The following is a 284614-nucleotide window of genomic DNA, read 5'->3' on the forward strand; positions in this document are numbered from 1 at the left end:
GTATCCTAACTTCCTGCTGGGTTTTCTGTCCTTGAACTTAATGAACTTAATGGAAGAATGGATAATACAGACTACTTATTGCTATGCATACCTATTATCTGGAACCAGAGTGTGGCAGGGAGAGTTTATCCCATCAACTAAACAAGCTCAGAGTAAGCACTCCCTCCACAGATACCCTGCATCACAGAGGAAGAAACAACCTTCCCCAGCCACAAACCACATCCCTCAACAGTCAGTTTACTGCTAGGAAAATAAATCCCAAGTGCATTACCTATTAGCAGCAGGTCAGTGGCACCATTCTGTACTCAAATGAGAGCTCCTGGGTGAAACAGACTTGAGCAGAGAACATGCTTTATTGAGGAGTAGATACAGAACAGCACATTCTACCACATGTGGGGAAGGATTAGCTTCTGTAAAAGGCCTTTACCCCTTAAGAAAACCCCCAGTGAAGTTGCTTTTGGATAAATTTTAACAGTGACACTGAAACTGGCAGGGAGCTGCCACTGAACATGCTTAAAATTAGCTCCCCCCAACCCACAGTGAATATAAGTAGTGTACAAAGATGACAAGAGAAAGGCACAAATGACCAGAGTTGGGATTGTGGTGAGGGTTCCACATGAAGACAGCGGTGTTGTAGGAGACCAAGTTGGAAAGGGTGACATGTCATACATCAAAAGCTGCCCCAAGATAGCAGGTTATAATGGGCTAGAGAGAAATTAGAGGGAGCATCTCTTCCTTCACTTAAACACCACCAAAAATAGGAGACCAGAGAATGGGGAGATGGTGGTAAATCCCAAAAAGGAAATGGAGGAGGAGTTCTTGGAAGGGCATAAGCACTTCAGTCTTAGAGGGAGGGTGAGGCACTGTTGAAAAGGGAAGCAAACCTTGGCAGCGGTGGCCATTATGCCTTGCTGAGTCATGGGCTGAGACACGGAAGTCATTTTCAATCACTTCTCCAAGGATGTTCAGACAAAAGCAGTGTAACTTATGTGGAAGTATAGGTATGCTATATCAGACTAATACTGGTGAAAAGGTTTCTGCAGTATAATTAACCATTTAACATGCAGCATGAAAGGGAGAACTGGAAATTATTTTGGCACCTGCAAACGTAAAGACGGGCAGGGAGTAAAGAGAAGAAAACGTTTACTACTGGGCACTTTCTGGTGAGGCAAAAAGTAGCATTCCATTCCCTTCCACCAAGACGTTGCCCACTGCCCACAGGTGAACTCAAATCCAAATACAGAATCACCACTTCTCAATTCTTTCTCCATCTCATTCAGATAATGTGCTGTAACCAAGACGAATCCCTGCAAGTCTTCAAAAGTATTTGGCTCTGGTCAGCCTGATACTGATCAAAAACAGGTCTTTCAGTAAAAATGGAGGAAAAAACTTAAAGTGAGATGAAATCTAAAGGGAAGGGACCCCTCCCAGGACACACACACACTCAGAAGTGTTACCTCTTCCCTGCCCCTCCAAGAACACAGGTAAGGAGTAACTGGGAAGGTCCTGGTGGCGGTAACCGTAGTTGGTGGTCTGGTGACTGGGCAGCAAGAAGAAGCACTATTACAAAGTTTAGAAGACACGACACAACCTCATGGGGCCAGAGGAGAGAACCAGTGACTGGACAGGTACAGTACCAAAACAGAACACCTTGGGTCAGTGCTACGAGGGATCTGCACTCAAGTCTAATACAGATCCCATCCAGGCAACCTCACTGAGGCCGAAACAACAGTTCCTCAGAACCAGCGTCTGCAGTGTACACGAAGGTCGGAGCCAGGACAGTCCTGAGGGGGATGGCCTTCCCAAAGGATACTGTACTTGCCAATCACAAGAGCAACAGAAATGACAGACAGATCCCTAGGGTACGGATTCCTACTGCTGGGGTTCGCTGGCTCGGAGTAACCGGTCACTTTAAGTGCCCTTGGGAGGGGTCCATTTTAAACAGCTTGGATCCATGGTTTTATTGGAGTTGGATCTTTTGGCCTCTTTGGCTATCCACTCATCAATCAGGTCCTGAGGGAGAACAATGGGAAAAATTATTATATACATTCAACTTATACATGTTTATAAGTGGATTCCAAAATGATTATTAGCAAAGAAGAAATGGCCAAAGATTTAATAATATACTAAGGTGTGAGACAGGAATATAAAAAAAAATTATCTTTTGATTTACCTAGTGCTCTCCTACCTAATCCATTTCTTCCTACTATGCCCTCGGTAAGACCTGAAAATCATCATTCATCTTCCATCATTAAACGTTACAAGTCAACTTAAAAAAATTTTAAATTGGCATGAGTTGCGATGGCATTTGTTAAAGGAATTTAAAACCACTTCCACAGGACCTGGAGTTTATGAAGATTCTCCTCCACAGATAGGCACTCTTCATCCGATCTAAGAAAATCATCAAAGGATAGAAGTATGACTGTGCAACATAAAGCTGCTTAACTGGAGCTGCTTACACGTCTGTCATTCAAATCTGAGATGGGAGCTTAAGATAAGCCTAACAATGAGACCAAGTAAAGGATGCAGAGTCAGACTCCTTTACGAAGGGAAGGTTACCTGTAAGGTGTGAAGGCCCCACTTTGCTCTGCTAGGCCTCAAGGGACATTAAGCAATGAGCAAGAGGCTGATAGTAACTTTACCTGTCTCTTCAAAACTAGGTGTTTTCCTTTCCAGTATTTGAGCATCTGAAGGGCTTGCAGAGTGCTGACAATGTCCACAGGATTCACAGCTGTCTCCTGGCTAATTTCTGAAACAGAAGAGCTACTGAGAACTTGGCCAAAATGCAGACACCACCCCCGCCCCGCCCCACCAAGGCCCCCTTTCCCTTGGAGGAAATCTAGATGCAGACTCCAAATGTTTGGAATCTTCACTACTTGACCCAAGCTATTCAGAAGAAATTTACAAAGCATTCATTTGACCAGTTAAAATAACTAGAGAAGACGGATATTACAGCAGGAAACCACTTGGCCCCTATAGAAATCAAGGTCAAAGACAGACCAAACTAAATTCTTCCATCCTCACATAAATATTCAGGGATGTCAGAAGTTCCTGTGTGTGCCAAAAGACTTGAAGTTTTTCTTCTTTCTTGACTTTTGTTGAGAATTAAAGTGTCAGCAACCTGAGATTTGAGATGCAATAACGTATACCTGAATAAAACCTATCTATAAAACACATTTTCTCTGTAAGAAACCAAATCATATAACCAGTCCCAAGAAACCAAATCATATAACCAGTCCCAAGGGCCAAACACTCTGGAATCCTGCGGCACCTTTAGTGAGTGGTCCACATTAGTGGGTCTTCTGCTCTCATATTCAGATGAAACACAGAATGGGGCATTTTCTTTGCAGGTTACAAAGCATGAACAGGGCCAAATAGAAAAGTCAGAATATTCAGTGGAGCTAACATCTTGAGGAACAACCATTTTCTAAGAGTCAAAAACCAACCTTTGATAGAAATCTCTTTGCCTTGGAAATTATGCAGGTAACGAAGAAGCACTTCTTTCCAGTAACTGCGGTAGCTTATGAGCCCCAGATCTGAGAGTGGACGCTCTGGGGAGCCAACTTTTTCTTCCACTTTGGAAAGCAAATAACCTGCCAGGGAACAATACAGATACTGTGTCTCACCCTAGTAAGAACAATGTACCAACATGGAAAAAGATTTAAGGAGCAGAGTCTGCTTTGCAATATCAATTAGGGTTCAGTCATTTAATGCAATACAATGTTGGCTGCCTTTGTACAAACAAAAGGGGATGAATGTGTATTTACATTTACTTCTAATAGACATTAAAAAAACTCTGGAAGGCTTCACTAGAAACTTATCAACGGTTATCTGTAGGTATGTGTTAAGAACACGGTAGATAAGGAATTCCCTGGCAGTCCAGTGGTTAGGACTCAGCATTTTCACTGCCTGGGGCCTGGGTTCGATCCCTGGTCGGGGAACTAAGATCCCACAAGCCGAGTGGTGCAGCCAAAAAAAAAAAAAAGCCGAGAAGCAAAAACAAAAACAAAAACAAAAACAAAAAACAGGGTAGATGGGAACAGAGATTGGGAAGCCATTTCACTATACAGCTATTAATCTTTTTCAAATTTTTGAACTTTAAGAATGGGTTATCTCAGTACTGCCTATGAAATACTGGTGGGGGGCGGGGAGGGGGACGGGGATGGATACTATCTGAATTTCACTAAGTCGCTAGTTTTAACATCTAAACGTCTAACTTTCAACACCATGGGGATGCAGTCAGCAAGATTCATACCCCGGGAAACTCTACTGGATAATTAACCTGCTTTCTTCAACAAATAAATAGCAAAGAAAAAAAAGAAAGAGATGGAGTGGGAACTTTTAGACTAAAAGTGATTTATAAGCTACATCTATCAATCCCAATATCAGTTCTATCTGGATTTGAGTAAAAATAATTTTTTTTAAAAGAACAAAATCACAAAATAAGGAAAATTTGAATAGTATAATTTATGACATTAAGGAATTTTTTGGTTTTTTGGTATTTTTTAAGTATAACAGACCTTATTCTTTTAGAGATGCCAAAATAGTTGAGGGTGGGACTATAGGTAAAACAAGATTGGCCATAAAATGGTAATCATTACAGGGGAGTTTATTATACTATTATGCTACTTTTGTATATGTTTGAAAATTTCCACAAAGTTAAGTTTATAAAATAGGTGTTACCTATTCAAAGATATACAATCCCCTCACACCCTTAGTGGATTATGCCATTTCCTGATTCATCTCTTACCAGATGGCTTAAAAAAAAAAAGGATCACAAAGCTGTTTCTAAGAATTCTAATTTGACTAAAATATGTCATGTTACAGTGAATATCGAATAAAACACGGCTGAATCTCATTATTTACAGTAGTTATATTCTACAAAGTCACAGTGAACACTGAATTAGCGAACATTGAACCACTGCTCTTAGGGGAGATACAGGGTTAGGTTCCTGTGGGCTGCTGGTCACATTCTTGTCAACCAATCAATACATAGCCTCGTTTTATGTGCTTTTGTTTAAAAATACCTATTTAATACATATCGTTGATTCATTAACAGTGAACTAACAGCCAACAGCACAATAATGTGTGCCTGAATAAAACCTATCTATAAAACACACTTTCTCTGTAAGGCACATCACAGCCTTCCTAGACAGTACTTCAGCACTACGCTTAGGGACCATTTAAAATCAGCAACAGTGAATTCCCTGGCGGTCCAGTAGTTGGGACTCCACGCTTTCACTGCCAAGGGCCCAGGTTCAATCCCTTATCGGGGAACTAAGATCCCACAAGCTGTGCGGTGCGGCCAAAAAAAAAAAGGAAAAGAAAATCAGTAACGGAAAGCACAAAAATATGGGGACTTCCCTGGTGGTCCAGTGGTTAAGACTCCGCGCTCCCAATGCAGGGGGCCCAGGTTTTGATTCCTGGTCAGGGAACTAGATCCCGCATGCATGCCGCAACTAAAGGTCCCGCACACCACAACGAAGATCTCGCACGAGGCAACGAAGATCCCACACAACTAAGACCTGGTGCAGCCACATAAATAAAGATTAAAAAAAAAGGCACAAAAATATGAATGACATGGTACTAATAGACCATGAAAAGGACACTTGCTTAAACACAGAGAGCCGAAACAAGGCACCTTGTTTAACCTCATCTGGGAATGCATGGTGACTTTTTTTTTTGGCTGACATGGGCATGTTGGTTGATTTTGGGCTTATGAATAAATTTTAACGAGTACGCAAATTCCCAAATACAGAATCCATGATTAATAAGACAACTGCCTCTAGACAAAAGCTTACAAAACTAAAATTCCTAACACCCAAGAACAAATTTGAAGCCTTATGCATGTATGTGCTGTTCATAAGTCTCAAACTGGGATAATCCTAAAGAGCTTACTTTACTATCCTCTATACCTCCCACCGATGGGTACCAACTCAGGGTCCTGTATTCATCTGAGTGTTCAATGTGTATCAGGCCAACTGACAATGTTCAGATTTCTTCCACTTACTCATTCACTTAATACCAGTGTAATTCCACTACGTGCCAGGAATTGCATAGACAGATCACAGGACAAAAAGACAAACAACAATATTCACATGGTCCCTGCTTGTGGAACTTATGACTTTCCTGTTTCACTTACTGAAATCAATGAGCATCTTGCCATAGCCCTGTCTCATGTACTGAGGCATGGTAAGGATACAGGATACATTGTAGTTGAGGAATGAATTCTTTTCCTAAAATCAAGAGCAAACAGATGAGCGGGTCATGAGAATCTGGAACCAAAGGTGTCAGCAGTCCCACAGATACAAAACAAGGTTGCTTGCAAAATATATGCTAACTAGTCCTGAGGAGTGGCTGTCAGGCTCACAGCTGGTACATCCACACCCTTTATGATGATCCCAGGGTTTCCCTAGCTCTAAGATTTCCAGTCTCATCTTAAGGGGGCTGACTATGGGTTCCTTACAGGCACAGAGCAAGGCAAGAAGGTTTAGAACGCTGAGTCAGTCTAGAGCAGCCCTCTTTAAAAGCAGTATTTCAAAAGACTGTTGCCTACTGGAGAAGGGAGGGAATCCAAACAGTAAGTCCCCATTCTGGAAAGGGGTCAAAACACAATTAAATCACATATTGCTTGATTCCATTTATGTGAAATGCCCAGAACAGGCAAACTTATAGAGACAGTGGGGTTGGGAGGGAATCAGTGGAAATGAGGAGTGACTACTTATGGGTATGGGGTTTCTTATTAGGGTAACAAAAACTGATTGTGGTGACTGCCAGGTGGTTGCACAACTCTGTGAATATGCTAAAAACCACTACACCATACACTTTAAATGAGTGAATTGTATGGTAGGGGAATTATATTTCAATAAAGTTGTTATATTAAAAAGTCATAAGCAAAATCTGGCCTTGAGTCTTTAAAGGCACATTGGCATTATCAACTGAAGGAGCCCAGCTAGAAAACCAGGCAAAAGGAACGTATTCCTGGTTTTAAGCTAATAACACAGAGGAGAGCAAAGCCAGGAGAGTTGGTTGGCTTGACTACAAGATGTGGGCTTGTGGGTTAGTAGGCAGGGCCCTGGCCAGTAATTAATGGGCAGCTTCAATCCACAAGTCCAGAAATGAATAAATCAGAAGCTTTTAATAAAGAATTGCACACTTTCATTGAATAATCTTTGATACGTGTATTTCCACCCCCCGCCCCGCCACCCTTTAAGAGAAGGGCTGTCATCATTGCCCAGGGAACTGCCTCTTTCCGTCAGTGATCTGAGTCACCATATGCCAACATCAATCACCCTGCTCTGGTCATCAGCTTCTTAATCTCCAGATCCTGCTGACCTTGGAAAAATATCCAATCAGGTGACAACCAGTGTTGTCTGCTTCTGTCATAACATAGAACAGGAAGGGCTCCACATCATAATATAATGTCTTGTGGTCCAGAAAAAGCTTGGCCAACAGGCACAGGTTTTGGCAGTAGATCTGGAAGTAGAGAAACAACGTTTATGTGTGGGTCAGTGATTCTTATACTTATCAGATAAAGGCCTAAAATTTAAAGATCATACCATTATTGTTAATGAAGCAGAAATTGTGTATTTTGGCCAATAGAAGAGCTCTATCTTCTTTACGAGGTGAAATGGAGATAAAACAAATTTCTGAAACCTGTGAATGTACAACACTATCACCCCTTTTTCTGATGTCAGCACTTTTTACCTTGTTTTTCTTGCCATCCACTTCAAACACAGAGATTGAACCTTTGCGATATATCTCATCTCCGGGTGGGTGTTTCCACACACACTTAGCCTGCAAGAGAATGGAATTCACATCAGAGAAACAAACCTTCCCAGTAAGACTGCTGCTCAAAAGGGAAAAGGAATCACAGGTCAAATTTAGTTAGCTGAGATGGACAGTTGGACAAACTTGAGAACATACAGCAAAACAGATTTTCTTTTTAGTGAAACAAATAAAGGCTTCTAAAGTCACTGCAATATATTTATGGTATTTTTATAGCAGTTTGGAACAGGTTTTCTGGATTATATTCTGGCACTGTTCCAACCCAGGAGATTAAAATCATCTACCACGTAAAAGCAAGATAAATAAAAAAAAATACCCTAGCTTATTATAAAATGCCTTGTGCCAACAGGAAATTCTTAAGCAGCTTATTTCCAGCAGCTGAGAGTTGCTAAGTAAAGGTACTCTCACCTTTACCAGAAACTTCTCATTACCACCTAAACCATTACGGTCTTCTTTTTTTCAGATTAGAAAACAGACCCAGTGATAAAAACCATGCCCCCCTCTCCAAGTGTTCACTTTGTTATACTATAATGAAATAGGAGCATGTCCTTCTGTGGCTTAAAAAAAAAAAAAAAAAAAAAAAAGGCAAGGAAGCCTGGTTGAGCAGCAGGAAGCAGGGGGAGCGGAGGGGGGAGGAAGACAGGACAACGGACACTGACCTGGCCACAAGGGGGCACAAGGTACTCCTTTCCTCACCCTCAATTGCTAATAGATTTAATGCAGCCGGGAAGCCACTGCTGTAAATAGGTGAATTTTTAAAAGGTTTTATGTAAAATACTTTTTAAAATATCACTTAAAAGGCATATGTATATGGAATATTTTTTTATTAAATTTTATTGTGACTCTTGGTCAACTCAAGAATCATGCCCCAATTTGTCACATGTAAGGCCACATATTCAGTAACTGGTCTTGTTTCAAGAAAGCTCCACCTGTAGTTTGTTCCTATCTCCACACCTTTACTCATGTTGGCTTTTCCCAACAATAAGCAAACTAACAACAATTATCTGTTCAGAAACAGAAGCCAAACTGTTGGCCAAATGGCCAAAGAAAGCCCATTTCTGTGATGATGCCTAAAGCAACAGGAATCTTCAGAGGTGTGAATTAAAATAGGTTTTTATTTCCTGAAATTCAATTTTTATAACTCATATAATACAGTAGCGAACCTCAAATATTCAGAATGTTTACTTGATCCTCAGATTTATCTAGGCCCTTTGTTTTCTCCCCCTACTACTATTTCTTGCCTTTTAGCTACTTCCTTGGTTAGTGCCACTAAATAAACAGAAACAAAAAGAAAAAGGGCATATATAGTTAAGCAGTTCATATCAATAAAAATACCAGTCTTTCACATAGCAAACCCTAAATTAGGTTATCTCCATGGTCTTCAATCATGGAGTCCAGTCCTCACTCATCCCCCACCTGCCCTCCCTCCCCCTCCCCCCTCCCCACATCCTTCCCCACCCCGTCTAGGGGGCTGGAGTCTAGAGGGCTTAATTAGCAGTGGCAGTTCTGGGCCACTACATACTCCAGAGTTGGGAACACAAAAAAGCAGTTATCACCAAACTGGGGAGAAGAGTGTTATGACAGAGATCATAGGAAGTCTGGGTTATAGATTCTCAGCATGTGGAAATCCTGGGAAATAAAGACGGAAGGGGAAGGGAAAAGAGACACCCTAAAAGGCCTAAGAGCCACAGTTACATTGTGACTATGGAAATAAGCAAAAAGATAGGTTTCCCCGCCTGACAGACTAATCTCCACCTCTGACCCTTCCCCAACCCTGCTCCATGGCAGAAATTCCCTTTAAGACAAGACTTTTCATTCCATAACTAGGGAAAGAAAAATGGCTTAAAACTGCAAAATACCTAGTGAGCACATTTGTCAACAATAAAATCAGATTCAAGTGTTTATTCCTATTTTCACAGGAATAAGACCATTCAGAAACCAGAAAACACTAAGCAACTCAAGGGAGAGGCTGACCTAAGGACCCATTCTGTTAATTTCGTAATTTGTCTTTCTTAAGCAAGTGTTCATTTAACACACATTTATGGGGCATTAACTGCCCACGCTAGCTGCTAGGGATACAAAAGGTTAGTCGCGTCCCAGTTCTGCCTAATGAAGGTCTATCTAATGAAGTCCATTTATTTTCATCTAGTTGAGACACAGAAAAGCTGTGGGCAGAGGTAATTCATATCCCAAGGGAGAAACAGACGAGAGCAGGCAGCAAGAAAAAAGACAGGGAGATGAGTATGACAGGATGTGGTTAAGGGCCACCCAGGCTTGCCACAGGCTGTATATCCCGACTCTGAAATGTGGCTTTCAATTTCCTGTGCCTTCGTCCCATTTCTGTGGACCACTTAGAGGTGCTTAGATAGATGTCTAAATCTAGAGATCCCATAGCTTATCACCACCATGGTCATGGACCCCCAAACAACTTACCATGTGTCGGCGGAGTATTGTTTGGCTCTTCATGTATTTTAAACAGAATTCACACATGTAAAGACGTCCCAGTCGTGCATATTCCTCAGGATAGGGAGAATGGTACCACGTATCAAGCTCATAGCGACCAAAAGCAATTGTTTTAATCATGTTGCTCCCCTCTGTGATTTGGCCTTGCAGCCTTAACTTCTCCTATTGTAGACAAGAAATTAAGTCCAAGGAGGATTAGAATTGATCATTTCTGTAGTTTTAAGCTGTGTGCACGCCACCATGCTAGGCTATGAGAAAAAAAAATATGACATTTGGCTTCTATCTCATGAGAAACTTGCACTGAAGAGAACAACAGGAGCACAGATAACCAGAACCACGAAGCTTATAGAAAATGTACTATCTGCACTGCCCAGAGCACAGATCTCAATAGTGGCTTTTCTCTGCTCCCTACCACACTTTGGGCCTCATCTCCTGAACATCAGAACAAGTCCTCGGTAAAGTTTTATTTTTACCAGCCAGAACCAAACTGAATTATAAAAGGCAATCTATCACAAATACTCCCTACACCTTTACGAAACATTCTAAAACTAAACAAAAGATTCTCTAGACTGTGCTTTACATATCTGCAGCTTTTATAAAGCTGCGAGGATCTGCATGACATACACCCATGGCAGCCATCTTCTCAACTTAGGTCCTTTAAAAAATATTTTTGAAAGAGGGATGATGCTTTAATTCTGGAATCTAAAGCTAGAAAGTAGAAGATATTTTTGGATGCCTGTCCCCACTCAGCGGCTATGAGTTGGCTACAGAAATAATTCTGAATAACCAGGTAAAGAGTTGTGAAAAGCTGGCCTAGGAAATGCTCTGTTCCAGAATAGGACAGAGAAAACCAGCAGCAGCAACCCAGCCTAGCCAAGGGCAGCTATCAAACCCTGCCTCCCACATAACTTCCAACAAGTCTATTCGAGAATTTTTAAATAAAGTATTCAATATAATTTTTTTAAAGAGGAAGATGAAATTCACTTTACAAGCTAAATTTCCTTGAAGACATTTAATTCATTAAATCCGAGGTAAACTCAATCACAATTTTCTTTTTTTTGGCCGCACCGTGCATCATGAGGAATCTTAGTTCCCAGACTAGGGATCAAACCCATGCCCCCTGCAATGGAAGCACAGAGTCTTAACCACTAGACCACCAGGGAAGACCCCTCAATCACAATTTTCTTAAAGCAAAATTGTTGAAAATTCTGCCTAGGGAATCAAAACTAAATGGTAACTATAAATAAAAATCAGAAGAGGAAACCATCTTAATACATGAAACTAGGCTGTGTCAAAGAATAATTCTAAAATATCTGACAACAACTGTGTCCATTATTCCTTTTCACCATTCTTTTTATTCTTTTATAGCTGTAATGAAGGGCTGAGGCAACCCTGCAAAGGGGAGTTCCTGTTTCGGTTAAGAGGACAACAGAGAGGGGTTATCTCCCAGTCTACAGGTTCTCGGAATTGCAAATTATCCACCTGACACAAAGGGATACCTGTTGTTTTACCCAGCTAACCACCTACACCAAACAGGTCCTTCCAGGAGTTGAGGTGGGGAGGAAAAACTTTAAGGGACAAGGGAAGGGAGGAGGGGTAATTAATTTTAAATATGAATGGGAAGGAAGAAATTCTCAAATAAGGATGGCTGGGGGAAGGGGAAAGAGTCAACCAGCAAGGTATATTTAATCCCCATCAAACTGACTGCTCATCATTTTTCTTGGCAGTTCCAAGTGCCCCTCCCAAGTGGTCCTCAGCTTGGAGGTTTTACTACTCACCAGATCCTCTGAAGCCCGGGCTTGTGCTCTTCGGAAAAGATCCAAGTCATACTCGCTAGTCAGGTTTTCCAAAAGAGGTTCCCGAGTGTTCCCATAGGTCTGCCTGTGTTCCTAGGAAAATAACCAGAGCGTGATACTCTCTGCTTCTAAGAATTTAATCTATTGCATTTCAATGGATGCCAACCAGAGGGCCAAGAACAACCGTAAGCTATTTATTTAGTGCCTACTATTTCCTAGGCATTATACTAGGCACTAGGGATTGAGTACAAAATAAACTATTTACCAGACAGGTTAATTCCAGAAGACACCCACTACCCACCCTAGTGAACCTGGAAAGGAAATGCTCTTATAATCTCTCCAAAAGTGAGTTTCATTCTTTGGAACTCTATGCTTCCATTTCTTTCTCTGAAAATGTGCGTGACAATACAAAGAAATAAAATATAACAAACCCAAAGGCACTACCAATTCCTAGAATCCTGAGATCTGGAAGGAACCTTGGTGGATACTCCCCATTTAAAAACAAAACCAAATAAAAACTAGAATCTCTAAGCCTTCGAGTCTAAGATTTTAGACTGAATAAAATCTGCAGGTAGGAAGGGGCAGTTGGACTAAGCAGTCTTTTGTAAACTCTTTCACTTGAACTGCTGCAGCACCCACCACTACACGATCCACCAAAGGTACCGTAATGCTCCCACTTTAGAACTCCAGCCCAAGTGCACTGGAAAAAAGGCTGGCCTCTGAGAAATGTTTTACTCAATATTAAGCAAGAACAAGGGACAGAACAGACAGAGAAAATTAGAATCACAGAAATAATCCAGTTTTAAATAAGTAACAAATCTTACCATGGCAGTCACTACACAAATATCCTTTCACAAGAAATTCCACACGGGAAACTTGGCTTTTAACCTTTGATTCTAGCCCTTCCCACTCTGTCCTAGACTCCACCTCCTACCCAGAGAATAGAAGATAATGGTTGTTTAGAGGAGCAGATGGCTCATCCCAGGAAGAACTCAGTAGACTTCGCTCATATATTACCATATGAAGAAACCACCCACCAGCATCTTTACCCCTATTAAAATTTCTTCCGCTTAATCTGGCCCCATCTGATGGATATCTTTTTAAATTTGGGCTGTTATCTAATACTTGGGTTTTAAGTATAAGTTATTTCTTCTAGTTTCATGAATTTTTTTTAAAAAGCTTTAAAAAATCCTATCCAGCATTTTTACCAGGAAGGTTCAGTCCAAATAACCTAGCCCAAACTAGTGGAAAGCAAATGTAAGGTAAATTTCAGCTTTTACTTCAGACACTCTCTCTACCTGTATGATTCTGGGAAAATTACCTCTCTAAATCTCAGTTTCCCATCTATAAAACAGGTGAAATACCATCCATCTTTGTAACAAAGATTATGGGAGCAACATAACCACAGTGCCTACCTAGCACATAAGAACTCAATAAATGGTATTATCGTATTATTACACCTCTACCCAACTTGTAGATAAAAAAACTGAACAAGACAGAGGGGAAGCATACAACTTCCCCCCAACAGCCCACTTCTAGAGCCTTCCCTCTCTCTACAAACCCAGCACAGTCTGGAGCAGGTGTTTAGCTACAAACTCACCCCACAGCCTCCACACATCTCAAACTGGACCATCTCCATTTACTCGTAAGGGTATCATTTTTAAGACAGTGATGACTACCACAAAGGCAAATACATAGTTGGGCATATTTCTGTCTTAATGAAGCCATGCTAAGTATTCACAAACCATACTTTTAATAATCTATTCTAATGACTAAAGAAACAAAGAGTCCAACTCCATGGAAAAATAAAAATACACATCAGAAGAAGATGCCAAAACGTTAACAGTGGTTTATATCTGGGAGGGTGATTTTTTTTTTTAATTTTTCTTTCCTATAGTTGGTATTTTCAAAGTAAACGCTATGAAGATATTTATAATAAATCTTTACTTAAAAATTAATATTTTGTGCAAAAAATTTTTGGAAGAATTTTTAATAAAATGGGGAAATCAGCTTAAGATAGGTAAATGAAAACACAGAATTAAAAGCTGTACTTATAGTAATATCCAAACTATGTAAATAAGGCATTGTAAAAAGCTAGAAAGTTATATCCCAAAATGCTAGCTGTGGTTATTTTTACGTAATAGGATTAGTGTTTATTTCTGAATACTTTCCTTAATTGTTCTATATTTTTTATTACAAACGTGCACTACTTTTAAAACTAGAAAAATAAATTAAAATACTACAAAAAGACCTATTATACAATGTATCACCCATTTAATACCTTTTATCATGTAGGTATTCTATTCTTCCATTAAAGGAAATGCACTACTGCTTAGCTTGAATATTCTTCCTTACACAGACATCTCCAACATCATGAAATTTGTTCGAGCGGGTAAATTTAACCCTTTAAACCTAAAGTGAGGTTTACAAACTAAAAGGATTCAATTTTTTTTCATCTAAATTCTAACAGTATTTTGTTTTTCGAGGACTCCCAGTTCCACTCGTATTGGGGAAGTATATATAGTGAATTCTAACTGCCAGCAAAGAGTCCTGTTACTTACAGAGCACACCAAATGGCAAATGTGAAAAGCAGAATCTCAGTAACCAAAAAGAATCAAATGTGATAGCAAGAGTTCATGGTAATTAAATATTTAACTTTTTCTCACCATATATTTCTCTTTCTGTTCTTTGCTCAGCCCAGAATTTCTTTTCTTCCTGAGTTCAGCAACCTTTTCCTTATATCGCAACTGCCTCTCTGTTGGTGCCTAAAAAGAAGGAGAAAATTGAGGTTAGCTAGAAAACTCATTATGTAATTAAGTTTCTAAATGAAAGTAACATACACCAAAGACGGGGTGGGGGGGGGCGGGGGGGGGACGCCAGATGCGATATGGGCACCCTGTGAATACTGCGGTAATTTTAAAACTCCAAATGGGGTTCCCTCATCACCTAGAACACTACCCTGTCAGTTAATACGAGCTCAGGAAATGTATAATATTTTAATATTAATCCAAACAGAATATAAACTAAGGATGGAAACAACAGGAATAAAAGATCATTTCAATTCAATAGGCATTTATTGAATGCTTACAGTTTTCCAAGTACTGATACGAAAATGAATAAAAATTTAAAAACTGATTTAGAATCCAAGATAGATAATGAAGACAAGTGTAGAGTGCTTTCACCTGCCAAGCACTGGGAACAGGTACTTTACATGCATAATTTAGCTGACTACACTGCCAGGTAGGTATTATTCAAGGAAATAAAGTTTAGGGAGGTTAGCTGACCTGCCCAAGACCACACAGCTAGAGTAACACAATCGCCGTATTCAAATCCAGATCTGTTTGGCTCCAAAGTCAAACTTCTCCCTCATCACCATGCCTCCTCTGCTATCCACTTATAATCTAACCACAGAAACAGACATCCATATGATGAGCTATGGGTATATAATATGTGCCAAAGGCTAAACTAACAATCTGAGAACACTGCAAATAGGAATACATGCGGAAGAAATTCATTAATGGTAGAAGATTTGGGAAGAATTCCTACAACAGCTAAGAGTTGCACAAGGCCTTGAAGGAGAAACACAATCTCTTCTTGGTATAAGTATAGAGTCCTAGGGAGAAAAACAGCAAGAGAAAGACCAAAGGCATTCAGCGGGGAACAAGGAATTAAATGTAATCAATGGGCATGAATGTTCAGAGAGGCAGAAAGATTAGAGCGAAGCACCATCTTGGAATCCAACAGAAAAGAGAAGTAGAAGAAAACTGACATAAACAACAAGCGTCAAATGCTAAGGAAGTCACTGGTGACATTGGAAACATACCACCAGAGCAGAGGGGCCTGAAAGTAAATTATGATGGGTTAGAAAGTGGATGCAAATAAGGAAATAGAACAGCAAGTATAATCTTTCAAATAATCAAGATTACCTATTATTACTAATATTATTATTACCATTATTATTATTATTCTAGGTAGCATGATTCCTTCTTTTATGAGGTAGAAGTTTTTTTCTTGAAAATTCACTATTTGGAAAAAGTACGATTCTAAGTTTATGACCGGAAGACCCGTTATCCAGACACAGCATAGAAAACGAGGCATGGATATACCTAAAGACCATTACAGGGCAGAGGAGATCCAAGACTTGGCTCTCAAACTGTAAATGGCCAGAGCTTTAACAAGGCCCGTACCTGGTGCCTGGTTGCATGCCTGTTGTTGTCATCTTGCCTGTGGGACAGCATCCTTTCTTCTATCTGCTTATCCCGGCTCTGTGCTCTCACCTGCAACCATCAACAACGTCAATCAATCCACCTGCCTCTAAGACTATGTTTACTTAAAGTGCAAGAATACAACAGTAATCCCTTGAATTTACACTGTACTTTTACTTTCAAAGGGTCTTCACATTTATTATCACAATCTCTATAAGAAATAGATAAGGCAAGCTTCACATTCTGTTTTCTCAGCCATTATCCGAGAATCAGAGAAGTGAAATAATTACAGCTAGGTGGTGGTAAAGCTAAGATTTTAAGTAAGTCTGATGACTCTGAGCCTCTGTACTCTTTCCATTGTGCAACAGTATGTGTGAGGAAGTGCAAGAACAGAGTAAAGAAGTACAAAGAAAAGGTTAGATACTTGGGATCAAGTCTACAGAGAAACTTAACTCTGTAGTTATGACCTTAGACAAATCACATTAGCTCTCCAAGTCTCAGATTCATCTTCTGGGCAGTGAGGACTCATATCCAACTCCCTATTCTACATCAACACTAAAACTCAGCATGGTCAAAACAGAGTGACTGACGCTCTCCCACAAATCTGCTCCACCCCAAATCTTCCCTGTAGCAATAAATAGCAACACTTTCTAAACAACTGATCAGGTCAAAAACTTGAACGTCATGCTTGATTGTTCTCTTTCTCTCCCACCTCACAATGAATTCATCAGCAACTCTATCAGGCTGCCCCCCTCCAAAACATATCCTGAGTCCAACCAATTCTGACCATCTCCACTGACAATGACACTAGACCAGGCCACCATCTACTGCCTAAGCCTCAGACACAGCCTGTCTACCCTGTGTCAACTCCTGCCCCCTCCAGTCCACTCTCCACATACCAGCAAGCTGTGATTTTTAAACAGTGTTTATGATATTACACCACGCCTCTGTTAAAGCCCTCCGAATGCCTCCCACGGCCGTCAGAACAAAAGCATACTCCTTTTGCCAAGGCCTACAGGTCCTTCATGATATGGATCCTGCTTCTTCATTTCCCATCACATTCCAGCCACACTGGCCTACTTTCCACCCTTCAAATGCAACCATTTATCCCTGTCTCACGGCCTTTGTGTTTGCCCATCCTTCTACTCAGGACCTAGACACAACTAACTGCCTCTTTGCCGTCACCCATGACTCAGATAAAATGTCTTTCTCCACAGCCCAAGCAAAAGCAGTGCCATACCCTGTCACCCCCAAAACAGTCACTCTCTGTTTCCCATTTCATTTCTCAGAACATTACCACTACACGAAATTCTTAATTGCTTACTAATTTTATATGTTGATTTTGCCTTCCTCCATGAAAATGTAAACTCATTGAATTCAGTCTTTTGACTGAATAAAAATGGTAATATCACTGATTGCAATCATTTACTGGAAAACTCAGAGTAATTCTGTACATGCAAGTACTTTAAAAACTCTGGGGTTTTTAGTAAATGTGAGGAATTAGCCTAATCTTTCCATTTGGGATTCTAAATGTAATAAAAACATGTATCTTTCAGAAATTCTCCTGATCCTCACAAGCACATGGTCCAGTAGTAAAGACGGATTATGCTGAGCCTGATTCCCCTTGTAAAAAAGAGCACAAAAGAGGAAAGTTGAAGAAATGCGTTCCTTTTTTCAGAATTTTCTTCCCCACACTGAAAATTTTCTTTTTCTTTTTTAAAAAATAAATTGCTTAAGGCAACATGTTCATACTGCTATTAGCCAACAATTTAAAAAGTTATACCTTAAGAAGACTTTTATGTAAAACCATCCATAGTATCAGATCGTTATATTTAAAGACAAGTGGTAACGGACAAGTCTCAAAAACCAGAGATCACAGTTATTTTCAGAGAAAGAAGCATCTAATGCCTTGTCAGCTTCTGATGCAGATGTTGGAAGAGCTGCTCCTGTTTTGCTCTGGTCTCACACTGATGGGAAGATAATGGGAAGACCTACCACTTCTACAGAGAGCAGAAGAAACGGCCTTGCTTATGTGAGAGATTTGGGATGAAGGAAGATCAGAGTAAGTATCCACAACCTCAAAATCCACGTAAGCATTGAAAGTATGCTACTTTGCTGAAAGACTAAACACAACACAGAATGAAACTTTCCCTCCTGTGGTCTACTTGTAAATAAGAGAACACATTCCTGAATCAGGGAGAATTAATGTTACCTGGGGAATCTCATTTTTCTCAGGAGGAAACTGGCCCAAACAGGAATAAACCTGTTATCCTGGCCTTCTCAGCAAAATAACAACCACAAAAACAACAATTAATACTTTGGTCTAACCAACTTGGGTAACCTGCCCAAATACTACCTGAGCAATGCATTTAATTAGTAACATTTTCAACTCCTGCTTGCCCATAATTAGTTTCTTGGTTCCTCCTTGGTAGCAACAACCCATACAGAAACATACAAAACAGGATCTTAGGCTCTACTCCTAAATCCATTATTCCAAATCCCAAAGCTTATTTAGAACTATATTTTTCAAGAATGTAAGACAAGAATTAGCCAAGAGTAGGTGTGATTGAGAGTAACAAAACGAGAAGTATTCCACAGAAACAGACAAAGAAAGAGGAAAAGAATTTTGAAAAACTTTTAAAAAGCAAAATGTCCTCATAGATTTATAAGAAGAGAAACTAATGCATAAATATTGAGATCACATATTTATGCAAATTATTCCTTATGGAAAAGGTCCCTAGCAATCTTTGAAGATAATTTTCAACAGAAAATATCAAAGCACTTAGAGGATGATGTTCCAAATATTCCATAGATAATCTCATTGTTAATTTCTCTCAAAACACTCATTACGTAGAATAATTCATTTGTCCGTTGTTTTTTTTTAAAACACAGTTGTTTTTTATAATGTTTCCTCCACTAGAATGTAAGAACATGGACCTTGCCCATTTTGTTCACACTGTATCCCTACTGTTTAGCAAAGTGCCTGGCAAATGGTAAGCACTCAATAACTATATGTTGAATAAATGACAATACAATTACCTTGCATTCATCAGCTGAGAGGTTATGATAAAGAGGGCATCCTGATATAGAGAAATGTCTCTCGTGTTTTCCTGTAAGGTGTCCTGTTAAAGGAGGAAAAAACTTAATCTCAAGATGAAAGATTTAAGCTTGTAAAGTCATATTTTTCTCTACCTTCCTCTACCTTTTTTTACGGTATCATTTTATCACGTACATGTCTGATTACAGATTAAATCCATCAAAGGTAAGTACTGTTAGGGTCATAACTTGCACCCACAATAAATTCTTTTCTTCCACAGGTTGGACCTAGCATCTTTGAACACATTTGCATATATTCAGTATAAATTATAGTTCCTTCTTTTCTGATAATTATTTCTCAAATTCCAAAATGTCATTAAGCCCATAAACTTATTTAAAAGGCACAAAGTTGGGCTTCCCTGGTGGTGCAGTGGTTAAGAATCCGCCTGCCAATGCAGAGGACGCGGGTTTGAGCCCTGGTCCGGGAAGATCCCACATGCCGCAGAGCAACCGAGCCCGTGTGCCACAACTACTGAAGCCCGCGCACCTAGAGCCTGTGCTCCGCAACGAGAAGCCACTGCAATGAGAAGCTCGCATACCACAGCGAAGAGTAGCCCCTGCTCACCGCAACTAGAGAAAGCCCGTGCGCAGCAACGAAGACCCAATGCAGCCAAAAATAAATAAACAAATTTAAATAAATAAATAAAAATAAAAGGCACAAAGTTACAAGCAAGAATATTTTCTTTTGGTGGAATTTAACTTTCCTATGCTAAATTGATCAAGTCATATGTATAGTAAGTACTTTCCTTTCTGTTATGCAATGTTATCCAATCTGAATTGAACTTTTTTTTTTTTTGGCTGTGTTGGGTCTTCATTGCTGTGCGCGGGCTTTCTCTACTTGCAGCGAGCAGGAGCTGCTCTTCATCGCAGTGCACGGGCTTCTCATTGCGGTGGCTTCTCTTCTGTGGAAAATGGGCTCTAGGCACGTGGGCTTCAGTAGTTGTGGCATGTGGGCTCAGTAGCTGTGGCTCTCAGGCTCTAGAGCGCAGGCTCAGTAGTTGTGGTACACGGGCTTAGATGCTCCGCGGCATGTGGGATACTCCCGGACCAGGGCTCGAACCTGTGTCCCCTGCATTGGCAGGTGGATTCTTAACCACTGTGCCATCAGGGAAGTCCTTTTTTAAAAATAAATTTATTTATTTATTTATTTTCGGCTGCATTGGGTCTTCATTGCTGCACACGGGCTTTCTCTAGTTGTGGCAAGTGGGAGCTACTCTTCGTTGCGGTGCACGGGCTTCTCATTGCGGGGGGCTTCTCTTGTTGTGGAGCACAGGCTCTAGGTGTGCAGGCTTCAACAGTTGCGGCACACAGGCTCAGTAGTTGTGACTTGCGGGCTCTAGAGCACAGGCTCAGTAGATGTGGCGCACGGGCTTAGTTGCTCCACGGCATGTGGGATCTTCCTGGACCAGGGCTCGAACCCGTGTCCCCTGCAATGGCAGGCGGATTCTCAACCACTGCGCCACCAGGGAAGCCCCTGAACTTCTTTCAAAAATCAAAAGAAACTTATGAAAAATGGAGAAGGAAGTGGCCTTTTCTATCATATAAGGAAACATACCTTGATAATTTTGGACCAGATTAAATATATTCATTCTTTTGGAGGGGTGGCTGGTTTTGTTTAAAGATTTAGCCTTCTTCTATAATCAAACTTTTATATTATTCATTCATTCATTTATTTATAAAATACATAATCAAACTTTTAAACAGGCAGTTTGCACAAGGCCCTCTTAAGATGGGAAGATGAAGATATTAGGAAAAACAATACAGAAAGCTCATTTTATCTAAAGGGGTATCTCTTCATTTTTCTATTTCTCATGTGGTTTGTGAAAATACACAGAGAATTGATTATTTCATTTTTATATGTCCCTTCAATCAAAAGGTTTATCAAACACCTAAGATTGAGAGGGATGGTGAGCCAAGGCTAATTAGATAAAAAGATAAATTAGCTAAGCTAAATTGCAAATCTACAAAAACCTTTATCTTTCTTGGGGTAAAGGAGACATTTAAAAGGGATTTAAAAATTATACAAGATTTACAGAGTAAGCTTTAAAGGGTAAAAACAGGGAATCCCTGGTGGCCCAGTGGTCAGGGCTCCATGCTCTCACTGCCAAGGGCCTGGGTTTGATCTCTGGTCGCAGAATTAAGATCCCACAAGCCTTGCAGCACAACCAAAAAATAAATAAGTAAAGGGTAAAAACAGTCCAAGTACTGGGGGAGAGGGGAGTTAATATATGATAGGCAGGCTGCCATTTCTCCAGGACTATATTATTTAAAACGTAATCTTAGAGATCCACACATTTATCTTAGACACAAAAAACTACCCTCACTGATCAAACACTATGTACAAAATGTAAAGTATCACTGCTATAGCAAGCTTTTTAGATACTACGCATCTATAACTTCTGAATAAATTACTCAAGTTTGTTTTATTTTATAATATGTAAACTACAACCAATATGTCTATATTAAAAGTTTAAAAATGGTAGCTGTTCTGTTGACCTAGCAATTCCACTGCTATGAATTTATCCAACAGATTTTCTAGAAAGACACCAAAATACATACATACAAGGCTATCAATTACAGTACTGTTCAAAATAGCTTTAAGAAAAAAAAGTTAAAATATGAGAAACAATATAAATGTCAATCAATACAGGGCAATTTAAATAATTTCTGAACTTTCAACATAATGGAATTCTCTATATCCTTTAAACAGATGGACCTGTGAGTGCCAATAAGTAAAATATCTAAGATGTCAAACCACTGTATATTTTCCTTTTTATAAATAACAAAAAAAGAAATACATGTACATATATATGTGTGCTATATATGTATAGAAACTTATCAGCATTCATAAAAAACTACCAATAGTAGTTTTATATCTAGGGCATGGTTCTGGGGATATGAGTGAAGGAAAACTTTTACTTAGCACTCAAGATCTCCTGTAGGGTTTTAATTTTTCAAAAGCACATCCTACTTTCATATCAAAATTACCAAAAAAAAAAAAATTAACGACACTGTTTTGCCTAAGATGAAGGGTGGAACAGGATCCAGAATAATTTTGGAAGCTCAGGTTCATACTTTTCAAACTCTGCCAATACATTAAAACCAAAAGTCAAAGTAACCTTTCCTGTGATGCAACAGATTTATATTTACCCTCTGGTCTACCACATTAAGGGTGCTGAGTCCAGGGCATAAATAACACAGAATCAGTCCCCCACTCTAACCTCATTCTGGTCTGTCTCCTCCTCCCCATTCTGGTCTATCTGCTCCAGGCATATTGGCCCCTAAAGTATTCCTCAAAGGGACGTCCCTGGCGGTCCAGTGGTTAAGACTCCGCGCTCCCAGTGCAGAGGTCACGGGTTGATCCCTGGTCAGGAAACTAAGACCCTGCATGCTGCACAGCGCAGCACCCCCCACCCCACCAAAAAAAAATACTCCTCAAAGTGGTTAAGCATTCTCCTGCCCCAGACCCTGTGCACTTGCTGTTCCCTCTACCCATAATGCTTATCCCCCAGATACTCAAATGGTTCACTCTCTCACTTATCTCAGGTTTCTGCTCAAATATCAGCGTATCAGAGTGGCTTTCCCAACTCACACACGCTTGTGTGTATGTGCGGTATCCTACCCTTCACAGCACACATCTCCAGCTGATGTATTACACATCTGTTTTGCCTTCCCCAGTTAGACTATAAGCTACATGAGTGTAGGGAATTTGACATGTTCACAACTCCACCCCCAGAATTTAAAACAGTCAATAAGTATTGAATGACTGATTACACATAGTACATAAAATAAAAGTAACAATCTAAGGATGCATGGATAGCAACAAGCAGAGCTGAGGAAAATTCCTTCTTCTGCTGTGTGGCAACGAGATCCTCTTACCGTCTGAAAGCACATTAGCTATATCTTGTACTAGTGTTTATATACTGTCTATTCTTAGTTTTTCATTATTTACCTCAAGGAAATTGATTAAGGCCTGAAACAACTACCTTGAGTAACAACTGGTATAGTGTTCACGGGAACTTTTGCTTTATTTATGCATTTTGATGGCTTGAAATTACCTAAGAAACTGCTGCTAAGAACAGGAAAGGATCCAAATAAATAAAATACTAGGGAAAATGTACTGGTGGTCTGCAAAGCAGCAACTTACTCCGTTCTACTTTTTTTCTGAACCTGGTGGCCACATTCAAAGGCTAAATTTTTTTTTTTTTAATTTATTTATTTTTGGCTGTGTTGGGTCTTCGTTGCGGTGTGTGTGCTTCTCATTGCGGTGGCTTCTCTTGCTGCGGAGCACGGGCTGTAGGCATGCAGGCTTCAGTAGTTGTGGCACATGGGCTCTGCAGTTGTGGCTCGCGGGCTCTAGAGCACAGGCTTAGGTGCTCTGCGGCATGTGGGATCTTCCCGGACCAGGGCTCAAACCCGTGCCCCCTGAATTGGCAGGAGGATTCTTAACCATTGCGCCACCAGGGAAGTCCCCCAAAGCTAAATTTGTAGATAGAAAGAGAGGCCCCTTATCTTCCAATCAGCACCTTTCAACTCGAGACAAAAGCTTAGCCCAACATTTGCACCTAATCTCACTTAAGGAGCACAAATAAGGTTTTTAAACCATTACTAGAATCCCTCAGTAAGGGGGAAAAATAAGTCATAAGAAAACAATGAAATATTCATCTATCTGTGAAGAAATGCTTATCTAGTTTATACTTACTAAAGCACACAAAGCCACAAGACCTAAAACTACAGAAGTCACAAAAGGCCAGGGTCTCATCTGTACTCCTTACCTTCAGAGCCTCTTGACCAAAAAAAATCTGCTTCTCTCATTTCCTTAATAGCTATAGCCATACAACCATTATTCACCACTAACTTACAGTCTATTAGTCCTCAGTAAGCTTGAACTATGCACCGCACAATGAGATATTTAGAGATAACTGGTTTTCTGTTTTGTTTTCGCTGGAAAAATGAGAGAATTTTTCTCTGGGAAAAGCTCTCAATAAACTGAATGGCCCATCACAGTTAATTTCCTTGTAACCAAATCTGTTACTATGGATAAGAGTCCAAGAAGCAGAGATGCTTTTTTTTTTTTGGCTGCGTTGGGTCTTCATTGCTTCGCGCAGGCTTTCTCTAGATGCAGAGAGCGGGGGTTACTCTTCGTTGTGGTGCGCGGGCTTCTCATTGCGATGGCTTCTCTTGTGGCGGAGCACGGGCTCTATGCACGCAGGCTTCGGCAGTTGCGGCTCGCAGGCTCTAGAGCGCAGGCTCAGTAGTTGTGGCGCACGGGCTTAGGTGCTCCGCGGCATGTGGGATCTTCCCGGACCAGGGCTGCAACCCGTGTCCCCTGCAATGGCGGGCGGATTCTTAACCACTGCGCCACTAGGGAAGTCCCAGAGATGCTTTTATTCAAGCGGGCAATTCAGAGTTATTCTGAGGCATGATCACTGAAGAGCCTAAGACGCTAAGTCGCAATGGAACACTAAACATTTCTGGGTGATCCTAATTCCAGAGGGAGAGAGAACCACATATCACAGGGTGTCATGAGGCTTGGGCACACTTACCTAGGGAGTTACAGCCTGGTGTAGGACACTTCATATTGAAATTGTAGCTTTCATGGAAGCGGCGGCGCTTGGGGCGATGAGAGAGATCACTGCCCGAGTCCTTCAAGGACATGTCCTTGGCAATGCTCTCATCGTGAGAAACGTTGGGGCTGGAGATGTCTATATCAGACTCAGAAGAAGGGGCGTTTCCAGTTGGCGTTCGAGGTGGAGACTCATCATGATCAGCTGTATTTTTAGTTTCTAAAGTAAAAGCAATTGGTAGAACTCATGAATGGGGTTTATTTTATTTAGAGGGTTATTATATTCAGAAGAGCTTATGGGCTTTCCAAGATCCTCTTTCTACGATTTAACCAGTAACTTCTAGCCACTTATCTGCCATAAAACTGAATAGAAAATGAAGAGAAACTAATAACATCATTCCTCTTTTGCAACTTTAAATCCTGACTAAAATTCCATTTGGAGTTTACCTAATGCATTTTACTTATCTGTGTTTCTCCCAAGCCCCAAATCATGGGTAATCAAAACTGGATGGGAATAAATCTTTAAAAAACATTACCACCCCACTCTCCTTCCAGGAGATACACAGGATGGAAGATAAATGAAAATAGTTCTTTCTGGATGACACTGAACAGACTTGGTGTGAGAGTGTGAATGGACCTGACTAACTCTAAATCAGGGGTTGCAAACCAAATGCCTACCGGGGCTGAGCAAGGCCAAACTGAGAGCTGATTGTCCCTCTCAAGGGGACAACTACTACTCAGTTCCAGCCAATTATTACTGTGGTGAATGGCCACCTAATGTTCCCAGAGCTTTCCATTTTTTAAAAGAAACTAATAACTCAGGTTTTTACATGAACTCTTTTGTTTTTTCAAATACTGGCAACAAAACTTTTTTGTTGACCAGACTTCCCTGGTGGTCTAGTGGTTAAGACTCTGCGCTTCCACTGCAGGGGCCGGTGGTTCCATCCCTGGTTGGGGAAGTTACACATGCCGTGGGGTGTTGGCAGGCTAAAAGCCTAAAGCCTTTGGTCTAAGGCCTCTGATTTGGGCTGCTGAATCACAACCTCAATACCTTACCATTCCCCATTACTGATGGGTCACTCCTCTTCAGAAATTCAGAGATTTATTTATAGCATGGCTATAAGAAAATCTGCTTTAAGCCTTCTTCATCTGTGGGTAAGAGGTTCCCAGTCCCTTTTGCCTACTGCAGGTCCAATCAAATATACTCCAGCTACTCTGGACCTCAAGAGTACTAGAGTACCAAACTTGACCTCAGCAAGACACAAAAAAGGAATCAGACAAACAGCATTCACCTAGCTGAATTTTGTATTGGGCATCTATCTATCTGCAGTGGCTCCAAGCCTCCCTTAAGAGGAAACTGACTAGACCCTCTCTGTAATGGGTCCAAATCATACCACACCCACTCACCTCTATCTGAAAAGTCAACCACTTGCTCAGTTTCTGAGCCAGATGAACGAGTCTGCCGAAGAGGGTATTTTTTCGGAGTCACTGGGGTAGGCTGCTGCTGACTACGCGTCACTCTCCTGGTAGAATAAGCAGGCTCCTCAGTGCCAAAAGACTGCAAATTTCGAACAGGACTGGAATCTGATCCCGATTTTTAAAAACAATAAAACAATTAAAGAAAAAAGAAGGAAATCTGTTTTATTTCCCAGCGGTATGACTTATTAGCACGTAGGCCCTCCTCTTCATATTTCAAAAAATCCAACAAATCCTCAAAATATCCATTTTATTGAACTAAATATAAGCAAAATAGATCAGGTACAGAGATGCAATACAGCAAGGAATTAATAGTTTAGGCTCTGGAATCAAGACTGAACGAGATTCAATTCCACTTCATCATACTAACTAGCTGTGGCATCTTGGGCAAGTTAATCTCTCCAAGCCTCTTTCCTGGTCTATAAAAAATGGGGGAAAACTAGTAGCATATTCCTCATACATTTTGTGTGAGAATAAGTGGAATAATTCATGTAAGGCACCTAACACGATCCCTAGGTAGCTAAATCTAGTGCTTTATAAATATTAGCTACGTCCTCTCTTTCTTCCCTTACTCTAACCCACCAGAAAACAGATGCTCTACTACTAAAGGTATATCAATATACGAATATTTCCTTTCCTTAAGGATCTCTTTTTTCTTCCTGATTACCCTATCTGATACCCTGAAGCAAAATAATATTAGACTCGTAAAGGGCAAGGCAAGACTACAACTTTTAAAATTCTTTTGGATAGAGAAATCTATTCTGAAGCACCCAGTAGCCTTTTCTCATCTCCACTCTGATGACACTCAAAAAAGGAATAAAAGAAATTCAGAGCTAAAATTAAAGCATATTTTAATCAACAAAAAATCCTAAAATGTATATCTTACAGATTCTTCAAAGAAGAAAACTGAAATTCTCAAACTCTTGTGTAAAAGTTAGCACATAGCTAGGTTTTCAGTTTGCATACCTCCACGGGGCTCCATTCACAATGTATTGATAGTCTATATTTTGCTTTAGAGAGGGTCATCTTACATGGACCACACTGTGAACAGTGCCCCATGGAGTTGTGCGACTCAGTGGTCATAAAGTATAACTAGAAAGAGACCCAGAGCTCATGTAATTCCTAGCTATTTTGAATTATTTACAACTTTCAGGTGTCCAGGGCATGACCAATTATACTTTCTAAGAACACTTATGCCCATTCCTTTGCATATACTGTACCCTCTTCCTATAATAACACTTTCCCATCTTTCAACTTGTAAATTCCTACTAGATCCCATAAGATTTCCATATCTGGGCTTCCACAGTACTCTATGCAAACCTCTCTCAGAGCCCGTTCCACAATGCATTACCATACCAGTTTACATCCCGAACTAAACTGTGAGCTCCTTGAGGGCAGAAGTATGATTTTTGTATCATGGTATTCCAGTACATAGCATAGTACCTGAATTATAGTAGCCATTTATCAATACTCCCATTATGTCAAAAGATAAAAACTTAAAAGTTGAGAAATCAAGAGACAACATCTATACTTCAGCTCAAACATTAGATTCAAAAATAAAGTAAGGGGCTTCCCTGGTGGCGCAGTGGTTGAGAATCTGCCTGCCAATGCAGGGGACACGGGTTCGAGCCCTGGTCTGGGAAGATCCCACATGCCGTGGAGCAACTAGGCCCGTGAGCCACAATTACTGAGGCTGCGTGTCTGGAGCCTGTGCTCCGCAACAAGAGAGACAGCGATAGTGAGAGGCCCGTGCACCGCGATGAAGAGTGGCCCCCACTTGCCACAACTAGAGAAAGCCCGCACAGAAACAAAGACCCAACACAGCCATAAATAAATAAATAAATAAAAATTAAAAAAATAAATAAATAAATACAGGAACAGTTGCAGAGAGAGAGTGTTCCCACTTTCTTGCTTGAAAAAAGATGTTTTTCTCTCATTTTGCAACATGCTTATACAAAGCACTAACCAAATCAACACTGTTTAAGCGCTCTAAGTATAATTAATCTAATTTTTCCCTCTTAATTTATTATCGCTTGTTGATCATCAGCTTTCTGTATTCATTACAACTTTCCTTCTTCCCCAGGGAATCCCAGAGCAGAGCCAAGAGGGTTTAAGGGTACCCTCCAAATCTAAGCCCAGATAGCTAATTGCACTAGAGAACCTTCCAACACCAAGATTCTCTATTCTTTACTACCAAAGCAAAATTCTCGGTATTTACAATAGATAGTTAGGTCAACTATTTATATTTATTACCTGTACTTGACTATATTACAGAATTAAACGTGGTTTTAAAAGTATTGGGCCTCCTATAATAACAAGTTCAAGAGACTATTTTAAGCCCCTAGGCCTAAACCATTCTAACAAAAGTGAAAAGACAGCATTCTCATTTTACTGATAGGGAAACTAATCTATAAAAAATTAAATGACTCAGGATATACATGTGTCACACACCTATTAAACCAGACATAGTTCCTTTGGGTCTACAAATTGGACAGTACCCCCAACAGAACCATTTTTTAAAACCTGATACTTCGCAGTCGTTTACTCTGCATTTTACCAGATTCTGTCATCAACATCAAGACATGGGACCAGTTTCCACAGTAACTAGCACCATAATGTGATGTCCAGTCAGCTGTGAGGTGTGGTCAGGAAGAAGGAAGCCGCCTTTTACCTTGGGAACTCTGGCTTAGTCGGGCTGAGGAGCGGGTGACTCGGGCAGATCGCCGGGATGTGCCATCACTCTCTGAACTGTCTGTGTGCTCGAGATCTGTAGAAAAATCGGAATCTTCGGTTCCATCTGAACTACTGCCTGCATTCCTCTGTAACACCATAGATCCAAACATTAGCACAGAAACATTTACTCTGTGGGTTTGAATTAACACTGGAAAAAAAACGAACTGTGATACTGAAAACACCAAGTTCAAACCTAAGAAAGGATTCCACAGCCAACTTTCCTTTATTTAGAGCATTTAAATGAAACAATCTACAAATAATGCACCCTTATTAAATAAACACATAAAGAGAATTCTTACTGTATTATCGTTAATTCTGAAACAAGTCCATCTGGAGGTCAGTACCACAAACTGGAAAGTATTCTACTCAAAACAGTCTGGTTGACATAACCATGTCCTTACAGAAAGTCCAGGGTAATGAGAAAAATGTTATCACTAGACCCCATTGAAATTCAGAGTAGCTTGTGTACAAAGTCTCCATGAACAACAATTACATTTTTTAAAACTACACACTAATTCAAAATGTCATGGTCCACAACTCTGATCCCAAAAGAACTTAAGGAGAAAAAGAGTAACATTCTTCTTTCTTATCTACTTTTGAAGTTTCTCCACATGAATGGCAAAAGTGCTTTAAGAACGGGGCGGGGGGTGGGGGGGGAGCGGCTTGCACATGAAGATGCATAGGTATGCAAAAACAAAAAGTTTTAAAAAATCATCTTTTCAATTAATAATTGTCAATTGTTAGCCTCCTGAGGCATGATTAACCATAAAGATAACTTTTATCAACTGAGCATTAACACTATACCTTTTACTAAACCAGAAAGAGAAATGTATTTGCTAAAAAATAAAAAAACACCAAAGTTTCAAATTACAAGTCCCCAATTCTTTATTCAAAACCCTTAGGACCAGCTGTGTTTAGAATTCATAACTTTTTAGATTTTTGGAAAGGGAATACTTTGCATATATCCTGCAAATAACACCCTTTCTGCAGCAAAATATGTAAACAATCACACTAAATGAGACACACGAAAACTCAGGACAGTTTAGGACAGGTTTTGCCACCAAATAAGTTACTAAAAAATTTACATTTTCAAGAGCTCTTTGTATTTGGGAATTGCAGAAAGGGGACTGTGGGCCTATTCCAAGGCACCAGTACTATTCCTGCATTTGGTGAGCCTTAACATAAATACCACCTATCAATGTACGTCATTTTAGGAGACATTAAAAAGTGTAAATATTTGAAAGTCTCTGTGAAGAGAAACATTTCTGCAGAAATGAACAAGAATACCACCCAACTTTCCAAATATTTCAAGTCTAATCTGCCCAGATAATGATTGGAGGCCCCAGAGAGAGTCACAGAAAATTGATAGACTAAAAGGGGAATCTTAAAGGTCATCTAGTCCAATTACCCAGATATCTGAATCTCTGATCATCTCTGACCATCCCTTCCTGGCTTGACCGTGGAACTCAGTTCTTCTCTCTGGCTTTCACCAATCTACTTGCCATCTTATTCCAGAACAGACTTAATTGCTCTCCCACTTCCTTGACATTAAGCTTTGTATATTACTGCCAAGTAGAGAATTTACTAGATCCTTCTACAGTTATTTATTTGTCTGTTTTCCCCATCAGACTCTGATTTCCTTAAGCCAGAGATCACGTCTAATTAATTTCTGAATCCCCAGCAACCAGCACGTAGCAAGTAGTCAATAAACGTTTGTTGAACTGAATTAGATTTTTTCTGTAGTCCTGGCTCTGCCATTGCCTAATTGAGGAGCTTGGGGCACTCCAATAAGCCTCTGTTTAGCTGAGAAAAGAAGGGATGGGAGTGTCCTTAGGTGATCTCATAAGTCCCATCTAATTCTACAAAGTTTCTGATTTTACGAACTGCATTTTCTAGGCTCTGTCCAACTAAGGAAACAAGGAATAATTACAGCTTAGGAGCAAATGGCCAGAGTGAGATCCCTTAGGAGTGGGCGCTGGTTCTCCACCACCCAGTCCTCTGCTTTGTTGTGTCCCCCGCGGGGAAAGGAAGGATGCTCCAAAACCCCGCCTCTCCTCCTATGAGCATCTCCAGACGGAAGGGAGGGGGATTCGTGCCACCCAATCGCGGCCCCGCTAAACCGCGCCCCCACAGGACAGACTGCCAAGCCCAGCCAATCAAGAGAAAAGGGATCGTTCTCTACCGCCAGTCGGAGAGCGGTGGGGCCGGGCCCAGACACCGCCCCCACACGCGGGGAGGTGACCGTTGAGCCCAAATGGGCGGTGTCACCAGCCAATCAATATGCTTCTAGACGTTTCAGCGACCAATTAACGAGAAGAACGTCTCCGAGCCAGGCAAGCAGAGGGCGGGAATAGTTGCAAGCATAGGCCGAGGCCAGGATCGGGCCCACATTTTTCTGTTGGGTATGGACAGAAGAGAGGGTTGCTGAGCTAGGTTCGGGGTAGCGGGAAGTTGGAAACCAACCACTGTGAGGCGTGGCCAACTGCGTCACGTTGCTCAAAAGACTGTCCTTAGAAACCCGCCATCCCTCCTGTCCCGTTCCTCTCACCTTCCTTCGCGGCATTGCCGGCGGCTGCGGCCCGACGGTTCCGATTCGGGCAGCGGCGGCAGCAGCAGTAGGAACGGTGGCTCCGGCGGGCTCCGTGGCGGCCTCTGTAGCAGTCCCAATCCTGCGTACGATCTCAAGTGCCTCCTGCTTCACAGCGTCTACAGCCTTCTGCGCAGGCGCCGCGGGCTGAGGCGCTTTTTCCTCTACTTCCGGCTGGGGTTCCCGTCACCTGACGTTACGGGTCAGAGAGCATGCTGGGAGGTTCGTTCCTCTGGTGAGGCTACTGAGCGCCATTTTGGACTTGGTCAGGAAGTGACACCGATGGTGGAAACCGGGGTGAGCAGTGTTTAGTTAGGGGAATGGCACCCTTTGTAGGCGTGGGTAGCCATTCCTGTTCGGGGCAGAAGCCCGACAGTTGAAGTTAACGGTTCTCATCTTTACCTTGGGCAACATTTCCCTTCCCGGTTGTTTTAATTTACAGAAGTCGGGGAAGGAAAGCCCCAGAATCCATCAGGTTGCTGAGGCTTAACCCCTTCGTCGCCGAATTGGCTAAAGGACGTTTCCGTTTATGACATAAACTCAAAGTTGGGAAGGGATATTTTGCGGAAGAAACTATATTTTAACAGCCATCCTCTGTCTCAGAGTGGTGAGAATGGGGGCTTGTGAAAGGAACGAAAGGGTAGCTATCTATCATCGGGAAGTTTCTTGTCTGGTAGAGGAGACATTGTCCTTGTCCTTAGCGAACAGCAAGTAAATTAATCCGTTCACTCGCGAAAGGAGACAGAACCATTCTCCAGAAGCTGTAGCTCCAAAGAACTGCCACTTTAGTTCTGTGGTGAGCACATTCTGTATGGGTTTGAGAGCCTTGGGTGGCCCGCAGGGTGAGAGTGTGGGTGTTTGTGTGCGCCATACCAGAGCCGGAGAAGCATTGAACCCGTTAGCCCAAGTGACCTCTCGAAATGCAGATGCTTGAGCCAGGAGTTGGGGGAAGGGGGAAGAGGAAGGAATATTTTTAGTAAAGCTGGAGCTCAGAAAGGCGTTGATTTTTAAATAATAGTGAGAGCGCCTTGAAAGGAGAAGTTGTGGAAGATGTAAGGCTAGAAGAATCATAAGAAAAGGCTGGGAAGTGGACAGCAGGCATTGAGGATTTAGCCTCGCTGGAAGAAAAGCCTTGAGAAGACCAAGGCTTGGCCCAGAGCGCAGGGGGTGGAATCCAGGCCAGCTCAGTCATTAAGTTAGGATCCTGGACCCCAGTTTCACCTGAGGCTAGGTAAGATGGAGATTTCCCCCTGAAGCTGAGCTAAGGAACAAAGCAGCAGAAGGTAAACATCTGATTAATGTGCTGAACAGAGGACTCTGAAGAATTGAAGTTCCAGACCCTTGGTTAGTACTCTCCTTGGAGATATCCTGGGCTGGTGTTAACACAGGCAGCTTTTAGTATTTAGTGTTTAGCTTTTAGTGTTTACTATAAATACCTTTGAATAACTTACTTAGGTTGAATTGCACATAAGAGCTTATTTAGAAAGGGCTCCTGTTTCTTCTTCTTATGTATCCCCTCAGGACTTCAGCGTTTAATTTCACACTATTACTGTTATTTTGCACTTACTGGAGTGTTCCTGAGGTTACTCTTGGATGTTGTGGCTCCCCGACTATTGGTAAGGAGCTCTAATGTTAAGAGCATATCTCATTTCTTTTATACCATCCTTAATATTACCCAGAGCTGGGCTTCCCTGGTGGCACAGTGGTTAAGAATCCACCTGCCAATGCAGAGGACACAGGTTCGAGCCGGGTTCCGGGAAGATCCCACATGCCGCAGAGCAACTAAGCCCATGCGCCACAACTACTGAGCCTGTGCTCTAGAGCCCGCAAGCCACAAGTGTTGAGCCCACACGCCATAACTACTGAAACCCGTGCGCCTAGAGCCTGTGCTCCACAACAAGAGAAGACACCGCAATGAGAAGCCTGCGCACCGCAGCGAAGAGTAGCCGCGGCTTCCTGCAACTAGAGAAAAGCCCGCGCGCAGCAACGAAGACCCAACGCATCCAAAAATAATAAATAAATAAATAGTACCCAGACCATGCTCTACGTACAGTAAATTCTTGCTAGTCAATCAGAATATGTTTACTGTTTCACAGTCTCTGAATGTATAGCACTCAAAGATGGTGAAGTATCCCTCCCTAGAAATTAGTGTTTTAGAATAAAATCCTAACTTAGCCATTCAAAATACAAACACCAGCATTACAGATGTTCAACATTAGTTAATCCCTTACACCGAATTTTCAAACACTGCAGGTAGCATTAAAAGAGTTTACAGTTTCCTTTAGACATGGTTCTTGTCCTGGGAAAGTGTACCCTGTGGCAGAAAGATGAAAAAACTAACACCAAGAAGGTAGAAATGTGATCGTAAGAAAGGTGTGTACTGAAGATGAAAGTCGAACAGCTAGGTGTGTATATATATATATATATATATATATATATATATATATATATATACATTTTTTTGGGGGGCTGCATTGGGTCTTAGTTGTGGTGCGTGGGCTTCTCATTGTGGTGGCTTCTCGTTGCAGAGCACAGCCTCTAGGTGCATGGGCTTCAGTAGTTGCAGCACGTGGGCTCAGTAGTTCAGTAGTTGTGGCGCATGAGCTCAGTTGCTCCCTGGCATGTGAGATCTTCCTGGACCAGGGATCGAACCTGTGTCCCCTGCATTGGCAGGTGGATTCTTAACCACTGAGCCACCAGGGAAGTCCCTTTTTTTTTTTTTTTAGCTAGGTATATTTAGAATGGGGAAGGGGAAATCCTAAAAGCTTTTTGCTCTCTTCCTTTCTTTTTTTGAACCAAACATAATCTTTACTTTGAGTTTTATTTTCATCATGATACAGTTATTGCTCAAAGCAGGAACTGATGTTCGTTTCAAAGCCTTTTACCAGTTGCCCCCTGCCCATACTCGTCCGCCAGACTTCACATGGGTAGCTCCACTGCTCTTCCTGCTTTTATGCTTTCACACAGGCTTTTCTTCCTGCCTTGATGCATCTCACAACCTTCTTTAATATTTACTTTCTTCAGAAGGTCTTTCCTGATTTATTCTTCCTAAGGTATTAGGGCATAGGGATTTATGTTATTTTGCACTTACTGCTTTATGTGTACTTTTCCTTATACAGTTTGGTAGATGTTCTGTTTCCCTCTCTCCTTCCCTAAAAAGTAAGAGGAACGTAACTCCTATTTGTTTTATGCATCAGCTCTTCTAGCGTCCAGTACAGGGTTTGGTGTCAGATCTGGATTTGAATTTTAGCTCTGTCACTTTCTGTCTGCATTGCTCTTGGACAAGTTATAAAATTTTACCTGTGCCTCAGTTTTCTCATCTGTGAAGTGGAGATGTGAATAGCCACTTCACAGGGTTGTTATAAGGATTAAAGGAAATGATTGTTACAGAGAGCTTAGCACAGTTCCTGACAGACTAAGTGCTCTTACTTTGGCAATAAATGGCTGTTGTTACTGATATTTATTATTCCAGTTACCCTAGTTATGGCAGTAACATCTTAATGTTTGTGAATATAGCTTTATATGGTCTCGATGGTTGTTTGCTTTTGTCTGTTGAGCAAGATGATTACCCAGGCATTATATATCAGGCATTGAGTCAAAGCAAGATGGATAAAACATCGTGTTTCCCCAGGCCAGTAAGCTTGTTGTGCCAAAACACTATAAGAGTATTAATGGAAAAATAGAAAGATGAGCAAGGTTCAGAAGTGTGGTACAGAGGAGGAAGTGGACGGTTTTATCAGGAGGGTTTAGGAAAGGATGCATAGAGGAGGTGAAACAAGTAGAACTTCATAGGACGAGTAAGTTTGCCAGAGGACAAGGAGAGGAAGGGCTTTCTATGCAGAGGGAACAGCATGTGCAAAAGCACAGAGGTGTGGAGCAGTACTGTGTGTGGGTGACTAAGGGCATGACTGGATTTGGAGTGGTTGACATAAGAAGAGGCAGGAATGGTTTTGGGAACCAGTTCATGCAGAGCCTTGAATGCCCTGCTGAGGAGCCTGGGCTGGAGGTGAGGGGGAATCTCTGAAGGACTTTAATCAGAGGATTCCCACGATTGACTTGAACTTTAGAGATCTCTTTCTGAAAGCTGTGAGGGGGACTGATCAGAGTGGCAGGGAGACCAGTCAGAACGCTTCCATAATAATACCCTTACCCAGAGCTGAGGAGGAACCAAACAGGGCAGGGGTAGCGGGGGTAATCTTTTGTGTATGTTCTTGTGAAGTTTCTTTCTCATACCTGTATCTTGTCTCCTTAGTTACATTTGAAGCTCCCTAAAAGATCCCTCAACTTCCTTTCAAATGCTCCCCTTGCTAGTAAAATGGTGGGTACCATATTTCAAATACAAAGTGTAGTTGTCCATTGTTTGCTTCAAAGGCCTGGGAGTTCCTGGAGGTTGGGAGCCTTGCCTGGCTGGCCACATCATCTCCAGCTTCTCCCTTGCTGGCATCTAAAAGGGCTCAGTAAATGGGGTGGCCACTGCCAGGTGTTGGCTCAGAACCAGCCACCCTCTCACCTCTAAGCCTCTTTTTGACCAGGAGGGGTTAGGGATAGCAGTTTCCTCTGTGTGCAGATAACTGTCCTGTAAGGTGGGGAAGCATGCCTTGACCTTTTAAAGACAATGCTAGTGTAGCCCCGCCAATCTCGCAACTTCTGAGTAAAAGTATGGGCCTAGTCTCTGTCCCTCTGCAAGAATCTCAGAATTTGCTGATGTGACTATAATTCATATTAAAATCTTTTCACTCACAGCTGCCTTAAAAATAGAGTCAGTGGAAATAAATAAACAAATAATTAAATTTTTTTTTTTAATTGAAAAAAAATAGTCAGTGAGGTCATTAGTGGTCCCTCCTTTCTTACTCTTGCTGGAGATGGCCTGGAACTTCTCTTACCTTCTTGGTTACTTGTTAATTTGGTTCTTGGATCACCTTATCCACCACCCACCCCAGCCCCGCCCTGGGGGAAGGTATTGGACAGATCCCAGCAGGCTCAGTCACTGTTCCCCACCTCTGTAGCTGGGGTTATAAATAACGACCAAAACTAAACAGTCAAATAACTGCATTTTGAAAATTGCTAAAAGTTAAAAAAAAAAATCACTCTGATCCTGATTCAGTAGCAGTTCTTCTCCCACTCCTGCCCTTCATCTCCTCCTTTCTTCCACTTATCTACCTCCCTTTCCCTAATCCAAGCTCCCTAGGGAAGCCAATCTGAGCACAAAGCCCTCATACAATGGAGACATCCTTTTCCTTATTTGACAGGGCCAAAGCCTCCAGGGCTGTAGTTATAGTTACGCAATGTTGTTATGGCAGCAGAGGCCTCAGGGCAACATATGTTCCTGGGTGGTAATTGGGTTTGCTTTAACAGACTGTCTCTCCCTGGGTTCTCCATGCCCAAATTCACTTATCAAGAAAACCAGGGAATTGCTGTTATGGATGGGCCTTCTTTTTTTATTTTTAATTCTAGCAAAACCAAATTCTTTATTCCCCAGGATGGAATGTACTCAGTGATCATGGGTTGAGACTTTTTAGACTGCAGGCATTTTCATTTATTCATTCAACTTATGTTTATTGAGCATCTGATAAGTGCTAGGCATTGGGTAGGAGCTGAGTGCACACTGTGAATAAACACACATGGTCTTTTCCTCCTCCAGCTGACGATTTAGGACAAGTGTGTATAGGAGGGGGCGGGGGGAGTATGACGTTCACCGGCACCAACCCCCTCCACCTTTTCAAAAGTTACTAATGCAGTATAATAACACTAAATAAATGTCTGAAAAAATAAAAGACATCCTTAATCTCACTGGTGCCATAGAGCTATTTTTATTTTTTGCATATTGCCTTCCAATTTTTCTCCACATGTGTACATTTTATTACATGTACACGTTTTGTATAAATGCACTCATTGTTTACATGAAATTTCACATTTTTTACACATTCTCAATATTTCCCATGTTTCTCTGTAGTCCTCATAATTGTAATTGTAATTGCCGTGTGACATTGCAATGTGGCTCTGTGACATAATGTGCTCTCACTCCCCTATTTGGGATTATTGAGGGTCTTTTAAGTCAATGCTGCAGTGAGAGTCTGCATGCATCTGTAGCTCTCCTGTTTTTATTTCTGCCTCTTATACATTGCTTTATTTCTTTCCCCAAAGACTTGCCTAAATTTAAAGTGTCACCATCATTGTGGGAGGATACCAATTTTAAGATGTTCCCAGAACTGAGTGTTACCACTTAATAAAATCTTGCAAGTTTAGTAAAAAAATGAAAACTGCACCTCAAATGTGCTTTTCATTTTATTTCTAGTTAGGATAGACTTCAGTCTTCCATGTGTTTCTTTACTAGTCCTGTTTCCTCTTCCATGAAATCCTATGTATTACTCATTTCTCTACTGAGGTCTTGATGATTTTCTTTTAAGTTTGTATGAAAGATAGATGCTTTGTCTGAGCCACATTCAGCTATGGAATCAGTGTTACTAAGAAAGCAGAAGATTTGCTTCATAATGATTTCTCTAGTAGTTTCTCCTCACTCTTTCTCTCTGGCTTCCCTATTACCTCTAGTGGTAAACTCTTTGTCAAGTATGCATGCTATTGAGAAGGAGAATGATATTATGAACAGAATGTGTAGATGACATGGATGAAAGCAGTGGGGAGGCAGGTTATGTCTTACCTCAGCAAGAACTGAGGGGCCGCTTTAAAAGCTGTAGTCACTCTTGCCCACTATAGAAACTTTGAAGATGGTCGTGTTGACACTATTTTCCTGATGACCTAGGAGAAACTGAGTACTAGGAAAAAAATTCGCAAACCAGTCAACCTCAGGAGGGTGAAAAATGACCCTGCGTTCTGCCGTTTGTAAACTGAAGGTCATTTCATTTGTTGGGAGATGCTTTCCCAGGAACTGGGGCTAGGAATGGTTCTCTCTGAGTCACTTACACATGCTCAGTCAGTCTCCCTTGTGACTAATTGTACCCAAATGTGAATCAACTGCCAGGGTGAGGGATGCGGGCTACAACTAGGAAAATAATTTCTCTATTTAAGGTAAATCAGCACATACATGGTCCAAACTCACAACCCTGCTCTTCTTAGTCTTGCTCTAACCAACTGAAGTTACTGACCCAACCCAATCTCAGGGGTTAAGGATGATTTTCTTACTAGTCTGGAAATTACTTGAGGATGAGTGGGCATCTGGTCATTTTTTTTACCTGCCTAGCCTTGCCAGTAGATGTCACTACACCAGACCACATTCTCCAAAGATAGGCCTGGAAGGAAAGAGAGGGCTTCAGAAAGACCAAGTCCAACCATCATGACCCTATTCTCCCATGGCTTCCATTAATAACTCTGGAAAACTATCAGGGATATGTATATACATGGTTCCAGATAGTACTAAGGCCTGAACTCAGAAGGCCAAGACCTCAGGTTCTGGGCAGAGTCAGAGTTCTTATCCAGAGGCCTTCCCCAGATTGGGTGGGGCGCACAGCTGCTGTAGGAAGGGTGGCAGGGTGAGAAGACCATTTAAATGGGGGGGTACACATGATAGACTTATCAAGGAACAAGAGCCATAGGCTTGGGGCTGTTCCAAATGTCACTGTGGGGCTGATACCTCAGGCAAAGCACTCCACCCACCTTCCACCCCTGCACCTCTGTCCATACTGACAGTGGCCATCCCTTGCCTGAGGGCTGCCAGGCTGGGGCCGGTTCATCAGCTTTGGGCCTCCCCAGGGCCAGCCAGACATAGCCACACCATGCCAGGAAACTGGGAAAGTTCCTAATAGTTCAGACTATCATTACTGTTCTCCTTTAAGACAAGTATAAGCAGCATTAATAATCTGGGGAAAAAAGCTCTTCTGTAAAGACTTTGGTTCCATGATCTTCTGTAGGATAAAGACTGAAATTCTTACCTGGCCTGCAGTGACCTGCATGATCTGCCCTTTGGTTAATTCTCCAGCCCATCCCACACAACCTCATTCTCTGTCCTTTAACCTCATTGGCCTTCCTGCAATTCTCAGGAGTCCCCTGGTTCCTTCCACCTCAGGATCTTTGCACATACTCTTTACTCTGTCTGGAATGTTCTTCCCTCATTCTCTTCTTCACCTCTTTCCACTGATCCTTCAGATCTAAGGTCAAATGTCATTTCCTCAGGGAACTATTTCCCGAAGCTTCCAGACTAGACCAAAGCCTTATTTCTATACTGTTACAGCACCCGGCATTTTTCTTCATAACATTTGTCTCAGTTTATAATTATATATCTATTTGTGTGACTGTTTGGATTCTTTGCTTCTGTCCTCCCAACACATACCCAGACTAGGTTTCATGAGAGCAGTGTCCATTTTACTTACCATTGCATTCTCAGCACCCAGCACAGTACATAGTGCTTAATAGGTACTCAGTAACTACTGGATGTATGAAAGAATGGCAATAATAATGATAAATGAAGGAAGTTAGACAACATAGCATTACTCCTGTACACACATTCATATAGCATTTGTATATGAAATATGGTGTCTAATTCTGGTCACTCAACTCCTAAGAAGACATATCAGGGTCCAAAGAAAGTTATCTAAATTGGTCAAGGGGAAAATGGAGGTTACCATATGAGGCAAAATTTTAAAGATTGTGGAAAGATGGAAGCTGAGACTATGATCCATGCATATGAAAATATAAAGGGTATAGATGCAGATTTATTTACCAAATCCGAAAAGTCAGTGCGAAGGAAAATTTTTCAAAAACTAGACTGTGGACTCCCCAGAGAAGAGACTGTGTGTTATTTATATTCCCAGCACCTAGCACGATGCCTGGCACATAGTAGGAGCTCAAGAAATGTATGTTGAACTATTTTGTTGTTGAAGCTTAAAAGAGGTAGACTTGGGTCTGGGGATAAAGTAGAATACAATTTTCACTTGGGAAATCCCAGAGGCAGAAAAGTATGAATAGGGTCAAGAAGGGTTCCTTTACATGTATGGACAATAGCTATACAATAGACTATTTCAGGGACATTAGGGCTATTCAAGGCCCATCCCTTGACCTTTTGAGATCATCCTTATGAAGAGCAATTACCATACACTCTCACAAAATGCATCTTCTCTCCACCAGCAGGGACCAAACTCTAAGCTATAAAAAGCATTGATCTCACCCTGCCTCACATTGTTCTCTCCAGTGCCCTCCAGACTCCTGGGCACATGCCCCATTGGTTCCCTGGGCATATTCTACTCAGGTTTTCACCAAAGAAGGGAAAATCCCAGAAGGTGGTGCCCTTCAATCAGAAGTAAAAATGGCTGCATCTCTCAGGGCAACCAGAGCCTGGGGCTGGTATTCCTGAGCCCACAGCAGGGAGGCCAATAGCCCTGGTTCCAAGAATCCCTGCAACCAGCCTCCCTGGCATTTAGCCTTCCATCCCTGGCACTTACCTGCCCCCCCCACCACCCGGCCCCTTAAGCAGGGACATTTCAAATAGTTTTTCTTAGAGCCATGGAGGGTTCAAAAGAATTCTCGTACATTAAAAAAATAAAGCCTCCAAAAACAACTACTGAGCTGCTCATCCTCACTTACTTCTTCCCTCTCCCAGCAGTGTGTGGTTTAAAGTAAAGGTTGAGGATTTGGTTGTATGTTCATTTCCCAGCCAGCTCTGCTGGTCTCATGCTACCTGGTACCAGAGGGGTAAGGGCTGTATCTTCTCTCAAAGAGGGGCCTGAAGGCACAGGCATCAGGAAAATACTTAGACTCTTGTCAATGGTGTGCTGATGCATCATGGAAACTAGTCCCAGGGGCTTCCCCTGTCTGACATCCCCCCTCCCCTTCCAGCAGCCTATAAATCACTAAGGACTAAATACTGTCTGGAGGACCCTTCTCTCCCACCCCTATTCTGGGGCTCCCTGCCAGGCAGAAGGCTGCAAACTAAGCAGGGAGAAAAAAAGAGAATGGGCAGCAGGCAGGGGTGCCCATCATTTATCAACCAAATGCAGCGGTCAGTGGCTCTTTCCAGCAGCTCTCTGGCAGGCTGGGCAGGCAGTACAGCCAGTGTTTTGTGTCCAAATGGAGAGCACAGTCCGGCGAGAGTTCCCCTTATTTGGCTGTCCCACCCTGGACGTAGGGAGTCAAGGGGTGAGACCCTTTCTTTTTTTTGGTTTTGGTGGGTTCAGAATTAAACCACACTTTTGGTCCTGGATAGAGTCTGACTTCCTTCCCACCCTTTTCTGCCAAGTCTCCCCTAGGGCCTCCTCTTGTAGCTCCTCTTTTGACCCCAGGAAGAGCTTTCTCACTTTACTTGGCACATTACAGAAGTTTCTTAAGAGTCCAAGTTCCAGAGCTCTGGCAGTCTTTCTTAAAGGGCAGCACCACCCTCCTACCTCCTTTGATCGTCTCTGGTTTCTCCTAAATGGAAATCCCCCAGCTTCCCCATCTCTCTCCTTCCCCAAGGTAGGAAGCTTGGAGAAAGGAAGTGCATTTAGTCCATGCTTTTGTCAAGGAGAAGTTCCAAAAAATGTTCAACTCCCTCACCAAGAACAGCTGGAACCTGCCAGACTCACCTCCATAATTTCTGAGCACTGCTTCTCTGCACTGTAAACAAAGAGTTCTAGAGAGTTTAGGGCTAGGGGAGGTGACAGGGAGGCAGGGAAGTGGGTTATAGGGTCTGGTCTGTATTCCTAACTCTGACCTTCAACTTCTGGGTAAGGAGTGGACCTCTAGGTCTGCATCCCTCTGACCTAGTCCACTGAACCCCCCAGTAGTGGTTATACACAGTCTTTGAAAGCAGATGAACCTGTCTTCTCTAGCTAGATAACCTCCAATACATTTCCTAACCTTTCTGAGCCTCAGTTTTCTCACCTGTGAATTGGGGATAGTTACACCAACTGGATAGGACTGAGGGTTAAATAATACTATGTGTGCAAATTACTTAGCCTATAGGAAGCTCCCAGTAAGCAGAAGTATTCTTCTATGCTGTGTAGTTGGGGCACATGGTCTATAGCATCCTAATTATACTACCTTCTTTCTGGGGCCCTGATGTTAGTGTCTCCACAGGTGGCACAAGCTTCTTGGGCATTCTGAGGAATGCAGACCCACCACAGATTCAGAGATCCCAGGAAGAATTTTTGGGGAAGAATTCAAAATTGGGTGTGTATGGCCAAAAAATTAACAGGGTTGAGATCTAGACCCTGACTTGACATTCTGGGCAAACACCCAGTAGGTCAGAGAATTGGATGGAGCTTCTGGGTGGGACTTCCAAGAAAGGTGCCAACTTGTATGATACTATCAGAGTGGCATGGAAGAAGTAAGACTAAGCTGCTTCCTACCCCAGCAGAATACACGCTACTTTGTAGATTACCAGGACTTTGCCCAAGTTGAATAGAAGCAGGGGTCACAGAGGCCACTGGTGGAATGTACTGGAACATTCCAGGCCCTTCTGCTGCATAACAACACAACTCCTCGAGGCTTTGAGCCATCAGGGTCTTCCAGGAAGAATTGGATACAAGGTCCTCACCCTCCACCATGCATAGCAAGAAATCACCTGCTCTGAAAGGAGCATTATTCTAAGTGCCTCCAAGTTACTAAGTGGGAGGAGTGTTAATCCAGCCCTTTGGGACTTTTTCACTAAATAGAGAGACTTGGCTCCCAAGGCCATTTTGTTGAGCCAGAGCCTTCTTGTGGAATAGGTGTGCTGGGTACAGGTTATCCACAGGAAAAGCCAGGAATAGGCACCTGATCAATCAGGGCTGAAGAGTTGGATGGGATGTAACCAGGCTTCATTTTTTTCAGTCAGAAACAGATTTACAATGAAGCTAATGAAACTTAAGAGTCAGAGCCCTCACTTGCACAGAACCCTTCCAAGTCCTTCTCCCTAATCCTATAATTATTTTACTATTTAACCTAAAGAGGAACCCCCAAATTATATAAGTATTAGACCTCACAGAACCTGGAGCCTTCCCTACTTTTAGTCTGCAGGGCTTTTTTTTTTTTTTTTATAGTGTTGCTTTATTTATTATTTATTTATGTATTTGGCTGCGCTGGGTCTTAGTTGTGGCACGCAGGATCTTTGAGTTGTGGCATGCGGGATCTAGTTCCCTGACCAGGGATCGAACCCGGGCCCCGTGCATTGGGAGCATGGAGTCTTAACCACTGGACCACCAGGGAAGTTCCTGCAGGGCTTTTAGCCTCAGCCTTCAGGAGTGATCAGAAACATTAGTTGGAAAAACAACCAACATTGCCTCAACATCGCCGGACGTAGTGGCTTGCACTAGTAGCTGACAAGAAATAACAGAGCAAATGGGTCCCTTTGCTCAGAACTGGGGAGAAAGGACAAACATATATAAAATGATTGAAGAGGAATTATGAAGCTACCCATAAGGTAGCACAAAATAATGGGCTAAAAACCGAACACTTAAGTCCTGGGGGCATCATTAGTGCCTCACAGGGTCAGTTGAGGAATGCTAGAAGGAACTGAGGTCTGATTAGAAGTTGAAGCTGGTGATGAAGATGGTGGAATTGCAGGGAGGGAGGGGGAATATCATATCCAAGCTCAGAAGATAAAACTGAGGATACATCTGTGGTGATATTTTGCAGTTGTCTATTACAAAAGCCCTTTAGGTAATATTCTTGGCTCTGAAAACAAGTTCTGAGCCTATGCCCTAGGACTGAAGGAAATTAAACTACAGACCAACTTTCACATCACTTGTCCCTTCTGTTACATTTATAATATATTTGAACTGGATTTCATGGTACTTGATTCCTGATTTGGTGCATGGTGTGAGGGGAAGGGAAAAGGATTAGGTGTGGAATTAGATGAAGAATGTTTAGGGTATTGTAGCTTCTTTGCTCCAGGGGTCATTGTATTTTTGAGGCTGACCTGGAGAAGGTAAATGGGAACAATAGCAGAGAAAGGAGAGGTCTAAAGGGGGTGAAACGAATAGGCCTTTTGGTTTATATACAGTCTCCTGGGAATGTATGCAACCAGCATCTCCTCTCCAGAGACTTTACTCTCTGAGGGGCCTGGGAGTGTGTAGGGGATGCAAACTCTTCCCACCGAGGTACTGCTCTAGAAACCAGATGGTCCCTCGAGGTACCCATAATCACATGACACAGCAGAACTAAAGTTTATTTTAATTCATTTTTTGTGAAGCACCATCTGCATGCTGGTCACAGTGCTAGGTGTAGTAATTAGCCTGAGGACAAAGACACGCCTGTTCTCCTCAGGAAACTTACACATTTTAGTGAGGAGGACACTTTTTATTTTTTTTATTTTTTATTTTTATTTTTTTTATTTTTTATTTTTTTGGCCGTGCCACACGGCATGCGGGACCCTAGCTCCCCGACCAGGGATTGAACCCGCGCCCCCTGCAGTGGGAGCGCGGCGTCTTAACCACTGGACCGCCGGGGAAGGCCCCAGGAGGACACTTTTTAAAAATGAAGAATGCTAACCTGGGTATTTCATAGGTCAAAGAACCAACTCTTATGTCTTTCACAGTGAACTTTTATGGATATCATGGGGGTAGGTATATCTTTTTCATTAGATGTTCCCTTAAGATTAGCAGGGTCTGACATACATCATAGATCTCTCATCCATAAACATATCTAAATCCTTTTTTTTTAAACAGATTGATTGAGGCATAAATTATATACCATAAAATTCACTTATTATACATGTATAATTCTATGATTTTTATTAAGTTTATAGAGTTGTGCAACCATCACCACATTCCAGTTTTAGATCATTTCCATCACCCCAAAAAGTTCCATTGTGCCTGTTTGCAGGTCATCCCTGCTTCTACTCCTAGCCCTAGGCAACCACTGATCTGCTTTCTGTCTCTATAAATTTGCCTTTTCCGGATAGTTCATATAAATGGAATCATACAATATGTAGTCTTTTGCATCTGGCTTCTTTTACTTAGCATAATGTTTTTTAAGGTCCATCCACATTGTAGCATATATCAGTAGTTTATTCCTTTTTATTGCTGAATAGTATGCCATATAAATTCTTTTTTTTTTTTAATTTTTATTTATTTATTTATTTATTTATTTATTTTTAATTTATGGCTGTGTTGGGTCTTCGTTTCTGTGCGAGGGCTTTCTCTAGTTGTGGCAAGTGGGGACCACTCTTCATCGCTGTGCGCGGGCCTCTCACTGTCGCGGCCTCTCTTGTTGCGGAGCACAGGCTCCAGACACGCAGGCTCAGTAATTGTGGCTCACGGGCCCAGCTGCTCCGCGGCATGTGGGATCTTCCCAGACCAGGGCTCCAACCCGTGTCCCCTGCATTAGCAGGCAGATTCTCAACCACTGCGCCACCAGGGAAGCCCGCCATATAAATTCTTTTGGAAGTTATTTATTTATGTTTTGAGGCAACACTGACCAGGATGCAGGAGCCCTGGTCTCCTGTCCTGCCTCTGATTTGCCAAGTGGCCTCCGGCAATTCATTCCCTTGTCTCAGCACCCACTTCTCCATTTGTAAAATGAAGGGACTGGATCATATACAGTCTCTAATGTCTCTTCCAGTTCTTCCAAAAAGATCTACTTTGTATTTTTCATGGAACGCCACTAGGTCCTGTATTCCAAAATTTTGATGTCTCTGATCCCACATTTACCCTTTACCTATTTTAAAACATCCAACAAATCCTTTATTGTTAAAGACGAGGAAGGTTCAGTTTTAAAAGGCTGCAGTTTAACAGGAAAATTTTGATTCCCACCGAGAGGAAAAGAAGAATTAAGGAGTGAACATCACCCAGTCTGAAAGAAGGAGAATGAACAAGTGAGATAACTAAGCAGAGGATAGAAAGTGGTGGGCCGCAGCAAGGGACAAAGTGTGTCAGAGTACCGAAGGTCAAAATCCAGGCCACGGTTACCTCGGGAGTAATAGGGCAGGGATGTAGGGAGAGGGAGGCCACCAGAGTGGGAGAGAGGTTGAGGGCTAGGCCCCCCTCCCTACTCTGTTCCCATAACCTCATTCGTTCCCTCAACACTCCTTCCCAATCCCTCTCAGGCTGCTCTGCTCCTTTAGCTCTGACCCCATTTCCTCAGGATCTCGTTCCCTGAGGAACTGGGCCTGACATTTCAGACAGAGGCTGAGGGAAGGAGGTAGGTCAGAAACAGACACTGTGTGTCTGTGTCATTTTATTTTTCATTTTTATCATTTTGGAACCCAGGGGCCAAAGACGTAAGTACATAGACATTTACCAGGAAGTTCAGAGATAGTCCCCCAGGTACCAAGGAATGTCAAGACTTCTCTAGTCCCTGCTGAACAAGTGCTACTGAGTATCAGATTCTGAAGGGTAAAAATGGCGATTTAGAATTTCCATTCTTGTTGGTTATCATGGCATAAATGCACAGGGTGAGGGTCAAGGTGCCCTGGAAGTAGGGCCGGACAGCGCCTTCAGAACTGGAAAGCTGCTCTTGGCTATGACAGCCCCAGCCTTCTCTTAATTCAGTAGCCAGCAGGATAAGGCCTCCTTGTGGATCCTCTGATCTTCCAGAATTCTCCTCAGCCTTTCATCCTTGGTAGTCCCCTCAGACTTCTGCAGCTTTGAAGACCCCAGGCCTTATAGGGACTGTTTGCAGAGGGGCTGTATCTCTGACTCACACTTGTAGGAAAAATAACTCCAGTTCCTTGAGTCCTCATTTATTTGTGACAGCTATGGACATCCCAAGATCAGGCTGGGATCAAGGGACTAAGCATTTGCTGTTGGAACCCTCTAAGGCAAGTAATTCTCCCATAGATGAAAAACAATTTATTGATATACTTGGTGTAGGTAATCCTCCACTTTTGATGTTTTTGAGTGCCTGCCTCTGACCTCCCTGAAAGCAGGACCCAGCTCATGTCTCAATCAGAACAGCATCTAGACCACTTCTGCTTACAGGCTTCAAGGCCTGCTGGGCTGTGAACTCCAGAATAGGAAGTATGTCTCCGAACATTATTGTCATTCCTTAGTGCCTAGCTCTATGTCTGGCACGTTGTGGTCATTTCAATAAATTTGTGACAAGTGAATTAATTAGTGACAATTATGTTGATAAAGATGATAGGGGGACAGTGACAAAGGTTTTCTTGCAAGCTAGAAGATGCTTTGTAAGGCAAGACATCTCCCCTTAGCAGCATGCAGCCTCCTCAAAGCCATGGCTTTTTTAATTGGAGGAAACAGACAGGGGTTAATTTTCAGATGAGGACTTTATCCTCCCATCATACCCATGCCAGGAGAAGCTATCAGTGATAGAGAAGGGAATAAGAGACAGCTGGTTGGGCATGATACCTGGGTAAGGAGAGGACAGGGATCTCCTCTACATGCCTGCCTTTGCATTCCTCCAGCTAGGTCAACTTAGTGTCTTTTGCCAGCTTATCAAGAAGGACCACGACTCTCTGGATTCAGAAGATCCAATTCTTCAGCTGTGCCACCTCCACCAACTCTTCTTCAACTGTCCAGGCTCTCTACTCCTGGTACTTCGGCTTTAGAATAAAATTTAAACTCCATATTCTTGAGATTACCCACATTACCCTTCTCTCCAAGGGAAGATTGCCTCTGTCCAATAATATGCCATTTTATCTTTTTTTTTTTTAATAAATTTATTTATTTATTTATATTTGGCTGCATTGGGTCTTCGTTGCTGCGCGCGGGCTTTTTCTGTTTGCGGAGAGCAGGGGCTACTCTTCACTGCAGTGTGAGGGCTTTTCATTGTGGTGTGCAGGCTTCTCATTGCGGTGGCTTCTCTTGTGGAGCACGGGCTCTAGGCGCGTGGGCTTCAATAGTTGCGGCACTCAGGCTCAGTAGTTGTGGCTCGTGGGCTCTAGAGCACAGGCTCAGTAGTTGTGGTGCACGGGCTTAGTTGCTCCGTGGCATGTGTGATCTTCCCGGACCAGGGCTTGAAGCCATGTCCCCTGCGTTGGCAGGTGGACTTTTTTTTTTTTTTTTAACTTATTTATTTATTTTTTTATTTATTTATGGCTGAGTTGGGTCTTTGTTGCTGCGCGCAGGCTTTCTCTAGTTGTGGCGAGTGGGGGCTACTCTTCGTTGCAGTGCGCGGGCTTCTCATTGCAGTGGCTTCTCTTGTTGCGGAGCACTGGATCTAGGCATGCGGGCTTCAGTAGTTGTGGCTCAGGGGCTCAGTAGTTGTGGCTCACAGGCTCTAGAGCGCAGGCTCAGTAGTCGTGGCGCACAGGCTTAGTTGCTCCGCGGCATGTGGGATCTTCCTGGACCAGGGCTCAAACCCGTGTCCCCTGCATTGGCAGGCAGATTCTTAACCACTGCGCCACCAGGGAAGCCCGGCAGGTGGATTCTTAATCACTGTGCCACCAGGGAAGTCCCGCCATTTTATCTTTAGAACAGCTCTGTGAGGTTGATGAAGCACAGTTGATTCTGGCATAGAGAAAGGAAGCCATTTGTCCAAAGTACTTCAAGATTCCTCACTCCAGGCCTTTTACCTCTAACCCACACTGTATGGCCCAACCAATAAAAATCACACATCATCTTCTAAGACTGCCTGAGAATTTACATGTTGGGTCCTTAAATGCACAAAGTTGTCAGGTAAGAACAGATTTCAAGAGACTAGCTGGCTCACACTTTGGCTCTCAGGCAGGTTAGTGGTCTAGAAATTGAGTGTTTGTTGGGAAAGCACTTGAACCTGAAGTCAAAAGACCTAGGATGTTAGTCCTGGGTCTGCCATTTACTAAGTGGAAAATCTTGGGCAAGTCATCTAGCCTCTGTGACTTAGCCTTCTGTAAAATAAGGACAATAATATCTGCATTTTCTACCTATTGTACATGTAATATTCTACCTATTTTTTTTAATTTAATTTAATTTATTTTTTTATACAGCAGGTTCTTATTAGTCATCAATTTTATACACATCAGTGTATACATGTCAATCCCAATTGCCCAATTCATCACAGCACCACCCCCACCCCCCGCGGCTTTCCCCCCTTGGTGTCCATATGTTTGTTCTCTACATCTGTGTCTCAATTTCTGCCCTGCAAACTGGTTCATCTGTACCATTTTTCTAGGTTCCACATATATGCGTTAATATACGATATTTGTTTTTCTGTTTCTGACTTACTACACTCTGTATGACAGTCTCTAGATCCATCCATGTCTCAACAAATGACCCAATTTCATTCCTTTTTATGGCTGAGTAATATTCCATTGTATGTATGTACCACATCTTCTTTATCTATTCGTCTGTCGATGGGCATTTAGGTTGCTTCCATGACCTGGCTATTGTAAATAGTGCTGCAATGAACATTGGGGTGCATGTGTCTTTTTGAATTGTGGTTTTCTCTATGCCCAGTAGTGGGATTGCTGGATCATATGGTAATTCTATTTTTAGTTTTTTAAGGAACTTCCATATTGTTCTCCATAGTGGCTGTATCAGTTTATATTCTCACCAACAGTGCAAGAGGGTTCCCTTTCTCCACACCCCCTCCAGCATTTGTTGTTTGTAGATTTTCTGATGAAGCCCATTCTAACTGGTGTGAGGTGATACCTCATTTGTAGTTTTGATTTGCATTTCTCTAATAATTAGTGATGTTGAGCAGCTTTTCATGTGCTTCTTGGCCATCTGTATGTCTTCTTTGGAGAAATGTCTATTTAGGTCTTCTGCCCATTTTTGGATTGGGTTTTTTTTTAATATTGAGCTGCATGAGCTGTTTATTTATTTTGGAGATTAATCCTTTGTCTGTTGATTCATTTGCAAATATTTTCTCCCGTTCTGAGGGTTGTCTTTTCATCTTATTTATGGTTTCCTTTGCTGTGCAAAAGCTTTGAAATTTCATTAGGTCCCATTTGTTTATTTTTGTTTTTATTTCCATTACTCTAGGAGGTGGATCAAAAAAGATCTTGCTGTGATTTATGTCAAAGAGTGTTCTTCCTATGTTTTCCTGTAAGAGTTTTATAGTGTCCGGTCTTACATTTAGGTCTCTAATCCATGAGTTTATTTTTGTGTATGGTGTTAGGGAGTGTTCTAATTTCATTCTTTTACATGTAGCTGTCCAGTTTTCCCAGCACCACTTATTGAAGAGACTGTCTTTTCTCCATTGTATATCCTTGCCTCCTTTGTCATAGATTAGTTGACCATAAGTGCGTGGGTTTACCTCTGGGCTTTCTATCTTGTTCCATTGATGTATGTTTCTGTTTTTGTGCCAGTACCATATTGTCTTGATGACTGTAGCTTTGTAGTATAGTCTGAAGTCAGGGAGTCTGATTCCTCCAGCTCCGTTTTTTTCCCTCAAGACTGCTTTGGCTATTCAGCGTCTTTTGTGTCTCCATACAAATTTTAAGATGATTTGTTCTAGTTCCGTAAAAAATGCCATTGTTAATTTGATAGGGATTGCATTGAATCTGTAGATTGCTTTGGGTAGTATAGTCATTTTCACGACATTGATTCTTCCAATCCAAGAACATGGTATATCTCTCCATCTGTTGGTATCATCTTTAATTTCTTTCATCAGTGTCTTATAGTTTTCTGAATACAGGTCTTTTGTCTCCCTAGGTAGGTTTATTCCTAGGTATTTTATTCTTTTTGTTGCAGTGGTAAATGGGAGTGTTTCCTTAATTTCTCTTCCAGATTTTTCATCATTAGTGTATAGGAATGCAAGAGATTTCTGTGCATTAATTTTGTATCCTGCAACTTCACCAAAATCATTGATTAGCTCTAGTAGTTTTCTGGTGGCATCTTTAGGATTCTCTATGTATAGTATCATGTCATCTGCAAACAGTGACAGTTTTACTTCTTCTTTTCCGATCTGTATTCCTTTTATTTCTTTTTCTTCTCTGATTGCCGTGGCTAGGACTTCCAAAACTATGTTGAATAATAGTGGTGAGAGTGGACATCCTCATCTTGTTCCTGATCTTAGAGGAAATGCTTTCAGTTTTTCACCATTGAGAATGTTGTTTGCTGTGGGTTTGTCGTATATGGCCTTTATTATGTTGAGGTAGTTTCCCTCTATGCCCACTTTCCGGAGAGTTTTTATCATAAATCGGTGTTGAATTTTGTCAAAAGCTTTTTCTGCATCTATTGAGATGATCATATGGTTTTTCTACTTCAATTTGTTAATATGGTGTATCACACTGATTGATTTGCATATATTGAAGAATCCTTGCATCCCTGGGATAAATCCCACGTGATCATGGTGTATGATCCTTTTAATGTGTTGTTGGATTCTGTTTGCTAGTATTTTGTTGAGGATTTTTGCATCCATATTCATTAGTGATATTGGTCTGTAATTTTCTTTTTTTGTAGTATCTTTGGTAATATTCTACCTATTACATGCCTATTGTGAAAATTAAATGAGATGATGTACGCGAAAGCTGTGGAGTACTAGACAAGAGTTAATTTTAACATCTCAGCCAAATTGCATCTTTGGAGACTCTTTATGTAAAATATACATAGTAATCCTTCTATGTTCATAAGAAAGTTTTAAAAGAATAGAGATTAGGAGTTCATCTCTGGAGTCAGGCTGCCTGAGTAACCTTGGGCAGTAAGTAATCTTGCTTCTTTCTGAAGCCTCAATGAAGAGGAGATAATACCCATCTCATAGGTATCATGATGAGAATCAAATGAGATAATGTATGCACGATGCTTAATATATACCTGGCATGGAGAAAGGAACTCACTGAATGTTATCAGCTACTATTACTGATTTTATTAATGAAGATGTGAGGCAGGGTGGTGCAATAAGATCTGATAGAGATCTGAGCTAGGAATCAAAAATATTCACCTTTTTGGGCCTCAGTTTCTCTACTTGCACCATAATAAGAATCCATGGTTTTCTTTTTCCAGATTGTCTTGGGGATTTAAAAAAAAAAGTATATGAAGACTTTGAACTAATCGGAATTGAGGAATGTTATAAATTGCAAGATATTTTTTTAAAAACTGAGTTAAGTTTATAAAGACTGAATTTTTATCAGTTCATCAATTTTTGTTCATTTCTACCTGCCTTTAGTAAAGTTGTCCTCTTCATGGAAAAGGAGTACAGCATCTCCCTGTCAGTAAAAAAGATTTCAAATGTCAGACCTCAAAGTAAATTTTTCAAATCTGCAAGGATATACTCTTTGCAAAGAAAACCTTTCTTTAGGACGTTCCATTGCCTCAATGTGTTCTCTGTACATAGGCTGATTTTAATATTCATCCAGTTCATGAATTTCCACTTTGGGTATTTTCTGCTTTCAATATTTAATCCCAAGAATGACCTCTCCTTGCCTTGCAGCACGCTCCCAGATTACCTCCTTTTCTCTGATTAGCTAGTATGGCTTCAGGGAATACCTTCATTTTAACATTAAGCCGGGCAAAAACAGAAATAGAAAGATAAATCTGTAGCAAGATCAAAAATAGATATCATGGCTAAATATAAACCTGGAGGGAATTATCTAATTATTTGGATGGTCCCTTATCACAGACAATCCAGGGTTGATTGCCTTTCACTTTTTCCATATAAGAGAACAAAATGGTTAATGAATACCACGAGTAACAATTTTTTCTTTTGAAGAGTAATAATTTTAAATAGTAACTTAAGCGCTCTTTTCTTCCCCAAATCTCGTCATGTATATTATAGCATATGATTTTCACAACTGCGTGCATTCTTTTTGGGGACCATCCAGTCTCATTTTGACTTGTAGGTCAGAGAGCATTGAACTGGGAAGACCAGGATTTGCTTATGGAGTCACTGTGCAAATTTGGTCAACTTTCTCAGTCACTTTGTTCCTTCCACTCTGCTGAGCTAGACTTGGAATGGACGACTCTGCTCCTTTTCAGTCTCAATTTAATTTACAGGCTAGCAGCTGCTTTTTTTTAGGTTGGACCAACACCAAGTAAGGACTTGGAAATGTGAAGAAAGACAAATGTGGTGTCACGTGAGGCACAGTAGCCATTAAGTTCACGGATATAATGCAAATCGCATGCAAATGTTATGCAAACTTTGCATTAATTTGTAGAAACTTACTTTGGAGCTTGCAAGCAGCGTTGAGATCCTATGAGGATTCAAAACTAATGTTTTTAGGTTAAACCAAAAGTAATGATTTTTGAAGTTATTGGTTTCTCCATACTTGCCGGGACTCAACTGCTTAAAGTCTGACACTCCTCCCTGCCCCGCATAATGATTTCACTACTGCTTGATTCCATTTTACACCCGGCCCCGCCCCCGCTTAGCCTGACGTCACGTGATATCGTATTTGCATACTACCTGGGACTGGGTGTGACGCTCCCCTTTTCTGCGTCTTCTCATTGGCGGCGCTGGAAAACCAGCCCTCTTCCGGACGGACCAATCAGCGGACCCTCGGACGTGGGACAGCAGGCAGGGGTGGGGTGGAGGTGGGGTCTTGGGTTGGATCGCTAGGCATATCGACCAATCATCCTCTGGTATGGGAAGAGCAAGCCGAGGATTGGTTGGGAGGAGGGGTCTGGGGATCCGTAGGCCAATGAGGGCTCTGGGCTGAGGGGGGCCGGTCTCCGCCTCTTAGGGCAGATAAGCAGCAGCAGCGGGGGTTGGGGGGCTGTGTGGGGCTCGCTGTGGGGCCGAGGCAAGCCGGCAGTTGGGCGGGCGTGCGATGGCGGGGGCCGCAGTGGGCGGCAGAGGCGGAGGTGCCTGGGGGCCGGGGCGCGGAGGGGCCGGGGGGCTCCGGCGGGGCTGCTCTCCCCCAGCCCCCGCCGGCTCCCCCCGGGCTGGGCTGCAGCCGCTCAGGGCCACCGTCCCCTTCCAGCTGCAGCAACCGCACCAGCGCCGGGACGGGGGTGGCCGCGCAGGTGAGTCGGGCCTGGAGTGGGTGCGGGGGGGCGAGGGGAGCCGTTGGGGGAGGGGGGCGCGTGACGGGGGGAGGGGTATGGGGAGAAGTGTGAGGGGGAAGTGGATGGGGCGAAGGAAGAGCAAGGGGGTCGCGCAAAGTCTGCGAGGACGGAAGGAGCGAGAGCGAGGAGTCGTGAACGCGGAGTGCACCGCCGGGACAGACTGTGCAAGGAGTCGGGGCCGAGAGGTGAGGGAAGGAACCTGGCAGATGGAGGCTGGCTTTGGGGGCGTAACCGAAAAGTGGGCAGAGGTGTCGTGTGGGGGTGAGTGGAAGATGCAGGGGTGGCAGCGAGGTGTGAGGAAGGAGTGAGTGGCGCGTGGTGGGGGCGCCCTACGCAGGGTTTGAGCTGGAGCGAGGAGCCGGTGGGCGCTGGATGTCTGCACGGGAAGGGGGAGGGGCATGGAGGAGAGCCCCGTGGAGCTATGTGTTAGTTCTCCAACTTGAGTTTGGCACCAGCATCCCGTTGTGCAGCTCTAGAGTTCCTTTTCCCACCACTTCACGTGGGCTTCCCTTTCTGCCACCTCCTGGAGCTGATTTCTTCTGAGCCGTTGGAATAAGTTAGTTTAATGGCTTTTACTACTGTACAAACGCTCCGCTCCTATTCCCTACATTCCTCTTGGTTGGCCCAGAAGTTGTATGTTCCCAGATCACTGACCTGCTTAATATGGCTTCCAACCATTGTGTGTGTGTGTGTGTGTGTGTGTGTGTGTGTGTGTGTGTGTGTGTAGAACTTGAGTAGTTTGCCCCCTGCCTTTCCCTCCTCCCCCCACCAAGGCTGTTTTGTCCTGGGCATGTCAGTCAACGTGGCAGTGGGGTGAGGGCTGCAATCGAGTACATTGTGGCAAATACCCGCACTTTCTGAACAGCACCAAAAAGATGTCTTAATAGCAGCTTAATAATGTGGTGGATATGGGGAAACTAGGGAAGAGCAAGCTTAATCTTGCTTTCACACTCAAAGTTGTAATGGATCCCCTGCAAATGCAGGCAGTTAGGAATGGGAAAAGGAACCTACTTGCATGAGGAGGTTGGCAAGAAGTAGAAAGTGAGACTTGCATTTGATTCACACCAAATGTGAAAAGATGACTGCACACTTCCAAAGCCTCAGGGTCTACCAAATGTACAAAAGTCATGGTCCCTGCCATCTGATGGTTAATGACAACATTCTCTAAACCAGAGTTTCTTGAGCTTTTTGTGATTACTAAACTTAGTTTCAGCACACCCCCTCCTGAAAGTATAGCTGCTACGGTGCCTTCCTAGGTAGGAATGGGATTAAGAGGGTCTCTGAAGTAGAAAATCCAAGTCTGTCTGGACTTCACTGTAAATGTTAGCATTGCATCTTGGAACGCAGAAACTTGGTTAAATCTGGTAGCAAGATGGTAACCAACTAGTAAAAGTATGCCTAGAATCTGTAGAGCAGGGCAATGCCCAGATAAACTCATGCCTATCGTGAACTGCTGTAAAGCAAACCAGAAGACTACAAACCTGTTGGTTTTGTTTGTGCTTCCTTTGAGTCCAGGGAAGTTAGTAGAACAGCAAGCACCTGAACCTTAGTTGCTTTTAGTAGAAATCAACAGAAAGCCTGCCTGTGTATTAGCTGGAAATCTATTAGCAGTCATATTTTAAGAGCAGTTATTTTGTGTCTACTATAGAACTAATATTTAAAGGACAAACACTGGTGGATGCTTTGGAAAGAAGAGTGTAGCTTTGGATGACTGGGTTCTTCACATGGCCTGTTCCTTTTTTAGGGCCAGGGACCCTAAGATACTGGTAAAAACATAGGAAGCTAGAGCTCTGCACAATTTGTTGGGTGATTTAAGGCAGATTGGGTGATCTCTTGCTTATGGATTGGGCTGATGGATTGTTTCTCCACCTATTAGTATCCCAGAGGCACTAATAAGGCACTTACCTGGTCTGTAGTGGGATTATCTATAGTTTTCAGTGAGGCAGGAGAGAGGAAAGACAGGAGGAGGAAAGAGTGGCCTGAGCCTGTGGAGTTCTTTGTGGCCAGACATTAAGGAAGTGTTCCTGGCCTTTGGTTTGGGAGCACATGAGGTCTTCTGAATGTTAACTTTTACCTTTATGTGTGTTCAGATTGTTTCCATTCCTCGGCCTTGAGAAGTGGCAGAAGTGGTTTCCTCTGGGCCCGTAGGATATATGTGATAGAAGTAAAAGCCTTGCAGTCATAAACCCTTAAGAGAATGGCTTTGCGTGCCAGAGTTACCTGGGTGTCGAATCCAGGTTCTACCTTTTACTAGCTGTGTGGCTTGGAGGAAGTTAACTAACTTCTGTGCCTCAATATCCTCATCTGTAAAGTGTGAATAATAATATCTACATCATAAGAATCAAATGAGTCAGTAGCTATAAAGTGCTTAGAACAGTGCCTGGCAAGTAGAAGGTGCTCTGAAGTGTTTGCTGCTGCTTATATTGTTGTTATTCTCTCCACTCAGCCAAGGTGAGAGCACTGTTGGCCAGAGCCCATTGCCTTTTCAGGCTTCAAAGAGCAAACCCATATTGGTCTGAAACCAGTACTGCAGGTTTCAGAATTTCAGGGCCTCCCCTTGCACTTTTATTCGCTCATCTTTTAAAATGAGGTTTCTAAACAGGGCTCTGAAACCCAACTGTTTAAAAAAGCATGTGAGCTGAGACAGAGTTTTAGGAACAATTAAGTGTCGTCACTGTTTCTGTTTCCCATCTCAAAGTGACGTAGTGCTCAGGGCTGTGCAGTTATCTCTCCACCACACACCCTGTTGTGTTCTTGACTAGGTATATTAGATGTTGTTTAAAAAAAAGAAGGGTTATGGTGTAAAGAGCAGGATTTACCTTCTGTGGCCATTCATCCGTAAGGGATGTCTTCACAAAGTGAGGAATGGCTTCATTTTTACAAGCCTGGGCGAGGGGTGTGGAAGATAGAAGAGAGTGGAGAGAAAAATGAAGGTCAACTCTAAGAAGCTAAGAACTACTAGTGGGTAACAGAAACCCAGGATAAATTTCTTACTGCAATTTCCCCTTTAATTAAATTCTCGTTTATGTCTTTAGTCAATTGGAGGCTGCTGACTTTTATGTTCTTCCAGGACCACTGATGATGGACAAAACGGAGCTAGGAGGTGAATTGTTCTGGGTTCCAGTCTTACCTATTCTGTTCAGTGTCTCCATATCCATGTCCAGAAGCTAATGTTCAATACAGCTTTGCAAATTCTTCTCTAGTGGACCAGCCCCACTGGCCAGCTGGGTGCTGGGGGAGCCCAGTGCTGCCTCTGAACCTCCGCTGCCCACCAGACTCTTCTTTTTTTTTTTTTTTTTTTAATTTTTATTTATTTATGGCTGTGTTGGGTCTTCGCTTCTGTGCGAGGGCTTTCTCCAGTTGTGGCGAGCAGGGGCCACTCTTCATCGCGGTGCACGGGCCTCTCACTATCGCAGCCTCTGTTCTTGCGGAGCACAGGCTCCAGACGCGCAGGCTCAGTAATTGTGGCTCACGGGCCCAGTTGCTCCGCAGCATGTGGGATCTTCCCAGACCAGGGCTCGAACCCGTGTCCAATTCTCAACCACTGCGCCACCAGGGAAGCCCCAGACTCTTCTTAAACCGGGGTTTGGCATTATGGCCTGCAGACCAAATCCAAGCCTCTGCCTGTTTTCGTAAATAAAGGCTTATTGGAGCGGATGGAGCCATGCTCCTTCACTTAGGTATTGACTGTGGCTGCTTTTGCACACTGACAGAATTTGAGTAGTTGTACACAATGACAGAGTTGAGTAGTTGTGATAGAGATGGAATAGCCCACAAAACCTAAAATATTTACTACATGACACTTTTCAGAAAAAAATTGGCCTACTCCTTGTCTTCAACAATGTTCCTGACCAATAGTCCTATTAAAAAGATGAGTTTCAAATGTGTGTAGTATACACCTCTGCAGAAAATCCTAAGGGGGTAAAGAAAACTAAGAAGCCTGTATCCCTACTCATATTTTAGGGAAAAAGAAAGGGGGATCATCAGCTTCCAGTCAGTTCTCAATCTTTATAGAAGATCAGCACATGTGAATCCATGCTGCCCACCCCCACCCTTGTCAGGTGACATGTGTTCAGTAGATATAAACTAGTTTGGATTTACATGAAAGCTTAACTGTTAGGCAAATTTGCATCTCCTCCCCTCTTACCCTCCTTCCAAATCTAACAACCCACAACTGCAGTGAACACATTTCAAAATCAGATGGAAATTCCTTTAGGCTTATCTCTGGTTTTGGATTTTTCTCCTTACCTTTTATTTTTCTGAACAGATCATTGAGAGCTGGTGGTAGTCATGGCTGCCCTCAAATACTGACTTCCTCACAGGGACATAGGAAGGGTTTATTTCAAATGTCCATTAGGTTCTCCAGGAGAGTTGTCTCAGTGAATGTAAAGCAGCATTGTTATTAAATGCTATTGGTAATTATTAAACTCCTTTCCTTGCAGTGCTTTTGTAAACTTAGTCCTTAGGGGATGGGTGTTTAGAGGGGGATGGGTGTTTAGAGAGGTATGGAACCACATAAAGGAGGTTACTTATTAGAAACCCTGAGACGAAGCCCTCATCAAACCATGGTCCTTGGTTTGAAACAGCCTGGAGATTAGAATAGAGTGTAACTTTTCTATGCCACGGAGCCATCTTGCTATAATGAAGCTTGGGGCTGCAGTTAAAATCCTTTAAGAGCTACAACTGTGCTTTGAAAACCTGTGATTGAGGCAGCTTCTGTTTGGGAGGCATTAAACACCAGGCACTTGCCAGCCTGACACTGCTAGCTTGCTTTTGACAGCTTTGCTAGCACTAGGCACGTGGTCAGCAAAATGCACTGCTGAAATATCTGACTCTTAAATGTTATCACCAATGATGGCACCCTTGAAACTGGGGGCTAAGGTGCCTAACTACTTTATCCTTTTGGTACCCAAAGGAGAGTGCGTCCATGTGTTCTTCAGTATTTTGGACAGTAAAGGATTATACATATGGAAGCTCTCCACTTAGGTCACATAGAACGAGGATTTTTTAAACCATTTGAGGTCAGTGGAGAAGGGCTGAGAACAACAGTGGCGTGTGGCGGTAAGACGACATTGTTCTCTCTGGTTCCAGATGTAGATTGTCCTCTAGAAAATTTGAGGCAGGATTGCAAAATTTTCATAGTTGTGGTGGCAATATGAGCGTTGCCAAAGTGGTTGGTGGGCTTTAATAGCCAGAGAACACTTTACCTGCATTTTCTGCTAGTTTATAATGAATGATGTGATGTGCACCAAGGCAACACTATTCCTTGGCTCTTTTTTTAAAAATTTATTTATTTATTTTATTTTTGGCTGTGTTGGGTCTTCCTTGCTGCACGCAGGCTTTTCTCTAGTGGCGAGCTACTCTTCGTTGCAGTGCACAGGCTTTTCATTGCGGTGGCTTCTCGTTACGGAGCATGGGCTCTAGGCATGTGGGCTTCAGTAGTTGTGGCACACGGGCTCAGTAGTTGTGGCATGTGGGCTCAGTAGTTGTGGCACGTGGGCTCAGTAGTTGTGGCTCGCGGGCTCTAGAGCACAGGCTCAGTAGTTGTGGCACACAGGCTTAGTTGCTCCGTGGCATGTGGATCTTCCCGGACCAGGGCTCGAACCTGTGTCCCCTGCATTGGCAGGTGGATTCTTAACCACTGTGCCACCAGGGAATCCCTGTTCCTTGGATCTTAATGGAGCATCATCCTCTGGATTCTTACAGCTCTCACATAGAGCCTTGGTGCCAAAGGATTCAGACTTTAGGGTGTGACATATTCTGGGGACAGGTCTGGTTTTTGAGTTCTTACTGACACTATCATATATATCAAATGCTATATGACACTAGCTCAAATGCTTTACTAGACTTACCTGGGCTTACTTTTATTCCACAGGCAGCTTGGAGCCCTTTGAAAGGACTGGAAGGGAAAACCTTGTGTTTCCTTCCCGTTTCAGAGTGAAGGTGGGTGACCACCAGCAAGTTAGTTTAGTGAGACTGGACTGTCTCTTCATGAGTCAGTAAGTTTTATCTCCCTCTGAGATGGATAGAAGAGGGAGCAGGGAAGAGTGGAAGCAAAGAAAAGATGAGTGGGGAATCTGGTCAACTTTCCACCTCTGCCTGAGTTGAGTCTTCACAGAGGGCTCCATTATTTGGTTTGCTGGTTTATGAATTAACCAAACATTAGCCAAATCTAGTCACATTGTTGGGTCCAAAACAAATCCTGATCTCAGAGAGAAAAGAGTTTTGGATTATATTCGAAGCTGTAAATTATCTGTTTTCCAGTTCCTCTCCAGTTGTGTGGAGCTTGTGAAGAGGCTCTTGTTCTTGGGAACAGCTGTCTGGTGGGAAGCTCTGCACAGCTGGCTGCTCTCACCCAGGCTTCAAGCTCATGGTCCTCAGTGAACCTCCTGGTTTTGAAAACTCTTCCTGGCACTTTGTTTTCTCCTCCACGCTTTTCCTCAGGGTCACTACAAAGCTGAATGCCCAGCTTGGAGTCATTTAAATGTTTATTCTTAGGCCCCGAGTACGCCTCAATCGACTTTTACTGTGTGGGAGCACCACAGCCAATCAAGGGTGGCTTCAACGAACTTAAAAGAATGCTATCAAAGTATTTCATAATAGAAAAACTTACAACTCCAGCCCCTGGGGAACCTGGAACTGAAGTCTGGACTGTGTGCAGACACTTAACCTGCCCTGCTCTTGAGCCCCAGACAGCTGACACCAGGGGTGGCGAGTGCCTTGGGCTCAGCTCTGCCTGCACATTCTAAAAGGGGGGAGGTTGGGGGAGGCCTGGGAAAACTCCTCCAGGGGCTTTGGTCGATCTGAAGCAGCAGGCTTCAGGGGTGGGGGAGTTTTCTCTCAGAGCCTGCCTGAATGTGGCTTCTTAGAGTTGGGCAGTATTTGGCAGGCAGAGTGATGTTTGGGGTGCCTCTTCTCTGACCCTGTACTCCCTATCTTGCAAATGGTGGGTGGCTTTTCCGGGGGGAGCTTTGTTAACGAGCGTAGGTCTAGATTACCACCTGCTCTGCCGCTTGCATCCCTCATCATCTGATCCTAAATGAAAACATGCAGGAGAGCGTGGAGGTCTAACCTCCTCAAGAGGCAAAGGTAGGATTAAACATACATCTCTAAAAGCAAATTACTAACACGTGCACCAGTGAATAAAAGATAAATTCAAGCTGGAGGAGGTATAGAATGAAGGAATATTCAGTGTTAGTTAGGGTTAATTAGAGAATTACTGAGATGTCTCTAGTAGGCTTTTTTTTTTTAATTGGCCAGTATATTATTCTCCCTACCATTAAATTAAATTTTTACTCTCTCCCTTCCCTTTTTTTTTTTTTAAATTAATTAATTAATTTATTTTTAGTTGTGTTGGGTCTTCGTTTCTGTGCGAGGGCTTTCTCTAGTTGTGGCGAGCGGGGGCCGCTCTTCATTGCGGTGCACGGGCCTCTCACTATCAGGGCCTCTCTTGCTGCGGAGCACAGGCTCCAGATGCGCAGGCTCAGTAGTTGTGGCTCACGGGCCCAGTTGCTCCACGGCATGTGGGATCTTCCCAGACCAGGGCTCGAACCCGTGTCCTCTGCATTGGCAGGCAGATTCTCAACCACTGCACCACCAGGGAAGCCCTCTCCCTTCCCTTTTGAAAGTGGCACTGGTGTGTCCTTGTTTGGTCAGCTGTGTTCTTTAACTTTCTCAAATCTCTTTAGTCCCTTCTGCCCCATGCTGGAAATTGTGTGCCTGCCTTTTTAAAAGGTAGGCACCTCATGTTTCAAGTTCAAGTGCAATGGAACTCACCCTGCAGCTTGAACAGATTTGAGTGTTTTTGCAGAGGGAGGGCCGGGGCAGATGGGGATTGTTGTGCTCAATAAATGCTTGTTGGATGGAGTTGCTGGAAAGGCAGCAGGGGTGGGGAGAGTGAACCACACTTCCCCAGGCTCATTTGAAATGGTTTTTTCCACTTGTGGCCCCCACACTCTGTGCCCCCTTTATAATACCTCTCTTTAGCTACTTACAAGGCCCCCCCACCCCGCCCGAAGTGTTAGTGTTCTTTCTTCAATTCACTGGTCTCCCATTCATCCTGGTCATTGGGCTTGAAGCCCAGCTGGTGGCGAAGACGTGGCATTTCCATGGATGTCTTCGCTAGGCCTGTAGGTTCTGTTCCCCACACACTTAAAGCCAGAGTGTGAGCTTGGGCCGTTAGTTACCAGGTTGATCCATGGAAACAGCCAATGTTTAGGATTTTGTTGTGATTTTGTAAAAGAGCCAGAAGACCTGGCTTTAGGCTTATATGTGGATATGGGTGAGAGGCCAAGGAGACAGATGAATGCGGGATGTTCTTTCACTCCAGGTAGATTTGCACCAAATTCCTAGTAGTGCTATAATGTATAGCAAAGGAAAGCAGGAAAACAAAATCTGAATTAGCAGCTTTTCTGGGCTAGGGAGCAGAATTGCCTATTGGCTTTAGGGTGGTCTTAGAGGTATGATCAGGCAGGAAGCCCCCCCTCCCAAGCCAGGCACCGTCCTTTATATGAAGCACTGCTGATTCTCCTTCTCTTTTCCCCACCAAATGGGGGAAATGCTGGAAAGAGATGCTCACTGTCATTCCCCAAGCCCTGATACCTACACTGTCATCCAATGGAGCCTGTGTTCCCCTGCCAACCACGGGCCTGGTGGCTTAGTCAAAATGGTTTTATAGTGCTCGCTTCGGCAGCACATATACTAAAATTGGAACGATACAGAGAAGATTAGCATGGCCCCTGCGCAAGGATGACACGCAAATTCGTGAAGCGTTCCATATTTTTAGAGTGAAGTAAGTCAGAAAGAGAAAAACAAATATCGTATATTAACGCATGTATGTGGAACCTAGAAAAATGGTACAGATGAACCGGGTTGCAGGGCAGAAGTTGAGACACAGATGTAGAGAACAAACGTATGGACACCAAGGGGGGAAAACTGCGGTGGGGTGGGGATGGTGGTGTGCTGCATTGGGCGATTGGGATTGACATGTATAAAGTGATGTGTATAAAATTGATGACTGATTTAAAAAAAAAATGGTTTTATAAACCTGCTCAGCTGTGGGTAACTTTGAACAGAATGAAAATGTGATTGCAAGGAAAGAAAGGCAGCTTCTCTTCCCTCCTCCCCCCTTCTCTCCCCCACCTGCCACACTGCCTTCCGTTTAAGAGTTTTCTGTGCTCTATGTGTGTTTGATCGCCCACACGGCTTTGAGAGAACCGCGGCTGATAACACGTGCGCTCCCTGCCCTACACCTGCAAGCTGGCTGAGAACCTGACGCCCAGCCCCTATTTGGGGATTGTCTTTGTAACTCATGCCCATCAGATATGACACACAAATTGGAGTTGAGGATGGATTGGATAGCATTTGGCATTACAGAGGGGATGCAACCAGAGAGCTTTCACAATATCATGTCGTCTGGATTTCGAAGTTGGGGAGAGGAGGCCCGTGTGAGGCTATCCATGTGGTATGTGCACATCTTAATGCTGAAGGCAGCACCTGGACTCTTTCTCATTAGAACCGTAATCCTGGGGAGTTTTGTGTTCACAGGAGAAGGCTAAAGCAGCTGCTTCTGTGGAAAGAAAGAGTCTGTGGATCCCAACCCTGGAAGGCCCCAAAATTCATCTGCATGTTTCAGGGAAGCTGAGAGTATGGATAGTGTTAGTTTTGACAACGTGTTCTGCATGTTTAGCTCTTTGTTGCTCGCAGTCCGTACCCTGGAACGTTTCTCATTCAACCTTGCCACAGTCCTGCAGGTGCAGGTGGCATTTGCTTGTTTTTGCAGATAAGGAAACTGAGGCCCCGAGAGGAAGTGACTTGCCCAAGACCATGTGACTAATAAAGCCCTTTTGCTCCTGATCCAGAGCTCTTCCCACCTATGTGTGGAGAGTCCGTGGGGAATTTCCCCCCAGGCTGGCATCCTCTGCTGCCTGCCCAGCACACACCCGGCCTATTTCCCTTCTGCTTATATACCTGTATTCCAGGAGCAAAACTTCGTTTGTTTAACTGACCAGAAGAGAATTGGAGAGGAAAATGGGCTGCAGAGAAGTCTGTTTGTTCCTTCAGCACCCCATAAGTAACTATCCACTTGGTGCAGCTGACTGGAGGGTGATGGTTATTACATTATATGTGTGATGTGGTGGCAGCTTTTGAGTGTTTCCAACTGGTTGGAGATACGCAATTTTCACGTGGAATGAGAAGCTAACCAGGGACAGCTAGGGCCCAGGAGGCAGGGTTTTCCTGCCTCGGTGGGGTCATGGTCATGGTTACTGAGCTTGGGGCCATGTCAGGGAGATACTCTTAAGATGGAGCTTACAGGAAAGGGTGTCTTTCTTATGTGTGACTATGTGGAACCCCCCAAAAGCACTCAGGAGTAAATGTGGGTGGTGCATTTCTGTGGTGGGGGGGCTAGGTGCAGGTGGCATTGTGTCATAGGTGACACTTTAGTCCTCCATGTAGGGGACGGCTGGTGCAGACCTCCCCCACGCCTGCCATGCTCTGCCTGGGCGTGTCTCCCTCTCCTAGCTTTAGGTTAACTGGGAGTGGAGTCGTTGTGATACGTGATAGTGCCTTTATGAGACAAGTGTGTGCCCACTAAGGGGACCAGAAGGGACTTGAACTCAGGAGAAAGCTCCAACTAGGGACGTGGTGTCATGGAGAACTGCCTGACCTGTTTCATAGAGAGGGTTATGGGCAGCTTTTACCTCCTTATTGCTCTTTTTTTTTTTTTTTAATTTATTTATTTAATTTATTTATTATTTTTGGCTGTGTTGGGTCTTCGTTGTTGTGCACGGGCTTTCTCTAGTTGTGGTGAGCAGGGGCTACTCTTTGTTGCGGTGCACGGGCTTCTCATTGCAGTGGCTTCTCTTGTTGTGGAGCACGGGCTCTAGGTGCGCAGCCTTCAGTAGTTGTGGCACGCAGGCTCAGTAGTTGTGGCTTGCAGGCCCTAGAGCGCAGGCTCAGTAGTTGTGGCGCACGGGCTTAGCTGCTCTGCGGCATGTGGGATCTTCCCAGACCAGGGCTCGAACCGTGTCCCCTGCACTGGCAGGCGGACTCTTAACCACTGCGCCACCAGGGAAGCCCTCCTTATTTCTCTTACAAAACCAGATTTCGTATAGAATTCTTGAATGTTCTAATAACCATATGCTTATGTGGAACCTTCCTTTCCCAGTTATTTCCCAACTGCATAAGGTAAAGCCCCATTATAACAAATAGTATAAAAATGATTCTACATAATAAAGCTATTTCCATGCTTCATATAAATGCTTTTGTTGTTGTTTTTTGTGGTTTTTCTCGTTCGGAGGAAAAGAGTGACCAACTACCTTATGTAACAAGTACTTCTCCTGGTCCCTGTCCGTGTACTCATTCATCTCTAAACCGGAACACTCGAGGGCTTGCTGTTTGCATTGGAGGCAGGGAGCGGGGAGCAGGGCTGTGGACCCATCACCAAGTAGCACGGCCCCCTTGCTTTCTTTTCGCCTCGAACCTCCCACTCTCCTGTCCCTCCTGGTTGTTTACAGACAGACCACCACACAAAACCCAACAAAGGACAGTATGTGTGTGTATCTGGATGTGAGCGTCTGTGCGTGTGTCTTGAGTGTGAATGTGTGGGTGCCGGGTGTGAATGTAGGGGAGAGCATGTGTATGAGTGTGTATGTGAGGAAAAGTGCATGCGAAAGAAAGCAAATGGTAAAGGAAACAGGGCAAATGTTTAACAATAGGCAAATCTGGGTAGAGGGCATATGGATGTTCTGTGTACTGGTCTTATTCTTACATCTATATGTTTGAAATTATTTCCAAATAAAAAGTTTTAAAAATGAATATATGCTAGACTAATTTGACTGTACCAGGAGTTCTTTAAAGTTTTCTTCTTTCATCCTTATAACATCTCTTATTCTCCCCATTTAACAGAAAGAACAACCGAAGCCCAGAGAAGTTAAGTGACTCGTCTTGAGTTCATGTAGCACACTGAGGCGGAGGCAGGATTTGGGCCCAGGTATTGACTGTTATGGTAGGAGACTGTAGCTTGTCCCTGCTGCTCGAGCTGCACAAGGTTGGCATCAGATTCTGGGAACCACTGGGCACCTGCGGCCGTGTGTCTGAGCCCAGTGCATGCCCCACATTGACCCGGCAGAGGGGTCAGCAGGGTTGCAGCAGGCTGCTGGTCCACACTGAGCATGTTCAGGATGTCCAGATACCTTCTAGGGAAAACTGCTTCCTCCTTCTGAGAAACGCTCTCACTCTGCTCTTCACTCAACTCTCTTCATTTCTTAAAATACATGAAATCGGAAGGCTCTCATGTGCCAGAGCCATAGAGTAATACTACTTCGCATTTTTATGGTAGAGATCCAAGGGGAAAAGGAGTTGAGTTTTGTCTAGAAAGCAATGCCAGGTTATGGGCCAGGCCAGACAGCTTTTTTAGCTGTGTACCAGTTGGTCTGTTGTGCCCACCGCCTTGTGAATGTACAGGAGCCTATGGCCTAGTGCAGCATGTCTCACCAAGTGGACAGGAGTTACAACTTCATACACAAAGGGAGGGCTTCACTCTTTGTCAATGAAAACTTTCCACTAACAGCAGGGCCCCAGAAGGGGTGGATCTGGTAATCACCGCTAAGCAGAGTTAGGGGTTCAGACACTACTGTTTGTTCCCAGCCCCTATTCTCTCCCTCCAAACTGCATGCTCTGCATCTATCTGTGCTCCTTGAAGGCACTTGAATTATTCCTGACATTTTTGCTTACTGACATTTTCCGCCAGCTTCTAGAATTGGGGTAAGTGAATGAGTCTGACTCTACTTCTTAACATAGAAAAAACAGTTTTTGGAGAATCTTTACTATGTGTCCTTTATCTAAAATGCCTCCCTGCAGCCGCTCTAGAGTGTGAGACTGTGGTTAAGTTAGCATCAAAGGAATTTGTCATGGATTCCAGCCAGTTCTGTGAAATAGACCCATGAGCATTTACTGTATTATTACACCAGTTTATACAGTTAGATTGTTTGTCCTTAGGCAGTTATCAAGCTATATAGGCTGTCTCCAGTATTCTCTTGGCTCTGTCCCACTCCAAAATCAGTGCCCGGTGGATGGCATCCGGAATCCGGACAAGTTGCAGGAGGATGAGAAAGGCTGCCCCCACATCTTACTGGGTTGGCTGCAGTGTAAGGGTCTGTGTTAGAGCTGCCATGCAAATGGCCAGAGCTGTCTGTTTGGAGGGGACTGGGACCACTGCGCTTTCCCTTCCAGTTCTTAGAGGCATGGATGGGGCGTCTTGGTAATTAACACCCCAGACTGTTTCCCTGGATCATATTCTCCTCTTGCTTCAGGAGGATAAGCCTTTTCTTTACCTGACTTATAAAAGAAGGTGTCATTACTGTTAAGCAGCTTTTGATTTAGGAGCAGATACAAAGCCCATTGTATATGGGGGAGATGGTGTAACTCACCATCCAGTGGTATGTGTTGCCATGTCCTCCCTTGTGCCTGGAAACACATGTGGAGAGGTGACCTGACAAACATCCTTCTGCTATGAAGTAATCATTGGTCTCAGGCAGACATTGAGGGTAGGAAAAATCTTCCCAAGGTCATACCTTTCAAGGCTCTTTCTAGAGGGACCATCTAATTTGTGTTTCAGACAAGGTTTACCCTGGAGGCACTATATAACCTTTGAGCCTCCCTTAGGAGATCTGAGCAACCAGCAAGACCAGGGCTTTAGAGCAGGGGCTGCCCTGGAATGTTGCCCAGCACACACTGGGGTTTTTCCACCAGGCCCAGCCTGGGAATTTGCCTGGGATTTGGGGTCAGGGTGGATCAGTTCCAGAATGCCAGAGGCCAGGTAGGGAATCACTAGGTGGGATGTAGTGGTCTCTCAGGTATTTCCTTTTTGAAACTGGGGATGCAGTAGAACTTAAGTAAAGAGATGGATATAACCAGAGAAGATTTTGCAAGTGGGACAAAATGATCCACGCAGGTTTTCAAAGCTTTGAGGGTTGAGCAGAGTTAACCCTAATAAGATTTTAGACCCTGAAGGCAAAGCAAGTTCTGTGACTGTACCTTCATGGCCCTGAGGGACATAACTGTGTAACTGCTCCTTTAAGCCCCCCTCCCCACCCCCCAGCCCAGAGCAAAATGAACCAGAGCAGAGGTCCTGACAGACCTACTGAGGTGTAGCAAGTGAGCAAACCTGCCCTCTGAGCTCTGATGTCTACTCGGCAGTTACCACGTGACCAGCCCTTTTGCCTGTGGCGAGCCACAGGTAAATTGAGCGCTATTTATACTCTCCTGCTTGGGGGAGGAAGTGGGAGAGATGGTCTGGGAGCCCACAACACAGCTGTCTGATCAGCCTAGGTAAGGCATATCTCCTTTTGACTTTGTGCCTTTTTCCCCCCCTTAACTAATTTTGCCCCGGATAACAGCATGGGCTCTGGGGCTTTCAATTTAGCTGAATCGGTCAGTAGCCATCTCTTATTTACCCTTTAATAGTTGGGGAATTCTAGAACTAGAGGAGGCTCAAACTCTCTAGGTACAACCTCCTGCGTTCTGGGGGGTGAATATTGAGACCTCTGGGGGCATGTAATGATCTCTCCCTGGAGCTGTTCAGGGGCAGACTCTACAATCTCCCTCATTCATTCTGATGAGCAGGAAGTTCTTCCTTTTATCTAGCTGGAATCTCTCCTATTCTAACTAAAGTCTTTTTTGCCCTTCCTTTTTACACTCATGCAGAAGAAGACAAATTTTAATTCACTTCATCTTCCTCTTGGGATCTAGCTACCTTCGCTTTAGCTATTTTTACCCATCTTCCCTGGGATCTCACTGGTTTCTACGTTCCTGTAATGAATGAGCGAATGGATGCCCAGGGTAACTTGGCGGGGCATATCTGAGGTTATATCCAACTCCAACTGTTTCTGGATCATAGGAACTCTTTAATTCTGCGCACAATCTGGGTCTGTCTCCTGGGATGACATACCACTTCTTTTTTTTTTTTTTTTTTTTAATATTTTTGGCTGCATTGGGTCTTCGTTGCCGCGCGCAGCCTTTCTCTAGTTGTGCCGAGTGGGGGCTACTCTTTGTTGCAGTGCGCGGGCATCTCATTGCGATGACTTCTCTTGCTGCAGAGCATGGGCTCTAGGCGCGCGGGCTTCAGTAGTTGTGGCACGCGGGCTCAGTAGTTGTGGCTCACGGGCTCTAGAGCGCAGGCTCAGTAGTTGTGGCGCACGAGCTTAGTTGCTCCGCGGCTTGTGGGATCTTCCTGGACCAGGGCTCAAACCTGTGTCCCCTGCATTGGCAGGCAGATTCTTAACCACTGTGCCACCACGGAAGCCCGACATGCCACTTCTTAATTTAAAGTCTCCTTCCCTTAGTATCTTTATTCTACCTTGTACTGATTTACATCCTTCAATTCCTTGCCTCCTAGTAAGCCTCATTGACTGTTTCATTTCTTCTTGCCCACCTTCTCTTTCCCCAAATTAGAAGACCAGAGCAGTGACCCAATTGAATTTGACTACAACCTGCCAAGATTGAACTGCTAAACAGTTTAGATCCTTGCTAAGGAGTGAAGTTAATTCTGTCTTCCCAAATTCCAAATTAAGCCAGTTCTTTTTTTTTCCCCCACAGCTTTATCTTGGAAAATTTTAAACCTGCAGAAAAGTTGTAAGCCCAGTACACATCCATTTATCTTTCACCTTAAACTCATTGGTAACTTTTGGCCACAATTGTCTAATCTCTCTTCCCTCCTTGTGTGTATTATGTATATGTGTGTCTAGACATACACATATGTGCATCCATAGGTACTTTTTCTGGTGAACTGTTTGAAAACAAGTTGTGAATATCTTGACACTTTGCCCATTACTTCAAGGGCATCTCCTGAGAATAAGACCATTCTTCTACATAATGATAATATCATTATTACACATAAGGAAACTATAATTCCATATTATCTAATATCCAGTTCATTTTCAGATTTCCTCTTTGTGGCTCTTTTGTTTTTATTTTTGATCCAGGGTCCAGTCAAGGTTCTCGTTTGGCTATGTCTTTAAAAAAATCTGTTTAAAATTCCCCTCCCATCCCTGTCTTTTTGTTTTTAGGTTTTTTGATTACTGACTTATTGAAAGTGTGGACAGCCTTCTAGCTGTCCCACATTCTGGAGTTTTCTGACTGTTTCCTCTCAATGGCATTTGACTTGTTCCTCCATCTCCTGTATTTCCTGTAAGTGGGAAGTTAGGTGTGGGGCCCAATTCGATTCAGGTAAAACATCTTGGGCATGAACATTTCATGGGTGAAGCTGTGTACTTCATAATACATCGCTTCAGGAGGTACACAGTGTCAGAATGTCCATCACTAGTAATGCTAAGTTTGATCACTTGAGGTGGTGACGACCAGATTTCCCTTTGTAAAAGTACATTATTCTCTTATATGTGGTACATTATGTAAGTGTTCTGTTCCCCTCAGTGTTTCTTCCAGTTGTTTTGGCATCCATTGCTGACTCCTCCTGACTGAGCTGTTACTTTGGGAGCTGTATAAAGCCAGTTCTAAACTAACACTGAAGGACATGAGTATTGATGTGAGTTGTTCTAAAGAGGAGTAAAAAAAGTTTCTTTGGGCTTTTAGAATCATTGGCGGGAAGGCAACAAAATGAGGCCATCAAATTCTGTCAAACTCTAGGTATTTTGTGTGACTTGGGCCGATAGTAAATTGAGTATCAGCTGTTCACACATATGTTGCTGTCTGGCAGTTTGCGTGAGGTCAGGGAGAAGGCAGGCTGGATGAAGCTAAAAATAAGTCATGGTTTGTTCGCAAAGCAGAAATTATTTTGACTATTTGAACATTATCTATAATTCTATTCTTATTTCCTTTTTATCTTTCACTTGATTTCCACTGTCCTTACTAGAAAAGGGATCCCTCCTTTTTAATTGTCTTCCTCCATTTGCCCTACATGCCCAGTGGGTAAAACAGTGTCCCCGAGACCCAGGTCTGACTGTGCTGGTTCCTAGCAGGGAAAATAATAGACCTCTTCCAGTCCGTGGGGAAGTTCCTGAGCCAAGGCAGCCAGGCAGTCATGACAGTTGAGTCTGACAGTGAAGCACAAGGGGGGAAATGCACTTTGAAAGTCTTTTGTGGGGGAAGAAAGGCCTGTGTCTCAAGTTGCTCTGTGGCGTTGGAGAAATCAGTTCACCTGTCTACACGAGGATGTTCCTGGGCCTCCACCCAGAGAATTCCTGAGAGTGTGTGGGGCGCACACATTCAGAACAAAAATCAGAGTAGGGTTTCAATCACAGTTGTCCTCTCACAGGATTTACTGTAGATGAACCTCCCCAACCTTTGGTTCTTCCTTCACCTCTTTTATCTTTAAAGAGCTGAGCGGACATCATGATTTCTCCTCTACTTGATAAGAATCAGATTGTCATCTGAAGTGAAGATACTGAAGGGTTTATGCCCGTCCTCTGAGTTTATAGCCACCCAGAAATTCATCACTCCCAAATAGCCAGGCGGTGAGGATTGCTTTTAGGGGGAGAAGGCTAGGCTATGACTATTTATGCTATTCTTAACAAAGGCCAAATAGATCCCAAAGGAAAGCATGCTCCAATCAGTAACTGCTAGTATTTTGTCCTGTTTTAAGAATGTTGAAATCCTTCAGAACTCCTCTTCATAGAATTCAGATAAAAGGTGAAAAGTTCACACCACTTCCTTTTTTTCTAACTGCAGCTTCTTGAGAATTGAACAAATGTCTAAGTAACTGCTGTCTACTCTTCATACACGCGCGCGCGCGCACACACACACACACACACACACACACGCACGCACGTACGCTTTGGAATCACCCTTTCCCTCCTTGCTGATAAGAAGAGTTAGGGTATTCCTCATTTTTTCCCCATAGTGACACCTCCAAATGGGTTTCTCCTGACCCTTCTCTCCAGCTGCCCACGGATGTGGTCTGCATCCTGGGGAGTCAGACACACAGCAAGAAAAGGTTTCACCTGAGCTACACACTTAAATATGGAGACAGTATTAAATACAGAGTTAATATTAAATATGGAGTTAGTATTAAATATGGAGTTAGGGGCTTCCCAGGTGGCGCAGTGGTTGAGAATCTGCCTGCCAATGCAGGGGACACGGGTTCGAGCCCTGGTCTGGGAAGATCCCACATGCCGCGGAGCAGCTGGGCCCGTGAGCCACAATTACTGAGCCTGCGCGTCTGGAGCCTGTGCTCCACAACAAGAGAGGCCGCGATAGTGAGAGGCCCACGCACCGCGATGAAGAGTGGCCCCCGCTTGCCACAACTAGAGAAAGCCCTCGCACAGAAACGAAGACCCAACACAGCCATAAATAAATAAATAAATAATAAAAAATTTTAAAAAAAATATGGAGTTAGTATTGAGGTCCTGGCTGAGAAGTTTTTCATGTGTATACAAATATCACTCTTTTTTTTTCTCTTCAGGTAAGCCTTCTTGGTAAGGGAAATGTGCTGTTACTCTTTATTTCTTCCTTTTTAATCTCATTTCTTTAGTTTCTTCTCCCTGTTATGATTGACATGAGCTATTGCTGGGGTTGAAAGAAGTGTTTAAAGCCCCAGGTTTAATTTTCCCAGCTGGGATGGATGGGGTCTCCTTGGGCTTTCCAAGGAGGGCTTCTAACTCTTGTACAGTCATGTTGAGGATTTCGGTTTGACCACAGCTTCCCTCCAAAACCCACATGTCCCTGAGTTAAGCAGTTAAGCGGCGCAGGACTGCAAGCAGCTCAGAAGACTGCCTGCACTGTTTAATCCCAACACACATACTGAAATGGAAAAGTAATCCCTGTGAAGCTGTGAGGAGGAACTTCCCCTACTTACTGCAAATCTGGTATTGGGGAATATTTAGAAATTCTGCATCCCTGTTTTACTTTGCTCCCCTCCAGGTTATCATTCCCCCCGCCTCCCCCACCCCCAACAAAAGTGCTGCATCACAGCTAGGAGACGGGACAGGACAGGGCCTGCTCCCTCAGTGTCTTAACCGTCTGCCCTGCCTCAGCCTCCTGGGTGGCCCTTTCCCTGCCTGCTTCTCCTGAAGTGAAGATCAGTGGCTGAAAAAAGCATATTGTTAGAAAAATGTGTAATAAGATCTCATTTTATTAAAAATACATATGCATACATAGGTGCACAGGGAGAGATCAGGAAGGATGTGCAGGGTGGTGATTTCTGAGTGGCGGCATGCATCGTTTTTATTTTTCAGTTTTTGCTAATCTGCATTTTTAAAATTTCCTTTGATTTCCTCCTATATATGTACAGCTTCTGTTATAATGAGAGTTGTTTTAAAGAGGGAAGGCGAGAAGATTAGTGCTAATAATGGCTCAAACCCCAGCGACATGAGAAAGTGACTGATAACTTGTTTGTTGAACTTGCCAGTTGCTGAGTTTTTGCCACCTGTGAAATCTCATTGGCTGTCTCTCTTCTTCCTTCTGTAGTCCTTCTTGGGTATTTTGGGGTCACTCAGCCTCAAGCTAATGGAGGATGGGTGGAGAGTAGCCTTGTCTTGTTTCCCAGGTTTCTCTCTCCTGCATTGCCCCAAAGATAGTAAAATAAGTGAAGTAGCCCCCCTAGATTCCCAGCCAGGACCCTCTGGTCAGGGGCTCGTCTCTCCTCATAAGCTGCTAAGCCTCCACCCCACGGTCTATCTCTGGCCAAGTTGAGAAGGGCAGCCACAGATGCCTCACTTCCTGCGTCGTCTGCTGCCTTCCTCCTTTCCCTGACCCCTCCTTCTAAGAGCTGTCGCCCTCCTCCTTCGGGTTCCCGCAGTGGGGGTTTGCTGGTGTGGTCAGGCCTGAGCTGATTTCCAGCCAGGAATGAGGGAACAGCAGAGACCAAATGGGGGTCCTTCTGAAGAGTCAGTGGCTGGAGGAACCCCCAGAGGCTGAGCTGGCAGCCTGGCCCTTGGGGAGCGTATCGGCCTGCCCCACTTCAGCCTGGTCAGCAGCTTCTTGTCCGGCTCCTCCAGTGTCACTAGGGCCTGTCACAGGGCTGGTTTGTGGTGGGCACTCAGAATCTGCTACTGAAGGAATCAGTCAGTCTGCTGTGGCGTGCCAGGCCCCTCGTCAGCTGTTTGTGTGTTTCTGCCCTATTCACTGTCCCCCAAGGCGCAGCAGACACTTGACCGGCGATCCTCTCTACTCAGAGCCCCCTCTCCCCAAAGCCATACAAATGTAGCAGTTGGGAGACAGGGCCAAGTGGCTCCGGAAGATAGCACCTAAGGCTTCTTATCTCTGGTGTGTGCTGTTTTGTTTTGTTTTTTCCATTTGCCGTTGCCCAAGAACCAAAGCATCCGCCACTGCTCAGCTGCATGGTGAAATGGCCTGGCCCTGTGCCAGGGAGCTTCGCCAGGTGGTTGGGCTGTGGAGGCTGCTGCATGCGATGGGCCGATAATACCCCACAGCGCTGTAAACAGGACACCCCACCCTCCCGCAGCCACCAGCCAGGGCCCCGCAACTTGCTGCTTTGTCTTGGCCTGTCATGATAGGGGCGTCTCTTCTCAGACAGGGCAGCCAATTGTCCTGTTTCCCAAATCTGAGAGGGGTACTTTCCAGAAATGAAACCAGTTCATCTTCCGACCACAAGCAACCGTTGTGACTTCTCAACACTTCTCCTTTAACCATAATCACACAATTGCAGGGCAGAACCCCATCCCCAGATCTTTCCGGTGTGCCCGTAAGGGAGGGATAAGCCCAGGAGCCCCTGTTTCAACTGCACTCACTTGTGAGATTTCTTAGAGGACGTTCCCGGCTGACGGAGGTCTCAGTGCTGACAGCGCTGCTGCCGCCCACGCCTCCCAGCGGCTCTTTCGCCGGCATCATCCACTCCGGGTGCTGTCCTGGCTGGGTTAGACCAACACTAGGAAAGGAAAGGGCTCTGACACTGAAGCTGTGGGCCTTCCCAGGGGACAGTGGTGGCTGGAACTCACCCTGCTTGTCTCCTCTTCCTTCCCCACCCACACCTTCAGTCCTAAAAGATTGTGGTGTGGGGAGGGGCTAACTGACAGTAATTGGTTTGACATGATCTATCTAATGAAGACTTTAAAGCCTTTTTGCATCTCATCTTCTGTTCTTTACAGCGTCCCTGAGTGGTAACTGAGGCTGGGACTGTGCTCCTGCCTGCCGGATGGGAGAGCAGGCCCGGTGAGGGGGGAGGGCATGAAGTGTGGGCTGCAGTCACCACACAGTGAGGGCAGAGCTGCAGTCAGAACCAGATCCCTCACACCTGAGACCCTCCCAGATATTCGGGGGCCACACCGCTCCAGCCTGTGGCCCCTTCGAGGATGGCACAGAACATGTCAATGTCTGGTTTTGGCTTCGGTTTGTGTTGCGTTTGGGGGGAACCTGACACCTTGGTTTGGCCCTTAATCAGTTCTGGTGCCCAAATTAGCAGGTCATCACCAAACCATTTGGGGTGGGGTTTTTAAAATAAGTGGTAGATTTGTTTTCCTGTCAAAATCTCATCTTTTTAAAGTGCCCCCCTCCCTTATTTTCTGGGCGTGAAGGAAACATGGCACTTTCGTCTCCTCAAAGGGTCTAAGAACGTGGGGGTTTGGGAGGGGAGCTGTGGCTTTGCTGAGGGCTTTGAGACAGAAGGGAATTCTGTCACCTTGCGGCTGGTCAGGAGCTGGGCCGGCACACTGTGCTAGGATGTGGTCACTGTAGAAATAAATCTGAGGCCCAGCGGTCTCATTTAAGGAAAAGAAACTGAGGCGAGTCCTCTAGTCTGTCTTAGATGCAGCGACATCCTTGCAGGCCTAGCAGAGAGGAGGGGGCTGGGTCAGAGGCAGCTGGTTCTGGATTGGGGTACTTGGTTTCTCCCCATCCGCCGTTCCTTCCCTTTTTTTTTTTAGTATTCGTGTTTTTGTTTTGTTTTGTTTTTGTATATGGAGGAGCAACTCAGAACCAACAAAGCCCTCAGAGTCTTTATGAATAACTTTGGTCAGATTTGGATGTAGAGTTGATCAAAATGGGCGGTTGGATTCTTATACGAAATTCCAGGATCCTGGGTCCTCCCCAACCCTGGGGGTGCTGGGGAGTAAAATGTCATCTCTGATTACTGCCCTTGAAATTGGACTCCTCCTGTAACTCACGAATGAGGTGGGCTGTGAAGGGTATCAATGGGAAGATGTAAAATGGGCATGGTTTACTAGAATCCTTCCCCCTAGGTTTCAAAGGCTTCTCCAAAAAACCAACCAACCAACACCCCAAACAAAAAATTGCTATGGACACCCGGGTCAGGCCTGTGGTCTCCTTCCTTACTCCCCTCCCTGAAGGAGCTGCCAAGCATTTCTTCCTTCAGGTATGTAGGCAGGTGTCCTGCACCCTTGGAGGTGTTCCTGATGCAAAAGGGCCAAGAGCCCCGTGAACTGATGTAGGAAGAAGGAGGCTTGGATTTGGATGTAGGACTGCTCCTGACTTTCTGGGCGACCAAGCCCAATCTGAGACTGGACTTCTCTGTGTCTTGGTCTCCTTATCAGTCTTTCTCGAGCCCCTTTAGGAGAACAAAAGACTGTACACACACAAGTACTTTGTGAGGAGGGGGCAAAACTTGAAAGTATTACACAAACAGAAGAGCATACTTAGGGTCTCAGGATGGAAAAAATTCTAAAGGAGGTTTTTGCAACAATTTGTGCTGAGGGGCTGGGAGAGGTGGCTCCAAGAAATCTTTCTCCCCAGTGCTTTTTTCTCAGCCCTGGAGTCACAGCCCTCTTCTTTCCGACAGCGGTGAAGGAGCTGTTAGAATCATGGTGTTCTGGCCTCTCTGCCAGTCTCTGGCTCATCTGCTTCCCACCTGCCTCATTGCTTCTCTGTCATGTAATCTTGTAAACTTGCCTTCAAGGGCCCCCGCCTCATCAGTGGGCTCTTAGAGACAGTTTGGGAGAACCACAGGACAGCATTTTGGTGTCTGGCCAGGCTGCCTGCATGGGTCAGGAGCTCCCAGAAGTATCTAGATTGCCACCTTTTGATCTTAAGCCCAGGATAGAAAAACGAGTGGTTGAAATGCCAGTGTAGGGGATGCAGTTGGGGCTTGAACCCAGCGTGCCTGTCACTAACTTTCTGGGTGACAGGTGCAGGGAGGGGAAGAAAGAGGTTGGGCCTCCCTGAGCCTCAGAGAGAGGAAAGGGGGCAAGCAGCTCAGGGGGATTTACTCACAGGGAGCAGGTGAGCATGGATGTGCAAGGCACACAAACCTAGAGTCCAGGTGTAATTAGAGCAGGCTCTCCCTTATAGTAACAGGGTTTTGATTTTATGCAAATACTTAGGCGTCTGCCAATCTCCAACCCTATGCTCTAGATGCTGTGTGGGGTTCAAAGATAAATTAGACAGCCCTTGGCCACAGGTTGTTTATTAGCTGGGAGTTACAAATACTTGTAATCCAATAAAGGCTGGGAAGTACTAGAAGAGTACAAAGTACTGGGGAAAATCAGAAAATCCTGAGACATTCCTTCCAGGGGACTCAGGAAGCTCCGTGGAGGTGGAGATGTTTAGGCTGGCCCTGATGGATGGATCAGATTTCAGCCCTGAGCACATGTGCAAAACCTCAGAGGAGGGCAGGCCCAAGACATGGGTGGGAAATGGTGCATAGTGTAGTTTGTCCAGGACATAGAGCTTTTGAAGAGGAGTGACGTGTAAAGGAAAGGTAAATGGGACCAGAACACGAGGCCTATGAGTACTGTCTTTGAAAGAAAGCCTTTGAAGAGTTTAAAGAGTGTTAAGGTCATTTAAAAGGGTGTGTTGTAGGTCAGTATATATTGATTTGGAAAGGTGTTTATGATATAAGGTGAAGACTCATTGCAAAATAATATGTACAGTATAATCCCATTTTTCATTTTAAAGCATACACACACACGCACACACATACATGCATGCACATAGAAGGCAAGGCCCCCAAGGATACATATCTAATAGTATTATCCATGATTATCTCTGGGTGTTGAAATTTGAAGTTTTTTCTGTTTGTTTGCATATTTCTTGAATTTTCCACAATTCACACTACCTTTTTTTTTTTTTTTTTGGCCGCAACACATGGCTTACGGGATCTTAGTTCCCTGACCAGGAATCAAAACTGGGCCCACGATAGTGAAAGTGTGGAGTCCTAACCACTGGACTGCCAGGGAATTCCCCACACTACTTTTATAAGTCATTTTTAATTTGTTTTTTTTTTTTAATTAATTAATTTATTTTTAAAAATAAATTTATTTTTATTTATTTATTTTTTGGCTGTGTTGGGTCTTCGTTGTTGTGCGTGGGCTTTGTTGCGGCGAGCAGGGGCCACTCTTCGTTGCAGTGCACAGGCTTCTCATTGCCGTGGCTTCTCGTTGCAGAGCACGGGCTCTAGGCTCATGGGCTTCAGTAGTTGTGGTGCACGGGCTTAGTTGCTCTGCGGCATGTGGGATCTTCCCGGACCAGGGATCGAACCCGTGTCCCCTGCGTTGGCAGGAGGATTCTTAACCACTGTACCACCAGGGAAGTCCCTTTAGTTTGTTTTAAATGAGCACATACTATATGATGGCTGAGGAAAATGACCTAGGAATATGTAAGGAATTAGATAAAACCTGAGACTAAAAGTTATCCACGCAATAACATTTATGATATCCAAATTGGGGTGGGGGAAACCTCTCAAACGTCCAATAATATGGGAGTGGCTAAGCAAACTACTGTATATCAACCTGGTGGAATATTATGTAGTCTTTAAAAATGACAGATATGTAGATTGTTGATACTTGGAAATGGGTAGAACAAAGCAGAATATCATGTAATATATTTCATATTGATTATACTATGTCAAAATGTGTGTAAATATTTAAATGGATTTAGAGAATGTAGATAGTATTATTAGTGTTTCTCTCTTTTTTTTTTATTGTGGTAAAATACACATAACATAAAATTTACCATTTAAACATTATAAGTTTATGATTCTGTGACATTAAGTACACTTACAATGTCGTGTAACCATCACCACTGTCCATTTCCAGAACATTTTCATCACCCCAAGCAGAAGCTCTGTGCCCATTAAATAATAATGCCCCATTTCCTTCTCCCCCTAAGCCCCTGGTAACTTCTGTTCTACTTTCTGTCCCTATGAATTTGCCTATTCTAGGTACCTCATATAAGTGGAATCATACAATATTTGTCCTTTTGTGTCGGTTTTATTTCATGTAGCATAATGTCTTGAAGTTTCATCCATGGTGTAACACGTATCAGAACTTCATCCCTTTTTGAGACTCCACTGTATGTGCAGAACACATGTTGTTGATCCATTCATCTGTCAGTGGACACTTGGGTTGTTTCTACCTCTTGGCTATTGTGAATAGTGCTGCTATGAACATGGGTATACAAATATCTCTTTGAGACCCTCCTTTCAATTCTTTTGTATATATACCTAGAAGCAGAATTGCTGGATGGTATGGTAATTCTATATTTAACTTTTTGAGGAACGTGCCAACCTGTTAGTGTCTTTTTAATATAAAGCTCTTCAAGTTTATTTATATCTACAGTCCCCAGTTCTTTCGTTGTGCTTAATGCACACATGAATTATCCAGAGATTAGTACAGATGTGAAAGCATTTTGCTCTGTTTAAAGGAAAGAGCCTTACAGACCTTAAGATCGTAGTGTGTTTTGAATGTGGCTGCGGAAAACATGGTCAACCCAGATGACTGAAACTTACAGATGATTCCAGAACGCTTAGATTTTAGTAACACTTTCAACTTTTACCTTCCCCCAGAAAGCTTTAATCAAGGTAAAAATAAAACAAGTGGATTTGTAACTGCTTTATTTTTGTTCTATTTAGCCAGAAGTCAGGGATAGAGGAGAGAACCAAAAGACTTGGATATTCTCCTGGATCCTGGATAGGTGAAAGTAGTTATGTCGTTCTCTTTGTCTCAGTCACCTAGGTTCCCTGGAGCTAATGGTCTTGAAGGAAATAGGAAGAGTCCTTCAGTTAACTGGGTTGAATTTGTACATAGGAGCCTTGCAATCAGTGCTGGAAGAAGGCAGGAGATAAAAGGAAATAAAAGGCAGGATAAAAGATGGAGGAAAACTTGGTTTTTGTTCACTTCCAGTTACTTCTTTAATGATGGGAAACAGTCCTGCTCTCAGGAAACTCAGTGCGGAGACCTGGGAGTTCACAGTCTGTAGTCCATTAGGAACAGGAGAAAGAAGACATGTGTAAAGTAGCCCCTCGTCCAGAGTGAAATGGTGTAAATTGTTTCCAGTGAGAAAGACCAGCTGGATAAGTCAGGAGAGCTTTCATCACGCTGTATGTGCTGTTATGGGCTGCTTCAAATTCTGTCGGAGGGAGGTAAATATAAGTGAAGATGCGGCAGTCCGGTGAGGCTTCCTGAAAGAGGGAACGTTGGTTACTGTGTCTGCTGCCTCCTTGCTGACGTCCAGGTGTGCGGGCTGTGCTCTCTTCCAGCCAGCGTCCCGTGTTCCGTGGCCCCAGAGAAGCCAGTGTGGAGGCCTCAGCCACCCCAGGTCCGACGTACATTCTCCCTGGACACCATCCTCAGCTCCTACCTTCTGGGCCAGTGGCCACGAGATGCTGATGGGGCCTTCACCTGCTGTACCAATGACAAGGCCACCCAGGTAATGAAGCTCTCTGCTAACGGGATAAGGGATAAAGGTGGGGTGGTGGGCTGGTCGAGGAGGCCTTGGGTCGACTTACCAATACTCAGTCATTGATGTGACTTGTCCTGGGTTTTGGCTGTACATATGCACCATGTAGCTTTTCATCATCTCATGTTAACCTACTTGGTTCTCTTCGTAAATTTACCTGAAAATGAGTTTGCATTCCACCTGACTGGTGGGAGAGAGAAGGCAATCTGGGTTTATCAGTTTGGCTTTGAGTATTCATGTGTGGGTATACAAGAGTTGATTTTGGAATTTATTCTAGGTTTTAATAAATGAGATTTACGTTGCTAAAACAGACCAACATTCAACTGAGTATGCACTCCCCAGACAACTGGAAGAGGTGGCCCGAAAGTGTGTTGAGCCAGGATAGATCCCACTAGAGCAACAGGAGTGGAAAGTTCTCAGATAATGGAGAGTTGATCCCTAATCAGCAACCCTGCCTGGGATTTCGGTGGACCCATTTGAGTCTGATGGAGCCCAGGTCCCCTCTTCAGGGTTTTTCTCTTCATTAAGAATCCTAAACTTAGAAGGGATCTCTGTAATCATCCAGTCCATTGGTCAGTTTTTGAGTAAGGTAGTGTTAGCCTGAGCAAGAAGTCATCTCATATGTGAAATTATACAAAGATATTTCTTCATCTGACTCAGGACTTCAACATTTTCAGCAGTTAAGTTTTTAAGACTCAAATCTTCTCCCTTTTGATGCAGTTTAAGCCCATTCCTGTTCAACTTCAGAACAAATGAGTTGTTCTCAGGAAAGAGGAAACAGGGTGGGGAGAACACAGGCTCAGAGGAGAGGCAGCCCACGTCCTGGGGGATGCTGGGCCAGTCACTCTTCCTTTGCATGTCGCTGGAGCGTGCCCGCCCCGCCTGATTGGAGGTGGGGTGCCGGCCAAATGGGAAAGGGTTTTGTGCGCTCGCTTCCCCTGTCCTCCTCTGCGGAGCACATCTCCCAGTCCCTTTTATTTATTTTTTAAATGAGATCCATTTTCAAATGTTATTAGTAAATGTTTGAATGCCCAGTACTGTTCTTGGCATGTCAGAGTAGAGAACAAGGAAATGAGAACAAGATTTGACCTTGGTGAGTCTGGATGCCAGTTCCATGAAGGCCAGTGAACAGGGAGCCAAAGGATGAGATGGGGCCAAATGTCTGGCACAGTTTACAGGAGGGGAATTCTCATAGGAATATGCCACCCTGGACCAACAAGAGTTGCTGCAGTTAAAATTGATGGCACTCTTTTCTTTTTAAATTAATTAATTAATTTATTTTTGGCTGCGTTGGGTCTTCGTTGCTCCGTGTGTGCTTTCTCTAGTTGCGGCGAGCGGCGGCTACTCTTCATTGCGGTGCGCGGGCTTCTCATTGCGGTGGCTTCTGTTGTTGTGGAGCACAGGCTCTAGGTGTGCGGGTTTCAGTAGTTATGGCACGTGGGCTCAGTAGTTGTGGCTCACAGGCTCTAGAGCGCAGGCTCAATAGTTGTGGCACACGGGTTTAGCTGCTCCGCGGCATGTGGGATCTTCCCTGACCAGGGCTCGAACCTGTGTCCCCTGCATTGGCAGGTGGATTCTTTACCACTGCGCCACCAGGGAAGTCCAGTGGCATTCTTTAGATCTAGGAACAGACTGTGAAGGGAGAGCACGCTCCAGGTAGCACACCGACTTCCCGGAAGCCCCAGACACTGTTGTTCCCTGTGTCCCCTGAAAAGGGCAAGTAGGATAGGTTATTACTGCCCCTTCACATGCCTGGAGCACATACCCCTTTCTCTTTTGAGAGAGTGTTTAGTCCAAATAATGCGTCTAGTCACGGAGGGCTTCCTGGAGGAGCAGGACTTGAGGTTGCTTTGGTTGTGTAAGCTCATGATTACATCCCCCTTCGTCAGATGGCAGGCTTCCATGCAGCCCACCTACCTATCCCCGTATCCCCGTCACTGTCATTTCCTGCTACCAGCCTTCTAGGAAGCCTCCATCCCACTCCTCAGATGGCGTTCTCCTTGTCAACTCAAGGCAGGGTTGGCCTCAGATGTTCCCTGGCCGGATTTAGAGGCATGGGCTCTAGGCTGTGTGTTTTGCTCAGGCTCCAGCTGCAGGCCAGATCTTTTATATAACAAGTCCGGGCTTCTTGCCACAGCAAGACAGAGGCCAGCGATGCGCCTCCGCGGGTCTGGCAAGGCCGAGCTGTGCAGCTTTCCTCTTTCCCTGGGCTGGGCTCCAGCCCTCGAGGAACCCTTAGCAACCTGTCAATATTGTGGCTGCAGTCAGGAGGTGGGAGAATTCTGATCAACGTGGGCATCCAAACCCAAGTATGTGCTCTGCCCATCTTTCATTCCTGGCCTTCTGGGAATTTTCTGCTTCTAGGTTTTGGGCTCCATTCAAATTCTTGCTTGAGCACCCTGGTCTGGCACAAGCTGCCTTCTTCAACATCTCCCAAAGAAATTGGTGCTCCTTCCCTACTGAGCACGGCTACATCACCCAGAAGGGACTGGAGATGAGGGAGAGGTTTTATGGGGGAGACACAAGGGGGTGCAGAGAAGAGTGGAGGGAAGGTAGGGAGGCAGGATCTACCAAAGTCCTTGAAAGCTTTTAAGTCACTAAAAATAGATGATGCCAGCACGTTTCCTTAATTCCTTTGAGCTCGAGGGGAGCTGTTCCCACCCCTACCCCCACCTTCTTCGCTTTCTCTTCTAGCCACACCAGTGAAGTACCTCCACCACACCTGGCAGGCCCTCACTTCTCTCTTATCTGTGCCCCCAACCCAGCCCCACACACACCCCAGCCAGCCGCCAGAGTGTGTGTTTGGAGACCTCATCAGCCTGGCACTCCCAGGGGCAGGACTTGCAGTAAGGACAGCAGCCATAGTCATGGTGTAGGCCGAGCAGCTCGGCTCCCCTCTCTGAACCCCCTAGAGCAGGCAAGAGCCCTGCCAGTTTCATATCAGAACACCTGCCATTTAGATAGCCCAGCACACTGCATCCTCAAGGCTTCTCCCAAGGCAGAAGATGGGTTAAAAGCTCTCGGTTCTCGAATTGCAGCAGGTTGCCAACAGTCCCAGTATTCCTTCCCTGGGCTTAGCTGTGTTTTAAGCCCTTAGGCAGGCGCAAAGGATAGCACGGGTGGTTCCCAAGCAACTTGCAGTCTGACATGGAGAGCGGGCTTACCCAAATATTTGGGGCAAGTGAGGAAGAGAGGTGGATGGATCTTATTTGGGAAATTGGTTCTCCTAAGGAGGTGTGAATGTGGTCATCGGGAAAGGAGGGCTTTGGAGCTGCTACATGTTCTGAGCCAGGATGGGTGATGGGAGCGGGATGACCAGGTCTCCCAGAGGTCAGCTTGGTAGGTGTAAGGAACAGCTTGGGTGCAGTGGGTGCTGGACGCAGAGGGGCCAGTCAACGAGGACTAGGAAGGCTCTTGTGTGGTTACACCATCATCTGGAGGTTTCTTTGTGTCTCGGAGGACTTTGTCAGGATTTTCCAGGTAAATCTGAATCTGTTTTCCCCTCTCCTGACTGCCCTCCCCCAGGTCAGCTGGTCACTCAGAGCTGGCCATCAAGTGCTGTGGGCCGGCCGCCCCTGGCACTGGGCCCGGGGCCGGGACGGGAGATGGCAGCACATGCTGGTGGTTGCAGTCACCCCTCCCTTCTTGCTGGGAGTCTTCTCGCACTCTTCTGGAGGGAGGAAGTGGTCTCACCACAGCTGGAATGACTGTTGGAGCCAAGTTCCCCCGCTGGTGTTCTCATCCTGGAGACAGACGGGACCCTGGGTGCCTGCTCTGCCTGGCCCCCCGTTCTGCTCATCCCCAGCCCCATTTCCTCTGCAGGCTCCAGGTGAGGTAGGGATGCCCTTATGAGAGACTTTTTTTTCTTTAGGCCTGAGTTACCCTTTGGGAAAAAAAATTAGCTTAAGTCCTTGACAAACTTCATGGAGTGTCCGGAAGGGCAGAGGCAGAGGTGGCATGCTTTGTTTGGGAAGATTTCCCTTTCTGTGACTTTCCCTACCTGTGTGCTGTCCTCCTCTTTTTCCCAATCCAGTGCCTCAGCATTTGGTGATGACACACGATTCAGTCTGCTTATGATGGGCCTTTCTTTGCGGGTGTGAGGGCCTGGGCACAGTGCCTATTTCCCAAACCGGTGAGCGGGACCAGTTGTTCAGTATATGGTTTGACATCAGCACAGAATATTTGAAAATGGGTCCATGATGGAAAATCTGAGGGTTGCACAGTCACCGTAGGGCCACAGATGGTGGCCTTGGCCACCTGCTGCTAGAGTTCTCGGCGCTGGCCGGCAGACCACCCTCAGAGCCTTTCCTGCCTCTTTTTCTGGCCAGAGTCCCAAGAGGCTGATTCCCTGCTGAATTTCAGTTCAGCAAGTAGTTACTGAGCATATATACTAGGCCAGGCACCACGCTGCTCTACACATCCGCATAGGTACACTGGGTTATGTTCCCAGGGCCCAGCCAAGGTCACTGGAGACAGCAAGGATTAGGACTCTTCCTGTCTCAGAATCTGGGTAGAGGCTTAGTTGAGTGGGGGGCAGAGAAAGAGGTTCCAGTTTGGGGGGTTTGGGCTCCATCTCACCCCTGCCTTCTTGTTATAAAGCTGTCCTCGCCCTCACCCAGTTATCCCACATGTTGCTCTGGGACTTCAGAATCCCAGGCAAAGCTTCCGTGGTCTAACCCACATCCAGTTTTGCATAATCCGAGCATCATCTGCATAGTTGGCTGACGCCACTCGTGGCCAGTAAGTAGCCCTGCTTCTCCCTTAGCTGCTCCCCCTGGGCCAGGGTGTTAAAATAAATCTGTTCCAGTGTGTGAGTCCCTTTGACAAACATGACTGGCCTGCTGAGCTCAAGCTTTATCCTGCTTCCAGAGGACTGTCTGGAACAACTACTTACGGTGCTGTCACACAGCCCGGCTTGACCCCCATTGTGCCATGAAGGGTCACTCTTTGAAGGATAACCTTCCTTAGCTGTGACTCTTCTGTGCTCCAAGGAGACCTTGGCCCAGATACCTGTGGTGAGACCCAGGAGGAGGGGCCTGTCCACCCAGGGGCACTGGAAATAAGGGGCCGGCATGGTCCCTTTCTTGATGCTCCTAGGTCACCTTGGAGGGGCCAAAGCCCATACCTGTGCATGTGCCTGCCTGAAGAATACTCAAGGCCAGCATGTAAACAGCTTCAAACACAGGAAAACCTACTGTATTCGGTTCCTGAGGCTGATGTAACAAATTACCTCAAACTTAGTGGCTTAAAACAATGGAAAGTTATTCTCTCATAATTCTGGAGGCCAGAAGTCTGAATTCATTCCGCTAGGCCAAGATCAAGGTGTTGGCAGGGCTATACTCTCTCTGGAGGCTCTCTGAGAGACCCATTCCTTGCATCTTCCAGCTTCTGGTGGTTGCCAGCATTCCTTGGCTTGTGGCCACGTCACTCCAGTCTCTGCCTCCATGGTCACATTGCCTTACCTTCTTCTGTGAGTGTCTGATCTCCCTCTGTCTCTCTCTCTCTCATAAGGACACTTTTAATGGCATTAGGGCCCACCAGGATAATCTTTGCATCTCAAGATCCTTAACTTAATCGTATCTGCAAAAACTTGACCATATAAGGTAACATTTACAGGTTCCAGGGACTAGGACCTGATTTCTTTGGGGGGCCATTTTCAACCTGTCACGCCTACAGACCTCGTCTCCTACTACTCTGCCCCTCACCCACTCTGCCCCAGCCACACTGGCCTCCTTATCATTCTCAAACCCACCAGACTGGCTCCTGCTTGGGGGCCTTTGCACTTGCTATTTCCTCCATCTGGGTCACTCTCACCTCTGATATCCACATGTCTCACTCCTCATCTCCTTCATGTTTTCAGCAGATGTTCCCTTTTCACTGAGGACTTCCCTGACATTTAAAATCATGTTCCCCAGCCCAGCATTCCTATTCCCTTTCTTTGCTGTATTTCTCTCTCAGTACTTATCACTGTTTAAACTGTGCCTCCAGCTAGAATGTAAACTCAAAGGGGATGAGGATTTTTGTCATTTTGTGCCTTGTTATGTCCCCGGCACCTGGAACAGCATGTGACACACAGTTTGCATTCAGTAACTCTTTGTTGAGTGCATGAGTGATGTGTACCCTGAACCCATCTGATCAGAGAAGATGCAGAGTGAGGCAGCAGGCCGCATGAGGTGGACAGCTAGGAAGGGTTCCCTGATGGGAAGGCTGGGAAGAGCTGGTACGGCGGGCCGTCTTAGGTGGGGAGACCAGGCTTAGAGGTCAAGGGATAAGGAAAGAAAAAGGAGATGGAGCTACATTTGCCTGTGGGACAGAGCGCCCACGGATGGAGGGTAAGATGGTGATGTCTATGGCCAGGGGTGGCTGTTGGGGCAAAGCGATGGCCTTAGTAGCACAGTTTACAGAGTAGGCAGTAGTTGCTGGGAGACGCTGCTGAGCAGATTGCGGTGAGATGGACTGAGAGAGGAGATGATCCCAGCTGCCATGAGTTTTCACATGCATTCCAGCCTCCAGCGCTAGCCTACGCTTCTCCTTCCACCCCCTCACGTATCTCAGAAGAAAGAGGCAGTTGAAGAGTTTGCAAGAGATATTAGTAGAACCGGTGGCAACCTGAATGTGGCTGCTTTTACCTCCTTCTCACCACCCACCTGTGAGTGCAGTATCTTCCCGGAGGAGGAGAAACAGGCATCAACACCTTAGCCTTTGTCACCCTTCCTCTGTAGTCTCCGCCACCTTTCCAGGGACAACAAGCTTGTGTGGAACGCAGCTTTGATGAGCAGACCTAGTTATCTATAGGTTTGGCTTGGAGCCCTGGGAGGGGAGGAGTGTTCGTGCATCTGCTCCGCTCAGGGCGCTGTGGGCTTCTCCTCTCTTTTCAGTATCTGCAGCAGCCTTTTCTGAGTCTCTGTCTGCCAACACCCTGATAGGCATTTGGAAGTAGACCAGCTGCTTGGTTTCCACTGTCAGAGCCAGCTCCACCTCGAGGCTTTGGGGTATGGGCCTGAGGATATGCTCTCTGCCCTTTTGCTGAAGAAGGAATAGTGGGGACACATCTCTGGAGGGTCTCCCTTGTGGTGCTGGCCTCAGGGAAGGGAGTCCGGCAGTTGTCTCACCCTGGCTGTGTCGCACGGCCGGGTAAAGGCCCTGATCGGTGGGCAGCTGGGAGAAGGAAGAGGCAGGAAGGCTGGGCACCCCCGTGGACCCTCCCCTGCAGCTGTGGCGCAGGGCAGCCTGCTCCCACCGGCCCGCTCAGACTGCCATCGCCGAGCTCTTCGTAACAGCTGTTGGGTGGTGAGTTGTTGGGCTTTTTCCCTCTCATCCTCCCCCTTTTCTGTTTGTAACAACCTCTCGGGGGAGGTCAGCGGATCTGCTGGAGGAGACAGTTCCCAGGCCCTCATGGTTTTGGCAGCTTGTGCAAAGAAGTTAGAGAGGAACTGGTTCCACCAGAGCCTTCCCCCTTGGGCCCCTCCCTTGGAATGGAAGTAGGGATACTGGTGGGGGGGGAGGGACTGTGTCCTCCTCTGCCTCGTGCTTAGAGCCAACCACTTCCTCCCGCTGGTAGGGGCTCAGGAAGTGGGTCTACAACTCCCCCTGCCTCCATCCTGGGTCCTCTGTCCTCTGTGCAGTGGGGGAGGGAGGATGGCCGACTGAGAGTCACGTTCTCACAGGGGCAGAGCAGGGCGCAGGAGAAGGAGCTGTGATAAAGCCAAGAGGGGTCAGGAGTCAGGGCTGAGTTCAGAATTCTGGCTCCCTCCTTTGCGAAAACATCCCCTCCCTATGTATTCAGGAGGACTTTGGGGACCCTAACCCTCGGTGGACAGGGAAAAATCACGGAACAAGCTTGAGGTACTGCACTGCACAGAAGTCTTCTGCTTCGGTTCAGGATGGCGCATGGGGCATCTCTGTTGAGCTTTTTCCTGTTTTACCCATTAATGATTCCTTAATGGAGTCCCGTCTGGTAACTTGTTTTCATTAGGCTGCCAGGAAGCTGGGCCCGTGCTGGGCACATAGACGGGGAGGGAATCGAGGAGGCCAGTGTTTCCCTGAGCCTCCAAAAAGTGCTCTTTTGGAGCTGGTCGGGATAGGGGGGGACAGTTCTGGTCCTCGCTGCTGGGGAGGAGCACTTGGAATAGTTGGGGCTGTAATCCGTGTGTAAAAGTCATAAGAGAGTAAAGAGCAGGTTGGCCTTATTGGCTCATCAGGGAAGGTTTCCTGGAGGATGTGGACTGGGAAAGAGGCAGTGCAGGTGGAGAAGCCTGCAAGAATAAAAGGGGCTGGCAGTGTCCAGGAGGTTGATGAGCAGATGAGAGAAGACTTCAGAGAGCCAGCACCTCTGTCTGGGGAATGGTGTGTCTGCTTCCCCAGAGGCAGCCTGAGAAGCTGCTCTGGCTCACTGGGTTTCTCTCCCTGCAGACTCCCCTGTCCTGGCAAGAGCTTGAAGGCGAGCGGGCCAGCTTGAGTACACACAAGCGCTCAGCGTCCTGGGGCAGCACAGACCACCGAAAAGAGGTAACTGCCCCCTTTGACTCTCTGGCCTGGGAAACTGCCTCTCGTCTACCCCCCAGCACAATGGACACATTGTGTGGACCCACATTTCCAGTCTCACCTGCCTCGACCTAGCCTTTTCCTAATGAGATGGCGCCTTCATAGCTGCCTCCCAGCCTCCTGGTGGCCTGGCTTCATGAGCCCAGACCCTCCTGCAGGCAGGGGCTTGGCCCTCCAGCAGCCTAGCTCAGGGTGGGGGTGGCCATTGTTCTCACTTCACTTTGAGGTTGGATCCAGATAAGCGTTTCAGAGACTGGAGAAAGAGAGCGAGTTTCTGGGAGTTGGAAGCCCCCAACCTCATTTACTACTTAACTACTCATCCAGCCTTATTTTTAAAAGAAGAGATAAATAATGATGTGTCCTCAAACACTTCTTCCTGGCCCTCCCTCCCTCTGATGAGGGCCACGGGGTTGAGGGTGAGAAGAGAAAGCCACAGACTGGATCCCAGGGCTGCCGACCCAGCTCTGCTTGGCACGCTGTGGGGAGCCCCCAGGAGGGCCAACTCGCCAGGGGTCACCCTCTACAGGGCAGTAGCTTCTGCCCTCTTGGCTGCGAGAACAGAGAGAGAATATGGAGTATTTAAGGCCAGTGGGAAATACAAAGTATTTACAGTTTGTAATTATCAGAGTATTTACACTAAGGACCAGTAGGGTCCAGAATTACAGATGCGACTGGGACAATGTTTAAAATTGTTGATGACGCTCCATAATTGTTACAGGACGTGAAGTTGGGACAGAAGCTGATATTCCTTCTGGAGAGGCTGCTCCTTGCTCAGTGCAGTCTACTTCAAAACGGGGGGGAATGCTTCCATCCTTCTTGGTCCCAGGGCCTTTGAGATAGCTGTGAATGTATTTTGAGGAGTGGATTCGAAAACATCATTTTCCATTTCTATTAATAGAGTAGTATTCCATGCCTTTGGAATCTGCGAAAGACAAAAATGGTTTCAGTGTTGTATATTTTTAATTTTTCGGAACGTGAGCCATCTGTGGAATACATGGTAATTCAAAAAATCCAATAATCTGGTTACTGTGGTGTCCAGCTTGCCTGATGAGCCTGTCCTCACAGTTTTGAACACCACTGAGGTATTTTGAGATGGAAGATTAACTTCCGTCTTCCTTTTACGTATTTTCATGGGCTTCTGGCAAGAGCCACACCTGGGAGGGAGGACCCAGTGCGCTTTTGCTTTGCTTCACCTGCCTGTCCTCTCTCCCTCTCCCTGCCGCCAGATTACCAAGTTGAAGCAACAGCTGCAGAGGACAAAGCTTAGCCGCAGTGGGAAAGAGAAGGAGCGGGGCTCCCCCCTCCAAGGGGACCATGCTGTGCGGGGAGCACTGAGGGTACGTCCCTTCCCCAGCCCTCACCCCTCTGTCATCCTCTGTGGTGGGGCCCCTGGGGTGGGCGGGTCCTCTGAGCCCTCCTGCACTGCAGGGCCTGTGGCCACGTGGGTGCCGGGTGAAGTTTTGGTGCAACTTTGGAAAGGGTTTCTTGCTGTGCTGCATGTCTCTGTCCTCCATCCCCACCCCCTGCACAACTGAGGCCATGATGCAGACTCTAAAAGCACACTCTGGGCCCCTCAAAGCTCTGCCTTCTGGAGAAAACCCCACTGAATGGACCTATTGCAATTGGTAACTGTCCCCGAATTCTCCTCTACTCACTTGGTTTTGCTGTGTAGACATGACTGTTACCCACCCTGGTCAGAACTGATAACTGCACGGGGCTTGGTGGGGTTCAGTGATGGCTTCATTTACCTCCTCCTCAGGCGTCCCCTCCCAGCTTCCCCTCAGGGTCCCCTGTCCTGCGACTGAGCCCCTGCCTGCACCGGAGCCTGGAAGGGCTCAACCAAGAGCTGGAGGAGGTGTTTGTGAAAGAGCAGGGTGAGGAGGAGCTGCTGCGGGTGAGTGGGGGCTGCACCCCGGATGCACAGATAGGCAGCGTCTTGCTGAGTCTGGACACAGGGAGTTGGGACTCGTGCTGTCCGGGGGCTCACAGGCTGTGCACATGTCAACAGAGCAACATGCCAAAACCACCCCATGGGAGGAACACAAATTGAGTTTATTAGACTCAGATGGACTTGACCACAGGAACAGCAGAGCTGGGTGGGTGAAGTTGGGGAAGACGTTGGGGCATTGAGTGGAAAGAGAAGGAGCAGGGGTCAGCAGGGAGGAAGGCACCTGGCTGGGAGGAAGGGACTAGGCATCACTCTTCAGCCAAAGCCCCAGCTCAGTGTTGCTGGCATACTCATCACTGTCACTGTCACCGTCACCCAGCTGTGCCTCAGTTCAGGTGGCCCCAGTACTAGAGTTACTGCTTCCCTTCCCTCCATCTCTACCTGCTGACATGCGTTCATCCTTCATGCCCAGTTGCCTTTGTGCAGCCTTCTCCCCCACTCCACTCCCAGGCAGAGTTATTTGCTCCCTTTTCTGCAGTCTCAGGCACATTTTTATACTGACACAGGACAATTGGGGAATGCCAGTTGGGCAACATTAATATAATTCTAATGGGCACACTCCTCAGTTTATGATTTACTTGCTGGTTGATTTTTAATGTGCGTATATGTAGGATTTTACACGTGCACACAGACTGGTGAGCTGTGGACACAAGTACCATTGAATGTTAAAAAAAATGAGGGGGGGGGTGTATTTAATACATGATAATAATCTGCACGTTCGTCCTGCAACGGCCTGTAGCTGTTACAGTGTCCTGGTGGTTTGCCCGCTCTTGTGCCCCCATGTGTTATTCACCTTTGTGTTCCCAGAGCCTGACACACAGGAGGCCCCTGCCCTCGTGAGGCTTACAGCCTTGTGGGGGCAACACCTTGATGAAACCATAAAATAAATATGTAGTCATAAAGTTCTATCTATGAGGGGAAAGAATGAAGCGCTCTGGGAGAAGCAGGAGGAGGTGTCTCTTGGATTGGGGGTTGTTGGGAAAGTCAGTGACGTGAGGAAATGGTGTCCTGCTGTCACTGTGTGTTGTGAATAGAGGACAAGGACAATGGCAAGGGGATGACCCTAAGGGTCACCGCAGCCCTGCCAGCCTGCAGAGACAGGCCTGACCCCCACTCTTCCTCGGCAGATCCTTGAAATCCCTGATGGGCACCGTGCCCCAGCTCCCCCCCAGAGCGGCAGCTGTGATCATCCCCTCCTCCTCCTGGATCCTGGAAACCTTGCCAGCTCTCCCTCCATGCCCCTGGCATCCCCCCAGCCTTCTGGTCAGACTAGCCTTGAGGAACACCAGGGTGCAGCCGAGGAGCTGACGTCCATCCCCAGTGACAAAGGTAAGCTGGGGAGGCCCAGGCTGCGGGGCCCACATGGAGTATGGGGTCATCTCCATGCCCTTTTCCAACTCTCATCAATTTCTGGCCAGGCATTTTTTTACTTACTAACCAACTAGAATATCTTTGGGAGTCTTCTATATTCCATACGTTATAGTGGTCCTTGATACAGATTCTAATTTGTAATTTATATGAAGTTTCTGCACTTACAATTTTATTTAATCCTCACTGTAATCCAAAGAAGCAATCCCTCCCACCCCCAGTTTTTGGCTGAGGTTCAGCATGCCATCGTGGAGAGCCCATGAGCCCGTTCAGGTGTCCACTGTACCCATTACCAGCAATATATCTCAAGGCGGGTGTGAACGCTGTAAATAAAAAAATGTGGTCTTTTGCCCAGGGTCACACAGTTTGACCCAAATCGAAACCCAAGCTTTCTGATTCCAAATCTCCACTTTCTATTCTGCCCTGGCTGCGTCACTGCGAGGACAAGATAAGAGTCCCTCCTCCCCGTCATAATGATCCTGACATTCTAAAGCACTGTTGCCTGCATCACCTAACTTGATCCTCACAGCAACCCCATGAGGTAGGCTGGTCAAAGGCATGATCTAACAATACAGAGGTAAACAGAGCATACAAAATAAAGAATAAATGTGAGATAAATACAGATAAAGTCAATATTTGCAACCTAGGCAAAGTACATTTGCTGTGTGGAAAGTGAGAGGAATCTTATCCCACAAGTTGGGTTGAGTAAAGATTGCTTGTCTGAGTCAGTACAAGAGCTCTTCCTGGAAGAAGGGATAGATTTTCAAGACCATGGAAAGGAAGAAGCTGTGGTATGCTGGCAGGCAGGGCGGTGCAGTCTTGGAAGAAGGCAGAGATAGAGATGTTAGGATTCCTTCAAGTCTGAGACATGGAGTTCCAGTCGCAGTCTGCCTCCGGGGAATATGGAATTGGTATTAGACCCAACTTTTCCCTCAGTTCAACTGTAATTTTTTATCTTGTATAACAAGGTCTGTATTTTTTTTTTCCCTTACAATTCTGGTTTTATTTTCTTTTTTTTTAAATTTTATTTTATTTATCATCATTATTTTATTGGGCCTCTTTTTATGGTATCTAATTTTTTTTATTGGAGTATAATTGCTTTACAATGTTGTGTTAGTTTCTGCTGTACAGCAAAGTGAATCAGCCACACATATACAAGGTTTGTTTTCTTGTAAGGCTGCCTCAAAGATGTTTTAAGGTAGAGTGTAGACAAACAACCTGGATTAACATAACCACTGCCACCCACCATACCATATCTCCCAGTCCTGCCCCTTTACACCAAGGCCTGAGTCCGGGAAAGCGGAGACCTTCCTTTAGCACCATGGGACTCAGCCTTACTCTGTTTGCAGCTTCCCCTCCAGGCCACCCAGCCTTCCTTGAAGAGGGCAGCCCATCTCCAGTCCTTGCCTTTGCCGCCTCCCCTCGACCCAATCACAGCTACGTCTTCAAACGGGAACCCCCGGAAGGCTGTGAGAGAGTGCGAGTGTTTGAAGAGGCCACGTGAGTACCTCAGCGGGTCGGTGGGGGTCAGGATGTGCGAGGGAGGAATAGGGATGCGGGCTGAGCCCTGTGGCATCCCACCTGATAGGCCTCTCTTTAGTCTGACTCCCTCTTGTCCTGGAGACATTGTCAGCTGTAGATGATCAGTATTGCAGTCTTTCCATGACCAAACTTGTTGACATTACCTCCTCTGAGCACCTAAGTCTTTGCTTATCATGATCTCCATAGAAACCTGCTCTCTGCCCACATGCCAGCCACAAGCGCAGCAGGAGCTGGAAAGGAAAAAGATCTGAAACCTAAATCCTTTGTTTCTTCTATTTTTTTCCATCCCCGGGGAAGGTGTGAGATTTTGCTAGACCATAATCAGAGAGAGAACATACTAGTAATTCTCTTCAGGCAGAGCTTAGAAGCGCCTCATGCCCACCGGTGTGGCAGGGGGAGCCTAAAAAGCTTTCTGATTGCTTCTGAGTCAAATCTTCACCCTGCAGCTGCAGTGGTTCAAGTGTCATGAACTCCCAGACAGAAATTTCCAGTCCTTGCAAGTAAGGACTATGGAATATTCCCAAACCAGACTGGACAATTCAGAAGTCATTCGTAAGTTGATTTTTTTACTACAGTTCCCTCCCATTAGCAGAGAGAATCAAGAGCCAAAACTTTCCAAATGCCCCACAGTCCCCCTTAGCAGGAGCTAAGAAGAGAGTTCATCATATTCCCACTGCCACTGTAATATTCATCAGGGCCGATTCACATTGGAAGCTGTGGATTCGATGGCAGTGAGGAAGTTTAGTTATGGTGTGTGAGTGGAGATTTAGCTAGGACAGGGTGTGGGGCCTTGATGGCTCCATCTGTATATCAGATAAGGGAGAGGACAACCCATGGTAGTAGCAGGAGGTACATATATGACCCAGAGTGGGAATTATGGAGAAAACCAGGGGCACTGAGGGTTTGCTCCCATCATCACTGTTGCCTGGCATCTCTCCAAGAACCCTCGATCCTCTGGGGTCATGTGGGGGGAAGAGGCCAGATCTCGTAGCTTAAGCAGACTCTGGGCTCTTGTACCCTTCCCCAGTCCACAGTATAGTTGAGTAATTACAACCTGGAATTGGTTGTGGCAATTAGGCTGTTGCTTGTCTTTATTCTTTTGTAGGCTCATAAGGCCAGAAGAGGTTTAAAGTCATCTCATCCAGCTTCCTGCCCCTATGTTAACCCTTTGAGAGAGGTAGTGATCCATCAGTTACTTTCTTAGATATCCTGGGATAGAAATTCTCAGCTCATTGGTGTCTCTTCATTGTATGAACTTTCCTACTGGGAAGTTCTTGTGTTTAGTGGTTCCTCTGCCACATTTTCCTCTTCCTGGCTGTCCATCGTGTAAGATTCCCAGGGAGGGAATCAAGCCGTTCAGGGTCACGCTGGTTGCCCTCACGTCCTTCGAGTGTTACTTGGTCTCCCCTGGGTCACCCTCCTCATGCATGCATGCGCACACTGAGAGCATTCCCTCTCCTGCCCATCCCCCACCTCTTCCTAAAGTGGGATTCTTTTTTTTTTTTTTTTTTTAATGAGGAGTCTTTTTTTTTTTTTTAATTGATTGATTGATTGATTGCTATGTTGGGTCTTCGTTTCTGTGCTAGGGCTTTCTCTAGTTGCGGCAAGCGGGGGCCACTCTTCATCACGGTGCGCGGGCCTCTCACTATCGTGGCTTCTCTTGTTGCGGAGCACAGGCTCCAGACGCGCAGGCTCAGTAGTTGTGGCTCACGGGCCTAGTTACTCCGCGGCATGTGGGATCTTCCCAGACCAGGGCTCGAACCCGTGTCCCCTGCATTAGCAGGCAGATTCTCAACCACTGCGCCACCAGGGAAGCCCCTAAAGTGGGATTCTTTTAAGCCCTTCTCAGTCAGTGGGCACCTTGCCGCTGCGGAGTCCTCTGGGACCCCAGGCTTCCAAACACACCCTGCACACGGGCCTTCGCTTCCCTCTACCTCTCCTCCCATCTCTCACGCTGGGCCAACATCTGCCCTCCTCTGCGTGCCTCGCTCTTCTTCCTGCATTTGGAATGATTAGAATTCTACAATTAAAATAGTAATCAATTTGTCAAGCTGTACACTAAGTGCATTCTTCTGTATGTATACATTACACTTCAAGAAAAAGTTAGGCGATGGGAAGCATTGGTGCAGAGCTTGACTATCTTCCCACACTTTTGTCTTCTTGCCCAGAATCCTCATAACCAGCACCTTCTCAGGGCTCTTCACCCTTGAAGCATGGCCAGACATTCTTCTTCCTTTTTTATCATAAGGATTCCTTGCTCTAGAACTCTCTGACCTGAGCTCTTTTAATCCTTTCATTTCCCCTACATTATCAGAAGGGTAGGGATTCTTTCCCCGTTAGAGGTGAGGCAGGTTAGGCCAAGAGCACATGGTGAATCAGAACCTAGATCTCCTGATAAGGTCTAGCTGCTGTCCTTTCCTCCCAGCAAGGGTTTTGAAAATCACACCTTTCAAATCTGCTCAAGAATTAGATTCTTGAGGTCAGTAGATTTCAATGGGGGATACTTTTCCCCCCAGGGGACATCTGGCAATGGTTGTCGCAACTTGGGGTGGGGCGCTACTGGCGTGTGGTGGGTAGGGGCCAGGGATGCTGCTAAACATCCTACGGTGCACACGCTAGCCCCCACAACCAAGAATGACCCAGCCCCAAATGCCAGTAGTGCTGAGGCTGAGAAGCCCTGCTTTAGGCTATAAAAAGTCACTCTGCTTGGATCTCTGCTTTCAGGCAAGTGGTCTGCCCCTAAAACACTGTTCACTGATGAAACCTCTCAAATTAAAAGATCTCTCGGTCTCCTCTTCTAGAATCACACTGTGAGGAAGTTCTCCTTCCCGTCTAGCTTTAATCCCTCCTGTTGGGATTAAAGTAGATTTCTAAATCTGCTTTAGATTAGATCTAAATCTAAAGTAAAATCTAAAGTAGATTTCCTGTTGTTTAGCCATATTTCTAAAACATGGAGAGCTGAGGGGCCTACTGAGCACTGGTTGTTGCTCAGTAGCCTGTCGTTTTTTTGGTCAAGTTACCAACATGTTTGAACAGAGACCTAGCTCCCTTGCTCCCCTGACGCTGTGACACCTCTCATCCCTTCTCACTGGCTGTTTGTGTGCATGCACACACGTATGTCTGTGTTTCTCTCTCCGTCCTCCAGGTCCCCAGGTCCTGACCTGGCCTTCCTGACTTCCTGTCCTGACAAGAACAAAGTCCATTTCAACCCGACCGGCTCGGCCTTCTGCCCCGTCAGCTTGATGAAGCCCCTCTTCCCCAGCATGGGCTTCATCTTCCGTAACTGCCCCTCAAGCCCGGGGTCCCCCCTTCCCCCAGCCAGCCCCAGGCCACCGCCTCGGAAGGATCCAGAGGCCCCCAAGGCCTCCTCGCTGCCATTCGAGCCTTGGCAGCGCCCCCCACCGTCAGAAGAGCCCGTGCTTTTCCAGAGCTCCCTGGTGGTCTGAGGGCCCCACCCCCACTTCACCATGGAGACCAGTGCCTTGGTGGCAGGCCCCTCCCGAGCTCCCCTGAGATGGGGGATGAAGGAGCCCTTCCCTCCTGGCCTTTGAGCACTTTCATTTATTGTGTCAAAGCCCTGGGTCCTCTTTCCGATGGACCCCTGCCCCTTCGAATGTGAGGGGACCTGCCTTCTCCACTAGCAGCTGGGCAGCTCACAAGTCACACCCGTGTTCTTGTCACCTCTCTCACTTGGTGGAAAACTCACCCAGAAGGTCTTGGGTCCCCCACACCTGGGTGTGAGTCCAAAGGACTGTGTACGGGGCCCTTGTCTTTATCATGGAGCAAGCTGGCCATGATTAAAGGAGAGGGGACACCACAGATTTCCTTACCTCTCCTCCCCAGACACAGACGAGGAGACCCGAATAGATTCCCCCATCCTCTCAGTCCCATCCCCATACCTCCCTCTCATTGGAGGAGCTGACCAAAGCAGCCCGAAAGGGCCATAACACTTGACCAATCCAGCTGCTGGCAGAGGGGGAACCAAGCGTTTTCCTAAGTGGCATTTTCATCTCGCTTTCACCCTAAGATTGTCTTAAGCAGCAGCCCAGCCTGCCCAGCCCCAGGTGGGTAGTAGGGGAGAGGGAGAGCTGGCATTCCTCCGGGTGGCAAGTGGTGACTCTCCACCCTCCACCTGCCCCAGGACTGGGTTGGATTAGAAAAATGCCTATTTTTCTTGTATCGATGTAGAAACTCTATTTTCTCCCAAAGACACTATTTTTGCAGCTGTTTGAAGTTTGTATATTTTCCATACTGCAGAGCTTACACAAAATCGAAGAAGAATGTTAATGTTCAAGTTTTATTATCCTGTGTTTAGAAGTTGTGTTTTTTTGTTTGTTTTTTGTTTTTTGCAGATCTTGGTGTTAATAGACCAAATAAATAAGTATTCCCAGCAGCTTGAGGTTCTGTTAAATATTTTTGGGGGGAGGGAACGGGATGGAGATTGAGGGTATCATATTAATCACTTCATCCTTGTCTTTAAGAGCAGCCTTTACTTAACACATAATGTTGGGTGGATGGATCCAGAGTCTGTGTCCTCAGGACAGCAGGCTTGCATTCTCTACTTGGACATAGAAACAGTGGGGCCAGGGAGAGTCTGTCCAGAATGAAGAGTGTGGTGGAGGTGGGGTGAAGGAGTCAGAGGGGAAGTCATCCTTTCTTGGGTGAGTCTGGAAAAATACCCTAAGGGAGAGCGGATTTTAGCAGGGACATAAGGGTGACCAAGGGGAGACAGTTTGACATTGTGGGTGCTCCTTGCACCAGCAAGGAAAACAAGATGAGGGAATGGCATTCAGATCGAATCTCTGGGCACAGTTTTGGGGAAGCTTTAGCTCCTTGTGGGTGTTCTTTTCACATCAGTGAGTACCCACAACACAGAGGGTAGAAGAAACTGTTCCTCAGCTTTATAGTGCCCCCCCTGTAAGAGCTCTTAGGCTTTTGGGGAAAATGAGAATAACCATCTGAACATTCTGATAGTGCTTTGCAATTTACAAAGCATTTTCACAAAAGACACATTACCCCCACTGTATGGGTAAAAAGTTGACTACTCCAAGGGCAGTCATAATAACTACAGTTATATCTATCTATCTCATAAAACCTCAAAACAAACTCTTAAGCCAGGCTATCCCAACAACCATGTATTGGCTAGGTAAGCATCAGATACACTGTAAAATGCTTTACATAAAATGTCATTGAAATATCACAAACCATCTGATGTGATAAATCCCACTGTACTAATGAGGGAAGGACAAAAAAAAAAATTGATAAACTTTGCCCCCAAAACACAGGTACAAAGCGGGGAAGCTAGGACTGGGAACCAGATCTTTTGAATCCAATGCCTGTGCTTCTAACCACAGTACTCTACCGCTTGTTATTATATTTCCATTAATTTCTGATGAGGAAACTTGACTCAGAGGTCAAGTGAATTGTTTGAAGTCCCAGCTGGTAAAGAGGTAGAGCTGGGACTGGAACCCCAGCTCCGTGCCCTGGAATCGTCGGCTAACACAGTAAAGTAAGCCACTGGGCAAGAGAGCAAATGCGTGGGGGTCCCCCTCCCCAACTTATATAAAGGACACAGGGGGTTGCAGACAGACCCTATCTTCTACTTCTTACCCCTCCCCTGAAAGATGTTTGGCCTACCCCCAAAGTCTTAGTGAGTCAGGCCCGGAGGGATGGGTGTGGTGCTGCCCCGAGTTTCCTTCCTTTGCCTGAGGCTGTGCCAAAGGAGCAGGCTGCTAGAAGGGGAGAAGGAGCCTCTACCCAAAGAGCAACCCAGAGTCCAGTGATTACGGTGGGGCTTGAGGCCGGTAGTGGCAAGCCCTGGGGTCAGTCCGGCCCTAGCTCTTGGTGTTAGCAGGTGGAGGTCCGACACTGGGATGAGAGAGGGGCTCCAACAAGGAGCTCATCAATGCAGGAGGGTTTGCTCCCTTGTTGGTGAGTTGTAAGACCCTGAAGAAAATCCACTTCGGCAAGCTTCCATTTCCACCTGGAGGATGTGAGGAAATAAGATTAGAGTTGAGAAAGAGTAATGACTAATAAATACCTTAAACTTGCACAGCACACTTTACAGTTTATAAGACCGTTTCACCAACCTCAGCTCAATTGATCCTCAGAACAGTCAAGAGGCGACAAGGTGGCTATTATTAGTAATAATATAGACTAGGAAAACTGTAGCTCGGAATTTAGGTGACATGCGTAGGCTACCCTGCCTTTAAGTGACAGAACTGAAACAAGAGCCCTGCCGCCCTTGGGAGCCTAGTGATGTGCCCTAGGAGGAGGACGGCTCCCCAAAAGCCAGGCCTTGAGCAACGCTCTTCTGGTAGAGGGGTTAGAGTCGGGGACGCTGGGCAGCAGCTAGGGGGCGCTAAGGCTGCATTGCGATTTACGGGCGTTAGGACCCAGCAGAAGCCTGACAGCCGACCGGGAAAAAGACTCTCCGATTTGCCGGGCCGGCGCACTCCTCCTTCCCGCCCACCTGTCTGCCTTTGCACAGCGCAGCCAATTGGTTACCTCCACATCCTTATACGTCATCATTCCACGTCCGCCTACCTCCTAGGCCAGCCGTCGAGCTCCGGGTCTCAGTTGTCCTCGGAGGTGCCTGGTCGGAAAGTCTCGAGGGTAAGGCGTTACCATCGGGATAGCGGGCTCCCCTGGCCATCAGGGACGAGGCCAAGGCCCCAGGGTGGGTGTCCTTTCCTTGGAAGCGGGTTCAGGGTTCTGAAGAGTTTCACCTCGGCGGTTCTGAGCTGGCAGTTCTGGCGGTGGCTGCTGAGGCCCTGCTCAGCGGCGGTCGCATGCAGCTCCTATGAGGCCCCTGTCGCCGGTCGGCGATGTCCGGCTGGACTTGTCGCCGCCGCTGCTGCCGGCTGTGAGCGGGTCTCCGGTCGGGTCGTCCGGGCGTCTCATGGCCGCTAGCAGCTCCCTGGTGCCCGACCGGCTGCGCCTGCCGCTCTGCTTCCTCGGCGTCTTTGTCTGCTATTTCTACTATGGGATCCTGCAGGAAAAGATGTGAGCGGATCCCCGGGGTCGGAACGCAGACCTCCGCCCCCCTGCCCAGTCCACCTTGTCTCCCCAGCCTGTGGTCAGTTTCGCGGTCCTCCCGCCCCTGGCCCCAGTGTTCCCTTTTGCACCCCCACGCCGCCCCGCCCTCCCGGCATCCTGACCGCCTTTGCCGCTGAACCTTCCTAGGTTTCCAAAACGCGAAAGTTGGTCTCTGGATTCTCGGGAGCTGGTTATTTTTCTTCCCTTGGTTGCTGTTTTTTCCTGTTGGTTCTAAGGAGCTAGGTTTTACAGGCTTAGGTTTCCATGACCTGTGCCGGCCCCTTTTTGGAACTCCCAGATGCTTGCAGGTAGTGGATTCCTTTGCCCTCGGCCCTGCTGCTGTAGCCCAAATCCCTTCTTCTGCCCGGGGTACCTCGTTTCACCAACTAATTTTTCACGTTTCCTCTAGCACCATCCTGTACGGATATTTTTTTCCTTCGGCTACGTGATCAGCAGCCTGGAATGTCTAGTTTCTAGATCCAATAAAATCAGCTCCTGATGTCAATGAGCCCGGTGATCCTTACCAAACTCTCCCTACGTCTAGAGAGGCAAGAAAATTTCAAAGCGTTCAGTGGCTGTGGATTAGTAGATGGCACTGAGGGAAGTATACTAATTCCTCCCCTCTTTCTCATGCATTTCATTCTTAGAACAAGAGGAAAGTATGGGGAGGGAGCCAAGCAGGAGACGTTCACTTTTGCCTTAACTTTGGTCTTCATCCAGTGCGTGATCAATGCTGTGTTTGCCAAGATCTGTGAGTACTTAGATAGTAATCTGTTGTGTGTCCCCTCCCCTTTGTATCCTAGGCATTAGATCTAACTCTCAACACCCTCAGCCCCTTTAGTGCTTGCAACAGCCTCTCTGTTCGATTGATAAAACTAGTGGCTTTGGCAAAGGGTGAAACCCCATTTCCTTAGATTAAATCAACTTCTCAGTCAGAAACGTGCAGGGAATGGGTCTTCTGTGTTCCAGATCCCCATGAGAATACTTAAAGCTTTTTCTTTTGTCCTTCTGATTTTCCTTTATGTGTCAGCTTCAAGCATGTTTTGAGCATTCTCTCTTTGTTCCCTGGGGGCTAACAGCAGGGCTAACTAGTCCCTTGAACTGAATGGACACCCCACCCCTACCCCTGCCCTCCATGAGGTCTTGTGTTAGGGTTAGGTGGGATTGGAGAATTGGAGAATCTTCAGAGATTTCCCAGTCTAAGAGGACAGAAATAGTTTGTGCTGCTCATCTTATTTGACAGGCAAATTCCTTTCACGTGGCTTCGACTTGCTCAGTGGTCCATCCTAGGCCCACCAGCTTTCTCTTGTATGTTTCTTTTGTCTTCTCCCAGTGATCCAGTTTTTTGACACAGCCAGGGTGGATCGTACTCGGAGCTGGCTCTATGCTGCCTGTTCTGTCTCCTATCTGGGTGCCATGGTCTCCAGCAACTCAGCACTACAGTTTGTCAACTACCCAACTCAGGTGAAACCTTAGGGTGGAATGAGGGTTGGCTCAGAAGTTGCTTGAAAAGGATGAAAGATTCTTCCCTCTGGTCTGTGACTTAAATAAAAAGAGAGTGTGTTTGGGAAGTTAAGAGTGTGAAGAACCATAGATCTGAGGTTTAGTGGTGGTGGGCTGGCCGTGGTAGGGCTGCTTTCTGAGGCTGCAGTCTCTGGTGCAGGCCCCACACTTAACTCATCTTATCGTAGCACCTAGTACAGTACCTGGCACATCAAAGACGCTCAGAAATTATTTTTGCTGAATTTAATTTCAGGTCCTTGGTAAATCGTGCAAGCCCATCCCAGGTAAGCAGAAGAAGATGGTCGCCATCTTCCTTCCTCACTCTTCCTGCAGTGAGCTTGATCCTCCTCTGCTAGAGCTCTATTCCTCTGGGCTTTGTCATCTCACCATAGCTATCTCTAGGGTTCCCTCCATCCCTTCCTCCTGCCCATCCTTTATCACTTCCTGTGGTGTTGGGTGTTCATTAGCTGGTAATCCTCACTGTGAGCCAGAGGCTGACCTAACCTGCTTCACATAGTCAATCGTTTTGGTGTCCCATGTGTTTATGTTGTCATTAGACACCCTAAATCCCATTTGATCATCAGTTTCCTTTTCCTCAACCTGTCACTCTTCCCTACTGCCCCTCCCCTGCCCTGTTCCTTCCTGGAACTTTCACCTTTGTTCTCTACCTCTTCCCTTCCTTACACTCTTTGCTCAACCTTGTTGCTCAGTCGTCTCTGTCTAGGTGCCAGCATTGCACCCTACTTTTGTCCTCTGTCGGCTTTCCTTCTCAGACATTCTTTTTTTCCCATGAGTCTTTGGCTCCTAGGAGGAGAGTGTTGGGCTTGTCAATGCCTATGGGTGCCTGAATTTTCCACTCTGTTTCTTCCCTGTAGTCATGCTCCTTGGAGTGACCCTTTTGAAGAAGAAGTACCCAATGGCCAAGTACCTGTGTGTGTTGCTAATTGTGGCTGGAGTGGCCCTTTTCATGTACAAACCCAAGAAAGTAGTCGGGATAGAAGAACACACAGTTGGCTATGGAGAGCTGCTCCTGGTATGCAATCCTGTTGGGAAAGGAAGCCTTTTCCAGTAATCTTAACAAAGGAGTATCCCCAGCTATGCAGGCAGAAGGCCAGTTATATGTTTTGAGGGAGGTTGTGATGTTTCTTGCCCCACATTTCTGGTCTTTGTCTGTGGCTGCAAAGCCCTTGGCTCTGCTAAGGCCATAGTGGGGAGCCTAAAATATTTCACTATAGGTCAGCTCTCCTTCTGGGGAAGGGATGACTCTGAGGCCTGTGTCTAAATGCTGGTGTGAGGTTCCAGAGACCTGAGAGCAAAGAGGAAAGGAATAGTGTGTCTCTCACTGTGGCTTTCCAAGGAACGTGGAAGCCAGGGTTAAAAATAATACTACAGGGCTTCCCTGGTGGCGCAGTGGTTAAGAATCCGCCTGCCAATGCAGGAGACACGGGTTCGAGCCCTGGTCCGGGAATATCCCACATACTGCGGAGCAGCTAAGCCCGTGCGCAAACTACTGAGGCTGCGCTCTAGAGCACATGAGCCACAACTGCTGAAGCCCACGCGCCTAGTGCCCGTGCTCTGCAACAAGAGAAGCCACCGCAGTGAGAAGCCCGCACAGTGCAACAAAGAGTAGCCCCTGCTCACCGCAACTAGAGAAAGCCTGTGCGCAGCAATGAAGACCCAACGCAGCCATAAATAAATAAATAAATTAATTAATTTAAAAAATACTATAGTAGCTATTACTTACTAGGTGTTAGGCACTGTTCCAAGTGTTCTACATGTAAACTAATTAATTTTTACAACAATAACCTCATAACTTAGATAGCATTATCTCCATTTTACAGGTGAAGAAACTGAGGCAAAGAAAAGTTAAATCACTTGCCCATGGTCACATGGCTGTTAATTGGAAGAGTTAGTGGCTTACATTGCCCCGGATTCTAATCCAGGCAGTGTGACCGCAGAATCCAGTCTCTGGAGCACTATACTCCAAGCCAGGAGGCTAACGTGCTGGGACTAGATTTCCTCTCTCCAGCTTTAGTGGGAGAATGAGTGTGGCTCACCATGGGTCGTTCTAGGCCCCTGCACGCCAGACTTCACGGCATTGCGTTGGGAAGTGGTAGGCTTCCTGCCCTGCTCTGATCACACTACATCTATGTGGCTCAGATCGCCTGTCATTCTGGTGCCTGAGGGGAGGAGGGAACTCACATGGTCTCTCCCCACCCTCTGCCTGTGGATGAATGGCAGCATTTTGTTCTGAGGACTCTGTCTTAAGGCAGTGGCTTTCTGAGGGGTCTGAGAAAGGTGAGAGCTCTGTGTCCTGCGTTAGGGAGGGTCCCGGTGGCCTTCTCACTGCAGGCTGTACTCTTTCTTTCCCAGCTCTTGTCTCTCACCCTGGATGGACTGACCGGCGTTTCCCAGGACCACATGCGGGCTCACTACCAAACGGGCTCGAACCACATGATGCTGAACATCAACCTTTGGTCGACATTGCTGCTGGGAGCTGGTAAGGAGCAGTTCTGCTGTTCTTTCTACGTATCAGCAGAGGGCAGACTGCCCTCAGTCCACATAATCTCTAGCTCTGGTGCCAGCTGCTAACTTCGCCCATCGGTTCTCAGATGCCTTTATGTCCAAGCCCCTGAGAAGCCTTCTTGGAGAAACCTTCACCAGTTGGCTCTGCTTGCTACTTGTTACTGGCACAATCAGGGGTAGACCTGTGCCAGGTATCATGGGAGGACACACAGTAGTAAAATGCTGGGGTGCCCTGGGAACTCGCCCTCTTCTGAGGGAGATGAGACATTGGTATGTGGTGAATACTGAATATTGTTCAAACACGGATGATGTATTTGCTTTTAAATCAGTGCTTCCTAACTTTTTTCAAATCTGGGCACACACAGGGAGTATTTTTCATACAACACACTAGGGTTAACAGAGGAGGCTACTGATGGCTGGAATCGACCAGTGCTTGGGGCTGCCTTGAGCTAGAGATGTGTGGGTCAGTATCTTCACAGCATCTGAGGTTTGCTGCTTTCAATCACTTTGGCAGAAGTAACTCATTAACTTCCAAGTATTTCCCAGAAGAGTCTTTAGTTAGTTTCTCTAACCAGAAAAATAGGAGATGCCTGATGGGACAATACAAACTCACTCCATATGTTTTTCCATGCCCTCCTTCAGAGTGCTTTAGCAGGCCTCTGCAGGTGTGTGAATATGGGCACACAAGATGCACCGTTCATCTTTTGACGTTTCTTCCTAGGAATCCTGTTCACTGGGGAGCTCTGGGAGTTCTTGAGCTTTGCCGAAAGGTACCCTACCATCATCTATAACATCCTGCTCTTTGGCCTGACTAGTGCCCTGGGCCAGGTGAGTGCCTTGATGGAGGGTGGCTTGGATTCCCCAAAAGAGACTGGCCTGGCTGCGAGAAGAGGGGTGGCAAGATTAGCCGTGATGTCCTGTTACAGACTTTAGACCTCTTGGCAGATAGATAGCTAAGAACCAGCCTGACCTAGTCTTTCCCTGTCTTTCTCTAGAGCTTCATCTTCATGACAGTGGTATATTTTGGTCCCCTGACCTGCTCCATCATCACCACAACTCGAAAGTTCTTCACCATTTTGGCCTCTGTGATCCTCTTCGCCAACCCCATCAGCCCCATGCAGTGGGTGGGCACTGTGCTTGTGTTCTTGGGTAAGTCCCATCCAGAGAGGGCAGCTCTGGACCACACAAAGGGACAGTGACAGAGCTTTATTCTTTTCCCTTAATATTTACTTGTATATTTGTGAAATTTATTAGCTTATTTTAGAGAAAATTTTTTATAGGAGAAAAGGAAGCGTTACCTCTACTCCAGCTTTCCTAAGGAACATTTCATTTGAGTGATTTCTTTCCAGTGATTCTGCTTTCCCCAGATACTGAGCAGGGTAAAATTATTATACTTATTCCCTACTCATTTATGCTGCTGTGGGTAAGCTGAGAGACGTAGCTTAGAAGTTTAATTCTTAAATTTCTTTCAGTCTTGCTATATATATATATATATATATATTTTTTTTTTTTTTTTGGCCGCACCACACGCGGCATGCGGGATCTTAGTTCCCCAAGCAGGGATCGAACCTGTGCCCCCTGCAGTGGAAGCGCGGAGTCTTAACCTCTGGACTGCCAGGGAAGTCCCTGCTATATTTCATATATACATGTCATTACCAGTATCTTGGTGATTTTTTTTCATTTGATACCAATCTCTTTTCTCTGAGGAGCTTTTATAAAACCAATGTTTGAAAACTAGTTTTATTTAAAGTTCCAATTTTGGAGAACCAAGGCTCACCCCCACCCCGCTACCCCCAAATCATTTGTAGGCTTCATTTCTCCCCACAAAGTTAAGCCCGTGTTCTCTCTCTCTATAGGTCTTGGTCTCGATGCCAAGTTTGGGAAAGGAGCCAAGAAGACATCCCACTAGGAAGAGAGAGACTACCTCCACTCCAAGAATATTTTAAGTTATTTTCTCGAACAGTGACATCTTTTGGGAAAATGGACGCAATAGAGATAAAGGACTAGGTTTCAGTCTGGGTATTTTTTGTTGCTGTTGTTATTTTTTTTTTAAGGAAGCAAAATCACATACTCTAAAAAAAGCACTTGGATTTTAACAAGACAGAGTTGGCTGTTTCTGTTTTTGATGGCCAGGAGCACAGCCTCGCACAAGTAAAGAAAGAAAGAGAGAGGGAAGAGGCAGAGCTTGGTGCTCATGGCCCAAGCTGCTCCCTCATGGGTGTGGTTAACCTGGCTGGGTGGCCAGTTCCCCCAAGAGCTGTTGTGCTTGTGGCTTCTGTTCCCACAGGCCAAGGTCTAAATATGCCAGGACAGGTAACTGTCTGTCAGACCCAGAGAATGTAAAAATCACTTTCTCTCTTAAAGCTCTGGTGGGCAAATATTTCTTAAAAAACTACAGATATATTCTCTCCTTGAGAATCTTGTCTCGAGGTTGAGATAAAATGAGCCCAGAGCCTCAGAGTCTGCTGCGTGTTCACATTTCCCCACTGCCTCCCAAAGCTCAGCCAAAGTCCAGAGCGGAGACTCAGTGTGTATGTCATGAACAGCTTTGGAAGGTCTGATTCCCTTTCTCCACCTCCGCGTCTGTTCTTGGTCCTCTCAGTCCCCTCCTGGGAAAGCTGGATTAATCCCTCCTATTCCCCTGCCCCCTTCAGCGGCTAAAACATTGCAGTCCTCTGCCATCCTGGCTGTGCCCTGGTGTCCCCATGCCAGCTCCTGCCTGTTGAAAGGGATGCTGGTGGAAGGCACGGTGGCTGAGTCCTGGCGTAGAGCCGCCGCTGTCAAATTTTCTGTGTGGCAGTGGGAGGAGAAGGCGGAGCATGGAGCAGAGCCACCTGCCCACTGCTGCCTTCAGAGTTGGAAATCGAAATCCTCCGTGGACCAAACTTTACACATGAAAGTGCATTTCCACCAGCTGCAACTTTCACTCCATCTGTTCAGCAGCCCCAGCCCCTTGGCTCTCCAGATGGGAGCCCAGCCTCCTTCCTGCGCGGCTGCCTTCCCACCCCCCGCCCAGCCTTTCAAGACCTGCCTCACTTGCACTCGTCTCACTCTCTAGGGGCCCGAGTGTCACTGCAGCTCTGCCCCGAAAGGCCCCCTCTCATCTTGAACTCCTCCTTGAGAGAAGAGGTTTTAAATACAACTGGCTGAACTTCCTTCTTTTCTCCACCCCTTTGTTTTCTCTGTTTCTCATCCTGAAAGTTGCATCAATTAGCTCCTTCCCTACTGGACTGATAGTTCTTCCAAACTGTCTTCTGTGGATTGGTTAGGTGGTGAGACCATGTTACCAGGGCCAGGGGCCTATAAGCAGTCCTCACCTGGGCCTGTTGTTTTAACAAGAGACATTTTCCCAGCTATCAGGCCAGTCCCCTCCACCTCTACCCCCTGCCAGCCCCAACCAGGGGTCTCAGGCATGCCTCATACCAGTCACCAAGAGCAAGGAGGATTTCCAACAGCTCAGCATGGCTCTCACCTGATACTACAGCAAGCCTGTCCTATCCTTGGTGAGCCAGGAGCCCAGTTCTGGTATATTCATTCAGTCCTGTGTCTATTCATCTAACCCTTCCTTCTGCGTGACATGTCCTGTGAACACGCTGGGAGTTCAAAGTTGAGTAGGACCAGTACTTACCCTCTAGGGTGTTCACAGTCTAATAGGGAGACGGGTAGATAAATCATCGCATCTCAGAAATGCAGGGCTAACAACGAAGGAAGGTGTCTGGGCAAGGTGAGGCTTGAGCTGGAGAGAGCACGTAAAGATGAAAGGAAGTGGAAAGGCAGCTTTACTTGGCTCTACCGCCAAGTGGGAAATGGGGTTTTAAACTGCTTGACTTCTCCCCGTGCTCCTGCTTCAACTCAGTTCAAGTGAGAGCACAGGAGCAGGTGAGCGGCTCTACAGTGAGGCGTCATTTCAGCTCAACTGCAAGATATTTAAAAATGTCGTGTGAGCTGCCAGCTCGTTCGGGGTGGCGTACTCACCTACAGGATCACAGGAACTGAGAGTGCCAAGTCAGACTCGGCGTTGGTAACACTCTACTAGGTTATAATGGTACCGATAAACGTGAAATACCAGGCAAGTTCAAACAGAAGTATTGTTGATTGCTAACCCTGGGCAGCCTGATGTCTCAGGTTTCTAAGCATCAAAGGACTTTCATCTGCAGTTAATTCTCAGCGATGTGTAGAGGGGAGGGCACCAGCACACACATTTCCCCAAGCACTGTGTTTTCCTTTTGGGGTGTACTGTACTTAATGTCTATTTTGGTCAAACTATCTGGCTTACTTCCTTAGGTGTTTGTGCTCAGGTTCATGGTAGAGTGGTTTTTCCATTTCCTGTACACCTCTTAGCCTAGGGCAGGGGGAGTGACGCAAAAATGTGATTTGGGGTAAAACCATAGGGAAGGCTATTCTGCAATTAATCAATATAAGGAAGAAAAATTATATGTTGTTTTTCAAAGGACTTAAAGGGGCAGGAATTAAACATTCACTGTGGGTAATCTCTAAAGTGAGTTCTTTAGGATTGGGTGATGTGTTTTCTCACAGCCCTGTAACACCCCTGTGAAGAGGACTGAGCAGGCATCTGCACCTTTTATAAATGGAAAAACAAGTTAGGGAAGGGGGCAACTTGCAGTAGGTCCCTGGGTATGTCCCAGAGAGATTAACTAGAACTCAAGGTTCCCCGAGTTCTAGTTGCATCTTGGACCTATGCCCTTGGAGGGGGGAGAAGCCAACCTCCTCAGGAGGCCCATTGCCTCTGCCATCTGGTCCCACTTGTCGGTGGAACAGTTTGCACACTTTCTGAGTGGTGCCGGTCACTCTCCCCAGATGTCCTGGCAGAGAAATTGTCCTGGGTCTCTGCGGGATCATTCAGCCCTTCCCACTGAAAACACACCAGCTGTCTTTAGGAACAGCAATCTCGTATTTATTGAGCTCCTCCTTTCCCAAAGCTCTTTTAGTTCATGGCATTTTATCCTTAGAACACTCCTGGGGAGAGCTTAGGCCAAAAACAAGTCTCCCCATATTCGGAATAGGGAGCCCAAAGTCCACCAAGGTGCATCGGCTGAAGGTCACGCGACTCCGTGGCAGGGCAGGGCCCAGAGTGAGCCTCCGCTTAGCACATGTCAGAGGTCAGCAAGCTAAGCCTGAGCCAGTGGTTTCCAGCTGTTTGGATTTCCTGATCCAGTAGAATTTTCAAATAATTTGGGGGGCTGATATAAGTATGCTGGCTTTTTATATTTTCAAGTAAGGACTTAAAAAAAAAAAATCTAATATCATTATGGCTTACAAAAGGACACTTTAAGTCCAAAAATTTTAGGAAAGGCTATCCACCTCAGAATAAAGAATCCTTCTTCCAAAGAAATGATAGCTGGAAATCATATCACTATATAGGTAATAAGAAAAATTGATTAATTGCAGAAAATGTTCAACATAAAATGTCATCCTATGGTAATACATTGTAAGCATATCACTATGATTGTTGGCTTGAAACACCTTGGTCAATTTGGGGCTTGTATTCCATGATTCAGTCTCCTGAAGCTGAATGTCGCATAAGCATGCTGACAAAGATGGAAGCAACATGCAATGAGGTTTTACATCATTTCGAACATTCTGAGAGAGTCTAAAACAACATCTGCCTGACCTTCTGCCTTCCCTCTGCAGGGTCAAGAGGAGAGCAGGCTGTGGGGCCAGAAGGCTTTCCTCTAAGGGCTGCGGGAGGGAGACAGACTCGGCACCTCTGCTCCAAGGTCTGCTCCCAGGATGTTCAGGCCGAGGCTTTCATCACCCAGCTCAGAGCACCCAGAATTTATCCTGGAAGAACCTCCCCCTACTGGTGAAAGCTAATTCCTGACAGGCACAGTCCTCAGACTGGGGACCAGGGTGCTATGCCTGCCATGGCAAGAAGGCTGGAAAGGAGAACAAAGAGGGTCTTGGAACGGGGAGCGATTTCATCCGGTGCCTTCCACTCGGCTGAGGCGCAAGTCTACAAGGGCTGGTGGGTTTTCTGTCCAGATATGCCCGACTCGTTGTTATTTCTGGGAGAGGTGGAAGAGGGAAGAGGTTCAAGGCATCCTCCGAGGGAGGGGACAGAATATTTCTTCCTGCCCACTTCTGTGTTTTGTCATGGTGTGTGGGTGGCCAGAGCTAGCAGAAGCATCATGTTTCAGCTTAGGGGCTGACTAGACACCATTTCTTCCTACTCAGGACCCTGGAACTGCCACATTCAGACCATAGCCCTAGAGGGAACGTCACTCTTACACGAAGGCTGAGAACTCCCTGAAATGTTAATGTAAAAATGTGTGTGTAACACAGGTGCTCACACATATGTCAAGCTAGTAGGTTGGTTTTGCTGTGAAAAGGGTCCACAGCTCTCTTTAGATTCTCTTAGGGGTCCATACACAGGGTCCACTGTAATCATGGGCTCATTTAATGGAAACTGATTTCCCAAATAGAGTTATTGTATAACTGGGCAACACTGCAAAATATGAGAAAGCATCATCTCCAGCTCTGTTTAGATGGAGGGGTGAGATTGAGTTTGCAGAGAAACCCAAGGAAGGTAACGCATCCGATTTCATTTCTAGTTTTCTCCTGGCCCCTCCAACACACTTTATCTAAGGTTGTCAGGTTTAGCAAATAAAAATACAAGATGCCCAGCTAAATTTGAGTTCCAGATAAACAGCACATACTTGTTGAGTATAAGTATGTCCCATGCAATATTTGAGACATATTTATACCAAACAATTGTGTCTTGTTTATCTGAAATTCAGATTTAGCTGGTGTTCTGTATTTATCGGGCAACACAGTTTGTGGCATTAGTCATTGTCACCCGTTCTCATGGGCCCCTCTTTTTCTAGGAAAGGAAGGCACTCTCAGATGTATCACCACTTGCAATTCTGTGCCCAGGGCTTCCAGGTACTTTTTGTTCAGGGCCAAACGTTTTGTAATTTCCCTCTTGGCCAGGGGGAGATGCAAGCCCAGACCTAGTCAGCAGGGGGCACCATTTTCTTAAAATAGATCCCCAGTGGCATTTCAAGGGCCTCAGAAAGGGGAATATTGAGTTGAAGTTTCTATTTGCTGCTTCTGTCTTCCCTCTGTAGCTTCCCATTTCTCCCCACCCCACCACCCTGCCAGAGTCATCTGTGTGAAACAAGAATCTGATCCTGTCACTTCACTCCTTAAATCACTTCCAAGATTCCGTGGTTACCTTCCTAATACACTCTAAAAAGCCCTTCGGGATCCCATGGGAGTCTTTTCCTGGCTTCAACTCCTGCTGCTTCCACCCTACCTCATCCCACCCTCCTCACACTTCCGGCACCCGACCCCCACCCCTATTCACCACCAACTATTTGCAGCTTCCCACTATACTATTCACTGTCACGCTTTTGCACCCACAGTTCCCTTTGCTTGGAATTCCCTTTTCCACCTGATGCTTCTAGCGACTCCATTCATTCAACACATTTCACAAGTGTGCATTGAGATCGGCCCTGTACCAGGCACTCTGCTGTGGGCTGGAGATACTTGGAGGAGGGAACCGACTGGAGCCTTTCCCTTATGCATCTGACGATGGGGGCAGGGGAGAAACAGTGTACAAGTCATCAAATCAACAAAGTACTTAGACTTAGTTCAAGGGATAACTGATCTGACTCCCTTGAGCAGAGCTGATGGTTCCCTCCTTTGGGTCTTCTGATGGCTTTTCATTCTAAGGGTCCCAAATTCTAACACGTGCACGATGGTGGTAGCGAACGTGGATGAACGAAAAGAACCAGTTTAACTCAACAGGGAAGTGGGTGAGGTGGGGGGTGGGTATGTGGCCTATGACACTGAGAGCACATCCCAGCTAAAGGGGACAGTGGTGTTTTACCTCCTCCAGATTATTGCCAGATCTGTTATTTCAAAAACGGATGGAAATATTGATTTTTATGTGAACTCTGACAATTTTTTGAATTCCTTGCCAGCTAAACTAAACGTGTCTACAAGTCAGATTTGGCCTATGGCCACCGGTTTGCCACCTCTCATATTGCAACACTATATCACTGTCTTGTGTCTGATTAGTATTTACATATATTTTCTCCCCCAAGACTGTGTCTGTGTGTCTTTAGCCCCTAACAGTGACTGGCACAGGGTAGGTGCCAGTCAGACATCAATAAATGTTTGTGGAAGGGTGGAAAGAAGGGAGGGAGAATGAGGCAAACTGGGTACAACAGTTTGTTGATGGAAGTTCTTATTCCCACTGCTTTGGGCATGGGATGGATGGAACAAGAAAGCCTGAAACAATTTATTGCTGAGTGTGCATGTGTTCATGAGTGTGAGTTCCCACGTTAGCAGGTGTGACAGCTGGAAAATGTGTCTAAGAACTATCGGCTCCTTTCTCAGTGAGCTCCCAAGCCATCCCACCTCATTCTCGGCGGATGAGGGGGAGGAGAAGAATGCAGGGCTCAGGGTGGACTCCTGGCTTCCTTCCAGGACCCGTAGTCGCTGGCACAGGGATCAGAAAGCGCTTATAGAGGCTTTTGGCACCAACTGATACATCCTCAGGGGAAGGCGTCTGGCAGCTGCTGCCACCCACTGCCTACCCGCTAGAGTGCCCGCTGCATAGCAAGCAGTTGTGGGGGTCAAAGTAAATGCTCTCTCTTCTCACTTGTCCAAAGTGAGACCATCAAAATGACCCTTCACCCTGCATTGGGGAGATCAAAACTCCCAAGTTGAAGAGAAGGGTGAGGATGGCTCAGACTCCCCATCACAGCCCCCAGAGACAGAGCGGGGGCTCGACCCCTGGAGCAGTCTGCTGATTCTGCTAATGGTATGCTGTCCTTTTTATCAAGAGAGGGTTCTGCCTTGTGCCCACACAAGGGAGCATTCTTGCTGCCCCAATGAATAAGGACATATCTTCAGAAAATAGATATCTGAGGCTCAGAAAATATATTTTGTCTGATTTACAGGAGAAGTAACCAGATCAAGCAGGAATCAGAACTTCCATCTTGGCCCTGAAATCTCTTGTGAGACCTGAAAAACGTGATTTTCCGAAGCAGAGAGGGTGGAGGGTGGAGGGTGGAGGGGCAGCCTGAAGTACATTGGAGTCACCCTTTAAGCGGGATTATGGAAATTTCTGTCGCGTGATTCTCTCTCTGGTGAGAGGTATCTTGAAAGCCAAAGATGCGTCGTCCAGCCTCCAGTGTGCCTCTTGCTCCCTACCAGCGCTTGGCCAGCCAGAAGCTTTGAAGCAAGACTTTCCAGGAAGCAATCTCTCCCACAGGCAGTGCTGACTCAGCCCAGACTCCAAGCTCTCAGGCTGGTCCCCGGCCCAGAGTAGCCAGCAGGGGCAGAGACGCACAGGGGGCTGTGATCCTGGGCTGTGTGGGTGCTGCTGGGAAGGGGAGATCAGGATGCAAGACAGTGGGGCATGGACCCTGAATTGTTTAGGCTTTTGCTAAGGGAAAGGGGAGGAGACTCAAATAGTGGCTCGAGTCCTCCGAGTTCCAGCATCCTTTGACAAAAACTATCTTTCCTAAATTTCCAGAGGCAGGGATGGTGGCCAATTTAGTACCTTGAATCTGGGAGTGAGAACATTCCTTGTCTCATTTCTAATCTGCCGTGGGGGGTGTGACTGACCATCTCTCTGGGGCCTCCACCTGACTCTCCAACATCCCCTTTCCCCAAAGGACCCCCCTTGGATTAAAGGGAAATGTGTGCTCCCTCCCTCCTCTTCACTTTACAAATTAGCTATGGTTCCTCCCATCTCTGCTGCTCCCTGTTTCCCTCCTGCTGCCTTCCTCCTTCAGTCCTTCATGTCATTTTCCTCTCTCCATACTCCTCCCTTCTCTCTCTCTCTCAATCTCCCCCAGTTCTGACAGCGAATCCTTTCCCTGGCACAGGCCCTCGACTTGCTTGCCAGCTCTGCTGGGTTACTCTTCTCATTTCTGTAGCTTCTGTCCAATTATCTCTCTGGCCAAGCTCATCGGGAGCCCTCTCCTCTGGCCACGCGCCTCCTTCCTTCCTGCTGCTAGCAATGCTATCACCCACGATTCATTCCCATTTGGGAATGGGGGTAGAAAGCTGGTTTGAATAAACCGGGAGGTGTCTGGCAATCTAGTCTGTGTTCTTCTCTGAAGGCCCCAGCAGAGTTAAGCAAACCTGAAGGAAGAGGACACCATTTCCTAGACCATCAAGGGCTGCAGGATCTAGTTCTAACGAATGGGGGATCAAAAGCTTTTTAGAGTCAGCCAGTCCAGAAAAACAAGGGCCCAGTGACCGGGAGGACTGGAAGTCTTGCCACAGAAAACAAAGCTGTGACTCAAAGACATCACGTAGATGCTTTCTTGCTCATCCACGTTCCTGAGTTTAATGTCGTTGGCTTGGGAATTAACTTTGAGACTTTTCCAACATAGATAAAAATAGAGCTCATAAATGCCATCACTGGCACTTTCCGATAAGGTGGCCTTTTAAGGGAAGACTGGGCTCCCAGTGGATGCGGTGAGTCAAGGAGCCTCTCAAGCAGATGTTCAGGGTTCTCACAGGCTGCCGACCAGCCTGTGGCCAAACAGAGGATGCAGGAGGAGGAAGCTCCTGGAGGCTTCTGTGCCTGAAACGACAGGATCCAAGTTCCTGAAAGGAATGTTTGTTTCACTAGTTAATTCATTTATTCATCACACAAGCATTTATCTGAATACCTATTACATGCTAGGAATGCTTCCCTGTGCTGTAAACACAATAGAGAGAGAGAGAGAGAGAAGAAAAAGGGGAAATCCCTACCCCCAAAGAGCTTGCCATCTAGTGAGGGACAGAGAGGGAATCAGGCAACCACGATACAGGGGTTGCAGTGAGAGGAGAAATATGGGAAGACCTAGCTCAGGGCTAGGGGACATGCACAGCTTCCTGGAGGAACAGATGGATGAATTGAAGCTGGAGAATCAGCAGAGAATTAACCAGGAGAAGGTGAGGGTAGGGGCAGGGAAAGCTGCGGAGAAGACTGTTCTGGGAAGAGATAACAGTATGTGCAAAAAGAGAGAACTTGGTTTACTCAGGGAATTGAAAGTAGTTCTTTGTATGACAGGAAACCTTATTGCTAGGTGCGGTGGGAAGCATAAGAGACCACCTGGAGACTAAGGCATAGGTCACTGGTAAAGAGCCTTTCACCTCTATTAAGGAGTATGGTTTTTATATTGAGGGCAGTGAAGGGTGGAATGCAAAGAAGTGACTCCATCAGATTGACTTTTTAGAAATCTCACTCGGGCTGCAGAGCAGACATGAACTGGAAGGGTGAAGACCAGAGGTTGGGAGCCCAGGAAAGGAGGCTGCTGCAATCCCAGAAAGGACTGGGGAGGTGTCAGTGAAGACAGAAGGAAGTAGGCAGAACTGGGAGATAACTAAAGCATGGAATCGTCAGAACTTGGTGTTGAATTAGAAGTGGGATTGAGGAGTCAAGGATACTTTCCTGTTCCCAGGCTTGAGCTACTTGGTGAGACAAGAGAGCACTGGAGGAGAATCAGGTTTTACATCTGCTGAATGTTAGGTGCCTATGGTCCATCCAACTGAAGATATCAGGTGGATAGTTGGATATGGAAGTGGCGCTCAAGAGAAAGACCTGGCTCAAGATAGATTTGGAATATTCTTTAGCAGATGAATGGCAGTAGAGCAGTGAGAATAAAGGAGCCATCTCAAGGCAAGAGAGGACAGTGTGAAGAGGAGAGGAACTGAACACAATCCAAGGAAAGCTGATATTCAAAGGATGGCCAAAGGAAGAGCCTGTAAAGGAGACTGAGAAGGAGTAGCCAGAGAGGTAGAAGGAAAAACCAGGAGTAATGGTGGTCTGCTGCTGGCCCCCAGCATTCATTTCCTCCTTCTGCCAAGAGGGCCCTGAATTTCCTTTGGGGAATTCACTCCTCCCCTGTTCTCAGTCCTGTGGTTTGGCTCATAGGGGAGACATGCTGGCTGGCTCTTCCTAACCCTCCTGACCCACTCCCCACAGCCCTCCCACTTACTCTGTGTACTCCAGCCACACTAATTTTCCTTGAGTTTCTCAAAAACTCCATGTTCTCTCTGGCCTTAGGATCTTTATCTGCCTGGTCTGCTTTCCTTCCTCATTCCCCTTCTCCATGCTCTTTGCCTACTAACCTTCCTTTCATGCTTCCAACCTTCTTGGACATTCCAGACAAGTCTAGGGTTTTCTGTGGTACATTCATTCATTCAGTATGTACTAAGCACCTTCTGTCCATGTGTCAGCACCGTGCTGAATGCTGGGACATTATGGAGAGCAAAACAAACAAACAGGCTGGAGCCAACAATTGATTAGGAGATATTGATAATAAACAAGTAAATACACAAGACAATTACAAATTATTGTTAGTGTTGTAAAGGAAGTAAACAGAGTACCAAGATACCAAGAAGGTCCTTATTTTGGATAAAGCAAGTGGTCAGAGAAGGTTCTCTGAGGCTGTGAAAATTAAACTGAGACCTGAAATAAGAGGCAGAACCAGCCAATGTGAAGAGTTTAGGGGAAAATTGTTCAAGGTAGGGGGAATAGTAACCACAAATGCTCATGGCGGGAAAGAGCTTGATGGGCTCTAGGAATTGATAGATGGCCAGTGTGGCTGAAATGAAGATGGGGAAGAAAAGAGCAACGGGGGACATAGTTGAATATGAGACTCTTAAAAGCAGTGGTACAGGGCTTCCCTGGTGGCGCAGTGGTTGAGAATCTGCCTGCCAATGCAAGAGACACGGGTTCGAGCCCTGGTCTGGGAAGATCCCACATGCCGCAGAGCAACTAGGCCCATGAGCCACAACTACTGAGCCTGCGCAACTGGAGCCTGTGCTCCGCAACAAGAGAGGCCGCGATAGTGAGAGGCCCGCGCACCGCGATGAAGAGTGGTCCCCGCTTGCCACAACTAGAGAAAGCCCTCGCACAGAAACGAAGACCCAACACAGCCAAAAATAAATAAATAAATTAATTAATTAAAATGGAAAAATGAGAAAGAGGCTCTCCCACACGAGTCACAGATGCAGATTTTAAATGTGAGTTAAAAAAAAAAAAAAGCAGTGGTACAAAGTTTGGGTTTTATTCTTGGTACAATGGGAAGCTATTCAAAGTTTTTAAGCAGGGGTGCAGCATGATCTGACTTAAGTTTTAATTAGATTGCCCTGGTTGCTGAGTGAAGAATAGATTGAGGGACAGCAAAGAATTAGGAAGACCAGTTAGGACCCTCTCGCTGTGGTTCAGGCAAAGGAGGATGTTGGCTAGAACTTGAAAGGGACTGGGGTGATGGAGAGAAGTGGATGGATTCAAGGGATACTTTGAAACTAGAATTTATGGGAATTCCTGATGGATTAGAGGTAAGGTATTAGGGGAGAAGAGGACTCAAGGATGGTGCCCAATTTCTGGCCTGAATGAGTGGACAGAGAACCAGACTGGCTTGGCTTGGACTGCCCCAGCCCCCTTTGCTGCTCCCCTCTTCCTTGGAACCCCTGAGGCAAATCTTCAGAAGCCCAGAGCTTGAGAGTCAAACACTGTTCAAAAACCACTGGGCTGGAGAATCAGTATGGTCCCTTCCGGTTTTGAAATTTAAAAATTCCAAACTGAAAACTCTTTGTGAATAGGGACACTATTTCTATTTCTATTGATTTCTCCTGTAGTTACCTCCGTAGAGCTCTGTACCTGGGGAGCATTCAGTAAGTGCTACTTGACTGTTCATTTGGGCACAGACCTTCCATAATTGAATTTTAGATTAAATTCCCTTTTAAAAATATGATTCTAATGTAGAATAAACTTTCAGTTGAAATCAATTCACCTTGATAAAGTAGAGCCATGGCAAGGATAATCTAAAATTGTAAAATCCGATATAATTTCTCTTTGAGTGGAGGCAGAGAAAAAAAAATGTTTTTCCTAAACAACTTATCTACATTTAGGTAAATGTTATTTTAGGGCAAATACCAACAGGTAGTGGATCAAGCCCATTCAGAATAGGGCCAAGAAACCACTGAAAATAATTCATAACAGTGAATATAATCCATTTTTTGGTAATATATTCTCTCTTGAAAGCAAATATTGACCCTCTAAAACTTATTTTGAAACAATGACTTTAGGTAATTCTTAGAACCATTTTAAAGATGAACAAGATGGAGGTGGAGCTGTGTGGCCAGTCCAGGACAAAAGTCAAGGACAAGGTGGACTCAAACTTGCCATTTCCTCTCTTCTCTTTCCCACTGCTTCTCCTCTGCTTGATACTCCACGCTTCAGACATGATCTTTCCCAACCATTTCTCCAGGTGAAAAACTCAGAACTTCAATATCTATAAGCACATTGATCAAATCCTCAGATAAGCACACCATTCCAAGCCTTTTATAAAAGAGGGAAGTAAAGTAACAGAATGTCTTTTATATGCCAAGCACTTTTGAACAAACATGTCATTTGATGCTGCTTATTACCCTATGATGAATGCCCTGTTTCAAGGATGAGGTGGGAGGGTTGGTGGTCCAGCATCTGACCCCCTTCCTGTTTGGGATGAGTACCCTGCTGCGGACAGCGTCAGTGAGAAGGAGTGCTGAACGTTACACCGTGGGCACCATGGCAGCGAGACCTTTCTTCGTTTCCCTCCTCACCGCCCCTCCCCCCCCTCCCCCATGGTGGTCAGGGCCCAGGATGTGGTCTAGGATTAGTCAACAGGGCGCTGCTGCATGGGCTTTGGGTTTGCAGCCTGAGGCACACAGATGGAAGGAAGATTAAACGTCCTTTTGCAACGGCAGCAGCAGGAGCCATGTGTCTGGTGGTGGCACTTCGTGGCAGTGCCCAGCGGTTGGACCTCCTGGCCAGAAGGTCCTACTAAAGAAGGTTGTTGTTTTTCCTCCACTAGCCCTTGGTTTCTGCAGAATTTCCAAGACCGATTCTTCAGCTCCTGACAATTCTGGGAGCCAGAGATAGTTCTTCAGTAAATTCCAGTTGGGGCTGATAGAGCCAGCGTTGGGGCAGTTCTTGCAACCAGAAACCTGACTGATCTGTGAGGAAACAGACCCTGAGATCAAGGAGCTTGTTCAGGGACCCTGGCTAGCGAGTGTCAGTGTTCTGGCCGAGAAGCCCGTGCTGCTTTCTTTGATTCCATGCTTCCTGAAGAATTCTAAAGAAGGGCGTAAAGGAAAGGAGCAAGGATGGCACACTGATTAGAGTGAGGCTTGAAGATCAGCAGGCATGTGAACATTTACCCCCAAATCCACATTCAGTAACAGATCCGTAAATAAGTGGGGTCTATTCTATTCTGTGTAGAGGGACTGTGCTATGTTCATATATTATTTCAGTTAATCCTCACAACATTATGATATGGTGAGCATTATTTTCTCCATTGTTCATATGGAAAAACAGGCTCAGCGAGGTTGGTCCAAGTTTATATATAGAAAGCGATAGTGCTGGGTTTGAACTTGAGTCTCCGAGGCGGCTGGAGCTCATTCATTAAGCCACAGCTGCTTCACTATGAAATTTAATCAATCAATAAATGTTTAATCGCTGCCAGTTTTCTACTAACCCCATCACAGCCCTAGCACAACCTCATCAGTGTGTTCTTGTTGGTATGCTTCCTTGAGTGTGGTCTTACATCTGTACCCCAGGGGGTGTCATCTGTCACTTTAGACAGGACCATGCCCCTACTAAGGATCGTCCTTCCTGAATTTCCACCTCCTATCCAGGCACTCATCTTCTATTCATTCCTGCCTGCCTCTACCTCCCCTACACCACCTTCAGGGGAAACCATGCCTTTGCTTATTGGACTGTAAAATGGAGCTGAAGATCCTCATTGGCAGAATAAATACCAGACGTCTAGGGGTCTTTGGGACAGATTCCTTGCCCAGACCTGGCTCATGATGGCCAAAGAACACTTTGTCATTTGTGCTTTGGATTAAGAAAACAAGTTCTGTATGTTTCCTACCGTGACAAAGAGCAGTGAGTTGAATTGGTGCCATTGTAAGCTTGATTGTTGTTGCATAGATAAAAGCCTCATTAAGTCCCTCCTGAGGGGAGAGAAGATGGGGTTTCTTGCTTGTTGTGGTTACAACAACAAAACAGTAAATGGAGGAAATAATTAAATAACTGCACTTTCCCCCCCAGACCTCATCAAGAGGCTGGGTGAGTTTTTAATTAGTGCTGCGTTTTCGATAAATCCGTATCTGTACATGGTACTGATTCTTTCCTGGATAAGGAAAGATAATAATGAGAATCCTATTTTTCAGCCCCACACTAAAGGGATGCCTAGTGTATTTAATCATGCTGTAGAAATCCTGGCAGCTTTCTCTGAGCCCAGCCTCTGCTCTAATTACATTTCTAGATTTTAGTAAATTGAAAGGGAAAATGTAGGAACAAAATAATTAAAACTGAAGAGGAAGTGCATATTAAAAAGGAGAAGCTGTTTAAAATTCTTCCACACAGTGCTTCCAAGGACATCTACAGTCGTTTAATCAGATCCACGCCAAATCAAAGTCCTTTGTACAGAGGCTGGTGGGATCACATCTCAGGTGGGCGGTATGGTCCCCACAGTAGAATGGGAGCCTCATCACACCAGGCTACAGATGGAGAAAGGACTCTTATGTCCTTCTAGCTCTCTGGAGATTCAGGGCCAGCCTGGACAAGCTGCTGGCGCAGACTCACCAGCTCTGAGGAGTCACTTCCCAGGTCCCAGGCAGAATCTGACTAAACTGTAATGATTAGCCCCAATTGTAAGGTAGCTAAAGTATGTTGTCCGTGCCTCCAGTTTCCTCCTTCTGCACCCCTTCCCACCTCCATGCTCCTCCCTCCAAGCAGTACCCCTTTTCTTTCTTCCCTGTCATCCCGTGAAATCTGAAGTCAAAAGAACAGGAACTGAACAGTTTCAGTGACACTAGGAATCAGTTACTTGTAACTGGTTACTGGGTTGCCTGTGGGGCACTCTGATGCTTCCCAAGGACCAAAAACCTCGCTGGCTTCAGCTAACAGAATGAAATATTTGTTGATGATGATGAGTGGAATCTAATTGGAAAGTTTCAGGCACCAGCCTAATAGGTGACGAAAGTGCTTCTTGTTTTAAGTGGGGCAGGCACAGTAACCACATCATTGTTGAATTTAGGATCTCCATTTCTTGATCATTTTGGCTGAAATATGGGTTGAGCAAGCTTAAGGAGTTTAGAGTGTTTTGTCCGTCATTCCTAGGACATTTTAAGCTGTGGAATTTAGGGTGTGCTTGCGTATTTGAAAGTGGAAGGCAGCCTGGCACTGTCACAGCCTCCCCTGTGGCTTTGCTCATGGGCTCCCAGCTTTCCCTGCTGAACAGACTCACCAGCCACCTGGAGCCAGGATGCATGTGGCAGGAGACAGTCCCACAGAAGCAGAGCTTCCGGTAGCTATCCCCAAGGCAGGGCCCACACTTTGTCACCCCACCACCCATAGATTCATCTGGTTGCTCTTTTGGATACAATGCCTTCTCGTGCATTTGTGTGCGTGTCTACGTAATGATACAATCTCAGTATGGAAAAGAGACAACGCCTGTTCCAGATTATTTGTCTTGATTCAGTAAGAATAATTTTTTAAAGTTGAAGCTAAAGGAAAGCATTGTAACAATAACAAATATCCCATTACTGACATTATTACTCTTACGTAATAACGTGGAGATGACTTTTTTCTCCCAGGGCCAAGATGCTCTGAGACTTTCTTTTTTTTTGGCCGCACTGCACGGCATGTGGGATCTTAGTTCCCCGACCAGGGATTGAACCCATGCCCCTTGCAGTGGAAGCGTGGAGTCCTAACCACTGGCCCACCAGGGAAATCCCTGATACTTTTTTCTTTTACTCAACTCAGGAATCAACGATAGCCCTTGGGGAGCTAGGATGTAAGACCAGCTGGGGACCCAGGTGTCCAAGACAATAAATTGTCACTGAATCAGTTTCCTTTCAGTTAAGCCACCTATATGCCTGCCTTCCCTCAAAAGAACGGTCCTTCTCCTTTCTGTTTCCAAATGCTCAGTTTTATGTTACTTAAAAGAGTCTCTAACATCATCATAAAGTCTAAAAAATATTTTACTGACAGTTGGTTAGAAAAAAATGAGGTAAAGTCGTTAGTGATCCACACCCTGCTTGCAAGTATAAGTTGCTGTTGTTAAATGCCTTTGTTGTTACGGCCACCCCACTCCCACTCTATTTGGTCCTCGCACCTCTGCGAAGCCTGCCGCGCCCTACACGCGACCCCCTCCGAGTTCCCGCCTCTTTCTTCTCAGGCCCCTCCTTCCCCGCAAATCCTCGGGCACTGGTGAGAACCGGGACGCATGCGCACTAGGGGAGGTAGGCGGAGCCTTGAAGCAGAGGGAGGAGGGGCATGAGAACCCAGAGAGGGGAGGGGAGGGGAGGGGAGTAGAGGGGGCGGAGGCCGCGCGGGGTGGGGCCCGGCGGGTACGCGCTCGCTGCGTCGACGTGCTGACGCCATTGACGCCCCGGCTGGTGTGTTTCGGGGTGTGTGTGTGTGTGTGTGTGCGCGCGCGCGCGCGCTCCGAGTGTGTGTGTATTTGTGTATCGGCGGTTCCGCAGGTCCCGGATGTTGCGGACAGTATGAGGCGAGTGCAGGGGGACGGGGACCAGCAGCTGTCGCCGCCGCTCTCAGGTGAGTGGGGGGGAGGAGAGTCGAGGAAGAGGGTTGTCCTGTCGGAGTGGGGGGGGCGTCTCCCTTAAGGGGTGACTGACCCCCCCCCACTCCCGCCCCCCCACCCCCCCCCGCCGCACATAACTCTTCTCTGCCCCATTTCCCACATGCCGGGTTACGTGGCCCGCGAATGCCAGAGCCTAATCAACCGTAAACGCGCCCCCGCCTTCGGCCCCCCCATAATTTTCCCAGCCCCATCCCCCTTGCCAAATAGTGAGCTGTCGCCTGCGGCGAGATGGGTGACTGCGCATGCGCGAGTGTGAACGAGCCCGGGGTGCTTGTTCGCTGCCCTCGGGGCGCATGCGCATCGCTGTGTTGCAGCGACCTGCGGGATAAAGAGACCCTTGACCACGCGCCTGCCTTCTTCCCGGGCAGTGGGCTAGACTTGGTGCCAGATAGTGAGCTTGTTGCTTTTATCCAGAAGGGAGAATTTAAATTATTTGAGGGAGTTTATGACAAAGCACCGTTCGCATCTTGTGTTGTCCTAGAGACTCCCAGGCTACAAACGCCTCCCAGAGCCAACATGCCCCACGCTGACACTTCTTTTGAAACTGTCACTGCAACTTCTAGTTTTAGTATTATTTTTCTTTCCTCGGATACTCCCATTGTCATGTTGTATCTTTAATGCAAACTTCCCCTAAATTTAGGAGTAGGTGCCCCAACCCATTCAATTATTCTGGCAGGGGATTTTGGTAGCTTTTCTAAGGAGGACTAGGGTCATAAAAAAGAAAGTAAGGGGAGTTTTCGTTTAGTAAAATTATTTATTATTCTCACAGAACTAGATAAAGAGCGAAGGGTATAAGGCTTAGAGTAGTAATTGTAAATCAAGACGTCAGGGTTCTCTCATCTCCAGCCCTCCTACTTTGTGTGACCTATTTGCCTCTTTTTTGGTAGAAGATCTTCCTTAGCGCTTTCGTTTTAGCTGTACATTATTGATGCTGTGAACAGCACATGAAAACACAAGCAATCTGAAACTACTGGTGGACAATAAATTACCCAGTGGAAGTTTTAATTTTAAGTAACAAGAGTGGTGTTTCTTTCACATTTGCAAATAACAAAGAGCAATTTTTAAAAGTTAACTTTAAGGTACAGTAATATTTCAGTGTTCTAGAACCTGGGTTTTCCGTTGGCAGATTATACGTGGTCCCTTAATTTGCTCCTTCCTGTGTTGCCGCTGCTTTGGATACTTGCTGCTTCTTACCTCTGCCATCAGAACAGAGTGAGGAGTTAATAAACTCTTACAAGCAAAAGGTTTGCTGAATAGCATTGAAATGAATAACTAAATTGTTGGGTGTGTGTGTGTGCACATTTTCTGTGTTTTTCAGTTGTCTTTGCCAACCTTGTCTCCTATCTGGATAACTTAGGAATGGGACATATTATTAGTGAGCCTTATTTTCTCTTCTCTTTCCTTTGTGTTCTTTCTTTGGTATTCGCCTCTCAAGGCTTTTTTTTTTTTTTTTTTTTTTTTTGCTGCCATTCTTAACTCCAGGACCTTATGTTCTTCGGCCTTAAAGTATATATATATTTTTTTCACTTCCCCATTTAACTCTGGCCTTCTCGTGGTTCAGCTGTCTTTTGTGCTGTTTTCTGTTGCCATGGTTACAGCTGGAGCCAAGAGAGGACACAGAGGAAGCACAGGAATTTGGGGGGCATATATCTTCTTGTGTCCTGTGAAAGAGCTGGAGACTCATCTTTTTTTTCCTTGTGTGAAGACTGAGGAGTGTAAGTTATTGTGACAGCTTCACACTTAGGCTGGGGGTGGTTGGTGTCCATTTGGTACTTTGGGACTTCTCCTTTTAGAGCTCTTCATAGTGGTTAGTTTGGTGCTTGGAGATGTTTAATGTTGGCTATGTCCAGACTTCCATCAGGTAGTTTGGTAAAATCTTGAAGTAAAGCTATGGAGGTAATAAATGTCCATTTCTCTTCTCAATAGGCTTCTGTCCTGCAGGATGCTTTGTTTTTATCTGGTTGAATTTACTGAAGTCTCATGTAAAATTTTCATGGTATGAAGACATGAAATGCTTTTAGGTTAAGATAAGTATTAATTAAATAATTCGAATTGGTGCAGAGCCATGTTTAAAAAAATAACTCTTTAAAATGGGTAACACATATACATACATATGAAACAAAACTCAAACGCTACGCAGAGAGAGGGAAGAATCTTTCTTCTCCTGTCCTCCTTTCATCCTTCTAGTTACCCCCCTCAAAGGAAACTGTCGTTACCTGTATCTTGTTTACCTTTCGAGAGATAATGCTTTTATAAGCATATACAACTATGTATTCGTTGGTATTTTGTTTTTATTTGTTGTTTATGCAAATGATAAGATACTATACCCACTATTCTGCACTTTCCTTTTTTTTACTGAGTATATCTTGGCTGTCATTTCATATAGTACATAGAGTACCTCTCCCTTTTTGAAAGATGGCAGATATTCCACTGTATAGATGTACCGTCATTCAGCCAGCTCTTATTGGATACTTAGGTTGTTTTCAGTGCTACAATTAACTCCTTGTATGTACTTTTTATGTACATGGGTGTCTGTTGGATAAATTCCTAGTGGAAGGATATATGCATTTTTAATGTTGTTAGATATCGCTAAACTGCTTTCCATGGAGGTTGTGTTTATATTCCTGCCTGCAGTGTACGAGTCTGCCTCTTTTCTCACCAACACTGTATTATCAAATTTTAAAAATCTTTGTGCAGGGGACTTCCCTGGTGGCCCAGTGGTTGAGAATCCATGCTTCCACTGCAGGGGGTATGGGTTTGATCCCTGGTCAGGGACCTAAGTTCCTGCATGCCACGCGCGCGGCCAAAAAAAGAAAAAAAAAAAGTCTGTGCACTCTTTTATCTAAGTTTTTAAAGTTCATTATGTAGCTTGTTAAGATTCATTACACCCAGGAGTTGTGGATAAATACTGTCACTGTTTTGCAGATGGGGGTGGTGGTGATAGACATTGCTGGACTGAAGAATAATGTCATGAGAATGAAGTTGTATGCCTGGGTAACACGGGAAATCCATTAACAATGCTAGGAAGACATGTAGAACCTATATTCTAATTTCTCCCTTTAACTCTTGCTGCTAGTTTCTCTATGTGAAATTCTGTAAGCCCATAAGTGATGTTTGATGATCTCTTTTTGATAGCAGTGACTCAAAATTGTTTATACGAGTGAACTGCCATTCTGTTGAGGAATTGAAAAGCTAACCCAGTTTGTTAAGGTGCTTTTCTGAGTGCCTGCACAGAATACTGCTACTGGTACTTTTTTTTTTTAATTTTTATTTTATTTACTTTTTTTTTTTTTAATGGGGTATAGTTGTTTTACAATGTTGTGTTAGTTTCTACTGTACAGCGAAGTGGAGTTCCCTGTGCTATACAGCAGGTTCTCATTAGTTAATCTATTTTATACATATTAGCGTATATATGTCAATCTCGATCTCCCAGTTCATCCCACCGCCCCCCCACTTGGTGTCCAGACATTTATTCTCTACATCTGTATCTCTGTTTCTGCCTTGAAAACCGGTTCGCTACTGGTACTTTAAAAAAGTCTGCTAATTGCAGAATTCGTGCTTCGCTATGAGCTGTGAGAAAATAGAAAAGAATTAAAAGATGTCTGTGCTGGAAGGAGCTTACAATTTTATTGGAAAACCAAATCTGAGTATATCAAATTATAAGAGAACAATTAGAAAACAGAACAGGAACAGAAATATGTGTTCCATGCTGAGAGGACTTTGTAAAGAAGCGATTAAGATTTAGAGGCGAGGTCATTTGGAAGGCCTTCTGGGAGGAAGTACATTTTGAGGCCCCCCCCCTTAACAGCTGCTTAGGTGAAAAATTTTAAGCATACAGAAAAATTGAAAGAACAGTACCGTTATCACCTTTATACCAATTATCCCCTAGATTCAACAATTTTTCATGTTTTCTATATTTGCTTTATCTATGTATGTGCATGTGTGTTTACATATAATATATAAATCTTTATATTGTAGATATGACACCTTAATACTTTACTGTAGATGCATCTTTTTAAAATAAAGACATTGTTTTAGTTAATTGTTCTTACATTGTCACAGCTGAGGCAATTAACAATACTTTCCTAATACCATCTAATATTCAGTTCATGTTCAGATTTTCCCAGTTGTCTCCAATACAACACTTGTTAGCTATTGGTATTTTTTTCTCCAAACATGTCTCTTTTTTTTTTAAATTTAAAAAAAATTTTTTTTAAATTAATTAATTAATTAATTTATGGCTCTGTTGTGTCTTCGTTTCTGTGCGAGGGCTTTCTCTAGTTGTGGCAGGCGGGGGCCACTCTTCATCGCGGTGCGCGGGCCTCTTCACTATCGCGGCCTCTCTTGTTGCGGAGCACAGGCTCCAGACCCGCAGGCTCAGTAATTGTGGCTCACGGACCCAGTTGCTCCGCGGCATGTGGGATCTTCCCAGACCACGGCTCGAACCCGTGTCCCCTGCGTTGGCAGGCGGATTCTTAACCACTGCGCCACCAGGGAAGCCCCAAACATGTCTCTTTAGTCTCTCTTTTTTTTTTTAAGTCTTTATTGAATTTGTCACAATATTGCTTCTGGTTTTTTTTTTTTTTAATAAATTTATTTATTAATTTGTTTTTATTTTTGGCTGTGTTGGGTCTTCGTTGCTACTCGTGGGCTTTCTCTAGTTGAGGCAAGCCGGGGGCACTCTTTGTTGTGGTGTGCGGGCTTTTCACTGTTGTGGCTTCTCTTGTTGCAGAGCATGGGCTCTAGAGTGCAGGCTCAGTAGTTGTGGCACACGGGCTGAGTTGCTCCACAGCATGTGGGATCTTCCTGGACCAGGACTCGAACCCGTGTCCTCTGCATTGGCAGACGGATTCTTAACCACTGCGCCACCAGGGAAGCCCGCTTCTGGGTTTTTTGTATGTTTTGGTTTTTTGGTCACGAGACATGTGGGATCTTAGCTCCCCGACCAGGGATCGAACCCGCACCCCCTGCATTGGAAGGTGAGGTCTTAACCACTGGACCGCCAGGGAAGTCCCCTCTTTAGTCTCTTTCTCAATCTAGAACCCTTTATTTAGGAGCCGTGCAGTATTGCCTTTTTGAAGAGACCAGGCCATCTGTCTTGTATAACATATCACTTCTGGAATTTTCTGAGTGTTTTCCTCACAGTTTCATTTAATTTGCTCCTTTATCCCTGTATTTCCTACAAACTGGCAGTGAAGTCTTGGTTAGATTCAGGTTAAACATTTTTGGTAATAATACTTCATAGGTGATGCTGTGTACCTCGTATCACATCACAGTAAGAGAGACATCATGTCATAATGTCTGACTGTTAATGGTGATGAATTTGTTTGTTCAAGATCATAAATACCAGGTCTCTTCACTGTAAAGACTTTTTTCCCCTTTGTAATTAGCACGTAATCTGTAGAGTGGTGACACTTTGGCATGATACTATTTTACTTCTCCAGCAACCTTTCACCTTCTGATGACGATCCTTGCCTGAATCAGTTATTTCTTTGGTTATTACGAAATGATAATTTTCTAATTCTGCCATTCCTTTGCCTTCCATCTTCTGTAAAGATTTCCCTCATCAGTTAGGAATAAATTATAATTTCTTCCCAAAAGTTCAGGTAAATTCTTAATTTTCCCTTTAGCAATTTTCTGAGTAAGGAGTTGGTATACCTTTAATGATAGCAAATGAATTGTTTCTTTTTCTTGCTCTCTTGGTTTTAGTATCATTATAAACTCGTGGATTTTAATTTAGTCTATGTTTTACCAATAATTATAACCTTTTTTTGATACTCAAAATGTCCCATATTTGACCTATGGGAACCCTTAAGCTTGGTGTATGAGTGCTTCTAGTAAAAGAAGTCCCTGGATCACTTTGTATTTTTCTTGTCTCAAATGTCCCCTCACCTCACCTCCGTACATTTATATATACATTAATTACATTTTCTTCCCTTTTAATAAATTATGTTGTTCATCTCCCTAGGGAGTTTCTGGCACCAAATTCTAAAAACTAAAGGTGCCTTTCTTTTAACACAGTGCACCTAGTGTTTGACTCACTTCTGTGCCGCTGGCATTGCTGGATTCTGAATCTGAGACCTCACAGATTTCTTATCTTGAATAGTCTTTGTGAAGACAGGTAGTATCTCTGAAGAGAACATTGCTTCCCACCCCCACATCGTTAATATAAGGTTAGCTATAGAGGAGACTGGGTAGTTTCTTCTCTCATGAGCAACCTTGCTTTTTTTCTGAGATAGAAAGGTACACAGGATGAAATTTAGAAACTGATAATTTGTATATAGTATCTTGGGGATATGGGGTTTTGATTGTTATAAATCTTTGTATGTATATGTATATATGTACAAGTATGTGTTTGTCTTTCCTCCCTTTTCCTCAATTACACACATTTCTCCAACACAGTTGGACTGTTACGTAAGATTATGCTGTAATAGCATGTTTTTTTCATTATCACTAGATTTCATCATAAAAAAGAGACAAATTTTTCTTAATTAGGGAAAATTTTCAGATAGGCCATGAACTCTGATATCTAGCTGTCTTAACACAGGGTGTGGAACAGTGCTGGATCCTGTGGATTTTTATCGTGTACTATGGACTCAGAAATGTTGATGCATCCACAGTGTTTTCTGAAAATCCATCACACTAATGAAGGTTAATATAAATGAAAGATACAGTGGAACTACATTCTAAAACTGTTTTAGGGGCTAAACTAATTCCTGCCTTAGCAGAAAATGATTTATAAGATTCTTACCGTTACAGTGGTATTTTGAGTAACTTACTGATTTCAGGTTACTCAAAGCCTGACAATAACAGTATTCTGATATTTATCTGAAATTCATTTTTCTTTTTACCATCTTGTCTTATTTACTTTCAGATTTTATAAGGTTATTCTTAACCTACTTTCATAACAATACTGCCTCCATATTAAATTCTGGTTGTGTATTCAGGGAAGCACACCTGTTTCTTGTGTTTGTTTTCAGTCATGGTGAATCACTCTGAAAGACTATGGTGATACATTTGCTACTAAGATCCAGTAGCTTCTTTTACTTTTGTTTTTGACAAACTCCCATTATAGGAAAAAAGATTCTGAAGTTTAGCCTCTTTAGGAAACACTTGGGCCTTCATTCTTACAACTATGGTCATGTTTTAATAGAATTGGCAGGAGTTGTTTAGTTGCTCTGTGTGGCAAAGTTGGTCATGCTGCTTTCGGAGAGCTGGATGCAGACCACAGAATGGGAATTTTACATTCGGACAGTAACTGTTGCTTGACTGTGAAGACCTTTATTCTTCTTCTTTTTTTTTAAACACTTTAAAAAAAAATTTATTTTATTTATTTATTATTTTTGGCTGCATTGGGTCTTCGTTGCTGTGCACGGGCTTTCTCTAGTTGTGGCGAGCGGGGGCTACTCTTCGTTGCAGCGTACAGGCTTCTCATTGCAGTGTCTTCTCTTGCTGCAGAGCACGGGCTGTAGATGTACGGGCTTCAGTAGTTGTGGCATGTGGGCTCAGCACTTGTGGCTCGTGGGCTTTAGAGCGCAGGCTCAGTAGTTGTGGCGCACGGGCTTAGCTGCTCCGCGGCATGTGGGATCTTCCCAGGTCAGGGCTCGAACCTGTGTCCCCCGCGTTGGCAGGCGGATTCTTAACCACTGCGCCACCAGGGAAGTCCGAACAACTCTTTTAAAAAAGTTTTTTATTTTTTGGCCACGCCGCACGGCATGCGGGATCTTAGTTCCCTGACCAGGGATCAAACCCACACCCCCTGCGGTGGAAGCGCAGAGACTTAACCACTGGACCACCAGGGAAGTCCCAGAGACCTTTATTCTTGACTGTTGCTTTCTAAGAAGCTGTTGGCATAAATCTTCAGGCTGTGGCACCAGCTACATCAAAGAAGGGCTTGCAGTAGTTCTCTGAAGACCTCTAATTCCTCCTTTCAATCTGTCTATTTATTTGTAAGAAAAAAAAAGATGTATATGTAATCATTCATCTCCTTAATTTGAGATTTACATAATCCTTTTCTTGGTATTTAGAAACAGGTACTACTTTCTGTTTCTATGATTTTGACTACTTTAGATACTTCATATGAGCGGAATCATGCAGTATTTGTCGTTTTGTATCTGGCTTATTTCACTTCGCATGATGTCCATGAGGTTCATCCATATTTTAGCATGTGTCAGAATTTCCTTGCTTTCCAAGGCTGAGTAATACTTCTTTGTATGTGTGTAATTACATTTTGTTTATCCATTCATCCACCAATGGACACTTGGGTTGCTACCACCTTTTGCTGTTGTGAATAATGCTGCTCTGAACATAGGCAGGCAAATATCTCTTTGAGACCCTGATTTCAATTCTTTTGGGTATATACCCAGAAGTGGAATTGCTGAATTATATGTTAATTCTATTTTTACTTTTTTTAAGGAACCTCCATACAGTTTAATGTAATGGCTGCACCATCTTGCATTCTTACCAGTAGTGCACAAGGGTTCCAGTTTCTCTACATCCTTGGCAACACTTGTTATTTTCTGCTTTTTGAAAAAAATAATAGCCATCCATAATGGGTATATTTTGTTTTTTAACTTTATCTTTTATTGAAACTAAGTTTAAACTTTAAAGTAGGATTTTTTTTTTTTATGGTGTGTGTTTCTTGTGAGGTAATAGTTACATCCTGTACTTTCTTCTACAAGGTTTAAAGTTATGTTTTTCACATTTAGGTTTCTAATCCACCTAGAATTTATTTCGATGCTTGGTGTTAAGTAGGGACCTAATTATTTTCATAAGGATAACCCAAAGTAGGGATTTAATTTTCTTTCCATAGGATAACCTGATACGCCACCATCATTTATTGAATAGTCATGTTTGCCCCCTACAACTTTAAATACCACCTACGTGTTTCCGAATATATGAGGATTTGTGTCTGTGTTCTCTGTATTCTGTACCATTGGTCTGTTTGCATATCTTGTGCTGGTACTACACTGCCTTAATTATCATAGCTTTATAATAGTTGTTCATATCTGGTAGGGCAGGTCTCACTACCTTGTTCTTTTTCTGTTCATCAGCCTCTCTGAAAAACCCTGTCAGATTGGTGTATTTCATTGAAGCCATTTGCTGTCTAAATTGTATTGACATGATATATAATGGCCTTCTCCAAAAGAGAGAAAAAAATCAAACCTCCCTTATCTAGCAGCTGGTCATTAAGTTTGTCTCTTATTCTGAATGAGCCGATAATTTCCATTCAATTTTTAGTTTTGTTGGAGTGATTTTTTTTTAATCTTTATTTATTTATTTATTTATTTATTTATTTATTTATTTATTTATTTATTTATTTATGGCTGTGTTGGGTCTTCGTTTCTGTGCGAGGGCTTTCTCTAGTTGCGGCAAGTGGGGGCCACTCTTCATCGTGGTGCGCGGGCCTCTCATTATCGCGGCCTCTCTTGTTGTGGAGCACAGGCTCCAGACGTGCAGGCTCAGTAATTGTGGCGCACGGGCCTAGTTGCTCCGTGGCATGTGGGATCTTCCCAGACCAGGGCTCGAACCCGTGTCCCCTGCATTGGCAGGCAGATTCTCAACCACTGCACCACCAGGGAAGCCCGATATATTTTTTTTATATAGGAATATGGTCTTCAGATGGAGGAGAATCTTGTTATAATTTGTTGTCTCATACAAGGACACCAGATGAAACACTTTTGGTAACGGCATTGAGGTTCTATGGTGTTAAGGCTTTCTTGATCATAAGGAAAAGAAGCCTATTTAAAATAGCTCATATAGGACTTCCCTGGTGGTGCAGTGGTTAAGAATCCGCCTGCCAATGCAGGGGACACGGGTTCGAGCCCTGGGCCGGGAAGATCCCACATGCCACAGAGCAACTAAGCCCGTGCGCCACAACTACTGAGCCTGCGCTCTGGAGCCCACGAGCCACAACTACTGAGCCCATGTGCCACAACTACTGAAGCCCGTGCGCCTAGAGCCCACGCTCTGCAACAAGAGAAGCCACCGCAATGAGAAGCCCCGTGCACCGCAATGAAGAGTAGCCCCTGCTCGCCGCAATTAGAGAAAGCCCGCGCGCAGCAACGAAGACCCAACGCAGCCAAAAATAAAAAATAAATAAAATAAAATAAATTTATAAAAAAAAAAAAAATAGCTCATATAAAAGATTTATCAGAAGGAAATAGCTGTCGTCGAATCCAAGGAAAAGCTGAACAACAAGGCTTCAGAAAGGGCTGGCACAAAGACAGTTCCAAGTACAATACTTCAGCAGTTAGACTCTAGTGTTCCACCATAAACAGACCTCAGTATCCATGAAGCTTAATTCAGATTCCTGAGCAATATCTGATTTGGTCCGTCTAAGGCTTGATTTCCCCTGGGCCAGATATCTGCCCCAGGTTCAACTCTGGTTGAGGATACCAAAAGCAATTTGGGGCTGGAATCAGAGGCAAATTCTCTTAAGCAGTGGTTCTCAAAACTTTTTGGTCTCAGAACTCTTTACACTTTTTAAAAAATATATATATTTGTTTTATTTATTTATTATATTTTATATTTGGGTGCATCAGGTCTTAGTTGCAGCACGCGGGATCTTCACTGTGGCATCTTTCGTTGCGGCGCGCAGGCTTCTCTCTAGTTGTGGAGAGCAGGCTTTCTCTAGTTGAGGTGCGTGGGCTTAGTTGCCCCGCAGCATGTGGAATCTTAGTTCCCTGACCAGGGATCGAACCTGTGTCCCCTGCATTGGAAGGCGGATTCTTTACCACTAGACCACCAGGGAAGTCCCTCTTTACACTCTTAAAAATTATTGAGCTTTTCTTTATGTGGTTTATATCTATTGATAGTTACTAAATTAGAAATTAAAACAAAAAACATTAAAAAATATTAATTACTTAAAAAGGTATCATATTAACACAAATAATATATTTTTATGAAAAATAACTTTAAAAAATTAGAAGAGTGACATTTTTAGATTTTTGCAAATCTCTTAAATATCCAGCTTAATAGAAGACAGCTAGAATCTCGTATCTGCTTCTGTATTCAATCTGATGTGATAAATTGTTTTGATTGAAATACATGAAGAAAATATGGCCGTAAAGGACTTGTAGTTGGAAAAGGGAGGAGTATTTTCAGACAGTTGTGCATATTATTCTCTGATACTACACCAAAACTTGATAATTGGTAGTTTCTTCATAAGTTAGGTTGCAGTGTGGAATCTGAAATCATATTGATGTTACTGTTACATTAAAATTGATTTACATGAATTTTATAATATCATGATACATGATTTTATAATATCATGCATTGGTTGTTTAGGAAATGTTGGTTCATTGAGTTAAGCAGATCTTCCAAATGACACGTTTCATAATATAATACCAAAAAACCCACATTAGCTAATATCACTGTCCTTCTTATCAGAAAAATTTGTAAGTATTGGGCATCTATTAAGCAGCTACTGTATTTCCAAAATTTTAATTTTTGATTGAAAGCTTGGACTTTATCATTGGCAACAAATACTATCAATTGTTTTCCTTGAAGGGATAGAATCACTTCATTTTCAAGAAATTGCCTGCTAAATATTCATGTCTGAATAACCACAGTTTGCCCTTTGTTCCAAGTAAAAGTAGTGTTCCATGAAAAAAGCGGTTAGCTTAGCTCACTAATCAGAGTCACAGTTGCTTTTCCTGGAGACAACCAATGTACTATCCTGTAGAAGTGCTTTTTGCATACTTCCCATTTCATCATGCAGAATATTTAAAAGACCTGTACAAGGGCTCAGATTTAATAAAATTAATAATTTTTATTGCTTCATCAAGAACATTTTTAAGTGAAATTGACTTTTAAAAAAGATCACTAGTCCATGATGATAAAAGACACACATAACTCTAGTGCTATTTGATGCCATTACCTTGATTTAAGCTAAGGCATCCACAGTTATACCCATTATTGATTTTGTATCACCAGTGCAAATGCCAACACAATGAAAAAGGCAGTCGTTTCTTAGTATTATGAAAATAGTTTCAACTTAACAGACTCAATGAAAGGGACTTTTCAGGGATCTGTGAACTACACTTCGGGAACCCCAGTGGGTAGGGAAACAAAAGTCTATTATTTGAGGTACAACAAGTGTTTCATGGTAGAATTTTACTGGATTGCTGGTAGTGTTACTTAACATCATTTAACATGATGTAGAAATGAATGGGGTACTTAAAAGATCATAAAAAGTTTCAGATTTCTTGTTGAACAGAAATATTTTCCTAGTAATTATCGTTTTCAAACAGCAGAATTTAAGGTATTCAGATTTTTAGCCAGATAGTCTTTCAAATATGTCATTATCTTAGGGCAACCCATTTTAATATGGCTTATGGAATTTATGTCATCATAGTAGCACGTGCAGCTTAACATTTTTTTTCAAGCAGTTGAGTACATTAAAAAATCTGAGCTCCAAAAATTGCATTTGGGAAGATCTTGCCTTTTCAGAAAAAGCATAGAAGGGAAGGTTAAGGCTAGGAACCTGCTATTTCAGCTTTAAGTCTTTTTGGTCATTAAAGAGTCTTGTGAAAGAGAACACCCCCTCCCCCCAAATTTAAACATGTTTTATGACAGAGAAGGGGTACTAGTGGTGTTAACTGACTTCATTTCAACAAATATCTGTTGAGTAATTATAAACAAAAGAGTTTGTAAAAGGTGGGGGAGGGTATGTTCTGAAATGAGTGGGGAATTAAACCAGTATTTTGGTGTTTAGAAGAGGAAGAGGGACTTCCCTGGCGGTCCAGTGGTTAAGACTCCTCACTTCCACTGCAGAGGGCACGGGATCGATCCCTGGTCGGAGAATTAAGATCCCACAAGCCCCACGGCGTGGCCAAAAACAAAAAAAGAAGAGGAAGAGACCATTCAATTGGGAAGGTTAGGGTGGGAGGACTATCTTTGTGAAGGTTACATTTGAGCTGCGTTTTGAAGGGTAGGTATTTTAAAGGCTGGAATTTTGATAGGCAGGAATAAGAAGGGAATTCAGGCAGAAGGAATGTCATGAGTAAAAATGTGGAGGTGGGGAAATACAGTGTTAGTATAGGGTGCATACTGGAAATAATGAGCAGTGTAGTGTAGCTGAAGCAAAAGACACATGGGAAAATGGGAGCTAAGACAGGAAAGTAAATTGGCCCAGAACGTGGGAGGTCTTCTATCAAGGCCAGGCAGTTAGGGTTTAATGTGGTGAGTGATGGGGAGACTTTGAAAGTTTTTGATTGAAACAATAACATGATCAGACTGTGCTTTCAGAAATTGTATTTGACCTCAATCATTTATTAATTCATTCATCGAAAAATTTTTAAATTGCTCTGTGGCACTTAAGTATGAGGTATGCTGTATATAGTGGTGAACCAAACGGAAAATCCCTATTCTCATGGAATTTACATTCTAGGAAAGGAACTTCAACAAATAAAATATAATTACAAATTACTGTAAATGTTATGAAGGAAAGGAATAAATTACTATGGGGGATAATGGGGAAATTAAATTTAATTGAGGAATCTGGGCAGGCCTTGCTGAGGAGTTAAATTTTTAATAGAGTACCCACCTTGTGCCAGATGATGTTCTAGGTGCTGGGGATATAGTTAAGGAACAAAACAGACAAAAATCCCTGCTCTCATGAAGTGCATATTCAGGCAGTAAACAAGATAAATAAAATATATGTTATGTTAGAATGTGATAAGTCCCAAGGAGAAAAATAAAGCCAGAGAAAGAGATGCTGAGCGTTGAGGTGGAGGTGGGTATTGCAATTTTAGAATGGCCGGGGAATGTCTCACTAAATCACTACAAAAGTAATATTTGAGTAAATATCTGTAGAAGTAGAAGGTGAAGGAGTAAACCAGAATCTCCAGGCAGAGGGAGTAGCAAGGGCAAAAGCCAGGAGGAATGTATGTGCCTGGCATGTTCAAGGCACCAGCAAGGAGGTCAGGGTGGGTGGAGTTAGGTGAACAAGGGAGAAAGTAGTAGAAATAAGCTTGGAGTGGTTCGTAGGAGTCCAGGACCTGTAGAGCAGAGGGTGAGCCCTTAGCTGCATGCCAGAATCACCTGGGGAGCTTTTAAAGCTCCTGAAGCCTGGGCTGCACCTCATACCACCTAAATAGGAATCTTTGCAGGTGGAACTCAGTGGCAGAGGTGATGGAGAGAAGTAGATTATTTGAGAAGTATGTCAAAGAAAATCTGTTTAATTTTAGAGTGAGTGTGGGGGTTTAGGGAGAAGAAAGTGTCAAGGATGACTCCCAGGTTTCGGGCTCAAGTAATTGGATGGGTAGAGGTGCCACTTAACTGAGATGGGAGTGGGAAATAGGAGAGGAGTAGGTGTGGGATTTGGAGGGAAGATCAGAAGTCAGGAGTTCAGTTTTAGACATGTTAAAATTTGAGATGTGAATGAGGCTGAGTATAAATACATTAAGTAGGCAGAAATGTGAGTGGAGCTTGAAGTAAAGTCAGAACTTGAGGTAATAAATTTGTATATAACCTGCTTATTGATGGTCTTAAAAGTATCTAAATGACATCATATAGGATATATTTGATGGGGAAGGAACTGAAGGTCTGGAAAGTTTAGCCTATTCCAGTAATTTGAATAAGAATTGGTGCTAGTGTGAACTAGGATGGGGGCATTGGGACTAGAAAAGAAAGAGTAGGTTGGAGGTTTGGGGACCTGTGGAGCCAGTATGTAGTGGGGATGGACAGTAGACAAGGAATGAAAGATAGCTTTGAGATGTCAAGCCTGGGTAATGGTCGATCTGTTAACAGATATAAAATAGTCAGGAGGAACTGGTTTGGGAAAAAAGATAGTGTTTGGCTTTGCATATATTGACATTTAAGAGAGGCTGCTTAGCAGGCAGGCAGTTTAATCTATTGCACTGGGTTTTGGAAGAGCAGGTGAGCTTTGAAACATAAATCTAGGTTTTATTTACATAAGATTGGTTCACCATGGGAGTGGAAGAATTTTTGAAAACACAACATTCAAAGTCTGTATCATGACCTGCTGGGCCCTCTGTGATATCATCCCTTTCAGTTTCTTCTGCAGTTTTCCTTTGTGCACCATGTTCAAGCTGCACTGGCTTTCTTTCTATTCTTCCAGGATGCCCAGCTAGGTCCTCCTTCAGGGCTTTTGTACTTGCTTTCTCGTCTTGAGTGTTCCCTTCCTCTTGGTAGATGGAATAGAAGTTCAGAGAGAAAAATTCGGAAGTTAGCATCTGGGAAGTATAAAAAATTCCAAGAGATCCTTGCTAAGGTATGAGAATGTCAGTGAGCATCTGAAGTGGAATGGCTGTGGGAGCCATTGAAGTTGAAATCCTGTCAACAAAAAGACACAGAGTACCATCTTGGTCTTCATGTACTCCAGTATTCAAATCTGTTGATCGGAGATGCTAACTCAGTGGATTTCCCCTCTGCCTTGTTGGTCTGGTGATGGGGTGTTGGTGGTGGTCGTCGTCATTGACCTTTGGAATATAACTTGACTTGATGATGACTTGACTCATTGCCATCCTGTCACCACTTATGGAGATGTCTGTCCTCTGGATAGGTGAAAACTTCCTTCAATGAAAGTTATTGGTAATTATTTCAGAAACTTCTGGCATGAAGAAACAACATGAAAACAGCAGGGAAGCTGATTACTTGTTGACTTTGATACATTGTTAAGGATTACTCTTCATGAGCTAGTGTGTCACTTAAGTGGTAAATAGTTTTATGTTATTTCAAATCTACACTATATTTTTTTCAGAGTGAAAAGATTTGCTTTTTTCTGATTATTAAATCATGGAGAAATAGAAAAAAATAGAAACAACTTTAAAATTTTCATGTCATTAATACTCTTTTAAAGTAACTACATAGAAATATGTTGTATGGATGCATCATATTTTATTTGGTCTGTTCCCTCCTAATGAACTTCCTTTTTCTCCAATTTTTGCTTATAAATTATGCTGTGATGAATCTTTATACACTGATCAGATTGATTCCTTAGGATGGATTCCTAAAGTGGAAGCAGAATTGCTGTGTTGAAGGTTGTGCAATGTTCCATATTTTCCTAATTATTCTTTTAATATCTTTATAGTTGAAAAGATATTTAAACAGCATTAAAGGACATTTTTTAAAATTAATTAATTAATTTTATTTATTTTTGGCTGTGTTGGGTCTTCGTTGCTGCACGCGGGCTTTCTCTAGTTGCAGTGAGAGGGGGCTACTCTTCGTTGCGGTGCGTGGGCTTCTCATTGCGGTGGCTTCTCTTGTTGTGGAGCGTGGGCTCTAGGTGCACGGGCTTCAGTAGTTGTGACTCATGGGCTTAGTTCTCCGAGGCATGTGGGATCTTCCTGGACCAGGGCTCGAACCTGTGTCCCCTGAATTGGCAGACGGATTCTTAACCACTGTGCCACTAGGGAAGTCCCAAAAGGACATTTTAATAAAGGAAAAAAATCGATTTTATCCTTTTACCAGCTGTTTTCCTCTTCTCATCTAAGTTGTTTTGTTTTGATTTTTAAATACCTCTTCCAAGTTCTCACTACACCTACCAAAAGAGAATTTGGGGGTAGGGAAAAACACATACAAAGAACAATTACAATTCTGGGCATCTTATATTATCAGATAAGGGATCCTAAGTAACATTTGTTAACTGCCAAGAAAGTGACAATAAATATGATGGGAATTCAGAGTGAACTGAGGTGATTAGGAAATGCTTCAAGGCAAGGTGGAACCTGACCTGGATCCAGAAGAGTAGTATTCAGATACGAGGTAGGAGAATGTACCTGGCCTTCAGAATGGTATGAACAAAGTTGAGGAAGGTGTGTATTAGCTGACAAATAGGCTAGAGTATGCGGCTAGACTAACTGGAAAGGAGGGTTCATGTTGTGGTGCAGTGGAGAGGCTTCTATTGGAGTTAAGTTATATTCCAGAGGACTGATTTTATTTTTGGTACATCTGAAGTTGTACAGTAGGGAACTTTAAGATAAAGCAGATATGTGGCCCAATTTAAGCAAACTGAATAGTCTATTTTTTGCAAGAAATACAGGTTATTTTTTTATATAAGTGAATTATTTAAATAATGAACTTCCCGTAGATCTTAAAAGTTCTTATCACACACACACACGTTTTTTTGGTAACTGTGTAATGATGGATATTAACTAAACATATTGTGGTAATCATTTCACAGTATATATGTATATCAAATCATTACGTCGTACACCTAAAACTAATACAGTGTTATATGTCAGTTATGTATCAAAAAAAAATGAACTTCCCAATACTTAAATATTCATTTTATTATATAGTTTGTCAGCATGTTGCAACTTTTGTGGATCTCAGTTTCTTCTGTAAAATCGAAGGGTTTAGACAGGGTGGTTGCTGAAGTCCTTTCTGGCACTTGAGATTATTACATAAACTTTCAAGAATACCTTGATTTTATGAAATAAATTGGCCTGCAGTTAGGCTGATACCCACTTCCAGCTCCTTAGGCACAATAATGCACCCCCATATCTTTGGGAGCAAAATTCCTCAGTTGGATGATCTCTCATGGCCTACCAGGTCTAGACTGATTCACTTTTGGAAACTCATTTGTTCTCAGCTTTTACTTCTATATGACATTTAGAGACTTTCATTTGAAAGAATTTTGTGGCCTAAGATTGAGCCTCAAGAGGATGCTGTGAGGTTGATCATATCCAGGTGCAATTTTGGATATAAATCTATAGGAAAAATTACATAATACATTCTAAAGTAGAATGTTAAGGATTTCTTTTTTTACTGTCTGTTTTGAATTATTTACACTACTTTTCACCTCCTTTAGTGTGGATAATTGAGAACTGACTAGTACTTTTTAAAACTCAGACTTTCTCTTTAAAGTACATAATCGTGTTAAAGCTAATTTGTGGTATACTTCAAGTATCTCCCTCCTAGCATCACATTCTTTTCACTGAAGCATATTTGACCAGTGTTGCCTTTTAGAGGGAACCAAGGTCATAAGCTGACTGACTAGCTCTTCTGACAAGCCTTCTCAGGATGCCGTTAACTTGATGGGGCCTTTAGGATTTAGGATCCATTCCTCAGTTTTTCAAGTAAACTTGTTTCTTCGGTGCACCAGAGTTGACTGGTCTCAGAGAAAAGTGGCTAGCCAAACTCACATTGGGCTGATAGATAAACCAGAATGCCATTTTATTAAGGTACATGGTGAGGGTTTTATTAAGGTACATTGAGAAGCAGTCTTTTCCATGACCTAGAAAATGTGTCTGCTCAGTCCCTTCCCCTCCTAGTGTCAGAGTATTATTAAAAAACTAGGCGCTGTGGTTGAGAATCTGCCTGCCAATGCAGGGGACACAGGTTTGAGCCCTGGTCTGGGAAGATCCCACATGCTGCGGAGCAGCTAAGCCTGTGTGCCGCAACTACTGAGCCTGCACTCTAGAGCCCGCGAGCCACAACTACTGAAGCCCACGGGCCCTAGACCCCGTGCTCCACAACAAGAGAAGCCACCGCAATGAGAAGCCTGCACACTGCAACGAAGAGTGGCCCCTGCTCGCCACAACTAAAGAAGGCCCGTGTGCAGCAATGAAGACCCAAAGCAGCCAAAAATAAATAAATAAATAAATTTTTAAAAAAACTAATAACAATAGCTGATGTTTCCTGAGCACTTATTATGTGTTAGGCTCTGCTCTAAGCGTTTTACTTGTATTTAACTCATTTAATCTTCACAGTAACCTTATGATGGAGGTATTCTTACCTGTGTTTTACAGGTGAGGAGTCTGAGGTACAGGGAGTTTTTCTGAGTATTAATAACTTGCCTGAAAGCATATATTTTGTTCTGTATTCTGATTTTGGTGGTGGTTCCATGTGAATTCTGTAAAAAATTTTGTACACAAAAAGGTAAATTATACTGTATATAAATATGCTAAATAAATAAATAAATAAATGCATCCAGAGTTCTGTGGATGCTTTTGTATCCTTTTAACGAGATCTGTTTAGAACTTTTTATAATGCCAGAGTCTCATATTAACAAATTTTTCTAAACTTTCTCACCAATTCTTTGACCAACCTGACAAATAAGAAAATGGGTGGATTTAAATTTATCCATCCTCGTCCTGCTTTGGTTATCACTACTTGAAGACAGAGAGGCAAAAAAGGATCTGAAGAGTCTACAGATTATACTGACCCAGTCTTTTTTTCCACCAATAAATTGTGAATGATTTTTCACCATAGATATCTATAGCATTTTTTTAAATAATTGTAAAAAATTTCTTTTTTAATGTTTTCATCTCCTTCAAGTATGGTAGGGATGAAATTAAGGTTATAATTTCATTCTAGAGTAAAGAATGAGGATAACAGTATCTTAATGCCAAGAATAACAAAAATATTCTGAATTAGCTAAATTAACAACAGTTGGGAAAGTCAAAGTTTATAGACATGAGATATTTTTAGGAGTGATTGGGTTAATTATAAATTACGTGGCAGTCTTAAAGACACTGAACATGTAATTTCAATTTTTGATAATTTGTTATGCAGCAATGGAAAACTAAGACACCTCCCTTCCTCCACTGGACTGTGCCTTGACTGTTTTGCCTTGTATGGAGTGCGTGCTGATTAAAAACTCATACGGTGGGGGAAAGAAAAACTACTGCTTACTTTTGGAAGTAATTTGTATTACATGATCTGACTGGATGAACTTTTCTGGCAAGTATGGGCAGTAACCAATCAAAATGCACTTTGGTTATCAGACTGTCTACCAGCCAGTTATGACCCGTTATTTTATGTCACAATAGTTTGCCACTTAACATAGCAGCCCTACTAATAGTTGCTTTAGTTTGTTCGTGACAGTATGTGCAAGCTCAGTGTTAAATTGAGTGTCTTTGGATTTGATTTTTGGTTCAGTTTCAGGTAATCATTTTTCTGTCTTAATCCATTGCCACTTAATACCAATCTCAAGTCCAAGAATCAGATTCTTGTGTGTCTTGGAAACTGTAGATTGTATTGAAGAGCGTAATTGGTTCATCTCGGTCTGAGGCCTGCCTCTTTGATTATGTGATTGTAATATTTGTTTTTTTCTGTGGTTTATAATTTTTATTTGAAAACTGTTAACCTAAAATTTTTATCTTCTAATCTGTGGAGTTCATTCTGGTAGATGGGACGTTGAACTCCATTAGGTAGAATTTGCTAGCACCTAGAGGACTTTAATTTTTTTTCAGCTGCAACCAATCTTAAAAGGCCTACAGGTAAGGGTGTTTTTTTGGTTGTTGTTAGTGGTGGAATTTGGGGACCTCCCACGTGATTTTCTGATAATGTCATGGGCAGGACCCTTGCCAGGTAACCCTTATATTTGACTTCATTTCCCATTTACTTCAACTGCCCCTCCCTTTCCTAGTTGATGCCTTGTTGGATTATCTGCTCTGAACCCAGTGTCTGGAGTTGGGCCCCATTGATAATTTGTGGTGTAGTCAGAGCAAGGGCTGAGAAGACGTCCCTCATTTTGAAAGATGCTTCTGGTCCTTCGCATAGGACTTGCTGTGTTTGGTGAGTTTTACGTGTAAGTGTATGTAAGGTCGGCTTTGATTTGAGTGCTTCGTGTTGATCCTTAAAACTGTGAAGCTTTTTTTTTTAGTGATCCCCTGATAATAGAAGAAACTGGGGGCAGTTTTCTTAAGAGATTTAGTGTTGGGTGTGGTTGGTTTACTTGGGTGAGGAAAGGAAAGATTATGTGTCGGGAATAATCTCATAGTTGGTGTTCCTAAATTGTGTTTTCCCACTTTTCTTATAAAATTAGAGGGAGCTTCTGCTGAAAACATACTGCATTAGATGTACATCATTTCCCTGGCTCTAAAATTTTTTTTTAAATTTCTTTTTCCACATTTCAGTGTAAGACCAAAGTTGTTGCTCCCTCCCCCCATGGGATGGCATACTACAACTGAAGATGTAAGAAATACTTAAAATAACAAATTATAGAAAAGTAAAATGAGAACTTTTATATATGTTTACTTTGTTTTTAGAAACTCATGTGCTCCTCCTGGAGTTGCCTGATGTTTATATGGTCCTTTGCAAATACTTCCTACTAAACTAAGATGATATTTTCAAAGTGGATAACACTCATTAATTTAATTAACAGTTACTTATTGAGTATCTACTCCATGCTAGACATTATACCAGTTGTTTAATTAAAAAATACTTTAAAAATACACCAGGAGTTACTTCTGTGTGCTCTGTTAACACTTATCAACTCTGAGATCATGTACTATTCCATTTAACTTGGGAATAAACAGCTGAATTAATAGGGATCATCTGGCAGTGAAGAAGATAAGGAACTAAATTGATTTTTCAGTGTACCGATATCCATCTCTAGGTGAAAGTGGCCAGATTATATGTGGAGGAATTTAGCCATACATGCTATTAAATCCACATCCTGATCTAAGATAGAACTTGATCTCCTTGGAATTAATAGAATCTGCAGTACAAGTTGCTCACTGTCACCTACTCTTTGTGCTTCCTTGTACTCAAAGGTGTGGGAGAATTGAGCAGTCAGTCATGTGGATGGGGAGTATATATTGGTACAACATTTTGTTGAGCAATTTGGCATTATCTATCAAAATAAACAGCGCTTAGACTTGGGCTTGCTGCATTTATGTTCAGATACACCTATTTGCTACATTGTTTGCAGTAGTAAAAACCCAGAAACCACACATCAGGGTACAGTGGAATTCCTTGCCGCCTTTAGAAAGATCAAGGTATGTGTGTGCCTCCAAGGAGTATGAGTGTGTGTGTGTGTCTGTGTCTGTGTGTGTCTGTTTGCTGGTACATGCCTTTTTTTGGTTTTGTGTGTTTTTTTGCTTGTTTCTGAGGCTACAAAAGAAAACAGTGGTTGTCTTTAGGCTTAGGAAAGAGGGATTTGGGTGTCTGGAAGGGAACTTTTACTTTTCAATTATAGCTTCCTATAACTTTTGAATTATTTATACTGAGTACATATTGCTTTTATTTTTTAAAAAGCATATATGTAGAGAGGCAGATGTAATTTTAACAGTTTTTCCAAAGGGTCATAGAACTTTAGTTCTAGAAGGGAGCTTAGAGAGCCTTGGACAGTTGCCCTCAATTTAAATTTAAGAAAACTTAGATTTAGGAAAGTATCTACAAAGCCTACACTAGAATTCAGGTCCCAAAGACAGCAAGAGCTTATGAATATATTGACTTGTTCTGTTCTGTTCTGTTCTAACAGTTTATTTAACTGATGTCCATTTCTCATTGTGAAGAATTGATTTTGAAGACCCAATAAAATATTGACCTTTGTGAGACAGAGCTTCATGTAACTACCTCAGGCAATAAAGGTAAAGTGGTAGTGTTACTCTTACCTACATTTTGTAACTTTTCCTTAAAAGTGAATTTACTTATGAGTTCTATAAGTTTTTAATATTTGAAATGAATTTGTGTCTAGAGTCCAAAGCTTCCCTTTTTGATTTGAATACTAGCTGACTATCTAGATTTTTAAAACTGATTTTACTGAGTTTTCCATCTAGTTTCCAGGGATGAATAGATGGAGAAATAATTTTTGTGTCTTCTAAATGGCTTCCTATTTAAAGACCAAGTATACTGAAAAGGACGGTAGGGAAATTGTTTAAAGGAGGAAAATTTATATATTGAGGAGGAACTCTCAGTTCTTGAAAATATGAGTTCTTTTAACTATAAGTTGAATCTTTTCCTGGCTCTTCAAGGCCAGAAACATTTTCTCTTAATTCAAACCAAGCAAAGAAATTGGTAGTAGTGAGGCTGGTGATTTAACATGGGACTGGACATCCAAACTGTATTCAATGAATATTTTTTATGGTTGATTGACTTTAGGGCTCAAGCAATGGAAACACATTTATTAATGCTCAGAGTAGTTGTTGGACTTAGGATAAAAATCTATTTTTTGCTGTGACTCTACTAGTAATATAGGTGGGAAAAACTTAGTCTTCCAAAATTTAAATAATCCATAAGCCTCTCCCAAAATGGGACCTCTATTTGATAATAATTTGATTCAGCTAATAAGATGACTCGTTGCTTTGAAGGAAAGGGTTTTCAGGAAATAGAGTAAAAGAGCCTTTTTACATCTTGAGGATCAGAGTCAAATCTGTGCAGCTTTAATCAGTTAAGGTTTGGTTGAATTGAAAGGAAGAAGAGGTTACAGAGGACCAAGAACAAATAGAGTTGCAAATTTATCTTTGTAACCTCACATCCTTGGGGAGGAATCCAGTTTCTATAGCCACTTTAATTCTGTTGCGAATGTAGACTGAGCAGTAGAATTGGGTATCCTGACAGTTGACTTAATTTGAACAGTCGCATTAGGTAAGACTGGAAAACAATCTGTAAAACATTTTACTGGATGTTCATTAAATCCTTTTATATCCCTAGAATATTTTGCTAATTCCTTTATTCACCAGATGTTTATGAAGCACCTTCTATGTGCCAGGCACAATACAGGATTATCTGGGTACAAGTCCCTTGCCCTCAAAGAGTATTCAGGCTAATAGCAGAGAACTCCCTTCACTTTACTCAGATCACTTCAGTCTTTTACTCCTGAAGAATTAAGTAGCATTAGCAAGTTTTCTTGGTTTTTTACTGTCACCCAAAAGGCATTCGTTACAATTTTTGTTATTATTTATATCTCCATCTCCAAAAATGCTTTTACGTCTAGCTTTTATTTTTCTACTTGTAAGCCAGTTTCCCATCTCAGAAAACAGATCTCAGCTCCCAGTCCCATTATGATCAGTTGTTTTCCTTAATTGATAGAAAATAAACTATGTACTACAGAATAAGGCTTAGTGGTCAGAAAAACTAGTGATTTCTTTAAGGCAAGACAGAGTCTACAGGCTTGATATTATAATTTTTAAAAAGAGAAGCTAAGTGGATACAATAAGAAAAGTTTCAAAGATCAAGGATGGCTTCGTTAAAAATTTTTACACCCAAAAGAAGAAAGAAAGTTTAATCAAGTTTCTGTTGGACCCAAACAAGAAAAAGACCAGGGGCTGCTTCTGACTTTGAACTGGGCGTTATCTCAGCAGAGCCCCCACTGTCTAGGTTCTGGTTTTCAGACTTGCAGGACCAGAATGTCAGTATTATAAGTGCACTCAGAAGATGATCAGGCTCTATAAACTGTAGACAGTGTAGAGGATTAATTCACACAAAACAAATCCATGGAAGAGTAGGGATGGGGCTGCTACTTTTGGCTGTGGTCACAGAAGGCCTTTTTTATTTCTAATTTTAAAAAAAATATATTTATTTATTTTGGCTGTGCTGGGTCTTAGTTGCGGCACGAGGGATCTTCGCTGCGGCATGAGGACTTCTTAGTTGCGGCATGCATGAGGGATCTAGTTCCCTGACCAGGGATCGAACATGGGCCCTCTGCATTGGGAGCACGGAGTCTTATCCACTAGACCACCAGGGAAGTTCCCAGAAGGCCTTTTTTAAAAGAGATGACTGTTGAGCTAAACATAAATAACAAGAAGCAAGTAATGTGAATAACTAGGAGAAGGGTCTTCCAGGCTGAGGGAAGATAGCACTAAGGCCCTGAGATGGAAACACGCTTGGCTTATTTATAGAAAGAAGGCCAGTCAGTGTGTTTGGAGTGAGGGATAGGTGATAAATTTGGCATAATGGGCCAGTTTTTATAGGACCCTATAGGGTCAGGTAAAGAGACTGAATTTTATTCTAAGTGTGGTTAAATGGAAGAGGGACATGATCTGATTTACCTTTTTAAAGTTCATTGTGGCTACTGTGTGGCAGATAGATTGTGCTACAGAGGAAGCTGGAAGATCAGTTAGACACAAGTTAACACTGGTTCAGATGAGAGAAAACTGCACAGAAATGGGTAAAATTTGGGATGGATAAATGTGGACTGTATTAGGAAGCCGGACAGCTGACAGGACTTGCTGATAGTTGGGATATGAGAACATAGGGGTTTTGGCTTGAGCAACTGGATAGAAGATGGTGCCATTTAGTATTTTAGTCATGTTCGACTTTTCAAATGAATATAATTAAGGAATGATAGAAATTGTGCTTTTTAATTCTGTAAGCTTGTGGAAAAGGAGAGAGAGATCTCCTGGGGAAAAGACACTGGTTTTTTGTAAACTCAGACTAGAAAATACTCTGGCATGTTAGAAAAGTAGACATTTTATTTTTAAAAATTAATGACGATTAGGTGCTAAAATATGGAAAGTCCTTAAAAAAGTATGAGGACATATGATTTGTTCCCAGAGTCTAGTCTTGAAAGTAGGCATGAGCCTATCAACAGTTTGCCCAGGTGTCATTAATAATTGTGCTCAGAATTTGTTAGAACAAAAGAGCATAGTTTTCAACAGAGTTGCCACTTGAAAACGAAATCGGAATTGAAAGCTAGGGTATATAGATGTATCTTCTATCGGGTATTTTTCCAGTTCCTCCGTGTTGAATAATAACCTCATCTAAGAATCACCTAGTCACAGGAATTAAAGTATTGGATTAGAAGTTGAAAGACTTCAGTCTTAACTGAGCCCCCTTAATAACCATGTAACCATGGTAGATTGTAACCTCTGAGCTTCTGTTTCCTTATTTGTAAAATACTTGCCCTGCACGCCTCACAGAGCTGTTAATAAATCCCAAATAAGATCATGAATGTCACAGTACTTTGAAGATGAAGTGTTGAATACTGCTTGTGAGGGAATGGTTATATAGCTTAAAGCATTTACCACAAAAGGACCTTAGAAGTCCTTTTAAAGAAGATAAGGAAGTGCTCGCTTTGGCAGCACGTGTGCTAAAATTTGAATGATACAGAGAAAATTAGCATGGCCAATAAATAAAAGAAGAAAAAGACAAGGAAGATGGGGGTGGGAGTGCTCCGGTTGTATCTCTACTGTGAATCTTGAGGTTATGGTTTCCGTTAGGCTGTAGTACTCAACTGTACAGACCTAGTCTCAGTGGCCTTATAATTCTTAACCAAAGTGACTTGTGAAACAGAGGACCCTAGATAAATTTCAATGCTATGAGGATGATAAAATGTAAGTTTGGTTTTGCTCTCTTATTTGGTAGTTAGAACTTTATTCCTAGCCATAATGAAAATGAAAGGCAGCAAAATATGGTTAGTATTTTTTACTTTTAAGTTCTTTTCCCTTTATTTGCTCTTGGGCTATGGAGAGGCATTTTGTTTGATTTACTTGGAGTATCTTTTCCTTAAGAAGGGAAAAGTATAAACATGCCAGAGGCTTGCTAGCAGTTGAAAGCAACTGTTGGTCAGCCAGAGAAAAGAAGGCAAAAAACAGGTTGGGGAATGGAAAAAGTGAAGCAAGAGGGAGGAAAAACAGATTTGAAAGAGGAGAAAAAGCATTTAAATCATTTCCAAAAGTCTCAAGTTTTCTTTTTAAAAATCTGTCTTTGAGTTTAGGTACTATACTTGGAGGTGATTGAAGGAGGGGTTGGTTCTTAGAGGAGAGTGAGTAAAATTAGGGAAAGTGGGAGGACAGGTGTTTAGGTTAGAGGTAGATGGTGGGGAGGAAGGAGAAGGTGCTCTGTGGAAACATGGTTCCTTGTGAGGATTGACAGTCTCTGAGGATATACTGGGTTAGGATGAGTGTTATTCTTATTTAAAATGTACTTTCTTACTGAAGTATATAATGTCAGTCTCTTTACTCCCTCTGCTTAAGTAACCCCGGTGCTGTGTTCCCATCAGCTGGGGAAAATATTTCACCAAGAGCTATATTTTTTATTATTGAGAAGATCTGGACTGAATTCATTGGCTTTTTTGGTTTGATTTAGACTACTCTGATGTCAACTTTTTAAAGCTTTTCTAATCTACTTTTCCCTCTAAATTCATTGTTTTTGGGGACTTACCTGGTGGTCCAGTGGTTGAGAGTCCGCTTTCCAGTGCAGGGGACGGGGGGTTCGATCCCTGGTTGGGGAACTAAGATCCCACGTGCCCAGGGGCAACTAAGCCGTGCGTACGCTCTGGAGCCTGTGCACCGCAACTAGAGAGAAGCCCATGTGCCACAACGAAAGATCCCGCGCCACAACGAAGATCCCGCATGCTGCAACTAAGACCCGATGCAGCCAAATAATAAATAAATATTTTTAAAAAAAGAAAAAGAAAGCCAAACAAAAAGTAGAGAGATTGTGAGACCTTCAGCTGAAGTCCTCTTTATTCACTTTCTCAGTTCTTTTTCCCACCTCACTCCCCAGAGACAATCTATGACCATAAATTTAGTGTGCATCCTGTGCAGAGTGTGTGTGTGAATGTATAAATAAATTCTATTGCAGTCATTTTTTTCATTTATTCTTGTTTTTCAAGATCTATCCATCTGGATACATGTAGATCTAGGTCCCTCATTTCAGCTGTTTCATTTTTTTATTTCTCTGTATGAATATTTCACAGTTTTCCCAAACCCCTTTGATGGATATTTAAATTGTTTCCATTTTTTTTGCCATTACAGACAGAACTTCAGTGAACAACCAACTCATATGATTTTTTCCTCCTCCTTCTTCCTTGTTATTGCTTGGGTGGTTTGATTTTTGTCCTAAATATCTTATTTGAATTCTCCCATTTGGTTTACCACTTTGATATTTACAATCATCATTTGAAGGAGAGGAAGGGATGAGGGAAACCTTCTCTAACTTGAAATGCCAGTTTTCTTTTACTGAGGCCAGAGGCTCTGAAATGTTCTTTTCCTGTGGATTCTTTATGGACTCTGATAAATTTGTCAGCCTTTGCATTTAACATTTTATATTTTTATTGTCTCATATCCAATAGCTGATTTTCATAAACCTCAGTAACTACTCACGTTTTCCCTTTCTCCGTTATATGTTTTCTTTCATTACTTTTTAACTCCTAGAATACTTCCCACTCATTAAATGTAGGACTAGTATTTAGTTGGTTGATCGCCAACCTAGTTCATTCAATTCTTGTCTTACAAATTCATCATGATCCAAATGTAGCTGATATTTATGAAAGAGTTTCTTGGAGCATTCTTAGCCAAATTAGACATTTTAAAAATGTAAGCCTTTACCTTAGATTAGAATTATTACAGATAAATTTTGTTCAGGGACCATATGTTTCAATGACCAATGATTTTCTTTTCTTTTTTTTTTTTGGCTGTGTTGGGTCTTCGTTGCTGAACGCGGGCTTTCTCTAGTTGTGACGAGCAGGGGCTACTCTTCGTTGCGGTGCGCGGGCTTCTCATTGTGGTGGCTTCTCTTGTTGTGGAGCACGGGCACTAGGCGCGTGGGCTTCAGTAGTTGTGGCTCATGTGCTCTAGAGCGCAGGCTCAGTAGTTTGCGCACGGGCTTAGTTGCTCTGCCGCATGTGGCATCTTCCCGGACCAGGGCTCGAACCTGTGTCCCCTGCTTTGACAGGTGGATTCTTAACCACTGTACCACCAGGGAAGTCCCGGTTTTCATTTATATATTTTTTCTGGAGTCTTTAATCCACTCTACTTTAGTCATTATTGTGAGGTTGGGTGTATTTTTAAAATTTATTTATTTTATTTATTTACTTATTTATTGGCTGCGTTGGGTCTTCGTTGCTGTGTGTGGACTTTCTCTAGTTGCAGCGAGTGGGGGCTACTCTTCGTTGCGGTGCACGGGCTTCTCATCGCGGTGGCTTTTCTTGTTGCGGAGGACGGGCTTCAGTAGTTGTGGCACGCAGGCTCAGTAGTTGTGGCTCACGGGCTCTAGAACGCGGGCTCAGTAATTGTGGCACACGGGCTTAGTTGCTCCACAGCATGTGGGGTCTTCCCGGACCAGGTATCGAACCCGTGTTCCCTGCACAGGCAGGCAGATTCTTAACCACTGAGCCACCAGGGAAGTCCCAGGATGTATTTTTAATTTTTATGTTCAAGGGTTTTTGTTTTTTTTTTCCCACTTTAAAGGTGGATCCTGTTCAGAGCTTTGAGCACTTGGAATGTTAAAGTGTTACAAGTGAAAACCGTTGCTCTTCTCTAATAATACACCTCGCCAGCTGAAGTGTTTGAGTAGGACTTCCTTTCTTGAATATATAAACTATCTTTAAGAATTAATGTGCTAAGTATTTTTAAAAGTAATTGATAAGACCTTAAAATGGAAGTCTTAGTAATAAATATAACTGTAGAATATCAGGTGCCTGTGTATTTTCTTTCAGATTTGTTTATGTCCTAGGATATGGTTCATGTCACAAGTTATTGTGGTTGGAAAGTAACCTTCGGATCTAGGCTTATTCTGCCTTTATTTTAGGTGAAGTATTCCACCAAAAGTATAAGCTCTATCTGTATACTCAGAAGTATCTGTAATCACTCAGTAGGCAGTGAATTGTTCAGTGAATTTTCTTCCTTATGTTGTAATCACTAAGTTTGAATGGAGTTCTTTACCTGTTCTTTATCCTGTCAATCCCATGTTTTATGCTGCAGAGAAATGTTCCTATTTTAAATCTTTCTTTAGAATGAAAGTATGTTCTTATGTGGAATACTAACACCATGGAGTTTTGTTTTCCCTTCCACTCTGGAAACTCTGCTGTAAAAAGTTTTAGTTCCTAAGTCAAAAATAATTTTTTCTTTTAACTGTAGTCACCGTCTTGGGATATTTCATCTGGATACATAACAGAAGACTTTACTGTTTCTGTGGGCATCAAAATATAATATAAAGAACCTTCTTCTTGAAATTATATTTTGTTTGCATAATTCTTTATTTAGCACACCTTTCTTCCTGACTTTAAAGAAAATATGCTCGTTAAAAAAAAAACTTTAAAATAATGAAAAGTATAACTAAAGGAAGCAATCACTCAGTCTTCGTTGCTACATCTTGTTGAGTAATTCCCTTAGTGGTTATGCCGGCGCACACCCACACCAGCAGTACAGGAGAGCTCTTGTCTTTTGTCTCTCTGGGCTCTCCCAGCATTGCTGTCATTAAAAGATGCACTGCATATTTGTTTTAGGGGAAAATACAATTTAGTTTGTATCAACTTTTTATAAGTCTTACCTGTGACTCAGTACTAATAAGAGCATAAATCTGAAACTTGTTAGTAAAACAAACTTTGTTAATAAATTTGACTTACAGAGAAGGGAAGCCTTTTTTTCAAATGTATAAAGTTATTGTCTAAGCTTTCTAGGATGGAAATCCTAAAGAAGAGGAGATTAATTCAGTCATTTTATTAAATAAGTATTTGTTTCTGATCTTCCACTTGCCAGACACTGTCTGGGTACAGCAACAAAACAGACAAGAGTCTGCCTTCTTACATCTCAGGTAAAGTGTGGTAAATGACTTTGTGTGCTATAGAAAAAAATGAAGCAATGCAGGAGAAATAGGATTATGGCTGGGGGGGAGGGGATGACATGTTTAAGGGTGTCAGGGAAGGCCTCACAGAGATGGTGGTTATTAGGGGAAGCCCCAACAATGGAGAGGGAGTGTGCCAAGAGAATATCTAGGGGAAGAGTTATCCAGGTAGAAAAAAGGGCAAGTGCAAAGCCCTAAGGCAGGAATGAGCCTATTCTGTCTGAGGAACAGCAGCAGAGAAGGCCAGTGTGGCTGGAACACAGTGAACTCCGGAGAACATAATTGGAGATGAGGCCAGAGAGGTAATGAGGTCCAGATGGTGCAGGGCCTTTTCAGTTATTGTAAGAACTTTGGCTTTTACTCAGAGTGAGATGGAAATCATTGGAGGTTCCATCAGAGGACATGATTAAACTAAAAAGGTAATACCAAAAAATACTTGTGTCCTGGCTTTGCTTTTTCAGAAGCTTTGTTTGTTTCTTATAATAATTTGGATATTAACTAATGGCTCCTGGTGAGTAGTCATACATAGATTTAAACATTTGTGTCAGTACCGAAAATTTCCCAGGAATACAGATCTTAGGTATTGCATTTGAATTCAGAGAAAGAAAGTATAATAGGAAAGCCTGTCTATAGATATTCATTCCTGGGTGGCCCTGCTTTTATTACTGAGTTCTCATCCTGAACTGTCTTGAAAAAAAAATCAAGGGTATATTCTGTGCAAGACACTATATTCACCCTTAGACATTGGAGGAGATATATACATACACATACATACACACACATATACTCTATTGGGTAATTTTATTGCATATTTTAATGCATTTTAAATTATGATTTTATTTTAATGCATTTTTATTTTGAAATATAACCCATAGAAAAATACACAAAACATAACTGTATAAAGTTTAATTATAAAAAGCAAGTACTTATATAACCACCAATTAGACCTAGAAATATACCATTGCCAGCACCCAGAAGAAGCTTGCTGTGTTGTGTGTTCCTTCTAGATCATAACCCATACCCAGGTGTCACTAATCTGACATTTGTGATAGTAGTTTCCTTTCCTTTGTGATTTTACCACCTAGGATTCATTGCAAACCAATATAATTTAGTTTTGTCTGGTTTTGAACTTTATATACATTAAATGGAATAATACTATATGTGTTCTTTTATGTCTTCTTTCAGAACCTAACTATATGTTTGTAAAGTTCATCCATGTTGTTATGTAGAACTGTAATTTCATTGCCATGTGGCACCCTGTCATGAATATACCCCAATTTGTGTATCCATTCTACTGTTGATGTTTTGGCTGTTAGGAACACTGCTGCTGTACGTGTTCTTATTTATGTGCGCTGACGGACATGTGCAGGACTTCCTCTGGGTCATATTTGGGGGTAGAATTGTTTAGTTTTTAACAAACTAAACAATGGATCTTTAATTTTTCTTTTTTTTAACATTTTTTAAAATTTTATTTATTTATTTTTGGCTGTGTTGGGTCTTCACTCGTGCGCTCAGGCTTTCTCTAGTTGCGGCAAGCAGGCTTCTCATTGCGGTGGCTTCTCTTGTTGCGGAGCACAGGCCCTAGGTCGTGCGGGCTTCGGTAGTTGTGGCACGCAGGCTCAGTAGTTGTAGCACACGGGCTTAGTTGCTCCGCGGCATGTGGGATCTTTCCGGACCAGGGATCGAACCCCTGTCCCCTGCATTGGCAGGTGGACACTTAATCACTGTACCACCAGGGAAGTCCCGATCTTTAGTTTTATTAGATAAGAAAAAACTGTTTTTCAGCGCGGTTGTACTAATTTGTCTTCCTACCAACAGTGTGAAAGTGTTCCTGTTCCTCCCAGTCCTTATCAGTATTGTCAGACTCTAAATTTTGCCAATCCACTAGGCCTAAAAGTGTTCATTCTAGCAAATTAACTGAGAAACCAAAACCTTAAACACAGTTGATGTGCAGTAAATATCTGTTAAATGAATTCGGCCTGACTCTTGCTACTCTAAATCTTCTGATCATGACTTGTCCTGTTTTAGAGTCAATAGTTTAGTACAGTTTTTGGTGAGGGCTCATTCCATTACTGACAGTAACTAGACTTGGTTAACCAAAGTAAGAGGAGCTTATTTATACCAGTGTACCAGTTAAAGATAGCATTTACATTTTCAGGAAAAGACTCTGTTTTTGTTTTTGTTTTTTAAATGAAAGCAGCAAAGAGGAGACAGTAAATTTTTTTTATTGGTTTATTAACAGTACATTGTTAATTCTTTTATTTCCTTGGCTGTGCCTTGTGGCACGTGGGATCTTAGTTCCCCGACCAGGGATCGAACCGGTGCCCCCAGCACTGGGAGCGTGCTGTCTTAACCACTAGCCACCAGGGAAGTCCCAAGATACTGTTTTTGAAAAATCACCCACAGTGTATGCAGTACTTCATTTTCCCACAAAAAGGAAGATAGCACCAGAATTCCTGCCTAGGTTATACTCCTAGAACCCTTGCAACCACTCTTACCCCTGTTTCTGTTTTGAGTGACTTTGTAGGCTATGGTAGATTATTTAGGGGGGTGGTGGTGGTGTTTAGCTAAGATATCTCACCAGTCTTCAACAGCCACCTTAGTGTGGCAGCTATTTATTAAAACCATAGGATACATGGCTTTGTTTAAATGTATCTTGCTTCAGTGTAATTGACCCAGAGCACTTTTTTTTTCTTTAACATCTTTATTGGAGTATAATTACTTTACAATGTTGTGTTAGTTTCTGCTGTATAACAAAGTGAATCAGCTGTATGTATACATATATCCCCATATCCCCTCCCTCTTGAGCCTCCCTCCCACCCTCCCTATCCCACCCCTCTAGGTGGTCACAAAGCACTGAGCTGATCTTCCTGTGCTATGCAGCTGCTTCCCACTAGATATCTGTTTTACATTTGGTAGTGTATATACATCAGTGCTACTCTCTCATTTCATCCCAGCTTACCCTTCCCCCTCCTCGTGTCCTCAAGTCCATTCTCTACGTCCGTGTCTTGATTCCTGTCCTGCCCCTAGGTTCTTCAGAACTATTTTTTTTTTTTAAGATTCCGTATATATGTGTCAGCATATGGTATTTGTTTTCCTCTTTCTGACTTCACTCTGTATGACAGACTCTAGGTCCATCCACCTCAGTACAAATAACTTAATTTTGTTTCTTTTTATGGCTGAGTAATATTCCATTGTATATACGTGCCGCATCTTCTTTATCCGCTCATCTGTTGATGGACACTTAGGTTGCTTCCATGTCCTGGCTATTGTAAATAGTGCTGCAGTGAACATTGTGGTACATGTCTCTTTCTGAATTATGGTTTTCTCAGGGTATATGCCCAGTAGTGGGATTGCTGGGTCATATGGTAGTTCTATTTTTAGTTTTTTAAGGAACATCCATACTGTTCTCCATAGTGGCTGTATCAATTTACATTCCCACCAACAGTGCAAGAGGGTTCCCTTTTCTCCACACCTTCTCCAGCATTTATTACATTCTTTTTATGTATGTATGTATGTATGGCTGTGTTGGGTCTTCGTTTCTGTGCCAGGGCTTTCTCTAGTTGTGGCAAGTGGGGGCCACTCTTCATTGCGGTGCGCGGGCCTCTCACTATCGCGGCCTCTCGTTGCCGAGCACAGGCTCCAGACGCGCAGGCTCAGCAGTTGTGGCTCACGGGCCGAGTTGCTCCGCGGCATGTGGGATCTTCCCAGACCAGGGCTTGAACCTGTGTCCCCTGCATTGGCAGGCAGATTCTCAACCACTGCGCCACCAGGGAAGCCCCTCCAGCATTTATTGTTTGCAGATTTTTTGATGATGGCCATTCTGACTGGTGTGAGGTGATACCTCATTGTAGTTTTCATTTGCATTTCTCTAAGGATTAGTGATGTTGAGCATCCTTTCATGTGTTTGTTGGCAATCTGTATATCTTCTTTGGAGAAATGTCTATTTAGGTCTTCTGCCCATTTTTGGATTGGGTTGTTTTTTGATATTAAGTTGCATGAGCTGCTTGTGTATTTTGGAGATTAATCCTTTGTCAGTTGCTTCATTTGCAAATATTTTCTCCCATTCTGAGGGTTATCTTTTTGTCTTGTTTGTGGTTTCCTTTGCTGTGCAGAAGCTTTTAAGTTTCATTAGGTCCCATTGGTTTATTTTTGTTTTTATTTCCATTTCTCTAGGAGGTGGGTCAAAAAGGATCTTGCTGTGATTTATGTCATAAAGTGTTCTGCCTATGTTTTCCTCTAAGAGTTTTATAGTGTCTGACCTTACATTTAGGTCTTTAATCCATTTTGAGTTTATTTTTGTGTATGGTGTTAGGGAGTGTTCTAATTTCATTCTTTTACATGTAGCTGTCCAGTTTTCCCAGCACCACTTATTGAAGAGGCTGTCTTTTCTCCATTGTACATTCTTGCCTCCTTTATCAAAGACAAGGTGACCATATGTGTGTGGGTTTATCTCTGGGCTTTCTATCCTGTTCCACTGATCTATATTTCTGTTTTTGTGCCAGTACCATATTGTCTTGATTACTGTAGCTTTGTAGTATAGTCTGAAGTCCGGGAGCCTGATTCCTCCAGCTCCGTTTTTCTTTCTCAAGATTGCTTTGGCTATTTGGGGTCTTTTGTGTTTCCATACAAATTGTGAAATTTTTTGTTCTAGTTCTGTGAAAAATGCCATTGGTAGATTGATAGGGATTGAATTGAATCTCTAGGTTGCTTTGGGTAGTAGTATAGTCATTTTCACAATGTTGATTCTTCCAATCCAAGAACATGGAATATCTCTCCATCTGTTTGTGTCATCTTTAATTTGTTTCTTTAGTGTCTTACAGTTTTCTGCATACAGGTCTTTTGTCTCCCTAGGTAGGTTTATTCCTAGGTAATTTATTCTTTTTGTTGCAGTGGTAAATGGGAGTGTTTCCTTAATTTCTCTTTCAGATTTTTCATTGTTAGTGTATAGGAATGCAAGAGATTTCTGTGCATTAATTTTGTATCCTGCTACTTTACCAAATTCATTGATTAGCTCTAGTAGTTTTCTAGTTTTCTGGTAGCATCTTTAGGATTCTCTATGTATAGTATCATGTCATCTGCAAACAGTGACAGTTCTAATTCTTCTTTTCTGATTTGGATTTCTTTTATTTCTTTTTCTTCTCTGATTGCCGTGGCTAAAACTTCCAAAACTATGTTGAATAATAGTGGTGAGAGTGGGCAACCTTGTCTTGTTCCTGATCTTAGAGGAAATGGTTTCAGTTTTTCACCATTGAGAATGATGTTGGCTGTGGGTTTGTCATATACGGCTTTTATTATGCTGAGGTAGGTTCCCTCTCTGCCTACTTTCTGGAGAGTTTTTATCATAAATGGGTGTTGAATTTTGTCGAAAGCTTTTTCTGCATCTGTTGAGATGATCATATGGTTTTTATCCTTCAATTTGTTAATATGGTGTATCACATTGATTGATTTGCATATACTGAAGAATCCTTGCATTCCTGGGATAAACCCCACTTGATCATGGTGTATGATCCTTTTAATGTGTTGTTGGATTCTGTTTGCTCGTATTTTGTTGAGGATTTTTGCATCTATGTTCATCAGTGATATTGGCCTGTAGTTTTCTTTTTTTTGTGACATCTTTGTCTGGTTTTGGTATCAGGGTGATGTGATGGTGGCCTTGTAGAATGAGTTTGGGAGTGTTCTTCCCTCTGCTATATTTTGGAAGAGCTTGAGAAGGATAGGTGTTAACTCTTCTCTAAACGTTTCATAGAATTCGCCTGTGAAGCCATCTGGTCAACCCAGAGCACTTTTTATAAAGATTTTTTTACATAAAAACTTGATAGTAATACTTCTAGCATTTTGTGAAGTAGCTGGCAAAAGTGGTCACTCCCCTCTTGTAAATCTTGTAAATGTGTACACAGGGCAAGCCACTTATTTCATTTTTGCTGTACTCATAGGCCAGTTCATTAGAGGAATTAGCTTGAATTTTTCTGACTTTAATTTCTAAGCGTAATCTTTTTGAGAGATGACTAGAAAATAGAGCCCTCAGAACTAGTGATGAGATATAAGAATGGTAATTTTGACTAGTAAATCCTAGCTAATGTATCACCTGCTTTTGTAAGATTTTCCCTTTTCAGAATAGCCTAAGTAAGTAAAGACTTGCATGAGATTCAGAATCTTGTTAAGTCTGATTCATCATCTCTATTTCCAGCAAAGATTTCCTGTTAGACAAGACAAATTAGAGTCTTCCTACTGACTTGGTGAGTTTTTACATAGTTTTATTTTAAACATAGTTTAAGATCATGAGGACAGAAGTGGAATGAAATGCATAGAAATATTTATCATGACTTTAAAAAATGCACATCTTGAGTGCAATCTACTGTTTCATTTCAGTGCAGATAGTATGTATAGTTGGAAGTCATATAAGGTGAGCATGTAAGTTTTTTTTTTAAATAATGAGCATGACAATCAGTGTTAAAGAAACATTTTTCATAAATGGTTTCAAAAGAGGTTTTATTCTAAATATTCTTTCCTGGAGTAAACAAGAGTTATTCATTCAGATCTTCTCTGGTGACTAGTACATACAGGATAAGGCTTTACACTAATGATGGAGAGGAGAAAAGATGTTTGGATTTAAATTTTCTGATAATACATGATATGGAGACTTTAGAGTAAGATTATTTTTCTTCCGAGAAAAGATCTTCAGGGAAATTTGAATTCCAGCTTATAAAAGGAGATACCTTAAAGCAATTCATGGGCTCCCTTTTACTCTACATATAAAAGGAGTTTGATTCTGAGCAGGTTGCCTTTGTGCATGAACCTTAGAGCTCATCTCTCTATGGGTAACTTAGACAACTGTTTCTACCATTCTGGCTAGCATCTTAAAAGTTTTGCTTTGTGGTATGAGATTCTTGCCTCAGATGCTTATGTATGTTTTTACACAGTTTTATTGGGTAAAATAGGTGTTATTGCATTTTAATCTTTTAAATTCTGACAAAAATCATTGGGAGCCAGGAAATTGTGTTAAGATGGGCATTCTGTCTAACTTTCCCCTGTTTTGGCTGCCTGTGTGGTTTTACTTTTTCCTTGCGTCATGAATTTTGGAATGAACACTTCAAGCTGAGAACTTCCTGCTCATCCTTTGTCCCATTTAGTTTAGTTAGAACCTTAACATTAACATAGAAATTGGCTTATTTTTTAATAACTTTGGAAGAAGGGAGAATTTATTTTTTGCAGGTGGTTTCTAGGTAAGGAACATGGGTCCATGTAAACAATCATCAGATTTCTTTACTTAAGACCATACTTAAAGGAGAAGAGTAAAGCGTACATATACCTCAATCTCTCTTTCATAGGTAGGGGGAGTTCTAAGTGTCACTCATAAAGGTAAGAGTCTCCAGAGAACACTGAATTCTGTACTGCTAGATAGTATGTAGTAGTAAATGCTGAAGAGGATCGGTTGCCCTTGTAGAAGACCAAATCCTCTGGAGCAGGTGGGTCTTTTCAGCTTCTAAGTTAATGAAGTTATTCCAAATTATATGCCCTAAGACCAGTTTAGAATTTATTCTTTGGTATACATTCCTTGGGCCCTTTCTGTAACCAGACTGTGTTAGCAAGAAATATTTTTAAATGGCTTGACTGAAACATCGATGGCCAAAGAGAACTGCTTGTTGAATTTGGCTTCTATAAAGGCCAGAAGATCCTGTGGGGTTATGCAACCTCTGCCTATTTGTTTCATGAAATGACTCTTTTGTTTTTGAATTCCTTGCAAATTAGACATGCTTAAATTGTATTAAGGCCAAGGCATTCATCTGTTTACTATTTGATTTTATAAGGTTCTTCATAGTTGTAGTTGAGGGGAGAGAGAAGGTGAAAAACTGTCTCTCAAATCTCAAAACAGCTTTGGGAATATAATTACATAATAAATAGAGTCTTCTTAGCCATAAGGTTTTTTCCCTCTTCTTCCTCTTCCTTCTTCTTTTTTAAAATTCTGTTCCAGCTCTTGTTTTAGAATAAATTTTCTCAACCTAGAGGAGAAGTCTTTGATAACATGCGGGATGTGTTAAAATCTTCATCTTTCCTAAGTTTGCTCTTTGTGGCCCTAGAGATTTTTGCCCAAGCTATTCAGTGGAATCAACACATTATTATAATTTGTGAAAAGAGAGAAGTTGCTGATTGCCTCTGCCTATCTAATTTCATTTCTAAAAGTGTTTTCCTTTGGAGCTGAGATCCACTTTGAAGTGAAATAGCCCCTTTATAGTCAGGTTTGTTTGCTGATTTGGATTCGTTGTCATTCCATTTCAGACATCTCCCAAATGATGGATTTTGAAAGTGATGTGTGGAGAAGCTTAATCCTATGAACCCTATCTGCCTTTTTTTTTAAAAGCAGTTGGAGGAGGGTTTGTTTGTTTCCCTAGCTGGGGGTTAGTAATTAACAACAGCAGCACATCACCTGATGGAAAGAACCCAGACCTTGTGAAACCTGTGCCTGTTGCAGCCATCATGGTTTATGCTGCAGGACCCTCCATCCAAGTGGAGACAGGAATTTTTTCCTTCTATGTTGTTATGTAGATGTAGTCATTTGTGCCTAAATTAAAAAGCAAAACAAAAACTCAAGAAGTCTTTTTAAGGTCTAAGGAGATGCAATCCTACAAGTCTGTTTAATGGCACCTACCTCTTTCCAGGACAGACCTCTGCATTTGGAGCAGAGCATACTGTCCCTGGACGTATTTTTGGGGTAGGGAATCATGCTAATGTGTCCATATCAACAACTCTTATATAATGGATAGTTTTTAGGGGGAGGGAATGATTCCCTAGCCCTTAACTTAAATTGGCAATAAATCTTTCTGCTCTTTGATTTTTTTTTTTTTTCTGACTGGAAAAGTTGCATCCATATTGAGAATTATTCCATATTTTAACCTTTGAGCTGGTTGCTGAGGTCTCCTTGGGGACAAGGACACATTGTAGTTATTTATAACCTATAGAGAAGGGCAGTAAGGCTATGAACAGCCAGCACATGATGAGGTTTGGGAGTCAGTGGGAGCAGTCTGTTGTTTATTCCTCTGCTTTCCACGACTTGAAATTCTTCCATGTATCTTCTTGTTCCTCTTCATTTTGACTTTGGATGAACTTTACTAGCCGGGGTATTTCTATAAAACTCTTATCTTGTAACACTTAGATTGAGGAGAAGAAGGAAAAATAGCCTTTTTATGTATAAAAGCATGTCTCATCCTCACAGTCATTTCAGAGTCTGTGCTTGCCTAAGAGATCTGTGAACTGGGAAAATCTTAAAGGTACTGACATGCATATATAACACTATACATGTTTCTGGGTTTTCCCTATACACAACAGTTACAAAAACAATTGAACTCTTAGTTAAATATTTGGCTATGGTAGAAAATATGTTCTGCATCTTAGCCTGGTATAGAAAAAACTTAATGTGTCTATACATGTCTTAAAGGTATGTCTCTCTGTCTCTCTTTATATCTGTACACATGTGTACACGTGTATATATTTAATGTTAATTATCGTTTCTCTACATGTCAATTTTAAGGGAATCATAGATCAAATCTAAATAAATGCTAAGAATCTGCCTCATTTTTATCAGTATATTGGAATTTTACTGTATAGAATTTAACTTGAAATAACTGAGAGGTCCTCAGTTTCTGACAGCTGCTGTAATGGTTCTTTCAGGATCGACTTATCCTGGAAGATGTGCTAATATTACTGTTGTCTTGTGGGTTCAAGAACTTCCCATTTAGCCCTGCACACTTCTCTTTCTCCCAACTTTTCTTGGATTTATTTTTTAATAAAGAAAAATGTAGTTTTGGAATGTATTAAATTAGTTCTTCAAAATAGGAGATTAACTGATAGTTTTCTTTTTAAAATATTTTCTTTAAGTTTTAAGAGTATGCTTGGATTCCTATAGCTGTTACTCATTCAGCAACTCCCAAACTTTAATCTTTTAACTAAAGCTCATTAAGGAAAAATATGATCCCAAAAGACAGTAGTCTAGTTAGTCAACAGCAATTTCATTGAACAAATATTTATTGAGTGCCTATTATGATACCATTTTAGGCACAGGGGGATGCTGTTCTCTCATTGTGCTTAACTTCTAGTGGGAGAGACCGTAGACAAGTGAAAATATAAAAACAAGGTAATTTCAGATAGTGGTATTAAAAAAGAAATTTAAATAGGGTAATGTGATGAAAGAGGCTAGAAGTGGGGACTGCTTCAGATCTGGTGGGTCAGGGATGACCTCTCTGAGGATATTACATTTGATAGGACACCTAAATGACAAGAAGGAGCCAGCTGTGAAAAGATCTGAGGGAAGAAAGAGCTCTCCAGGCTGAGGAAAGAGCCTGATGTGTTTACCAAGTAGAATTAAAGGCCTGAGTGACTAAAGCATGGTGATTGAGAAGGGTAAGTGTTAGATGAGGTCAGGGAGGTGCACTGAAGCTTTGGCAGTCATGACAAAAGGTAGATTTTATTTGGATAGGAGTGGAAGTCACTGAAGAATTCCTGTTTTGTTTCTTATAAGGGTCTGACTTATAAGCCATCTCATAACCTAGAAGAATTAATTGTGAAGTCTGCTGATTCCTTTTAAAATAGTTTTATTCATTATTTGAAAAGGTAATATATTCACATGGTTCAAAACTCAGTAAATACAAATGGGAACAGTGGAAATTCTCCTTCTCACCCAAGTACCCAGTTTCCTTCCTTGGAAGTAACCAGTGTCCCTAGAGTCTTGTGTAGCTTTACAGACAGAGATATTTTACACACACACACACACACACACACACATACATACATACATACATAAATATTTCTGCCTCTTTAGATAGAAAGAGCTTCCCCATTCCTTTTTTTTTTTTTTTTTTTTTTTTTTAATCTGATTTTATTTTTATTTTCTTTGTCTTCATTTCAATTGTTTATATCTCTGCAAAAGCACCAGAGAGCACCAACATTATCTTCAAACGTGTTGGACAGAGTTTTTTTTTTTTTTCAAGCTAATAATAGTTATTTTTAAAAAGGAGGGATTTCCTCTGAAGGTGGAGTTCAGCACCATGCATCAGGCAAATGTCCTGGCCTTCTGTGGGACAGCATTGCTTGACCCATCTGGTTTGATTCACAGCAGTTCTTTCAACAGCTTCTTCCTGAGACATGAACCACGAATTGGGCACCAGCTATTCTTATAAGGACCCAAACCTCCAAAATCTGCTTGACCTCTTAGGATTTGATTTTTTTGAAATTAGAAAGAGACCCTCAGGAATATTTTTTTTAAGTTCAGAATCTATTAATCTGGATCCATCTGGTTTACACCCTCTGTGTCCACGAAGACCCAAGCTTTTCAGCACAGCAAAGACTGTGTTTGCTGTGAGAAGAAAGTTCTGAGTGAGTGAGGCTCTGAGTGAGTTTTGACAAACCACATAAAGCTAACTGTCTTCTTGTGCTTGGGGCTGCTGACCCTGCTGGGGGAAAGTCTGACAGACTCCCTCTGCAGTCTTTCATCTCTACATTAAACTAAACATCACCACCCAGGCCCACCTTCACTACCAGGAAGAAAGCTATGCTACTATGATATAACTGTACTCAACTATTCACTCTTCCTTTCTAAAAAACCTGAAACCACATGGCATTATAGATATTTAATTGCAACATACATGAGTTGCTAATATCTACGTGTGGTTTATGCATAGTATATGTAGCTAGTATCTATGTATAAATTCTCTGTGCAATATTTAGGCTTAAATAAATAAATACATACATAAATAAAACTGTATTCGCAGTTTTGGATCTGAATGTATTTAAATAATTACTGTGAGCCAGAGATTCTTACTTGCCTACCAAAATAGCCACTATTTCCTTGTCTCTTAAATTAGCAGAACCCAAACATTTAGAATATAGCTGCCCGGCCAAAAGACTACATTTCCCAGCCTTTCTTGCTTGTGAGGTCATGTGACTATGGTCTGGCCAATGAGATACAAGAAGGGTTGAGGGGGCCTCTTGAGAAGCCGCCTTAGCCTAGGAGGGTGTACGTGCTCTTCGTTGCCCTTTCCTCTGTTCTATCCGAAACAGGGATGTGATGGCTGGAGATGCAGTCAGCACTGGGTGCTGAGGATAAAGGCAATGAGGGTTGGGGAATAAAAAAAGCCTGGGATTCTGATGACTTCATCAGTTTCCCTGATGGTCTGCCTCCAGACTTCTTCTATACAGGAAAGAAACAGACTTCTATCTTGTTTAAACTACTGATATTTGGATTTTAATTATATTTAATATATAAATTAAAATCTAAGTGATACACACATATCTTTACATTCTGCTACACTGTTGCAGCCTGCTTCTTAAATATTTCACTCCATCCCTATCTATTATCTTATTGGTGGACTTGGTCTCCCCTGAGCTTCCTTATTCTGTCACATTTAGTCACATCTCCCCTGGGTTCCAGGCACCAGGAACACCTCCAAGCTCCTGAACTGACACACACCTGAGCTCCTTGTCTCAGATAAATGGTCATCTTAGGGCAAGGAATGAAGAAGAGTTTATCCATTGGATGGACTATTTAGGCACAAATTGCTTTTCTGTTTCCTGCCCTCCTGGAAACCAACAAGATGGTAGGACAGATCAGTGTGGGCTAAAATTTTCCAGAAGAACTGTGTATGGGGGAAGAGGGGGGGAGGAATAATTTAAAGAAGGAATATTCTGAAATTGGAAGACGATATACAGGCTACTGTGACCAGAGAATGAAGTAAGTTGTTGGGAGTTTAGACGGTGGATGTTTCTACCTCCTGGGTGGCATCCTTGTTGGACAGAGTGCCTGAGATATTGTCAGATTCAAGCAGCTCCACAATGCTGTAGGGAGAACAGTCTTCCAGACCCAGTTTGCTGCACAGCCAGCCACAGAAGCCTTTCTCCATGTCCCGGGCAGCTTGCCACCATGCTCCCCAGGACCATGAGAGCTGGACCACGGCAGCATAGAGGCCCAGGGAAGAGGCCATGGCCATGATGAGCACTGGATAGAAGAGAATGAGGCAGGGGCAACATGAGATCTTGTGCCAGAAGGTCCTCTCCTCGTTGTACACAAGAAAGATATTGTACCAGGTGATGGTGCCATAGTAGAAAGAGACCACGAAGGAGAGGATGAAAACCACAGGCAGGCAGACCAGCGTCCAGAGGACCACGTGGGGCCCACGGTCTGCTCCCAGCTGGCAGGCCTTTCTGCCTTCAGGTGCCATTTCCCTTGAAGACACTTTAGGCTTGGTGAGTTCCTGCAGCTCCTTCTCTGTCAACGTGACATGGATGTCCACCATCTGCCCCTTTTTCTTCCCTCGGGTGATGGTCCCAGTTAATGTGACATAGCGGCTGTCCACAGGCATGTTCCACATACCATCATCCGCAGGATAGTCTAGGAAATCATCTCCCTCCTCCTCTTTAGGCTGATCTCCACCTTCTAATTCCCCAGGCTCCTCATCCAGTTTCTCACTCTCTGACCTGTAGATGATAATAGATTCTGGGCGGGACTCTTTCTTCTTCTTTTTCCTGCGACCCAGTGTGGATTCCCCATCAAGGGTCAGGGCAGCTGCCATGGCTTTCCTCAGAGAGCCCTGGTGGGGGCTTGGGAGCTGGCCCTGGCCTTCCACTGGTGCTGGCTCTTCCATCCTAGTCCTCAAATCTAGCTATTCCTTGTAAAGAGTCCAATTTGCTTGAGCAAACTCACGATCCACACATCACAGAGCTTCTTCCAGGATGGGGCTATGCAAAGACATTCCAACGATGAGTTGCACTACACATGCCGGGGAGATAGGCAGGCGGACAGTTTGGACGGTGAGGACGCCGCCTTGGGGGAGCGGTTCTGCGCTGGGAGAATAGAGAGCCCCATTCCTTTTTTAAATAGATATTATTATTACATTGTCTGTATCATAATTTATTTAATCAATCCCCTATTGATGGACTTTCAGGTTATTTCCATGTTTTTGTGATTACAAATAGTGCCACATTGAAAAACCTTTTATATTTGTCATATTAAATATATTAGTAGGATAAATTTCTAGACATGGAATTGTTGGATCAAAGGGTATATACATTTCTTATTCATTCTGATATGCATTTCCCTTCATGAAGTTTATAACAGTTTATACTCTAATCAGAAATGTTCTCCTTATCCTGGGCAAGTGTTATCAAACATTTTAATCTTTGCCAATTCACTGGGTGAATTAATGTGTGGTTTAATTTGCATTTATCTATTATGAATGAGAGTTGAACTTGTTTTCACATATTTAAGAACCATTGATACTTACATGTCTGTAAACCATTGGCTGTTCTTTGCACATTTTTCTGTTAGGCTATTGACTTTTTTCTTCTTGATCTTTAAATTCACTCAATTCTAACTCCCTCAGTTAAAGAATTTTTTAAAAATACAATGTTACATGTCAGTTATATCTCAATTTTAAAAAAGCAGTCATCTTTAACTTGTAAATTTTAGGAAACATGAACCTGACATGAGACATGAGAAACCCTAGTCTTTCCTTTGTTGATTGAAGTCTCTCTTGATTGCCCTTGGTTTCATTTTAAGAAGTGTCTCTAAATTAAAAAAAAAAAGAAAAGAAAAAGAAAAAAGTACATTTAGTATTTTGTTAGAGTAGATTGATCTGCAAAAAGTTTACCCATAACAAATATTCAGAAGTCATTCAAACCTTGCAAGAGAGGAAGTCAGTATGACCTGTAATAATCTGTCCTTGGGGTAATGAGAAAGAAGTTATTACCTCCTGGGCTGTATATGATTGAGGACACTGTAACAGAAGAAATACAAACATTCCTTTGAGGTCCCAAAAGTTTCTCAAAAATGAATATACCCAAGGCTTTCTATAGTTTTTGGGGGGGTTTTTTGTTTTTTGTTTTGTCAAGTTTTTTTGGCATCTTCTGTTTTGGAAAATGCAAACGTCTCTCAAGTTTAAAATAGTTACAACATTGGGATTTTTCCTTACTTGGAAACTGTACCAGGCTTTAAACCAAGAGAAAAAATAGTTACAGGCTTTTAAAAGTCCCTAACAAACCATTCTTTGGCAAGAAACCATGTTCCCAGCCATCTAGCTTGTACATGTTTGTGTATTATATTAAACAACGTGAAATTGTCAGGATTTAATAGAGTGAACAGGAAAATAAATGGTGGTGTATAACAGATATGTGCAGCCTCTGAGTTGTCAGCATACTGGGAAGTTTGCTAAGCTTGGGAAAATAAATTTCTCATTAGAGAACTTGGACAGTCTTGTTTTAACTTGTTTGAAGCCAGGAACAGTATATTTTGGTGCTGCTAGTTGTCTCCTACAAAGGTTCTCAAACCATGACCCTCAAATAGACCTCCTCTTTTCTAAAATTGTTTTTCTGCTGGGCATCTGCAGCAGTTGGCATGAAGTGCTGAAGAGTTCACGTACAGCCAGGCTACTTTGCTTATGAACACTTTGCCCATGGTGCCTGCCGTGAGTGAAATTAATTAGATTTGTGCTGTCCTAGTCGATTTCCCTCCCAGCAGGTTTTGTGGTTAGACCTCCTCAGAGTCTAAAGCCGATTCTCCAGTTCTACTGACTGCTGGGTTGGACACTTTTAAAAATTGGAAGAAAGGTTGGTGATATTTTAAAAGAAACCAAAGACTTCTCTACAGAATAAATGAGAAGCAAAAAAGATAGGTAAAAATGGCCAAGACCAAAGTTGTATTTTTTTCCTGGTTGTGATAATGGACCATGGTTCAGTAGCAACAGTTAAGCCATTAAAATAAACTGGTTTTTAAACTTGTCTTTTTCTTAGGCTTCGAGAATTCTTTTTTTTTTTTTTTTAAAGATTAAATTTTTTTTAAAATTATTTATTTATTTATTTATTTATTTATGGCTGTGTTGGGTCTCTTAGTTTTCGTGTGAGGGCTTTCTCTAGTTGCGGCAAATGGGGGCCACTCTTCATCGCGGTGCGCAGGCCTTTCACTATCGCGGCCCCTCCCGTTGCGGGGCACAGGCTCCAGACGCGCAGGCTCAGTAGTTGTGGCTCACGGGCCCAGTTGCTCCGCGGCATGTGGGATCTTCCCAGACCAGGGCTCGAACCCGTGTCCCCTGCATTAGCAGGCAGATTCTCAACCACTGCGCCACCAGGGAAGCCCAGAGAATTCTTAACTTGTTAATTGTTAGATAAATTTGAAGTATTTTTTTAAACTTCAAAAATAAACTCAAATTAGTATTTTATGATCTATCAATATAGAGCTGAGCCTGCACCTCACACCTACAGAGCCAAGTTTTATGCTCTTAACTAACATGTAAAATTCACATCTTCATTCCAACCTGCTCAAAAGATAGTTTTAATTGGGAATTTTGAAAATTCATTCTGGCTCCTACTGGCAGTAGTGGTAACTGGGATTTGTAAAACCTCCTGAGGTGCATTTACTCACTGCTAGACAGACAGTTCTGTGAGAAGGTGTTTTCCATCAAATGCAAGTCTACCTTGATCACAGGTCTCTTTTCTTGATATTATCATGAATCCTGAATTGCACAAACCAGGGAGGCCCAAATTCCATTGCAGTGCTTAGTTTAAGTGAAATAGCACATCATGTATATAAGACTTAACTTCATGTGTGATTACATGGGATGTTTTAATTATAAACGCATGTAGGATTGTGTTAAAACCAATGGGGACTCTGGTAATACTGGTGGTGTTACTCTGTGAGGGTGCAACTATATCTTATTACTCCTGTTCCATGCTTATTACTTAAGTGGCCAGTGAATGTGTGTGAGTTGAGTGATTTTTTTTTTGTTATTCATTTATACCTCCTTCTATGAAGGATTTGAGGCAGTTTCCAGAAATACTTAACATATCAAACGGTAAAATAAATCAGTTCAGGGAATTATAGCAAAGTGTATAACAATGTTAAGAAAATAATAAAGCTATTCGGACTTCCCTGGTGGTGCAGTGGTTAAGAATCTGCCTGCCAATGCAGGGGACATGGGTTCAAGCCCTGGCCCGGGAAGATCCCACATGCCTCAGAGCAACTAAGCCCATGTGCCACAACTACTGAGCCTGCGCTCTAGAGCCCGCAAGCCACAGCTACTGAAGCCCGCGCGCCTAGAGCTTGTGCTCTGCAATAAGAGAAGCCACCGCAGTGAGAAGCCCGCGTGCAGCAGCGAAGAGTAGCCCCCACTTGCCACAACTAGAGAAAGCCTGCACGCAGCAACAAAGACCCAATGCAGCCAAAAAATAATAATAATAAAATAAAATAATAATAAAGCTATAGTAGAGGGATCATATGAGCCTATATACAGTATACCATATAGAATGAGCATATGAGTCTGTAGTTTCAAGAGATGGGTCAGATTTGTCTCAGGGCTTCCTAGTAGCCAAGCAAAGAGAGCAGCATTATTAGATATAGATTCATATTGTCTGTCCATAGCTGAAAACAGACCAGGTGTTCAGGAAAGAAATTTCTCCCTTGTATATTGTAAACCAGACAATGTATGATATGATGGAGTAAGTACATCCTTACACTATTCCCACAATTAATAAAATTTATTTTATTTAAGTTTTTTTTTTGATGTGGACCATTTTTAAAGTCTTTATTGAATTTGTTACAGTATTGTTTCTGTTTTGTTTTGATTTTTTGGCCGAGAGGCATGTGGTTGGTATCTTAGCTCCCTGACCAGGGATCAAACCCACACCCCCTGCATTGGAAGGTGAAGTCTTAACCACTGGACCACCAGGAAAGTCCCAATAAAATATATTTTAAAGATAAAGCAGAACAGTACAAAGGGTAGTATATACTAAAATAGCTATCATCCCAAACTAAAAGACATTTGTCATATTTGCCTCAGGTCATCCTAATTTTTAAAAACACATGAGAGATCAACTTGAAATGTCTTACATTCTTTTCCCAGCTTCATTCTTCGTCCTTGCTCTCCCATCATGGATCTGATACATAGCTTGTCAATGATTTTTTTCAATTCTACTGTATGCATATATCTGTAAATAATATATAAATCTTAAATTTGCATAAATAGTGTACTGCACATGACATTCCAAAACTTGCTTTTTTTCATTAGTGTCATGTTAGATCTCACTCATCTCCATGGTGCTGTAGATATAGTTCATTACTTTTAAATCCTGAAGTAGTTTTTCATAGTATGGAAATAACCCAATTTAGTTATCTGTTTCCCTCCTAATGGATTTTTAGTTTGTTTGTCTGTAACTGCCACATTGAACGACCTTGTCCATGTCTTCTTGTGCCCGTGTGCAGTTTTTCTAGGACAGTGGTTCTCAAAATGTTCCAGGGCGTATCAGGGTCACCTGGGAACTTGTTAGAAATGGAAATTCTTGGGCCATTCCAAACCTCTGAATCAAAAACTCTGGGGGGCAGGGCCCAGCAATCTGTTTATTAGCAAGTGATCCTGATGCACCTAAAGTTTGAGAACCACTACTTTAGCACATATATAGTTAAAAGTAGAATTACTAAGTCTTACGTGTAAGTAGGTTAAACATTACTAGATATGGCAAATTCCTACCCCAAATATACTTAATAATTTACAGTCTCACCAGCAGTGTATGAGAGTTCCTATGGCTCCATACTATGGAACAGAGGAACAGAGAAAGCAAGAAGAATCTGGAAAATCAGATACTGGTGAAGTGTAAGTGGAGAGAGATCTCTAATGCTACAGAGAAAGGAAAACATCTAAGAAAGGGATAAATGTTGCCCTTCCAGAGAGCAGCTAGCAATGGGTTGATAGATAGAAGACGATTCTTTTTTTTTAAATTTATTTTTGGCTGTGTTGGGTCTTCGTTGCTGTGCGGGGGCTCTCTAGTTGTGGCGAGTGGGGGCTACTCTGCGTTGCTGCACGCGGGCTTCTCACTGCGGTGGCTTCTCTTGTTGCTCTCTTGGGCTCTAGGTGCGCGGGCTTCAGTAGTTGTGGCTTGCGGGCTCTAGAGTGCAGGCTCAGTAGTTGTGGTGCACGGGCTTAGTTGCTCTGAGGCATGTGGGATCTTCCCGGACCAGGGCTTGAACCCGTGTCCCCTGCATTGGCAGGCGGATTCTTAACCACTGCACCACCAGGGAAGCCCAGAAGACTATTTATTCTTAATAATAAGTTTGCACTGAAGTGTAGGAGAAGATGAGACAGTATTTGGAAAGGTAACAAGGTAATTTTCCTTTAGGAGTAAAGTATTTGTACCCTCAAGGGAAGGAGCCCACATACGGTGGTAAAGCTGTATGTGGTGTTCACCATGCTGTCTCCTCTTTAGGTAGCCTTTTCATGGATGTACTTTAAGTACCCTTTGAGTAAATTCATTTGGTAAGATAATATTAAATAGTATTGTGCAGAAGATTAAAATAGGGTGATATCATTGTGATGAGGAGACTGTTTTAGGTTAGGTGATCTTCTCTGAGGTTAACATTGAATGCTAAGAAGCCATTTGAATGATAAGGGTAGAGCATTCCAGGCAGGAGACAGAGTTTCCAGTCTCTGGAAGGTCAAATGGAAATAGTAGGATAGTATACCATTAATCTAATAAAATTCTCTTGCTTCTTGCATCAACCAGGGTGAAGAGGAACAGAAGTCTTTGTCCCCTGACTTTGGAAATCTTGTTTAACCTTCAAACTGGCGATGTCAAGGGTTCCAAGTCCTCCACCTCCGGCAGAAATGTCGAGTGGCCCAGTAGCTGAGAGCTGGTGTTACACACAGGTAGGTGCTTCTTGGGAGGATTTTGGGGGACGAAAGGAATCAGATTTCTTTTCTACGTTGGCTTTCCTGCTTTCTGTGGGTCAAACCTGCCAAATAGTTAGATAAAGTACTTGTCAGCTTTCCATGCCTTGGTTTTCCATGAGGAATCTGAATGCCCTAGGCATTCATGGGAGGTTGAAAGAGGGGAATCTTTGAAACTGGATCTGCTGCCTACATCCACCTTGATGGAAGTGTATTCCTCTGTTGGGCAACTTAGGGGGAAACCAGGTTTGAGATTGCAACCCCAGGCAGTGGTATCAACATCTAAATCATCAAACAGCTGCTCTGAGCAGAGGTTCATTTTAGGTGTGGCTTAATCACCTGCTTTCCCAACCTTGTCCATGTTTTTCTCACTTTCCATCCAGTGTTTCTCAGAAGCTGAGAAAAGTTATGAAAGCAGTTGGTCACTGTGAGATTTCTTAAAAAGTAGATGAGAGACAGAAAAGGCTGAGCCTCCATGCTGGCCAAACAGTGCTGTCTTCCCATGGGATTATGCAGAGGGAGGGAGAGGGAAAGTTATCTGATCTCCAGCCTGTTTTTCAGGTTACCCACTTCCTATTTAATTGCTTCCTGGTTTTCTATCAACAGATCAAAGTAGTGAAATTCTCCTACATGTGGACCATCAATAACTTTAGCTTTTGCCGGGAGGAAATGGGTGAAGTCATTAAAAGTTCAACCTTTTCATCAGGAGCCAATGATAAGCTGAAATGGTGAGGAGGAATACATTTAGCTATAAAAATTTTTCTATAAGTTGCCTGTTTTGCTTGGCTTCACGGGAGACTTGACTAGAGTGGAAGATCCTTGATGGCAGGGACTTTGTTTTGTTCTTAATGTATTCCCTGGTGTCTGATACATAACAGATGCTCACTGTATAATTTGTTGAATTAATTCAATGAGTATATCAGGGGATCAGCAAACTCAAATGGCTGTAGGGTAATGTAAATGAGTAAAGAGAGCCAGTGTTGTAAATAATATCCATACGTGGTATGAGTGTTGACCACTTGGCAAACTAGTGAATGTCCTTCTAAAAGAAGTGGTGGCTGCTCAGCTCCAGCTCACTAGAGGCATGTGTGGATGAGGGCTGACCATTGCCAGAGTTTCTGATTTTTCAAGAAAAGCACGAGATCTAGATTTTAATGTAATATCTCTTGACTTTTAGATTGCCTGTTTTTAAACAATAAAGGAGATTTATTTACTTATGTACCTGGAATGCCCATGGTGTAGGATGTCTTTGAAGGTAGTTTGATCCAGCAGACAGCCCAATGGTTAGATTAAGGACCCCATCGCTCTCTGCTCTGCCCTGCTCTCCACACTGTTTGACATCTCAAGCTTAGCTTCCCTTGTGGTTGAAGGGTGACTGGCAGTAGCAATGGGCATCACCCGCTACCATCCAACCAATTCTTTGAACTTCTTCTGAACTGTGTGGCCAAGAATGCACTGATTGGTGTAGATCTAGGTTCCCTCAGTTGATCCCTGTGGCAAGGGGAATAGGATCTGGGAGTGGGGGTCAGTCCTATCCAAGCCATGTGTTTTCTCGAGGAGGAGCAGGCGGTTACGGATACATCCATGTGCTCTCTACAAAGACCAGAACACATATCTGTGAACCACCATTTTTGACCTCTGATATCCCACTGAAAAGTTTTAACAACTCTCCTTTCGTTTAGTACTTTTTGGCCATGTACATAAGCAGTGTACTGCTAGGTGCTGAGAGAAGGCTTATTCTTAGGCATTGTATTTAAATCCGCATCTTTAGCACAATTGTGTAGCGATGTATGTGGCATATGCACTTCCTGGAGAAGCACTGAATTGGGCCACCTGTTTGAGAGAGGTGCCATAACACTGGCAAGGCCTAAGGATACATATGGCCTGTGTATTGTATGTGGTAGAAGCGGTGTTTGAACCACATGCCGTTCAGCTAATGACATTTACAACTTAACTGAGTTGAACCTATTCTGTTTGAATTTTGTTTTGATCCATTGGTAACATATTGGCATCTCTAACTCTATTTAGAAGTCTGGCTTGGAACTCTACCCTGTGTAATGGGAGTTTACTTTTGTCTGTGCTTCCTCCATACTGCCTCCTTTATTTTAATCTTAGAATATCATTGCCAGATTGATAAAATATCTATAAAAGATTATTTACTACTCACATATTTCTCTAGAATTCTTTTTCTCTCCCAAGGTGATATTGAAAGGCTCACTGACTTTTTTTTCCTGGTTTCACTGCAGTCCCAACAAAATAAGGGGCTGCTTTTCCTAAGATTGAGGATTAGAATAGATTGAGTCTAGGCTGAATTTTAAAATATTTTAGGGGGAAAAAGACTGATTTGGGAGATTATGAGGAAAGAGGAAGAGATGCAGGGGATGTGTTGTCAGATTCTAGGATGCCCCTTTATTGTTTACTTTTTAAAAGGTGCCTGAGGTTGCTCTAGAAAAGTGATTTCCAAGTAGTCATTTACTGAATCAGAATCTCCTGCTATGGGGCCTGGGGTTTTTTTTGTCTGTTTTGTTTTTTTAACATCTCCCTCTCGATTCGGATGTTCTAGTTCCCTCCTGTCCTTTCATGAGCCTACAAACACGGATGCTTTCGACATTTTTTTTTTCTGTTTTGGGTAGGTGTTTGCGGGTAAACCCAAAAGGGCTAGATGAAGAGAGCAAAGATTACCTGTCACTTTACCTGTTACTGGTCAGCTGTCCAAAGAGTGAAGTTCGAGCAAAATTCAAATTCTCCATCCTGAATGCCAAGGGAGAAGAAACCAAAGCTATGGGTAAATGTTATCTTTGTTCGACTCTTTATTTTCACATCTGGCAACTTTATATATTGACAAATTGTGGATTTGATACGGTTTTTTGAGTAATCCTAAATATAACTTTTTTTTTTTTTTCACTCCAGAGAGTCAACGGGCATATAGGTTTGTGCAAGGCAAAGACTGGGGATTCAAAAAATTCATCCGTAGAGATTTTCTCTTGGATGAGGCCAATGGGCTTCTCCCTGATGACAAGCTTACCCTCTTCTGTGAGGTGAGTCCTTTTACCCTGCTGTGAGAGTAGCAATTCCCAGACCTGATGGGTATCAGTAGACATAATTGTATTGTATCAAGGATGGTGAGTGAGAAAAATCCCCAAGTGGAGTGGTGCTGCACAAATGTGATTTATGTGACTGACTGAAAAGCTGTGCCGTGATTTCAAGGTTGTTGGGCATCTCAGCTTTCCACTTGTTACTGTTCTTAAAAACAAAGGTTGTGCACTATCTTGGTATGTGTGACTTTTTAGCTGCTTGGGTCAGAATTCTGGCTTTTTCCCTGTGGATTTTTTCAGAAAGCATTTGGAAGGACTGTTAACTTTAAGCTGAGGAGAATGACCAGCAACTAGATATGTAAATATATTTGTTCCTTGAGCTTTCTGGCTCCTCCTTGCGTATGAAGTCCACGTGTGTTTGATAGAGCACTTTCCTTTTCTGCTTTTCGAACTAGATGACTCTTATCAGTTGTTGAGTGTCTCCAGTTTGTCTTGCTGGTAATTGTGAAATAGGAAGGTGAGAACCATTTTTTCTAGAGTGAAGGTTATATAAAGCTCTGTAACTCATAGTTAGCTAAGAGAGTTACCTGTAGTCAGTTGGGAGAGTCCTTCTCTCCCCAACGACCTAAAGAGCCTTTTTCAGGTTTATAGGAGAAGGCTTGAAGTAAAATTCCCAAACTGAGAGTGAGTTGAAAAATGGTTTCTTTAATGAGTATATACTAATTGGTCATTTCATGCTGTTATCAATACATTTATAGATACTCATAAGCTCACAGTGTAAGAAATGAATAAAACCTCCAGTCAGCTGGGATGTTGGCATTCCCTGTACATCGTATGGTCAAGGAGCTGCTTCCTGAGCAACATCACTTTATGAAAAGGACCACTGTGCTTTCATGGGGAAGGTGCAGGCAAGTTCCCCAGCTAGCAGTGCGCTCTGTCAAATAATAGGCTCACAGCATATCACCGCCTGCACGGTAGGAAAGGTGTCCCTTAGGAATCTTGCCCCTTTGTAGACGAGGCCTGGCCAGCAGTAGCCAGCTTCTTTTCCAAGTCACAGCTCATTGAATATTTCCATGGAATAGTTGCTGGTGATTAGGAAATTTGGGAGCTATAGTTTATTAAAATATCACACTGAATACATAAAATATAGTTTGCATAATAGCTGCCTTTTCTCCTTTCTAATTGCTAAGTAAAAGAAGGAAATACTAGAGTGATGGCATCTGTAAAAATACCTAAAATTTTGCAGTTGTTTTTTGTCTGATGGACTTGGAATTTGAATTCTACATAAATCCAAGTAGTTATAGATCATACTCAGTTGCCCAAGTGGAGAAATGAGAACAATTAGGTGGTTTTATGTGATGTTGGATGTTACATAAACAAACCATCAATTTAATATTCACCCACCTTAGAGATCCTATATTTCAGAAAAAAATTAAAATAGTGGAAAATTCTAATTTCTGTTGGAAACGAAAGCCAATTTTTGAACTGCTCTCTGAAGGAAGAGAAATTGCCTCTAAATAACGCATCTGGTGCTTTAGGCAACACCAAAACCTTTATTGTAGCATTTTCAAGTCCACAGTGGGTCCAGCCTTTTCTCACATGCTTCCCCTCTATACCATCACCAGATCCATTCCATCTGCTCCAGCCCTTGTATTGACATTCTTGATTTGGAAACCAGTTGGCCTGCCCTCACTTGGCAATCTCTCATCCTGTAGTTAAGTCCGAGGTGCACTCTCTCTTTGCTTCCCCATATGAAATTCTCTTAGGAGAAATCCTGTGGTTAAGTTTAGAAATGCCTTACTGACTTAGAAGGGAAGTGAGATGACACTTTGGAAATGAGGAGATGTTGAACAGGGAAACGTCTGTTGGATTCTGCTGATGCCATCGGTTTCTTACCATCAGACCAGGTGTGCCATCTGTTCCTCTCACACTTCTCTGTTGGCCACAGGTGCTGAGTGTTGCTTCTTGTTCTTGGGCTCGTGCCTAGTGAGACTCGTTTCTGTTCCAAGGCTCTCTGTGGACTTAGTAGCATTCAGCATTGCAAGACAGTTGCGTGGGGGGTGTGTTTTGAATGTGTGGGTTTTAAAAATGTCTGCAACTCATCTGAGTGCTTAGTGCATTTCAGAGCTGGGTCATCCTTTGGTGCAAATTCTGTCCCTTTGACCTTCGCTACCTCTATCAATAGAATATTTATAAACAAATTTATTTTGTTCATATTTATATTTTATTTATTATTGGTTTAGTTAGTATTTTCTTATAATTTAGAGGCCTTTATGAAGTTGATGTCCACATACAAATTTAGGTTATGAGTACTCCACTGTTCCATTCCTTACTCAGTCTTTGGCCCAGGCACTTCTGTCCTGTCCTGATATAAGTAATAAGTACAGTTGTTTTGTGGATATTTTTGGTCTGTTCCCAGAGGCCACAAGAGGGAATCTGAAGGTGAAAGACTGAGAATCACGCATTTGTGTGTTTGGGCTGTATTTCAGTGGTAAAACTATTAATGAAACTCTGAAAAATGCCGACTGGGTAGTCTTGTTTGTAATGTGCCACACTGGGTTCACTTTTGATTCTCAGTGATCTTTCTGTCTGACTCTTAGGAAGTACGGCAATTCTTCCAAGTTGATATTGCTTAGTTAACGCATTCCCTTAATTGTCTCTTATCACAATCCTTGGAGCTAGGTTAGTTCTTTTCTCTTCATTTCATGTTACTGGGGAGAGAAGCAGTGCCTAAGGAGGTCAGGTAATTTTTCCTAACATTGTGCAGCAAATTAGTGTCAGGGCTATGTCAGCTCTCCATTTTCCATCTCTAGTCTGCTGTGCTACACTAAGTGAAACTGAATGCCATTTACCCAAGGAAACGTGGGCTCTACCAAGTTTTTTTTTGATAATGAAAGAGAGAATCATGAAAGCTTTATACTTTTAATTTTCTCTGTAATAATTTGGACAACAGAAAATCTACTTGAAATGTTTCAGCTTCTATTGATCTTCTTTCCATTTATTTATATTGAAAACAAGTAGCTGTTAGCAGTAAATATACATGTATTCCACCGTCAGTGTATATGCCTCTGACAGGTAGAAGATTCCAGTGCCTCTTTGTAATGTTGCAATTAAAGTTGAAATATTAAATACCATATGAAATATGAAATACCAAATATGAAATATCTCGAAACTAGTTAACTCTTAAAACATCTTTCCTTATCAAACATAGAATATCCGTTCAAAGCCTGGGAATATGTATTTTTGCCAAATTTTAAATATGTGGGTCTATTAATTTTTCTTTTTATCATTTTTTAAATGAATTATTTGGATATATTAGTTGAACTTATGAAAATGCTAATAATATTTGATCTTGACCTACAAAAATGGTGATTAAATATGTATTATCATTATAGGTTATAAACATGATAATGTAGTAAACTTACCACCCAACCCAGCAACATCACCAATAACTTAGAACTGGCCTATATATGCTTCTCCCCTGTCCCTTAGACCTGTTGTCTCCCTACTCAGATGATGATAATAAATAGCGCTTTTGAATTGTTTATCATTCCCTTGTTTATTATTTGCATGCCTGAACAATCTATTGTTTAGGTTCGCTTGTTTTTGAGCTTTATGAAAATAGTGTCAGGATGTATGTAGTCATCTAGGACTTGCTGTTTTCATATTATGTTTCTAAAATTTATTTATATTGTGAATATAACCATAATTCTTGATTTTTAGTGCTGTACAGTAGTTTGTTGTGTATTCACATGACAGTTGATTGGTTTGTTTATTCATTCTCTTGCTGATGGACATTTATTTATTTACTTTTAATATTTATTTATTTGGCTGCTTTGGGTCTTAGTTGCGGTGCGCAGGCTTCTCTAGTTGTGGCACGCGGGCTCAGTAGTTGCAGCACATGGGCTCTCTAGTTGTAGCGCGTGGGCTCCAGAGCATGCAGGATCAGTAGTTGCGGCGCGCGGGCTTAGTTGCCCCGTGGCGTGCGGGATCTTAGCTGCCTGACCAGGGATCGAACCCACGTCCCTTGCATTGGAAGGCGGATTCTTAACCACTGGACCACCGGGGAAGTCCCCTGATGGACATTTAGATTGTTGTTAGTCTTTTGATTAGAAATAGTGCTGCTGCTATAAACAATCTATATGCTGTCTGTTTATTTTTTCTTGATTGTTTTAATTATACGGAAATTAAAAATATATTTCCAGTGGTTTTACCTTGACATTCTATGTTTAGACAAAGTATACAAGAAATGGAACAATCTTTTATGAAGTTTTATGTCTTTTATGAAATTTTCTTTTTTAAGAAAAGGAATTGACTTTAAAAATGAGGCCCTTTTACAACTTGAAATTTAGAGGGTTATAGAGCCTTCCTGAGACATTTTCATGCAGTCATTTCTAAGACATAAATGTCACAGTCACGTCATCTTCACAGCTGCAATTCTGAATGAGTCTCCGTAGTCAACTTTATAGGCATTAAAAAAAAATCTTTAGTTTTTCTCAAAATGGTATCATTTTAGCATCATCATTTGCAGAGGAAAACAATCCCTTTCTAAGTTAAAAGTTTGGGCTCTGAAGACTCATTTGTGTATGCCATTTAAAATTTATTTTTAATTAAGCGTATTTAATGTTGGTAAGAGGTGCCAGACATTCAGAGCTCTGGAGACTCCAGGCATCCATATATCTGCAGAACAAGTCTGGCTCAGACAGTAAAGGTACTTTCTCCTTCCTGCTGTGTTCCTGTCTGTGTCTGAAGAGAGGAATTGCCCCAGTGAGAGGAGTCACAGTCTTTGGGCCGCACTCATTACCAAGAGCACATGTAACCAGCACAGAGTCCACTGGTAACCATAGTTTGAAAATCAGCTTGGCTCTTGCCAGTTCATTTTACCCAGTCTAGTAAATTGCCATCAAGTGTTAATGACTTTGGGCTCCTGTCAGCCTGGTTTAATTCAAGCTTAGGAACCCAGTGCCAAAAGCATTCTCCATTCCCTTCATTGGCCATCCCAAGAGATTCCTGCCTTTCCCTATGAGGAAGTTGGATTTAATTGGTCTTTTCCTTGGTGTTTTGTTTGTTTGTTTTTAAATCAGCAGTATTTTGAAACTAAAACTGGAACTAGGCTACTTCTACTTTTGGTGTTAATATTATATCAAAGAAGTAAGGGTGTTAATATGAGAAAGTTGCTGAACCAAATTAGAGATCTTACATGGGACGATCTCTGTGGGGTGGTTTGTGTTGGGTCCTGGGCTATTAAAATAATGTTATACTCTGGCTCTGATAAATGTGCTACTAATGCTAAGCACATTCATAGCTTGGTTGCTTCATTGCTCAAGACCGTAACAGCTAGTTTTAAACAAATGAATAAACTTCTTGACCTGATAGTAAATATCTCACTCCTACACAGAAGGGACTACAGGTCATTTGGATGGGGCATTAACTTTGCCTCTGGGTTTATGACTGCATCTAAGGAAGGGATGACTTGCATCTTGAAGGTTAAAAGAAATTTGGGTCATTTAGGATGTTCCTCAGCAGTCTTTCTCATCTAACTCATAGGAATAGCAAGAGTGGGGAGCTGATTCTCAAGGTTTGTGAATCCTGCTTTCATTTTAACATTTCTAACCTAATGTGATATAGGAGAGGAAGCATAGCCAGGGTTGTCAGGCAGAAGACTGATCTGTTGGGTCTCATCTTCAGTTTGGTAATTTACATTTATTTTATAATGTCATATGGTTTATAAATCCTTGTATTTTGTATCCTGACAAACTTACGTGAGTTTCATTGATCCATCTACAAGTTACCAGGGTTTTTCTCTAGACTGAACAGTTAATTCAACTGGTTAAACCATGCTGCTGCTGAAGCCAAGTGGCAAGTTGGATTCCTCTATAACCTCGTTGTCGTCATTCTGTTCCAAAGCTGTAAGTGCACGCCCAGCTGGAGCCAGTCATCTTGTATGTCACTGTCACCAATGACTGAGTAAGGGTATAAATGGTGTGGGATACCCACCCAGTTATCGCTACGCAAGATCTTCCAGGCCCAGTCCTGTTCATTAAACTAACATTTGTGAGGAAATGCCAATTATTTACCAGGCCCTATGGAAGCTGCATTTTATTTTTATGTTCCAGAACTAACTGAAAAAAGTGAAGTGCTTTTAGGCTTATTAGATTCTTTTCTCTGGAGAGTTTAGTTTAAATGGCAGTTTCTATAGAGTTCTTTGCATTTAACCTTTTGCTTAAGGCAGAATAAGGTAAATGCTTGAGGTTTAACATTTGTTTCTGTCAGTTTTTTCCCTCTGGGGGTTTTGCCCAGGTCTTCAGGGCAGGGAAGGAGGAGCTTATTAGAAGTTTGGAAGAGAAGGAGATTTGTGGGGCTCTCTCCTTATTGTCCTGAGATGGTGTAGAATAAGTATGATCATGATAGTTTGGAAATTACTTGATCCAGAGGTTAAAGACTTCATTTGTGAAGGTGGTTTCAAGAGAACATGCCTAACATCAGTTTCTAAATGTACTATAACAACAAGGTAAAAGTCATCTCTCCTCCTGCTGGGAAGAAAATTCCTGGTAACAAAAGCTTTGGACTGTGTTTTCTTATCTTTCACAGGTGAGTGTGGTGCAAGATTCTGTCAACATTTCTGGCCAGAACACCATGAATATGGTGAAGGTTCCTGAGTGCCGGTTGGCGGATGAGTTAGGAGGACTGTGGGAGAATTCCCGGTTCACAGACTGTTGTTTGTGTGTTGCTGGCCAGGAATTCCAGGCTCACAAAGCTATCTTAGCAGGTTAGTATTTATTCATGGGGAGCTTTAGTTGTGATTAAACAAGGAAAAACAGTAGGCTGCATAATCACCTTTTGAATAGCTTCAGCTTTTTGAACTAGTACAAAAAAACTGCAGCTAAATATATTTTTATATTGTGGTGACATTAGTTGTCAAAACCAAAAGGGCTACTCTCCATAACTCTCTGTAGTGGACTTAGGCCACCATTGTCAAGGAATGGATGATGATGTGTATTGGATGCCTTTGCACCTGGAGGTTAGATGTCAAAACACTGGTTAAGAGCAGGTATCAGCCCCTAGACAGGGACTTAGGATGTAACGGAGAGGATTCTGGACTCGGGACTGAACCACCACATAGCCAAGTCCCCAGCCCTGGAGGTCTTAGCCCTCTCTTCCATACAGACATACTAGAAGAATGAGAATGTTGCCAGTGACGTGGAAGATCAGGTCTTGTTCTAGTAATAGGCCCTTAGTCTTTAAGACCAGAAAGACTGACACACAGCAGGAACTGTTAAGGCAGTCTGATGGCCTTACCTCACAGGGAAGAAGCATAGCTTTCAGCCACAAACTTGTATTCAGGCCAAAAGATGTAAGAGGAAATCACATGAACCTTCAGGCAACAGATTTCTTACCAAGACCCTCAGCCCTGTCATTCTAAAGTACACACCTGGCAAAACCTCTGTCTGGCTCAGTCTAACCATCTTCCTGTTCCCTCTCTCAACTCGGTGTTACTGAGACTTGCTAAAGGAAGTCATTAACTCTTGTGTTCGTGCCTCTGTGCTCAGCTAGGCGCTCGGCACTGCCGAGACCTCTTTCTACAGATGCATAGTCAGCTCCTTTTCTTTTTCTCAATAGACACTTCAAACCTTTACCACTCTCCTTTAATCTCCACCTCCTAAAAGATGACCTTGCTGCTGCTTCCAAGAGAAAATCAAGGCCCTTCTCCCTCGGCTCTTGCCTCTCACCTGCATTTTCTCTGCATTCTCAGTGGAGGAGGTGTTCTTCGTGTCCAAAGCAGACTACTTTCTACTGTTGTTCTGTTTCATGCTGCCTTCTCAGAAGCCTGACTCTGCCAGTTAGACCCTTGTTATCCGGTATCTTTGCCATCTCTTTCTCCTATTGCCTGTTTACGCTCAGCCTGTAAACACGCTCAAGCTTCTCCCTCTAGTTATTCTCTCTTTATTTTCCAGAGCTAAGTTTCTTGAGTTAACATATTCATTCTCTCTATTCTTTCCTCCCACTTATCCTCAGTTTGCCTCCATGCCACAAAAACGGTTTTCCAAAGTTACATGACCTGCTAGTTCCTAAGTTTGAGGGACTCTTTAGTTTATATATTATTTGACTCCTTTCTTCTGGTTTCTCTGGCTGGCTTTCTGGCTACTTCTAATGTGTGGCCTCCCTCTTCTTCACCCATCCCTTTAAACATTGTTATTCCCTAAGGGTCTGCCTTAGTTCTCTTTTCACTCTACTTAGTCCCCCTAGATTATTTTATTTATTCTCATAACATCAGCTTCTCTCTATCCACTGATCCCTCTAGGCATATTGCTGCTTTGGACCCTTCCCTCTTTATTAAAAGCACCAGCCCTTTAGTCTTCAGCTTCTGTAATGTATTTATAGAGTACCTTACAGTCTATAGCTTTTCAGAGATAAGAACAATGAGAACTGATATTCTTTTGGAATAGATTAAAATATCGAGGTTCAGAGGGTTACGTGATTTGCCCAAGATTATATGGTTAGAAAATGGCAAATCTAAAATTAGTCCTTTCTGACATAAATTAGGTCAAAGTTCCAGGTGCCTGTTAGCTGAAACTCCTTCTATATATTCCATCTGTTCCTCCTCTCTTAGGTAGAGGTTGGTAGTCTCAACTTTCACCAAAACCCCTGATTTATTGGACATGATAAATTTGAGTTCTTAGCCATTTTATTACTTTCATGGTTGAAATTAAGTTTACTTATTTTTCATGGTGTTCATTAGACTAGAATGGGCATGGCTTAGAACACTGTTTCTGAATCTTTTTTCATTATTCCCACCCCTAAGGAAAAAATTAAGAGACATTAAGTACTGAGGAATAAGATTTTGTCTAGTTGGGTTAAGATCTGAAGGGCCACAAGTGATTGTGATACCTAAGATTGTTTTCACCTCTTTGGGGCGTTATCATCTCTGTTGATAATGCATGGCTTGGAGGAACGGACAGCCTGCCATAAATAAGCCTACACTTCATCTAGCTAACGGATGCCATTGAGCCCTGTTCTTGACCTCCTTGCTGTGTGGTCCCTGGAAGCGGAGGAAGGTAGGTATCATTGTTCCAGGCAAAAATGCAGGTATTAGGACACCCTGCTTAGACCATGAAGGACCTTCCATTTGAACCCCAAGATCTACTCAGAGGATATCATTGTCATCTAACATAGATAGGTAATTTGAGTCATCTCCTTGAAATATGAATGGTTGGAATGGAGCCAACAAATTATTTTGAAAGAAGTGATTTCTTTTTTCCCTATGTATTATATAATAATTATTCACTTATTATATAAAAAGAAAGTAATTTTATAATTCTGGCATAATTTGATATAAAAGACCATTTCTGTAGTAGTGGGACAGGAAAGAAAATGATCTCTTCTTCTGGAGTTCCCTGGTGGTCCAGTGGTTAGGACTCGGCGCTTTCACTGCCATTGGCCCAGGTTCAATCCCTGGTCGGGGAACTAAGATCCCACAAACCACGTGGTGCGGCCAAAAAAGAAAAAAAAGTAAATGATCTCTACGATCTCTTCTTCATAACAGAAGAACCAAGAGATTTTGGTGTGATAACCATATCTGTCTCTGTTTTCCTTTCACTTTATAGCTCGTTCTCCAGTTTTTAGTGCCATGTTTGAACATGAAATGGAGGAAAGCAAAAAGGTATGTTAACAGGATACAGATAACGTCTTTTTAGCTAGGTGGCTAGAATCAGATCATTTCCCAATTTGGCAGCAGATTTATTTTCCTGTTTTTTTTGTCTTATTATGTTATTAAAATGGAGTACAGTTCCCTGAACAGACAATTTCTGAGAGCAGAGAGAGGTAGTCTGGAAGCATTCTAGGTAAAGCAGAATCACTATTCCAGGCAGGTCATCCAAATAGTCTTGGGTGAGGGTATTAGACATGTGTTTCTACTGAGGAAAAGAAAGGTGAAAAATCAAAGATATAGTTGTCTTATTATTGTATTTAAGAAAACAAAGGTTGTACATATGATGGGAGAAAAGGCTATTACAATCAAATAGGGCAAAGAGAACTTTTCCATTCGTGTTAGATTTAAAATGATACAAGCTCCTCTCTTCATCAGAGGTTAAAATCATGAAAATTGTTTAGAGATTTTGTTCTGTTGGAATGTTTCTCATTTTTAGTTTCTTTGGCATAGAATCGGGTTGAAATCAATGATGTGGAGCCTGAAGTTTTTAAGGAAATGATGTGCTTCATTTACACGGGGAAGGCTCCGAACCTCGACAAAATGGCTGATGATTTGCTGGCAGCTGCTGACAAGGTGAGATAAGAACAGGAAAATAATAACAAGACTAGGAGTTTTGGTGACCTCATGAGTTTCATGACTGGGCGTTTATGTTGCTTTGTGGGCAGGATGAACATATATCTTAGTTTTGTTTTTTTTAATATTTATTTATTTATTTGGTTGTACCAGTCTTAGTTGCAGTAGGCGGGCTCCTTAGTTGCAGCACGTGGGCTTCTTCGTTGCGGCAGGCGGGCTCCTTAGTTGCAGCATGCGAGCTCTTAGTTGCGGCATGCGAACTCATAGTTGCAGCGTGCGTGTGGGATCTAGTTCCCTGACCAGGGATTGAACCCAGGCCCCCTGCATTGGGAGTGCAAAGTCTTATCCACTGGGCCACCAGGGAAGTTCCACATATATCTTAGTTTGGCCAGAACAGTCTTGGTTTACACTTGTGTTCCAACACAGTTACTGATAGCACCCTTTTTATTTTCAAAAGTATCCTGCTTTGAAGGGTAAATTATATGGTCATCCTAACTATGGAAAAGAAGGATAAGTTGATGTTTACCTCTCTTCTCTTGCCAATCTCAAATTTAACCACAGTGATTTTGAAGATTCAGATAATACTAACATTTGGATTTATAATTTATAATTTGGCTTTGTAATTTACAAAAATGTTCTTGAGTTCATTAACTTTTATTTAAACTTTGTCAGTAAGAGAATAACTTTTACCTAGTATCCTGCTTATTAGCATTTTCAGCTTTTACCTTAGAAGTTATTGAAATATACCATATTCAGAATTGTAAGATGATGAATAGATCTTTGGGAAAAAAGAGATACTACTACAATAAATGTATGCTTTGATTATAAGACACATTTTAATTTGAGAAATGTTAAAGTGTGAAAATAAAAATGTAGATCTTAGCCTTAAGGAAATACGGTTATTACCTAAAACAACAGGCTGGTGATTCCCAAAATAGGGTTGAGGGGAAAAGGTTAATGAAACACCAAGTCAAATTGGGGTTTTTTGTGTTGCTCTTTTATAGCAGGACCTTTCTCAGAACCTTTAGTATGTCAGTGTGTACTGTTAGTTTTCTAAAAGAGAATGTATTACATAGACAAATTTCTCCAATTTAGTTAACCCTGGAATTACTTTTCTCAAGGATCACCTCTGGGGATTAGTGTTCCCCAAAACACACTTTGGGAAACTGACTTTCATTGTGTAGATAGACCAGAGAGAGCAGTGACCTGTTCCTCCAAGGCCCTGTGGTCTGAGGAAATGTGACTGGGGGGTGGGGGCGGGTGTGTGTGTAAAAGGATTGCTATTTATCCTGTGGAATCTTCTCTTACATTGGGGGGCAGTTGAGGCAAGGGTGTTAAAGAGCTTAAACCCGGCCAGCAGTAGACCCCATGAGAAAGATGGTTCTCTGCTGGAGGTGCCTCCTTTTCCTGCCGTGATGCTGCAGCACCCACCTGAGGGGCACAGCTGGCTCTGGCCTGAGAGCACTAGAGCCTTCTCAGGATTCACTCACGGGAGTAATCTCCTTCCTTCTCCCTTAGCACCCCTGAGGAGAGTGTGTTTACAGTGGAGGTTTTATCTTTATTGATCATCTTTTTGGAGTGTTTGTAGAGGATGAGGCATGTAAACCCAATCAGTGCTACCAGTGAAAAGGATTGAATAATAGTTGTATCTTTCTTATCACCTTTCAAGACTTTATTAAGTACAATTAAGCAATGTGAACATCCTATACCCTTCCAGTCTAGCTCAGTTCTGACCAGAGGAAACTTGCTTTCAGTGGAAACGGAAAGAAAATATTTGCTGTGAGTTCTGGGGAAGTAGAATACACAGCCCAAATGGCTGCTTTTTTATAAACATGAGTTTATAATGATTCTGCCTCATCCGCCCTCTGATTTTTTTTTTTTCTTCTTATTTTTTTTGGCCTCACCACGCGGCTTGTGGGATTTTAGTTCCCCAAGCAGGGATCGAACCCAGGCCCTCGGCAGTGAGAGCACAGAGTCCTGACCACTGGACTGCCAGGGAATTCCTCGTCCTCTGATTTTCAATGAAGCAGTCACTTGTACTTATACATACCAGGCATTTATCCCCCTCATCTTCTAGCTCCCATAAGGATGAGTAGCATCACAAGGTCCAATTTTTAGACAGAAATACTAAAACTCAGAGTTGTACATTCTCAGAGCCAGGGTTAGACATCTGTGTCCCTGGGTTTTCATTCCTGCTCCTCAGCCAGAGAGCCTACTGGGAACTTATTGTAAGTACAGAGAGCAGGCGGTCAGCCTGAACTGACATTCTAAGGTTGGTGTTTTTCAGTACAATGTGGTAGTTAAAGCAGTTGAACCACAGCAGTGCTCTAAATTTATGAATGAGAAGTAACTGAAGGGTGTGTTTTTCAAATTCCATTCAGAATTTCCCATTAGACAGTCCTTGCTCTAAGCTTATTTGAAAACATTTTTACCTTTACACCTCCTTGTGAGCTTCAGGAAAACAGAATAAGAAAATTTTTATGGAAGGATCTAAACATCTAAAATTTACCCAAGAGGCTAAAACAGCTTCTTCTGAGTTTTTCCAGTCTCCTGGGGACATGTGTAATTAGACCAAAAACAAAACAAAACATATAACCCAGGCCTAGGAGACAAAATTTCAATCTCTGCCATTAGGCAGGTTTTTCAGAAGCATAATTAAGAAAAAAAACTTTGTCCCCAAGGGATGAAAATGGCTACTTTTGTCTAATTATGCAGTAGGGATCAGAGCTATTCACAGTAAAAGTCCTTTTAAAAGAATTTTATTGAGAAAGGATAAGGTGAATATTCTGTGCAGCACTGTGTGAAGACTGAACATTTACTTAACCTTTTTCAGTCTTTTAAAATGAAAACGGCAGCCTAATTTCTTTCTTGTGTAGTGTCATTCCTGTTTTCCATGGAAACTGTTTTCTAGTTACTCAAATGTAAGAAATTAAAGCTGCACCCAAAACCAATAAAACTCTCTTTTTGCTGCAGGAGATCACAGTGCCAGCAGATATGCCTCCTCACCCAGAATTCATAACAATAAAATTGTCTTGGTTTGATCATCATGATTCAGCCTGAAGAAGTATTATTGTGTCATTGAGTTCTCAGGCCCTCAAGATGGGACCTATACGGAGACTGTGGATATTCTCAGAGCAAACCATTCTCCTATGAACTGATTAATGACATTTTATTTTGGACCTTCTTTTATCCCTTCCTCCCCCTTTTCCCTGAAGTTCCTTAGTAAGTTCATAATATATTTGAGAGCAAGTAGTACAGTTGCATCAAAACAAATCAAGTAGATCAGATGTGCCCAATATTAACCTAGGCCTTCATTTCCAAAACATTTATTTATACCCTTTACTTGGAAAATAGGAAGTTTTTAGGCTGAAACTGGATCCAGGGTCTCTGTTGCTTTGTTCTTCTACCTTAAGAATCTTAACCTCAACCCCAATAAGATAGGACTCCATTTATCCTTTTCTGTTGAAAAGGAGGCCTTTGGTTGACCCTCATTCAGGAATAATGAGTGGTAGAGATGCTGGTGAAAGTCACCACAGGGCTCCTTTTCACAGCCTGATGGGACAGTTGGAATATCCTGCTGGGCTGGTGACAATGCTTAAGTAGAAAGGACTGTGCTGCACCCTAGTCTGGCTCTAAATAAAAGGATTGCAGAAACTTAAATGTAATGTCCCTGTTGACTTGAAGCAGAGAAATGCCTCATTGTAAGGGTAGGTGTTGATGGTTTAAGAGACACTTTAATGGTAGTCGGTGTAGGGGAAAACTTGAAGATATGGGTCTATTCCATAATTGCCATTTTTCTAATAGACTTTAGAACTTGAATGGCAGCTATGCAAGTTATCTTGGCTGTTTATTTCGGCCTTCGGAGTATGGTTATGTTTTATAATTGCAGTAGCAGCATTTTCATGGTCTGTGCAGTTTTGTTAAGGTATACAGTTACGTGATGGTACAGCTGAAGAAAACAACTTCAGTAGCAGTCAGCCCAGAGCCATTCCTGCTCTGACGACAGCCACGCTTGTGTTTTACAGTATGCCTTGGAGCGTTTAAAGGTCATGTGTGAGGATGCCCTCTGCAGTAACCTCTCCGTGGAGAACGCCGCAGAAATTCTCATCCTGGCTGACCTCCACAGCGCAGATCAGTTGAAAACTCAGGCAGTGGATTTCATCAACTAGTGAGTTGTCATCTTCAAAGTTCCTTCAGGGTAGTTGGGTTAGTTAACGAATGAGAAAGGAAGACTTTGAATTGGTGAGTGAAACAGGTGAGTAGCTTCATTAAGCTTTTTAGTAGTAGGTAGAGAGTGTCCATCTTTTCCTTCAGCTTGACAGTGTGAAAAATGGTTTTGCTTTCATCAGTATAATCTGATTGGTGAGTGAAGTGTATTACTACCTTGCAGGATCAGAATTGATGAAAATGACAACTTGCTGGTCTGAAAAAGCTGTGTCCCCTAAAGCGATAGTATCTTTACTTCACACTCACCGGCTTAAAAAAAGACATGCAGATCTCTGGGAGAGCAGAAGTGGATTTTTATGAGTTAGTAAGAGTGTCCAATGGTCAACTGCAGAATGGGGAAAAGAGAAGGCATAATCAGGAGACGAGGTCATAAAATAACTGTTTTGAGAAAGAAGAGTAAATTCCAGTAGATCTGTTCCTTCATCCTAAATGACCATATTACTTTCTGAAATAATTCTCAGTGGGACATGTTATACTCCTTTGCCTGATGGGGAGCAAAAGTTGGAAAAAACCCCAGGAAGAGAAGCAGGTCTACTAATAAAGCCCTCAAAACAGCAGTTCTGGGGGGTGAGAGGTCTAAGAGGTTGCAGGGTAGGTGAGTAAACATTATTTAACACAGAAAATGCCCTGAAAACAGGAAATGATGTCCTCTAAGTCTGTAAGATTGTTTCGAAGCAAAGTGTTCCTTGTCCTGCCTGAGTGCTCACTCTGTGCTGGACACTTGCTTGGTGCTTTTTAGATGTTAACCATTCAGTGAAGTGTGAGTATTAGCCCCTCTTTTTCGATTATCAGTTAGGCCCCAGGCTATGACCTGCTTTGTGGTTATGGGACTAGTAAATGGCAAAGCCAGATGGGAACTCAGAGCTGTCGGACCCAGAGAACTCTTGCTCTTTCCCTTTGTCAGCATCACCAATGAATATGAGGAGCATTGATGATGTAGAGAAGAGCCTGAGGAACACTTCATCTTTTGTAATTGAGAACATAGTGTCTCAGAGTCCTAGTTTTCAGAGTTACAACAGTCGTAACCTGGTCACCTGTCTGCACATTGTCTAACAAGCAAATTCTCATGCATATTAAGGGTTCTGTCTGAGTACGTCTTGCATTGACACCCATAACAGCAAACCCTGGGAAATTCGGCTGTCTAGGTGGCTGTTTAATTCATCCTTCATTCACCCCTCTGGTAACCCATCTCTCACATTTCTCCTAGTCATGCTTCGGATGTCTTGGAGACCTCCGGGTGGAAGTCAATGGTGGTGTCACATCCCCACTTGGTGGCTGAGGCGTACCGCTCTCTGGCTTCAGCACAGTGCCCGTTTCTGGGACCCCCACGCAAGCGCCTGAAGCAGTCCTAAGATCCTGTTGTAAGACTCCGTTTATTTTCCAGAAGCAGCAGCCACTGTTGCTGCCACAAACCACCAGGTAGACAGCGCAATCTGTGGAGCTTTTACTCCGTTGTGGGGGGAAAAGACTGCATCGTGGCCCCGGACTTTTAAAACAGCACTAAATAAACTTGGGGGAAATGGGGGTGGGGGGAGGGAAGGGCCCGGGACTCGGGGCTGTTCAACCTAATGAAAACCCTGTTGCTGCGTCACTGTGTTCTCTTTGGCCTGGCCGAGTTTGATACTGTGGGGAATTCAGTTTAGGCGCTAGCCCTGAGGACATCCCAGCGGTGGTACTTGGGAGAAACCTGTCTGCATCTGACTGAGCAGAACAGATCGTCAGGTGCCTGGAGCAAAAAGAAAATTAAAAAAGGACATTTAGTTTTAAGAGAAGGGAAAAGGAAAGAAGAAAGGATTTTTGCAGAATTTCTCAAAAATCAGTTTTGGGATTCCAGTAGTATTTATGTTGAGAGAAGTTTTAGTCCATCCAGCTGTGCTAAAACTTGGGTATTTGTGAGAACTCACCACCACCATGCAAGTATCAGAAGAGCTCTCTTGTTGTTAGCACTTATTGTTTGCAAGAACACAATACGTCCCGTTACCCTTTTATGAAAAACAACAAGCAGAGGTGGAAGGGGAAGGAGATGATTTGGTCTAGAAGATGAGTATTCTGATGTGGTAGCTTTTGGAAAAAAATCTTTATTGGTGTTGAAAACTGGAAAAAATAATTCATCCAGAATTCATACTGTCTTGACAAAAACTATGGTTCTCTGTTTTTAGATATTGTGGAAAATGTTTTTTGGCATTTTTCTCTGATTTTATTTCTTCTCCCCTGTTCCTTTTTCTAAAAAACAAACACACACAAAACAAAAACAGAGCAAAAAGAAAAGGAAATTTTATTATTAATGCTGTGTGGAAAAACTCCCAGCCCAGATTGCTCAGCTGTTCATACCTGACTTGCCACCTGCATAGGAGCCAGTCCTGTTCCTTCCAATTCGCCCCTCTTCCTACAGGGGAGAACTTCCAAATGTTAATTTTTTTCTTTTTGAAAATATAAATAATTACTATTTTGTACTGTGTGGTATCTCTGGTCTTTTGTTTCACTCACCTGGCTTGTCTTTTGGGTCTGAGTTCCTTAAGGGATTTTGAAGGCCTAGTTTGATTCTCTAGCTTGCAGAGATTATGCTCAAAAAGTCTAAGCAGTAGGAATTCATTGCGTCTCCCTAATCTCAAGTTCCCTTTGTGAGCTGCCAGCACCTGCCAGTCCCCTGTCCTTCTTATCTCACAGGCCACATCCTACCGAGGGATCAGGCTCCTTCTGCCAAGGCGAGTAACGGAAGTGGGCTTTCCTGCACCCTACAGGTTTTAAGACCGAATTCCCAATCTCCCTTCTCCTTAAGTAAATACAAAAATATCAAGGGGACATGACTGTGGAGACTTAATAAAGGGAAATTCTTATCTCTGACTGGTTCTGTCACTGACTGGATGTGTTTGCAGAAAAGTTAATGTCCAGATTCCCGGTGAGCTTACAGGAATGCTCTGGGGCTCCTCCTCTGCCGTTCCTGCAGCAGTGTTGGACAGGGCAGTGGGATACACTGGAGAACCATTGGCCATTGGGCCAAGGAGTGTATTATTTGACCTATTATCAGTATAATCAAAGGCAGGATTTGCTCATTAGAAACCACTCCTTTGCGCTTCTCGGTTTCCTCCTAAGTGTCACCTATGTGAGCACGTGCCCAGTTCTCCATGTCCTGGCTGCTGTCCTGTGCCTCCTGAGTCCTCACTTTCCAGATCAGCACGTGGATCTGGGGACCAGGGCGCACCCAGGGTCTCCTGTACCCACGGTGTCTCTCAGGTAACTGCACTGGCTCAGCACTGCTCACGTTTCAGCAAAGCTTCCTGTACAATATCTCATTGGAACTTCCCAACAACTCGATGGGTTGGGTAGGATAAATGAGAGATAGATAGCATCTTCCCATTTTATAGGTGAGAGAAATTGAACCCCGAGGGACATGCCTAAGGTTACACAACTTGAGCGAGAGTTCTTCTAATGTGATACCCTGAAAAGATTATGTAAGCAACTGGAGGAAGTTCCATTTCTGAAATGTTTAGGTATGCAATCTGAGGTAAAGCTTTCTTTCTGTGGGAATAGCAAGAGCAAAAGCTCTGGAAAGGTGCCTCAGCTGGTCTGTTTGTCAGAGGATCCAGGAGGACAAACCAGGCTTCAGATTTGCCCTTCCTCATTCACAGAAAGCTGTGGATTGGGGGCTGGTAGGTTCAGGGAACATGTCCTCAGAAGGGTAGCAGTTCTGGCACCAAGCTTCTGGCAAGATGAAAGTCTCTTCTGGGATTTCCCAAAATTTACGGGATTTCCACTGTGGACTTTACCGTTGGGTACAAAGCAGTTAGGATTTCGGGTACAGGTGAAGCTGTTTGATGCTTCTCCTGTCATTATTATATTCTTTCTGGACGTGTTTGTTTCTGTTTAAATGATAGAGTTGAAGCCATCTGGTTATGACAACATCAGAGCCCCAGCATACTGTTCATAAACCTCCCACTGCCACCACCCCCTCCCAGAGCTCCCCCACATCTGAAATTTAATTCACGTTAGCTCCACAGTCTGGGGCATGTGCTGTCACTGCAGAGATGTCCGTGCCAGTGGAACAGTTGGAGATTTCAATTCCACAAGGATATGGCTTATTTATCAAAACAATATTTCAGGCAAGTAGTTTCACAGAACCTTTGGAGTTGCAGTTTCGGGTCCAAATACTGTATCTGGCATCATTCCCCAACTTCCCTCCTTCCTTATTGTCAGCCCCCCTCTATCTGGCCATTCACGGAAAATTTTTCTTGTTCCTTATGTAGAGATTAAACCTGTGTTATTAGGCATTTCAAACACCTTTATGAGGTTTAACAATTCAGTTAAGAGATGCCTCTCTTTTCTTTATCACTGGTAAGTCTGCTGGCCTTTTAGGTCTTTAAGAGGTTCCTCTTTTTTTTTTTTAATTCCAGCCAGAGACATCAAGATTCTTTCTTTGGCCAAAAGATCCCTGGCTTGACCACCACTCTGCGCATTCATTTATAATTCTGGCTTAAACCTATTGTACGTTCTCCATGTTGCGTGAGCCTGTGCAGATGAAAGGAAACAGCCTGTATGTTTATGAGCAAAACAACAGACGGGAGGAGTTGAGCTGTACTTTGAAACTGACTGTTGCTTTGTTCTGGCTCTTCAGCTCCTATAAAAGAACAGCAACTAAATCCCCACAACATGACTATATTGGATCCTTTGGTTTATCTTTGTCAAAGACAAATTCTTGGCTGGAGCCCAACCTTATTTTCCACAACTAATTATCTTTTTAATCAGCCCGGGCCTGTGTGTTTCCTTTATCTCATGACTTTTCCCTGAACCCTGCCCTATATCATTTAGATTCATTTCTAATGGCTTGCTGACTAATTCAGCATTCAGGTGAGTATTGTCGGACTGCTCTTTATGTATGTGTATGCACAAGGTAGATGTGTTTGCCCCCTTTTAATTTCAGAAGTGACCTCGCCACGTTGGGGCCTTTGACCCAATAGGTGGACACCTCCTGGAGACAGTAAGCAAGGAAGCAAATGTAGGATGATCAGTATTTGGGATAATGAGCTGGGAGAACCAGAAGCTTTGACCTCCAGATGAGAGCGGAAACTTGAATGTTGTTGACTGATGGGATCTTTATGTGGCTAAGCTATTATAATGCAAGATATCATTCCCCCTCTGTAAATCCTGTAATGCTGGAGTGGAAAGTGGCATCTGGAATACTGTTTGGTTCTGATTCCTGCAGCTCTAGGAAAAGAGAATTTTAGACTTGAGGGAATTCAGTACAAGCAACAGAAATGACTAAGGAGTTGAAGGGGATCAACTTCAGGGGAAAAACATTATGAAGATAAAATATGCATTACTCAAGTATGGGAATGTTGCACCAGGACCTGTAGCTTACAGATCTCACAGGAGTTCTGTACGCTTGCCGGCTTGTGTTGTGCAGCTCCCATTCATCCCAAGGTGATAACCATAACATCCTCGAGGTCACTCAACCTGGCTCTGAGCCAAGAAGCAGCAGAAGGCAAAGGAATAGCTTTGGGCCTTAGGCCCTCAGACCATAAAGAAAGTGAAAATCTAAGCATTTGCCTAAGTGGACGCCCCTGCTCATAATGCTCAGTTGAAATGGGGTGAGCGTCAGCCCCCTCAGGACCCTGAAAGGTGAGCTTTTGACAAACTGCAGGGAAAAAAGGGGCCCCCACATAATTCATCTTCTTTTCATGTCTGAGAAAACACATCCCTAGAAGTGAGATGACTGCTCAAGGTCACAGAGATGAAAACTCAGGCCACTGACGGAGCAAACAGTGCCTGAGCACCTAGAAAGTGGCAAATACTGTGCCAGGCTAGGTTTGAGGTGAGGGGTAGGATTTTCCCTCCACTAATCCAGTCTAATGGAGGAGACGGGAGTGGCCCACAGAAACAAAGCCGGGAGGTCATAGCACTGAGGACTGAAAAGCTATCGAATTTAGCAGTAAGGAGGTCAGCGGTTACCTTAGAGCAGTTTCTGTCAAATGGTGGAGGTAGAAGCCAAGACTGATGAGAAGGTAAGCAAACATGGCTTGCGTATAAGCCACTCTTTCCAGAAGTTTGGCAGGGAGAGAGGAAGGGAACCTCTCCCACCCACTCTTAAGAACTTAACGTCTCAATTTAATCAACACATTTATGTTTGTTTAGAAGTAATGGTATACAGGTTGTTCCATAAAATTACAGACACTTCAGTGACTGATGTTTGCAATGAAAGTCATGTCTGTAGAATAATTATAGCTTCAAATTGAGAAAACAATCACCGTCAACCCTTACACAGTTTTGAGAATGATTTCCTCAAGACAGACACATGTTTCTATACTTCTTTAACCTATCCATCTTCCAAGTAGAAGTTGGCTTCACATTTATTATAGACCCTTACAATGTTTTCCTGGGCAGTGGTTTTGTTCAGTGGCGTGCTACTTAAAGGTATAACATTTAGTTCCCCAAAATGTCAGCCCTGATTGGTAGCATTTGCCAGTTTCCATGGTGTAAATACCCCCACTATGGCCATTTCAAACCTTGAGGTGACATTCCTGGGTGCAGAGTTGGAAGGGGTGTGCAGCTCACCATTATCGAGCACTGCCACCATACAGATAACGGTAAACAAGTATAACCTCAAGCCATAGGCAATGGTAAAGTGTAAGATAATTAGGAAGAGGTGAATTTTGAGTATTTATTACTTTTGCTGTTGTACATTAATACAATTGAATTTTTAATTGGCCATTTAACAACCATCTCTCAAAATTTCTGAAAATTTTAACGAATGGCTCTATAGAGCCAGTGTGAACTGGTTCCAGCACACCACTGGTGTGGTTTCAAGTTTGTCCTCCAACATCTGTGCTTTGTTATTTCCTGTTATCCTACAGCACTTTAAAATGCACTTACTAGTTTATTGCTAAAATGAAGTACTGCCTTTTTGGAAATTTATAGATAGATTGACATTGATACATGAACCAATAGTCATATTACACATTTTAATCTCTCTGGGTAAATAAACATTGTTATGCTATCTCTTACAGGTATTGGAAGTGTTTATTTTTATTGAAACACTAATGAAAAGTAGGGACATCCCCTGATATATCCAATATAATCTTCAGTCATTCCAGGGAAGTGGTCTCCACAGTGTATCATTCATGTCTCCATTACCTCTCTATTCATGTCTCCATTACCTCTGAACAACAGTTAAAGAGGAAAAAAAAAGAAAAGGCATTTGAGCATGGTCGGCTTACCAATGGGTGATCCCCAAGGTCTTCTACACCCACTGAAGTTTGAGAACCTTGCATTGGTTTTGCCTTTTTTTAAAAAATAAATTTACTAATTTGTTTTTATTTTTGGCTGTATTGGGTCTCTGTTGCTGCTCATGGGCTTTCTCTGTTTGAGGCAAGCGGGGGCTACTCTTCGTTGCGGTGCGCGGGCTTCTCATTGTCTTGGCTTCTCTTGTTGCAGAGCACAGGCTCTAGAGCGCAGGCTCAGTTGCTCTGCAGCATGTGGGATCTTCCCGGGCCAGGGCTCGAACCCGTGTCCCCTGCATTGGCAGGCGGATTCTTAACCACTGCGCCACCAGGGAAGCCCTGGTTTGGCCTTATAAGAATGAATTTTTAGAGCCCTTTCTGTTTTCTTTGCTAAAAATTTATTTATACCATATATGATGTGCCAGGGACTGTGCTAGTTTCTAGGGATAAACAGTGAGTAAAACTAACTGCTCCCTGCCCTCATTGGACCTGACAAGCCTAATGAGGAAGAGAGTGTCCTTAATAATCTCACAAAGACATGACGTCAAGCCATGGTGTGTGCTCTGAAAGAAATGTGTAAGGCACCGTGAGAGCCTGGAGTGGGGAGTTAATCTCATCTGGGGGATCCAGAAAGGCTTCCCTAAGAAAGCAACTTTTGAAGTGAGAGCTGCAGGATGAAGAGCTGTCAACTTGGTAAAGTTGGAGAGTCACATTCCACACAGAAGAAGTCGCCTGCATGAAGCGCAGACTCAGGAGGGAGCATGGTGCATGCGTTCTAGGAGCCCAGAGAAGGCTGGGTGGCTGGAGTGTGGAGAAGTGTGAGAGCAAGTTAGAAGCCAGACCTGGCAGGACCTTCATAGGTCACATTTAGAATCTGGGTACTTATACTAAGAACAGTGGGGAAATCATGGAAGCTTTATTAAGCAGGAGGGGGTGACAAGATTTTTATTCTAATAGATCTTTGGCTTGAGTGTAGAAAAGTTGATGTTGAGAGTGGGGATGGAGGAAGGCAAGAGATAGCAGAACTTGAACTACGGAGGTGGCAGAGCTGGAGAAGAGACACATTTGAGAGAGGTTTAGGGGGCAAATTTGTTAGAACTTGCTGACTGGATAGAGTAAGGATGAAGAGGTGAGTAGGATGGATTCACCAACATAGAGACCAGTGGGAAGATAAACAGGGAAATTAGATCATTAAATTCATTTTACTTGTTGCTTATGAGATGCCTTGAGAAATCCAAATGGAGGTATCACATGGGCTATTGAATTTATGAGCCTAGGATTCAGAGGAGAGATCAAGACTGGAGAGATGGTTCTGGGATATACTGGTTTTGAGGTGTAATTGTGAAGCCCTTGGTGTGTTGGATCATCAAGGAGTATAGAGTGAAGAGAGAAGGGGGCCCGGGAACCTTAAGGAACGCTTATATTTTAGAGCCAGTAAAAAAAGATAAGCCGCAAAGAAGGAGAAGAATTGGCTAGAGATAGACAGGAAGGAAACATATGTCAGAGAACAAATACAAAACTGTTAAAAGTGTCAAATGCAGTAGAATAAGAGAAACAATAAAATTGCCCATTGGAGGTAGCAACATGGAAGTCATTAGTGAGCTTAGCTGGGGCCATTTCAGTGAAGGGACCCAATCGGGGTGAGGTGAGGAGTGGGTGGGTCATGAGGAATGAAAAGTTTGGGCAAAACTGGAAGAAGGAAATGAGTAGAGGGAGGAGTTCCATTTTTTTCCTATAGTATGGAAGAGACATGAGCATGTTTAAAGCTGGCGAGAGGGATCCAGTAGAGAGGAAGCAGTTAAAAGCTTTCAGGTCCAGTAGAGAAAGGACCATCTGTGCCAGGAGGTTCTGAGTGAACTGGGAGGAGAAGCGGGTGGGTGGGCATAGGTAGGAAGAGGAGGAACACCCTCTCTGGGTATGAGGAGAGTCCTATAGAAAGTGGGTTTGTCTCATAGTAGGAAGTTAAGCAAGCTTGCATCTGGTGACTTGTACGTTTTTGAGTGTTAAGTAGGAAATAAGATCAATGGCTGAGAATCCCTGGGATAGTGTGGGGGCTGGGAGGTGTGATCAGCCTAGTGGCTGGGGAAGGGTTGGTGAGAGTGCAGGCAGCCCTGGGGGTCTAGCCAAGGTTGGTGTTCAGAGAGCACAGCGTCTGGAGTCTAGGAGCCCGGCTCTGATCTCCTGCCACCACTCGATCCTGGCCAAAGCACCTGCATGTATAAGCCTTAGTTTTTCTTCTGTAAAATGGGTATTTCATAGAGTTCCCGTGGAAATCAATGAGTAGTACATATCAAGTCCTTAGCATGGTGACTACCATTCATGGGCTCCAGAAAGGTAAACTGCCACTGATGCTATTGTTATTGCTGTGTACTTCTTGTTGGTCCTACCCTAAGCCATATGTAGCCTTTTGAGTCCATGGCCTTTTAGGATTTCTTGGAATGGAAGGTAAATCTGCGATGAGACCCTGAAATGGGCACCTTTGGGAGTGTGGGGATCTTCTGAGCCAGAATTACCTGTGGGGAGAGGGAGAGCCATCCCCTGGCCAGCCCTGTGTCCTGCGGGCTCTGAGGTTCTCACCTGCTGTAACGTGTGGGGGGAGTCTCAGGAAGAGTCAGCCTGCGCCAGACCTTTCAGTCACCTGGAGCAGCTCTTCATTTATGATCATCACCATCATCATTGTTATAATCTCCAAAAGCTAGGAGTGCTTGACATTAGGCATTCCAGAGAGGAAGGTAAGAGGCAGGGCAGAAGCACTTCGGCTTGGAGGTATGAAAATACGGCTTGGGGAGAGGATGTAAGGAACTTGGGGACCCTGGAGCCCTGTTTCTTGGGCAGCTGCTGCCTCCTGAGGGGCCAGGGGGAGAGGGATGATGCACACCTGCTAGTTCAAGGCCGTCTTTTCTACATGGCTTTCCTTCTTTGGCTTCTTTTCTTTTTTCTTTCCTTTTCCGCTCCCTGTCCTTCCCTCCTCCTGGAGCATGGAAGCTTCCGTGGTTTCCTAGACATTTCTCTCCCCTGTCTCCAGTACCACTCACTAGAGTGACATCTTGAGCCTGATCCTGCAGCATTAAAAAAAAAAAAAACCAAACAAACCTGCCTACAACGGGCCCTCCAGTGCTGATCTCCACTGAGATGTGACAGATGGCAGCGCCTGACTGAGCAGCGGCGGGCCCCTCCTATCCCAGGCCCGGGAGCTGCCGGGGCTGGTAAATGGGGCATTTATATACCTTTCCACACTCCTGTATCCTCCACCTACCCACAGTTTCCCCAAACAACATCCTCCTCATTTATAAAGTGCACATGCAGCCTGTCGGGGTTTTAGCTGCCACTTGACCTTTGTCTTCCCTTCTCCTTCTCCTCTCTGTCCCTGTGAAAGACTCCCACGATAGAGAGCGTTCAGAGCCCCTCTGCGAGTCACAAGATTTACTGCCAGGCCCTGCGCCTACCCCATGCCCTTGGCCCTTCTCAAAGTGTAGAAGAAATGGGTCGCATAAGGCCCAGTCCTCAGGTAGTCACCCTCGGGGCTACAGTCCAAGATGGGCCTGTTTCACACACCCAGTTCCCAGGAGTACCGTCAAGGGACCACAGGCCATCCAGGCTGATGAGAAATTGATCCGTTGGGTGGAGGTGATAAAAAGGCAGGTGAGGTGAGGGTGGGGCAAAGTAAGGCAGGAGGGGCCCCTGCAGGCTGCCTCGGCCGGCCTCGGGAGTACACTTGGCTGACTGCTCTGGGTCTTTAACTCTGCTTGTAAATAAAGACCCTTTGGCCACCTGCATTCCCCGAGCCTTGTGTCGTGTTTACCAGTCGAGGTCCCCAGGGGAAATACCCTCGGGCTTCTGGAGTGCAGAAGAGGGGAATTCCGGGCCCAAGGAGCAGTAGAAATACAACCAAGGGCTCCATTTCTCAACCAGAATCAAAAGAAAAGTAGATTCCTTTGTATGAGTCATCTTTTGTAGACTTCTGACCTTCCCTATGGGTATTTTTTCCTGCGCATTCCTGCCCATGGCCACTCTTCCCCCTCCCTCACACCCAGGCTTGGCCAGGAACAGAGAGGGCTATAGGCTGGGACTGTACTCAGGGCAGCTGTGCCAAACACGGTTCAATTGCTTTACCCATTCCAGCTCACAACAGCCCTCTGACAGGTAAAGATCACCCCCCCCCCCCATTTTACAGATGGGGAAACTGAGATACAAAGATGTTCAATAACTTGCCGAAAGTCTACAATTAGGAAGTGGGAGAGCAATGACTTGAATCCAGGCAACTTGGCTCCAGAATCCGTGCTCTCAACTGCTGCTCTCCACGGCCTCCCCCAGGAAGAAAGAGAAACCAGCCCTCTCCCCCTGCCCGTGAGCCCCAGCCAGATGGCAATAGCCCTACACGGACCCGGAGCCCCTGCTGCCAGAGCTGCTCCTGCAGGAACCATGTGAGGAGGTGGGGGAAGGACTGCCATCCAGGCCCAGAGGGCTGAGGGGACCAGAATGAGATCACATGGCAACCAATACTCAAACCCAACTCTCTCTAAACGCACCCTAGCTGGGGAATGGCCTTGCTCTGACCCCAAGGAGGGGGAGCCCAGTCTCCCTGGGGCTGCGCAGGCCGTCCTTCCCCAGGTGGGGCCACCCCTCAAGTCATGAAGGGGATCGGATCAAGGAAGCCTGGGGTCAGGAAAAAGCAGGTACCGGGTTAGGAGCCAGAAGACCCTGGCTTTTCCTGTGACGCTCAGTGCCCCTCACTGTGCCCCCGGAGCTAAGCCAGGTCTCCGAAGACTGTTCTAGAGAAGACAACACACAATATCGGGACAGCTGGGAGGAGGGGTGTGCCAACACCAACATGCTGCCCTCCTCCTCTGCTGTCCTCACCCTTCCTGCCCACCCTCTCCTCCAGCCAGGAGGACCTGGGCTGCTGGAGTGAGAACGGTGCAGCAGATTGTCCCCCTGTTGTCACTTCCTCTCCCAGGCTGGCAGAGGGAAGGCTGTGATCATGCCTCAGCACACCGTCCAGTGAGGCCCATCAGGGATGACCCCCCAGGGAGAGTTTGGTGTACAGGACACCTTTGAGCAGATATGCCTCAAAGTAAGGCCCTCCTGTCTCTGGGGAGCCTCCAGGCCAGCTGGACAGGACACACAGCGCCTGCCCTCACAAGTCTTCGACCTGATGGGGAATGACAGCTCCTATGTCCAGTCTCTAGTTAGTCTGGGGGCACATCCACGTTTCCTGCTGTGACAGTCCCCAAGTTGGCAGTTACATAGCACTCCAGACTCAACCTGAGTCAGAGGTAGGAGCAGGGTCTTTCAAGAGGGCCGTGGATGCTGGGGGATAACAGAGGGAGCAAAGTGGAGTGGGGAGTTGAGGCTGGATGCAGGAAGAGAGGAAGGGGATGGGAAGGCGGGAGCCAAAAGGCCTGGGTACCGCGGAACATGTTCAACTACAGTGCTCCTGGCTTCAGCTTCGGAAGGAGAAATTTTGGGGTGTGGAGTGGTGGGGCCTCACGGCTCCTACCTTTTCCCCTTGAGTTTTTTCTTCTTCTTGGGGGTTCTTGCTTCAATTCTAGCCACTGACATCATGCTGACTGCAATAGAACATGTCCTTTAAGGCTATGGCTCAAGTGCGAACTGAACCTCTTCCCCCAATGATCTGGCCCCATGGAGACCAGCTGGAACTTTCAGAGGCTTTATTAAACAATATTTGTTAAATGAATAAGTACTAAGGGAGAACTGAAGGGTATTAACGTATTATGTCCACAAGGCTTAAAAACAGCCCAGCTCATGGAGTCTAGGTTTCTGAGTCTGCCCTGCCAAGGCTTGGCAGGCTCTGGCCTGGCCTGGGCTACTGCCTTCTGCCTTCACAGGGAGAAGCCAGTTGAGGGCCAGGAGCACGTTGGGGGAAGGGTGCTCCTTACTAGACCCCAAGAAATCACATGGTTCCTCTGCAGCCCACCTAAGTCACCCCCTTTCATCTCCCTCCCCAGATGGATAACACCTTGAGTTCACAGGGGCATTGCTTTTCCTTGGTGGAAACAGAGGTACCCCTGTTTCTTAAGCCAGGCCAATTAGGAGGAATCAGAACTGTACCTGCTCCTACCCAGACTGTCCCGGGCAAGGCCAGCGTCTTGAGGGACTCAGACCTGAGCTTATACAGTCTGTGCTGGTCTCAGTGTAAGCACAAAACCAACACTGACAGCTTCAGGTTCAAGTGGCTGGTACTCTGCTCCCAAGGGCCTCACTCCCCGCTTGGCAGTCAACCAACCAAGCCAGAAGCATGGGCCACACAGGCTGCTGCATAAAGTTTGTGCCCGCCCTGGTGGGAGAAACGCCCTACAACCTCTGGTTCCCAGAGTGATGGAAGGGGAGCCCCTACTCTGCCCTGTTAACGATCCCCCTCCCGTTACAGGCCCCCTTCTGCACTGGACTTCCAAAGCTGTGTTGCTGCAGGTAATTAAAGGGTTTTAATTAAATTAGGATCCCATCTGGCTGGGATCAGTCAGACCCTTAACAACGATTGTGTGTCACCAGCATCAGAACGTGGATGGGGACTCAGATGTGTGGGGGCTGAACTTGGGGCCGGGAGGCCTTGCAGGCAGGGCTAGGGGATCCTTCTCAGCTTCTCGGGAACCCCAGGCAGTGCGGCAGCAACTTCTTGCACCTCGCAAATGGCGGCTGTGCGCCTCAGTGCTGGAGAGGGGGCAGAGAACCAGAGCTTTCCCAAGTTCCTTCTTGCCCGTGAGTCGATAAAACCTCTCTGAAGTGCGGCAAGATATGTGAGCATTTTCTCATTTCTACAGATGAGGAAACTGAGGTCCACAGAAGTGAAGTGCTCAACCACATCCACTAAATCAAGTGGAGCTAGACTAAACTGCTAGAAATGGAGACCCAATAAGATAGAAATTTGATAGAAGTAAGATAGAAATTTGATTTTTCTCTCACATAAAAGTCTGAAGGTAGGAGCCTAGGACTGGTATGATATTTCTATTCCACAAAATTTTCAGGGACCAGGACTTCTTCCAGCTCATTGCCACTTCTAGGGTATGGCTCTTATCCCTCGTGGTTTAAGATGGCAGGTAGAGCTCCAGCAATCACATACATATTCCAGGCAACAGGACAGAGGATAGAACAAAGAAGACGGGGCAAAGGGTGTATACCAACTTCTTAAGATTTCTGGAAGTTGCCAAATAACTGGCTTACTGGCTAGATCTTAGTCACGTGGCCACATCTAGGCGCAAGGGAGGCAAAGAAATGAAGTATTTTTTTCAGGCAGCCAAGTGCCCAACTAAAAATGGAGAATTCCATTACTATGGAGATAGGGGAAATGGATATTAGTGGTCTCTGCCACACTTATTATGGGAACCCAGGTCGCCTACCTCCAGCCTGGGGCCTTTTTACCTCTCCACACCAGGAGCAAGGCTGAAGTTAACACAAACCCCCATCTCCAGAAGCAAAGAAGAGGAGTAACATTTGTCGAGCAACTCATTTAATTTTCCCAGCAATGCTCCAAGGTAGGTAGTAGATCCCTAGTTTTTCACATAAGGAAGCTCTGGAAGATTATGTCATTTGTCCAGGGCACCCGACTAATAAATTACAGACTCAGAATTGGGATCCAGGTATATCTTTCTGCAACTCTCATGTTGTCAGTTCATTGGTTCAGGAGGTGCTAGCTTGTCCCTTGGGACCATCTAGCCAGGCGGCCCTGAGATGATGAACTGGGAGGCTTTGAACTAGGCACCTTAGCTTGGATGGTTTTCAGGTCAGCCTTTGAGCTTGGCAGGCCAACAGGAAACAGGGGCTCTTGTGGAGCCAGAACCCAGCGTCCAGCGGCTGAGTGCCATGTCTCCTCTGGCCTTTGTGCCTTGGTGATGGCAGCAGATGCCACTCCAGGACTTTGGTATAATTGGCAGGTGCTGTCCCCAACCAATCTTGCCTCCGCCTAGCAGGGCTGGTGGTGCCTCTCCCCGCCCGTCACCCCAGCCCCTGGTTCTCCTGGCAGTACCACAGGACTCAGAACCTTTGGAAGTAACATTTCTCTCTCCTACTCCCAGCCATGACATTGGATCACATCCCAGCACAGGGCAACTGGTTCATTGTGTCTCCCACAACCCCCTACACATACCCACCCACTCAATAATCCAGCACCCTGGTCACTCCGCGACCTTCAGCTGCCTCCACCCCATACATGCCCTTCCCCCAGCTTCCCTACCCACCTACCACCTCGTGCATCTCTGAGCAGTGGGCCTCGCCACACAAGTCTGCCACATGCAAGGTCACCAGCATTCCTGCCAAGGATGGGAAAGTGGGTGACTCAGTTCCTGCTTGCTCATCCCTGGGAAGGGGGTAAGGAGGGAGGGAGGAGGGACCCAGGCACCCATTTGCTTTTGCCTTAAACTTCATCAAGAGGAAGACTCAGCATTGCTGCCAGCTGACCTAACATGTACTCCCTCTTATTAGTTTCACAGACCACTGGGAATATTCACTCCATTAGAGATGGGGATGCTGAGGCCCAGGTGGGAATCCTTGCCCAGATGTGCGCAAGGCTGAGGGCAGAGACCACCTCCAGGTGTTCCGATGCCTAGAAAAGAATAAGCTTTCCCCACTGCATCCAAATTGCAGTTCTTGCCCTCAGAGAGACTAGAGCCTGATGAAGGAGGCACAGATTCTAGTTTCAGAGGCTCTTCGATCTGACGTGGCAGGTACAGACCCTGGCCCCAGGGGCTCCCCAGTCTGGTGGGGAGATACAGGCCATGTCCCCAAAGAGCCCCCAGTCTGGTAGGCTTGTCCCAGAGGCTCCACTCGAACAGAGGAGCCAAGGCCCCTGCCCTGGGCCAGCTCCCCAGCCAAGTTGAGCAGATGGGGGAGCAGGGCCACGGGACCAGCAGGCCAGCCACTGAAGGGCAGTGGGAGGGGGCAAAGGTTGGGGGTGAGAATAGGGACCTAGAGCTTCTCCCTGGGACAGGAGACAGGTTTGTTCCTGAGGAATCTGCTCTCCTGTGTTTTGAATGGCAAGAGTGGGAGGTCCAAGCACTTGATGGGGACTGGGGGTCTATCTGCCCAGGAGATGCCCTAGACATCGCTCACCAAGGGGGAAGAGGTTGGCGCCTTCATAGCCAGATGCTTAGATGGACCCCTTCCCTCTGTGGGGACCAGGGGGGAACAGGAAGTATCTGGTGATGGCGAGACTAGTAGGGCGCAAAGTCTATTCCAAAAGAATTACGATTCGGGAGGAAATCTGTTAGCAAGGTCCTAACTGAGCGGAGCCGCCCAGGTTACTGGGGAAGGCAGAAAAGGAGGGAGAGGCTGCAGAGTGCATGCAGGCAAAATGAAGTTACTGAAATGAACCCACCCTCCCCTGTGTAGGCAGAACCGTGTGCCAGGCAGGCCAGCCCTCCAGCTGTCGGCAGCATCTGGCTCTCTACAGGAGGAGAGCAGCCGGGGGGTGCGTCAGAGGGCCCCCGGCCCTGCTGACAGTTCAGCCAGGCGGGACAGAGGAGGGGCCCAGCGCAGCCACGGGACTGTGGGAGGTGCTCGTGGTCGGTCTCCAGTGTGTGTCCACAGGTGGGAGCCCAGCAAGCCCAAGACCCCCATGGCAGGGCCCGAGCCCTGTCCCTAGGGTGGGAAGGGAGAGGGTGGCGTGAAGGAGCTGGGGAGTCTCAAACCTCTGCTCAGGAGAGACGTCCCCGGAAGCACAGTGCGGTGGCTGGGCGGGGAAGAGGCTGGGATAGGAGTGCGGGCTCAAGTCACTCACCCTTTCTGGGTCACTTCCTACAAAGGGGACGAGAGCAAGGTGGCTCCTGAGACCCCACCCAGCTCTGCTCTGCGGTGTGAGGGCGATAGTCCGTGCTGAGCGCTGCTGGGCAGGGGAGACAGGCTGCGGGTGGCCAGAGCACACTACCCTCATGCTAGGACTCTCCTCACTCTGGCTACCTGGCCAAAAGGGACCCAGGGGGCCCACACGCCGCCCTCCCAAGAGAGCAGATCTCGAATGGCCTCCAGAGAGGGCACTGTGATCTTGGTGGTGGGGGCCCAGCCTTCCCCACATGGAGCTCGAATGGAGTTAGCCCGGCTAACTCCCAGATGAGGTGCCCCGGGCAGCTATCCATTCTGAGGCCCTCCTATGGGCTGGGGCAGGGGGACGGCTGCTTTCAAGCCCCTCTGTCCCTACCCCACCCTGGCCTGTTTCTCCCCGAGCATGTCATCAGACTGAACACCCAATACCCCTGATTCTCTGAAGGGACCCTTCCCAGGAGACTTCTGCAGGAGGAGCCGCTGGAAATCACAACGAGGAGAAGCATCACAGGTGTCTCCTCGTCCCAGGAAGCCGGAGCCAGAAAGGAGCTCAGAGGACATCTGAGCGGCCCTCAAAGTGTGGTCCCTGGGCTGGGACCATCAGTGTCTACCTGGGCACTCATTACTCGTTAGAAAGGCAAATTCTTAGGCCCCACTCCAGACCTACTGAATTAGAAACTCTGGGGTAGAACCCAGAAATCTGGGTTTTAACAACCCTCTTGGGGATTCAGAAGCCCACTCACATTTGAGAACCTCTGGGCTGGGCAAGCTCCTCATTTTATAGAAAAAAATGAAAAGAGAACCAGAGAGGACAATGGACTTGCCCAAGGCCACAGAGCAAAATACTGACAGAGTGTTGGGACCCCAGTGGGCCCATCAGATGGATATCCAGGAAGGTGACAGGGAACACCTTATGTGGCCCATCCCACCTACGAGCTCTTCCTCCCCAGCTACTTCGCAGATGCCACCCTCACCCCCTACCAGCCCCGGCACATCACCGGCCCAGCTTTCGTGGCTGGAAAGGGGGTGGAGAGGGAAGCCCTGGAGTGTCAGCTCCAGCAGCTGTTGGAGCCCTGCAGCTCTGGACTCCAGAAAATGTCCTGTTGCCATCTGAGAAACTCCGGCCAGACCACGGGGTGCCTGTGGCCCTCCCCCCCACTCCCATACCCCTCCCCAATCACTCAGAGTCCAATGCCCAGGAAAGCTTTATTCCTTGATCTGAGAACGAGAGTCTGCACACAGAAGTCAACAAACTGATGATTTCACAAAACCTCCCCCCTCCCCACCCCCACAGACAGACACTACGGGACAGGTCCAGCACACCCGCCACAGTGTGGCCTCACCCTGCCCCGAGCTGCTGATGGTCCCATGGGCCACAAGGGACGCAGCATCTCTGTCCTGGCAAGACCTGGGCTGATGGGCAAGGCTGGCTATGGAAGGCTCACTCGCTGGATAAGGTCGTTCCCCGAGGAGCCAGCAAGGAGTGGGATGGAGGAGGAGCACGTGGCCCACGGGTGGGCTTCCACATGTGGTCTTGGTGCTGGGAGAATTACGATCGCCCCCTGTCTCAGCTTAAGGATGAGGGTCCCCTTCAGCACAAGGGTGGGGGTGGGGAGCAATGGCAAGAGAAGGAATTTTGGAAAGGGGGGCCCTGGCTGGGGGCAGATGGTCTCTTTGTCAAGACATCGAAGACTCCAAAGGTCACCACTTCAGCCTCAAGCCACAGTCCAGGATGAGGGCTCAGGTCTGCCCACTGGGTGGGGCTGGAGAGTTCCCGGTGCTGGATCCCAGGAAGCCCCAGCTCCGCCATCCTCAGCGCCCACTTGCTGTCCACACCAATGAAATAACCCTCTCCTCGTTGTGTTCTTTCTCAGGATGGCAGGGAGGGAGCCAAGGTTTTAGGCTCCTCTCAATGACTTTATTTGTCTGCTTGCTCCAGGGGCCTCCTGGACCCAGCATCTTTCTATTGCTCAGTGGGGAAGCCCTGGGAGGCCGCCCAGAGGACCCACTCCTCGGTCAGCGCTCCTGTGTCCTGGTTGCTCCACAGCCTCAGGTTGGGGCCAGCACCTGCGACCCCTTCCCCGCCACCTGAGGCTTGGCCCTGGCGCCACTCGGCCTCTCCTCCTCTCCACCCCCGCGCTCCCCGCCTGAGGCCCCTTCCTCTCCCTGCCCAGTATCCAGACAGATGGCTTCCTGTGTGGGCAGGCCCGTCCTTCCATTCCTGGCCTGGCCTCTGTGGCCTGCCCAGGGTCACCCGGAGGGGTAGTAGGGAGTATCGCTGTGGTAGTTGTAATCTGGGCACACCTTCTGGACCAGCCTATAGTCTGTGCTGTAGAAGGCGATGTAGACACAGACGACTTTGAAGGGCTGGGAGCAACTCCAGGTGGCTGAGCTCTGAGCGTGGTCTCGGGAGCAGGTCTTGGCTGGGTCGTGGGTGCAGAGCGAGATCTGGCGGCCCCGTTCCACCTTCTCCCACTCCATCCGGCAGTTGAAGATTTTGGAGGCCTTGGCTTCAATGAAGATCTGCTGCTCCTGGTGGAACTCTACAGCTTTACTGGGGGGCACGAGGCTGATGGAGATGTTGCCCTGGCCCGTGGCATTGTGTCGGAAGTGGACGCTGAAGGTCCCATTGCCGTGGTCCACGATCTTCCCCGTGACGAGCAGGTTCAGGGCTACCGTCTTGATGTTGGAGTAGAAGTCACCCCAGCCAAAGATCTTCTTCACTTTGGCCGACGGTGGGGGGCTGTGGTTCGGGCGACTGGGGGGCTGCCCGAGGACCCCCCATGCCTCCCCAGGTGGAGCCAGCAGCCCTAGGAGAGTAGAGTTGGCCATGGGACGGGACTTAGGTGACATGTGGCCCCGCTTTCGAGGCATCCGGGGCCGGGGCTGGCTCTCAGGGTCATCATGCTCAGGGTCCTCTGAGCCAGGGGGACCATCATCCTGGCCACAGATGACCTGTGGAGGGAGTTGGGAGGAGAATGAGCACCCTGGGTCCCCAGAAGACCCAGGAATTCTGGTTCACTGCTCCCCACCACCGGCATCATCTCTCTGCCCTCCCTTCCACCCTGACTTGGGGCTGAGGGGCCCCTACACATTGCCCACCTACTCTGGGGGTTGGGTGTGCACTCTGGCCTGTGTCGTGGTTCCCTCTCATGTTCTGACACTCAGGTCACCCCTAGCTCCTGTCCCCCCTGTCCTGCCTCTGGTCACTATTCAAAGTCTTGGAAGGATGGTGGAGAATTCTCTCCAGTAGACCACGGCAGCAGAGGTACATGGCCCCAACTCTTAGGGAGCCCCGAGTCTGACGGGGGAGGCCCAGCTCCCGATCTTGGGAGAGCCCTCATCTGATGGAAGAAGCTGTGTTGACAGAGCACCCCTTTCCTATAGGAGAGCTAGGGCCCCCCCCCGTGAAATTTCCAGGCTGATGGGGGAGGTACAGTCTCTGCCCTCAAAGAGCCCCAAGTCAGATAGGAGAGCTCCATCTCTATGCTGAGAGAGCCCTTAGTTTGACATGGGGGTACAGCCCTTGCCTCTTGGGACTTCCTAGTCTGTTGGATGAGACACCATCCCTATCCTGGGATAGTTTCTACCCTCAGAGGCAAAGAGAACCAACAGACAATGGAAAAGAAAACAGAACCCAGTGAAATTCTCTCTCAAGTACAAATGCAGTTTAGGTTTTGGCAGGAGGATTTGAGGGAGACCTGGGGTGAGTTCCATACCCAGGAGGGCCAAACTCTCCTCAGGGGACCACTGATGATAACATGCCAGGACATTACTTATACTAGGAGGTAGGAGTTCTTATTATTCCCACTTCACAGATGGGGACACCAGACTCACAGGTTACATCACTACAAGGCTAAGTCACACAGTCAGCCCTCCCAAGCCACTGCACTCCCGGGCTCACAAACCAGATGGGTCCTTCTATTGGGATTTTATCCAAGCCCCATCCCCACACGGGATCTCCTGTAAAGCTCTGCGGAGGCTTGGCTGGCCTCTGCTGCATCAGCTCTATTGACAGGCAACACCTGGGGAGGCTTCCTGAAGGAGCTGTGGGGAAGGCCAGCAGGACAGCCTGACAAGCTCAAACACAGGACAGCTCAGGAGGGCATCAGGGAGTGAACCAGTTTTCCTGAGGACAGCTGCCTGGTGTGGGTCTGCTCAGCTTTTGAAGAGAGTACTCACCCTATGTGTCTCGTTATGAGCACCAGGGGCACCAGCTCACAGCTGGGCAGCATCTGGATTTGCTGGCGACCCTGGGATGAGGATGTGGGATGCCTGAGGTCTGGAGGGCTCCAAAGGGGTTCGTGGTCTCTGTTCTGGCCCTGGCCATGCCTGGGGTTGTGTGCGGTGGCCCTGCCTGCCAGGACCCAAGGGTGGGGCAGAGGGACAGCAGGAGGGGAGGCTCTGGGGGCTGGGCTCCAGGCGGCAGACCTGTGTGTACTCGGCCGCCGGGGGTCACAGCTGAATGGCTGGAGGATGGGGAGAAGGGCCCCGGGTGGGGGGGATGTGACAAGGGAAGGCTTCTTCCACACAGTGGCAAAGGTGATTATTGTTTTGAGGAGAAGGGCAGACCCAGAGGTGGGGCTGAGGCTTCTCCAAGACGGGATTGGTGGGTCGGAGGGGAGCTGAGCCCTGGGCTGGGGTCTGGGGTTGATTCCCCGCGTCCTGGGCCGCCGGGGAGGAGCGAGCGAGCGCTCGGGGAGCGGGCTCTGGGCGCTCCGCTCAGCTGCCGCGAGAGCCCGGGGCGGGAGCCGCCTGCCCAGGTCCTGTGGGGCTCGGGCTGCGCGCAGCCGGGAGAGGAGAGGAAAACAACACGCGGGGAGGGAGGGAGCGGGAGGGAAGGCTGCAGCGAGGGACGCGGGGGCCGCCCCGCGCCTGTACTGGCTCGTACGCTGCGGGACCCAGAGCGCGGGGCCCGCCGGGGCCCTCCGGGGCCCTCCGGGGCCCCTAGGTCAGGGAAGAGCCCACAGCCCCTGCTCTGGCAGGTCATCAGCTCCACAACCATCCCCCACCACCCTTCCGCACGGCCCGGGGCCCGGGAAGGGGTCGAGTAACCCTTGGCGACGGCTGCGGGCATTTTCCCTCGTGCCCGTCGCACCTCCCGCCACCAGAGGCCGAGTGGGTGGGCCAGCCCAGCACCCTCTCCCCGCCCCTATTAACCCTTTCTGTCCAGTCTCTGGCCTCGGACCCGCCCTCTCCCCCAGCCTCCAGGCTTCCGCTCCATCCCCGGGATGCTGAGGGGAAGGGAGAAAGTTTTCGGGCTTGGAAGCTTCCCGCGCTCTCCCCCAATCCTCCCGGCCCCCGCCCCTCCGCGCCGCTCCCCGCGGACCACTCACCAGATAGAGGCTGCCCTGCACTAGGAACACGAAGCAGCAGCGAGTCAGTTGCATCTTCCTCCTTTGCTCTCGTGCCCCTTTCTCTCGTCTTTCCCCCTCAGGGTACCAGGCCCTTCCTCACCCCTGCTCTTTCAGGCGCGCCGTCCCATGCTCCAGTCCCAGGCCACTCGCGGCCCTCCGCTCTGCCAGCCGCCCAGGACCGACCCCGCCCCCTTCGGTCCAGCTGTGCAGCCGCCGCCCCCCTCCCCTGGTCCAGCTGCGCGCGGCACGGCCCCCTCTCGAGGTCCCAGATGGGCGCCCCGAGCGCCTCGAAGGGCCCCAGCTGCGCGGTGGCTCCGCCGCTCCAGATATGCCCCCTCGGTTCCAGCGGCCGCCGCTCTCGCCCAGATGTGTTGGGGACCCGCGCGCGCGCTCGTCCCTGTACTAATTCCCCAGACCAGACGGCCCCTCCCGCCCCGTCGCGGCGCGCCCCCTGGCGGACGCCCCTGGCCGCGCCGAGACCCGCCGCCGCTACCCGCGCAGCGCCCCGCCAGACTGGAGCACTTCTGGCGCCCAGGCGGCTCCCGCTTCCTCGTCCCTCCCACCGGCGGCGGCGGCGGCGGCGGCGGCAGGTACTGTGAGCCCAGCCGGTACCTCCAGAGTTAACTCCTCCCCTGCCGGCCCGCAACCCAGGGACTTGGGACGCAAGGGGCAGGATGTGGGGGCGGAGTAACTCGGCGAGGAAGGGAGAGGGTGGTGGCCTCGGGAACAGGGACACTACTTCTTCCACCCCTCGGGCAGGGCGCCTGTCCCCGGTCGCGAGCATTGGGGATCTGCTGCCCTGCCCTGAATCCCAAGAGACCTGGAATTTGCAAAGGTCATTTTCCCCAAACTCATTACGAGAGTCAGAAAAGAACGTCTTCCTTACTGTAGCCTATCCCCACAGCCCAAAGTCCACTTCTCTCCCCAAGAGTTGCTTTTGTGCTGAGGGAAGTTCTTCTAGGTGTCTAGCCTGTACTCCTTCTGTTCAGGAGTCAGTTCCTTTCCTCTTCTACTTTACTCAGAGGGGCAGGGATAACCCTCCCCGCCTCCCCCGAATACCTCTCAGTCCAGTCGCTGTGACACGGGAAACTTTTGGCTGGAGCCCTGGGCTGAAAAGGCCACTAGGGTCCAGATTGGATTCTGGGGCTGGGGTCAGGGGTAAGCGTCCCGAGAAGCTGGGGAGCCAGGTGGGCAAGGCCTCCCTGGAGGCTGTACCTCCATTCTTCACTACTGCCCTCCGTGTGATCCAGGGAGCCACAGGCTGGGATGTGGGGCTCCTATGCCAGCAGGGTCTCTATCTCCAGTCTCTGCAAACCTCCCAGGCGAGAAGGAAGAAAATGACCCTCATCTGAGATTCCCAAAGGTGGGGCCCATCCCCCATCACCCCACATCTCTGTGTTTTCTTCCTGGAATTGCAGGGCCCCTTTAGTCCTTAGAAAAATCAAAGGTCAGATTCTAGCACCCAGCACCCCTCAGAGGCTGTGAGGGTGAGGAGGTACCCCAGCATTTGGAGCAGCCCCAGCCTGGGCTGGGCCCATGGGGCAGGATGGGTGGGCACTCTGCTTTGGCCCTCGAGGCCCAGCTTGGTCTCTGGCTGCAGCCCCCAGCACACACCCAGCCTCCTCCCCCACCATCTGCCAGGCGGGTGCGCGGGGAATGCAGATGAATCTTAATATCAGCCTGGGCCAAGTGCGATGAGGGAGACAGATTCTGCAGAATGCAGACAGCATCACAGAGCCCCCTGCATTCCCCTGGGCAGTATGGGATGCAGCAGCCCTTCCCTGGTGGTGGTGGTGGTGGGGTGTGCATGTCTGGTCAAAGACCCCCCTCCTCCACCCAAAGCCTGGGGAGGGAGGAACAGATAAATCCTTGTCTGGCCTCTGAGCCTCTGGTCCGGCTGGGAGGAAGAAGCTGTCGGCCTGAGCGTGGACAGCTGGTTCCGGCCCTCAGCTAGGCAGATGTGTAGCTGGGCCCACTCCTTGTCCGTCTCCAGGAGGTCCTATCCCCAGGAGAGCAGTGTGACCCAGCAGAAAGAGCACAGGTTTTCAGGCCAGACAGCCCTGGATTCTGCTCCAAGCCTGGCTGTGTGACCTTGGGCAAGTTGCTTTGGTTCTCTGATGCCAGTTTCTTGATCTGTTGTTGCAAGAACTAAATGAGACTGAATGTGCAAACAAAGCACAGGCACAATGGCTGGCAGGCAGTCATGGCGTTCAATAAAGGGAAGCTCTTGCTTTTCTATTACCCACACATTTGCTCTGGCTGCGCCTCCTACCAGGCTTGCCCTCACTGCCCTATTGGCTCTTCCTGGCTGTCACTTCCTTCAAGTTTCCCCTCTGCATTCATCCATCAACCACTGGCCAAGCCTGTCCTCTGTGCCAGGCACCAGGCCAGGGGCTGGGATACAGAGACGAATGGGACACCATCCTTGCCCTCAAGGATTTCACTGCGTAGTGTGGAACCGAGACATGAAAATCAATGATTATAACTCAGTGTGGTGAGTAGAAAAACAGATCCCTCTACCAGGCAGTATGGATACACCAAGGACCATGCGGGGTGGGGTGGGGGGTGGCGGGGGCGGTGGGGGGATCGGAGAGGGATGGCTTCCTGGAGGAGGTGATGCCGAAGGACTGAATGAATGGTCAAAGGTCTGGAGGCTAGAACAGGAAGCAGTTTGCTGTTACTGGAGCTCAGAGGGGAGGGGAGGAAGTTGGAGCAGCAAGCTGGGACCAGCTGATGGAAGGTCTTTCCTGCAGGTCAAGGGGGTTAGGACCTTGAAAATCGTTTGAAGGGTTTTAAGGGGGCTGGTGATTATAGTCAGATTTGCATTTTAGAAAGCTGTTGGAAAATTCACTGGAAAGAGGAAAGACTTGAGGAAAGGAATCAGTTAGGGGATAAATGCAATGGTCTGGGGTGAGAGAGAGGGGTAGACTGAAAACATCTTTAGGAGGCAAATCAGGATTGAGTTGTTGCTGAAATGAGGAAGGAAGGGAGACAGAGAGTCAAGTATGATACCCAAATTTCTGGCTTGGGCAATAGGCAGGATGCTCGCTGAGGTGGGCACTACATGCAGGGGGATGTGTTGGGGGTAGAAGGTGGCTTCTGGGGAAGTGGGGAGGTATCAGTCATGTCAAGTCTGGGTGCTGTTGGCCAACCAAGGGCAGAAGAAAGTCTAGCCGGGGGTACTGGAGGTGTGGATGTGCAAGAGGAACAAGGGGCTTGGATGGAGGACCCCTGGGCACCCTGGCATTTAAGGGGTGGGCAGAGGAAGAGCAGCCCCCAAAGGATCCCAGGCAGGAGCCGGCAGCCAGGGGCAAGGAGGGCGTGTGGGCCGATCCTGGAAGCAGCAGAAGCACTGGGGCTCTCACACTTGAGAGTGCCAAGCAGAGGTTATTGTACACATGCAGATGCTCGGGCCCCACCCCAAGGGCAGCAGATGGGAGCTCAGAACCAGGCATTTTTGCCCCTTTCCCAGGTAATGCCGATGGAGGTGGTCTCTGGACTTCACTCTGATAAACTGGTGTATGGGGAGTGTCAGCATAGAGGAGACAAGCAGCAGCTCAAAGGAGCAGAGCAGCCTGGCAAGGTAGAGACATAAAAGTGACCACAGGGTTTGGCCGAGATTCCTCTGGCAACTCTACCCAACCTTGGTCCTTCCACCTGTTCCCAGGGTGGGGAGACAGACGGCAGATTCAGTGAACTCTGTGCGCAGCTGTGCTGGAGGTAACCCCAGGTTTGTCTGCCGTTCAGGCTCACCTCTCCTCTTATCCCCAACCCCCTCCCCACCACACCCTGCACACAGCAGATGCCCAACGAAAGGCGAAGAACTCAGCCTGCTAGTCCCGCCCCACGGCCCCCAGCCTCCTTGGCACCCACTTGCACCCTGGATGTGGGTTGGCTGGGCATTTGCTTAGCACCTCTGATGCTTTCGCCTGCCTCAGTCTCACCTTTGGAAGAATCCTGTCTATATGCCTCCCCTCCTCCCGACCACCCCAGTGCTGCAGGAAAGAAAACAACAGAGGGGTGCCAGATCAGTGCTTATTGAATAAATAGGAAATGGGGCTCCTGATGGTTTGAAAGGCAGAGAATGGATGCCCTTGAGCCACTTGGAGCAGAGGTGCCGGGGAGAGGTGGGAGTAGATCATTATTGCTATCAATCTCTCATGTTTACCTGGAAAATTGCAATTTTTAAGTATTATGATAGAATGCTACATAGAGGGAACCAGGAGAGCCCAGAGGGAAACCCTAATTCTAATGAGCGGGCCAAGGACGAATCCCAGAGAAATTGGTCTTGTGATATGTGGATCAGCTCAGGTGGGAGGGGAAGGAAAGAACCTTCCAGGCAGAGGAAGCATCTCATGCAAAGGCCAGAGATGAAAGAAAGGCTGGGAATGGGGTTCTGATGAGGACAAGATGAAAGACTCATTTGTTCCACAAATAGTTATCGGGTGTCTACTTTTATGTCGGGCCCTGGGCTGGGTGTGAGGGTACAGCTGTGATTGAGAGATGGCAGTCCTTATTCGCGTGGAGAATTTGGGCTCTGGGAGAGACAGAGATTAAATAGCTAAGCATACAAAAACCCAGCTCTGAGATGTTGGAAGGTGGTATGAAGGAAGAAGATCAGCAAGTTCTGAGTAAGAGAGAAACTAAGTAGGGGTCCCACTTTACCTGGAAGTGGTCAGGGAAATCTCTGTGAGATGTGACGTTTCAGCTGGGATCAGAAGGGTGAGGAGGCGTCGCCAGCCATCGAGCTGGGGAGGGGCCTTCCAGGCAGAGGGAACAGCGCATGCTAAGGCTCAGAGACTGGGAAGAGTTTGGTGCTTTGGAGGAGCTGAAGGCAGTAAGGATTGTGAAGGAGCGGGGAGTGAGACAGAGAGCCAGAGAGGTGGGCGGGGGCTGGACTGCTCAGGGCTTTATGGGTCTAGTGAAAGGTTTGGGGCTTCATCCCGTGATTAAGGTGTTTGTTTTGTATTACAAGTTTTTAATTTACAACATTTAAACAAGGGGCAGACTTGCACTTTAGAACGATCACTAGAAAGATCACTCTGAGGGCAGAGGATTTAAGAGAGTGGGTGACACTGGAAGCTGGGAGGTGATGATGTCCTGGGTTAGGGCAGAACCCCTGGGGATGGGAAGGAGGGGATGGCCTTGAAAGACATTTAAGGAGTGGAATGGAGAGGAGTTAGGCTCTAGGACTGGGGTTGAGGGGTCAAAGATGCCCCCAGCTTTCTGGCCCGGGGGACACAGGACAGAGGGCAGGTTTGTGGGAGGATGCAGAGCCCCACCCTGGACAGGTGGCGTTAGGTGCTTCAGGTGCTCAGGTGCAGCGAAGAGCTGGGTGCAGAGTGGAGTTCCCACTGAAGGGACCAGACTGGGAGGTGTGTGAGCCTCGAGAGTTATCAGAGGTGAGAGTGGGAGGAGCTCGCAAAGGACAGAGCACAGCGAGGGTGCAGAATGGGGCTGCCAGGGCCGGTCATGTAGGGAAGAGTGATGGAAGAGAGGGGGAATGGGGCAGGGGAGGGACAGGGGAGCCAGGAAGCAGGTGGGAACCCCCTGGCCTCAGAAGCCTGAGGGAAGCTACTCACATCCCACACTGTGCCTGCCTCCTGCCTCTGGCTTTGAGGGGTCATTTTGTCTATGCCCCTGCCTCTCACAGGTCTCTCCAGCCAGAAGGGCCCTCCTTCTGGCTGTAAAGGCTCCCACGTGTGCTCTTGTTGAGAGGAAGGGATAAGGACGTGGGGTCCAGCACTCCTGGATTAGGGTCTTGCTCTGAGATCGGCTGTGTGGGTGATCTTGGGAGAACCTCTTGTCTTCCTTGCCCTCAGCTGCCCTCCCCCCCCGTAAAGGGGGATCACACTGCCCCTCTCCTGGGGTGAGGACTTGGTGAGGGTGAGAACATCTGGCTCTCTACTGGGCACATGTACACCTTGGTCCTTTATCTGCATTGAGCTGGTGGAAAGTGCTTTGTAAACAGTGAAACTGGCCATGGCCCTTCCAGCTACTTGTCAGTATCTTCGGAGGTGGGAAGCAAGGGGGAGAAATAGGGCCTGAATTGCACCGCTAGACTGCAGGGCACCTGGCAGGGGCCCCGCACCTGGCACCAGGTCATCTGTTCTCCACCTGTCGGCTGGACACAGGTCGCCGTGGTCAAAGCCAACTCCTGGAGGGATGATAGGGAGACCGCGCGGGCGTGTCGTTTCAGACGTGAGTGGGGTCAGCGCGCCGCCTGGTGGGCACTTGGGAGGCTGCCTGCGGACGCTTTGCATCGCGAGGAAGGCGAGGCCTCACCTGCCCGCCGCGCTGCCCCCTCTCGCTCGCCAGTGCCCGGCGCCCAGGCGTTTGATGACAACGCCTTAAGACAACGAAGGGCCTGTGCTGCTCAGAGACGTCGTTGCGCGATCGAGCTCTGGAGCCAGATCCCCTGGGTGCCAATCCTGCATTTGACACTGTGTCTTGGGCAAATGACTACACCTCACTGTGCCCGGTTTCTTCATAGGGATAATAACAGTATCCATGTATAAACTTGTTGGGAACAGCGTCTGGCATATAGTTAGTGCTCAATAAATGCCGCCTATTCTTATATACGCATTCAGTTATTCATTCAACCACAGGCTTTCACGTCGCTGTCGGACCAGGAGCTTGCAGGGAGGCAGCTCTGGAGTGAAAATAGCCTCGACTGAGACGGGGAGGGGGGTCGTACCCCCTCGGGCACGGGAAGGGAGCCTCGAGTTCTTTATTTGTGAAAGGGTCAGTACAACATCTGTAGTGAGAAATTCCCGCTTCCTTTTCACGGAAGGGGCGCAGGGTGGGCGTAGAGGCCACGCTCACCTGCACGCTGGCCCTCGGGTTCGCCTCCACTCCGGCCCGAATTCAGGGGCGCGCGCCCCTCTGGACCCCCGACAGACACTGGGTCCAGAGCGCCCAGTGGCAGCCTCCTCCGGAGGTCGAGGCGTCCACCCCTCAGGGTCCCCTCCCCTCCCCCCCATAGGGCTGGCAGGGCGCATCACCCCCTCGCCCTCCGACGGTCGCCCGGGCGTCCAGACGGCCTGCCTGCGCCTTCCATCTCCAGGCCGATGGTGACGCCTGGCGGCGGAAGGAAGGACAACCGGAACCTCCACTCAAGGAACTCCTATCTAAACTCTTGGGCACCGCTGGGTGGGGGCGGGGGGTGGGGGGTGGGATGAGGAGCAGACAGTGTCAGGGGGATCCAGGAGGTTGAAGGGCTTCCCAGAGCAGCACTGACCTGAGCCTCTGTTGGGGAGATGCAATCAAGACCTTCCGATTCCAAATCTGATCAAAGATGGGGCAGGGGGAGTGGAAGGGCGCTGAGGAGGGGGGCAGGGTTGGGGTGGTAGCCAGATGAGACCCCAGAGAGTTCAGGAGGAAGACTTCCCTAGTATTCTCCCTCCACCCCATTTGGGGTCATCACTGTTCCCCCTTGATGCCATAGCCCTTCCCACATTTCAATATAGGGCAGAACATGGGGGGAATGAGCCTGGGAGTGGCCACAGGCTGAGAGGGACCTCAGTCAGGCCACTCCTGGAAGGGTCAGCTGCAGCCATGAAGAGACAGCAGGAAGGACGCCACTGGGGGTGCTTTTCTGACCCCTGTTCTGCCCTGGACCACCACGGCTGCCCACACCTGCCTCATGCAGACTCAGCACTGGTTTGCTCTGCAGCCTTTCAGGCTTGGGGGTTGGGGACTGACCTCAGCCCAAATGCATAACCTACTCACTCCTGAACGCCAGGCCCAAAGTCAGCCAACTCTGGACATGGGATTCCACAGACTCTGCCAACTCCAAGTATACAAAATCATACTTTTCACATCCTGAACCGCAGTCCTGTGGCCTCCTGTGTTCCTCCCTCCTTGAAGGGCTCCACCATCCACCTCATTAGAATCTTGGTGCCAGCCTTGCCCCCTGTCTCTCTTCCCAATGTCCGATTGCATCTCCTCCAACCCACTGGAGGCTTCAGGACTCCATCATTGCTCACTGGGACCACAGCAGCCCGGAATGGTCTCTCCCAGTCATTCCTTACCTACCCGACGCCAAAGGGAGATTAATTTCCAAGATGCAAATTAGATGATCTCCTTCTCCTATTTCAAATCCTTGGAAGGCTTCCCGCAGCCTTCCCCCTAGTTTAGACAATGCATATTTGAGAACATTCATGAAATGGTACCAAAATCCTCTCATTTAATCACACAACCTAATGAGGTAGTTTCTATTATTACCACATTTTACAGATGAGAAAACTGAGGCTTCAGGAGATAAGGTGGCTTCCCCGAGGATCCATAGCTAATACTCTTCAGAGCTGGGATTTGGACCCAGGTGGCCTGGCTTGCTGAACCCATGCTTTTACTCACCACACCAGTGTGTCCTAAAGTGAAGTATTTGTTGTGTTGGCTGGGAGATTCCTTTAAAAAAAATAGTACAGATGAACAATTTTAATTTTCATAGAAATATGTTTCCTTTTAAGGCTTTTGTTCTATTTTCTTTTATTTATAGCAAGGGATACTGGCTTCCCATTTATGGAGGTGATACAAAGTGACCCTTTAAAATTAATTTATTTTAGGGAAAAAGAGTAGCTAACTGAAAGCAAAGTACTAAGTATATGACAGCCTGGGCAGAATGTGGAGATGGGAAATGAGCGTCGGTGCACTCGCTGCCGCACTGTGCTTCTCAGGAGAAATGGCAGACTCTGCAGTACACTTGCATGTGCTCTGGCCCCACTTGTTACGGACCAGGGTTCTTGACCTCCTTAATCAATAGAAATTGACCAGAGGCCAAACAAGAAATTGAGGCAAGGCTTTATTGGGGCCCCTGCTGCAGCAGGGGGGAGTGAGAACAAGCAACAGATTCCCCCTGCTCACTCACTCTCCGAAGGGAGGGCAAGCTGGTTCCTTATATGTGTCCAGGGGTCATGCCTGAGGGGGGGCTTAGGGGGTTTGCTTACCCCTTCGGTGGTATTGTGTGCAGGGGGCATGCGCAGTACCCTGCTTCTGCTCTCGGCTCTTCAAAAGTGGCAATTGGGATTTTTGGTCTTTTTGTATCTTTTTGTCCATAATTTGCCCCAACTGTACATGCACGCAGTTATTTTTAGTCCCTTGTAGTTTCTTTGTATTTTGTCCAGGTGCAAGCATTGCAGCAAAGGGTCCCAGGTTCCAGGTCCCAGCCTGTCTCACGCTTATCTCTCCAGCCTGCCCCTTGCTTTCTCTTCTCTACTGGCACTCCTTTCCTGGGGCCTCTGAACCACTTGCAGCTCCCCAAACACACCAGGCTTTGCCTTGCCTCGGTGCCTTTGTACACACAGTTCTTGCCACCTGGCGGCCCCTTCCTCCGTGGCTGTCTGGTGAACACCTGCTCTTCATTGGACCATTCACCAACCTCAGGCATCACTCCCTTCTTGAAGCTTTTCTGAATGGAATTGACACCTCTCCCACCATTGTTTCCCCAGAGTCACCTGTCCTCACTTTGTTCTCCGTTCTCTCCCCAGACTGTGAATTCCTAGAAGACAGAGACAGTCTTCTTTGGTCCAATGCCTGACACTCAGGAGGAGCTCAATAAATGTGTATGCAATTTGAATGAATGAATTCCATGGGAAGTCAGGTGGGGATAAGGCTGATTCCAGCTGGGAGGAATGGGGCGGGGAATTACAGCCTTTAAGGAGAAGGTGGGTATGGGCTCTTGAGCTGGATGTTGATGACAGCCTGGAGAACTGGGGAATTCAGTCTCCCAGACGCAGATGTAAGGATCTATAGGGGAACTTATTTATTAAAGGGGAATGTCAATTTAGGGGAAAAGTCGATTTATTTAATAAATGGTGCTGCCATATCGGTGACCCATCGGGAAGAAAATAAAGCCAAATCCTCCCCTCTGACCTGACAACACCTACAAAATAGATCCCTGATGGATTAAAGTTTTAGAGTGAAAAATAAAAGCTAAAAATATTAGGAGAAAAATTAGAAGAATAATTCTTTAACCTTGTGGGAACAGGAAACCCAGAAGCCATACAAAAGAGAGAGAAAGGGATTTCCCTGGTGGTCCAGTGGTTAAGAATCCGCCTTCCACTGCAGGGGATGTGGGTTCGATCCCTGGTCGGGGAAATAAGATTCCACATGCCACGGGGCAACTAAGCCTGCGTGCCGCAACTATTGAGCCCGTGTGCTCTAGATCCCACACGCCACAACTAGAGAAGCCCGCGTGTCACAATGAAGATCCTGCATGCTGCAACTAAGACCCGATGCAGCCAAATAAATTAATTAATTAATTAATTAAAAAAGAAAAGACTTTCTCTTTAAAAAAAAAAAGAGAGAGAGAAAGATTTGGTTACAGAAGAAAGTATTTCAGAGAGACATAAGTTTCCACAAACAAAATAGAAAGGTCAACAACAGACTGAAAAAAAATACCTTTGCAACGTGTGTAATAGACAAACGGTTAATATCCTTACTATGAAAAAATTTTATAAACCAATAAGAAAAAGGCAAAAAATAAAAGAGTGGGCACAAGTATAAACAAGCAGTTGACAGAAAATGTATATGGAAAGAAAGTCAGTCAGCCTCAGAAGGTGTCAGGGAAATACAATTTAAAACAACAATGAGATATGTATTGTTAAAACTTATTTTATTGACGTATAGTTGATTTACAATGTTGTGTTAATTTCTGCTGTACAGCAAAGTGATTCAGCTATACATATATATATTCTTTTTCATATTCTTTTCCGTTATGGTTTATCACAGGATATTGAATATAGTTCCCTGTGCTATACAGTAGGACCTTGTTGTTTATCCATTCTATATATAATAGTTTGCATTTGCTAATCCCAAACTCCCAATCCATCCCTCCTCCAGCCCCTTGGCAACCACGAGTCTGTTCTCTATGTCTGATTTTGTTTCTGTTTTGTAGATAAGTTCATTTGTGTCATAGTTTAGATTCCACATAGAAGTGATATCATATGGTATTTGTCTTTCTCTTTCTGACTTACTTCACTTAGTATGATAATCTCTAGGTCCATCCATGTTGCTGCAAATGGCATTATTTCATTCTCTTTTATGGCTGAGTAGTATTCCATTGTATATATGTACCACATTTTCTTTACCCATTCGTCTGTTGATGGACATTTAGGTTGTTTCCATGTCTTGGCTATTGTGAGTAGTGCTGCTATGAACATAGGGGTGCATGTGTCTTTTTGAATTATAGTTTTGTCTGGATATATGCCCAGGAGTGGGATTGCTGGATCATATGGCAACTCTATTTATAGTTTTTTGAGGAACCTCCATGCTGTTTTCTATAGTGGCTGCACCAATTTACATTCCCACCAACAAAGTAGGAGGTTCCCTTTTCTCCACACCCTCTCCAGCATTTGTTATTTGTAGATTTTTTAATGATGACCGTTCTGATCGGTGTGAGGTGGTACCTCATTGTAGTTTTGATTTGCACTTCTCTAATAATTAGTGATGTTGAGCAGCTTTTCATGTGCTTCTTGGCCATCTGTATGTCTTCTTTGGAGAAATATCTATTTATGTCTTCTGCCCATTTTTCGATTGGGTTGTTTATGGTTTTTTTGTTGTTGTTGAGTTGTATGAGCTGTTTGTATATTTTGGAAATTAAGCCCTTGTCAGTTGCATGAGATATGTATTTTTTAAACTAGTAGACTTTATTTTTTCCGAACAGTTTTAGACTTACAGAAAAAATTGAGCAGGTACTACAGAGAGTTCCCATAGACACCCCTCCCCCCACCCCATACACAGTTTCCCCTAATATTAACAATTTATATTAGTATGGTATATCTGTTACAATTAAAGAAACAATACTGGTATATTATTATTAACTAAAGTCCATACTTTATTCAGATTTTCCTAGTTTTTACATTCTTCTGTCTCAGGGTCCCATTCAGGACACCTCATTACATTTAATCTCTTTAGGCTCCTCTTGGCTGTGACCTTTTCTCAGACCATTCTTATTTTTAATGACTTGACAGTTTGAGGGGTATTGGTCAGGTGTTTTGTTGAATGCTCCTCTGCTGGAATTTGTCTGATCTTTTCCTCATAGACTGGGGCTATGCATTTTTGGGAGGTTGACCACAGAGGTAAAGCGCCATTCTTATCACATCATATCAAGGGTACATATGTAATAGGGAAGAACAAACCTGACTCCATATTGGATCTGTTTCTTTTACTTTAACCTTTGTATTATATTGTTTTTGCTACAAGTTAATCAGTGAAAGGATGTTGCCTAGAGCTTAAAGTATACATAATGGCTCATCTCTGGGAACCCTGCCTCCATGCCTGAGCGTTAGCTCACAGGAAACATCCTGACCAGGTCCACCTGTGAATGGCTGCAGGAAAGAAGAAATTAACACATCCCCTCCAGAGTCTGGCCGGAACCAGGAAATATTTGCAGCAACTTATCGCCTTTTTAACTTTACCTCCTCACCTCCCCCTCTTTGTTCTATAAAAGAAACTGCACCCAGGGGGCTTCCCTGGTGGCGCAGTGGTTAAGAATCTGCCTGCCAATGCAGGGGACATGGGTTCGAGCCCTGGTCTGGGAGGATCCCACATGCCGCGGAGCAACTAGGCCCGTGAGCCACAACCACTGAGCCTGCGCGTCTGGAGCCTGTGCTCCGCAAAGGGAGAGGCCACGATAGTGAGAGGCCCGCGCACCGCGATGAGGAGTGGCCCCCGCTCGCCGCAACTGGAGAAAGCCCTCACACAGAAAGGAAGACCCAACACAGCCAAAAATAAAATATAATAAATAAATAAATAAATAAATAAAAAGAAACTGCACCCAAACCCAGCCAAGATGGCTTTTTGGGACACTAGTCCACCATCTTCCCCATCTGCTGGCTTGCCAAATAAAGTTGCTATTCCTTGCCCTGAACTACTCACCGATTTATTGCCTGTTGTGTGGCGAGCAGTACGGGCCAATTTGGACTTGGTAACAAATACTGTCAACATGACTTATGACAGTTGTTGACCTTGATTGCCTGGCTGAAGTAGTGTTCGTCAGGCTTTTTTCCTGTAAAATTATTCCCCACTCCCTAACCGGCCTCTTTCCGTGCTATACTCTTTAGAAGGAATTCGTTATGTGCAGCCCCCAGTTAAGGAGTGGGGGATTATATGTTTCTCTTTTAGGATGAAGTGCCTACATCATTTACTTGGAATTCTTCTGCACCGGAGATGTCTCTCTTCTTTCCCCATTTATTAATTTATTCGATCATGTATTTAAGTCCGTATGGACCCATGGATATTTATTTTATACTTTGGGTTATAATCCAATACTACTTTATTAATTTTGTTGCTTAAATTGCTGTGATGTATTTTTTACCCTTTGGATTGGAAAAATTAAAAGATTGATTTAACCACCAGGGCTGTGGCAGCTGAGGGGTGCTGGCGGCCCAGAGTGTGTGACCTGCCAACCCTTTGGAACTGGAGTTGCATTTTCTGACTGAAGCACTGGAAGGAAAAAGAACATGAGCAGAGCAATGTATGTAGTCTAAGCCCATTTTTATATAAAAAGAAGGAATATCTAAAAGTAGAAATCTCTCTCTCTCTCTCCCTCTGTCTCATGGCAGCCATACTGGCCCACCCTCAATCCATTCTCCCAAGGGGTCCTTGTGCAACTCCTTCCTATGCTCAGTGGCTTTTTGGTGCCCTTAGAATGACATTCAAACAGTGGCCTACAGCGCCCTCTATTGGGCCTCAACTCAAACGTCCCTCCTCAGAGAGCCCTTCTCTGGCAATTCCACCCAAAGCCGCCGGGTCCCTGCCTCAGAACCCATGACTCCCAGCCCATCACCCCACCATTTTCCCCCCAGAGAACTCATCACTGCCTGAAATATTCTTATTTACTCTCTATTGCCTCTCCTCCCCCTTCTAGAATGTAAGCCCCTTGAGGGCAGTGGGCATCGTGGCTGTTCTCTTATTTTCCCCAGTAGCCCAGGCTTAGCACAGGGCCCGATGCACAGCAGGTCTCAAGTCTTCCTACCTATTGAGTGAACAGCCTTAGAGCAATAAGGAAAGACAACACCCCTTCAACCACGTTAGTGATCTCAGGGGTGAGGGGCTGGAAAGGGAGAGAGGAGATTATCGACTTTTTCTTTAGATACCTCTGGTTTGTTTAGCTGTTACAAAGAACATGTAGTACTGTGGTTTGTAATTAAAAAGAAAATCCAATAAAGTTAATAAAAAAAAAAAAGAAAAGAAATAAATTGAAGTTTTCATTTCCTGGGGAAAAAAATAAGAGAAAAGCAGAAGGCTTTACGTGGGAAATCGTTGGTTGTTGCGGAGCACAGGTAGTCTCCTGAGTCTGGGGGACGGGGGTGCTGAAGAGGATTGGGGGGTATGGTGTCTGAGGAGGGGGCTGGTGGCGAGACGGGGAGGTTCGAGAATTGTTATAGGAGGGGTCTGGGTAGAAGGGGTGGGGCAGAGGCGGGGCTGGGAGACCTGTCTGGAGTTGCCCGGATGTAGGTCGATTCGGGGTGGTTGGTGGGGAGCGTGGCGGTGGGGGTGACTGGGAAATCCCAGACCATCCCATGGCACCAGCACTGGGACTTAGCCAGCCCCATAATCTAGTCCCTGGTGCCAGCCCATTTTGGGGTCAATCATCTCCCCTCTCTTAGCTTCAGTTTTCCCAGCGACAAAATAGGGATTGACGCAGGAGTCGCCAAGGTTCTCCCAGCTCGGATGACCACTTCAACGGGCGCTGACTCCTGGGGCCCTTAGGGAACTTGTGTTGGGCCAGAGTCCTGCGGGCAACCGCTTTCCCCCCACCATTGCAGAGCTCTGGACAGGCGGCCTCCGCCTCTGGCCAACAGAGGGCGCTGCGGCACCGCAGTACTTGGCTGGGCTCAGTGCGTCCCTGAGCCGTTTGCTGAAGCTGAGGTCCTGGGTGTGCCCCGCAGTCCGCTGCCTCCCCATCCATCAGCTTCTTCTCTCCACAGCCCTGGTCACGACCGTGTCCACAGGTCTCGGGTGTCCGCTTCTCTGAGCCTGGGCCGAAGTGGGCAGGCTGGATTTGGAGCCTGAAGGGGTCCAAGAAATCATTCCTTCCATGCCCCTGTGTCTAATCTCTGCTCCCCTGCTCTCTCCCTGTAGCCCTCCCCAAGCCCAGAGCTGGCTGGGCCCCAGCCTAGATTTTCCCTCCTGGGATTCTGGCCATCTGGGCCACGCTCTCTGGAGCTACTGGGCACACGGGTAGGACGAGGCCCTCAGCAGAATATCCAAGGACTCCAGCTGCCTGTTGGCCAAACCCCCAGCAGGGCCAGGAAAAGGGGTTCCCACTGATTCCGGGAGCTGGGCTGTGTGATCTGGAGGAATCCAGCTGCCACACACACTGGGGAACTCCATGTTTCCCTTCCTCCCTGGACCTCTCCTGCCCCCAGGGGTCTCCCCAGCAGGACTGGGGGGCCCCATGAGGCTGTTGCACCAGAGTATTTGGTGGGCGGTGGAGTGAGTGAGGCTTGGCCTGCTGCATGGAAACACATTCCAGGTCAAGCTTTCCAGCACGAGTGTCCGGCACTCACGGAATGACATGTGGGGTAGAGAGTGTCTCTCCATCCAGGTGCTCTGGGCTGGGATGCTGAATGGATATGTGGGGTGGGGCTGAATGACCAACATCCTGGGCCAATGTGGACAAAGACTTCACCCCGGGCCGTCACCCTGTCTCCCCCTCCCCAGGTGGAATCCTGTTCTCAGGGTGGTACCTACAAACCTCAGTCAGCTGTGGGGATTGGGCCAATGGGCAGCTCCTATTCAGGGTGCCCCACACTGTCATCAGTTGGTGAGTCCAGATGGAACACAGGCCTATGTGCTGTAGGGACACAGTAAGGGATGTGGGCATGTGCAAATAAACTGTATCAGGAAGTCGTGGGCTGGACATTTGATCTGTCTGCCCAGAACTGTCACATCCTGATCGGTGGTTAAGACTCTGCTAAATCCAGATTCAAATCTAGATTCTGATACTTGCTCACTGTGTGACCTTGGCAAGGAAGCTCCTAAATGTTTTGAGCCTCACTTTTCCACTTGTAAAGTGGGATAACAATATCTCCAACAACACAAGATTGCTGTAAGAATTAAATGAAAAGGTATGTGGTAATAACTATGATAGTAAACACTGAGTAGTGCCAGGAAACTCTTCTAAGCATATTACATGAGTGAATTCATTTAATCCTCACAAATGAGGTCTGTCCCATTATTATCCCCATTTTGTAGAAAGATACATAACCTTTGCTGTGAAGGAAATTCTAGTCCAGTGGGGAGACAGAGAAGTGAGCAAAAATCCTCTGAGCCAAATTAATCTTTACTGTTCAATGAAATGAGAATTAAGGCCATAAATGTTCAAGCTCTAATTGGAGTCTCATAATCCCCCACAATGAGCCTATTTTACAGACAAGGAAACTGAGGCCCCGAGAGGCTGCAACAATCACCCAAAGATGCACAGCAGAAGGGATGGAAGCAGCATTGTCTGATTCTTGTGCTTATGCTCTTCCCCTGAAAATGAACACAAAATATAATTTAAGACCAAATGCTCACCATGTAATTGCAGTTTTCAGAAAAGTCTGTCCCCTCCTTACAAATGAAAGGTTGCAGCCTCCAAGCCCCTAAGCATCCCCCGTACAGATATTTAGGACCAACCATGTCTCTCCACCCCACTGCTCTGCCTTTGGATGTTCAGAGTGAGGAGCGAGATTACTTCTGCCTGGTAAGATTAGAGAAGGATTCACCCAGGAGGTGACATTTGAGGTGGGACTTGAAGGAGGTATAGGAATGTGCTGGGTGGACAGGGAAAGAAGCCCATCCAGGAAGAGGGCACAGTACAGCACAAAAAAAGGTGTGTGTGTTTATGGTGGAGGAAGGCAGGGAGGTGTTCTTGGTGGGGAGCAGGGAGAAGAAGGTCAGAGGCAGGGCCACCCAAGGAAGCTGTGTTTGGGGACTAATAAGGGGAGGAGGCCTGGGGTGAGAGCGACAGAAATGATGCAGAAAATGCAGGATGGAGCCATATTTCAGGGAAGACAAAACTCTCAAGGACTGCTACTCTGACTGTGCTACTCTTACCACCAGGGACCCACTGGTGGTAAAACCACTAAAAACAGCCACCTGACCTGTGCTGTCTCCTCCCAGCCAATCACACGGAGTGCCCTTGCTAGTCCTGCCCACTTGGGGGTCTGGGAGGGATCTATTGCTTAGGGCACTTCACTGGCAGCCCACCCTGGCACACAGACTGCACACAGTCTGTGTGCAGTCCCCCAACTCCTACGTGAAGCTGAGTTGTGTTTGCTTGTGTACTGGGGCTGTGGGGGCATGTGTGTAGACAAACGTGTGTGAGTTTTGAGTGTGTGTGAGGACAGAAGCATGGGCATCTGTGCAGTTGCATGTGTGAGCGTATACTCAGCGCATATTCCACAGGGCAAGGGTGAGGGTGCATGGGGCTAAGAACCAGGACGCTGCATTTTTGCATGTAGGTGGAGGCTGGTATACTCTTGTGCCTGTGTGCAGGAACAGGTGTGTGTAGGGAGGGGTCTGTGTGTGTGTGACTGTCCTTTAGGAGGCACCTGGGTCAAGGGGAGACAGAGAGAAGCAAGCTCCTAGAAAAGGCTCAGCGTCCTGTGAGATCCAAATTCCAGGGTTGCTTAGAAATGACCAACCAGGAGGCACATGCAAATCAGATGTACGTGATATGCAAATAAGAAGGCTTCTTCCTGGTCTGGGCTGGGGCCCCAGGAATCTTCCCAGAACGCTGGGGGAAGAGGCAGTGGAAAGTGGGGCTCTGGGGGTGCTGGGAGCGGAACTCCTTGTCACCTTCGTCTCTCCCAGCTCCTGGATTAAGGCTCAGAACCCCATGAGACCCCATGGCCATGGGATGCTTCCAGGTGTCACCCTGCCTAATTTCCAGATGTGGGTGCAGCAGGGAGGGAGAAGGGCAAGAGGAGCTGGGGGAGCTGGGTGGGAGCTCCCAGGCCCACCGAGGAGAATGGATGTCACAGTGACAGCTGGCCCGGCCTGCATTCGCTGGTCAGGCACAGTTGTTCAGGCGCCAAGGCGAGGGATCAAGGGCAGACAGAAGGCCTGGCAGTGGGCAGGCAGGGCCCCCGGGGTTTTCCCTGGTGCTCAGAGCACAGACTGATGGAGCTGGGGAAGCCTCACACAGCCCTCTGCTGACACCTCCCTGTGTGCAGGACACTCGAGGTCCAGGGAGGGCGGGCAGGTTACCCAGCATGACCTCGTGGGGCAGACACTGGGCCCAGTCTCCCCACTCCCCGGGGGGTCTGCACCTGACTCACGCACACGTGTTGCACGAGCAGTGCACACAGCTGCACCTCCCGGCCTTGCAGACCCTCCATGCAGCCTGTGCACACAGCACGCTCACCAGCACTGAGGACCATATGCACCCAGCACACCCATCTCCCAGGCCTGAACACAGGTACCAGGACATCTGCCCAAGGATGTGCACACAGTCTCCCACCCAGCCCTCTTCCCTTACACGCATGCGCATGTCTGCAGACAGGCCGGGGGCAGAGGGATGCATGGGGGTTTCCTCACGTCCACCAGCTCCCCACACACTGCACTCACTGCTGGGCCTGCTGCCAGCCCTGCTTCCCCGATCCAGTTTCAGGTTCACACGCAGTTGGGGGTCCAGCTGCCTCCAGAGGAGGGGGGTTTGGTGTTTGCCTGACTCCTAGGTCATTTCTGTAAGGTGACAGGCCTCTCCCCTGAGGGAGGGGCTGACTCCTTTCCTCCACTGAGCTCCTGAAGGCAGAGGCTGTGTCTTCCTCATCAGACAGACTGCCCGCCCCGCTCAGAGCCTGCACTGGGCTCCGCACAATCCTAATGCTATGGGATGAGTGGACAAACGGCCTCGCCCCGTGACTAAGCCAAAGGTCAAAGGTCAAACCTCATGAGTGCCAGGAAGGGAAATCCAGCCTGACCAGGACAAAGTCCGGCCATCCAGGGCAGGAGGTATCCCCCGATGCCTTGGTCACAGGTCCCTCCTGCTGCCCAGCCAGATGGAGCCCTGGAAAGCAGTGACCCAGGGCCTGTCCAGGGGCTCATGCCGCTTCCTTCCAGGAAGTCTTCCTCAGTGTCAGCCTCAAATCCCTCATGCTCTACAGCATTTCCTCTCATTTGGCTTCCTGGGGCTCTCACATGAGGTCTCCTGACCTTACAGTTTTCTAAGATGATTGTCCCTGTTGAAATAAAAAAAGACTGAGGGCCAGAGGGACGACAATGACCACCCCAGGCCCATCACCTTGTGGGTAAACAGGCTGATAGAATGGAAGAGCTTTGCCCAAGGCCCACAGGAATTGAGGGCAGAGGCTGGGGGCTCTGTCTCCCAGCTCTTGTTCCTAGACCCTCCTTGTTCTAGCAAAATCTCTCCAGGGTCTTCTTCCAACCCTGGTCCTGCCCTCAAGCCCCTCCTGAGGATGAGTATGGACCTTCGGCTTCTGCCCAGCGCCCACCAGGCCCCTTTTAGCAGTCTCCCCTGACATGGGCAACTGAGTGAGCTTACAGCTGCGGGAGAGCAGGCAGGTAAGGTTGGAGCTGGGGGAGGGTGGTGAGCCCCAGCGGAGACCCTCTGTGGGGAACTGATCCTCCCCTGGCCCGGTCACACCCCAAGAGATGCTTCTGAGATAGAGTGGGTGACCCCGCCACCCTGGGAGCCGTGGGCTGGCTTCAGGAAATGGTGGGTGGCTGGCGAGTGTTTCAGGATGACATGACCCGCTCCCTCGGTTCCTGCCCCCTCGGTTCCTGCCCCCTCGGGAGGTGTGGGGAGTGGGCAGGCGCCTCGCTGCCAGACCACAGCCCCAGGACCGGCAGGAAACAGACCCTCTCTTAGGGAGCCTCCAGCCTCATGGAGAAAACATTGTCCTGGCCTCAGGCGTCTCTAGTGTGAAGGGGAGACACAGCCCCTGCCCTCAGGGAGCTCAGGTCTAAAGCAGACAGACAGCCCGTCCCACTTTCCTTTAATAATTCAGAAACCACTACTCTCAGTGCGGTTTGTGTCATGTCTGTTTTCCCCCACCGGCTAAGATCTCCTTGAGGCCCTCATTTGGCTTGTTCGTGGCTGTCTTGCCCCCAGCAGATGTGTTGGACTGAACGGGGCAGGAAGAGGCAAAGTGCAGCTCAGGGACACCCAGTGCTTCTCTCCTCTGCAGGTCCCATCAGTGGCCAGGAACTACTGGTTTTCCTCCATAAAACATAGGCTTGGCCCTTGCCTGGGCTCCCTGCCTCCCCCCAGGCCAGCCTTTCCAATTTCTTCTCCTCACCGCAGCCAGAACCCACATCTGAACTGTCACTTCTGGGCCCAAACCTCCCATGGCTCTCCATTGCCCTAGGAGACCATTCCCAGCTCCTTGTCTGGCATTCAGAGCCTTTCATACCTGGTCTCACAGGGCTTCCCTACCTCATCCCAGCCTTGAACGTTCTCTCCAATAGCCCCAAGCCTCTCTTCTCCCTCTGCTCGCCCCGGGGATGAAGGATGCCTGCTCTGTGCTCCTGTAACCTCATGTCTCTCTGAGCGTTTGTCAGGACTGCGAGGTCTTGGTCACGGGGCCTGGCGGCCACTCACCTTTAAGTCTCCGTCTGCTCACCAGGACACAGACTCGAGAGATGGACAAATGGCTGCTCCCTAACACCCTGGCCCTCCCCACGCTGCCTCTCATCCATCTGCCCAGACCCCCAGTCAGCCCGCTCTGAATGCCTTCTTATCACCTGTCACAGCCTGGGATGATCTCGTTTGCTGATTGCTGACATGTTCCATGTCTGCCCCTGCCACTAACGTGGGAGCTCGAGATGGCTCGGGTCTGTCTCTGCCTGGACCATGCTGGCCCTGCTGTCACCCGAGCAGTAGCTGGCAGCCCTGTCTGCGTGCTTACCGTGGGCCCCCATGGGTCTAGGCCCATTTCTTTGCACAAGATGCCTCTTTCTTCCTCTGAGCCCCAGAGAGGCAGCTCCGACGTTCACTTCCATCTGACACACAGGTCAGCAGAGACCTGGGTATCTTGCCTAGGGACACACTGTCAGTGGGTGGGGGACTGTGTCGGGAGCCCAGGCTTCACCCGCTGCCTTGTGCCTCGTCCAGAACAAGGTGACACCCTCAGGACACCATGGCTCTGGGGCCTCCTCCAGACCCTGCCTCCGCCACTTCTGCTCTTCCTGGACGCATTTCCTGTTTCTCTGTTCGGAGATCAGAGGGGGAGCAGATGGACAGCAGTGACCAAGTCAGAGAGTGGGAGCAAGGTCAGACAACAGAAAGAACTTCCAGACCCTGGCTCCTTGGGGACAAGACCCGTGTCTTGTTTCTATGAAAATGAATGAACCTGCCCCCAGGGAGCAGGGGAAGATTCCCCTTGTCCAGCCAGGAGAGTCTGCTGGGTTGGCTGAGGGGCGGGGACATCTGGCTGGAGGCAGGGGAATGGCAGAGATGAGTGTATTGGGGACTCCTTGGCGCCCTGCTGGGAGAGAAAGGGTTAAGCCCACTCCCTGGCCAGCCTGCTTGCTCAGGCCTCTGACCGGGGTGTATGCTTTGGCTCAGGGAGCCAGCTCTGTTTGTCTGAGGTGTCCCCTTTTTGTCCTCCTTCCCAGGGCTATTGGCAGGCCCACTCTCCCACAGGCCGGCCAGCTGTGCAGCTGTCCGGGGCTGTGTCTGGGCCGATGGGGCGTGAGAACATCTGGGGCTGGGTGTGTGGAGCAGCGAGGCAGTGGGGCAGGGCCCCTGGGCCTGCTGTGGTCACACAGAGGGTCTCCCACCGCTTTTGAGGACACACCGTTGTGCCCCCGGGCAGCAGGGCCCGCACAGGGGATTTTCCTTCTCAGCGTGTGAAGGCAGAGGGAGGATGCTGGCTCTGGGCTAGGCACACGGGAGGGGCACGTACTGGTGGCCTTTGCTATTAGAGAGGATGAGAACTGGGGACGGGAAGGCTGCTTTCAGACTGAATCCGGGGGCACTCTCCTGTTTCCTCTTTTCTCCGCTGGGGTGTGATATACCGGCCACCTTCACCCCACCCCAGGCCTCCTTGGACTCACCAGACTAGGTCGGGGCCCAGATCTTCGCTCGTACAATACTCTCTTCTCTCCTCCGAGCTCATGTTCCAGATGGAACTGATGATTTGGTTGATGTCTGTGTCCCTGACTCGTCTCTCAGATCCCTGAAATCCCCTCTCTGCTGATTCAGTATTGCGTTCACAGCGCCAAACTCGAGTGTCTGGCTCGTAGTGGGGGTTCAGTTTAGAGAGGGGGACGGGCCTCCCAGGCTGTGTCCATGGCAGGATATCGTGTCTTTCCCCGGCTCACAGAAGTTCACGTTCATGGCTCCCCATTGCCGCCCCAGCCTGCCGTGCTCAGCCCCCCCGCATCTGCCTTCTAGCCTGATCCTTCCACCTAAAGCCTTGCGGTCAACAGCCACACGGTTCCCCAAATTCACCTCCGTCAGGTTGTCCCTCAGCCAGAGCAGCCCTTTCCCCACCCACTCCCAACCTTGGTTGCCTTCAAAATCCCACCAGAGTCAGCTCAGAGCAGCCTTCCCCTCAGAAGCTTTCCTGGACTCTCCTAAAGGTCTAAAGTGACTTCTTTACGGGGTTGGCCTCACTCTTGAGGATGGGGGTCCCAGCCTCACCACCTGCCCCTACCTCCCCTACCCGCCGCATGCCTCGCGTCCACTTGCAGCTCTTTGCTGACTGGAAGGCAAAAAAAGAAGAGTCCACACTGGCCCCTGCCCAGGCTCTCACTGCCACAGTCCAGAGACGGCAGAGCTTTGTGGAAGGAGGGTAGCCACGTTACAAAGGCCCTCAGTGGGTGGCATGGCAGAGGCAGGGCTAAGGGGACAGACACCCCGTGAGTCAAACCCTTGCGTATAATCCCTTCCCCGTGAGCATGGTCAGAACCTGTGACTTGCTTCTCGCCAATAGAATATGACAAACATGGAGGGGTTTTGCAGCTGTAGTTAGGTTCCAAATCTTTTGATTATGAATTCTCAAAAGGGAGCTGATTCTGGGCGGGCCTGGCTTAATCAGATGAAAGCTCTTAAAAGGGAGACTGAGGCCCTCCCTGAGGTCAGAGAGATTCTCTTGTTGGTCTTGAAGAAATAACCTGCCCTGTAGTGAGAGGGCCTGGGAGAGGGCCACCTGGCAAAGAACTGTGGGCAGCCTCTAGGAGCTGAGAGCAGCCTCCGGCTGGCAGCCAGCAAGAAAACTGGAACCTCAGTCCTGTAGCCTTAGGAGCTGAACCCTGCCAACAACCTTGCGAGCTCGGAAGACACCAAACTCAGGAAGGAATGCAGCCTGACCGACCCCTTGACTGCAGCCTGTGAGACCCAAGCGGAGCATCCAGCTAAGCTGGCCCAGACTCTGACCCATGGAAACCGTGAGCTAATAAATGTGCATTGCTTTCGGTTGCTGAATTTGTGGTACTTTGTTACTCAGCGACTAGCCCAGGTGGGCTTGAGAACAACCAGGCTCAGGGAGAATGCTGGGGGGAGGGTCATGGGCTATGAGAGAAACTGGAGGGGAAGGGGCTGAATTCAGGCCTTCACATCCCACCTGCCGCTGGGTTTACCCCGCCCAGTCCCCACCCAGCTCCACCTCCAGACCTGGCCTGGCTGAATCGGGTGCTTGGTCCAATGAGTCTATGTGGAATCCAACTGGTCTCAGTGGGGGCCTTGGCGGGGGGGGGGGGCGGTGTACATAGTTTGAGGGTCCTAGTGTCTCTGGGTCTCCTTGAACTCAGACCAAAGTTGGCATAAGGGTAACTGTATCCCAAATACCCTCCCAACCTTAACACCAACTGTAAGGCCCCAAATTACCAAAGAGGCAGGTGAAACACGGATCCTCCCCCCATCACCCCCTACTGAGCCCTGGCGCCCGCCTGTGGTCCAGACGCCCCGAGCAGACAGCTGCTGCTCGCTCGGCTCTGCTCCTGTTGTTGGGACCAGGCAGACTTGGGGGGAAGAGTTCCCAGCCTCTACGGTGGGTCGGCAGCTGGGGCTCCAGATGTGGGGGAGCCCCAAGCCTAGGGATAGTGTTACACCCAAGTGGCTAGTCTGCTTTCCCAGGAGGGATGTCTGGGATTTGAGAATCTGGGAGGGGACTACTTCTTACTCCCCACTGCCCCCAGCTCTGCTCCTAGGCCCCCTCCTGGGTATGGGTAACTTGGAATCAGCTAAAAGCAGGGTTTAGCAAGTGGGCCTGGGTCCCCAACGAATAGGCGTGCAAATCACCACCCCCTTTGGGTCCTTCCTGCCCCTGAAGGGAACCTGAACCAGATGTCCCCAGACCTTTCCGGAAGCCTCCAGCCAGAGCAGCTGTGAGAGGAGGCTGAGGCCCTCTCCAAGCCCTTCCTTTTGTCCACAGTGAATGCACCAGGATTTGGTTTCTCCACTCACACCCCCTCCCTGCCCCCTGGCCCAGGGCTCCCATCCATCCTGTCTCAGGCTGGGCCTCTCCAGGATGCAAAGAAGCCATCTCAAGTTCCGTTGTTAGGGCGCCTGCCCTTTGATCTGTCCCCTCCTCCTGCCCCAGGGACCCCGAGGTGCCCCGGAGAAAGCTCCATCCAGGGACAGCACCCAGAGATAAGACCTGGGATGGGAGGGAGCCCAGGGCACAACAGACTTTAAAGGGGTGCTGACAGCTGCCCCTTCCCAAGCATACCTCTGCCCGCCTACCTGGGCTCCTTCCCTCCACATTTGGCCTGTGCTCTCCCCAGGCCTCAACTCCCCAGGCACTCTTGGGTGAAAGATGCCCGAGGCCTTTCAGAATGGAATCCCAGACCACCTGCTGACACAGAATCAGCTGGGACTCAGAGGCCCAGCCCCACTGAATCCGAATCTCCATCTCCTGTAGGGGGCAGGAGGCTGGGCTTCTGAATGTTCAGCAAGTTGCCAGGTTGACACTACAGGCCACAACAGTTCTGACCCTCAGAATCTTCAGGGGCACAAGAGGGTATCTCCCATGAGACACCGCCTCTGCCCCCCTGCTCTCGGCACCACGTGGGGCACCGGGCGGGAGCTCTGGACTCCTGGGAGGCCTCCAAGACTAAGCCTCTCACATAACAGGGGCTCCACTCAGCCTTCTGGAGGGAAGAGGCCCTTCTGGGCCCAGGAGAACCCAGTTGTTCCCACCTTTTCTGCTACTCCTGGGAGCTGCGAGCCTCCAGCAGGGTCCCTTGGCCTAAGCCCCTGCAAGCCCCTCTCTCCCCTCTTTATCTTTCTTGCTGGGCTCTCAGAGCAGGCCAAGTTGCAAGCAGTTCAGAGTTTGAGCTCCTGGGTCAGACAGAGCCAGATTCAGCCATGGCTTTACCATGCACCAGCTTGTGCCCCAGGATGATTCACTGGGCCTCCCGGGGTCTCCTTTCCTCAGCTCCACCCTGGGTCCCACGCCTCTTCCATCTGCTCTTCTATAGCCATGTGACTTTCTCTCCCCTGCTCCCCTTTCTCTCTTCTGGCATGAGTCCCCAAACCCTGCCCTGCAGTCCCCCTCCATGCCCGGCACATTTCATTCTGCCTAACATGTCCTCGCCCTCCTGCACCCTGGCAGGGTCGTCTTAGACTCAGCAAGGAGGCCTGTGTGGAGAGGGAGAACATCAGAAGTCTTGATAAACGGCAAGATTTTTTTTTTTGGCATGCCGCGTGGAATGTGGGATGGCATTGAACCCGTGCCCCCTGCCGTGGAAGCACGGAGTCTTAACCACTGGACTGCCAGGGAAGTCCCAGATAAATGGCAAGATTTAAAGATGGAGTAACAGGGATTGTGTTTGCCCGCCTTCCCAAAACAACCCAAAACACCAGACAGAATATGTGAAACAATGTTGTCAAGGCACTGGACATCAGGCGATGAAGGCAGTAATCCCTGAGGGATAGGAAACCATGAGCTGGGCCCTGAGTTTCCCCAGTTCCTGCCTGGAGAGGGTTTTCAGGCTGTGCATGGGGAGAGACTGAGGCAGAGCCTGAGGGGCTCCTGGAGAGGAGGAGTGGAGGTGAGTCCAGGGAGACCAAGGAGTCTGGAGTTAACAGGAAACGGTACCTGAGAGGAGAGACCTGCTCAGAGGCCACCCCCAGATCTGCAGAGGGGACCCCTCAGGTGTTACGCAGAGAACCGATCAGCGCACGCAGGTGAGAAAACGACTCCTGGCCAGGAAAGACAATCCAAAAGGATTAGAGAGCAGTGCCCATCAAGGAATAGTGCCTGTTCCCACCAGCCAGACTGGAAAAAGCCATAATTCATGCAGCATTGGGTAGACTACCCAGGAAGGTGTTACTTCAGTGATGGGGAATGATTAGACTGAGTACCGCTCTGGATCTGCTTTTGTAAAAGACGAACAAAGTTGGAGAGCTAATGCTACCTGATTTCAAGACTTATTATAAAGCTGTAGTAATCAAGACAATATAGTATTGGCACAAAGATAGACAAATAGATCAATGGAACAGAATGGAGTCCAGAAATAACCCACACATATATGAGCAACTGATTCTTAATAAAGGTACAGAGGCAATTCAGTGGAGAAAGTGTCGTCTTTGCAATAAATGGTGCTGGAATGATTAGACAGTTCTATGCCAAAAAACCCCCAAGCCAAAAACCAAAAATCTTTGACTCATATGATACATCACATACAAAATAAACTCAAAATTTGTCATAGACCTGAACGTAAAACTTAAAATTATAAAACTTCTAGAAGAAGACAAAAGATTTTAATTATATTGATAAAATATTAATTATTACTATTAATAAAATATAATTCATTTTATAACCTTGAGTTAGGCAAAGATTTCTGAGATATGACACCAAAACCAGGATTCATAAAAAACAAGTTGATAAATTGGACTTCACCAAAATAAAAATCTTCTTTTCAGGAGATACTGTTAAGAGAATGAAAAGACAAGCCACAGACTGGGAAAAATTATTGGCAAAACACATTTCTAAAAAAGGACTTGTATCCGAAATATATAAAGAACTCTTAAAACTTGACGGTAAGAAAACAAGCCAACCAATTAAGAAATGGCAAAGGATATGGATAGACACCTTCCCAAAGAAAATACATAGATGGCAAATAAGTATATGAAAACACACTCAACATCATTTGTCATTAGGAAATTGCAAATTAAAACACAAATGGTGTATCTATTAGAATGGCTAAAATTTTAAAAACTGACAGTACCAACTGCTGGCAAGGATATGGAACAATAGGAAATCTCATTCATTGCTGGTGGGAATGCAAAGTGGTACAGCCACTTTGGAAGACAGTATGGCAGTTTTATACAAAGCTAAATATATGATCCAGCAATCACCCTTCTACGTATTTACCCAGTTGATTTGAAAACTTTATGTCCACACAAAGACCTACATGAAAATGTTTTTAGCAACTTTATTTATAATTTCCAAAAACTGGAAGCTATCAAGATGTTTCGGTGAGTTAATGGATAAACAAACTGTGTACATCTATTCAGGGGAATATTATTCAGTGATGAAAGAAAAGTCATGGATGAATTTTAAATGTATATTTTTAAGTCAAAAAAGCCCATCGGAAAAGGCTACATATTGTATGATTCCAATTATATGATTCTGGAAAAGGCAAAACTATAGTGATAGTAAAAAGATCAATGTTTGCAAGGAGTTTGTGAGGAGGAAGGAAGGTGAACAGGTGAAGCACAGGGGATTTTGTTTTAGGATAGTGATACTGTAATTTTGGACACATGACACTATGCATTTGTCAAAACCCATATTACTTTACAGCACAAAGAGTGAACTGTAATGCATACAAATTTACAAAATCATCTAGGAAGTTGAGAGCTCTCAGGAAATTGTTACTGAACCAAACTTGGGTCCACTTCCCCACGTGCAGTAAAATCAATTTACTGACACCAGGTTGTGGTGAAGGAAAATGCAGTGTTTATTGCAGGGTGCCAAGCAGAGTCCAGGCAGCAAGTGCTTAAAAGACCTGAACTCCCCAATGGCTTTCAGGGAAAGGTTTTAATTTTGTTATTTTTATTCTTAAAATATTTATCTGTTTGTTTGTTTGTTTAGGTTGTACCGGGTCTTAGTTGTGGCGTGCGGGATCTTTAGTTGTGGCATGCAGACTTCTTAGTTGCAGCATACAGACTTCTCAGTTGCAGCATGCATGCCGATCTAGTTCTCTGACCAGGGATCAAACCCAGGCCCCCTGCAGTGGGAGCGCGGGGTCTTACCCACTGGACCACCAGGGAAGTCCCTCAGGGAAAGGTTTTAAAAGACAGGCTGAGGGAGGGGGTTGTGGGGTGTGTGATCAACTCTTGGACATTTTTCTGATTGGTCGGTGGTGAGGTAATCAGGAGTCAACATCATCAACCTTCTAGTTCCTTCTAGTTCCAACCAGTTGGGATCTATGGCTAGTGGGCAGCATACAGTTAACTTTTTCCACCTGGTTTCAGTATCTGCAAAACTGCTAAAGGATATGGCTCAGAATATTGTCTATAGCCCTTTAGGAGGAACTAAGAGTCCTTGACTTTGTTTAATGGCAAAACTATTATTATTTTATCTTGCCTGACTGTTTTCCTTTCATTCTGCATTTTCTCACATCTCTGATTAAACTTATTCTTTGGAACTTGGGGAGGGCCTAGGAGGCTAAACAAGAGGCAGGCAGAGGACATGGGAGGGCGTCTGTCCTGGGAAGGCCCCATAGGGTCCTGCTCAGTTACAAAAGAATGCAGAATGTGACAAAATAATCTATTACAAATGTATGAAACAACCTCACTAAAGGAGATGGGGAGAAAAAGTTCTGGGAAATATGGGAATGAGCTTCATGTGTAAGACTAAAGTCAGAAGAAACTGTACATTAGCACTGGTTCTAGTTGATAAAGTTATTTCCTGCAGGGGTACAGGTTCACAATTCTGATACTGGTATGTATGTATACTGGAATTGAACAACTAAATAAATGGATAGTGGATTGTAGGAGCCAGGTTTCTTACTGTGTACTGGTATAGGTAAGCAAGGAGAGGAGGCTAGAATGATGTAACAATTTGTGGATTAGAGGTGGAGGCATTAGTATAAACTCATGTTTAGCTTAAATAGGTACAGATGGTTATATATAGAAATATTTACAGATATATCTATATACATGGGTTAGTATACATATATTTCTTTGCTATGTCAACTGAGAGGGCCCAGAAGCAACCACACCCATTAGAAATGAGCACACTTCATGCCCAGATCTTTGTTTCTAATACCATTCTCCAATAAAAGGAACTGGGGATTCTTAGAAAAATGATTGCTTTTAGGACCTGGGCAGGAAATACACAAGATGAGCCTGAAGAATCTTGTAGTGCCAGAGGTAAGAAAATGCTCAAACAAAACAAAACAAAACAAATAAACAACCTCCCCACACACACAGTCATGAAGATATGTCAAAGGAACACAGGACCTAACTGAAAGAGCTCCCAATGGCCAAAGCTGGAATAATTTGCACAACAAAATAAGTGAAGTAGTATTGGATTATAACTCAATGTATAAAATATCAATAAATATCCATGAGTCCATACTGACATAAATAAATTATTGAGTAAGTAAATAAATGGGGGAGAATAGACAAATCTCCCATGCAGAAGAAGTCTAAATAACATATACCCTACTCTTGAGGTAGAGCATAGTTTCCCATCCCTTAAGTGTGAGCTCCTTCCAGAAAGTGCAGTATGAAAAGGGGGGGAAACGTGTAATTTTACAGTAGAAACACATGACAAACATTACCTCAGCTAGGTGACCAAGGTTAACATCCCAGTGATAAGTAACGCTAGTATTATGTACACTTGATATAATGTGATAAAAATGGCACTCCCCCCACAAACCCGTAACCCCAGTCTAATCATGAAAAAAACATTAGACAAATCCTAGTGGAGGGACATTCTACAGAATACTTGACCAGTACTCCTCAAACTCTCAAGGTTATTAATACAAGGAAAGTCTGCGAAGTTGTTACAGCCTAAGAAGCCTAAGGAGACTAATGTAGTGTCATGGATGGGATACTGAAACAGAAAAAGGACATTAAATAAAAAGTAAGGAAATCTGAATAAAGTATGGGCCTTAATATTAATGTAGCAGTATTGGTTTATTAATTGTAACAAATGTTACAAATATTAATGTACCAGGGAAAACTGGGTGTGGGATATGTGGGAACTCTCTGCACTATTTTTCTGTAAATGTAACACTATTCTAAAATTAAAAGCTTATTTTCTTTTTAAATTATTTGTTTTATTTATTTATTTTTGGCTGCATTAGATCTTCGTTGCAGTGCGCGGGCTTCTCATTGCGGTGGCTTCTCTTGTTGTAGAGCACAGGCTGTAGGCACGCGGGCTTCAGTAGCTGTGGTTCATGGACTCTAGAGGGCAGGCTTGGTAGTTGTGGCGCATGGGCTTAGTTGCTCCGCAGCATGTGGGATCTTCCCGGACCAGGGATCGAACCTGTGTCCCCTGCATTGGCAAGCGGATTCTTAACCACTGCAAAAGTTTATTTTTTTTAAAGACAAGAAAATATTTCTAAAGCCTATATCTCATAAAGGACTTGAATCTAGAAATACATAAAGAACTCTCAAAACAGTAAGAAAACAAACAACCCAATAAAAAAGTGGGCAAAAGATTTGAAGAGATATTTTTTTAAGGAAGATATATGGATGGCAAATAAGCACATGAAAAGATGCTTAACAATATTAGTCATTAGGGAAATGCAAATTAAAACTACCATGAGATACCACAACTTACCTATTAATGGCTAAAATTTTAGAATTAGAAACTGATTATACTAAGTGTCAGCAAGGATATGGAGGAATTGGGACTCTCATACACGGTTAAGGGAATGTAAAATGGTACAATCACTTTGGAAAACTGACAGTTTCTTAAAAGTTAAATATACACCTACCATATGATCCAGCCATTCCACTCTGACGTGTCTATCAAGAGAAAAGAGAAGATAAAAAGATATACAGGGCTTCCCTGGTGGAGCAGTGGTTAAGAATCTGCCTGCCAATGCAGAGGACACAGGTTCCAGCCCTGGTCCGGGAAGATCCCACGTGCTGCGGAGCAACTAAGCCCATGCTCCACAACAAGAGAAGCCACCGCAATGGGAAGCTTGTGCACAGCAATGAAGAGTAGCCCCTGCTCGCCGCAACTAGAGAAAGCCCGCACGCAGCAATGAAGACCCAACGCAGCCTAAATAAATAAATAAAAGAATAAACTATTAAAAAATAAATTAATTAATTAAATAAAAGAATAAACTATTAAAAAATTAATTAATTTTTAAAAAGATATACAAAGACTTACACATGAAAGTTCACAGCAGTTTTACTTGTAATAGCCAAAATCTGGAGACAACACAAATGTTTCATTCAACAACTGAGTGGATAAACAAACTGTAGTACAATGCAATATTATACTGCAATAAAAAGGAATAAACTACTGATACTGGCAACAACATGTATGAACCTCAAAATAATTATTCTGAGTGAAAGGATCCAGACCAAAAAACAAAAAACAAGCAAGCAAAAAACCTAGCACATGCTAGATGATCCCATTTATATAAAACTCTAGAAAACAGAAACTAACCTATGGTAACAGAAAGCAGATCAGTAACTGCATTGGGGGTAAGGGGAAGGAGGGATTAAAAAGAGCATAAGGAAACTTTTAGGGGTGATGGATATATTCTCTATCCTGATTATGGTGAGAGCTTCACAGTGGTATACGTATGTCAAAACTATCAAGTTGCATACTTTAAAATATGTGCAGTTTATTATATGTCAATTATACCTCAATAAAGAAAAAAATTTAAAGAAAACTAAAAAAAATTCTTCAGTTGAAACTTATAATGAAAATTATTTAAACACTTATAATTTAACTAAGCAATATATGCATATGGTTTAAAAATTAAACAGAAGAGATTAAAGTGAAAAACAACTCTCCCTGTCCCAATCTGAGGTCCTGCTCTCCATTTTAACCATTTTTATTTTTAGATATTCTGGTGATTGTCATCTTATCTCTAATTTTTATACTGTTATTTTAAAATATTTTGCTTATTTCTCTTCCTTGACTTATCAATGTTAGACATTATTAATTGATTGCCTTTTAGGATTGATGAGGATTTGGCTCTTAACCTCCCATTTCCTCTTCTCCTCCCAAATGTGGTTGCACCCCACTGTTCTCAGACCCTCCACTCCTCCTCCCTGCAACATCAACATCACACATCAAGGCCTCTATCACTTGTTCAGCCCACCAGAGATGAAATCTTTTGATTTCCCACTTTGGAAGTGAAGACACTTCCTCATGATTGGTCCCCTCATCTCTTCTCTTCCTTACATCTCCCAGCCACTGTGAGCTACACTTTTGACATCAAGTTACTAACATTTACCTTCTAGGCTGTAACCACAGACAAGCCTTCTTTGATTTGTCTAAAAGTCAATCCTTGTTTAAAAAAACAAAAACAAACAAACGAAACAACAGCATTTGACTATGTAAATATTGTTCACTGCAGAGCCAAGTGGTGTGCTGATACAACGTGACTGTGACAACAAACCCTCATCATTTTATGGGTGGGAGAACTGAAATCAGAGAGGTTCAGTGTCTTGTTGATGGTCACATAGCTTGTGCATGGTAGTGTTGGAACAACACTTTTAGTCTCCTGGAACCCGGCTTCTAAACCCTCAGTTACTCTTGAGAGAGGGAGACCTGAACTAAGGTAACTACCATTAGGTTTGCAGCTAAAAATTGGGGTGAGATGGAGTCAATGATAACCAAGATTCTAATCTGTGTGGGCAGAAGTGTCATCAATTGAGAACAGAGCACTAATAGACAATCTGAATAGACCTATATCTATTAAAGAAATTGAATCAATAATTAATAACCTTTCAAAATAGAAAGCACCAGGCCCGGATGTGTTCACTGGTGAATTTTACCAAACAATTAAGAAAGAAATTGTACCAATTTTCTACAATCTCTTCGTGAAGATAAAAGCTGAGGGAATACTTTCTAATTCATTCTGTGAGACTAGCATTACCCAAATACCAAAACCAGACAAAGATATGACACGAAAAGAAAACTACACACCAATATCTCTCATGAATATAGACGTAAAAATTCTCAACAGAATATAAGCATATCGAATCCAATAATGTATAAGAAGAATTATACAACATGACCAAGTGGGATTTATCTCAGAAATGCAAAGCTGGTTCAATATTTGAAAATCAATTAATGTAATCCACCACATCAACAGGCTAAAGAGGAAAAATCACATGATCATATCACTAGGTATAGAAAAAGCTTTTGACAAAATTCAACATCCATTCATGATAAAAACTATTAGTAAATTAGGAATAGAGGAAAACTTCCTCATCTTGATAAAGAACATCTACAAAAAATCTATAGCTAACATCATACTTAATGATGAGAAAATCAAAGCTTTCCTGCTAAGATCAGGAACAAGGCAAGAATGTCCCTCTCACCATTGCTTTTCAATATTGTACTGGAATTCCTAGCTAATGCAGTAAAACAAGAGAAGAAAATAAAAGTTTGTTTTGTTTGTTTGTTTGTTACTGTTTTACATCAGTTTTAACGGGAATAAAAGAGGGAGTAAAAACAACATTATTTATTAGTGGTTTACATACCTGCCAGGATGGCAAAAGTGATTGTAACCTGCATAAATAACACACTCAAGAACATTCCACACTCCGTCGTGGTTAGAGCAGTGCAGGTTATAAAACAAAAATGTGACTATTTCCATTAAAGTTGGCATCAAAAATTAGTTTTGAGAAAGACGATGAAACTTCTGGATGCCAGGAAGCAGAGTTTTTCAGAATCAAAAACAAAGAGAGCCCTAATTAAGGGCAAGGCCCCATCCCTCAGGGGTCACAGAGTTGGTTCTTTTGCTTTTAACTAATTCATCATTTTCACATATCCAAGGATTTTTCTTTGCCCAAAATTAAAATTAAAGAGACATCATAACACAAAAAAAGACATTAAGAAGGAAGAACTCAAACTGTCTTTGTTCATAGGTGACATGATCATCTATATAGAAAATCTGAAATAATCGACAAAAAAACATCTGGAACTAATAAATGATCATAGCAAGTTTGCAGGATATAAGGTTAATATACAAAAGGCAATCACTTTCCTACTGAAACCAGCAATGAATAAGTGGAATTTGAAATTAAAAACACATTATCATTTACATTAGCGTCCCCTCAAATGAAATGTTTATATATAAATCTAACAAAATACATACAAGATATATATGAGGAAAACGACAAAACTCTGATGAAAGATATCAAAGAAGAACTAGGTAAATAGGTATTCCATGTTCATGGATAGGAAGACTCAATTTTGTCAAGATCTCAATTCTTCCCAACGTTATCTATAGATTCATTGCAATCCTAATTAAAGTTCCAGTTAGTTATTTTCTGGTTATCAACAAACTGATTCTGAAATTTATATGGAGAAGCAAAAGACCCAGAATAGCCAACTTAATATTGAAGGAGAAAAACAATGTTGAAGGTGGAAGACTCGATTTCAAGACTTACCATAAAGCTACAGTAATTAAAACACTGTGGTATTGGGGAAAGATAGACAAATAGATCAAGGAACAGAATAGAGAGCCCAGAAATAGAGCCAATATAAATACAGTCAACTGATCTTTAACAAAGGAGCAAAGGCAATACAATGGAGAAAAGATAGTCTTTACCACAAATGGTGCTGGAACAACTGGACATCCACATGCAAAAAAATGAATCTAGACAGACTTTATACTCTTCAAAAAAAGTAACTCAAAATGGATCACAGACTTAAATGTAAAACACAAAACTAAAACTCCTAGAAGATAAATAGGAGAAAATCTAATTGACCTGGGGTATGGTGATGACTTTTTAGATACAATACCAAAGGCACAACCTTTTTTTTTTTTTGGCTGCATCGGGTCTTAGTTGCAGCATGCAGGATCTTTCGTCGCAGCGTGTGGTCTTCTCTCTAGTTGTGGTGCGTAGGGTTTTTTTTTCCTCTCTCTCTAGTTGTGGTGGGTGGGCTCCAGGGCACGTGGCTCTGTAGTTTGTGGCACACAGGCTCTCTAGTTGAGGCGTGTGGGCTCAGTAGTTGTGGCACGTGGACTTAGTTGCCCCATGGCATGTGGGATCTTAGTTCCCCCAACCAGGGATCGAACCTGCGTCCCCTGCATTGGAAAGCAGATTCTTTACCACTGGACCACCGGGGAAGTCCCACCAAAGGCACAATCTTTGAAAGAAATCATGATAAGCTGGACTTCTTCAGAATTAAAAACTTCTGCTCTGTGAAAGACAGTGTCAAGAGAATCAGAAGACAAGCCACTGACTGGGAGAAAATATTTGCAAAAGACATATCTGATAAAGGACTGTTACCCAACATATATAAAGAATTCTTAAAATTCAAAAATAAGAAAACAAACAACCTGATTTAAAAATGGACAAAAGGGCTTCCCTGGTGGTGCAGTGGTTAAGAATCCGCCTGCCAGTGCAGGGGACAAGGGTTCGAGCCCTGGTCCAGGAAGATCCCACATGCCGCGGAGCAACTAAGCCTGTGCACCACAACTACTGAGCCTGCGCTCTAGAGCCCACGAGCCACAACTACTGAGCCTGTGTGCCACAACTACTGAAGCGCACACACGTAGAGCCTGTGCTTCGCAACAAGAGAAGCCACCGCAATGAGAGCCCCGCGCACTGCAACAAAGAGTAGCCTCCACTCACTGCAAGTAGAGAAGGCCAGCGCTCAGCAACAAAGACCCAATGCAGCCAAAAATAAATAAATAAAATAAATTTATAAAAAAAAAAAAGGACAAAAGACCTGAACAGACGTCTCACCAAAGAAGATATACAGATAACAAGTAAGCAGAGGAATAGATGTTCAACATCATATGTCACTAGGGAATTGCAAATTAAAACAAAAAATGATGTACCACTGCACACCTATTAGAATGGCCAAAATCCAAAACACTGATACACCAAATGCTGGCGAGGATGTGGAGCAACAGGGACTTTCATTCATTGTTGGTGGGAATGCAAAATGGTACAGCCACCTTGGAAAACAGTTTAACAGTTTCTTACAAAACTAAACATACCCTTACCATACAATCCAGCAATTGCACTCCTTGGTATTTACCCAAACTAATTGAAAACTTACATCCACACAAAAACCTGCACACAGATGTTTATAGCAGCTTTATTTATAATTGCCAAAAACTTGGAAGCAACCAAGATGTACTTCAGTAGGTGAATAAACTGTAGTATATCCAGACAATGGAACATTATTCAGCACTAAAAAGAAAAGAGCTATCAAGCCGTGAAAAGGCATGGTGGAAACTTAAATGCATATTACTGAGTGAAAGAAGCCAATCTGAAAAGGCTACATACTGTATGTTATATGTATAACAAAAATGCAAAATTATAGAGACAGTAAAAGGATGGGTGGTTGCCAGGGATTAGGGGAGGGAGGGGTCAATAGGAGGGGTAAATAGAGGATTTTTAGGGCAGTGGAACGATTCTGTACAATACTATAATGGTGAATTTATGTCATTATACATTTGTCCAAACCCATAGAATGTACAGCACTAAAAGTGAACTCTAGGGTTTCCCTGGTGGTGTAGTGGTTAAGAATCCGCTCTGCCAATGCAGGGGACACGGGTTCGAGCCCTGGTCCGGGAAGATCCCACATGCCGCAGAGCAACTAAGCTCATGCACCACAACTACTGAGCCCGCGTGCCACAACTACTGAAGCCTGTGCACCTAGAGCCCGTGCTCCACCACAAGAGAAGCCACTGCAATGAGAAGCCCATGCACCGCAACGAAGAGTAGCCCCTGCTTGCCGCAACTAGAGAAAGCCCGCGGCGCAGCAACGAAAGCCCAACACAGCCAAAAATAAATAAATAAATAAATAAATTAATTTTTTAAAAAGTGAACTCTAATGTAAATATGGACTTTGGTGACGATGAAATGTCAGTGTAGGTTCATCAATTGTAACCAACGTATCACTGTGGTCTGGTAGGTAGACAGTGGAGGAAGATGTGTGTTGGGGTGACAGTGGGTACATGGGAACTGTCGGTACTCTCTTGGTACTTTTCACTCACCTTTGCTGCAAACCTAAAACTGCTTTTTGAATTATATACATATATATTAAAAAACAATACAGAGCTCTGAGGGAGGAACTTTTGTTATTGTTGCTTTGGTTTTGGAGGGGTGATGCAGATAAAGAATGAATTCTTGTTGCATTTTGAGCACGTTGAGCTGGAGGTGTGAGTAGAACATGCAAAAGGCAGTGTTTACAAGCAACCAGAAAACTGAGGAAATCAGGAAGAGAGATGGTGCTGAGGTAACAGACTTGGGAGCCATTTAGAGTGGGGACGTGAGCCAGGAAGACAGCAGGGCTAGAGAGAGTAAAGGCCCAGAAGGGGACCCAGTGCTTTGGCCCTGGGGCAGTCAGTGGGCAGAGGAGCAGGCGGAGAGGTAGCTGTGTCCTGGCCGCTCAGGGAGAACAGCGTTTCCGGGGCAACCAGGCCCTTGGAGCACAGGGGCAGGGAGGCTGGGTGAGGCCTGGGAGCACCCACGGGGTCCCACAAGGAGGGAGGCCAGCTTGGGGCGGGATGGGGGTGGGGAGGTGTAGGTCAGCAGGGTTGGTTGAGGGTGGGAGGGAGGAGGGGGTGAATTTCTTTCTCCCAGCATCTGGAGTTAGACGGGGAAGGCGAGAGGACAGAGGCTTGAGGGGTGGCAGGGCTCAGAGAAGGTGTTCTAGGATGCGGGAAGCGGGAGAGTGTTTATAGACGGAGGGGACAGACTCTGAGAGAACCCAGAGCACAGGTGGAGGAGTCAGGGGCTTTTTCGGGCTCGTTTCCATGTATCGTAGAAAAAGTCTTACTCAACTCTTAAAAACATTTTGGGGATTAATTACCCATAATTCCACCTTTCAACTTGCTCAACGATTCAGTTTTAGTCTGATGTAAAGAAGTTTTTCCTGGCAGAGAGAGAAGGGGACTCCAAGGAGGTCCCAAACCTCTCTTCTCAGAGACAGTAGCCCAGGGGGCCGGGTGGGGGGAGGCCTGGGCGCTGAAGACTCGCAACAGCCGCAGGGGATTTAACATCGAATTCATCCCAAGTGAAAACCAACATTGAGCCCGCGCCTGGAGGGGGCGGGGAGGACCTTGTGCGTGGGGCCCCGCGCGTGGGGGAGGCCGGGCTCTAATTGAATCCAGGGGCCTCGAGACCCAGGCCAATGGCTTTTCCGGGCCTAATTAGAAGGATTTTTTTTTTTTTTTTTTTAACCCAGGAAACAAATCCATATGGTCTGCGATTCGTTTCTCAGGATCTTTACCCTCTTGAAGTCGTAAATGTCGAGGGCGTTTTAGCACCCGAGGATTGGGAAGGGGGAGGGCCCACAGGCCTAGGTTTCCCGGCTGGAGCCTCCGGAGCCGGGTCCAGGAGGGGGCCCTCCAGCACCGGGGGTCCTGCCCTCCCCCAGCCGCTCAGCCACCCTGCTCCATGGGCCAGTCCTGGCAGGCGCCTCGGCCCCCACCCACGCCGGCCGCTGGGTCTCCCCAGGCCTTTCCTCCGGCCAAAAACTCCCCGCCCAGCCCTTCTTCCGAGCCCGTTCGGCTCACACAAGTCGCCTTCCCTCAGTCCACCCCACCCCTACCCGGCAATGAGGCCCACTGCTCTTCCTCTCTCTGCCGACCTCCAAGTGCGACCTGTTTCCGCCATCAGATTGGGAACTGACTAGAGACCAGAATCATGCCTTTCCCATCACTCTGGGGGCTTCTCAACAGTTGCTGCCAGCAATTTTTGTCTGCTCCAAATTGCAGAAGACACCGAGGTTAGACCTAAGGCGGGCAGAAGGGAGAGTGTGGCCCTTTGCTATTTATATAGGGATGGCCCTGGGTGCCAGAAAGACTGGAACCTGGGAGCCAGACCCCGGAGTCACCTTCCACGGGCATCACTGGCTGGCTCACTGACCCCCCCGAGGGCCTCAGGTCCTCCTCATCAGAGCCCAGGCAGGGAGGGAAGGAGACCAGGGGTTTGTTGAACAAAATAGGAACGAGGAGGCCCTTCTGGCCAGTGGCCAGTGACCTTGCTCAGGGCCTCCAAAGCTAGGAGGTGACTTTCGGAGACCTAGTGAGGCAGGAGATAGATGAGCTCCAGGTTAGACATTTACAAATGGCCTCCTTGTTTACATTTCGTGGGGCAGGAAAAAAGTGGACTTCAGGCCAGACACTTACAACTAGCCTCCTGTTTGCATTTCCTGAAACAGGAGCTAGGTGAGCTCCAGGTAGGCATTTGCAATCAGCCTCCTGTTTGCTCTCCGAAATGGAAGTAACAACAGAAACAGGGTAAACACCCAGGCTTTGTCTCCTGTGGACACCTTAAGATAACAGTCATGGCAGGGACAAAGAGGGGCTAAACCTTGTCTGAGTAAAGGATCAAGAGATCACCTACCACCCATCACCCCTTGGGGCAAGGGAAACACTACACATGCGCAAAAAGTCTCCTTGGGGGTCAAAAATCGGGGGACGCCAGGCCGTAATGAGTCTTGCTTTTCCCAGACGCCTTTGTGGCGAGATCCATCTTGGCTGACAGGTGTGTGTGCACGTGGGGTAGTGGGGTGGGTCCTGAGACAAATTAGCCAGGGGGGAGGGGGGGGGGACAAAACAAGACAATTGGCCAGAGGGAAGACAAAGACCCGGAAAACTGCCCCCTTATAAAGGATTTAAACTTCCCAAAGGCGCGACTCTCTCTCTCAGAGTTCGCCCGTGTGTCTTTCCCCACGTACTCTGCTTTTCCGATAAATGTTTTACTTTTCTCTTTACCTTCCACCTCCTCGTCAGAATTCATTCTTGTCAACGCAGGCAAGGACTGGAGATTTAGGCCCTAGCCCCTGGCCTCTGAGGTCTAGCTGTTAGGACTCCTGGTCAGGGAACTAAGATCTTGCTTCCAGCTACCGTTTGCTGCTGCTGCTTACTGTAATCTACCACTCACTGCTGTGTGCATCCGAAATCACTAGGAGTGCGTGGGTGGGGAGGAAGCAGCCTGCTTTCTGCTCCTGAATCCTCCAGAACTTGCTGGCTTCAGGAGTTTGTTTGCAGAGAATATCTTGCCCTTGAGAACCTGCCCCGCAAAGGGGACTCTGAGAAGAGTCCAGAATAATGGAGGCCCAAGGTCTCAAATGGGTTCCCATCTCTGCTGTGCATTCATGGTGTGACTTTATGAGTCACTATATGTCTTTGAGCCTCAGTTTCCTCATCTTTACAAATGGGGTGATTGTACTAATAGTTGTTCATCAGGCACAGCACTGGGTGAGGGGGTAAGAGCCAGTCCCTTGTTCTCAAGGAGCTTATAGTTCAGGTGAAACAAAGAAGGGACTTTACTAAAACTCTGAAAGAGGTTGGAGGGGGGAATGGAGGGGGAGAGCAGCCCAGAAGGCAGACAGGTGTCTGAGGCATTCGTCTCCAGTCCTGTGTCAGCTGCAGCCAAGCTCAGCGATTGTCCCCAACTTTGCTCGCCCCAACCCTACAGCCTACACCTAGCCCCTGCATGGAGGCCCAGGCTCTGTCTGTCTTGCAGATTGGTGTCTGTGGGTGGCTTCTCCCGCCTCCACATCGACAGCCGAGAATGGGGGAAGGTGTGAGCTGCTGGCCTGGTTGGAGCCAGAGGGACAACCTGTGAATGGCTTTTGCACAACCGTGTCAAGCTGGATTAAGTCACAGGGCTGGCTCCCATTAATATGCTGCTTTCTCCACTTTCCTGCTCTCTTTATCATATCCGAGTACAGCTGGGTTCCAAGTTCCCTTGGAATGGCAATGCTCTGTCCTCGCTGGATGGTGTGATGGCTCTGTGTGGAAGTGGGTCCAAGTAGGTTGGAGGGAGAAGGGCTGAACTTGCTCCATGGAGGGGGAACACAGTCAGCACTCCATAGGCTTTTGGGCACCTACTGTGCACAGGTGCTGGGGGTATGGGGGGAAGCCCCCCATGGAGATGGGGAGGGTTGCAGAGATGAGTCAGCTTATAAGTTAATGAAAGATAAAGCAAGGACCCCAAATGGAGTAGAGTCCATTCTCTGCAGTGCCAAGGAGATATCCTGCAGGCAATGGGAGAGGGAGATCCGGGAGGACTTCCAGGAGGAGCTGGGAAAGGGATGTGGCTACAGGCAGAGCTGGGGAGAGGGCCCCCCAGGACGCAGGCGCAGCAGTAAAAGCCCCAAATGGGAAGCATAGGCTGGACTCAGGGATCACAAGTCATCCAGTCTGGCTGAAGGGTGGGGGATAAGCTGGAAGGGCAGAGTAGGTTCCTGTGGGGGCCTCTAATGCTGGGCGGGGTGGGGGGATGACAATGATTCAAATATCTTTGAGCCAGGGTTGTGCCAGGTCTAATCTCACATACATATGCTTTAGGTTTTACAGCAAATCTCCAAGGGAGCTGCTACTTATTCCCACTTTACAGCTGAGAAACAAAGGCTCAGTGAGAATGTGTGACTACCTTGCCCAAGATCCCAGAGCTCGTAAGTGGCCAAGCTGGGATTTGAACCCAGGACTGTGTGACTCTAAAGGTCACACTTGTGTCCCTTGGGTGCTGGAGCCCAAACAACCAGCAGCAAAGGTGGGAAGAGTGTTCTGGCCTTGGAGCTTCATTTCAGGGACCCGGGGAGAGTCCCTGTGGGGTTACCCAGCGGGACCCAACAGAGCCCAGGGTAGGGAGGGGGAGGAGTGTCCAAAAGGGTGGACTTGTGCGAATCCCAGACTGAAGCTCACGCTCTGAGGACTCTCAGTGGCCGGTCAGAGAGGTGGGCAGCTGGGGATGGGCAGCGGGGCCCAGGCAGGGGTCCCCCAGGGTGGGCCTTGGGTGGCAGGGGGGTCTGGCTGGTGTTCTGCCCCCTCCGCCAAGCCTGGCCTGTGTGGCTCTGTGCCAGGCTCCCTGTGGCGCCAGCCTCCTGTAGCCTGGATGGGGGGCTGGGGGGAGAGGGGAGGGGGTGCTGGTTGCGCATCAATGTGAAGATACCGGGCTCTAAACGGGGATCCCCTTTCTTCCCCTCGTGGGCTGCAGCTGTCCCTGCCACTCTTTGCAGGAGGGGGCGGGGGATTCTGGAAGGGGAATGAGCCTCTGGAAGTACCTAAATGGGGTCAGAGCTTCTCTTCAGCCCCCATTCCCCATCTGAATTCCAGTCCCCACTCCAGGCTCCCTGCCTCCCCAGACCAGCCCCTTGGCCCCGCCCTTCGTCCTCACATTACCCCCAGCACAGCCACCTCCACCCCCCTCCCGTTGGCAGCAGAGGCAGCCTGGTGCATTGCGGGGCGGGGCGCCGAGGTGGGGGCAGGACAGGAGACAAGGGCGCTGGAGGTAGCCGTGGCTCTCAGGTTGGCTATGCCACTTCCTATCAGGTGGCCTTGGGCAAATCTCTGGGTTTCAGTTGTCTCATCTGTAAAGTGGGTCCAATAATACCTCTCTGGCAGGACTCATGAGACCATCACGTGAAATTACAGCTGTGAAAGTGCTTTGTCAACTTTAAAATGCTGGACGAATGTCATCTGTTATCGCTAAGCATGGTCCCCAGAGGCCCTGGATAACAGGCAGCTGTGTTGCTCAGTTCAGCCACCTCAGTGGCTCTGGTCAGCCCCTAGGCCCGAGGGTCCCCTAGGGGCTCCAGGGCCTCTCCTCCGCCGTGAGGCCAGACGTGCGGCCCCGAGTCCAGAGGATCGGGCTCTGGCTCCCACCGACAAACCCCAGCCCAGCCCACCTCCCCCGCTATCCTGGCCGCAGGCTGGAGTGTGGCTGCCGTTTTTCCTCAGTGGAAGCTCTTCATTGACAGAGGGCTGCCTGGCGTTCAGGACATCAACTCCGTTTGGTCAGCCTGAGATACCCTCGATGCCAAGCAGACTGCCCTCCTGCCAAGGGAGGCCTGACCACGCTCCCAGATAGGGGGCCAAGCCCCTGCCCCTGGCGCCTGTGCTCCCTCCCCCTCCCCTGGCTGGCGAGGCCCCACAGTCTGGCCTAGACTGCAGCCTTCCCTCCACGCCCCGCCCCTCACCTGAGTCACCACTCTGGGTTTGCCCTGGTCCAGGGTTTCTGGCAGCCTTCCTGGAGAGGCGTGAAGCAGGCCCCAGCCTGACAGGCATGTGGCACTCGCTGGGCACGTGCCCAGCCCATGTGTTACCCCAGGAAGAGGGGGCTTGGTGCCCAGAGCTGCCGAGGTGGCTTCTGCAAGAACCTAATGTGACCCTGGCAGCTTCTTCAGCCCTGGAAGGGATGGAGTGAGGCTCTCACTCGCAGGGCCTCATGGCTGCTTATTAAAGTCTCGAAGAGGAGGCATTTCAACAGAGGATCTAGGTTGTGGTTCTCCTGGCAGAATCCAATCCCATTTAGAATTTTTAGACAATTTCCCTCTTCGTTTTAACTGAACTTTGAACCCCTTGAGAACCAGGCACTAATTCTTGCTAATTAATCCTGCATCAGTGGCGATGAGCTGGAGGTGAGGGGGTCTGAAGAATGGGTGGGGGTAGAGGGCAAGAAGATCGGGGCAACAAGAGGGGCAGGACCCTGAGGACCAAAGCTGACCCTTCTTCAGCTGGCCTGGACCCTCAAGGCCACACAGAAGGGCTGAGCTGGTAGAACTAGGCTGCAGAGTCCAAGATGAGAGGGGCGGCTCAAGGCAGCCTGGCTCCCTGACCATGGAGATCACGTCCTCCCTCTCCCTCCCCCCAAGGAAGCCCCTCCTTGTCCCAGGGCAAGCCCTATCTCCCCCTCACAGCCAAGCTTCTAGGAGAGTTATACAGGGGCATCTCTACTGTCTCACCTGCCAGCCTCTCCTCCGACCACTGCCGTCCGTCTCCTGCACTCTCAAGGTCCAGTCCATTGGCTCTCCCCAGCCTCTCCCTCCCAGGCCCCCCTGCAGCACCTGCATTGGGAGTCACCTGCTGTTACTCCTAGAAACATGCTCCTTTCTTAGGCTCCCTTGATGTTGCAAGATCCAGGCCTTTCAACACACTGGCCCCTCGAGATCATCTCTGCCTCCTCATTCTCCTTGGTCACCTAAGCAGGACTACCCTCAAGGGCTCTCTCTCCCAGGGACCTCACCTAGTGGATGGCAGATGATTTTTAAGTATTCCACTGTAGCCCTCGAATTTCCCTGCTCCCGATTTAAAAAAAAAAAAAAAAAGCCACCTGCCTTTCTCTTCTGAATGTCCCACAAGCTTCTGAAGCTCAACATGGGAATTTTCTTCTTCCAGTTTTATTGAGATATAATTGACATGCAGCACCGTATAAGTTTAAGGTGTACAGAGTAATGATTTGATTTACATACATCATGAAATGATGACCACAATAAGTTTAGTGAACATCTATCATCCCATATAGTTACAAAATTAAAGAAATAGAAAAAATGTTTTCCTTGTGATAAGAACTCAGGATTTACTGTCTTAACAACTTTCATATATAACGCACAGCAGCGTTAATTATATTTATCATGTTGTATGTCTCTTTTTGTATGAGTTTGTTTGTTTGAAGTATAATCGACCTACAACACTATGTGAGTTCCTAGTGCACAACATAGTGACTGGATATTTCTATACATTTCAAAATGATCATCACGATAAGTCTAGTTACTATCTGTCACCCTACAAAGATATTACATAATTATTGACTATATTCCCCACACTGTACATTCATACCTGTGACTTTTTTATTTTATAAGTGAAAGTTTGCACCTCTTAATCTCCCTCACCTATTTCTCTCCTCCTCTCACTCCCCTCCCCTCTGGCAACCACCTGTTTGTTCTCTGTATCTATGACTCTTGTTTCTGTTTCAACGTGGACATCTTGATCGTCCACGGGAGCCTGCTTCTCCTCCAGGGATCTATCTCTGTGAACAGCACCATCACCCCCTCGGTTGCTAAAGCTGGAGACTGGGAGTCATGTACTCTCTGCCTTACGATTTCCCATCTGATCCTGTGCCAAGGCAGGTTCGTTCTCTCTTTTTAATATTTCCTGAATTGCTCCCCTCTTTTCTTCCCCACTGCTAGTTCCCTTGCCCGAAGCACCAACCTCGCAGTTGGTCTTCCCTGCCTCTCCTTCCAGAACAGACAACCTCCGTAGCTCCCTGATCAGTCCAAATTCCTCAGCCTGGCATTCAAGTCCTCGAATAGGATGTCCCTGCTGTTTCATGGCGATTCTGACCAGAAAGACGAACTTGGTCTGGGGGCGGTGGGGGGAGGGGGGGTGGAGTCTCGCTCAGGTTGCCTGGTGAAGAGGGAAGAGCCCAAGTGTTGATCTAGGCTGGAACCTTACATTTGTTGTTTTTGGGGTCCCCTTTTGGTGACTGTGCCTCAGTTTCCCCCACTCTCCCAGTGCCTCAGGCGGGGCGACACCTCCCGCCCCTGTGGATGGAGCATGTGACATCCACCTTACCCAATCAGTGATCGCCATTCCCCGGATGGGCCAATCAGAACCAGGGACGCCTGGATACTTTCGCCGGATGCTAAGACCGAGGCGCTCTCTTTTCCACCGGCATGAATCTGAAGGCGCGCAGCCGTCTTATCACCGCAAGGAAAGAGTCTTGTGCGAGGGAAGGAGGCACGAGATGGAGAGGGAGAAACTGGGTGGTAGGATGTTGTTTGAATCTCTGAATCAAGCTGTGCCTAGAGCCAGCCCTACCCCTGCACCTTTTACTTCAGACAGACAGTAAATTCCCGTAAACAAACCTGAGTTGGGTTTTCTCCCTTTTACAACACGAGAAATCCAAACTGGCACGCAGAGTGAAGAAAGGGGAGCTCCCAGGTGGCTGGCTTCTGAGCCCTCGGCATCATCTTCCAGGAGGTCACCGTGTGATCTCCTGTGGGTCCAAGGTCGACAAATGGAGGCCTGGCTGCCCCGTGCCCCTGGCCCGCACATCCGATGTGGACCGCTGGCATCCCAAGGTGCGTAGGCGTAGAATGAGAACCATCTGGAGTGCTGATTGAAGCCTTAGGCCCAGGGGTGGGGCTAGGCCCCTGGAATGTGGACGCTGAGACCCAGGCCCAGGCCAGAGAGTGTTGAGGGCTTCTCAGGAGGGCGACAGGCTCCTGGATGACACAGAAGGACCCCTAGATTCTATGAGTCACTAGAAGATAGGAGGGGGATGGGCACATTCCCAGACTTTTCCAAAGGGAGCAGTCCCCACCCAGGGAGGAGACCCAATCCCACCTCTCCCAGGAGCCCTTTGGGAATGTTGCTGGAAACAGCTGGAGCAGGGGTTGCCGGGAAGGGAGCACAGGAATTGGGAAGTGCCCAGATGCTGTGGGAAGAGGGCAGGATTGAGCGTCCTGGGAGGAATGGGGACTGAGAGTTGGAAGGTTCCTTAACGTTCTTCCATGACAGAGCCTTAGAAAGATGATCCTGGCCTCGCCTCTGAGATGATTGGAGGATTGGAATAGGTAGAATTAGGGTGTGGAAATTATTGTGGAAAGCCCTAACTTTCAGTGGGGCCTGGGAGGAATCACCCTGCGAGTGGAGGTGAACAGCCCTACCCAGGGTCTGCCTGGAGAAGAAGAATACTGGGGGTCCTTCTCAATGAGGAGGTTGCATCAAAGATCCCCAAGGATGTGTGCTGAGAACTGGGGGGTCTTTGATAGAGCTGGAGGGTGATCTGGAGCCTGTGGTGGGGCCCAGGGGAGCCTGGTGTAGTTGGGAGGGGTCAGCATGAGGGCAGGGGTGTTGGGGGGAGTCAGGGGGCTGGAGGCTGAAGGAGCCCTCCTGGCCTCAGCTCTTCTGAACCCAGATGCCTGGGGACTCAGTCTTGTCCCCTGGCCTTCTGCCCACCAGCTGCCACAGAGCTGAGAGGAATCTGCTTTGCATTATCAGAGGAGCTGCCTCCCCGAGGCATATGGTCAGCAGACCCCACAGCCCAGAGCATCATGGGAGATGTCTTATGACCCCAGCTCTGGCTCAGCCCCTTCTTCCCCTGGAGCACAGGCTCAGTGGCCCCCATCAGGCCCCTCCCCACTGGGTGGAGAGGCCTTTCCTATTGTTCCAAGTCTCATCTCAGCTTCATTGCACGGGATGAAAGAGGGGAGGGAGGCACTAGGGGAAGAGAAGGGGCCCTGATGAGCAGTCAAAGATGGTCTCATTCTGTAACCTAGAGAATGAAAGAGACAAAGAGTGGAGAGGAGAGAGCCTTGGGGATGGGGGGGAGAACAATAGGCCTCGGGCCCAAGCAGACTGATGATACAGGAAGAAGCCAGGGAACATCTATCTGCCCTCTGAGCCCACTGGGGGCTCAGAATGAGGTCTGACTCTAGAGCTAGCTGCCCGATGTGGCAGCCATTAGCCCAATGTAGCTACTGAGCACTTGCAATGGGTCTAATCTGAACTGAGTTGTGCTGTAAGAATAAAATACACACTGGATTGTGAAAACTTAGCAAAAAAAAAGTAACATATAATATCAATAATTTTAAAATATTGATTATGTGTTAAAAAGATATGTTGGATATATTGGGCTAAATAAAATGTATTATTATGATCATCTCACTTGTTTCTTTTACTTTTGTAATGTGGCTACTAAAAAATTGAAAATCACATATGTCACTTGCATTATATTTCTATCGGACAGTGCTACTTTAGACCACATTCATTCATTTATTCAACAAATTTTTATTGGGTGCTAGCTGTACACCAGGCAAGGTGCACAGGATTAGATGGTGAGCAAAACCAGACCCTGTCTCTGGTTTCCTGGAGTTTACAGTAATCAAATAATCACACAGACGGGTGCCTAATTGCAAAGAGAGATAAGTGGTCTAAAGAAAAGGAGTGGAACTTGATGTTCTCTGAACTTGGACTCAAGAAACTTGATTTGTATCCAGAGTGCGGTGAGAGCTTTTCCCCAAGGAAGCACTGAACTGGGAGGTAACTTGAGAAAGAAGGGGAAAGAGTATTACAGAAAGGACAACCTATGCAAAGGCCCTGTGGCTAGAGGGCCCTGTGGCTTGAAGCTTGATGAATTGTGAGGGGGCTGGTTTGGGGAAGAGCAGAGAGTGAGGAAGAGGACAGCTGGAGCAAGGCAGTGAGTCTGGAGGGGTTGGCAGGGGCCTCACACACCTCCGAGGCCACATTAAAGATGGGGAGCCGATGAAGCATTTTTGCCCTTGCAGGGGAATTAGAGAAGGAAGGATGGAGGTTAGGCTGAAGGAGGGCAGAGGGGGTTTCTCCACAATGCGGTGGGGGAGGTGGGTGCGAATCTCTGGTACGATGTCTTTCAGGCTCTCTTCTCCGCTACCCCCAGAAGCCCGAGGCCAGTGTCCGTCACCACATCTCCTACCCAGTCCTGCATGCTATGAGGAGCTTTCTCAATGCCCTCTTCTTGCCATCCCTGTGGCCCATCCTTTACCTCTGACTTCTCCTGGCCCACCTCTCCTGCCCCACCCTCACCCTCCACACTGCAGCCAGAGCTGGTGCTTTCTAAGATGGAAATCTGTCTACGGCACCCCCTGCTTCATCCCCCTCAGTGGCTCCCCAGTATTCTAAGATGTAGTCCAGATGCTTTAATGTGTCTCTTTGTAAGCCCTTCCCCATCTGGCCCCACTGACCTCCCACTCACTCTCTGGGCTGCAGGCACAGGAGCCTCCCCAGGCCCCATGGGCTCCGTTCTCTCTCTTCAGGGCCTTTGCTGCGCTGATTGTTCTGCCAGGAACTCTCTCCTCCCCTGGCTTGTTGACTCCACTTCAGCATGGCTCAGCTTCAATGTCTCTTTACTGGCAAACCTTCCCTAACCCCTGGTAGGGGTGAGTCTGGGTTGGGGCCCCCACTCACCCCTAGCATGGCACTGCACACCATACAGGGGCTGTCTGCTGCCTCCCCCTCAAGTACATAAGATCGTGGAAGACAGGAGTTTGTGTCTCCTTATTCCCACAGGCAGCATCGGGCTCTCCCCCACCAAATTAGAGGCATTTCCCCCATGAGAATGGGGCTCTTCTAGGATAGGAATTGTGCCTCCCCCATCAGATTAGAGGTATCTTCAAGCCTGGGGCTGTGTCTCCCCCATTAGATGGGAGGCTCCCTCAAGACAGTCTGTCTCCCCCATCACACTGGGGGTTATCCAAGAGCCAGGATCATTTCCTATACCGACTCTAAATCACTGCCCCCTCCCCGCTGCCTTCCTCACAACCCTCACAGTCTGGGGGTGGGAGATGGAAGACAGCTTCCCTCCACCTCGTGCCTAACTCTTGGCTGGGGCCTGGCTGGCCCCTCCCAGGATCCCAAGATCAGGAAGGCTTGTTTGCTGTTCTTTCTGGGAAAGCAAGCCTCCCATGGCATTCCCTAGCAACCACAAGCCAGGCCCATCAGAAGACCTGGCCAAGCCACCAGCAGAGGCTGAGCAGCTCGGACCAGCTGCCAGGCCAGCCTGGGAGAGGGGCACAGACCCGGGGCCTCGAACCCTGCAGCTCCCAGACCAGGCAGGGCTCAAAGCCAGGCTGGTAGGAGCTGGGGTTGGGACCTGCCTGGGAGAGCCACAAGGGAGGGGCCTGCCCAACTCCAGGCCGGACCAGCCAGGCTCCTGTCAGGCCATCTGGAGCCAGACCTTGTGTGTGTGCTTGTGTGCTGGGGGGTGGTGTGCCTCCCAGGCCATGTGGGTGGCTGCGAGCTGTGGGGTTGTGACCTGGCCCTCCCAGCAAGCCTCTGGCTCCCCTGTGGTCAGTTTCACTTCTGACATCTGGTCAAGTTCACAGCTGGCCAGCTTCCTGCATGGCCATTTTTACTTTCCCTCTCCAAAGTCTGGCGGCAAGGGCCTCCACTCCCTCTCTATCTCACTTAAATTAACTCCATGGTGACACATGTGAATTTGCTGGATTTCTGTTAAAACTTCCCCATTGTGTGTGGGGGGGAAAATAGGACAGGAACTCACTGAGTTGGAAATTATACCCGGGTCCCTGCCCCACACACATAACCCCCCACCAACTCAAACCGCGTGTATTTCCAGAAAATCTCTGCACGATTTTCCTTTCTTTGCTATTTAATGTTCATCATTTATGTTTTATGTGTAGGTTTCAGGAGGGCCCAAGAAATGATTACACAGGATGCAAGGGGCAGGTGACAGAGAGGGTGACAAGGAGTCTGGAGCTCACAGCCCCAGCTGGGGGGGGGAGGGGGCAAAAGGGTTCCATCTCAGCCCAAAGGGAGGCAGGAGGGGCCCCAGAACCAAACACATGCTGAAACATACTTGCAACCTCCAACCCCCTCCCCCACTGCTGGGGAGGAAAAGAAATACCTCAGACTCTGTCTCACTCCCCACATTCACAGGTGAGGGGCCAGCAGGTGAGTTTCCTCCTTCCATCACAGATTCAGGTCAAAGAAATGCCATCTACGTACAACGTTCCCAGTGCCTTACACAGGGCTGAGAGACCCCTGGGCTGGGGAGGGGTGGCTGTCCGTGCACATCCTGCTCAGGGCTCGTTCATGCTAAATAGAAGGGGGGGGGGGCGCACTCATTCCAACATCAAGCAAAACAGAACAGGCCAGGAGGGGCTTCATGGCCCCTTTCTGGTACCAAGCTAGGGAAAAAACAGTCATTTGTAGCGTTCTCTAAACTTGGAAGCGACCCTCTATGGGCCACAGTCTAACTCAGTTCCTTCTTGCTGCATTCCCACGCTGGTCCAGTTTTCTTCATTGCAGCCTCCAGGGCCCAGCCAAACCCGCGCTTGCAGGGAAGGGGTGGGGCGGGGGAGCATTCCTCCACGTGCAGGCCCTTGGAAGGCAGGCGCCAGCTCAAGCCTCAGCCGTCCTTGGCCCGCCAAACCCGGGGGCGAGGGAAGACAGCGAGCAGAGTTCAATTCCCTTCAGTGCTTCTCTGGCAGCTGCCCCAGGAGGATCCGGCCACAGCCCAAGAGGAAGAACTCTTGGAGAGAAGCAAGATTTCTCATCCTGTGTGTAGGTGTGTGTGCCTGTAAATCTCTGTGTTGCAGGTGGGGTTCCTTAGTCCCCCAGGGCTGACTCCAGGGGAAGATGCTGCCTATACTGGCTCTGGGTCTATGCTGGGATGGTGGGTACCTACGGATTAGCCACACCACGGATGCCACCCTGACATGCCTGAGGGGACAGGCAGAGGGAAGCAGCACCCCTTGCCACAAACCCCAAACCTGACTGGGGTCAGGATGGATCAATGGGCCAGGCCTTGGGTGAAGCATCCCCTCTCCACAGGGGCTGGACAGGCCTGGAGATGGTGAAGAGCAGACTGGGTTTGGCTTCGAGACATTTCCCAGAGGGTCGCCTGGCCCCCCACTCCCTGCAAACCTGAGGCCTGCACCCCTCGTTTCGGGGGACAGCCCATCTTTGGCCTTCCCATTTCTGGGTGGCTTTGGGCAAATCACTGCCTCTCTCTGGGCCTCACTCTCCTGTTCGTAAAATGCGGGGGATGGACTAGATTTCAACCCCCTCTTCCAGCTCTATCAAACCTCTGATCCTCTTCATATCAGGCCAGAGGGGAGGGGGGAGGGGGGATGAGGGAGGTTTAGGCCACGAAGGTGCTCCCTCGTTCCCCAAGTTCACAGTGTAGAGCCCATGGCTCTGGTTCCTCAGTCTCTCCCTCTGAGTCCCTGGGACCCTGTCACGCCCTCAACACCATCCCTGGTGTCAGCCCCCCATATATGACAACCTGCTAAGGTGGGAGGGGCTGGCCCCCCTAGAAGTGGGGGGAGAAGGAAGCAGGAGGCCTGCGATGGCGACAGGGCAGGGCAGGGTGGGAGAGGCAGCGGGGGCACTTCTGGCGCCGGAGAGGCAGTGTGATCGGAAGCAGTGGGGCCACACGGGAGCAGTGACAGGGCTGTGGCTTGGGGGCCCGGGCTCCGAGGCCCTGCCCAGAGGCGCGCAGCTCTGCCGCTGGCCTGTGGGGTTGGCCGGAGCATCAGTCTTCGGAATGTGGGGGCGGGGCAGGGGCTTCCGGGCCGGCTCACACCGGGGACGTGGCCGTGGACTCGCTGCACAGGCTCTCCACAATGTCGGCTCGCTGGATGCGGCGCAGGGCAGCCAGGAGGGTGTCAAGTGTGGCGCTGTCCTGGGTGGCCCAGCTGGCCAGCAGGGCGTGGACCGGGCAGGCCTCCTGGGTGAAGGAGTCTATGTGCTCAGGCTGGTAACCCAGCTCACCGGCCAGAGGCCGCCAGGTGTCCCCCGCAGAGCCACTGAGCAGCTTCTCCACCTCCTCCCGCTTGGCCAGCGGCAGGCTGCTGTAGAGGCCTCCGTCACCCTTGAGGGCTGCCAAGAACCCAGGGGGAGTCAGGCGCTACCCGCTGGACACCCTTTCCCCCACAGTGGGAGTGGGGGCCTGGAGTAAGACCCAAGAAGGGCTGAGGCATTTCTCCTCCCGATCTGGGGAGGACCCGAGGGTCTAGAAGCAGAGGGATGCCCAAGATGCAGTCCTGGATGTGGGCAGGGCTGTGGAGGCACCTGGGGGATGCTGACTCACGTCCCTTCCTCACCCATAGCTCCAGAACCATCCCTACCACCTAACCTCCCTGCCCACTAACCCCCCCCCACCCCTCCCCAGCAATTAATCAAGGCTGAGGAGACAGGACTTCTGGTCCCAGACTCAACTGCAGCAAGTGTACTGGGGCTGGGCTATGGGCCACCGATTAGGGAACATAACTAACTACTTGTTCCCCAGAAGTCCTGGGCAGGAGGCTAATTGCAGCCACTTTGGGGAGTGATTAGCCCTGGGGGACAATTAGCTGGATGAGTCTAGATGCTCCGATTTGTCAAAGCTTCCGTTTCCCAAGTCATCCCCACCGGAAAGGGCCTCTCCCATCCTTCCACGCAGCGGCCCACAGCCAGCCCCTCTGCAGTCCCTCCTATAGCCTAAGCTTAACCAGCCCTGTTCCCCCTGCCTCGCCCCCCCGGCCCGCCGCCCGGCCCCGCTGCTTACCCTGGCCTGCAGCTGTCTGTGTGTGGGACTGCTGGTCATGCAGGCTCTGGCTGTCCACAGAGATGCCGCTGTCGCTGTGCAGTTTTTCTCCCTCGGGTGGGGGCGTCTGGTTCACGGGCCGGCTGTTGGCTCCTTGCTTGTTCTGTTTGCAGCTGTTCCACCTGGAACCAGAGGACAGCCCCAGTCACAGGGCTGAGGGGCGCACGGGCCACGCCGCTAAGGTATCTGTGCTCTGGCGTGTGGGTGCCAGGGGCCCGGGGGGTGCCCGTCTGTAACCCCGCACGGCACGGGAGGCTCTCCTTCCTCTACCTATCTGCCCCTGGCCCACACCGAATCGCCGTGAGGGTAGAGAGGCACCCAGGGCTTGATGTGTGCGGCCGGTGTTCAATAAATGTCCGTGGGATGAATGGTGCACAAATAAATGCCTTCCCCGGAACTCCACTTTTCCCAGTCTACCCTTCTAAAGTACTCCCACGTGTGTGCAGGGGTATGTACACGGATTCCCTCTGCTGTTATAAGCAATAAGAAAAAATGAAAAACAAACCAAATGTCCATCGATAGGAGACTGGTTAAATAAATTATGATCCACCTGTATTATTGAATGAGCAATTATAAATAATCAGATTATCTATATGTTCTGAAGAAAGCTCTCCTGAGCGAGATTAAATTGAAAGAGTAAGTTGTAGAATATGTATAGTGTTATCACATTGATGCTTTAAAAAAAAAAAATCTGCGTGTGTATGTATAGGTTTTCCACACATGTGTTTATAAATGCATAGAAAATGGCTGGAAGGGATCCATTCCAAACAGATTCCCAGGAGGAGAGGGGTAGGATTTGGGGAGATAAAAGGAGGCTTTACTACTTTTTGCTTTACAAGACATTGGTCTTCTTTGCATTTTCCCAAATAAGCACGTTATTACTTTGATGATTTTTTTTTTTTTAAAGAATGGAAAATGCACTTAAACATTTAAAACGCTTTCTAGGACTTATCCACATGCTGGATTTCTGGATATGGGTGCCATCAGGTCCCATGTGTGACATGGGAAGGAAGAGATACAGGCACACATACACACAGGTAACGGGGTTCAGGGAATGAGGACACAAGCTGTTGGTAAAGGAAGCTCTATGTGTAGGGAGGCAGGTGGGGGAGCAGAATGGGGGTGGGGAGGTGCTGGCACCAGGACAGGACAGGGACGATCCCCTTCCCTACCTCCTGTTGACCTGCCACACCTTGGAGTGGGGAAGCTGATGGTAAGTGAGGATGAGCTTGGTTTGGGGTTGAGTTAAAAGAGTGTGTGCATTTTCAGATCATGGTCGCAGCAAAGCCCTCCTTGAGGGTAAAGATCTGGCTCCCTGGCTCCCGTTCCCCCTCTCACCTCTTGAAGGCGATGTAGGCCACGAGGCCCACAACCACAGCAGCCAGGATGGAGCAATAGACAGGGATGAGGTTGTCGGTGGTACCTCGGGTCACCACGGGCTGGGAGCTGCCCATCACTGTGGTCACCACATCTGACACCGTGCTGGTTACGAGGTCTTGGTCTGGAGGTACCTCAGGCTCCTGCGTGCTGGGGTCTGTGCTGTCTGAGCCCTCCGGGGGCGTGGCCCGTGTAATCCAACGGCCAGGGATCTCTGGGAGAAAGGGCTACAGGAGTGAGGGCCCACTCCCCCCGCCCCTCTCCTATGTTCTGACCCCCAGAGCTTCTCCCCCAGCCCTCTCCTTGCCCCAGATGCTTGTATGTCCAGCGGCTACACACAGGAGAGAGGGCTGGGATTGGGTGTATGATGTCACGATGGTGGAGAAGAGCAAGGGCCTAAGAATCAGGAGCCCTGGGTCCCCTTCGGCTCTGTCACTGACTTGCGGTGGGACGCTGGACCAGTCCCTTCAACTCTCAGGACTTCAACTTCCCCATGAATGGGGATATTAAAAGAGACGGTCTTTAAGTTCCCTTCCATCTTGGGTATAACTGTGATCCTAGAATTCTACTCTGCCTACCCTGGGTACCCAAAAACCCAGCATGGAGGTAAACACACAAAGAAGAGAGTGGGCCCTAGGACGCCTCCAGCTGGAATCAGGCTAGGGAAATGTAATTTCTCTGGCCCCAGGTTGCCCCAGTGGCGCGAGTCACCCCTGTCCTAAAGAAGGATGAGCGTAATCAGGTCTGGTGGAGAGGTACCTTCCCCGGCACCACCCCCTGAGAATTGGCATCCAGCCTCCTTTCTAGTCTCTGGTGTCCTGGCTCTAGGCTCGGGCAGGGTGGGGAGGTGTCCAGCTGGCTTGCTTCCCTCTAGCTGGTCCGTGGATAGTGGCTAGCCTCTACTTCCTGCCCTGTGTGGCCCCTACACCGTCTGATCTTGCCACCCAGAGATGACAGTGTCAGATAGCCCAAACCCAACTTGGGAAGGTTGAGGACTGCTGGTGGAGAGAGGGCCCACACAGCAGGCACTGCCACTGCCTCAGGGGAGGGAGACTGCCCTGCCACCCGCCTAGGTTCTCTCATGCCAGCCGGGCACTGCCAGCCTCCCTGGCAGGGGACCCAGCAGCCCCTGGCACAAGTGGGTGGGATTTTCCATTCCACCACCCAGCCGGGGGCAGTACCTGGGGTTGTGGGCTCTGGACGACCTGGGGGTACCTGTCTGGGCAAAGCTGCCTACCCCTTCCTTCCTCGCTTCCCACGCCTGGAGCAGGGAGGGAAAGCAGACAGGACATGCTGATGGGGTGAAGGGCGGGCACTTTGCTCCCCAGCTCTGCCTCACCTAGCTCCCAGCTTGCCCACCCAAGTTAGAGTTGAAACTGCCCACTGGTTTCCTAGGCCTCCTTGGCTCAAGGCAAAGATGCTTCAAAGGCCCCCATTTTCAGCATATTCTGAGGAGTAAGGTCCCCACATGTGAATCTGGAATCCATCTGGTTGGCATTTGGGAGGGGGCTGACATCTGTCGCCCTATCCCACCCCTCCCCCATCTCAGTCCTGGGAAGGAAGGCGTGGAAGAGGTGGGGCAGGGAGTGGAGGAGACACAGCCCTCCTTCTGGCAGCCCCAGACAAGGCGCTGGCCCGGGGAGGGTCTTCTCTTGCCCGGCTAGGGGACTGGGCCAGCTGGAGGGGCAGCCTGAGCCCCGAGGCTAAGGGTACAGCTCTGCTCAACTGACCCGAACCCAGAGGCTGAAGGCATTGCTGGGTGGAGGGTCACTGAAATCAGGCATCACAGAGATTTGAGAGCAGCGGGGAAGAGCTGAGAGACGGCCCAGGCTGAAGACAGCGCCTTCCAGGGTGCTTTCCCCTCATCTCTCCGATCCCCCCCGTGTTTGGGGGGTGGGGATGAGATCCAGATGTGGCTGTGTCCACTAGCATTCCAACACACTAAGCCCTGGCAGGTCCTGACAGCCGTTTCCAGAATGGGAGCTGTCAGACTTGGGGGTGGAAAGAGGGGCCAGGTTACTCTTCCTAAACCCAATATTTTTTGCTTGGGGAGGGGGGCAGCTTCTGCCCCCAGGGTGGGTGAGTCACCATGTTGACACCCGAAGGATTTATGCAAGGAAGTACCCTGCAGTGGAGGGGAGGGGGGCAACCAAGCCACCACAAATCAAATTCCATTTCCTGAAATGTTCCCTCTGCCCTGGAGCTGACATTTACCCCTTCAGAGGCTAGAGGGTGAGGGGAAGAGGGGCAGGGATAAACGCACCCCTTCAGGGTGGCTGGGAAAGTAGAGTGGTATCTGGAAGGAATATGTGAACGCCAAAAGGCAGAGCCCACCCTTCCCCCAGCCAGCACCTTTCTTTGCTCTAACCGCACCCCTAAGTCCCCCCCACTAGCTGGTGCGGACTTGCCCACAGAAGCGTGCCACCCACCTGCCTGCTGCAGGCTGCTGAAACTCCCTCCCTGCTCTGCCCTGTGCCTGACGCTACTTGCCTGTCTCCTGGCCCAGGGCAACGGCCACCGGAGCCACCACGTTCTGCACCCCACTTCTCCACCCTGACCCCGCATCCCAGTGCAGCAAGCTTCACACACATACCTGGCCTCAGCCCAGCTTAACGGCCCTTTGCACCCTGAGCTCCCTGCGCCAGAGATCACAGGATGTGGAAGGCAGGCATGGGTGCGTCAGACTGGAGGCTCCCCACGGCAGGGGATCTACCTCTCCCATCCAACTGGGGGCTGATTGAAGGCAGAGGCTGTGCTGCCCCCACCAGAATGGGGGGATCTCTTGGGAACTAAGCGCTGGGACTGCGTCTCCCTCATCAGACTGGGGCAAAGGCTGTCTCTGTCCCGTCCAACTTAGGGCTCCTGAAGGAGGCACTGCATTGCCTGCTCAGAGTGAGAGCACCCCGAGGGTTAGGCCCCAAGGGGAAGCAGCTGAACGGGTGATAGAAAGTAAAGGCATTGTCAATCTCTCCCCCAAGATGGATGTCACCAACCAGGGACCAAAACGGTTCTGCCCTGGCTGCCACAGTGCTTCCTCCTCCCAGCCCAGGAACTGCCCCTTCTGGCTAAGGTGGGCACACCCAGCTCCCATCCACCCAGGAAGCTGAGGGCCCTCCAGGTGCACCTGCCTCATCCTCGGGCTCCCAAGCCCCAGGCTTGCTGTTCCCCTTCTTTCTCTGTCCCAAAGCCCCTGTCCGCACGACCTGCTTAGTGTTCCCTGGGTCTAACTTCGTCCTTGACTAAACTGTGCCAGTGACTGCTGACCCCTCCCCCACAAGTTGAAGTGAGCCAGCCCCCTTCCCAAACCCACAGCAACCGTGGAAACCGCGTGCAGCGAGGAAACTGAGGTCCAGAAACTGAAGTGACCTCCTTGACATCGCTCAGATAGTAAGTGACAGAGCAGACTCCATCGCAGGTCCCAGAGCCATAAACCACTATGGGCCTCAGAGCCAAAAGGTCCCAACTCCTGAGGGTCCTCAGACCCCTTTCTCCAGTGCAGAGAGTCTGCCTCAAGGATCAAACATGTCCTATCTGTGCTCTGGACACGGAGGCCACCTTCGTGCCGCTCACCTGCCACCCATCCAATTCCCAGCCGGCAGCCACAGATTAACAAAGCCCTGGAAAATGAGTGTGGCCTAGGAGGATGAGGATGGCTAAACAAACAGCCCAAAAGGGTAAATAGTGGATGGGGTCCATTGGTGGGAAGGATCGGGAGGGTGTCCGCTGGCCCCGCAGGCCACGGCAGACCCTTGCGGACCCCGGGGCGCCCCCCGCCCCGCCTCCCGCAGCCCCGGCGCTGCTCACCCTCGCACTCGGCGTCGGCCCAGCGCGTGCACTCGCGCAGCTGGCGCTCAGTGTCCTCACACACCGTGCAGGGCAGGCACGGGTCCACGTGGTTGGCCTCGTCGGAGTACGTGCCGTCGGGGCACTCCTCGCACACGGTGTTCTGCTTGTCCTGGCACGAGAACACGAGCCCCGAGCCCGCCTCGCACACGCGGCACGCCTCACAGCGGCCCGTCGTCTCGTCCTGGTAGTAGCCGTAGGCGCAGCGGCACACGGCGTCGTCGGCCTCCACGCAGGGCGCCGACATGCTCTGCAGCCCCACGCACTCGGTGCACGGCTTACACGGCTCCGTGGCGCTCACCACGTCCGAGAAGGTCACGCCTGAGGACAGACGGACGTGCAGGGGGAGCCGCGCCCCGAGTCTAGCCGCTTGCCCTGGGGGCACTTGGGACGCAGGGGCTTGGAGGCCTTCCCGCCCCATCCCGGGACACCCTTGTTCTACCTCGCCCCCTCACTGACTCCCCCGCTTTTCCCTCCGGGCCCGGATCCCGGTGTGTGAAAGCTGGTGGCACCCGACTGGGAAGGAGGAAGGGGGCCAGGAGCCCGGTGCTCCAGGCCCCAGAAGCTTTGGCCCTGAGGTTTCAGGGGGTAACCCAGCTGGGGCCGGTAAATTTCTTGGCAGATTCTCTTAGAGAGTTCCCAGCATGATTAAGGAATAATCTGAGCGTGGTTCCCACCCAGCCCTCCCCGCAGGCCAGAGTTAAGCTGTGAACCCAGCTCGGGCAGAGCCGGCCTTCACCAGGCAGGCTCCCACCTCGGCTGTCCTTCCATTCCTCTCTGCACAGGTTGGGGCTCAGGTGTGGCCTGAATGGGAGTGACTAGGGTTAGACAACGGAATTTCCCACCCATGGCGCTACCCCAGCTGCTGAAGGGCTTGGCTCTAGAGGGCAGGGATGGGACTACTGGCAAGAAAGGTACTGCAGGAGGGATTGAAGCTAGAAGGAAGGGAGGACTTGCATATATAGTCCTCTGCTCTTTCAAAGGACATGAAGGGAAGATTTCCAAGCTCACTCTTGATTCATGCTCTCTTAATTAACGGATGTGAGCTCCAGAATAAGGGGAGGGATTCCAGGGTCCTCTCCACCTTGTGCAAAGAGTGGGGAAGGCACAGAGCCAGATCTTCTTCACCCCTTCCAGCCCAGGGTGGAGAACTCCATGCCAAACTGAATCCAAGAGGATGTATCCTTGCTCCAACGGCAGGAAGAGCACAGATTTAGAACCTGAGAACTGGGGAGGGAGGATTGCTCAGAATGTGGAAACAGAGGTAGAGAGATTGGGATCCCAATGGAGGGAAATCGAGGCTTGCTGTGGGGATCCTATCTTAACTTTAACACCATCAAGAGACAAGATGGAGCACAGGGTCATTATCTTGGAGGTTGGGGTTGGAACTTCAGAAGCAAAGAAGGAAAAAGCAGAGAAGTAAAAGGGGCAGCAGTTGGGGGGGAGAGAAGAAATGACAGAGATGGGCCTGGAGGAAGACTTCAGTTTCAAGTCAGTTCTGGCAGAGGGACTCCTGTGTTTCTCTTCCTAGGCATCAGGCAGATCTGGATTCAAAACCTGCTTCCGTCCCTTTATTAGCTGTGTGACTCTGGGTGTTTTACTTAACCTCTCTGAGCTTTTTTCTTTCTCTGTAAAACAGGGAATAATGTCTCCACTCACAGGGTTGTGATGAGGAATAAGTGAAATTCCTCAGTAGCACTTGACACACAGCAGGGATCCTGTAAAGGTTGGGCCCCCTGGGGTGGGCAATGATAGATTCAATGAACTTCAGTAGTAGGGATATTAGTCAGACATCAGAAAGGACTTCCAAACAGAAAGAGCCAAGGCAGGATGTCCAATTTATACCAGAGGCTCCTATCTGGGTGGCATGTGACAGCAGGGGTGGGTCTAGTCACACAGGAGGGGAAGGGGAGGGCCCTGCCCATGGGAAATTACAGAAAATTAGCAGCCAACTCCTGGGAGAGGGTTTTAGGGGGTGGGAAAAATGTGGTCTTTTTTGGGCAGAGAATGAAGTCAGGAGCTTAATGGGTTTCCTTGTGGAAACGTTTTGAGGATAGAGGGAAAGTCCACTGGGGTCTCCATCCCATAAAGAGGACTTGTAAAGGCAGCCTGTTAACACAGCTGGGGTGCGGGGAGGGGGGTGAGGAGGAAGGGGGGGAAAAGGAGGGGAGCAGAGGGTGGAAGTGGGAGGGAGCATTCAGAGCTGGTCTCTGCTCCTGTCTCCCCTCCCCTTCCCCGGAGATGCCCTCTCTCAGCCTCTTCTATCCCACCGCTTGTTTTGACAGAAGGGACTGGGGTCCCATCCTGGGAGACTTAGGGTCCAAAGAGAAGAGGCCCCGGGCGGAGTCTAGGAAATAAGAGAGGCAAACGTGGGAGGTTCCAGGGTAGCTGATGGTTGGCCAACCCTGCCCTGGGATGGAAAGAAACCCTGCTAGGCCAGGACCAGGGAGGTGGCCAGATGGCAAGGTAGCAAAGGCATTATGGGATGTCCAGCCTCCCTACCTAGCATCCCTCTGCTGGGGGATGGAGTTACAGGATCCACTAGTACAGAAATAGGAAAACAGTGTGTTTGGGACACCAAGGAGTTGGGGCTGCCTGACGGACAGATAGGCTATGTGCAGTGAGGTGCCTCGAGGTAGCGGTGGTGGCGGCGAGGCATTCAAAGGTAAGACAGGCTGGCAGGGGTGTTCGGAGTTCCCAGTTCCTGTAGCCTTGTCCCCAACATGATTAAAGAACAATCTGGGTAGAATTCCCACTGGCCCTCCAGCTGGGCGTTGAGTGCCAGGTAGAAGGCAGGATCTGTTTCTGGGCCCGTCTTTCTGTCTCCCTCAACCAGCACCTCTGGAAGATGGGGTTCTCTCCCCTCCCCAAGGAAATCCCAGGTAGGAAGGGCCACAGCGCCCCTCCCCCCTCTCGCACCCGACATCACCCCCCAGTAAGGATATCCCTGTACTGCTCCAACCCCCATCCCTGCTGCCTGGGGAAAGCTCTGCTTCCTCCGTCAGAGCTGGAGAACAGTTGGCCTGTGGGGTGGGGGGGGGGGGAGGGTTAGCCACACCCTCCCAGGATCCCCCAAGGTCAGTCTGCAGGGCAGCTAGGATTTGATCCTCCTCCCCTCCCCACAAACGCACCAAGGGTAAGTGGCAGCCATTGATTTTGCAGTGCAGATGGTATTTTTAGCTGGTCTTAGCATCAGCTACTCCTCCCTCCTGGCCACACTCTTCTACCAGGCCTCTCTACTTGGGGGCTGGGAAGGGGCACAGCCTGGGGATCCCCCAGCAGGTCTCCCTCCTCCCTCTGCATACTTCCCTCATCCATTCTGAGCTTCCCCCTCTCTGCCTCCTATGCTGGGTCAGACCCACTTCTGGCACCCATACGGTTGTGGGCAGGAGTCCCTGCCAGGGCGCAGAGCACTTGTAAGGCCTCTACTGGGCATGCCCTCCAGCCCCCTTGCCCTCCCTTCCGTCCCGCTCCCCTCCCCCCACCGGACACCCTATACTCACTGTCCAGGCAGGGCTCACACACGGTCTGGTTGGCTCCGCAAGGCTGGGCCACGCCCTCGCCCAGGTTGCAGGCTTTGCAGCACTCACCGCTGTGGGTGTACAGGCCCGTGGGGCACACCTCCTTGGCGTCTCCAAGGGACACCTGGGTGGAGGAAGATCAGAAGGTCAGACTGGCAAGAGAAAGGGGACAGGGTAGACTCCGAGGGAGCAAACATCCCCTCCTAAAGCCTTCTATTGGAACCACCTGGGCTGGGATGAGCTCACCAGGGAGGCATTTGGCACTTGAAAGCCGATGGGGAAGAAAGGCAGTGGGGGACAGCACGTCTGGGCAGGCTGCTACGGGTGTGAGATCAGAACTTCGGATGCTGACCTTCTGCAAAGTTCATCTTGGGGTTACAGTAACTCCTGGAATCCCAAGGATACACCATGTGGGGAAGGCAACCTGAGGCCCAGCAGAGGACCTTTGGGCAGCAGTCAGGAACCAGCAGGCAGGTTGCAGCTCGCACAGGGCTCCCAGCCAAGGGGGCAACTAGAAGCTGAAATCTAGCCCAAATGCCACTTGCTAAGCTGCACACCTCCAGGGATGCGTCTACCCAGAGGGGAGACTTTTTCTATCAAAGTCTAGCAGGGCTCTACTCCCCGCCCTTAATTCTACCATTCCACATATTAAGTATCAAATGGGAGGTGTCCAAGAACAGAAGCAGAGGGGTGGGACCTTGGGTTCAAATTCTGGTTCTGCTCTGGGAGTTCTGACCTTCTCTGCTTTCCCGCTCTGAGTCTTCATCTCTCTAGACCGATAGAGATGGAGACAGCTCAGGGCCAAAGCAAATGACCAGCCAGTCATCAAGAGTCTGGCGCCAAGACAGGAGAAACGTATGCCTGTTACCAATAATGAGAAAGTGGCTGCTCTCACCACCCAGCAACCCTGCTCCCCCAGGGTTTGATTTCCAGCCACCAGCCCTCCCCTCTCCCTGCCCCCCATGCAGCCAGTGGGAACAGCACTGGAAACAGGGGAAAGGAGAGTCAGATTCCTGCCGCCGAGGCATCTTTGCTCATGGATGGAATGATTTAGCACCAGATTCCCTAGAGGGAGGGGCAGCTGGCAGATTGCTTTATACTTCTGTTCCTTTAAAAAAAATCTTAATGTCTAATAAAACTCCAAAGCCTGTTTCCCTGGCTCCAGACCGTGTAGCTCCCATTTGATGCTCAGAGAAGTATGGGCTCTTGGATCATGGGACTAGAGAGAAGCTATAAAGGTCATTTTGGGCATTCCTCTGCTTCCATGTTGGCCAGATCATGGCCCAAAACACTCTTTTCCCTTCAGTCCTTTCAGATATCCTGAGGTCTCACTAGGGTTTGGTGGAGGCAGGGGGATGGACATGTCGGATCAGTCTAGGAGGCAGCCTATGGTCCTCAAGAAACCGGTGGGGAGGGTACAGGCAGCAAAGGAGGGGAACCTTGGGTGCTGCCACCATCTCCTCCCAGGTGGCAGGAACACAGTGCTGGGAACATCTGCAGACCAGAAGCCTAGGGGCAGGGGGTAGTCCCAGATACAGGCTTTCCCCCAGGAGGTGAGCAAGGTTCCAGAAAGGTCTATTCAGATTTCTTTTCATCCTTCAGGGCTCTGCTTAAATGTCACTTCATCAGGGAAGTGGTCCTGTGGCCCAGCCCCTCCCTGATCTGACAGATCAGGCAGAGCTGCCCTGTCACATGTCCCCCCTGTTCACTCTTCTTGTCTGGTCTGACACTCTACAGAGTCCCCCACTGGACTCTCCAGTCCCTGAAGGCAGGGACTGTGGTCACCTCAGTGCCTGAGACGGTACTTGGCACATATTAGGGACCCAACATGTATATTTATAGAATTTAAGAACATAATACAATATGGTCTCAATTAGCTAGAACTCCAGGGCCTGACTTTCTGGATACCTGAGTTTCTGGAAAGTCATGGCTTTGCTGTTCTTCTCACCTAATGTTTTTCACTTTAACCATGGGGGCTGCACCTTCCTCTGTCTCTGGAACATACCTTTACGGTTTCCGCATGACTCAGGGACTCAATATTTACATCAGTGAGTATTCTGGGATGCAATGCAGTGAAGCCCTGTGTTCTTTATCCCAAATTACCACACTTTTGTCTCTTTGAGTTCTCCCGTCAGCTTTTCTTATAGTTTTGCTGCCTCCTCCCTTCCTGTCAAGGTATCAGTTTTCAGTTCTTGCTGCTGCCAGTGTGACCTGAGCAGCCCCTCCCCAGTCTTATTTATTAGGTCTAATTGAATTTTAGAAAGTATGTAACTAGCCCTGGGAGGAAGGTGTATAAAGTGAGTGTAAGTAGGATCGGAACCAGGAGGGGGGCCGTTCTCAGAGTAAAAAGTCTGCCTTCCTCCTCAGCTGCCTTCATCACTCTGAATCCTGGTTCATAGCTTAGAGCTGGGTGACCTGGGACAGGTTTTGAATTTCTCTGTGCCTCAGTTTCTTCATCATTAGGTAACCATGACAGCACCTGCCTCAGAGAGTTGCTGGAGGCATTAAATAAATGAGTAAGGTGTTTATTCACTTTGGGACCCCTCTTTTCTCTTTTCCAAGGTCTTCTGTGGCTTTTGGCTGTGTTCCAGTTAGTTGAGGTCAGTAGAGACCTGGGCTCCAGATAACTGAGGCAATCTGACCGTGGCAGTTGTGGGCAGAGTGGGAGCCTCGCTCAAGCCCCTCTTCTCAAAGCCTGCTCTCCCTGCTGCAGCCCGTGGTCCTCTCTCTTCTCCAAAGCCTTGCACTTGGAGTCCAGGCCACATAATTAGTAACCATGTGTTTCCTGTGCTTGTTTTGTTTTCTATTTCAAAACATTCCAGATCTGCTACTTAGTAATATGCTACTTTGGGTAAATTCTCAATCTCTCTAAGCCTCAGTTTTCCCACCTAAAACGTTGGGTTGGTGATACCTACTGTCCAGGTTTCTGTGAAAATTAAAAGAAATAATTTATGCAAAGCTGTCTGATGCATAGTTGGATTTCAATAAATGTTGGTTATCAAAGAAGTGTCTTGTCTTAGGGAGAATGAGCTGTTGAGCCTGGGGGGTAGATAGTGGGAGAGGAGAGTTGAGCCATCCCCAAACAGGGGAAACCATCTCAGAGTAGGGGGCAGGATAGAAATGAAGAGAGACTTACCCACCAAGAAGAGTCTGAAGAGGGTATGGGGACCAAAGGAGGATGGAGAACTGCTAACTAATGCAACTACTTACTGAGCACCAAACTAAGAGTTTCCAGTGAGACATGGTCCCTGACTCCTGAGAGGAGTCAAAGTCCCATGAGGGAGAGGAAAGATCACCCCAAACAACTGCTCCAGAAGCTGAGGAGGAAAGGCTTGAGGGATTGCTTGAGGGGATTCATCCCCTCTCTGACAGATGTGGAAACTGAGGCCCACAGAGGTCATTCTGCTAAGTGGCCTGATGCACCAACCTGGCCACACCCTCTATTGGTCCAAGGCCAGGCAATCTTGGGAAGCAGGGAGGGATGACTAGGATTCAGGCTCATTGCTCCAAAATGATCAATTTACCAAAATGATAGGCACATTTGCTTGAAATTTATACTTATTACACTTATTCCATTTTTTAGAATGTTTGCAATTTTTTTTTTTTTTTTTTTTGGTGCCATGTCCAGGCTTTCTAGAAACTAAGGTGGAAATATCCTTCGGTTAATTGACTTCTTTTAAAAAATAAATTTATTTATTTATTTATTTTATTTATTTTTGGCTGCATTGGGTCTTCACTGCTGCACGCAGGCTTTTCTCTAGTTGTGGCGAGTGGGGGCTACTCTTCGTTGTGGTGTGCGGGCTTATTGCTGTGGCTTCTCTTGTTGCAGAGCATGGGCTCTAGTCACACGGGCTTCAGTAGTTGTGGCACGTGGGCTCCGTAGTTGTGGCTCGCGGGCTCTAGAGCGCAGGCAGTAATTGTGGCTCACGGGCTTAGCTGCTCCGTGGCATGTGGGATCTTCACGGACCAGGGCTCGAACCCGTATCTCCTGCATTGGCAGGCAGATTCTTAACCACTGCGCCACCAGGGAAGCCCTGAATTGACTTTTAATAATTGATTTTTAAAAACTGGACAAAACAGAAAATACACCAAAATAGTTGAAAGAATTTGAAACTACAAGAAGGCTTCAGTGTGATGAGTCCTATCCATTCACAACAGCTTCAGCAAAAGGTTCCTTAGGTGAGTGAAGCCATTGGCCACCATCATGGGGTTGGTGAGTTTTCAACTATGCAAAGGGTCTTTTGAGACCAATGCAAGCCCTGGGGAGGCACTGGCACATGCCCCCCACTCCTTTAGATAGGGTGGATTTGGGGTCGGAGACAAGAGCTAATTACTGAGGAGGATGCTGCACGAAGACTTTGAAAGGGGGCAGGGGTCTGAGTGGGGGGGTGAAGGGGCTCAGTTATAAATTTGTGGTGCCAGGGGCATAGGACACGATCTAACTTCCAGGTCTAGTGGTGGTTCAAGGCCACGTGTCCTTCTGTGATCTGGAAGGTTGGGCGGGGGTATGCCTGGCATAAGGAGGAAAGAGTAAACTCCAAGCCAAGCATCTTGGGTTCCAACAAGGGCGCCACCACATAGTAGCTGGGGGAGCCTGGTTTCGTGCCTGAAGGTATGGGAGATTCAGCTCCCTCAACTGTCAAATGGGAATAACTAGATTTACTCTGCTGGGACATTATACCGATTAAATAACACAAGAGAAATTACCCAGGGCAGTGCGTGGCACACGGTAGGCACTCAACCAGTTTTATTATTCCCGCTTCCCCACCCTGCACTCCCAGGCAAGAATCTAGGCGCGGGAACGGGACCAGGCTGGTACAGCGGGGCGGGGACCCCTTCCCTCCCGGAGTCGCCTCCCCCACCCGGCCGCTCCCGCCCTCGCATTTGCTGCCCTCGCTGCATCCCTATTAGGCGCATTAGCCAGCCCGGCGGCTCCGGTTACAGACGTCTGAATGACAAAGTGCCTCCATTACCGGCGTGGCCCGCCAGCCGACCCGCCGGGACGCGCTCTGGTTTCAGCACTCTCGCCGCGGCCCAGGAAGGAACTCGGACCGCTGCGGTGCGCAGCGCCAGCCCATAGACAGCAGCCCCGCGGCAAGGCGGAGGCGAGAGCCGCAGGGGCTGCAGGAGACAGATTCTGCGCCGGGTCCACCTTCCCGAGCCCCCAGGCCCTCCACCCCCACATCCCCTCCTTCCTCGCCTTTTCTCTATTCGGGGGACACTCTCCAGCCCAGATCCGGAGCCCATGCCCTCGCCCCTCCAGGATCCTCACAACTGGCCGCCCCAGTCCCCCCTCCCTGCCCCACCCCGCCCCAGCCGAGATGCATCTCTAACCCGCGGCGTTAGTCAGCAGACGTGCCCGCAGTCACTCCCAAATCTCCGGACGAAGCCGCAGGTACTGCCATCTCAGGGAAACCAGGCTGAGCTTCGGGGACGGGTCTAGCGCCCGGAAGGGGTCTCTGCCCATCCCAGCCCCCATATTCCGCCGGCCTGACTCTGGGGCTGGTGTCACGCCCTCCCGCCGCCGAGACACGCAGCTCTTATCCCGAGCTGGAACGCTGGGCTGCCCCTTAAGAGGTACGGGGAGTACCGAGCTGGGAATCAGGTGAGGGGCAATCTAGTTAGGATTCTGTCTCAACTCGCTTGTGGGATCTTGACCAATTGGTTTAATCTCTCAGAGCCTCAGTCTCCTTGTCTGTAATGGGGATTTGGGGGCGCAATGTTCAGATGAGAGATGAAGATGCCAGGGAGAGTGAGGACACCTCCTCCACCGCCAAACCTTCCAGGGCACTCCCTTCATGGCCACACAACGGGTCACATCTCCTGAATGTCTTGTCAGAACTACCGGGCCGACTTCGATGCTTACGAGGACCCACAGTCCTTTGCCGAGACAGAATCCGAGGCGTCTGAGCGCCTCCGTCTTGTTCGGTGCCCGGCGTCCTTCATCGAAAGCTGGGCGGGGCGCGGGCGGAATCCCGACCCGCCTGGGCGCGGACACGGAGCCAACCATCAGCGCGGCGCTCGGGCCGCTTAACTGGGGGTCTGGGTGGCGGGTGCGGCGCGCAGCCCCAGTCGCGCGGGGAGCTGCGATGGTTCAGCCCTCGCGCCGCAGCGCCCCCTGCGGGCCGCCTTCGCCTGCGCTACCCCCGGCTGCGCGCTGCCGGGACCGTCCCCGTTTTGCGCGTCCCGCCTCTCTGCACCCCGAGAAGTGGCGGCGGCAAGAACCCGTCGGACGACGCCTGCTCCGTCCCATCCGGTCAGCGGCTCTGCTTCAAACCGCGAGAATAAGTGCGTAGGAGGAGCCCACCAGTCGCGGGGGAACCCGGGAAGCGGGTTCGCCCCGGCGAAGTGGGCACTCCCTTCCCAGCCTCGGACCCCAAGCCGCAATTCCCCGACCCCGCGAGACCGCGAGAAAGAGCGCGCGACACGCGCGGGAAGTGGCTGTGCTTCTGCTCTCCTCGTCCCACTGTCTCTTGGCGGACAGGCGGGGCCCGACCACTTTAGGGTCCGCTCTCCCTTCTCCGTCCCTTCATTTTGCTTCCATCTCTCTACCTCCCTCGCCGTCGTCCCTTTTCTGCCGTCCCTAACCCACTTCTCTCTCTTCAACAGAGCCCCCCTCCACGAACCTCCCCCTCCCACGCCTCTCCCCCCCATTGTCTGGCCGGTCCTCATTGTCCGATGCCCGGTCCCCTTTGCCTCCAGGCCCTCCATCCTCCTCTTACATTGTTCCATCCCCTCGTCCCCAGTTCCCCACCCCAACCACACTCTCTCCTCACTTCTCTAGTTCCCGTCCCATTCCTCCTGCTTCTTTAGCCTGGGTTCCGTCCCACGACTCTCCAGAAATCAAGATGCTCAGGGGGAAAGTCGCCTCGAGATCCCAGCATTCAAACGCCCTCTTCCGAAGAACCCAGGCCTCCGAGAGCCCCACGACTCCCTCCTGAGAGACCCCTCCCAGCTCCTCCGCACACACCCCCCATGGTACATGAGGACCCGCATAGGTGCGCCCCTCTTGTCCGCATCTCCACCCTGAATCTCAGGGTCGCCTCTTCGTTCTGACAACCTCAGGCGCTCCTCCGTGGATACTGGCATCGGAGCTCCTCTCCCGCCATCCACCCCCCAGCATCTGGGATCCCAACGCTCTTTTCTCTTTTCCCTCGGGGAAACCTGCACTCCTTGGGGTTCCGGTCCCGGGAAAGGGAGCGGGCTCCCCTCCGGCTAGCACTCACCCCCAGGAGCAGCAGCAGCAGCAGGCGCGGCCCGTCCATGGCGCAGCCGGCGGCACCTGCCCCCATCGCCCGCCTCCCGCGGCAGCGCTCGGCTTCCAGTTCAGCCCTCTCCGCGGACAGACACGGCTGCGCTGCGCTGCGCTCCAGCGCCCGGCCCCCAGACCTGGCGGAGGCTCGGCTCCCTCTGCCTGCTAGCGGGAGGTGCTGGGAGAAGCCAGGGCGTCGGCCCCGCCTCCTCCCCGCCCAGCCCGCCCACCCCCCGGAACCGCGCCCGCCCTCCCCGCAGTCTCCGGGAGGGGAGAGGAGGGAAGGGAGAGCGCACGGGGAAACGCGCCCGCGCGTCCCGGCCCTCAAAGCCTATCCCCCACCCCGCCCCGCTACCCGGCGCCCGGCCCGCGCTATTGCGCGTCCGTCCCGCATGCTGTGGGCTCGAGTCGTCCCCACTGCGGCTCCCTCGGGCTGCGGCCCCTCGCACGGTTCACTCTCTTGCCCATCTTCCCCTGCCTCCGGCTTCAGCTTCTTCCCCGGTGCCCTGCTCCCTACCCAGCTTTTATCAGCAATAATGCTCACTGCCCCGCCCGCCTTTCATCTCCTGGTCTATACCCCACCCCTCCCTCTGCCCCAGTGGGGGGTTCTCTCTCTTCAGAGGCCTAGGGGAAGGGGAGGGGAGGGGTAGTAGGTGGCCTGACCCCGACCGCACGCAGCGGGGACGTTCAAGGTGGAGACCATCCCGACATCATTTGAATTCTCAAAAGGTGGGTTTGAAGGGGTCGCAGGTGTGCACACACACAAAAAGGAATACACACTCCCAAGCTCACATATATATGTGCTTATGCATTCACCTATGCCCACACCATCCTCACGCAGTCCTGTGGACCTGTGCATTCTACACCTGCCTGTGCACCTCCACGTATGCACACTCATCGCCCATGTGCTCGTAACATTCAGACCTATGTACTCACCTACACATTCACACATACATGTGTATGTGTGCAGTCACCTCCTCACAAGCCCTCACATGTATAGTCTCTCACACAGTGCACACACACATTCATGAACACACACACACTGATATGGACACACAGATGTATCCTCAACAATATGCCTTCACTAGATTGTGTTTCCATTAGCTGATGAGCTCCCTGCAGGCAGGGACTATGGTTTCTTATCTGAATGCGTGGTACACAGTAGGTGTTCAATAAAGGTCTGTAGAAGAGAATAAATGTAAAATTGGTTGGATGGACTCACATTCATGTACCTGTCCATGTACTATGTAGGCATCCCCAGGACCACACTCACCAATGCCCTAGAAATCTTGGCAGGTCCAAATCATAGGCCCTGGCAACCCAGAGAGTGCGCCACCAGTCTTTCTGTGGGAAGCTCTTCCACCTCCACCTTGATGCTCCCCGCCTGCCTGTTCCCACCCTTTCCTGGTTCCCAGACAGGAAGGCCTTAGAGCACAGAGCTTCGGGGCGGGGGGTGGGGGGCAAGTCTACAAAGCCCATCCCCTCACCCTGATCTTGGCCAGGTGTGGACCTCAGTTTCGAATTGAAAATAAAAGAAGTACTACCCTCCCACCTTACAGGAAGAAGAGGGAGATTGAGACACTTGTGAAGAGGGCAAGCTTACTGCTGGTAGGTGATTTCCCAGATCAGCTGAAGCTAATTCATCCATTCATGGGGGGAAAAACTCTGTCTGCCTTGTGAATTTCTTTCCTGTGTAACCAACAAAGTCCAGTGGATATCCCAGAACGGACAGGTAGACATCACTGTGGCCTTGACCATGAGCGTGAAT

General features: G+C 46.2%; 7 protein-coding genes and 2 non-coding genes across 20 annotated transcripts; 5 read left to right on the forward strand and 4 right to left on the reverse strand.

Moving 5' to 3' along the window:
- Positions 1–334: 334 nt before the first annotated feature.
- Positions 335–31868, reverse strand: KAT7 (lysine acetyltransferase 7). Of its 5 annotated transcripts, none has more exons than XM_059908823.1 (15): positions 31672–31868; positions 29062–29209; positions 26322–26498; positions 24895–25134; positions 19292–19374; positions 16235–16324; positions 14714–14812; positions 12030–12140; positions 10222–10413; positions 7708–7797; positions 7336–7476; positions 6143–6236; positions 3447–3593; positions 2643–2749; positions 335–2013 (listed from the first exon to the last, which is right to left on the reverse strand). In XM_059908823.1, exons 1-15 carry the CDS (start codon positions 31684–31686, stop codon positions 1912–1914), a joined length of 1836 nt encoding a protein of 611 aa, XP_059764806.1. In that variant the 5' UTR covers positions 31687–31868; the 3' UTR covers positions 335–1911. The 5 variants fall into 5 exon arrangements, with proteins under 5 accessions (XP_059764806.1, XP_059764810.1, XP_059764807.1 ...); XM_059908827.1 differs by having other exon boundaries at positions 29062–29157; positions 31672–31803; XM_059908824.1 differs by lacking the exon at positions 16235–16324.
- A 22322-nt stretch (positions 31869–54190) lies between these two features.
- On the forward strand, positions 54191–98842 carry FAM117A (family with sequence similarity 117 member A). The gene is made up of 8 exons (XM_059908828.1): positions 54191–54401; positions 80848–81017; positions 89460–89555; positions 90818–90928; positions 91351–91485; positions 92667–92868; positions 94257–94407; positions 97595–98842. The coding sequence occupies exons 1-8, from the start codon at positions 54206–54208 to the stop codon at positions 97893–97895; spliced, it is 1362 nt and encodes a 453-aa protein (XP_059764811.1). The 5' UTR covers positions 54191–54205; the 3' UTR covers positions 97896–98842.
- On the forward strand, positions 63120–63226 carry LOC132356302 (U6 spliceosomal RNA). Its single transcript, XR_009499819.1, has one exon. It is a non-coding gene; the product is annotated as a U6 spliceosomal RNA (small nuclear RNA).
- A 2332-nt stretch (positions 98843–101174) lies between the features above and the next one.
- Positions 101175–107617, forward strand: SLC35B1 (solute carrier family 35 member B1). Of its 3 annotated transcripts, none has more exons than XM_059907251.1 (9): positions 101175–101454; positions 102135–102238; positions 102842–102951; positions 103244–103274; positions 103866–104023; positions 105364–105490; positions 106238–106344; positions 106512–106665; positions 107373–107617. In XM_059907251.1, the coding sequence occupies exons 1-9, from the start codon at positions 101252–101254 to the stop codon at positions 107423–107425; spliced, it is 1047 nt and encodes a 348-aa protein (XP_059763234.1). In that variant the 5' UTR covers positions 101175–101251; the 3' UTR covers positions 107426–107617. The 3 variants fall into 3 exon arrangements, with proteins under 3 accessions (XP_059763234.1, XP_059763233.1, XP_059763235.1); XM_059907250.1 differs by having other exon boundaries at positions 101179–101454; positions 102821–102951; XM_059907252.1 differs by lacking the exon at positions 101175–101454 and adding an exon at positions 101929–102035 and having other exon boundaries at positions 102821–102951.
- Positions 107618–123904: 16287 nt separating this feature from the next.
- SPOP (speckle type BTB/POZ protein) lies at positions 123905–194055 on the forward strand. Of its 5 annotated transcripts, none has more exons than XM_059907522.1 (12): positions 123905–124105; positions 144493–144641; positions 146332–146440; positions 173895–174037; positions 174665–174786; positions 176692–176843; positions 176969–177096; positions 183685–183862; positions 186699–186754; positions 187253–187375; positions 191401–191543; positions 192810–194055. In XM_059907522.1, exons 4-12 carry the CDS (start codon positions 173960–173962, stop codon positions 192952–192954), a joined length of 1125 nt encoding a protein of 374 aa, XP_059763505.1. In that variant the 5' UTR covers positions 123905–124105; positions 144493–144641; positions 146332–146440; positions 173895–173959; the 3' UTR covers positions 192955–194055. The 5 variants fall into 5 exon arrangements, with proteins under 5 accessions (XP_059763505.1, XP_059763506.1, XP_059763504.1 ...); XM_059907523.1 differs by lacking the exon at positions 144493–144641 and adding an exon at positions 160549–160597; XM_059907521.1 differs by lacking the exon at positions 144493–144641.
- On the forward strand, positions 149857–149964 carry LOC132356326 (U6 spliceosomal RNA). The gene has a single exon (XR_009499842.1). It is a non-coding gene; the product is annotated as a U6 spliceosomal RNA (small nuclear RNA).
- On the reverse strand, positions 167050–168159 carry LOC132355361 (transmembrane protein 169). Its single transcript, XM_059907663.1, has one exon. It carries the CDS (start codon positions 167990–167992, stop codon positions 167099–167101), a length of 894 nt encoding a protein of 297 aa, XP_059763646.1. The 5' UTR covers positions 167993–168159; the 3' UTR covers positions 167050–167098.
- A 15806-nt stretch (positions 194056–209861) lies between the features above and the next one.
- NXPH3 (neurexophilin 3) lies at positions 209862–214137 on the reverse strand. 2 transcript variants are annotated; one of them, XM_059907124.1, is made up of 2 exons: positions 213927–214137; positions 209862–211545 (listed from the first exon to the last, which is right to left on the reverse strand). In XM_059907124.1, exons 1-2 carry the CDS (start codon positions 213978–213980, stop codon positions 210841–210843), a joined length of 759 nt encoding a protein of 252 aa, XP_059763107.1. In that variant the 5' UTR covers positions 213981–214137; the 3' UTR covers positions 209862–210840. The 2 variants fall into 2 exon arrangements, with proteins under 2 accessions (XP_059763107.1, XP_059763108.1); XM_059907125.1 differs by lacking the exon at positions 213927–214137 and adding an exon at positions 212773–212836.
- Positions 214138–263895: 49758 nt separating this feature from the next.
- Positions 263896–282988, reverse strand: NGFR (nerve growth factor receptor). Its single transcript, XM_059907109.1, has 6 exons — positions 282821–282988; positions 275577–275718; positions 272035–272394; positions 268192–268444; positions 266815–266975; positions 263896–266147 (listed from the first exon to the last, which is right to left on the reverse strand). Exons 1-6 carry the CDS (start codon positions 282884–282886, stop codon positions 265846–265848), a joined length of 1284 nt encoding a protein of 427 aa, XP_059763092.1. The 5' UTR covers positions 282887–282988; the 3' UTR covers positions 263896–265845.
- Between the last annotated feature and the right edge of the window lie 1626 nt (positions 282989–284614).

Source organism: Balaenoptera ricei, chromosome 20 (genome assembly GCF_028023285.1).
Source record: "Balaenoptera ricei isolate mBalRic1 chromosome 20, mBalRic1.hap2, whole genome shotgun sequence".
Taxonomy (NCBI): Eukaryota; Metazoa; Chordata; class Mammalia; order Artiodactyla; family Balaenopteridae; genus Balaenoptera; species Balaenoptera ricei.

Bases quoted from the DNA above. Each gene is read 5' to 3' on its own strand.
- SPOP (XM_059907522.1), top strand. From the start codon at position 173,960: ATGTCAAGGGTTCCAAGTCCTCCACCTCCGGCAGAAATGTCGAGTGGC. The intron at 174,787-176,691 runs GTGAGGAGGAAT...TGTTTTGGGTAG, and splicing joins GCCAATGATAAGCTGAAATG to GTGTTTGCGGGTAAACCCAA. The intron at 177,097-183,684 runs GTGAGTCCTTTT...TATCTTTCACAG, and splicing joins AGCTTACCCTCTTCTGTGAG to GTGAGTGTGGTGCAAGATTC.
- SLC35B1 (XM_059907250.1), top strand. From the start codon at position 101,252: ATGAGGCCCCTGTCGCCGGTCGGCGATGTCCGGCTGGACTTGTCGCCG. The intron at 102,239-102,820 runs GTGAGTACTTAG...GTCTTCTCCCAG, and splicing joins TGCTGTGTTTGCCAAGATCT to TGATCCAGTTTTTTGACACA. The intron at 105,491-106,237 runs GTAAGGAGCAGT...GTTTCTTCCTAG, and splicing joins GACATTGCTGCTGGGAGCTG to GAATCCTGTTCACTGGGGAG.
- KAT7 (XM_059908823.1), bottom strand. The intron at 26,499-29,061 runs GTAAAAGGCGGC...AATCGGGATCAG, and splicing joins ACTAAGCCAGAGTTCCCAAG to ATTCCAGTCCTGTTCGAAAT. The intron at 7,477-7,707 runs GTAAAAAGTGCT...CTCTACTTCCAG, and splicing joins TGGATGGCAAGAAAAACAAG to ATCTACTGCCAAAACCTGTG.
- NXPH3 (XM_059907124.1), bottom strand. From the start codon at position 213,980: ATGCAACTGACTCGCTGCTGCTTCGTGTTCCTAGTGCAGGGCAGCCTC. The intron at 211,546-213,926 runs GTGAGTGGTCCG...CTCCCTCCACAG, and splicing joins TGCAGGGCAGCCTCTATCTG to GTCATCTGTGGCCAGGATGA.
- NGFR (XM_059907109.1), bottom strand. From the start codon at position 282,886: ATGGGGGCAGGTGCCGCCGGCTGCGCCATGGACGGGCCGCGCCTGCTG. The intron at 266,976-268,191 runs GTGAGAGGGGGA...CTCTGGTTCCAG, and splicing joins GCCTACATCGCCTTCAAGAG to GTGGAACAGCTGCAAACAGA. The intron at 266,148-266,814 runs GTAAGCAGCGGG...GGTTCTTGGCAG, and splicing joins ACAGACAGCTGCAGGCCAGG to CCCTCAAGGGTGACGGAGGC.
- FAM117A (XM_059908828.1), top strand. From the start codon at position 54,206: ATGGCGGGGGCCGCAGTGGGCGGCAGAGGCGGAGGTGCCTGGGGGCCG. The intron at 90,929-91,350 runs GTACGTCCCTTC...CCTCCTCCTCAG, and splicing joins CTGTGCGGGGAGCACTGAGG to GCGTCCCCTCCCAGCTTCCC. The intron at 94,408-97,594 runs GTGAGTACCTCA...TCCGTCCTCCAG, and splicing joins CGAGTGTTTGAAGAGGCCAC to GTCCCCAGGTCCTGACCTGG.
- LOC132355361 (XM_059907663.1), bottom strand. From the start codon at position 167,992: ATGGAAGAGCCAGCACCAGTGGAAGGCCAGGGCCAGCTCCCAAGCCCC.